General features: G+C 40.7%; 8 protein-coding genes and 6 long non-coding RNA genes across 60 annotated transcripts; 8 read left to right on the top strand and 6 right to left on the bottom strand.

Moving 5' to 3' along the window:
• The first annotated feature begins 7,751 nt into the window (after nucleotides 1-7,751).
• Nucleotides 7,752-8,918, top strand: LOC113027332 (uncharacterized). Its single transcript, XR_013910375.1, has 3 exons — nucleotides 7,752-8,051; nucleotides 8,141-8,204; nucleotides 8,507-8,918. It is a non-coding gene; the product is annotated as an uncharacterized LOC113027332 (long non-coding RNA).
• An 80-nt stretch (nucleotides 8,919-8,998) lies between these two features.
• LOC113027333 (uncharacterized) lies at nucleotides 8,999-9,620 on the top strand. Its single transcript, XR_013910376.1, has 2 exons — nucleotides 8,999-9,168; nucleotides 9,505-9,620. It is a non-coding gene; the product is annotated as an uncharacterized LOC113027333 (long non-coding RNA).
• Nucleotides 9,621-15,776: 6,156 nt separating this feature from the next.
• On the top strand, nucleotides 15,777-16,336 carry LOC113025652 (uncharacterized). Its single transcript, XR_013910374.1, has 2 exons — nucleotides 15,777-15,888; nucleotides 16,225-16,336. It is a non-coding gene; the product is annotated as an uncharacterized LOC113025652 (long non-coding RNA).
• A 7,153-nt stretch (nucleotides 16,337-23,489) lies between these two features.
• Nucleotides 23,490-24,841, top strand: LOC113025650 (uncharacterized). Its single transcript, XR_013910373.1, has 3 exons — nucleotides 23,490-23,793; nucleotides 23,883-23,946; nucleotides 24,249-24,841. It is a non-coding gene; the product is annotated as an uncharacterized LOC113025650 (long non-coding RNA).
• Nucleotides 24,842-79,927: 55,086 nt separating this feature from the next.
• On the bottom strand, nucleotides 79,928-81,579 carry LOC145429856 (uncharacterized). The gene is made up of 2 exons (XR_013910189.1): nucleotides 81,290-81,579; nucleotides 79,928-80,629 (listed from the first exon to the last, which is right to left on the bottom strand). It is a non-coding gene; the product is annotated as an uncharacterized LOC145429856 (long non-coding RNA).
• A 13,920-nt stretch (nucleotides 81,580-95,499) lies between these two features.
• On the top strand, nucleotides 95,500-104,993 carry LOC113025649 (uncharacterized). Its single transcript, XM_026173633.2, has 6 exons — nucleotides 95,500-95,934; nucleotides 96,368-96,552; nucleotides 96,735-96,764; nucleotides 98,122-98,264; nucleotides 103,673-103,744; nucleotides 104,271-104,993. The coding sequence occupies exons 2-6, from the start codon at nucleotides 96,432-96,434 to the stop codon at nucleotides 104,286-104,288; spliced, it is 384 nt and encodes a 127-aa protein (XP_026029418.1). The 5' UTR covers nucleotides 95,500-95,934; nucleotides 96,368-96,431; the 3' UTR covers nucleotides 104,289-104,993.
• A 3,625-nt stretch (nucleotides 104,994-108,618) lies between these two features.
• Nucleotides 108,619-123,622, bottom strand: nop14 (NOP14 nucleolar protein homolog (yeast)). 2 transcript variants are annotated; one of them, XM_026173621.2, is made up of 19 exons: nucleotides 123,458-123,622; nucleotides 122,899-123,081; nucleotides 120,373-120,507; nucleotides 118,964-119,105; nucleotides 118,521-118,663; nucleotides 118,276-118,404; nucleotides 118,043-118,165; nucleotides 117,137-117,268; nucleotides 116,720-117,038; nucleotides 116,463-116,593; nucleotides 116,292-116,377; nucleotides 116,077-116,212; nucleotides 114,877-114,978; nucleotides 113,617-113,770; nucleotides 113,380-113,539; nucleotides 109,689-109,836; nucleotides 109,460-109,578; nucleotides 109,180-109,335; nucleotides 108,619-109,094 (listed from the first exon to the last, which is right to left on the bottom strand). In XM_026173621.2, exons 2-19 carry the CDS (start codon nucleotides 123,079-123,081, stop codon nucleotides 109,001-109,003), a joined length of 2,592 nt encoding a protein of 863 aa, XP_026029406.2. In that variant the 5' UTR covers nucleotides 123,458-123,622; the 3' UTR covers nucleotides 108,619-109,000. The 2 variants fall into 2 exon arrangements, with proteins under 2 accessions (XP_026029406.2, XP_026029407.2); XM_026173622.2 differs by having other exon boundaries at nucleotides 123,433-123,620.
• Nucleotides 123,623-127,249: 3,627 nt separating this feature from the next.
• LOC113025646 (sucrase-isomaltase, intestinal-like) lies at nucleotides 127,250-162,770 on the bottom strand. The gene is made up of 48 exons (XM_026173619.2): nucleotides 162,622-162,770; nucleotides 159,163-159,283; nucleotides 158,622-158,707; nucleotides 158,249-158,369; nucleotides 157,393-157,502; nucleotides 157,081-157,232; nucleotides 156,010-156,181; nucleotides 155,733-155,832; nucleotides 155,371-155,483; nucleotides 155,144-155,269; nucleotides 154,896-155,027; nucleotides 154,531-154,650; nucleotides 152,750-152,863; nucleotides 152,505-152,589; nucleotides 152,005-152,122; nucleotides 151,090-151,261; nucleotides 142,294-142,410; nucleotides 141,448-141,602; nucleotides 140,961-141,045; nucleotides 140,767-140,823; nucleotides 139,167-139,291; nucleotides 138,902-138,990; nucleotides 138,613-138,662; nucleotides 138,187-138,369; nucleotides 137,572-137,706; nucleotides 136,710-136,916; nucleotides 136,459-136,613; nucleotides 136,017-136,185; nucleotides 135,385-135,481; nucleotides 134,950-135,062; nucleotides 134,331-134,456; nucleotides 133,717-133,845; nucleotides 133,454-133,570; nucleotides 133,280-133,342; nucleotides 133,087-133,203; nucleotides 132,904-132,994; nucleotides 132,660-132,798; nucleotides 131,847-131,980; nucleotides 131,634-131,668; nucleotides 131,343-131,459; nucleotides 130,836-130,984; nucleotides 130,293-130,377; nucleotides 130,054-130,110; nucleotides 129,728-129,852; nucleotides 129,361-129,449; nucleotides 128,861-128,910; nucleotides 127,892-128,059; nucleotides 127,250-127,697 (listed from the first exon to the last, which is right to left on the bottom strand). The coding sequence occupies exons 2-48, from the start codon at nucleotides 159,281-159,283 to the stop codon at nucleotides 127,620-127,622; spliced, it is 5,448 nt and encodes a 1,815-aa protein (XP_026029404.1). The 5' UTR covers nucleotides 162,622-162,770; the 3' UTR covers nucleotides 127,250-127,619.
• On the top strand, nucleotides 143,593-150,055 carry LOC145430004 (uncharacterized). The gene is made up of 2 exons (XR_013910379.1): nucleotides 143,593-144,643; nucleotides 147,860-150,055. It is a non-coding gene; the product is annotated as an uncharacterized LOC145430004 (long non-coding RNA).
• Nucleotides 162,771-163,237: 467 nt separating the features above from the next.
• On the bottom strand, nucleotides 163,238-192,964 carry add1 (adducin 1 (alpha)). Of its 35 annotated transcripts, none has more exons than XM_080304220.1 (19): nucleotides 182,444-182,580; nucleotides 180,157-180,365; nucleotides 179,578-179,740; nucleotides 179,243-179,394; nucleotides 177,875-177,955; nucleotides 177,557-177,706; nucleotides 177,326-177,469; nucleotides 177,137-177,235; nucleotides 176,652-176,825; nucleotides 176,217-176,567; nucleotides 173,127-173,222; nucleotides 172,927-173,019; nucleotides 171,468-171,554; nucleotides 170,349-170,505; nucleotides 169,262-169,615; nucleotides 168,256-168,345; nucleotides 166,837-166,852; nucleotides 165,950-166,003; nucleotides 165,368-165,496 (listed from the first exon to the last, which is right to left on the bottom strand). In XM_080304220.1, the coding sequence occupies exons 1-18, from the start codon at nucleotides 182,502-182,504 to the stop codon at nucleotides 165,952-165,954; spliced, it is 2,529 nt and encodes an 842-aa protein (XP_080160346.1). In that variant the 5' UTR covers nucleotides 182,505-182,580; the 3' UTR covers nucleotides 165,368-165,496; nucleotides 165,950-165,951. The 35 variants fall into 35 exon arrangements, with proteins under 35 accessions (XP_080160348.1, XP_080160343.1, XP_080160351.1 ...); XM_080304223.1 differs by lacking the exon at nucleotides 165,950-166,003 and adding an exon at nucleotides 167,410-167,443 and having other exon boundaries at nucleotides 165,401-165,496; XM_080304222.1 differs by lacking the exons at nucleotides 165,950-166,003; nucleotides 166,837-166,852 and adding an exon at nucleotides 167,410-167,443 and having other exon boundaries at nucleotides 163,238-165,496; nucleotides 182,444-182,578.
• A 3,565-nt stretch (nucleotides 192,965-196,529) lies between these two features.
• On the top strand, nucleotides 196,530-237,717 carry sema4d (sema domain, immunoglobulin domain (Ig), transmembrane domain (TM) and short cytoplasmic domain, (semaphorin) 4D). Of its 10 annotated transcripts, XM_080304204.1 has the most exons (21): nucleotides 196,530-196,688; nucleotides 204,294-204,408; nucleotides 224,507-224,640; nucleotides 226,893-227,038; nucleotides 227,137-227,199; nucleotides 227,488-227,586; nucleotides 227,690-227,783; nucleotides 227,940-228,056; nucleotides 229,607-229,758; nucleotides 230,221-230,411; nucleotides 230,553-230,709; nucleotides 230,836-231,058; nucleotides 231,277-231,389; nucleotides 231,537-231,709; nucleotides 231,861-231,907; nucleotides 232,322-232,696; nucleotides 234,459-234,680; nucleotides 235,510-235,722; nucleotides 235,857-235,948; nucleotides 236,342-236,376; nucleotides 236,991-237,717. In XM_080304204.1, the coding sequence occupies exons 2-21, from the start codon at nucleotides 204,371-204,373 to the stop codon at nucleotides 237,082-237,084; spliced, it is 2,778 nt and encodes a 925-aa protein (XP_080160330.1). In that variant the 5' UTR covers nucleotides 196,530-196,688; nucleotides 204,294-204,370; the 3' UTR covers nucleotides 237,085-237,717. The 10 variants fall into 10 exon arrangements, with proteins under 10 accessions (XP_080160330.1, XP_026029392.1, XP_080160331.1 ...); XM_026173607.2 differs by lacking the exon at nucleotides 236,342-236,376; XM_080304205.1 differs by lacking the exon at nucleotides 236,991-237,717 and adding an exon at nucleotides 211,858-211,916 and having other exon boundaries at nucleotides 235,857-236,376.
• LOC113025645 (cyclin-dependent kinases regulatory subunit 2) lies at nucleotides 237,189-249,751 on the bottom strand. 2 transcript variants are annotated; one of them, XR_013910378.1, is made up of 5 exons: nucleotides 249,638-249,751; nucleotides 249,497-249,540; nucleotides 238,825-238,952; nucleotides 238,546-238,642; nucleotides 237,189-238,464 (listed from the first exon to the last, which is right to left on the bottom strand). XR_013910378.1 is itself a non-coding variant. In XM_026173617.2 (3 exons), exons 1-3 carry the CDS (start codon nucleotides 249,553-249,555, stop codon nucleotides 238,418-238,420), a joined length of 234 nt encoding a protein of 77 aa, XP_026029402.1. In that variant the 5' UTR covers nucleotides 249,556-249,637; the 3' UTR covers nucleotides 237,189-238,417. The 2 variants fall into 2 exon arrangements, 1 of the variants encoding a protein (XP_026029402.1); XM_026173617.2 differs by lacking the exons at nucleotides 238,546-238,642; nucleotides 249,638-249,751 and having other exon boundaries at nucleotides 249,497-249,637.
• Nucleotides 249,703-279,810, top strand: shc3 (SHC (Src homology 2 domain containing) transforming protein 3). Of its 2 annotated transcripts, XM_026173611.2 has the most exons (13): nucleotides 249,703-249,746; nucleotides 259,661-261,020; nucleotides 265,562-265,632; nucleotides 269,224-269,287; nucleotides 270,432-270,551; nucleotides 272,032-272,085; nucleotides 272,373-272,424; nucleotides 272,503-272,632; nucleotides 272,764-272,911; nucleotides 274,344-274,428; nucleotides 274,515-274,706; nucleotides 276,780-277,099; nucleotides 277,239-279,810. In XM_026173611.2, exons 2-13 carry the CDS (start codon nucleotides 260,400-260,402, stop codon nucleotides 277,365-277,367), a joined length of 1,986 nt encoding a protein of 661 aa, XP_026029396.1. In that variant the 5' UTR covers nucleotides 249,703-249,746; nucleotides 259,661-260,399; the 3' UTR covers nucleotides 277,368-279,810. The 2 variants fall into 2 exon arrangements, with proteins under 2 accessions (XP_026029396.1, XP_080160336.1); XM_080304210.1 differs by lacking the exon at nucleotides 249,703-249,746 and having other exon boundaries at nucleotides 258,074-261,020.
• On the bottom strand, nucleotides 279,725-283,361 carry s1pr3b (sphingosine-1-phosphate receptor 3b). The gene is made up of 2 exons (XM_026173613.2): nucleotides 282,997-283,361; nucleotides 279,725-282,582 (listed from the first exon to the last, which is right to left on the bottom strand). The coding sequence occupies exon 2, from the start codon at nucleotides 282,508-282,510 to the stop codon at nucleotides 281,377-281,379; it is 1,134 nt and encodes a 377-aa protein (XP_026029398.1). The 5' UTR covers nucleotides 282,511-282,582; nucleotides 282,997-283,361; the 3' UTR covers nucleotides 279,725-281,376.
• Between the last annotated feature and the right edge of the window lie 4,997 nt (nucleotides 283,362-288,358).

Here is a 288,358-nt window from a genome sequence, read left to right as displayed (position 1 = left end):
CAATAGTTCCATGTGAGACTAATACTGATATTATTCCAGTTACTCTTTGAAGTGGCCAATCCTTGTTGGTTCTGTCCATCAGTGTGATTAGTAAATCACAACTAATGCTTTTTTGGTAGCTTTTTTTGTTTTGTTTGTTTTTTGCTTCAGCCTCTGCCATTATTTTATTTTATTTTTTGAACTATGACATAATACCTCAGTGTCATTGTGTCTATCCTTACATACATTCATGCACCTATTGTAGCCTCACGTAACCTTAGACTGACCTACTTTCACTACATCAGAGGAAAGGAAAGGACTTGCTCGAGTGTAAGGAGGCATACCTTCGGTCAAAGGGCGATGACCTCATAATTTTATGTTGTCCACCCGCAATTATGCAACATTCCCAGCGCCACCCATGTTGGCGAGGCTAGGGAGGAAGCGCTGAGGACAGACAGATCTCCCCCTCTCGCTCTCCGGGGGCCAGGAGCAGAGACAAGCCAGATATGATTTTGCAGGAAGGAAAAGAGAAGGGAGGGGAGCACTGGATAAGAATGTTGCTGCTGCTTTATTTTATCCTTTCGCTTTCTTAACTCTGACCCAGGCTTGTGTTATGAATGCCACAGAGGTGGAGTTATTACAGACACAAAGGCAAGCCAGGTCTAATCTTGTTACTATTCATTTCACTAACAATTATAGGCTCCTTTTACAGAGAAGGCCATAATTCAGATCCATGTAGTTCAAGGGGAACTGAATGAAGCCAAACTTATGCAGCGTCGAGAATGGCTACTACCACTTCATGCTAGTTGAAGTGCTTTAGTGACTGGCCTCTGCGCCTTGTGACATTTTTAACATTCCTACAGTCACCTCAAAGCCTTGTCTGTTCTCTTCCGCTTTACTTTGCAGTCCTTCACTGAACTTGTTCTCGGCTGTCTAGCAGGTGATTGAAGTGCTGTGGACTACAGGGCGCCTCAGTCTAGTTAAAAAAAAGAGAAGACAATTACTACATCAGGAAGCTTCTGTCAACTGGAGGGATACACACAAGAAGGGCCCAGCCAAAAACAAGGAATGCAAACACACCCATGTAAGCCTATCTGCTTACCAGTGCTGGAGATATTTGGATCTACTCACCTTATATTTAAAAAGTCAGTGTAGACAGCATCCATGCCTACCCTAAGTCTTTCATCTCCTCCCTAATTCTTGTGCCATGACGGGGCACTTCATCATCAGAATCTCTCCATCCACCTAGTAGCAAAGATTTGACACGACGCTGGCAAAGGAAGTGGACCCACACCCCCTTGGCCAGCAATCAACCACTACAGACCTCACTACCTGTCTGCCTCGACTGTTACAGTCTGGCAGTCAGCATTCCTGCCCTGCCCTCCACAGTGTCAGCAGCTAGTATATTAAACACTCTTTTTTAAAAAAAAAAGGTAAACATTGTCTGAAGTGTAAATTTTTGCACGTCACATCTTCTTTTTTTTTGCCTTTGTTTTGTATTTTCTTGCCCTGAGGCAAATTTTTCGGCTGCTTTATGCTTTGCACTAACTGCACTGGAACACAAGCAGTTAAGAAATTGAAGAAATGGATGAACAGATAAGGAATTAAAAATAGCTGGCTTACAGTGTGTAAATATTCCTGTAATGTTCAACTAGTATGGAACACCCAGAAACCCCTTTATACCAAGAGTCAACACTTGAACCTCAAAGGCATTGTTCCTCTCACAAGTACTGCACTAAGTGCTGGAGCACGGCCAAAACAATTAAAGTCTATCACTGTCCAAACACTTACAGACTTCCACCGTATCACTAAATCTGTATGTTTACCATAACATATCAGTTTCTGTGTTGGTCATTTTATTTTAAGACGCGTTCATAACTGCGCACGCATAATCTTTTATCATTCTGCTGGGCACCGTTTCTTAAGCGGGCCATGCAAACATTGGCAGACTTATTTTTTCCTTCCTCATCCCTGACTCTCATCTACTAAAAGTTGAGCTTATAAAAGTAAATTGCATGTCTATAAACGAACCTCCTGGGTTTGTGGGGCCATATTCGAAGTTGCTTCACTGCAGCAAAACAAACCCTAAGTTATGTAACATGCAGTCATACTCTCTACACCAAAAATTAATTAATTAATTAATAAATAAAGTATCAAGTTGGTTTGGGTTGCCAAGCTTCTTCCTTTATCTGTTTTTGACAAAAGTCCTACATTATCAACAAAATGTTAAGTTTCTATTTTTAAAGAAGATCACCAAACCGAGCCACAGCTTTCTCATCTAAACCCTCAATGCTTAACAGCGCACAGTTTTTATGATTTTGTACTTTTCAAATACAAAAGTCCTTTCCACTGTGGTATAAACAACTGTTTACTCCATTCAAATCTGTTAGTCATTCTCCGTTCAGTAGCATGTTAGCTAGTCAAAACTTGTCAGTGTAAGATACTAGAAATTTCTTCTGCGTAAATGTGGTGTCCCATTTGACTCTCATGTTACATTTTCTACACTGTAACTGATTTATGTTATTTCTTTGTATCATTTTCTTTAAGACTCTATCCATTCAGTCATACGCATAGTTATCCATACATTTTCTGCAGTGTATAAGCAGACAGGTGAGGCTATGATTTGTGGCTCCGCTCCATGGTAACATTCCACCCATGAATACCTGTGTCTCTCGTTCTCTGACTGCCCTACTTTCACCCACACATGACTCATCTCTAGCCTGCTATCTGATAAAGACTCTTTGTCCTGGCCTCTATTTTGAGAAAGCAAGTTTGTGTACCTGCGTGTCTCCTGTTACTATTTTCAAATATCCTACCCATTCCTCAAATAATATTTTTGCTTTCTTAATGCTGGCAGTACCGCATAATGTGCCTCGTTTACTGTTGTCATAACCTAAAGTTATGAGCAGCCACAGCTGCTGATATAGTCTTATCGCTTGTGCACTGCGTGGGAGGTTTGTCGTGCAATGTAGTGCCACAAGGAGGCCACGCAAAGTCCAAGAAATTATACAGGGTTTTGCTTACTGACAGGAAGGAGAGGACAAAATTAAGCTTTAAGCCAAACCCACTACTCCGGTGTACTGTAAGCAACTGTAGAGATTAGATTAGAGTTGCTATCAAATGTATGCGGTATTGTGGACCACGTATGAGCTAAATCAGTGATTACAGATGGTTTATGGATTTCCAGTAACAAGTTTGGTGACATGAATGCCAAAATGTTCCAACTTAATTAAAACTTATTTTGGTTGTGGATGAAAGACAAAAAACATCCTAATCCTATGTGTGTGTGTGTGTGTGTGTGTGTGTGTGTGTGTGTGTGTGTGTGTGTGTGTGTGTGTGTGTGTGTGTAAAAAGAGAGAGAGAAAGAAAATGCTATATGACAACATGCTAAACTGAGAATAGGTGTAGAGGTGTTCGGTGTAATATGTTACCGTATGTTATAATCACAAAGTGTTATACATTACAAGGTGTAATCTGTTAAAAAGTGTATTATGTTACAAAGTGTAATATGCTACCCAGTGCTAAACATTACAAGGTGTAATTTCTTAAAGCATTAAAGGTTACAAAGTGTAACATGTTATAGTGTAATGTGTTACAGTTACTTTACAGTGTTATACATTACAATGTACTGTAACATAGTAATGTGTTATAGTACATAAAGACTAAAGACTAAATTCAGTAATCACATTAAAGTTACAGTTGTGTTTTTACTTGTGTTACAGTGGCTCCTCAAGTAAGTAGAAAGAAGCAAATAGAAAGAAACTATTTACCCCAAAAATCATCAAATATGCTTTTGTTCCCTGTGCACTATCACTGCAGTCACCTGTAGATATTCCTTTATTTGTATTTGTCATCATTAGAAGTTTGTGTCAGCGTGTGTTACTGTACTGTCAACTGGTCATTATACTGACAATGCACTTCAGTAATTGAGATGTTATATGACAGTTATATGACAGTAGTGATAAAGGCAACAGAATTCTTTCTCCAGGAAGTAATTAAACAATATAATGCACTGTTACTTATCAAAGTATCATAGTATCAAATAATGTGTAATAACATGTCTGTTTGGAGTAACAGTTCAACACTGGAGATGCGTGTTGCATGTTGGAGATGTGACATGTTGATTAACACATTTTATGTAGAACTTTAACAAAAACCGAGAAGAGAGGGCACATCATGCCAGTTCTCAGCTCCATACATCGACTTAGAGAAAACACAGTTTTGAATTTAAAGTACTGATTGTTGATGAGCATTTCTGCCGTAGACACTTTGGCGTTTCAAACTCAGACTGTATTCAGTCATCAGGAAAGTTCTTGAAGTCATAGAGAAATGGAGAAGAGGGCAGTGTTACTGTATCCTGGACTTTTTATAACCACGGGACTGCTGGTCATTGGAAAGAAAACAGGTTTGAGATACTTCTGGATTTTAGATCTGGATGCCACATGTTTTTATAAATTTATATTTAAACCTGGGGAGTTGTCAGGTAAGATAACTAATGTTAACTAGCTCCCACCTTTGAGCCAGGTTTTGGGGTTGTGAGCAAATGGATCAGTTGGAGTCTTATTAGTATTGACTTATTGTTATAGCCAGCCTCAAGTGGCCATAGGAGGAACTGCAGTTTGTGAGCACAAACTAATAATAATAACAGACATAGAAAAGCAATACAAGTAACACTTTGCTGACTTGCAAAGGGGAATTCACTGTATTAGTTAGGTGCACATTATTTCAGTTTGTTTGTTTGTTTTTTGCATTAAAAAAGGTTAAATTTTATTTTTTACTGTTATCTAAAATGCATTTTTTCCACACATTCCTTTAGTTTTCCAGTTTTGACTATCTGGTATATGTAAAGGCAAAAACTGGATAAAGTGTGCAACGAGCAGGACACAAGCACACTTTTAGATATGTTAGTTACACGTTGCTACAGTCCAACATCAGATAGACTTTGCACTTGGGACCCGGCAGGTTAAAGGGCTAGTATCCAGTCTAACTGCTTCAGACATTTGCTTTCTGGTCTGGAAAACTTCAGAGCTTCAGTGTATGTGTGAAAACGACTTCAGTCTCTTAGTCTCCATTATCGTTTCCACCTCTAAATCAATCATCTGAGCTCTTTTCCTTCCTGCTAATCTTTCCTCTTTTCTCCTCCTCCCCCTCCACTTCCTTCTACTCCTCTTCCTCAATCTTATCCTGCTCCAGCACAAACGTAATAGCGAGTGTCCATCCAAAACTCTGACTGCAGAAAACCCCAGAGGACACTGCATATTTTCACCCTGCCCTAACAAGCACACACACACACACACCAAGTACACATACCCCTCTCAGCTGCCTGTCTAATCACCACACCCATCTGCTTGACATCAGCCTGTGATGTCATCATGGGACCAACGCTGGCCTGCTGTCCAGTGTAACTTCATCATCATCAGCATCATCTTTTGGCTTGGGTTGGAAAAGTCTCAGATGGGAGGCAGCTGGATTGTAACAATTCCTTCACCCACTGTGTGTGTGTGTGTGTGTGTGTGTGTGTGTGTGTGTGTGTGTGTGTGTGTGTGTGTGTGTGTGTGTGTGTGTGTGGAAGAAGCGAGGCTGAAAGACGCAGTTGCTCTAATTTAAACAATCTGAGGCTTGGCTTTCTTGCGCTAATTTGTACAGTTTATAAAGGGCTCTCTGCTCAGATTCAAATCGTGTTTGTCAATATTTTAGCTGCCTGGTAAATATCACAATGATTACGTTCATTAAAGACTAAAACTGGAAGGAATGCAAGGTAGTTTAGAGACAAAGACTAAGAGAAACTGACTAAGGGAAGCGACAGTCTGAGAAGAGGTATGGAAATCAGTATGGATGGGACAGAAGTGGACAGGATGGGGTGGGGTGACAGGGAAAGGCGAGGCATGACAGGATGGGATGGGACAAGACAGGAAGGTGTCAGTACTGTAAGGTGGGTCAGCACAGCACTGCTGCATCGACAGCAGGAAAAGTGGAGAAAAAATATGATGACAGAGTGAAAAATTGGATTGGATATAAATGGATACAAATTTAGTAGGAAAGGTAAAGAGAAAGATATAAAGACGGAGTTGTTGCCTTTGTCTTTTTAAATGCAGCTTCAGAGCTGTACAGTACATGTATGTTGGACTGACTCAAAATTAATCTTGAGCGTGCATTTTCATTGTTTAAATTAGCAAATACTTGTTAGGATCACTGCCTCGTTAGCTTTGTTTTTCTGTAGGCTTTTATTGCAATAAGAAAAAGCCAGCTTTACTGGATTCATATACACTTTATAACCTGGATTTAATTTGGAGTTTTAATGAGCATTGCAGTTATTTAGTATGGTTTGCTTGATGCCATTATAAACAATAACATGATCCCAGATCAAGGGTTACAGAAAACTTGGCTTTATCATGAAGTATCATACCAATGTAATCTGTCACGAGTCTGGTAACCTACTAAAATGTCAGGTTTTTCTCCGTTATTGAGAGCAGAGCTTTGGAAATCAGCCTTGCTCACCAGCTCTTCTACACAGCTGCACTCAAGTTTTTTGCACCCTGTGTTTTATTTTGTATAACTTTATTGATGCCATCAAATGCCCCCCCTTCCCCCGTTAATTCCCACCTGAAAAAATATCCTAGTATTTAATTAGTAACAGCTTCATGACTGCAAGGGCAAAGCGAACAAACTTTGCAAGACTCTTGGGAAAATTTGGAAATATAGTAAGCCCTCCTTCCCCATCACCAGGCCAGGGTAAAACTTGAAAACACAAACAAACAAACAAACAAATAGCGAGAAAAACAAAATAAAAAAACAACAAAAAATTGGTGACCATTTGGCAACCACCGATAACTAGCAAGAAAAGAATGAGCATTCCCACACTGGTTGGTTGGCAGAGTTGATGAAAACTCAGTTGCTAAGACCCAGTCATGCAGGCCCTGAGTCTGATAAGTGACCCCATGGTAACCACTGGTTGCTAGGTAAAAATGTGTATTCCCCATCCAGCTGACGAATGGTTACTTGAGGTTTCTGACTTTCACTATAGTGAAAAAAAGGGATTGGCCAGCTCTTACGTAAGCATCTTGCGTGTATTTAACACAATTGCCTCATGCTTTAAAGTTAAGTGTAACTACATAGTGTAGAAACGACATGATATGCAGAGAGGCTAGATTAAATTGTTCATATCATGTTCAAGTGAAGTAAGTCAATAATATATCAATGTTAAATCCCGCGACACTGCACGGGTTTCAGACTCGCGCTCTTTAGATCGTGGTTTCAGGAAGGCATCCATCTCAGTCAAGTCGAGCAGCCACCTCTAGTTTTTTTAGTATACCAAAAAAAGTAAATTGGGTGGTTGTTGCATTAAAAAAGTCTAACTTGTAATTTGAACACAATAATTTCATGTTTCTATGAACGTAGTTAAATCATGAAGAATCTGTACGAAATTCAACAACTTAATTTGTTCTTGTTGAGACGACATGATACAATCTAGTAAGAGTGCTTAGTTGCTGAACTCATGAAATTCACAAGATCGCACAAGATTTCAAACTGCAGGAAAATCACTGGAGTTAGAAGAGGCAGACAACTACACACGCACCACGTGCATGCTATTGCTATTTATTGTGTATTATTACAAAAACAAAAAAATTCTGTGTAACCCACATAAAATGGGTACCACTTTAAGGACTGATATGAGGAGAGATGGACAGCCTGCCCAACCAATCGAAATGCACAGGTCCCAGTATGTTTTGACCAATGGGAGAGTAGTCTGCCGCTGTATGTCCCACCTACGTGCTCTGAGTTTGCTGCTATGTGTGGAGGTAGTCGCGTGCTGGCAGGAGAAAAGAGAGACTGAAGCTTTTGAGCTGGAAAAAAAGTATTAGATATAAGTTGCAACCAACTGTGTTGCACATAAGTTCACTGGTTATCAGCTACCTTTCATGTTAAAAGTAGCCACAGTGAGTAAGCAGGCAAATGCTGCATTTTTCTGGTGACTTTAAAAAGTACCGCGTGGAGCTAAACTGTTAGCCTTTGTTAGCTCTGGTTGCTATCAACTGCCTGGAAGTTCATCTCAATCTGCTTCCAGAAGTAAGGTAACACTTGAAGCGCAACTTATGTTTATTTTTCCTTCATGTCGTATTACGGTTATTAAAGAGAAAACATGTCCTGTTACGTTATTTAGAGCCCTGCATTTTCCGACCGAGAGACACTATGCCATTGTCTTCAGCCGTGATGCGCTGAGATCGGTGAGCACATGTTGTATGTCTCAGTTAGTTCATGTCTGTTTCACATTTTATCGTTGAGAAACTGAATTAATCTCAATTGTTTGATTAATAATTGTCGCATATGCGACATATATGCATATGCACTGACTTTACTTGGTTTAATGCATAGTTTATGTAAGAGAGATGTTTTATTTTTGCAAAATTGAGTATTTTTATTGCAAATTTATGTTGAATGTGATTTAAACAAAATCCTAAGTTGTGAATTATAGCTAGAACAGCATAATTAATATTTGAATTGCTCTTCTGACCCTGTCTGTTGACAGGTCAGGTTTTTTTTGTATGCTGAATTGTTCCTGAGGTGGATTCCTCCGGTGAAATAGATGGCGAGCCTTCCCACCTGGACTTAGAGAGACTGAGATTCGCTTCTTTTCCACTTGATGATCTGCTGCACCTTGCGGTGTGGTAGGACTGTATCACTCACACTTTCACGCACAGCTGGTTATACATAAGACCACTGACTGACATTCTTTCATCCCTATTTTCTTTCACACCCTAGGAATTTTTTGGACTTTACCCCTTGGACATTTTTTATTTGGGACTTTAAATAATGAGCTGTTGTGTAGAGCATTCTCCACATGTGAAAAGAGCGTGAGATTTTCATTTGAATGTACATTGGATTTGTGTAATCTGTTTCTATAAGAGTTAAGGAGTCAGGTTTGTACAAAAGGCCAGCCAGTTCGCAGAACTCATGAACGGAGCCACATCTGCGGAGTAAGATATCAGCATACTGCTGCCGTTTAGCCAATGAGCGGTGAGGCAACCCATTCTCTTCGCCAATCAGAAGACACAATTCTACCTCATCACTACGCACACGTCGACGCAGAGAGTTCGGTCGGAGCTGCAGGTGGGAAGAGTCAGCAGAGTTTACTCACCGTGTGGATTTTCGTTCCTTCTAATGCTGTTAGCGGTGTGCGTCCATGAGACTGTAAGTTTCTGTGTTTTATCGTGTTTGTTCTTTGCTGCGGCCATTATCCTCCCTTGTTTAATCCTTGGCGCACACTTTGTTTACCGATTGTTACTGCCGTTTACTGCGAAGCAGCCTCTGCCGTGCGGTCATTAAGGGACCGTCACTAATTTCTCATGTTAGCTCTAATGTAAAGTGCCTAGTTAGGATTTATGTAAATAGTAAAATTAGCATTTGTTGACACTCCCTTATTTTGGTTGAATGTTCCACTATCCAGTATTGTTTGTATTGTTGTATTACACATTTAATTCACTCTGTTCACCTAATTATGGAAGACTTTTATGTTCTTTCCAACAGAAACCACACCATCACTCACCACACGGCATATAGCATTTTACAGTCTGTTAAATCCCCTCACTCACATTATGGATGTGTGCTTCGGATTCTTGCTAAATAAATGAGTGAACGACAGATACCTGAGTGGCAGTGGATTTTGTGGATATGCCATCTGTTCTTATCGGACAACCCTGTTGAGATTGTGGATTCTTAGAGTCAGCACCTTATCATCTACATCAGTCATAGTCAGGAGGTCAAGTCCATCCCACTTACAGTGACCTCCTCCATTACATGGTCCTTCGAGCCGGAGTTACAGTTTCACAGGCAAGATGGCTTTCTCATCCACTCCTCGTCCTCGTCGCGATGGTCATCGGCCTCGTTACCTCGATGACTTCTTGGTGCAGTTGCCGAGGAGATCACTACCACAGGTGCATGTGTCGCACAACCAGTCCCCTGATGACCATGGGGCACATCCCAACACCTCAGCCACTCCAGCTGACCAGACTTCTCAGCATGGCACCTCAGACGTGGTATTATCAGCACTGAGAGAAATGCAGGAAGATAATAATCAGCTCAGACGAGAGGTTCAGACTCTGCTTGGTGCCCTCTCTCTCCGGTCCTCAGCCCACCAGACGTCACCAGCTCCCCAACCTTCTGCATTAGGCCCCCGTACCCAGGACCAGAGGCAGTCCTTGTGGACTGATTCCATGCCTCAGTCTCCTCATCCTGACCATGCCTCCAGACACTACCCACACACGGTACGTTCCTTTCACATACCAGAGGATGACATACAGGATTTACCTTGGCCAGAGGCATCACTTCCACTTGATCCTCAGAGTGCTGAGCCATTCCCTGTTCCACCACCTCCGGTATCAGAAATTCCTGCTAGTGCAGCAACCTCAGGTCCTTTCAGATGTACGTCACCTTATCAGTACAGTCAACTTCCTGTGACTGAACAGGTCGGGAAAATTAACGTGAAGGACGAGTATGGGCCTGGAGCATGTGTGAAGAGGCAGGTCACCCCTGAATATGCAGAGCCATACACCTTTCAGCGCCAACAACCAGAAAGCTTCCGGGAGATGACTGGGGACCCGCCTCGCTGGCCGCCAACGGATTCCAAAGCCTGGAGGAAATATGGTCAGCACGAACCTCTACCAAGTACAGAGACCGTGTACCGGGGACCAACACCACACATTCCATACTTCACGTCTGATGACCCCAGCCAGTTCGCTCGTTTGCGAATGGCCCTTGACAATATCCTGCCTCACGATGCAACTGAACGTTTCAAGTACCAGATCCTAGTCGATCACCTCAAGTTGGAAGACGCCCTCCTTATTGCCGATTCCTACAGCAATAGTCGCTATCCATACAGCCAGACCATGTCATCCCTGATAGAGCTGTATGGTCAACCTCACAAACTTGCCCTGCAGCGGATCACTGACGTGTTGTCAGAGTCTCCGGTGCGAAGTGGTGACAGCCGAGCGTTCCGTCTTTTCGCCCTGAAAGTGAGGGCTCTCGTGGGAATGTTAGAACAGCTTGGGAAAGAGGGGAGAGCAGAACTAGAGTGTGGGTCACACGTCACCAGACTGCTGTCCAAACTGCCACACAGTCTTCGAGCGCAGTTTAAGCGGTTCATCAATCCTCTTCAGACACCCATCCCAACCTTAGCAGATTTGGCAGAGTGGCTTGAATATGAAGTCCGCATCCAAGATGATGATGTGTATTTCCATCATCATCAGCAACCTCGAGAGCCACGTGTGGATTGTGGGAAGGGTGCCAGACCCAAGCAGAGATCTGCAGCGGCAACCACAACCGTCTTATTGGGCTACGACCCTCCTGCTAAAGGCCCAGAGCCTCCAAAACAGGCATCACGTCCAGTTTCCAAATTGGGGAAGCCAAAGAAATTCTGCCCCTTCTGTAATAATCTTCAGCACTATTTCAATCAGTGCACAGATTTCAAGAAGCTCAATATAGAGCAGAAGTTGTCTTGGATTCAGACAGGCAAGCGGTGCTGGAGATGTGGAAGGGACCATCCAGAGGCGCAATGCTACCTGAAAGCTAGATGCCAGCAATGCAATCAGGTGCATTTGGAGACACTCCATGAGATTAATGCATCGCGATCCACTAGTTCTGACAGACCGGCGGAGGAAGCTGTCCAACCCGTCACGTACTATGTTGATCCAACATGGGGGACCAGCTGTGTGCTACTGAAAATGGTCAGGGTGTGCCTCTATAATGGCAAAATGAAGCTAGAGACATATGCCATCCTAGATGATGGGTCAGAGCGCACAATCCTTCTTCACAGTGCTGCCCAAGAGCTGGGCCTTCAGGGAAAGAGGGAGGAGTTGGCGCTCCGAACCATCCGACAAGATATTAGAACGGTGGAAGGACATTCCGTTTCCTTCTCTATAGCCTCCGCCACTGACCCTCGGAGACGGTTCCGGATCCAAAGAGCATTCACTGCCACTGAGCTTGGGCTTGCCAAACACTCACATCCAGCTGATGCACTGCAAAGGTCCTACCGCCACCTGCGAAGTCTTCCACTTCATTCGTTCCACCAAGCTCAACCATTATTGCTGATTGGCTCTGACTACCCACATCTCCTGACTCCAATAGAGCCTGTCCATCTGGGTCCACGGGGAGGACCAGCTGCACTCAAGACACGGCTGGGTTGGACTCTGCAGGGTCCAGCCAAGGTTCTTCTACATCAAGCCTCCACTCCTCAGTGTCTACTCACAAGCACCCTGACTCCCAGTGCTGAACTTCTCAGTAATGTAGCCAAGCTCTGGCAGATGGATGTTCTCCCATACCAGAATGAGAAGGTGGCCACACGTTCAAAACAGGATACCATGGCTGTCAAGATGCTAGAGGAGAAGACCATTAGAGTGGAGGTGGAGGGTATCAACCGGTATGCCACCCCGTTGCTGTGGAAAGAGGAACCAGTCCCGCTTCATTCCACTAAGGACTCTGTCTTGGGTCACCTGCGAGCTACGGAGAAGCGCCTCCTGAAGACGCCTGTACAAGCAGCCACCTATAACCAGGAAATTCAGAAGCTGGTGGATGCAAGCTATGTGAGTAAACTGACCATCGCAGACATGGAGATGGATGGTAGCACCTGGTACATACCCCACCACATGGTTCAGCATAATGGCAAGGATCGCGTTGTCTTCAATTGTTCTTTCATGCACAAGGGTAACAGCCTGAATCAGCATCTCCTGCCTGGTCCTACCCTGGGCTCGACGCTCCTGGGTGTGTTACTTCGCTTCCGGGAGTATCCCATTGCAGTGAGCAGTGACATCAAGGGGATGTTTCATCAGGTCCGCCTCTTGACTCAGGACAAGCCCTTCCTCCGGTTCCTCTGGAGAGATATGGATCGCACGAGGCAACCAGAGGTTTACGAATGGCAAGTGTTGCCTTTCGGGACGACATGTAGTCCCTGCTGTGCCACCTATGCTCTGCAGCGGCACGTTCTGGATCACAGCAGCCCCAGCGAGGATACCCGTCACACAGTGGAGAAATGTTTCTATGTTGACAATCTCCTCCAGAGCTTCGCATCATTTCCCGAAGCCCAGCAACTGGTTAACAAAATCCAGCAGTTGCTGCTCACCGGTGGCTTCGAATTACGACAGTGGGCTTCCAACTACCCAGAACTCATCAGTCATATGCCACCTGGATCAGTCTCACAGAGCAGTGAACTGTGGTTTTCCCCCAATGGGACTGATGTACCAGAGCGGACTCTGGGCCTGCAATGGCACTGTCAGTCTGACGAGCTCAGATATCAGATTCGGCACACTGAGCAGTTGGTGGAGCCCACAATGCGCAACATCTATCGGGTTCTGGCCAAGCAGTATGATCCGCTTGGCCTTCTCATTCCTTACACCACTCGGGCCAAAATCCTGGTGCAGCATCTCTGGAGGAAAAGGAGAGACTGGGATGATCCAAATCTGCCAATCGACCTGCTGCAGCTGTGGCATGCATGGGAAAGTGAATTGATTCAGCTCCCTGATGTCTCCCTGCCACGTTGTTACGTGCAGCCAGAGACAGACCCATCCCTTTGCAAGCAGAGCATCCACATCTTCTCCGATGCATCTGAGAAGGCATATGGAGCTGTAGCCTACCTTCGGACAGAAGATCATATGGGGGGAATCCAGGTAGCCTTCCTAGCTGCCCGATCTCGAGTTGCTCCCGTCCGTCAACAGTCCATTCCGAGGTTGGAGCTCTGTGCTGCTCATGTGGGAGCCCAGCTTGCTGCCGTCCTCAAGAGGGAACTCACCCTTCATATCTCAAGCATTGTCTATTGGACCGACTCCACTACAGTCCTGAACTGGCTCCAGTCCCAATCCTGCCGCTACAAGATCTTTGTGGGCTCTAGAGTTGCAGATATTCAAGAGCTAACTGAAGGGAGCCTGTGGAGATATGTCAGATCAGGCGACAATCCTGCCGACGACATCACTCGAGGATTACGGCTCTCACAGCTCACCTCTCATCATCGGTGGTGCCGGGGCCCACCTTTTCTCTGGCAGGCGGCATCATACTGCCCGGAGCTCCCGAACCATGTTTCCCTTGATGATTCATCAGAGCTGCGGAAGGAGAGCTTCTGTGGGAACATCACCAGAATACCTGATCCACATCTACCTGATGTTGGTTCTTTCAGTGGCTACCAGACCTTGCTGGAAGCTTACGTTCGAGCTGTCCATGGGACAGCTGCTGACTCGACACCCACGGCAGAGGATTACAGGCAAGCGGAGTTAGCACTCCTCCGGAAGGTACAGGAAGACAGTTTCCCTGAAGATTTTGTTCGGCTGTCATCTCACAAACCGGTAGCTGCCAGCAGTCGCCTACTTGCCTTAGCTCCTGAGTATGACCCAGAGGCTCAACTGATTCGGGTAGGGGGGCGGCTTCGCAGATGTGAAACCCTCAGTCAAGACATCTTGCATCCTGTCGTTCTTGACCCTCAGCATCCTATCACAAAGCTCATCGTCCAGGATTGCGATCGCCAGCTTGCTCACCCGGGCTCCGAGAGGGTCTTTGCTGAGCTCCGGCGCAGATTCTGGATACTTCGAGGACGAGAGGCCGTCCGGAAGCACCAGTACAACTGTCCTGAATGCAGGAGGTGGCGCAGCCAGCCGGTCATTCCCAAGATGGCTGACCTTCCATTATCCAGTTTAAGACTTCATCGCCCAGCCTTCTATTCAACTGGGGTGGATTGCTTTGGCCCATACCTTGTCAAGATGGGGCGGCGTACAGAGAAACGGTGGGGGATCATCTTCAAATGCCTAACGACCCACGCAGTCTACCTTGATCTGCTTGCCAGCATGGACACTGACTCATTCCTGATGGGACTGCGTCGTTTCATCTCGAGACGTGGGAAGCCCTTCGAACTGCTGTCGGATCAAGGTACCAACTTCAGAGGTGGTAGCTCTGAACTCCAGGAGGCTTTCAACGCACTCGGCCCAGCTCTGAAGTCACAGTTGGCCAGCCAGCAGATTCATTTTCGTTTCAACCCTCCACAGGCTCCACATTTTGGTGGTTCCTGGGAACGGGAGATTCGTTCCATCAAGTCTGCGCTGCATACCATTCTCGGCTCGCAGCATGTCACCGAGGAAGTCTTTAGGACGATACTCAGCGAGGTAGAGAGCATCATCAACTCTAAGCCGCTAGGTTATGTCTCCTCAGACGTAGCAGACGTTGATCCGATCACTCCCAACATGTTGTTGATGGGGCGGCCTGATTCCGGTATGCCACAGGTCGTCTACCCAGAAGCCGAACTCCTGAGCCGTCGTAGGTGGAGACAATGTCAAGCCTTGGCGGATCAATTCTGGATCCACTACATCCGGAATTATCTACCTTCACTCCAGATGCGGCACAAATGGCAGCAGGAAAGAGATGAGTTGACTGTTGGCACTATCGTTCTCATTGTGGACCAGCAGCTCCCTCGTGCCCTATGGCCAGTTGGTAAGGTCAGCCAAGTAATCCCTGGAGCAGATGGCAGGGTTCGAACCGTTCAGATAAAGGTTGGAGACAAGACATATACACGATCAGTGGCACGACTTATCAGACTTCCAGCTCTTCCACCGGAGTCTACTGCCTGACCTTCCTAGTGAAGTGCACCTTTGCTCCGCAAAGTTGGGGGCGGCTGTACAAAAGGCCAGCCAGTTCGCAGAACTCATGAACGGAGCCACATCTGCGGAGTAAGATATCAGCATACTGCTGCCGTTTAGCCAATGAGCGGTGAGGCAACCCATTCTCTTCGCCAATCAGAAGACACAATTCTACCTCATCACTACGCACACGTCGACGCAGAGAGTTCGGTCGGAGCTGCAGGTGGGAAGAGTCAGCAGAGTTTACTCACCGTGTGGATTTTCGTTCCTTCTAATGCTGTTAGCGGTGTGCGTCCATGAGACTGTAAGTTTCTGTGTTTTATCGTGTTTGTTCTTTGCTGCGGCCATTATCCTCCCTTGTTTAATCCTTGGCGCACACTTTGTTTACCGATTGTTACTGCCGTTTACTGCGAAGCAGCCTCTTCCGTGCGGTCATTAAGGGACCGTCACTAATTTCTCATGTTAGCTCTAATGTAAAGTGCCTAGTTAGGATTTATGTAAATAGTAAAATTAGCATTTGTTGACACTCCCTTATTTTGGTTGAATGTTCCACTATCCAGTATTGTTTGTATTGTTGTATTACACATTTAATTCACTCTGTTCACCTAATTATGGAAGACTTTTATGTTCTTTCCAACAGAAACCACACCATCACTCACCACACGGCATATAGCATTTTACAGTCTGTTAAATCCCCTCACTCACATTATGGATGTGTGCTTCGGATTCTTGCTAAATGAGTGAACGACAGATACCTGAGTGGCAGTGGATTTTGTGGATATGCCATCTGTTCTTATCGGACAACCCTGTTGAGATTGTGGATTCTTAGAGTCAGCACCTTATCATCTACATCAGTCATAGTCAGGAGGTCAAGTCCATCCCACTTACAGTGACCTCCTCCATTACAAGGTTACTAGGGTGCACCCGAGCATTGAAACCCGAACATTGAAAACCAAAAATAACACTTGGCCAAGTCATTGCTTTAGTAGTTTGTGTTTTACTTTTCTTTTAATTTTTGTAAGTTTCCTTTCTACCATTGTAAAGTGTCTTTAACCTGTGCTTGTCAACCTTATGGTTTATGTCACTAAAGTTGGCTGGTTCTTTTGAGTTACATTCTTGTCTCTGTGTCTCATTTGAACACACCCCTGTGCTCCTATAGTCGAGCCTATTGGCCCATTGATATATTCTTTTCAACAATTCCCCTTACTGTGTTACAGTGAGAGCTTTGGCGAGCCAGCCAGGAGCATGGTTGTGTGTGTTTAAGTGCTAGACAATTTGTGTGTGGTGTTTAAAAGTGCTTAATCTGAGCTATAACTTCTAGAGAGAAAATGGATGTTGTGCTAAGTGAATCCGTCAGAATTCCCAATTCTGTAGTTGTTAGTGGGATCACAGGATCAGAGACTGATGAGGAAGTGTCCACTTTCCTCCAAAAATATGGTTCCATCAACCGTTACTTTCGTCTAGACGATCCTGAGTCAGATTACCATAAGCACATGATCATCGAGTTTACACATGAGACTGCCATGCACACATTGGAGCCACTGTTACCTCTGCGGCTTCCAAGTACAACCCAAGCAGGCATCGTGTATGAGTTAAAGGCCTTAGGAAGTGTTTACTCCCTTGATGCCAGAAACAAAGCCACTAAAATGTACATGGAACAGCTCCGTGAAATTGCCAAACTGAGTGGAAATTCATTAGAGGAGATGTTAAAGGAAGAACTTAAAAATCTGGTTTCATCGGCAGGAAGTGCTATTTCCCAGTCATCTCAAACTGGTCCAGAATCCTCAACTATACAGAGCCCACTTCCACAGAAAGACTTAACCAGCAAGGGAGACGTTTCATTTTCTGAGGACCCTCAATCAGGTGTACCTCTAGACTCCACAGTTTTGACATCACCAAATAACGCAAGTAAATCTCTTACCTCTCCCAATTTCAGTGAAAACCTGACTGATTTCAGCCCCTCACAGACTCTTCCAGCTTCTTCTGGGGCCGCTTCTAGCCCCATAATTGATGTTAATCCAACTGCTGTTCAGCGAGTAGTTGTTGAGCATGTAGTGCGCAGCAATGAGAGCTCACCCCAGTTCGCATCATCTGGTAGACTCAGGGCTTATTCGGGCAAGAGCCCACGTCCTAGCCATGAGGCAGATTATGATACGTGGCGAGCTAGTGTTGAAATCCTTATTAGAGATCCTTCTGTGTCTGATCTGCACTGCACACATCGTATACTTGACAGTCTGCTTCCTCCTGCTTCCGAGATGATTAAACATCTGAGTCCACAGTCTAGACCCTCTGCTTATCTTGAGTTGCTTGACTCTGCCTACGGAACAGTCGAAGATGGTGATGAGCTGCATGCTAGGTTCATGAGCACATTTAAAAATGATGGAGAGAGAGCTTCTGTTTTCCTGCAGAGGCTGCACACTGCATTAAGTAGAGCCATGAGACGTGGTGGTGTGTCCGCTCATGATTTTAACCAACAGCTCTTAAAGCAGTTCATTCGAGGTTGTTGGGAGAATGCACTAATAATCGATCTTCAGCTAGAACAAAAAAAAGAAAACCCACCTTCCTTTGCAGAGCTGCTGCTTCTTCTTAGGACAGAAGAAGATAAACAGGCTGCAAAACTGAGCCGCATGAGGCAGCATTTTAGTCATGCTAAGTCTGCCCAACTCGCACACGTGCAACTCGCACACACCACCAATAATCTGGTGGACAAATCTGATCTTGAGACGCTAAAGCAACAAGTTGCTGACCTCAGCATTCAGCTTAACAGTCTTGTATCTGAGAATCATAAGACGAAACAACCTAAGCAGCAAAAAGCCAAAAGTGGCCAGTCAGCATCCCTCCACATTTAAAGCTAACAGTAGACCACGTCCATGGTACTGTTTCCAGTGTGGGGAGGATGGCCATGTCGTCTCAGTTTGTGATAAAGCGCCAAACCCTTCCCTTGTAGCAGCTAAGAAAAGACAGCTGAAAGAAAAACAGGCTGCTTGGGAAGCCTCTAATGCTTCTCGAAGTGAGGCACATTTAAACTGAAGCCTACTCCCATAGAGGGACATATGGGAGTGGAGTCTTGCAATGTCAGTCCCAAAATCCTGAAACCTGCCATTAAAAACGTTAAAGTGGAAGGATCAAAATTTCCACATGGCCTTGTAGGAACTAAGACCACAGCTCAAGTAACTATTGCAGGAAGAGACACAAACTGTCTTTTGGACACGGGTTCACAAGTCACAACTGTACCCCAGTCTTTTTATGAAGAACATCTTGCAGATCTGACCATTCATCCCTTAAATGAGTTGCTTGAAGTGGAGGGTGCCAATGGCCAGTCTGTCCCTTACTTAGGATATGTTGAGCTTACCATCACCTTTCCTAAAGAGTTTGTAGGCTCTGATATTGATGTTCACACTCTGGCCTTGGTTATCCCCCATCTCCGCTCTACAGCCCATGAGCAGGTACTCATAGGCACAAACACCCTTGATGCCCTCTATGCTAATTACCAGAAGCTTTCACCCTTTCAGCCTTTGTTTAATGGGTATCAAGCAGTTCTCCAAATACTTGAGATGCGACAAAGAAACTTTAACTCTGGTAGCCTTGGTTGTGCAAAACTGACAGGTAAGATGCCTGCAGTCGTTCCTGCAGGACAGACTGTTGTCCTGGAGGCCTCTGTCAATGTAAATCCCGTGAACATGCAAAGAGATGCTGTCCTTGAACATCCTTCAGCTTCTTCACTACCAAATGGCTTGCTAGTTTCAGCAATTGCAGTCACTTTACCACGCAAACGTCAGTGTCTTCTCCCTGTCGTAGTGAGAAATGAAACCAACCATGACATTGTCATACCCCCCAAAACACCTTTGGCAGATGTTAATGCTATCTTGCAAGTGCTACACAAAGAGCAAACTGTCAGAGAACCAGACTGCTCTAAATTTCAAGCTAAGTCTTCCTCAGAACTGAGCTTTGAATTTGGAGATTCGCCCTTACCCACTGAATGGAAGGAACGAGTTACAAACATGTTAAACGACATGCCAAATGTCTTCTCTCAGAACGAATTGGACTTTGGACACACTGACAAAGTCAAACACCATATCAAACTCAGTGATGAGACACCCTTTAAACAAAGAGCACGTCCCATACACCCCAATGATGTGGATGCTGTGAGACAACATCTACAGGAACTCCTTGATTCTGGTGTTATACGAGAATCTGAGTCCCCGTTTGCTTCCCCCATTGTTGTCGTTCGTAAAAAGAATGGCTCTGTTCGTCTGTGTGTAGACTACAGAAAGCTGAACCTGCAGACCATCAAAGATGCTTATGCCCTTCCAAAATTGGAAGATGCATTCAGTGCTCTTGCGGGTTCTAAGTGGTTTTCGGTCCTAGACCTCAAGTCTGGATACTACCAGGTTGAGATGGAGGAAGCAGACAAGAATAAGACCGCATTTGTTTGCCCACTTGGATTTTGGGAATTTAATAGGATGCCCCAGGGGATCACAAATGCGCCTTCGACGTTCCAGAGATTGATGGAGAAGTGTGTAGGAGATATGAATCTCAAAGAGGTTCTGGTGTTCATTGATGACCTGATTGTCTTCTCATCATCCCTGGAGGAACATGAACAGCGTTTGAAACATATCCTGCAACGACTGATGTCATATGGCTTGAAACTGGCACCAGAAAAGTGCAAATTCTTTCAGACCTCGGTAAAATACCTTGGTCACATTGTTTCCGCAAGAGGAGTAGAGACTGACCCTGACAAAGTTGAGGCCTTAAAGACCTGGCCCATCCCCACAAATCTTAAGGAACTTCAGTCCTTTTTAGGATTTGCTGGATATTATCGAAGGTTTATTCAGGGGTACTCTGTCATTGACAGACCACTTAACGAACTAACCTCGGGCTACCCACCAATTAGGAAGCGGAACAACAAGCCAAGGACACACGCAAATTCAGAGTATCGCAACCCAAAGGAACCCTTTGGTCAGCGTTGGACACCTCAATGTCAGGAGGCCTTTGACCAAATAATAGCAAAGCTAACCTCCGCTCCAATCTTGGGATTTGCAGACCCCCAGCTTCCATATGTTTTACATACGGACGCCAGTACCATTGGCCTTGGTGCTGCCTTATATCAGGTACAAGATGGACAGTCCAGGGTCATAGCTTTTGCAAGTCGTGGTCTTTCAAAGAGTGAGAGGAAGTACCCAGCCCATAAGCTGGAGTTTTTGGCCCTTAAGTGGGCAGTCACGGAAAAATTCTCTGACTACCTATATGGTACAGACTTTGTAGTAGTGACTGACAGCAACCCTCTTACATACATCTTGACCTCTGCAAAGCTTGATGCAACAGGGTATAGGTGGCTGTCCAGTCTTTCCACCTATTCATTTAGTCTTCAGTACAGAGCGGGAAAACAAAATATGGATGCTGATGCGCTCTCGCGTCGTCCTCACAGTCCACCAGAGGATGATTATGCATCTAAGAAGGAGAGTGAGAGAATCCGGCAGTTCACACTGTACCATCTGAGCAACCCTGAGAGTCCAGAGACTGTTCCCTTGGATGTAATTCAGGCTATTTGTGAGCGCCATATGGTCACCTCAGCCGTAGCTAATGTTGGATCCACCACTTCTGGGTTGACCTTAGTTGAATCCCTCACTCACCAGTCCACAGCTATTCCCGACTGCTTCCAACAGGAGCAAGTGGATGGGCTTCCCATTGTCCACTCAATTTCTGAGAAGGAGTTGAGGCAAAAGCAGACATTGGACCCTGCTATCAATGCAGTGATTGTACTCTTGGAGACTGGCGAAACTCCACCTCCCAGCCTTAGGTTAGAGCTACCAGAACTTCCCCTGTTACTCAGAGAGTTAAATCGGCTTGAAATACAGAACGGGGTGCTCTACCGTAAGCGGCAAGATGGTCCCAACACCTCATATCAGCTTGTGCTCCCTGAGGAGCTAAGAGCCACAGCACTTACAAGCCTTCATCATGATATGGGCCATCTTGGAGTCGAACGAACAGTAGACTTGGCAAGGGCCAGATTTTATTGGCCGAAAATGCACATGACCATAGAAAAAATGGTCAAATCTTGTGAGCGATGTATTCGTCGAAAAACACCTCCAGAGAAAGCTGCTCCATTGATAAACATTAAGACCTGCAGACCTCTCGAACTAGTGTGCATGGACTTTTTATCAATAGAGCCAGATCGCTCAAACACGAAAGATGTATTGGTCATAACTGACCATTTCACAAAGTATGCTGTGGCAGTGCCAACTCCAAATCAACGAGCACAGACTGTAGCAAAGTGTCTCTGGGACAACTTCATTGTCCATTATGGTTTTCCCGAAAAGCTTCTTAGTGATCAGGGTCCTGACTTTGAATCAAAGACCATCAAGGAACTCTGTGAACTTACTGGCATGAAGAAAGTGCGTACAACCCCCTACCACCCTAGAGGGAATCCGGTTGAGAGATTCAACCGCACTCTTCTCCAGATGCTTGGGACACTGGATCGGTCAGATAAACTCCACTGGAGAGACTTCGTCAAGTCTCTGGTACATGCTTATAATTGTACGAAGAGTGATGTGACTGGATTTTCCCCCTATGAATTGATGTTTGGGAGGCAACCAAGACTGCCCATTGACTTAATCTTTAGGTTGCCCACTAATGCTACTAAGCAGACTCATTCCCAGTACGTCGGTAACCTAAAATCTCGCTTGGAAGAAAGCTACCGGATTGCCACAAATAATGCACAAAAGAATGCAGGTCGCAACAAAGCCAGATTTGACCGACGAGTGGTTGAATCAACATTGCAGAGTGGAGACAGAGTTCTTGTACGAAATGTGAAGCTACGTGGAAAACATAAGCTGGCAGATAAGTGGGAAACGGATGTTTATATTGTCCTTAAGCGAGCTGGAGAAATGCCGGTCTACACAGTTAAACCTGAGGGTAAAGATGGACCTCTGCGAACTCTACATCGTGACTTGCTTCTCCCATGTGGATTTCTGTCAGCAGCTGCAGAACCCGAGACAGTCAAAACCCATCCAAACAGGAGACCCAGAACAAGGCAGTGTTCCGTTGTCGAGGGTGAAGATGAAATTCCCTCTGATATGGATGATGTATCTGATTGGACATTTCGCCCTCTCATTACATCAAAGTCCGATGTATATGTCCCAGTACATGAAACTCACAAGTTGAGTAAACCTCCTTGTGTGGTCAGACAATCAGCAGAACCAGAGGTGCCTACAGTTTCACTTCCACCTGATCCTCCTGCCACTAAATCCCTTGTAGAGGAAGGTGAAGGAATGATTCAGGATGTACCTGACCGTGACAACTCACCTGAACGTGACAACTCACCTGAAGCAAACATATTGCATGGGCTTGACTCAGCCAAAGGACTTCCTCAAAGTTCAGAATTGCAGCAGTCTGAGGAAGCTCCTCAAGATGATGGGACGAGCTCTGATGCAGCATGTGAAGAAGGATTAAGTGATGTGAACAGACCTGTTACTGAACAGCCTGAACCTGTGATGATCCAGAATAATGGACTTCAAGATACTGAGCCATCTCTTCGTCGTTCTAACAGATTGCAAGCAAAGCCCAAGAGACTGCATTATGTGACACTTGGGAATCCTCTGATAACGGTGGTGAATTCTCTTTTTCAAGGCCTAAGTGAGGCATTGACTAGCTCTTTAAATGGATTTGAAGATCCAACTAGTAATTATGTTGGAAAGGTCAAAGCAGTGTAACTCAGTGCCACCCTGCAGATGCCCAGGGACGGGCATACCATCAAGAGGGGAGGGTGTAACCCACATAAAATGGGGGTACCACTTTAAGGACTGATATGAGGAGAGATGGACAGCCTGCCCAACCAATCGAAATGCACAGGTCCCAGTATGTTTTGACCAATGGGAGAGCAGTCTGCCGCTGTATGTCCCACCTACGTGCTCTGTGTTTGCTGCTATGTGTGGAGGTAGTCGCGTGCTGGCAGGAGAAAAGAGAGACTGAAGCTTTTGAGCTGGAAAAAAAGTATTAGATATAAGTTGCAACCAACTGTGTTGCACATAAGTTCACTGGTTATCAGCTACCTTTCATGTTAAAAGTAGCCACAGTGAGTAAGCAGGCAAATGCTGCATTTTTCTGGTGACTTTAAAAAGTACCGCGTGGAGCTAAACTGTTAGCCTTTGTTAGCTCTGGTTGCTATCAACTGCCTGGAAGTTCATCTCAATCTGCTTCCAGAAGTAAGGTAACACTTGAAGCGCAACTTATGTTTATTTTTCCTTCATGTCGTATTACGGTTATTAAAGAGAAAACATGTCCTGTTACGTTATTTAGAGCCCTGCATTTTCCGACCGAGAGACACTATGCCATTGTCTTTGGCCGTGATGCGCTGAGATCGGTGAGCACATGTTGTATGTCTCAGTTAGTTCATGTCTGTTTCACATTTTATCGTTGAGAAACTGAATTAATCTCAATTGTTTGATTAATAATTGTCGCATATGCGACATATATGCATATGCACTAACTTTACTTGGTTTAATGCATAGTTTATGTAAGAGAGATGTTTTATTTTTGCAAAATTGAGTATTTTTATTGCAAATTTATGTTGAATGTGATTTAAACAAAATCCTAAGTTGTGAATTATAGCTAGAACAGCATAATTAATATTTGAATTGCTCTTCTGACCCTGTCTGTTGACAGGTCAGGTTTTTTTTGTATGCTGAATTGTTCCTGAGGTGGATTCCTCCGGTGAAATAGATGGCGAGCCTTCCCACCTGGACTTAGAGAGACTGAGATTCGCTTCTTTTCCACTTGATGATCTGCTGCACCTTGCGGTGTGGTAGGACTGTATCACTCACACTTTCACGCACAGCTGGTTATACATAAGACCACTGACTGACATTCTTTCATCCCTATTTTCTTTCACACCCTAGGAATTTTTTGGACTTTACCCCTTGGACATTTTTTATTTGGGACTTTAAATAATGAGCTGTTGTGTAGAGCATTCTCCACATGTGAAAAGAGTGTGAGATTTTCATTTGAATGTACATTGGATTTGTGTAATCTGTTTCTATAAGAGTTAAGGAGTCAGGTTACTAGGGTGCACCCGAGCATTGAAACCCAAACATTGAAAACCAAAAATAACACTTGGCCAAGTCATTGCTTTAGTAGTTTGTGTTTTACTTTTCTTTTAATTTTTGTAAGTTTCCTTTCTACCATTGTAAAGTGTCTTTAACCTGTGCTTGTCAACCTTATGGTTTATGTCACTAAAGTTGGCTGGTTCTTTTGAGTTACATTCTTGTCTCTGTGTCTCATTTGAACACACCCCTGTGCTCCTATAGTCGAGCCTATTGGCCCATTGATATATTCTTTTCAACAATTCCCCTTACTGTGTTACATCTGCATCAAATACAGGAAATCATAGCTTTCCTACGTCTGTGAAGGTTCTCAGTCATCCAGGTCATCGTAGTCAAAGGAGCTTGCAAAGAAAAGCGTCTGGACTTCTTTAAGTTGCTTGAAGACGTTTCACCTCTCATCCGAGAAGCTTCTTCAGTTCTAAGGTCAAATGGTGGAGAGTTCCAGATATAAACCTAGTGGGAGGACCCCCCACAGAGGGACAAAAGGACCCCCTGATGATCCTCTAATTGCCTGAGCCAAGGTGGGAAACTGGGCGTGGGTCCCAATCAGCCAGAGTTTCGGGTGTGTTCATTGTGAAACCTGGCCCCACCTTATCATGCGAATTCCTGAGGTCAGATGGCCCAGGATGTGAGTGGGCGTTAAGGCGTCTGGGAAGGGATCTCAAAGCTGGATTATAGATGGCAGAGAGTTGGTGTTGTAAACCCCCGCCTCTGTTCAAAGATGGTCGCTCACAGTGGACATAGATGGCTTCTTTCACTCCTCTTTCAAACCATCTGTCCTCTCTGTCCAAAATGTGAACATCCTCGAAAGAGTGTCCTTTATCCTTAAGATGCAGATGGACTGCTGAGTCTTGTCCTGTGGAGGTGGCTCTTCTGTGTTGTGCCATGCGCTTGTGAAGTGGCTGTTTGGTCTCTCCAATGTAGAGGTCTGGGCATTCCTAGCTGCACTGTACAGCATACTGTCAGTGTGTGTGGGCTTCCGGTAAACTTCGATGTTGAGTTTGCCGTTCTCTTCAATGTGCACGGCGCAGTCCAGGAAAGGCAGACAGTTGTCCTTTGTGTCTTCCCTGGTGAACTTGATGTTCTTATCCACAGCGTTAATGTGCGCAGTGAAGGATTCCACTTCTTGTGTCTTGATTTTGACCCAGGTGTCGTCCACATATCTGTACCAGTGGCTGGGTACTCTTCCTTTCCTGGACTGCGCCGTGCACATTGAAGAGAATGGCAAACTCAACATCGAAGTTTTTTTTTTTTGTTTTTTTTTCTTTTTTTTGCCTGTCCCGTTTGGCTCTTTTGCCATCAGAATTGTTGTCTAAAGGCAAAGAAAGATGCCCAACGGATTTACTTTACCAAATTGACCATCCCAGCCTTGCCGTAATGGTCCATTTGATTCACCTTTTATTGTTTCTTTTATTTTCACTTACTGAATACGGGACAGACTTGACTGGGGGAAAGAAGGGGAGAAAGAAAGAGGGAAAGAGAAACAGCTGAGAAGAGGGACGGGGGAGAAGGGCAAAAGACAAAAACCAACAGAACGGGCAGAGAAGAAAAAAATGCATATATCAATCACCTGGGTCACCTGCTGAGAAAGAAAAAAGAAAACAAGCAGAAGAAAACAAGAGCAACAGAACAAACAACACCACAATGATACATGGGAATACGACAGCAAATACCAAACACTAAACACCACAGTGCAGCACACAAGACCAACAGAACACAGTGTGCCCTGAGGTAGGAGCCAAAAAGGGTGCAGTTTGTGGGTGTGATCACCCGTGTGTACACCTGTGAGCATGGACGCGCTTGTTTTTTGTTTTTTAAAAGGTTCCTTCTTGTAATAATCTGCTAGAGGGTGTGGGGGGGCCACAGCCCCGTCCTCCAGGGCATGAAGCAGCAACATCGAAGTTTACCGGAAGCCCACACACACGGACCAGTACCTCCTCTTTGACTCCCATCACCCTTTGGAACACAAACTTGGAGTAATCAGGACCCTACACCACCGGGCAGAACATGTTCCCTCTAAGCCTGAAGGGAAAAAGAAGGAACACACACATGTAAAGGAAGCACTCAAAACGTGCGGCTATCCTAAATGGGCGTTCTTAAAGTCAGCAAAGAGGCACAGAAAAGAAGATCAGACACCAGCGAGGGAGGACAGACGCAACAACATTGTCATCCCCTATGTAGCCGGCGTATCAGAGAAACTCAGGAGAGTTTTCTCCAAGCACGACATCCCAGTGTATTTCAGACCCAGCAACACGCTCAGACAGAAACTGGTTCACCCGAAAGACAAAACACCAAAACACAAACTTAACAATGTGGTGTATGCTGTACAGTGCAGCGAGGAATGCTCAGACCTCTACATTGGAGAGACCAAACAGCCACTTCACAAGCGCATGGCACAACACAGAAGAGCCACCTGCACAGGACAAGACTCAGCAGTCCATCTGCATCTTAAGGATAAAGGACACTCTTTCGAGGATGCCAATGTTCACATTTTGGACAGAGAGGACAGATGGTTTGAAAGAGGAGTGAAAGAAGCTATCTATGTCCACTGTGAGCGACCATCTTTGAACAGAGGCGGTGGTTTACGACACCAACTCTCTGCCATCTATAATCCAGTTTTGAGTTCCCTTCCCAGACGCCTTAACGCCCACTCACATCCTGGGCCATCTGACCTCAGGAATTCGCATGATAAGGTGGGGCCAGGTTTCACAATGAACACACCCGAAACTCTGGCTGATTGGGACCCACGCCCAGTTTCCCACCTTGGCTCAGGCGATTAGAGGATCATCAGGGGGTCCTTTTGTCCCTCTGTGGGGGGTCCTCCCACTAGGTTTATATCTGGGACTCTCCACCATTTGACCTTAGAACTGAAGAAGCTTCTCGGATGAGAGGTGAAACGTCTTCAAGCAACTTAAAGAAGTCCAGACGCTTTTCTTTCCAAGCTCCTTTGAATAGCTTTCCTACATTTCCTAGATTGTTGGCATGGTGGTTAGTGCTGTTGCTTCACAGTAAGAAGGTCCTGGGTTCAAATCCACATTCTGGCTAGTTTGCAGGTTTCTCTCTGGGTATTCTGGTTTCCTCCTGCAGTTAAAAGTCATGCAGTTATTAGAGTTAGGGTTAACTGGTGATTCTAAATTACCTGTGAATGTAAGTGTAAATGGTTGTTTGTTTCTATGTGATAGACTGGTCAGCTGTCCAGGGTGTACCCTGCCTTGTAACCTATCACTTCAGGGTTATTTCCCAGCCCTCCTGCAACCAGGATAAAGATAGAAGGATGGTAGTTGTTGAAGACCCATTCAATTTTTATAGTAACCAGACTCTAGACTTTGTTGAAGATTATGTAATATGAAGACAGCATGTAGTATTTAAGTGACCAAGTAGTATTGGGGTAAAAGTTATTGAATAGTGTTGAAATAAAATGACAGAATTGTAAAGAATTAAAATATTCCAAGAGCTCAACTTACTTCATCTAAACATGTTTCAATCGCGTTTTATGAACACAAAATGCACAGGTTTACTGAATACAAAAAAGTTGTGTTGATTTAACTCAGTTGTTTAAGTTTCTGCCAAAGCAAAACATTTGTGTGCAACTAATGTCCACTATTGAATCAAGTAAATCCAACATGGCCTTTTTTTCAGTGTAGGTCAAAATCAGTCACAAAGAGGCTGCTGCACAAAACAACCCCTGGTTGCCTGCAGAATGGCGGCGTTGCCGATAGTTCACAGGGAGGATACCGAATTGTCTGCAAATGCTGGCCAACAACTATCCAAGTAGTACTGAAAGTAAAAGTTGTGCCTTACTGCTGAAACCTGCACATTTCACAGTTGACAACTTTTACTTTATAGGTGAATGGTTTCCAGTTTGGGTCACACTTTTCACTTTTTCACTTCCACTAGGCAAGTGCAGACAAGATGGCATCTTCCATACAAGCTCCTGGTAAATTGGACTACCTGCTAGTGACCAAAAAATCACCATGAGACTTTCTATACTTCTTCATGACCAAGTTCAGCTAGTAACACCAAGCAACCTTCCACAATGCCTGACCAACTGGTCAGGAAATAGATACAGTATTTCTCCCTATTGCCAGTGGCTACAGTGGGATCACTGAGTGATCTCTAGGCCTACGTGACTGGAGCATGTCAATCAATTTCACATCGACTGCCAGCAGCCTCCAGCAATGACTCACAAGTTAAGGAATACAAACTTTTTCCAAGCAACTGGTGGTTGCCAGGTAGTCACCAACTTGTCTCTAGGTTTGAATGACTGGGGCCCAACTCACACCACATCTATACCCAATTTAGAATGACCAGTTAACCTAAAAAGCATTTCTTTGGCCTGTGGGAGGGATGCTACTCTTAACTATGCAGCATTTACAGACGTGGTGGTTAGGTTTCCTCTTTCTGTTTGACTTAGGTTTAGGTAGCACCACCAAAAATCCATCAAACCCCATGCAAAAAAGAGATAAGAAGTAGGAATGTTAGAATGCTACATTTTAACCTGTTGTCCAACAGCTACTTTGCATTTTGCTTTGAGTATTTGCTCTTTTTTACTGTAATTGTTTTCCTTATGCCTTCAAGGAATAACCAGAATAAACAGTGATTTGCAATATTAGATAATAGGAGGAACTTACATGATTGATTAATACAGTTCTATCTATCGATCTATAAAAAAATATCAAGACTTAGCAGTTCTGCATCCTTCCTTAAATTACAATAAACAAAGATGATGATGATGCAAGTTTTTTTTAGATTTGGCTCTGTCTCATGAAAAACCTATCATGAGGAACTGCAGCTCTCTCTATGCAATGAGTGTCTCTCCTGGAAACAGCCACAGGGTTGTAACACACCTGGAGCCCATCCCAGGGACAGAGACACACAGAGAGAGCCTATAACTTCAAAGTCTCAAACAGTACCCTTTTTTTCCTGATTAATTGCTTTATTCAGCTCATGCTGTGTTTGAGGGACTCTCTCTCTCTCTCTCCTGCTGGCTGTCAAGTACTGGTTCTAACAGTGCGCCGCTATTCTGCTGTTCTGAAATCATAGATCGCCTCCAGATGTTGTCATGACCCCCACTCACAAAAGCTAAATGATCTTCAGTCAGGCAGAGAGTGTGAGCGATAAACTGTACTTTATTTTATGTGTTTTAAACTCTTCTACTGTTTACATTTTTTAAAATGTGGCACATCATGCCACCTTCTCAGCACCAGGACCATGGCTCACGGCCTTTAACCTACTTAAGGTTGTAGAGGACTCAAGTATGTAAATCTGATGCAAATCTGATGATTTGAAATATTCCGTTTCGGCTTGAGAACTCTTTGGCTGCCAAAGGGAAAATACTCCCCAGTATTCAGCTGGGTTGGACAGCAGGAATCATCAGTGATGAATGTTTTACATTAGCATAATAAAGCGGACTGGAAGAATCCACGTTGCATCAATAGAGCAAGGGCAGCTTGCCAAACCATGTCATTAAGCGTATATTAATTCTGGCAGCAGCCTCCGAGCCACATTCTGATCGGGGTGGTTTCTAGAGGAGTGTTTACCAAAACAAGACTCACAGCTCTGCTTTAGTGGTTTCAGAGAGCTATCCAGTGACGTAGGAAACCTGGATATGTGACTGACTTTATGTACGCATGTAGAAATGTGAGGTCATGGCAGCCGTGTAAGTGTACTTTCTCACCAGAATGTGTTATGCCGTGGAGCGACTCCCAAAAGAAATTTCAAGGCTGGTACTGCACTGGATCAAAAGCACGAGTTTCTTTTTTTTCATAGCTTTGCCAGAGGAATAGTAGTGTGAGAGGCTGTTTGCTGAAAAATTCCATAAAGGCACGTTTGAAAAGCAAAAGCAAGACCAACTATTTCTACTCAAGAGTCGTTGGGTTATGATTTACCATAAACTTAAATCCACCTCGTGGACTTAACATCAGCAGTGTATTGAATATCACCCACACAATTTCCACCTTCCTCTATTGCTGATATCTGATTCTTCTCACTCCAAATATAAGACATGTGTCAAAATGTTCTTCTCCTAATTGACCCCTAATTACATTTGCTGAACATACAGACGTCTGGGGGGTCGGTCCAACTTATCTCTCCGAAGGGTGTCATGTTTGCTTGGTCCCCATAGTCTGATACGGCCTCGGTGACCACAGCTCATACTGTCTGTCCACGCAAACTGTATTTTCCTCACTTCTGCACACAATGATGAGCTATGTTGCTTATTCAAATGTATACTAGGCAGTATTCCTATACTTTAATATTCTTCAACTTCATTTCATGCTTTTGGCTTCATTTCTTCCCGTTAATTTATCATATGTGTCTTTCTTTTCCAGTCTGAGACTAGCTTCAGCAGAAATACAACTTATGTATAAACCTAAAATGTAAATGCAGACAAGCAATGTTAAAAGAGGATAATTTAATCCAGTGTTTAAATAGGCTACGCTGGAGGTGAGAGTTCATGCTGATACATATTACTGGCTGATTAAGATGTATGATGACCCCTGACCTCCTCAAAATCTGAACCACTTGTGGCTGAAAGACAACACTAATAAAACTGGTCTTATTAGTCTTCATACCAGTCAATTCACTTTCTCACCTTTCTTTTTGCTATGATTGTGCACTTAAAAAAAATCATTAAGCTTTTCATTTAACATCTTTCTTTAGCTTTCTTTGGAAGTGTGAGATTTTATCATAAACAAACCATAAATGTAATACTCTAATAAAATACCCAAGTGTTAAAAATCACTGTTTATATATGGAAGGAACACATTGTAAAAGTCAATATATTTAATCTTGGCGAGTCAACAGTGCAAACCCAGTAAGTCGTATGTAATTATTTCAAGCTGATTGATTCCAGTTGGGGTTGAAAGTGCGCAAAGTGAACACTAAATGGGTTTGAGTTAATTGGATTTTTATTAAGTTTCTGATCAAAACAATGAATCTAAAAGAATAAATTTCCATGTAGATATGAACCGCCTTTTTAAACTCTGCTAAAGTCCAGCAGATAGTCGAAAGCAAGGGCAAAATATGAGTTAAGCCTGTTTTCTCAGACAGCTTATTCAGATTTGAACAGGCAAACTGAATCGTTGGCTTCAACTTTCACTCCCACTGCATCTCTGACATCAGCATTCAGTAAACCATCGAGAGGAATCTGGCAACTCCTGTCTGGCTCTAATTAGGAACTCTGTCAGGATTCTTTGTAACAGAAAAAAATCTGGGAAAGTGGCATACTGAGTGGTTAATTTTGCAATCTTATATGCAAGTCCTCGTTAAATGCAACTTCTCACTTTGATAAAAGTTTCATTGGAAGCTCTCATTTCCACCAGTGCCCTCTCAAAATGGTCATGTTACGAACACGAAAACTTGCAGACTGTTGACTTTCATGAAAAGTGTCAGTTGCACAGTTCCCACACATTAGGATTATGTGAAGGAAATAGCTAGTGGTTTTCACAGTGAACTAACATAGTGGAAAGTGAGGGTGTTGTGGTTAGGCTGGTGGATGGTTGGATATTGCCTCAAACTCTGTTGACCTGGGTTTAATCCCCCACTCATGTGAGCGAGTGTGAGTTTTAGGATTCCATTTCCAAAATCTTATCCTCTATTTAACCAGGCATAAAGTTTCTCAACTCTGAACATAATCTGAACCAAACTGTTTTACTTGTCTAACCATAACCCTGATGCTATAATTTTTACTGCAGGGAGGTAATCTTCATGTGATTTATGTCCACAGTGTGCAATCGGTGTTGTTCTCATTTCACTTTATTGCATCACGAACACGTCATTAGTCACTGTATATACTGAGTTTGAATGTAGTAAACAGGCCCTTAACAGTTTACTTGTTAAACTTTTCTCTTTGGTTTGTTAGTTATTATAAATTTGTCAGTAAAAAAAATAAGCAAATAACATACATATAGTTGCTTTCTCTTTTGCAAAATGATATGTTAGACATTACGAGTCATTTACATTCTTTACTTTTTACATTTGATCCTTATTAAAAAGAAAATTCTTTAGACTGATTCGTGAAGCCCATACGCTCTCTACTGGGAGTAGATGTTTCCCCAATAATTTCAGTTTCAAGTACCCCTTGCGGATTTCTATCCATCCATCTGTCAAAGGAGACAGGTTGAGTGCACCCTGGACTACTCACCAATCTTTCACAGCCGTTGCTGTTTTCAAAAGGAAAATGTTGTAAATTTTCTACACTGAAAGTCATGAGGTTTCTTTTTTTGCAACATAGCCACCTGACACTCTCTGTTGTCTTGGTCAGTTGGCCTAGTAAGTGCTGGACAGGCAGGTAAGAGGTGATGCAAGAAGCATGCAAAAATAAAGTTCAAAATCTGAGCAAATGTTTCCAAATTAATAAATCCCTTTGAGTCAAGTAGGCAGCTAATAAAAATAATTTGGTCTTTTCTGCTAACATTTCACATATTTCTATTCATTCCTGCACAGTGAAAGCATTAAATGAGTCAATGAATGAAGGTTGTACCCTACATATCAGCTTTTTACAAATAAGAAATACAAAAACATTTTCATATGTAACCATGAAGCTTAAAGCTGTTTTGAAGCTTTGAGATTTGTGCTGCCATCTTGGTTTCACAAGTAGATGTGATAATGAAAGGTGAGTCTGACTTTAAAACAACTTGCTCACTGGCGAAGGACTTTACAATCGCAAGCTGTTAGCCATGGACAATCCTCCATTTTGACCAAAAAATATTCATTATTAGTAAGATCCATAATGTGTGACCGAGCCCATAGACTTGGAAGGAAAGTCTTTACAGAGGTCAAGTCAGAAAGCTATTTTTCCATAGACGGTCACAGGAAGTCTTTTTACAACCACAGCTAACAGTTTAGGCGCTTCCACACTGGTGTCATTTCTTCTACCCCAAAGTGACTTCCATGCTTTTATACTGAGTATGTTAGTAACTGTAATTTAGTAACTGTTTTTTCATTGTTATGGATTACAATTAATTGTAATTTTATTGTAACTCAATTCAGCTACCAACTCCCCAACACTGGTAACTACTCAGAACACAATGTCACTATACATGGAGCTAAGGAAAACAGCAAAAATTGAATGATGCACTATTACATCAAGACGGGTTTTACTCGCTAATTACCATAATGGAGTATCCATAATAAAACACAAAAGCAAAATTCTGCTGACCATGGTAAATAAATATACATATAGTCTTGTCAAAGTTCTGTCAAGCTTAACCACGTATAAACCAGCACCTCTGCATATGTGCAATGTGTGGTTTCGCCTGCATTGGCACTGTTAGCTTGCCAGAGCATTGGCATCGTACTGTTTCTGATTATTTCTCATTCATCTAGGCTGGTGATTGTCGAGTGGTCCCTCCCTCTTTACTAAGTAGCACATACCCACTGAGGGAAGTCTAAAGCATTTCACATTTCATCACATTTTCCTCATTTGAACACCTCATGTACTAAAAGCATTATATATAGCAAGTTTGGAAGTAAGCTACGTATTCTGAGACACAGCAAGCCTCTATTCATGCAGATATTAGCATTTAGCCCCAACCACGTCGATGCCTCAGTTTCACAGAGGAATTTTTATGACACTGGACTCTTATTTAATCACGCTAAAAGAAAAATTGGATAAAAGACACACTCACGAACTCTAAAAGCTGTAATCTCATCCTGGTTTAAAAAAAAAAAATTATATAAAGAAATGCAAAGGGTGGGAGGTGGGGGAATTTGCATTAAAATCGCTCAAGACTTGCAGTGTTTTGCAGTGTTAGTCAGTATAGATGAGATGCATGGTCTGTTCATGCACGGCAGGCAGGGATTGCAGTTGCTTACATTAAGATTGCATGCAAACACACATTCACACTAATCAACTTATAGACATAGACATATAGGATAAGTGTCATATTCAAAATCTATACATTGTGGTATATAACAATTAGGTTGAAGTAATAAGCATTAAATGTGGTGGTAAATACTGTCAGTGTCACGGCTGCCGAGGCGAGCCGTGTGGAATAAATGAGGATCCAAGCGCAGGCAGTCGTAGAGGAGTGAAGGTGATTTATTGAACACAAAAGAATGTGGACAAACAGCAAACGGGGCTCGAACTAAACTAAACTGGGAAACAACTAAACTACAGAGCACAAACCTGAATGAAAACGAGCAGAGGAGGATGACGATGAACAGCAGGGAGAAGACACGGTGGATACACAGACTGACACTGAGTAATACAGACGAACCGGCAACAGGCAGGAGAACACACAGGGCTTAAATACACACACCAGTAATCAGGGGATGAGAGACAGGAGGGCAACACAGCTGGGAGGAATCTGGGCTGACGGGACAGGGGAAACGTAAACTGATCACACTCACATACGACACGGACCTTCACAATAAAACAGGAAACTCAGATACATGGAACCAGACAAGACATTGAACTAAACAGACAGATTCACAAACAGATGGGGAGACACCATAGACAGACAGGTACAGACGCAGACTTAGAGGCAGATCGAAAATAACACAGAACTTAAACAATCATCATCTAGAAAATGATAACAAACTAAAAGCGCTGGGTCACCGACCCAGGACCATGACAGTCAGTGATAATGCATTTTAAAGTGCTGCACTTAGCATTTTTTTTTCATATTATGTTTAGGATTTCTATTGAGAACACTTTTATAGGATCAGTGTGTTACCCACAAACACTCTGCCTAAGTGAAGTTATGATTACTATAATGATATAATGTGCTAACCACCTCCAATCCTTCCCCCCTGACACAGAAAGATTGATGGTGCCCAGTCAGCTTGTTCCCCGAGGAATCCTTTGAAACTCTGCAGCAATGTTGATATAACAAAGATTCATTATGACTTTTATAAAATAAGCCGTCCAGTAAGATTATGAAAATGATTTATGGCCATTCAAGCAAAACATTCCTAATTTCTAATAAACTGCAATAATTCCAGAGCAATCCCGTCCATCTAAACTGGTTATACTAGACGTGGTGTCTCTTGCTAAATAAGTTAGCATTTGCAAACAATGATTTTCTCTGAGGGCTTTGACCACAGGAATTTGACAAACTCCTGCTATTAATCCTGGTTAAAATCCAAATTCCAGACAGCACAAATATAATTGTAAGGCAATAAAAAGTCCCAGATGGCTTTGGAGTTAATTGATGCATTAAAACAATTGTTTCAATGTTCCTTTATCGTAATGCACAGCATCATTAAATTTTCTGTGGGTGAAAAAAAGAGCTTATTTTGATTTTTAAGACAGTGTTCAAAATGGGTTTGTTGCACAAACTCTATCTTTCTTTGGAGTCTTGTCATTCCAGGCATTTGAAAGGGAAACAGAATTTCATGTCCCACACTGAGTGAAAGATCATTTACTGCATGAAATGCTGCCTTCCAAAAACTGATTAAAAGCTGAACCGGAGAAGCCAGACTGCAGAGGAATCAATCATTCTGCAATCATGTGCCACTCTTCCTAGATAAAAGTGTTGATCTGATTCAACGCAATCTTTTCAATCAGCCCGCAGATCTACTAATTATTCATTGTTACTTTTGCTGTGGTTCCCTGGCCTTCTTCAAACTACACCAAGTCTCTCCTGCTGAGTGAAACATGGTTTCAATAACAACACTCCAACAATTTGACAATCATCACGGTTGCCATTCGCCACATCTGAAATCAGCACATTCTTGGCTCCGTGCGTCACCTTGAGGCAGCTCAGCGGAGCCATACCTCTTGTGAAATGGATGCATGCTGCTCTTATAATATTCATGCCAAGGTCAAAGGTTAAAAAGTCTCATCTGACGAATAATACTTTGACTGACCCAAGGCGGTGTTTTGCTGTGAGTGAAAAGGAGCTTGATTTGTCATTTGGCCAGTAACATGAGCTCATCAGTACCACATGAGGCAACATCTGGGCTGTAATGAGCAACTGCAAGAGCTCTGATTGACAAAATAGCCAGAGAAGCCATTTTACCTACATTTCATACACTACTTGAATTAGACTTGGCGAACTTCATCTCAGATCGAAGCTGTTTTCTCTGATTGAAATACACGTGACCAAAGAATCAATAGTGAAGGGAAATACAGAAGTCAGGAAGCACTCAGCAACATTATGTGTTTATTTAGACTTTACAGGTGTGACAAGAAAAACAATTTTTTGAAAAGTGTGTTAAAGTAGCCAAAATTTAACAACACTCAAATGCCTTTGACACTGATTCACAGTGATATTTATTCTTGTGAATCTCATTGCAAACAGCAGGAATTCACTCTCTAGCTTTATTTTCTACATTTGAACCTATTTTCCTGATGTTAGCTCATCTGAAAGTATAGTAGTCCAGCTTCTCCAGGGTGGCACATCAATGCCATTGCCAGAGGTTTTGCTGTGTCTCTCTGCTGTGTCCATGGAGGTTCGCTCAGACCTCTACAGGCTAGGCAACACTTGTACCTCATGGCACCCTGAGGGCCAAGAGGTACTGGCATCATATATTTCGGTCCATCTGACGCCACCAGCTTGCACCTCAGACTGTCCAGTTTCCCAGGGAGGCCCTCGTCAAGATCTGGGAGGAGATCCCCGAGGACACCGTCAACGTCTCATTAGGAGCATGCTTGGACATTGTCAGGCATACAAACTACTAAGTACCATTTTGAGTTACTGGAATGAAGTTTTAGCAAAGTGGACTAACCTGACTTTGATTTTCGCAGTGTCTTTGAATTCAGCCCTCTGTTCATTTCCATCAAATGAATGGAAAGAAGGAAGGATGAAATGGCATAATATTATTCTTAACACATTACCTGGTCCGTATCAGAAAAAAACAGGGTTTTTTTTATACTAAATAAATAAATACAATTTCCCTCTCTTGCCCCTGCGAGCGGTCAAGCCCGGGTCCTCTACCAGAGGCCTCGGAGCTTGAGGGTCCTGCGCAGTATCTTAGCTGTTCATAGGACTCCGCTCTTCTGGACAGAGATCTCTGATGTTGTTCCTGGGATCTGCTGGAGCCACTCCCCTAGCTTGGGAATCACAGTACCTAGTGCTCCGATTACTGCTGGGGCAACTGTTACCTTCACTCTCCTCTCCACTTCTGTGTCCTCCTTTGGCCAGCTTATTATCAGGGTACCTGATCACGGGCAGGGCGTAGGTGTTGATAGCCCAGATCTTGTTGAAGTACCATATATACCTATATAGATAGATAGATATTTATATACATATAGATATATCTGTGTGTGTGTGTGTGTGTGTGTGTGTGTGTGTGTGTGTGTGTGTGTGTGTGTGTGTGTGTGTGTGTGTGTGTGTGTGTGTGTGTGCGTACACACTGAGAATCTGTTATATATATTTTAGAGAATTCCAAATTCCACAAAAATGAGAAAATGCCAAATTGTGCAACATGTGCAGACCATGAGTGTGATGTGAACATTTCTCTGGAAGTGCTTTCCAAGAATCCTGCATCCTGCTTTTTAAAAGGTGTCACAGAGAGAAAAAAACAAACACGGCACAGGTTTCTAATGTGTAATATCCTTTCAATTACACCTTATTAATGTTCCCTTTTATATCTTTGCCAAGTCTTAAAGCTCTACCTGATTACTGTGAGCAGATTAAACAAACCTTAAAATTGATTTTATGACTCCATCCCTACTGCCAGATTTGGTAAGGAGGCTTAAGGTGCAGGGCAATGCGCTGCGGTAAAAAAATAAAATAAAATAATCTCAGCAAGCAAGCTGACATCAGTGTAACAGTCATGGACATTTGTGTTGTAGTTGTTATATGGCTGTGGTTTTCCATTAACCATAGCAGTGAGCTGTAAATATTTAATAATTACTGTTTTATGTCTTGTTTAGAATCTATCACTTTTAATTTCATGCCTGCAGATCCATCAAAGAGGCACGTCCATGTTATATTTGCATAGCTTAGAACAAATCCTGCCAACAGCAGGAAGTACTTAGCTCAATCATTGGTGAAAAGTAAGAAGTGCAGCTGTTTTATAAATGCACTCATCTCATACAGTACAGCATTTTTTTTCATATATAATTTGTTGATTTGAGGTAATGGAAAAATGCATTTCTTGCATGTAATTATTACCATAGACTCTGTGTACAGCATATCAAGCTGTTGGTTTTGCATGTTCATGCACAGTGAATTGGTACAGGTATAGACAAGATGCAGTTAAATAGTGAAAGTGTTGCATATGAATATGAGACATGAAGACATTTACTTTCATTTCATCTCTGAGCCGAACCCATGTTGGGTGGACAGAAAGCATCAAAATCATCTGAACTCAAATCTGTTCTTTATGTCACAAGATATAAATTTCAGACGTCAGACAAACCGTCACTCCCAATCATTCTTTCTTGTCTATAATGTTACAGAAATTGAGAAGGATTTGAAATACTTATAATGTTTGTCCAGAGTTATAAGCTGTTAGAAACCTTCGTCACTGCAAGCTAACCTAAACGTTCGACCATCCAATCAAAGCACATGGTTTTGTTAATGTGATAAGCCTAAGAGAATTTCCACAGTTTGACAGTGATTATGTTTCATCCAGAAAAGGGTGCAAACTAAGTCAAGGATATCCTCGCCCCACCCTGCCTCAGCGGGCGGGCTGCCTGCTGCCTCACGCGCAATGCTATGCTCACTATTTTCCATCATTCATTCTCAGTCCAGCTTTGATTTCAGAAAAAAACAAAACAACATGTTTATTTCAAACGCGCAGCCCTTCTCACTCATCTTTCTCTTTGTTTTTAACATTCTCTCTCAGCTTTCTCTTATTGCTTCACAGCTCTTTTGCCTTTCTCTGTTTTGTTCCCTTCCTCGCCTTTGCCTTTGTTTATCCTCTCCAGCAGGTCCTGTGGTCTTTCTTTAGCGTCCATATGCTCTTAGAATTAAAAGTGGGGGAATGAAGGGAGAGAAGAGGTGGGCAGCTCAACCCTCCTCCTGAGGGAGCATCTGCTTCTCTCCTTCCTCTTGTTCACCATCTCTCTCTCTCTCTCTTTCTGAGTAACAAACAGCGCTGACCTCAGACAGTTGGATGCATTACAGCAGAGCAACGTGATATAAAACAAAAAATATGTGGCCAAATGACAAATCAGGTTAGGGACGTGACCGAGCACTAGTTCATCACAAACATTTGCAGACAACTATTGCCCTCATATGTTGTAATCTTACAGAAACACCTTTTCACCTCTGATCTTCCCCGATACGGGGTTTATTAACATTTGGTAAAAATTAAAGGTCATGTATTCCAGGTGCTCTTCATAACAGACTGCAGAAGTTCAGCTGCTATGGTATTTATATTGTATCTTTTCAGCAGATAACGGACACATCTGACTCCAATGTCTGTAATGCAAGCTGCTGTGAGGACAAGAACTGCTCGTGACAAATTATAAAAAGTCCTTTGATGATAAATTGTAATGACTTTGCAACATATGTTACCAATACCATTATAATAACAGATTGTGAAGCCATTCAGTTGACGTGTTTCAAAGCTTGCAAAATTTCATTGGCAACACACAACATTAGGTTCAACTATGTAGCATTTACAAGCAGAAGGCAGCTAGTATTAGTGCAGTGTGTGTCAGTAGTCAGAAACTGTCCTATAAAGACACATCATGTATTTTATAATAATGTCTTTGATTAACATAAGTTCATTCCCACATGCAGTCCTGTGGAAATCTAAGTGCAGCCAGCTGCTGCTAATCAAACGCACCACCTCCATAAAGAAACTGAAGTTCTGGCAGTTTGCTGGTCTTGAACATTTAGGTGTGTTAATGCAATGCCACAATCTTCCCAGGAGTGGACTACCGAGCAAATTCAGCCCAAGGTCAGATTGTGCAATGCAATTAATGACATGCAAAAAAGACTGAACAAGTACAGTTTGTTTGGAATGGTTGTGTGGAAAAGGGCAGTGCAGCTTAGGCTATCAAAGTTGCATCTAAACAAATCACAAGACCTCTGGAATAATGTCCTTTGGACAGAGTAAACCAAATTGAGATGTCATACTTCACAGCACTCACGTGGTGAAAACCAAACAGCATAACAGCACGAGCACCTCATACTAATTATCAAGCACGGTGGTGGCGGAGTGAAGATTTGGGCTTGTTTTGTGGCCACAAGACCTGGGCCCCCTTGCTGTCATGACTCCACCATGAACTCCTCTGTATACCAAAGTATCCCAGAGTCACATGTGAGGCCATGAGTCTGACAGCTAACGCTTAGCTGAAACTGGGTCATGAAACAGGACCGTGAGCCCAAGCACAGCAGAGTCCAGACCTCAACCCAATTGAAGTGTTGTGATATTACTTTAAGAGAGCTGTGCATAAACAAATACCCGCAAACCTCAGCGAGCTGAAGCATTGCTGTAAAGGAGAGTGGGCCAAAATTCCTCCACAATGATGTGAGAGACTGATAAAGTCACACAGAAAAGGATTACTTCACTTTTGTTTTCAACAATATATCATTTTGCATTTGACCTCTTCTCATTTCACTCTTTATATCTTTAAAGAAAATGAGCTGTCTAGTTAGTTAGAAATATACTGTAGTTTAATATTCTATAACAAGCTCAAGTTATTCATGTTCAGCTGACCTACTCCTACATACTATAAAGTTTATATACATATTACAATTCTAGTCCATTAAAAGTAAGTACTGCCTGGGGGGAATTTGTACTCTCAGAGTGCCTCTTGTAGTTTTTATTTTATAGATTTTTAATTTTGTTTTTTTTATTTATATTTTTACTTACTACGTACTTCTCTGTGGATTGAAATAGTTGAGTTGCTTCTAAAAACAAGGAATCGGAATCAAACTTCCATAGAGCACATCAGAAGGTCACCACGCCGGCACCCATAAGAAAAATGCTTTTAATTGCTTCAAGCTGATATTGCTCGAGAGCTCTCCTGGTAGGTCATCACTGTTACAACACAGCAAAAAAGTTCAAGGCTTTCTTTCAAAAACTGCATTGCCACCATCAGTGTGTGACAAGTCCAAAGTGCATGCAGGTCAGTTTAACTCCCAGACTATTACTTGCAGAGCCCCCATAAAATCTAGACTTTGTATTTCTGACTGAGCAAGGCCGTTCCCTCGACACACACAAGAAATGTTTGCTTCAGAGTGAAAAGTAATTCAAGTTTCATGTTGTTGCTGTTGTTTCTTTTTTAAAATCTCTGATACTGTTAGTTTTACTTGTTATAGGTATCTGTGCATCACCGGCTTGTCAGCAGAAAAATGGTTTCATAATTCAAGAACTTTACTTGAACGTTCCCTCATTTGATTTACATATACAAAAGTATATGAGTGAAATTATTGCAAGGGTATCAAAGTTTGATACATATAAATTTACACCCACATTATTTGCAAATTAGCTTAACCTGAGGTTTGGGACACTTAATATGTATCAGACTAGCTGTTGATTAGTAAGCTTCAGTATGCTTGTAGGCAGATAATGATTTATACCCACTTTAAAGTGCCCCCATGTATTCCTCTCACCCACAACCGGTCGCACCAGACGGATGCCCCTCCCTGAGCCTGGTTCAGGTTTCTTCCTGTTACAGGGAACTTTTCCCTTCCCGCTCTCTCATAGGTGATCATCTGATTGTTGGGGTTCTTTCTGTATTGTTGTAAGGTCTTTACCTTACAATATAAAGTGCCTTGGGGAGACTGTTGTTGTAATTTGATGCATTATAAATAAAACTGAATTGAATTGATAGACTGTTCAAGGTGTACCCTGCCTTTCACACTGTAACAGCAGAGCTAGGCTCCAGCCTCCCCACAATACTCAATAAGAGTTAAAGAAATGGATGGAAAAGTCACATTAAGTCACATTACATTCATTAAATAAAGTGTTACTTTTAAGTTATTCCTAAGTATATATTAGTATATTTCATCGAAAAACTTAGAAATGCAGTGTTTTAATGAGAATTTTCATGGCAAACAGGCTGAAAATGCTTTAAGGTTTTAATATCGTCACTTTGTGTGACTGTATTTGGGCCAGACTCACATTGTAAAATGAGAATTAATAACCTGCTGCAGCTTACAACTTGTAAAAGCATCTCGTCGCTATTTATTTGGTATTTTCTCAGATTTGTTTGCCATTTCACTGTGTGAGCACACATTTTTACTGATTAACTCTGTGGTTTCCAGATATCCATCAATAAACACAAAGCAGCTGAAGTGCTGTGCTCTCAGTGTGTCCATAAATTACCAATGAACTGCAGTAACACACCCCGAGCAGTCATTTTCCATGAGCCATTCCACAATATGATCGATCTGAAATTTCATATCTCCAAACAATGCTTTGAAAACATCCAGTGAAATACATCAGCCTTGTGCTGCCCTGGAGAGGACGAGCAGCTGTTTAAAAGGAGCCGAGCAACAGATCCGGGCCCTGAAACACGGGCGACATATGATGTGTGTCTCAGCGGGTGCAATAAATGCCGCAATAAAATTACGACGGTGTCAGTGTTTCCAACATCCATGGAGGGAGAGCAGCGAACCCATGACACCAGGCACACACTGCGGAGAGAAGGACTTTTGTTATGACTTATAAATTTAAAAGGTCTAATAATATGTGATACTTAACCAGGAATATTTCATCAAACATTTCATCATCTCCTTTAATTTCTGGGGGATCTTGCCAATATTTTCATCGCTGATACAAAAAAGCCCCTACAACTATAATTTATTATATCTGAGACTGCTGGTTTCATACTTTTGCTAAAACAAGCAAACAAGAGGACATGAAAACATATTTTAATCCAACACTTTTATTGAGCTGTATTATAACTGAACTCCCTACTTTTCTGTGATTATGCAATGACCTTTGTTACTTTGTTCCGCTGCCTGTGTCCCTGAAATTGCCTTACTCATGTGCGAAAACCTGTCCGTCCACTGTGAGAGCTCTGCCCTTGCTAATAAATATGGACAAAATCCACAGGGCACCATCCCTGCTCTGCTGACTCAGGCTAGATAGAACAAGGCGTGGGGAGTCTTCTTTTTGGCATCGGGGCAGGATTGCAGATCTGGAATTACTGGGCATGGTGCCATGCGACACTGGTGTCACACACACGTGTTCTGCATGTAAATGCATATCAGCATGCTTTAAATCAATACGATTACACAAAGGGCTTTCCTCGTCGTGTAGAGGAGAGGGTGTGGAAAGGGAGCATACCTCTGCTTTGTTGATGATTCATGTGTACAGATAAGGTTTGCCTACAACATGCCCATACCTGACTTCCAGCATGTGCAACCAAAACGTTAAGAGTTAGGTCCACTTTTGAAAGCAATAAAGCTCCAGCTACACTGAGCTGCAAGCCTGATGCAATTGCATCATCGAGGAACAGATGTTTGTGACATTTTGCATCCAAACTCTCTCTCCCTGTTGCCTTGCCTCACTGTTCCCAAGTACGTTGCACTCATGTAAACCCCTTCCTTGATGTCAGCGCACCTTCTGGGACATTTACAAGAATTTCCCACTAAACACAGAGGAATGATGCTTGTAGTTAAGCGAAATTAAATGATACTTCAACAAAACAGTATATCACAGCAACAACGGTTTCATTACGGCTTTTTATCAAGGAACACAAAGAAAAGGCGAAAACAGAGATCAGAAATAATATCAAATTCATACTGTCAGTCTGGCAGCAGTTCAGACTGAGGGGAAACTGAACAATTATTGTTGTGTTTCTAATAGAGTGTCATAAGCATGTAATAAGCAGAGGCAGAGGCTGAGGCAGCTAAAGGCATATGTCTGTTTTAGGTGCATTTTTTTTTTAAAAAATGTACAGACACAAGGGTTCAGCAGCAGAATGATAAGATAATGATCAAAACAACCCGCTCACAATGAAAGAACAACCCTGGGTTTTGTTGTGTGGCGAGCACCAGATTTCTACTAGGCTAATTACAGACCAGAGGGGGTAAAAGCTGAAGCTAGCAGCTTAACACACATCAGTGAAAGAAATCTTTGAAGTCCTCTGCTCATATGTGTCCTGTAACCACAAGATGCTAAAATAAAAGATTATTAAAGACTTTCACACTAATGTATGTTTACGTTACATCTGGTGCGTTCTCTTATAAGCGAGGGAGAATTCATGCCGGACAAGCACAATACACAGTTTTCTCCTTTTGGTTCACCGTTAAGCAATAGTTGGAATATCACAGCTCGAATTCTCTCTGGCTTTCAAATCTGTCAGTTAATTGTAAAGCTACAGTCAGGGGCGTTTCCAGGAGTTTTTCAATGGGGTGGCACGGGGAAGATTAAGAAGAAAGTGGGGGGAAGGACCAAATACGGTGTATACGGATACAGTGCAGAGAACTGGGTGTAGGAAAGACTGTGTCACAGCACAAGAGCCTGAAAATGGTTCTCTATTAGATGCAAAGTGGTGAAACAAGTATTTACACCCTTTAAGTAACACTCATAATCACACTTGCATAATAGTACAAAAATGTTTGCATCAATATATACTTTAAGTAAAAGTAATCATTGTGCAATCATATTTCCACGCGGGTGATGCCAGCCTATGCACCGCCTCTGTGACACACCTTTGGTTAGAGCCAGGCAATGGTTGCCTCAGTGATGGAAAAATACTTTAGCTCTCTCTAGGATTTGGGTGCTCATGTCGTGGCTTTTTCAGGCAAGCAATTGTAGCGTACTTAACACCTTTACTAACACTTGGTTTGATCGTTGGCTGGATGTTGGGCTCAGGGAAGAAGTTATACAGCACTCCCACTTTATTAAAACCTGTTTTGTTTGTTAGGTTAGTTGGTTGGTTGGTTGACTGGTTGGTTGTTTTTGGCTCAGGCAATAAATTGTTGATTAACACCACTTGTATTGAAAGTGCTTTTGTTAAAATATAATATATAAATTATGAGTTTCTTCTTTTCTACCGTTTTCAGTCAAGCAAATCATCTGTGTACAGCCTCATACCACTGCAAAAGTGATGCTGATATTCTCATTAATTGACAAGAAAGTAATAAAGATGTTAAACTACATTTTCCTTTATAAGAGTAATTTATTCATTGTTTTTTTTCCAAAATTAATGAAGCAAAATAATATAAGAAATGCCACTTGAATGAGATAGCAACCAGTCTACAGTGAATGGGAATGTCAGTTCTTTTTAACTCTACTTTCCCAAGATGTTTTTTTAACCTTATAGTCTTCAGCACCAACTGATGGCAATTAATCAGAACTCCAGCAGCTCCCTCTGGGTCCTGAAAAACCTTTACATAACTTTGGTTTCTCACCATGTCTGTATTCTGCAGCTTTTATCCTTCCACCTAAATCCCCCACTTTTCTTCCACACACAAATACAATGTAAATGCACACACAGGTCAAGTAGACGGTTGGAAATCCAAGCTTTTGATAGTTACCTTGGGAAATGTCAGGGCTTGGGCAGGTCGACTGAGCCATTTCTTCCCACACCTGCTGCTTTGTGTCACTTTATGCCACAGCTTCATTTCTCATTACTGTGTTCTAGCAGATGCACCAAAGATCACAGGTTACACATAAAGAAACACACATGGCCATGTTAAGTTATTTATTATTATCTTATTTGCCGTCAAAAATAAACAAACCCCGGGGTGGTGAACAGGTAACCAGAGCAGCGAGTGGAGCCCGTGACATCAGACACCACCAAAGAGAATTGACTCTTTTCTCAGAGGCACGGGAAACACAGGATTCAATCTAGGCCTCCCACAGTCCGCACGCTAACCAGCCACACAGACCCAAATCTTGAGTTACCACCTTCCTCTTTTCTCTTTGTGCATCTCTTCTTTCATTAGCGAGAAAGATAACTAAAGTTATTTTAGGCCCTGAGGTGGGATTACCAGCTTTTTCACACCAAAGAGGCTCGTTACAATCTTTAGGACTGTTTATAAATTAAGGAAACTAAGGAAGGAGCTTAAAACTTTAACTGTCACCCTGAACATTTGTAAATACTGTTAAATAAAAGATTTTTTTCTTTATGATGTAGATCACATGAAGGAAGCCAGTTTGTATGAAATAAGAGAAGCTGCGCATGGCCGTTAACTTGGGCCTGGGAAACAAACTCAGTGTGAATGATGCACTTTCTCAGAACGTAAATTTCGGACATAATTAAACGCTTCTCAGAACATCACCAAAGAAGTGACTGATGGCAGGAGCGTGTTTCATCCGTCTCAACCGGAACAGCTACATTTGGCCAAATAAATAGAGGGTATCGGCTTTCCCACAAGCCCACTAATTAAATGTAGAGGCTTTTTTCTTTTTCTTTTTTTAAGTATCACTTTGAATTATATCAGCATAGGTTAGATAAGGCAACATCCTGATACACAGTGAAGAACTCAGGCAGTCAGGAAAGAATGAAATCACGGGCTTGGTCTTTAAATTTTCATCTGATTCCAGTAAAAACATTTACCCAATCAATTGTTACCCTAAGAAAGAAAGACAAACAATCACTACACCATGGCTCATTTAGAAATAATGGGCAGGCGCCTCAGTGTGCCTGTGCCCAGAGGTGTCATACAGTCATGTTTTGATCAACATGAACAAATCTGCTTTGGTAAGTACAAGGCAGAGCTTTACTGTGGAAAGAAGATCTCATTAACACATTAACATAACAAATGAAGGCTCCAAAATGCACCTTGGGAGACAATGGCTTCAAGCTGAGTTTATGCAAAAACAGGGATTGGCTTCACATTCAAATACTGGGAAAATACAAGGATCAGTTATTACAGCACTTAGCTGTTAAGATGTCTCTGTAAATATAACCAAGCTGAGGGGGAAAGCACATAATACACTGTGATTTGTTTTTAAGTAAAGGGAATATGGTGGAGGAACTGAAGACAGAGCAGCAATGGAATGAAGGTCAGGTAGCACCTGTTTCACATCAGCATCTAACAGCAGGAATATGAGTCAAACCATCTGAGCGCAGCTCTGCCCATCAGATTACTGCTTGGCATGCAGTGTGTGTGTAAAGAAAAAGACAAAGACAGCAGTTACAATACATTAGAGAGAGCCACAAAGGAAAAGCAGGGATCATTTCCAAAAACTCCTCTGCTAATGGAAACATCCAAGAAAGCTAGCAATGATCATGTCTCTCTCAGGGCTCTGTTGTGCGCTTAACTTCTCTTCACACTCTATGCATTCAATGGAACTAGCATATGCTCAAGTCAACAATCCAGTTTAGTTCAGCATCTAGTAGTACTAAATAAATTGATGCTTCATCTTGAACTCATACTAAATACATAAATACAAAGGTCTGTATGACTCAGTCTCATGTGGCAAATTTCTCTCGTGCAAAATGTGTTGCATAAGAAAAATGCACAAAGGACGTTAAATCAGACACAGGACACCTTTAAAATAGGAAGATTTATTACGGGTGTGTCATGTTTTTGTTTTTCCATTAAGGCAGTGCTGGTTATTCAAGTACCTGGTCTTGTGAAGCTAGTATTTTTTAAATTGTTTCTAGTACACAAATCCCATGAATCCATTACCTTCAAATACATCTAAAAACATGAAAAAGAGTGGAAATGTATGCAAGTGTTCAGATGGTCCTTCTCCCACTTCCTGATAGCTTTAAAAGAAAAGGCAGACTGATGAAAAGCAGAGTTCCTTCAATTCAGTTTTATTGATATAGCACCAAATCACAACAAGAGTCACCTTAAGGAGTTATTTATTGTAAGGTAAAGACCCTACAGAGAGAAAAGCCCAATATTCACACAACCCACTTTGAGTAAGCACTTGGCGACTGTAGGAAGGAAAAACTCCCTTTTAACAGGAAGAAACCTCTGGCAGAAACAGGGTCACGGAGTGACGGCCATCTGCTGCGACCGGTTACGGCCACTGATCTCAAAACGCTGGTTGTATATTCTGAGCAGAGCTTTTCAGAGGTGGGGTGAAATATTATGAACAACATTTAGTATCTGTACTCAATCTGATTTCACTTGGAAGTGTGTTCAGTAGATGGTTGTCCAAATTTAGATCTGCAGTATGGTATATTTTACAGTTTCTTGTTACCAATACTCTCTTGTCTTTGAATATATCCTGAAAGAAACTCTGTGGTCAGACTATTTATACATTTGAGAACTAATTTAAGAAAACATAAGAAAAAAAATAAGATAAGCCAGTTTTTAAGTCACTATGTTTGATAACTTATACCCGAGATGGTTTTCTCTCCAAAGTTCACCTTTAATTGCTAAATATATGTGAAAAATCTATTTTTTAAATTCGCATTTAGCTACACCACACCCTCATCTTCTGTTCCACCTAATTTATCACATTATAGACGATAAAGATGCCGTAAATTCTATTTCGCTGTGACTTTATGTAATTAAACCCCGCAAAATCCTTCTACCAATGATGGATTAGACAAATCCAAGACAATACCACATAGCGTTACACAGTTTTATAGTAAGTCTTGTTAACTGTGGCTTGGAAAAGTAATGAAGTGTGCCGTCATAGTTATCACGGTTACATCTGTATTCAGCTCACAACTATTTTAGGTGTGTGGATCCACGTGGATGAGAGGCTAAACCCACAGAGCCAGCAGACTCGGACTGTGTGAAATGAAACACAGAGATGGTATATAAATATTGCGGTAAGCTGATGTAATGATCTCAGTGGTGTGGTCACGATCTACAGAACACACATTATGAAGTATGTTCGCTGCAGCTACGACTGTCCGGAGTTGTAAAGCCTGTTCGATGTCCTCGTGCTCCACCTTCAATGAGAAGACAATCAACAGATATAAAAGTACCTATAAGCAACCTGTGCATGTGCCAGAGGGCTGACAAAGCCACGGTGCTTCAGGTTTCTTGTTGTGTCATCCAATCTACTGTATGCTATTCTAGCTAATCCCTTCTTAGATTATCCCCCCAGGCATCCCATAGGTAACACCTGTTGTTTACCTCTCAGTCATCAGGACACAAACAGCCTGGATGAAACCCTAACAGTCATTCTGTGGCAAATTTCAAGGAGGCGTGAGCAGGGTAGCATCTTCTGTCTCCACCTCCTCGCTCCCTGCCCCCATCCCGCTCTCTCACTCTCTCTCTCTTTCTCCTTTGGACAGCCCCACCGACAGCTGTGGAGTGGAGAGCGGGCTGCTGACGTCCTCTGGGGTAATTGCGTTGTAAATGTGAGGTTTGAGGGGGTAAATAAAGAGTTCTAAGGCAGGACCAAAGTAGCCACAAAGAGAGACAGAAAGAGACACGAGGAGAGAGGGGAGAGAAAAAAGCGTAACATGACACCAACCACTGCCTCTGTTATAAGAAGCTTCACCGGCACCACATCGACCCTATATATAGGTTGTGGGCTACTTTCCATTTCGGTTTTCCATCTTTTTCTTTATTATCTTTTTTACTCTCACCCTTATTTTGTCTGTCAGTCAAATTTGGGTGTCATAAACATTCGCTGCACGATGAAAATTACAGCATACATTTCTAGGAACACACTTATATCATGGTTTCTGTAGCCTTAACAAGTTTTTCCTGGAGAAATACATTAGTGGATAAAATACTAGAGGAGGCCTTTCTGCTCTACTGTAGACATTATTTATGGTTCATCTATTAACAGTGAAGTGTTGTAGCCCAGCAGCAGCGACTACATTTCTCTGAAAGGCTTTACATAAAATTCTTCTGTGTGTTTTCCTACCGGGAGGAAAATCTGCACCATTGACTCATCCATCACTGGAGAGAGAAAGAGAACATTAAAATAGATTTAGTAATAAAAGAAAGGGGGAGAAAGATAATGCCTTCATCAACTTTTAATTACTACGCTTTAATTACTAGAAAGGGAAAAAAAGGTCCTGTGTAAGATGACAATTTCACCTTGAATCAGGCCAGTACAGGTTAATTGTATTAAAGACATCATTCAGGAAAGCTAAAGAAGCTAAATTAATATCTCCTTTCTAATATTTCTAAAGGTTTGCCTCTTTTTTCACAAATGGCAATGCTAAACCTTCCTATTATTAGTTAGGTACACCTTTACCACTGCTCATTAACTTAAATATCTGATCAGTCAATCACATGCCGGCAACTCAGTGCAATTAGCTATATAGCCATGTAGGGGATGGTCCAAAAGAGAGAAAATGAACTGCAACTCTCTGGGGAATAAAATGCCTTGTTGACATCAGAGGTCAGAGCAGAATGACCAACCTGACTTCAAACTGATAGGAAGGGAACAAAAAACAAAGCAAGACGCATATTAAATCAAGGTATGCAGAAGAGCATGTCTGATCGCACCATGCGTCTAACCTTGAAGCAGATGCGCTACGACAGAAGACTGCAATGAGTGTCACTCCTGTGAGATAAATACAGGAAACCTGGTCTGAGGAGTCTTGATTTCTGCTGTTTAGGAGGCAGAATCTGGTGTAAACAAACTGAAAGGATGCATGTTGTGTGAAGGGTTCAGGCGTAAGGTGGTTTAATGATGTCGGGAGATAGTTTCTTGGAACGCTTAAAACAAAATGAGCACTGTTTGAAAATCCCAGTGGTTTACACATTTGTGTAACTGGTGAAAGATCCAGGTTCAAACCATGTCACAAAGCTCAAATCATCTCACACTTGAAAACCGGAATAAGTTCATTTCTCTTAAAAGTCGTCCTTCACAGTCACTAGTTTTCAATCCAATAGAGGATCTTTGGGATGTGGTGGAACATGAGACTCTCACCATAAAGTTATAAAGCTGTAAAGTATATGATCGGGAACATCCCAGTACATAATGTCTGCTATTTTACAGTAAACACAAGGTAGGCAGCACCTGGGGATGACAGGAAGTTATTGGTCTAGCAAAAGAGCATGTCGCGAGGGGAAATGAATACATTTTGTTGAAAACTTAAAAACATTAAAATCTTGGCGATTACTACTATCTATGTAAGGTCGTTGCACAGAAACCCCTGCAAGTAGTCGAGATGCTTCAGTCTGGGTGGACTCAAGCAGAGATTTCACTTTCCACATCCGTGAGTGAGTCTCGATGGAAATGTTTGCATGCCTGTTTTTGCGACTGCGTGGACGTCTAAAGAATTTGTGCACCAGTTTCTCATATGCCCTGGGAGCCAACTTCAAGCAGACCTTAAAAAAGTATAGCAGCAATGACTACTGTCATTGTGTCTCTAGCTGTCCATAACCCCAACTGAGCATAATTCAGGCTTTAGTAAGACAGAAGCAATAATGAGTAAATGCCAAATACAGTAATTGTGCCGATGCCCATTCAAGTGACCTTTGACATAATCATGAATTCTGAAAACAGTTAATAAAGGCCACCAAATGAGAAATGAGACACAGTTGTCAGGTTGACAGCTTTTGCCAGTATTGAAATGAAAGCTACTGTACATTAGGTAGAACTGGCTACCTGTCCACGTGGCATGCTGGAATAGGTTAAGTCTTAAAAGACATGTACCACTGCCAAAAAAATGAATTAGTCAGGAGTCTTTTTAGGCCTGTGAAAATCACAGCGGGTTTTAAAAGATTAGTGTTTTTATGTGATGCTAAAGTATCAGCTATTAAATGTCTTTGTGACTCGTTTCATCAGATTTGTCTCTCAGTGTGTCAGAGCACAGCTCTTTTATTTGTTAGCTTCAGTGTGACGTTCGGGGAGACATGCAGGCGGTCCCTGGTTCCTTGTGGTTCCTGCATCAGCTCCGAATCCGAGTGGGTGGCTGACTAGCTGCTTGACTGGCATTCCCCCAGGGACACAAGGAATGACAAAAACTTAGAAAAACAAAGGCAGACCAAAACCCCATTCGACTTGCACAATAAAATCCTAATTAGCTACTGGCAATAATGATAATAAAAATATAGTCTAGACATGCTGTATTGAATAAAAAGAGGGAATTTTATGAGAGTGTAATGCACAGTTTAAAAAAATAAATAAAAAGCTCCACAATTGTGTCTGCAGTGCCAGTGACAGTTTATATTATCTTGTTTTATGAATAATAAAAGCAGCTTTGCAGTTTTCTTATTTGCTGATGTAAAGGGAAAGTATGCTGGTGGGTGTGAGTGAAGTCTGGGTCAGACTTGCACGCTGGAAACAGCTCAGTGTTTCATTAGCTTGCCTACTGTTGCTTTATTGTTATTGAAGTGGCTGTTAATTTAAGTTAAGTATAATGAAGAGCCTGCTGAGATTTAGGGACCATGGAATAGTCTTCTACAGTAATTCTTCCACTGTGCTTTGTGTGTGTGATTGCGTGTGTGCTTGAAAGCCGTTTTTGTCCACGCACCCATCTTAAGCAACATTGTTTAATCCTACAGTGCTTTTTTCCCCCCTCTGTATATTTTTGTAGAGGTAAGAAGACTGACACTGCTCTTTTATTGCAACAATGTTTGTAGATGGAGCCAGCAACTACTGATACTCAGGAAAAACAATTGGCCTTGTTCTAATAGGCCAGCAGTAGTAAGGAAGTAGAGTATTTAAAAAAAACCAAAAAAAAAAAACCAAACAACTATTTTAAATCACAACTTTATAAACTTAACTTAATATTTTTGGTTCTTTTTTTGGTCACTGTCATATTGGTCAACTGGTTATCCTGGTTCTCAGATGATCCTTTCAAACTTCTGCTAAACAAACATTACTTTCTTTAGAAATCCGGTGTATGCCTGTTTGTAACAATGACTGTGGCAAGATCCTTTGTCAAGGGCCTTAATGCCTCAGTGTTTTATTGTGTGGAGACAGTGTGGCGATGCCGGTTGGTGCCACAGCGGAGGCCCATAAAACAAGTCATTCTCTAATTTTGTTTGTCGTTTGTTGCATGTAACAAATGTGGCAAAATGTCCTTCAACTGTCTTTCTAAATATACATAACATGGTGCACTGTAGAAGATCCGCGGACGGAAATGTGTGCTGATTCTTTACCGTGGTTGAAATGCAAAAGTGTCTATTTTTGTCAAGCTCTGGTGAGGAGCTTTTCCTCATGTCTGCAGCGTCCGGGTTCCCTTCAGCTCGCTTTGATCTTTTTCTGGAATCAAATGTAATGATTGTGGCTGACTTTGAAATCTGGAAACGCACTTGCTGTGCCTCATTGCAGAGCTCCTTTGCCTGCCTCGCGACTTTAAGCTGCTCTTTATTTGAGATACCGGACATTTCTGATGAGAAACTGTGAATCCTAGGCCATGGATTGTCTCATTAGTGCTGTGATGACAGGTGAGTTTTCACTGTCTGAACATAAAACACCAAAGTTGAAGGACAATCAAGCTTGATTGTTTCAATTTTTCACCTGCGGATAAACAGATCTGACCATTCAGGCCACTGCATTATGGAGTGTGCCCCTAGCTCAAAACATGCACTGGTACACTGAATACTTAATGATATGGAACCAGTAAAATAGTACTATTTTACCTCAAACACACTGCTAGTCCCTGCTCCGGGTCAGTCGGCTCTCTGAAATATGTATGAAAGCGGCTGTGATACTGCTTCAACTTCTGCAACAAACCATGAAATTCTCCCTGCTGCTACCTTGGAAAAATGTGGAATTTCATGTAGTTTTTCTGAACTCAGTGTGTAAAGGCCTTTCAGATGAAAGGATCAGTGCCACTCTTATCTTTTGATGTAGAGCTAGAACAAATCATACATGTTTTTTTTGTTTGGGATATGTTAACTGCGTAAAATATACAGTCATTGTTTACTGCCACGTTGTTGTTTGTTTGTTTGTTTGTTTGTTTGTTTGTTTGTTTGTTTGTTTGTTTGTTTGTTTGTTTGTTTTGCAACCAGAAGTTATCTTACACGGATGAAAGCTTAGAGGCATAATCTAATGTTAGCAAACCTGGTTAGCACATGTGTTCATAAACTGCCCAGGTGCAATGTAGACGCAGATATCAGCTAAGCAGTGCTAATAAAATACAGTTTCTATCCACTCCAAACCTTAAGCATAAACTTCTGGGATGCTTTGTACTACATAGAAAGTCGTGATATTAGTTAAATAATGATCCAAAGGCTTACAATAGCACATGCACAGTGAAGAGGTCTTCAATCACTCCACCAGCTGCCTGACACAGCCCACGCCAACTCAACTGCAAATGTAGAGTTGAGACAGGACCTGTTTTAACATGGCAGCCAATGGGGACTGTCTCCTTCTTGGAACCAGCCTCAAGTGGCACTTGGTGGAACTGCAGTTTATGCACTTTTGTGTTGTTGACCTCATTTATAATCACTGTAGGTCGCTGCTGGGAGCAAAAATGTGGTTAATCGAGTTTAGCATACAGACTGCAAATAGGATACACTAGCGCCTCTACAGCTCAGGCAGAAATATAACATAGCATAAGTCAATGAAGCAAAGCAAAGAAGCAGATACAGTTCAGTTGTGGATGACTAAAACTAACTGTAGTAACAAATGATTTTCAACAGAGCAGGTTGTTTCCTTCATCTATATATTTGACTTTATCTCTATGGTGAATGCCATATTTGATACATATTATATACTTTGTCTGGGTGGTAAATATTTTTTTATAAGTCTATGACTTCCCAGTATGATAAACTCAAAAATCAGATAGTATGACTGCAGAGGTAGCTGTGCATTATAAATTGCACTGCTACTGCTAAATTCACCTTTGGATCACAAGTACTTCTGTATTATGAAGTAAAATAAATTAGGAATTACAGGAAAATCTGACTTTTCCAGTCAGATTGCCATTGAACAGGCTGCTATTCAAAGGTCAGAACTCAGCTCCAATTCAAAGATAAACACAGCATAATGCAAAAACCATTTCTCTGCTTAAACAGATTTTGTCACGAAAGTAGTCACGCTGTCAGAATCGTTCGTGTGACTAAGATCTAGTCCCACATCGCCATGGGAATTCATCTTTTGTGAAAGGCTGAATGGAAATCTGTGCACTCGGTTATTACAGTGGAGTATTAGTGTGCCACGAAGCAAGCAGCACTGACATGCAACTGGTAATATAATAACGTACTTGATAATAGAACAGCTTGTCTCTTTCAGTTTTGGTACTCTTAACCGCTTCATGTTTCACTCCTTCCCAGTGTCTTTCTCATTTATTAAGGATGATCTCTATATAATGAAACGCTGATAAACAGAACGCCTGTCTGAAGGAAGACCACAGAGAACAACTTAATGTGTGTTAGACTATAATGCTAAACAGAAGGAGAGCACAGTCTGTCTTTCATGTGGTAACGGGACTATTTGTTGGAGTTGGGGCACCATGCCTTCATCTTATTTAAAGGCCTTTACGAGGCAATATTTCTATATATAAATATCTTACAGTTACAAACCCTGTGGAATTTTTTTCATATGATAACACAATTTGTAGTCAAAGCATAGATTGCTTTCCTTTGTCAGTTCTTGTAATTTATGAGCCAATGGTACAAATGCCATACAGCTAAAGTCTCAAAACTTTGTCTTTATTCACATTATGGGACTTTGAGGGATTTTACAGTAACCATTTTGGTATGCCATGCAGTTATTCCAAATTTAGATGGTTAATTGCCATGGAACTTGTTATAGATGTTTATTGTGTCATGAAGATGAACACTAATGACTGTGGTCAGTTTTTCACCTATTCCATGACATGTTCCTGGTTCCACTTCCATTTTAAGTCATTTTTTTCAATGAGATTTTGTACCCCGAATCATATCTCATGGATGATTCCAGTGCCTATTTAAGTCCTCTCTCTACAGAAATGTTGTGCTTAGACTGACTGCAACATATTAGCAGCCTGTGTTTCTAAATTAGATGGCAATTGCAACTGCATCCCTTCACCAGTCTCTCTGAAAGGGAGTCCAGTCAGTCCAAGTCGGACTCAAATTGTTTGGAAATGGGTTATCTCCCACCACGAGAGCCATACAATAACAGAAGTCAACGTCTGGGAGACCAGTTGGTTGCTGCAGCTACTGGAGATCAGCTGCCAAATGTGAAAAGAAATTCAGAACAGTCCTGAGCCATCAGCACCATCATTAAGTAAACAATTTAATCTGTTCAACGCACCAATCATAAAGGTGTCGTTCCCATTTCTTGAGTGCTAGTTAGCATAGAGATTTTAGCATGACCAGTAATGTTTTTAGGGATGTGGTAATCCCTGTGAGTTCCCCTCCCCCATTATCCTGTCTAATTTCTTTAGGACACAGTTTGAAATTAGGCAGCTCTACCTTTTTGGTACTGTAATGAGTTTTGTATGTCCTCTCTTGCTCTTCAGTTGCTTTTAAAAAAAAATATTCCAAGAGGCTTGGACTGTTTACTTATCCAAGTGTTTAAAGATACATGATGAAGGATTTAGTGGCACCTCCATGTGTTTCAGACTGCAAACAAGTCACTGCACCTTGCACACCTTCCAACGGTAAGTACTAAAAACTTTGTTTTGTCTCTTCTGAGTTACTGTACAAACACGGAGGTGCAACATATCAGAGTTAATTAAATCACAACAATTTGTATTTTAAGGGAATACTGTCTAGTGGAAACATAATTATAAAGATTATGCTCCATTTCTGACTAAGGAGACCCCTGAATCCTGCACACTCATTAGGTGTGCTGGACTTGAAAACAAGCTTGTAAGTTGTTTTTCTTTACAGAGATTCTAACTTAGCTCTAATTTTACGTATGAAACATTTATCATTGTGACGCAAACGGCTCCAGTTGACACATGCGAGCGCAATCCAAAATAAGAGTTTATATTTTTCAGCTGAACAAAGAGGCCATTATCTCGGGGGCAGACCGAAGACGCTGACTGCTGATATTTCTGTTTGTTTAAACTTTATACTCGCAGTGAAACGGTGTTAATTTTGGTTTGCGGGTTGTTGGTGGTCGGGGGATTGCAGAGCGGTGCGAGGAACAGATGGTGTGAGTAAAACCTGTTTTAAACATCCAGCAGTGACAGTGCAGCTTCTTGTCCTGTCTTTATTGTGAAAGTTCCCATTGGAACAGCCGCTGAGTGAAAGACGACAGCATTCGTGACACAGCAGATAATCATTTTGAGCATTTGGCACAATATGGTAATCACAGAGAATGAGAATGGGCCAAATAGTCATACTTGTTTAGCAATCAGCAAATGCAAGAGAAAATGCAAGAGCCCCATTCCCAGCCATAGCACACACATGGAAGTCTGTTCCCACTAGTGTCTTAAAATAGTCCCAGAGGGCTTTTCAATTATACAGGCCACGTAGTAAGAAGGGGCCCAATCATAAAACCAGAGTGTTTACCTCCTCTCTAAATCTTATTCTACTTTGATTAAGGGGGCAGACAACGGCTGTGGGGCTGGGATTGAAAGGACAGGGCCGGGGCACGATGTCGTACTAAAGTGCAGGAAACACAGTAGATGGTGTAATTGTCAGTCGTGTGTGACCCCAAGGCCAGCAGAGCATCCGCTACAATGCTAAACTGGTCCTTAAGAGTTGAAGTACAGATAGAAAGGGTGAGTGGGGGTTATATAAGTGGCAACGCTGGATCAAGGTGCATAAAACTGAATTTCAGATCAATCAGTATTCAAGGGGAATAACTTCATTTCACACATGAAAGCCAGAAAGATATATAACGAGGAGTAAAACTAAACCTAACATGTCTTCTCTTGAGTCAGAGAGGGAGGGATTGAGAAATAGTCTATCAAACTGCATTCTGGGAAGTGTAGGATCCAGTATTTTGAATCACATTTCTGTCTTTTAACTTCATCAGTAAATCACTCAGATCTTTTAAAGGACGTTTTGGGAACCACGCTGCACTTTCTTGGTTCCCTCGAATGAGAAGCTCACCAGGCATGTGCACAGTGATGTAAAACAGGAGGAGTAACGACCGGACTTCCTCAGCTTGAATCAGCGCGGCCCGTTTCACACACAGTCCGATCAAATGCTTGTCGTCAGAGTTGTGTCACAGGATTCCCTCACTGTCATCATGGAAATATTTCACCCTCCGCATGCGTATGCAAGATCGTGAATGGGTTACTTTGTCTTTATTTATACAAAGGGCCGCATGCAAGGGTGTGGATTCTCCTGTTCCCAGGTTTCTTTGTCCATCTGCTGCTTTGAGGAACAAGACAGACGGGTTTACACAAAGCTCCCTTTTACTAAATTGTAATGTAAATCACAACAGCAGCAAATCTTACTTTTCACCGCTGAACCTGCACCAGAAATCGATAATTTAACCCCTTTGGAAAGGCAGTTTAACTTCACCGTGTGATACGAGTCATCTGGTTTACTACAAATGAAGGGTGGCAGAACGTGCTCAACACTCTAAGCAATAACTGCCGAATTCCCTCACTGCTGAGGGACGACGGTATTCATTAAAAAGTAAATATATTTAACAAACGCTTGTTTTTAAAAATAGGGCCTGGGTATAAATCATTGATGCTCATTTAAGACCGAATTAAATTTTTGTTGATCTTTAATTCAGCAGGTCAACCGCAGCACAAACACCCCCATCTGATCTTTTTCTGCTGGCTGGATGCCCAGGGGATTATGCTTTTTAACGAGCTTCTCCTCACAGGAGGTAGATCATCCCTATCAATATTTCAGCGCATATATTAACATTATCCAAATTGATTAAGTGCCTCGGCAACCTTAAATGTTGTTTATCAAAGGAAAGGTCACTTGATGTATTTGGCTGTCCAACAGGGTATCTTCCTGAGGGCTCCATAGGAAGACATGGTGTAATATTGATCAATGCTTTAGCTTAGCTTAGATTCATCGCTGCTAATGACTCGAGTAAATGTTTACACAGCCCTTCAGGGAGACTGTAAAGAAAACATCAATGCACATGTTTCAAAAATAAGGGAAAAGGCAAAATGAATCAGCAAAGACAACTGCCGCATACAAATCAAAGTTCACGTCAGCGACAAACCCATAAAATGTTCCTAAAGACAGATGAGTCATACAAACACTGGATAAAGTCTCACCCTCGCAGATGTGCTAACCCGCTTCTCTTTCTGGTTTGGGCTTGTGTTCTGCAGGGTTTGGGGGTTTTGCACGGTAAAAGGAGGGCAAAACATATGACACAAAAGACAAGCCTGCAGCAAAATGTTGAGCCTTATAATGTAACATCACAGGTAACGCGAGACAAGCCTTTTGTCTGATTGAGCAGGAATTTGATAGTGAAAATAGAACGCAGCAGTTGCAGCTAAACAGCGAGCACAAATGCTTTCCTTCCTCTTTACTGTCAGCTTATTCTAGCGCTAATGACTGATGTAAGTTGATATAACGTTTGATTAAATTTGAGAACCGAGGATTCAATTATTAATGCTAGCCTTCTATGAGCTCATAGTGGTGTAGGATGCCTATCTAATGCTTCATAGGAGAAGGTAAGATGATGTTACAGAGTGAAACACAAGCATTACATTTCCTTATTTTTATTATTTCATAGCCCCATGGAGAACAGAGTGTTGGGTTTTTGTGTTGTTCTTTTAAAAACCCACTCCTCATTCTTTCTGGCTTTCTTTGGGCTGAAACGTAGAGATTGCAGTTGAGGAAGATATTAATCATACGTTCACAAGCTCCTAGGATGGTCCCTCGTGTCAATTCTCACTGCTAATAAACAACTTTTCTGTCTAAACTCTCTCGTTCCATGTGGACAGCAATCCATAGTTACTGCTTAATACCATGTAATAAATCAAATATTAGAAAAAGAATTATGCATTACAAGAGATTGCACAATTAATCAAAAGATTCCTGCTATGTTTACATTCATCCGCTATGTTTTTGCGAGTGATGTCAACCATTTGGCAAAGCGTGCGCCACAATTTCCTCCAACTTTCAGAGTTGTTTTTGCCGACTCGAGGGGGTGTTTACATGAATTTCCCCAGTTGAAACTCTTTTTTTGGTTGTTTTTTTACTGATTATCCCAACATGACTTGACATGCATAATAGGCTTTCGGGCGATATACAAGAAAGGACGGCAAATACAATAAAAAAGTTACATTTTGTGTGGGAATCAGAGTCCTAAAGCTCAGGCGCAGCAGTGCTCTTTGAGCTGCTGTAGATGCAGAAAAATCAAAAATGAATATGTTTGTTTTTGAGAAATCGCCCCAGCTGATCAGGATTGTTTCCCTGTGTTGATAGGGGAATAAAAACATTCCAATCTGTGATCCATGTGTAAAAATGGTCAACTGAGGACACAAAGACCACTGGTTTAATTTATTAAATGTACTAACTGAAATCAGATCATCAGAGCTGCGTCAATAAAGGCATTTCATGCATTTTGATTTCAGGGACGTTACTTTTCCATCCTGTGTTTCCCCTGAAATATGATGGGAATGCAGCATTCATGGCTCAGCCTATGGGCCTTTTATATATGGAATCTTTAACAGGATAAGAGCAAACCTACACGGTCCACAAAGATTAACTGTTGCTATACATCCATGTTAATATTTCTTTGTGTGAAGGTTGCTAAATATTGCTGGATCTCTCACTCAAAACTCACTAATGTTTGGTAGGGGCATATAACAATGGTCATTTTAAAAGCAAGAATAAACAAAGCCGGGTTAGGTGAGACCTCCGCAGTGGCTGATATTCATTTCTCAGCATCTTGTACCAAACTCCCATTTTAAAACAAGACAGATCTGCAATCATTATTAAAGCCACAAAGCACAAAACAACACTTACAAGACACAGAAAACGATGTCGCAATCACACCGAGTGAGGTTTTAAAAAGCCAGCCCTCCCTCCCTTTACAAACATCAGCAAGCCTATGGTCTGCAGCTCATTCATGATCTACCACTATGGACTTCCTGCTTGAAAGTGTAAGTGTACCATTTTGACTCAAAGCAAAGGGACGCCCTCTTTCTTTTCTCTGTCTTTGTTTTGCAACCATTCATGCCCTCTGGAGCATATGCTCCACCCAAACAGTATCTCCATGGTGACACACATACTGTATATAGACCAACCTTAAAGGTGTGCGTTTGTATGTCTTCTTTTTTTCCATCTGTACTCAACCGACTTTTGAACTGTGACAAGGGTCGAATGTCAACATCAGCAGATAAGGGGTTTCCCTCTTCATGGCCTCCAGTCGCCCAGGCAACATTCCTGAGTCGACAAACATTGAGCGTGTGCATACCAGAGGATCTCCCAGGAAGTCCAAAAGGCTTTCCTGCTGTGTTGTTGTCACTGTTGCTATAGTAGTGGCTCCCAGCCAGGGAGTGTGTGCAGGTGAACGCAGGTACGCTTACTGTACCTGTTACCCTCCATTCAAAGTACAAGTGGAAAGAGAACACCGTCTACCTAAGGACATACCCAACAGACGTCACAACTGATGTGATTGTGAGGTCTTTCTCAAATACAAAACATTGCGTTCTGGTACGTTTGTGCCTAGAAAGAATGTACTGACATGCTATAAATAATAGCTGTCTTTATTTGATGTACCCTCTCAGACACCTTTAGAACATTTCAAGTTCAAATGATTACAGCTTATTTTAAACTGGATCTGAACATCTTTTAGTTTAGCATTTCTAGCTTATTGCTAATTAGCTATTTCGTTTAGTTTCAGTTAAATAACTTTGCTTATTTGTTCATCCATTACATTACATTTAGTGCCTACTCGGTTTGACAACTCTTAGTGACCAGTTTCTACTAATGTACTCCATACTTTTAGCCACAAAACTGACAACTTTTAATAAATCCATTTTTAGCTAATGGCTCTATTTAAAGTGTGTCTCTTTAGGTTTTAGCTAACAATTTAGCTAACATTGCACACTTTATGAGCAAAAGTTCATCTGTTTGGTCCTCGGAGGGAACATAAAAGTCTGCTAAATCAAACATTTGGAGCTCACCGCTTTGGCGACCCCTGGGAGCAGCTGAAGGTAGTTTTAATAAACAAGTTTAGTTAGCAACTTTATTTCTGTAGGTTTAGCAAGCAATTTCAATTGTTTAATTACACTTGTAGCCAAATAATTGACAACGTTCATCAAGGAAAATCTAATAAATAATGCTATATAATGCATATCTACATTGTTAGCTAACAATTTCTTTTATTTAACCAAAATGTTAGCTAGTTTTCAACTTTTAGCTTTTATTCAACAACGCATTCACCTTTTCCTTGTTACTTATACTCATATTCCTTTTGGTTGCTGTTTGTCCAGCTTCCTTACGTTTTAGTTAACTTAGAAACGTTTAAGCTCAAACTTGTTCAAAGCCCGTCTTTCCTCGGCCTCTCTATCTGCGTTTGTCTGTGCCTCTTGCTTTTTCGTCAGAAACCTTTTAACCAGTTTCCCTGCACAACATTCCTCCAGTCTCGTGAAAACATAACAGCGTCACTAACAGAACAATTTACAGAGTCAGAGCAGCGGTGTCAGACCCCAACCCTTAAAAAAGTCATTGTACAGTGGTCCTGTGTGTTGCGCGCACACGCTGTTCGTCACGGTCACTAGGGAGGCGAGAGGCTTGCAGTCGTTCAGTGCAAACACAAACCAGGGCCATCTGCAAGCCTGGATCACCTCCAACAGCAACACTAGTACACATATACACATGCTTATCCACACACACACTTCACATGATATCATGAGCAGGGTGTCACTGGCTGCACCTCATCTTTTAATGTGAATGTGTGTGCTCTGGAGCCATCTGCAGATGTTTTCTGACAACCTGAAGAAGTTTTCTGGCTACATTTTCTATAGAGAACTCAGAGATATACAACAAGTAACATTATAAATTACATCACTACGATTTTGGTTAAAAAAAAACAAAAACAAAAAAAAAACTGTTCTTGCAGTGTTTGTAATGGACTTACATAACACAGATTGTGAACCAGATACGTCTCAGCTTAGGTCTTAGTTTCAGTGTTGTTGGGAAATGTTGAGAAAACAAGTGAAGCGTGCTGTTATGAAACTGTGACTGAGGCTGTATAGCAGCAGGCCAAAGTGAAAATGCCTCTTTCCCTGCCAGAGATTTGTATTGGAAACCACAGATCCATGGCACAGAACCACATGGGCCTTCCTTTAGGACTACAGAGGAAAACGTGTGCTTATTTGTCTAGAAAGCTTTAATATAGTTTCTACCATAACTGTAACTAAAATCAACTGTCTTGTCGATTTTACAGCAAAGAAAAAAAATCAAAGCTAAAGTAAACAAGCCTGAAACAGGTTGCCATAGTACTTAATGGACATCGTATGACTTTTCTCTCCTGTTAAACCTTGTAAATGAGCAGCAACTTGAACTTAAACTGGAGATTTCCCTTACACTGCCCTCTTCTTAGTTGTCCTCCTCCCATCTCTAATGGAAATGTTTTGAAGAGCACATCCTTTACTAATTAGGTCTTTGAGGTTGTCTTCTTGATCCACGGTGCTTGGATACAAAAAAAAAAAACAGCAGTGGGTTTCCAGCTGTATATACTGTACAGTTAACCATCCATCAAGCTGGTCCTCTTTCCTCTGAAACTCCACAACATCCCTTTGAACTTACCATTATGGATTGAGAAAGAAAAACATATTTGACAGCCACAGAGTGTGAGTAAATTCTCATCACGACAGTCTGCGGTGTCCTCTTATCAGCCATGCGAACAGCTAATACACATGGATTATTAGTCAGTGCACGTCCAGATTGTGCTGGAGCCTCTTGAGCTGTAACACAGGCTGTCTTTTAGTGAACAACTTTGTTTACCCAAGGCATATTTGGAGAAGAGCTGCGTTTTTCTCCTTTTCAATTTCAGCCCAAACCCAAACAACTGAACAGAAAACTGTTGATTGTTATGCATCCTTGTAGCTCGTATTTTGGTCTCCACCAGCTCTTGAGAGAAACAGATAATCGGGAAAACATTTATGTTATGTGCTATGTATGTGTTTCCTATTCATTTCTTAAACTTTTTTGAGTTAATGAGTAGTGTACGTTAGAATAATACTAATACCTACTAATATATTAACAATACTCATAATATATCATAATCCGGCTGCACTGACTATCTAACTGATATTCCAGCACAGTTTGCAAGAAGCTCTTCAGCTAAAATTGGGAAAAGAAGAATGAGAAGCAATAACTAGGTAGTAAGCTGCTTCCACAGTGTGTGGCTGCTATTACAACATCAGTTCTGTGGAGTTAATAGACCAACTAGATGGATGCTTTTTTCCGCTCTGTTTTGGACTCCACCAACCTTTTTTTGTCTTGTGCAATCGAGCAAAAAAAATGTTATCATTGGGTCAGTCATATAAAAAGATTAGTGCAATTTAATGCAGTGTAAAAAGCAATATAACAGTAAAATACTAAAATTGCAGATGTTCAGTAACAAACCACATTAGACTAAAATCAAGCGCGAATCAGAGCTGTCACTAAATCGATCTCGAGCGGACTGTTTTTTACCCAGGTCGATGTTCGAATGAGTCAGAGAGACTGACTCATATTTTTGTGTTTGTTTGGTTTTGTATTGTTTGGATTTTAACAGATGCATCAAACTGCTACCATCATGTGCCATACAGCTGATGAGATCTGCTGATAGTCTTATCGTTGTACTCTAAGGTGGTTGGTGCTGACTAGAAAGAAAACAACATCATTTTTGGCAAAGCTTTATCAAAAATTACAATCGCTCGTATTTCTCATCATCGGGAGTTTCCTGTCTCTGTTCAAAGTTTCGTGCTACGCGTGGCTCGTTATCTAAGAGCTATTGTTTAGAGAATTCGATGTTTCGTGTAACTGAAAGAGCAGCTGAAGTGATCAGATTTATCCTACCAGTGATACCAATTTGAATGGCTTGAGTGACTCTCTGTATGAGGAATTTGGTCATAATGTGTTTGTTTTTCTATGCTTTATTATTTTAACTGAGGTTTGATTTCCAGTATTTATTCAATCATACCTATTGGATTTTGGAGATAAGAGACAAGAGATTCATTTGTGTATAAGTTGCTTGACCACTGTCAAACTTCCAGCCATTTTCAGCTCTTTAAATCTTTTGTATCATCACATAATATTTACTTAAATTATATTATGCTTCCTTCAGTGTTTACACTGGGCCACAGACTTTTCCCTAACAATGCAATATGAGGCTAAATAATCACACCTCCTAACCAGAGTGCTAACAATCTTGGGATGATTGTGGAAATGAGCTCTACATCACAGCTGCACAATTCACTCATCTCCTCTAAGATCTCCCAGAAGAAATATTACAAGCTTATTACACCACCATTGCTCTAATATCTCCAGTGCTGCCTTGGAAGCGAATGCCATTTTGCATTTGCAAGAACAAGCTCCGTTTAGTCCATGCAATTTGGGCACTTTTCTCATTTCTCTGTTTTGTGCCTCCTCATCATCTCTGTTCTCCGTCCTGCTGCCTGTGACCCAGATATCAATCTCAGTACGCCATGATGCCGGATGCCTCACTTCCTAAGATGCACGAGAAAGACAGAGGAGCGAGGAGGATTTTTTATGATTAAGATTTTTATGTTCAGATGTATAAAAGAGATGCGGCACACAACTGGGATATACAAACCAAGGTGGGAATAGCACTCTACAAATAAGTATTGTTTTGTATTCATAGGTTAGTTATTTAAGATGATCAGCTGTGTGATTAAATTTGAAGATTGTGTGTGACAGATTAGAAAATGTATGTCTTCTCATATTGAGTTTAATTAAAAGCAACACTAAATATATACGTTTCATGAACATTGTTACACTCATGTGACATGTCTTTGCTATTTCAGTGTCAGTAGTGCCATCTAGTGATGGTTCTTTGGAGGAATGCTGCTGTTATGCTGCATTACAGGGAGGGTTTGGCATCATTAAATGCTTCACTTGTATTTGACCCCTGAAGGTAAAGTGGCTCAGAGCCATAAAACCCCACGAATCCCACACTTGCAGTATGCAAAGCCAGCAGCTTTCACTGTGAGACCGTGAGGGTGTCCAGGTGGGAAACATCAGGGGTATCTCAGGGAATTAACTGGGTCAAGCCATGAGACTCATAGAATGAGTGCGAGAGATTTTCACCAGTGAAACCAGAATGACTGAAACTATTGCTGGGTTGTTGGGTGGAAGTAAAGAAAAAAAAACAAACAAATGGAATTTAAAGTAGTGTTGCGTAAGGTGAGGGTTAATCTCTGTATCACCCCACCAGCATAATTAGCTTAGTCACAGACATATAGGTCACTCCCTAAAAACTGTAAATCATGTAGTGGTTGAAATTCATCAAAACCGACCGCCGTATCCTGTATGACTCATTAGATGTGTTGAAAGTAAAAATACGCAGACCAAAATAAAATAAATAAATAAATAAACTGTCTTTGGTGGGAAATTATGCCTCTGTATTTACTGTGTAGTCAAAGAATAAGCAAAAGAGAAGTGGTAGTAGAAAGTGAGAGTGTGTAGACAGCTGAAATGTCTTACTCATGTTTTCCTAGTCCACTCAGTATTTACAAAATCAAATTTTATTCAACATTTCCATTGTTATTACTCTGCTCCTCGTTATTACAAATTTAACAATATGATACAGTTTTGTTTATATAGCACATTTAAAAACACAAAGGCACACCAAAGTGCTTCACAGTAATACAGAGAAACAACGTAGGTCAATAACAAAGTACAGATCGGGCCTAGCACAGACAGAATGGAGGCACTAATAGACCAGAAGAGTTAAGTAAAACAGGTATCAAGCCTCAATTCAGGAGGAAGGTCAGATCGTGAATACAAAATATCTACTAAGAAGATAAAAAAAAAAAGCAGTAAAATTAATAATAAAATAATAAAATTAATAAAAAGTTTAAGAAGGGTATTAACTGGTTAGGAAAGCCAGGTTAAAGAAGTATGCTTTCAATCTTGATTTAAAAGATTGGATATGGCATGAATAGAAGCGGGGAGGCTATTCCAAAGGTTGGGTGCAACTGAAGCAAAGGCAGGATCGCCTTTAGTCTTCAGTCTAAACTTTGGTTGGGCCAGGAGTAATTGACCTGATGATCTTAATGCACGACAAGGAGTGTACAGATTGAGGAGGTCAGTGACGTAACTGGGCGCAATATTATTCAGGATTGTAAAAGTGAGTAGCAAACTTTTAAACTCAATGCGATATTTGATAGGTAACCAATGTAAATCAGCAAGAACTGAAGTGACAGAAGCAAATTTTCTAGCTCCAGTAAGAAGGCCAGCCGCCGCTTTCTGAACAAGCTGTAGCCTTTGAAGAGAGATGGATTGGAGACCACAGTAAAGAGAATTGCAATAGTCTAACCTGGAGGTCACAAAAGCGTGGATAAGTTTTTCAAGTACCCTGCGGTACTTGATTCACATAGAACATTTTTCAGTGTATTTGCTGTAGTGATACCAAGTAATAATAAGAAATAAGCAGAAAATGATTTACTTTATGATTTACATCACACAAACTGTTTTTTTTTTTTAAACAGAAAAGTCTGATGAACAAAAATTTTAAAGTGTCAAAACTTATGCTATGAATGTGCAGTTTAGTGTGTTTTTGAGGAAATAAAAATTGGCAAAATGACAAAAAAAACCATAAACTCTTGTGTTGTTTCTCTAGGTACACCTCTTCAGTTGCTCATTACTTTAAATATCACATCAGTTAATCACAGCTCCTCAGTGTTGGACTGTGTATTTCATTAACTGCTAATCTACTAAGATTTTGCCACACAGCCATCTTTAGGGTTTGCGAAGAATGGCCCGAAAAATAGGAAATATCCAGCAAGCAACATTTTGCTGAGGGAAAAGGACTTGTTAATGACAGAGGAGCTAAAGCGTCGAGCTCATAGGAAGGCAACAGTCACTCAAATAACCATTTTTACAACCAAGGTATGCAGAAGAGCAACTCACAACCTGTCCAAGTGGGAAAAACATCGCCTTGTCTGATGAGCCTCAATTTCTATTGCAATGTCTGGGTGGCAGGGGCAGAATGTGGAGTAAATAAAATAATATGAAACCATGGATCCATCTTGCCTCGCCCTAAAATCAAAAGCAGGTCAACCCAGTAATACCCGCTAAAATAAAGTGGCCAACTAGCACATCTTAGGTCAACAACTACCAAGAGTTAAATTCTAACACCAGCAGTGATCCCATTCATGGTGATCTCAATAAGACACTGCAGGTAGGAGCAGTTGACAGAAACAAAACAAACAAAAGGAACCTGCACCAAGATGAATACACTTTTTTCCCACCTTTTATGGCTGCACCTACCTTTTATACTAAAGCGTGTACCAACACCTAAGCAGTGACTAACTACCAAACCGTCATCACTCCTCCACAGTCTGCCAAGTGTCCGATGACTCAAAGCATGGATGATGTCCAGGCAAATGCAGTGAGAGTAAAGAGCCTCTGAGCCATTGCAGGGATGGATGTGTCATCGAAGGAAAAAGAAAATATGAGTGAAAGAAAATATGTTTCTGAGATCAGACTTAAGGGTAAAGCCGGAAATGTTTATTATGCAAAGAAATTAAATGTTATCCTAGAATAGAAAAGGGGGAAACAAATAACAGCAGGCAAACAGGATAAAGGGTAAAGCAGTCGTGTTTGATTTTTAAAGTTGCTGAAGAGTTATTTCACCGCATCCATTTGTTTGTTTTCTTCTTGGCTGTCTAAAAACTTTGAGATATCATTATCTCACCCAAATACACCTAAATATTTGATGCGCTCATCTCCCTGATGTTCACAGTTTTATTCCAACTCCTGCAGATAGAAAAAAGGGGAAAGATATGGTAATGACATTTCAACAAATCAAAGGGAGACGTGCCTTTGGAAACGCACTGCTCTCAGTGCACGCACACTCAGCCTGCAATGTGATTTTTAATTGAATGCAGCTTTTGTCATCCGAGTGATCGATGGATTTAAATATCAGTGGTTCTTCTCTTGTGAGGGTCAATGGGTTTAAAAGGCTATTGCATACATATTACAGTAGGTGGCAGTGCATAACATGAATTCATTTTGTGCAAAAGCCTTTAAAGTGGTACACATCAGTATTGTAGTTTTTCTTTCTGTCATTTTTTTTGTGTTTCTGAGTCACTCTGCCCTTAATGAGGCCTGAAAAAAACTTTACAGCGAAGTTCTGTGGTTTTATTTCATCAGTGTCGATCTGGATTGGATCTTGATATGCACTCTGACACACGGAGAAGACGAGAAAGGAAATATAAAAAAAGATGAGCATAGACACCAATCATTATGTGACCAGCAGGGCAACAGTGCACAGTCATATTGAGGTTTTAATGTGTCTTTATCTTCTTTATGTCTTACTAAACACTGCACACCAACAGGCTGTGCCTTACTTTCCTGATAATACAAATTGCATAGTGTATTATAAAAGAAACAAAAGTGTATTGAACTGGCTTTTAAAGGAAACAAATATAATCTCTGTTATTCATCATACCGCTGAGCCAGTCACATGTTATTTGACTAAAAAGTGGTACTGCTCATTATCAACATTTTGTCTATTGATTTTGTCACTGGGATAGCTGATTACAAGCTGCATGTTGGATTGTGTAATACAACATGCAGCTTGTGTTCAGGCTGTCCATATATATAGCAGACAAGTTCTATGGCTCATTATATCACATTTCAATGATTTACAGTAATAAATTCATTATTCTTTATTCTTCATGACACATCTGCCTGTAAGTGAAACAAACATGATGACATATGTAAGAAATTCCAGTGACTGCTGAAATATTTTAATGCTTCCAATAGTTTCCTTAGTATCAAATCAGCCATCTTTCCCACTGTTCTTGTTATACTTTCTGCATTAGGTATGATGCTTAATGGATTTATTATATCACCTGTTATAATAAAGAGGTGCTGCATAAGCTAACAAGAAAGAAAAATCAAGGCATTAAGTTTGGTATTTATCAATAATGCTAATTCAGTGTATCTGTGGCATAAACCTTATGGTCTAATGAATTTGTTAAGGACTGTTTATCTGCCAGATCAGAGTCATTGATACTGACTCATTACTCCAAGTGAAACCCACCATTTGTGATCAATATCTGACCATTAATAGTTTAATTGCTGAATTAATAATAAATGTGACTTATATGAATAATTGAGAGGAGTAGTAATGCAACACTGATAATATGAATATGTGATATAAATGTACATTCTTAAAGTATAAAGTGCTGGATAAAGTGTTAAAAATGTAGCCAATGAAATGATAAATGACTGAAAGACCAAAAAATAAACACACTTTGAATGTGTGAAAAAAAATTGGTAACGCCGAATATCAAGCTCTTTCCACTGACCACATTCACAGTGAGATGGGGTTAGGGATAAAATTTGCTTGTGTTTCATCTGACTGGTTATAAAAGTAGTGGGGAACTGGAACTAGAACACAAAACAGCCCAATAATAATGCATTTCTAAGGATGTTATACATAATTTTCCATTTCACAACACCTACTTCAATACTGTAGAGAGACTCTGCCTGAGTTTAAATACACTTGACTTAAGGACAGCTACTTTTTAATTTAAAAAAGCAAACATATTTTCTAGCAAGCCTTAACCAAAATCAATCCCACAGAGTCAACACTCTACTCCTTTAACAACAGAAACAGCAATAGGGAGAAATACTTGATTTCATACAGCGGTCTGAAGAAAACTCATGTCTCTGTTATTAAGACTGTGGGCTGCTGTGCATTATAGTGAGTCCAGGGCTCACCAGAACAGACAGTAATGAGCCTGACCTGTCCCCCGTGGCTAGTGATAAATGACATGAGGCCTGAGCGGCTTTGCTCTCTAGCATCTGATTGACAGCACAGTGAATCATAACTTGGTCCTGCGATACTGTACGTATTTGATTGTGTTACGTGTACTCAGATACAGTTGAGAAACACTCCTCTGAGAACAGTCACAATATTCAATGTTCAATGTTTAGTGATTAGTTAAGTTTTGGAGCATCCCTCATGTTGTGTTGTTTTCCTTGATATGAGCAAATATGGAGCCGCACAACAGTCAGCTCCCATTAAAGGATTTTATTAGCTGTGCAGTGTTTTCAAGCTCAAGGCTCTTTTTTTCTCGACTTCTGAGCCGAAATGTTGCAGACCTTATAAAATCCTTTTACCGGAAGAGATCCATCTGTTTCAGTTGGGTTTTTTGTATTATTATTATTATTATTATTATTATTATTATCTTTTTATTCGGCATCGCTCCCTCTTCTCTTCTCATTCTCATCTGCCCATCAACATATTTACTGACTGATGAGTTTTCCATTTTTTTGAATGAACTATTTTTGATTATCTTTATTTATTAGCCAGTATTAACTGTTAACTCTCTTTAAATATATCATTGAGCACCCCACCGTATACAGGTTTACTTTTACAGTGTCTCTTGTTCCAGGTAAATTAGAGGTTTTCCTGCAAAGAGGAATCTTTCTGCCTTTTCCTAAAGAGGTTTCAGTCAGATTCAGAAGAAAACTTCTAGCAAGCTTTGGTAATTAGAAGGTTGTTTATTTGATCATAATAGACATAAAGATGCCAAAAGATTGTTATTATTATTAATAATAATAATAATAATAATAATTAAAGCTGCAAGCAGCGTTATGAGGGCCCTCGCACCCCAGCACATCGAGCCACGCCCAACACCTACAACCAGCACGTCCGATCTGATGTCACATTGATGGAATTCATGCATTTAAACACCAGGTAACAATTCATCTCATTCAATCATGATTATAGTCGTCCCACTAGGTGGCGCACTAACCATTACTGACAAATGGCATAACAAACATTTCCGAGCTCGAGTCTCATCATGCCTGTGACCTTTGGGAGAGATTGGACATTGTGTTTTTGAGTGACAGCAGATTACTGCTTTTTGGCGAGTGATTGAAACTCCACGTGCCGCCATGACCACCCCGTTTCCCTGAATGTAAAAAGCTTCGCAATTTAACATCACAAAGGTCTTTAGATTCCACAGAGAAGATATCGCGTCAATCTGACGAAATCCCTTGGAGGAGTTCGTCAAAGAACGGTGCCTGAAAAGAGGGGAAAATGTCGCCAAAATTACACATTAATTTTAAAATGGCTGACTTCCTGTTGGATTTGAGATATTGTGCCAAGAGACTTTTTTCTACATCTTGATATCTTACATAAGCTTACCAGGTTTCAGACTCATTGATAAAACACAGAGCAGGGACTGATGTTTTGAAATATTGTAGGGGGTGCTCTGGAGCCATTTTGCGCTATTCAAGGAAAGTGATCACATAACAACAAAGCCTTCATCACATTAAATCTGTGGGCCAAATTTCAAGAGTTTTTAAACTTTCCAAGCCCCTCAAAAGCCACTTCATTTTTCATGGTGGTCTGTATCCCTGAAGACGTCTGTGTCTGTCATGCTTAATAAAATTACATTTATTCATTATATTAAACCAAATACACTACATACACTATCCCACCTTAGTTGGGATAGTGTATTTGAACTGGGAGGGGTACGAAAACAGAAATCGGTTGAATGCAGTCTGCTATGTACTGACATCTAGTGTTGAGATTTTGCACACTGTTACTTTAATCTTGATTAATATTCACAATAAAAATATTAATCAAACATTTTGAAGTCTGTATGTGTTTCATAGTGTCTAACTGTTCTGGTACATTTAAACCTAACAATTACTACATGATGGAAACACGTCATGTTATCTCTTTTAATAAAGTTTGTGTATGTATACACAGGTCATGCTGATATTGAACAAAAAACACAAAGATCAGATGTTAATCAGATTTATTTGCTCTCTTTCCTTCTTAAACATGTTTTTAATGTTAGTTATGATTCAGAATTGGTGACTGACCCTTTCTCACTGTCCCTCTTCCCTTCTGTTTTTCTTTTCCTTCATCTTTCTTTCTCCCTTTCCTATCCCTCAGTCATGTCTGTAACAACTGAAAATAAAATAAAATAAACAATAACAACAAAGGTTGATCAAATGGACCAATACGGCAAGGCCGTGATGATCCATTTGGCAAAGTAAATCCACTGGGTATCCTTCTTGGTCTTCAGACAATTCTGACAGCTAAAGAACTAAATGGGACAGGCAAAAAAAAGAAAAAAGAAAAAAAAGAATTGGTGACTGAAACAAGTATGACACATACGGACATCAGGCAATAAAGACACAATAGATATAACCTCGGTAAATGAAATTGGTGTACACCAGGCCAAAGCAATGGTTTTGACTGGAACAGTGTTAACCCCCTGGGTTTGATGTCATTAATCAAATAAAATTTAAAATAATTTATTAAATGTTTGAACAGAAATATTTAAATCTTCATTTAGTTCACTAATTCCAATTTTAAATAACTGACACATTTAATTATTTAATGGTATATTTAATTCATTTATGTATTTAATTTTGTCACTCCTTGCCCCCTAATACTAATATTAGTCGTAAATAAGAAAACACACGAAGACAAAAAAGTACCCCAAATTGGATTAAAGTCGTATTTCACCAATATCTTTTCCTTGGGACCCAGTTTTTAAACACCTGAAACCTTTGACTCAGATATAATGTGTTGTGAGACACGTGTGGCTCCTGAGCCACTGTCTGTGAATCACAGCATTCAGTAATGTCCATGACCCACACATTGGATTCCAACTCACTGTTCATCTAAGACCTGAAGTCAGGATAGCTAATAATTTATTGACAGCTCCATTACATGTGTGTGTCACAGGTCGTCTCTAGAAACTCGACATAACCACAGTTAATGCCTTTTATGCATTCATCATTTGCTAGAGGGCATTGAAAACTGAATAACCTGGCGCAAATTTCTTCATGTTTGCTACCTCACGGTCCGATTTTGAGTGCGCATGCATTGGCACCATCTCCTTCCAGGTAACAAGGAAATTAAATCATTCACATGGGTTCCTGATTGGCAGAACTAACTCGAGAAAAAAAAATTACTCTAAATTTTGAGTTATGGATAGCGTTTTTTCTCTAAAGAGTGATACATGTGCCAGAAACGGCTGCCCTTGCTTCCTCCTCTGGATGCTTCTGAATTGAAGATTCACTTGTCCTCCTCCAAAAGGTCCAGGTGGTGGTACCAAATGAGAAGGAGGGGAAGAGGGACTGTAGGAGAGTTAATATCAATAAAAGCTGAGCAGGAGCTAAGAGCATGAACTATGAGAGGCTGAAAACAGAGCAGGAACTATGAACTAGGGGACTCAGAGCTAAGAGGGAAGTGGCAAATAACATGAACTGTGACACTATGAACTATGGCGCATTCCGGAATTCTGAACATTCCGGAACCATGGCGCATTCCAGAATTCCGAACATTCCGGAACCTTGGGGCATTTCGGAATTCCGAACATTCCTGAACCTTGGCGTATTCCAGAATTCCGAACATTCCGGAATTATGGCGCATTCCGGAATCCCGAACATTCCGGAACCTTGGTGTATTCCGGAATTCTGAACATTGTGGAACTATGGCGTATTCCGAAATTCCGAACATTCCGGAACTATGGTGTATTCCGAAATTCCGAACGTTCCGGAATTCCGAACATTCCGGAACCTTGGCGCATTCCGGAATTCTGAACATTCCGGTATTCCGAACATTCCGGAACCATGGCGCATTCCGGAATTCCAAACATTCTGGAACCGTGGCGCATTCCGGAATTCCAAACATTCCGGAACCTTGACGCATTCCGGAATTCTGAACATTCTGGAACCATGGCGCATTCCAGAATTCCGAACATTCCGGAACCTTGGCGCATTTCAGAATTCCGAACATTCCTGAACCTTGGCGTATTCCGGAATTCCGAACATTCCGGAATTATGGCGCATTCCGGAATCCCGAACATTCCGGAACTATGGCGCAAGGCTCTGGCTTTCCGAACATTCCGGAACGTTGGCGCATTCCGGAGTTCCGAACATTCCGGAACCTTGGTGTATTCCGGAATTCTGAACATTGTGGAACTATGGCGTATTCCAAAATTCCGAACATTCCGGAACTATGGCGTATTCCGAAATTCCGAACGTTCCGGAATTCCGAACATTCCGGAACCTTGGCGCATTCCGGAATTCTGAACATTCCAGAATTCCGAACATTAGAGGAACCTTGGCGCATTCCGGAATTCTGAACATTCCGGAATTCCGAACATTAGAGGAACCTTGGCGCTTTCCGGAGTTCCGAATATTCTGGAACCTTGGTGTATTCCGGAATTCCGAACATTCCGGAATTATGGCGCATTCCGGAATTCTGAACATTCCGGAACTATGGATGTGTCCTTGATGCAACACAGTTGATTTAAGTGCCAAATGACATCCTCAATACGTCTTGAAGTTCTCCAGAGGCTTGGTAATATGTAAACCCTGCAGGACACCGGCCCTTGAGGCCTGGAGTTCGACACCCCTGTGATAGACAATGGGCAGGACTGTGTTTTTTAAACGCAATATGGATAACATCTTGGAGAAGCTCATAGCTTTAAATGGGTAAGATCTTGGAGAAGAAGAATGGGAATTGAGAGAATTGGTGACCAGTGACGGACATTTGACCAACTGTAAAAGCTGGATGCAGCTGTTCACACTAAACATAAACATTCACCGTCTTCACTCATGCAGCTATCTCGCTGGCGCCAGCTGAAGGCCTGCCAAGGTCGAAGCTGACTGGAACAACAAAAATTCTTCCATGATAAACAACTGTTGTCAGCACTCTTTGTTCCTCCTTTAAGGCCACATGGGTCCACTGGAGACTGTTGTCTTTCGCTTAACTGGGTGTTGTGACACTTTCTCTCAGCTGAACACGGGATACACACACGCACACACACATGTACACTGATACTGATACACTCTCACCGTCACCCTCCCTTCCCCAAATCCAATGCCTCCTCCCATGCTTACCTCCCATCTGATGTGGACAGCGTATCAGCTGGAGGTGCGATCAAATATTGCAGCGGTCCCAGATCCAGCTGTGCACACCGGAATGTTGTTTGTCTGTGTTTTATTGTGTTATGGTGTGATGATATCTGTGCATTCTGTGGTGTGCTGCTCCCCCAGCACACCACAGCATAGAAAAGTACTCCAGCAACCACCGACTGGTAAAACATCCTCAGGAGCTTCCTGCAGATGTTAAAAGACCTCAGCCTCCTGAGGAAGTACAGTCGGCTTTGGGCTTTTTTATACAGGTGCTCTGTGTTGCATGACCAGTCCAGTTTATTGTCCACCCACAGCCCGAGGTACTTGTACTTGTTGACCACCTCCACCTCCTCCCCCTCTATCTGAACCGGCAGTGGACCTGCTCTAGACCTCCCGAAGTCCACAACCAGTTCCTTAGTCTTTGAGGTGTTGAGTTGCAGGTGGTTTGTGTGACTCCATGCGACAAAGTTCCTCACCAGACTTCTGTACTCCTCTTCCTGATCATCCCAGATACACCCCATGATGGCTGTGTCGTCTGCAAACTTCTGAATGTGGCATAATTCAGAGTTGTAGCAGAAGTCAGAGGTGTACAGGGTGAAGAGAAGAGGGGACAGCACAGTTACCTGTGGTGCTCCTGTGCTGCTGACCACTGTGTCAGACGTGATGTCCTTCAGCCTGACGTACTGTGGTCTGTCGGTGAGGTAGTCGGAGATCCAAGCGACCAGGCAGGGGTCCACCTCCATCCTGTTCAGTTTTTCCTGAAGCATACAGGGCTGGATGGTATTAAAGGCACTGGAAAAGTCAAGAAACAGGATCCTGACCGTGCCTTTTCCCCCATCCAGGTGTGAGTGGGCTCTGTGTAGGAGGTACAGGATGGCATCCTCCACTCCGACATCCGCCTTGTATGCAAACTGTAGTGGGTCCTGGGCATGTTGTACCTGTGGTCGGAGGAGGTTGAGGAAGAGCCGCTCTAGAGTCTTCATAAGATGTGATGTCAGTGCCACCGGTCGGAAGTCATTCAGCTCATTGGGCCGGTTCTTTTTGGGGACCGGGACGATGCAGGATGTCTTCCATAGGGCGGGCACTCTCCCCAGTCGCAGACTGAGGTTGAAGACTCGTTGTAGCGGCTCCCCAAGTTCAGCAGCACACGCCTTTAGCATCCTAGGACACACCTTGTCTGGGCCTGCTGCCTTTCTGGGGCGAAGCTTCCTCAGTTGTCTCCTGACCTGATCCACTGTGACACTGGGAGATGTTTGGGAGGAGGGGAGGGGGATGAACTGTTTCTGAGAGACAAATAACACCAGGATCCTTTTTTAGGTAGCTGACAGCTGGTAACTGTGCAGGTGCGGATCTAGCAAAGTTTTGCCAGGGGGGCCAGATAGGGCATTAACAGGGAGAGGTGGGCACAAGGAAATACTTTTCTTTCTTATTCTCATTTAAAATGTCTAGCTTTTAAAAAATAATTATCTGAATCTTACAACAAACGATTGATAGATTGATACATATATACCATCAAGACAGTGAACATCACTGTCACAACAGCATTTGTTTTCATTCAAAGGCTTTATGATTTTTCCTATAATGGTGGGCCGGTCTCTAGTCAAAATGCCCGGGCCAATTTTTTGTCCCAGTCCAGCCCTGTATGCAGCTCATCTGCAGTCTGGTGTTACCTACATCTTCCTATTCAGAAGGCAGAATTTCAGAGTTCTGAGTACAATCGAAAGCACCACGACTGCAGTTTTTGTGTTGGATGTAAAAGGCGCACATCACGCTGTGACGTAAGCTAGAATCATGGCAGCAGTCAATGACGGTCCAGGTGTGGGATTTCTCTTGTGGAAATATGCACATTATTTTTCCTTTCTTTTGGTAGGTGGCACAGTGCACTTGTGGCAAGTAAGCAAGCTAGAAGACTGGCAAAGTTATGGAAGCAACACATTAACAAGAGAATTCTGAGTAAAACCAAAGTTACTTTCCCTAGTAACTAGTTACTTTGAAAGTAACGAGTAACTTAAAGTAACTGAGTTACTTTTGATAGAAGTAACTAGTAATGTAACTAAATTACTAATTTAAAGTAACTTACCCAACACTGATTATGATAAGATATGGTTAATTATATAACAGTTGATTGGTATATTTGGAACAATGGGACCTTGAAAAAAACCTTTTGTTAAATTCTAAGCTACCATTTGCTTTCTTTCTGCTACATCTCCTGCGTCTGATCTCACCTGCAGCATGAGTCACTTACCTTTTCCGTCACCAGTGAAGCTAGTTTTTTTTACTTTTGTATTGGTGGCATTCTTACGGTGGCCCCTAGAGACAAAGCACGTACAAACTCCAAAACACATGCAAATTCCAAAACACATGCAAACTCCAAAACACTTGCAAACTAAAGAACACACGCAAACTCCAAAACACGTACAAACTCCAAAACACTTGCAAAATCCAAAACACTTGCAAAACCCAAAACACGTACAAACTCCAAAACACTTGCAAAACCCAAAACACTTGCAAACTAAAAAACACATGCAAATTCCAAAACACGTACAAATTCCAAAACACTTGCAAAATCCAAAACACTTGCAAACTAAAAAACACATGCAAATTCCAAAACACGTACAAACTCCAAAACACTTGCAAACTAAAAAACACATGCAAATTCCAAAACACTTGCAAACTAAAAAACACATGCAAATTCCAAAACACGTACAAAATCCAAAACACTTGCAAACTAAAAAACACATGCAAATTCCAAAACACTTACAAACTCCAAAACACGTACAAACTCCAAAACACGTACAAACTCCAAAACACTTGCAAAACCCAAAACACGTACAAACTCCAAAACACTTGCAAAATCCAAAACACGTACAAATTCCAAAACACGTACAAATTCCAAAACACGTACAAATTCCAAAACACTTGCAAACTCAAAAACACATGCAAATTCCAAAACACAACGGAAGTGCTCCAGGACGCTAGGGGCAGTGTTGAGCTCGATTTGCAAAATAAACGGCAAGTTTGTCTGTATGGGACGGTCTAGTCTCCGTCGCGCTTCCCAGGTTGCCTAGCAACCGTGATACTAACCGCTGGAAACGTGTCATACAACTTGGTTTGACAGAAATGAGGGAGAACATATTTTGTTCATTTGTTTGTTTGTTTCTACATGAGCTTTGTGTGATTTGATAAGTATCTGAGGCTGAGACCACAGGACAGTAAAACATGATTTTTGGGCTTCATTTCTGTACTGAACAGTCATTTCAAGATTAATTAGTAAATAAGAATTAGCTGATGTTGTTCATGAGACTAAAGTCATATCACTTTGGTAATGTAAATATAATATGGCCAATATTCTAGTTATTATATTAATCATTATTAGCTATTACAGCAGTGAACATGAACTCTGTGTCAAATACTGAGCTTCAGTACAGATTCAAGTTGCAGTTATTTATATGTCTTATCACCTTAAATCTTCACTCAAAGACAAGTATCTTTGACAGTGCATATATAGGTGTATCATATATAAGAGACAAATGTTGTTCCTTCATGCTGGCATTACTAAATTTGGCTCATTGCTTACATATATTTATAAAAAGAAAATGTACAAGCTGTGATAACTGTTTCTGATAAAATGAAGAGTAGACTGATATATGAAATATTCCTTTATTGGGTGAGAAAATCAGACCATGTCATAACTGCTTTAAGTCATACAGAATAGATATCAGAGCCTTAAACAGGCTGGCTTCTGCTAAATGGGTCAAACTGGGCAGAAAGTAAACAAACACATAACATCCTTACAGAATATGATGTAACACTATAGATCAACTTAGCTCAGAATATATAAAGCATATAAACAATTACAGCAATATGATGCAACAAATACAGCAGTGCTACTGATCCAAAATACTCAAAGCTTCATAGAACTGAAACAAACATTTGTTTTTAGCTCCATTCTGCTGCTGATACATACTTTAGGTTTCTGAATATTACACTTGTTGCTGCCTTTCATAGTGTGTAACTTGAAGGCCCTGAGTACTTTCTCCCACACTGAAAACACTGGAATGATAAAATTATTTGAACATTACCTAATAAGACTGATTCAGGACAGACAATTAGTTATTTTAAACTTTTCTAGCAGTCCTTCACAAACAGGGAACAGTCTGTCTATTCTCTCCATCTGTCAGCTGCTGCTGGCTCTTCCTCCTCCTCTTCCTCACACACTGTTGAGTTTGTCCTGGTGGATCATCAGGGGTGCAAAGCCTCACAGATGATGTGCAGCAGTGGGTCCCTCAGTCTGTCCTCACTCTGGACACTTGCAGTCGTCACACATGGAAATCAAATGTGTGATAAGCTGCAGGATTCAAACACAAGTGTGACTTATAAACACATGTTCATATTTTTATTACACAATCAGAGAGAAAGAAACAGAGAGAGTGCAGGACAGACAGACAGGTGACAGTCTCAGGTGTATACACTGCTACAAAACAGCACAAAAGAAGGAGGATTTAGTGTTTGTGTTATTACGAAACAAGAGGAGTTCCCAGATGGTACAGTGGACACACATGTGTGACTCCTGTGATTAAAGCATCTTTCTTTCAGCTTAACGAGTGAACCGTCAGCTCGTTCAAACACACGTTAAAGTCCGTTTGGCTCGACACCACCGAACAGAGGCAGCAATATAACACAGCTAACATTAACAGTGCAGTGAATCCTGCTTGTGCTGTGATATTCAGGACTGCAAACCGAGCAGCATCACTGACTTTCAGCTTGTTGTGTTTGTGGATATATGACTGACTTTAATTATCCACAAAATCATCACAATCTCTGTAAGATTAAGGTCGACTATATATATATTTTTAAAGTAAAGGCTTTAAAACCAAGTTAATTCTGAAAGTACAGACATGACTAATGTCACATAACTTTCCCGACATGTGGCCAACAATAATGGTTTAATGTTCTTCATTAAAAAAATATTTGCGCATAAATAAGTGACATAATATTCAGTACTTACTTCTGAAAGTTTACACTTCCTCCGCTCCGCTTCCACCGTTTTTTTTCGGCAAAATTATCCACACCACCACCGCACTATGAAGTCTGGGATATGTTGGGCCATGAAGGCTACACCGACCCATCCTTAAAATTCAGGGAAATTATGGACGCATTTGAGGGCCGCATTTCGAGCAGCCTTTGAATTGGGAAAGCCTTCTCTTGTCGCTGTGACGTAATCGGCCTTAAAATGCGGCCTTTAAGGCTGCAAACCCCAAATCCGGTCATTGGTACTTCCTGGCTTGTGTAGTTACTAGGTAACAAAAGCTCAACACTGCCCCTAGCGTCCTGGAGCACTTCCGTTGTGTTTTGGAATTTGCATGTGTTTTTGAGTTTGCAAGTGTTTTGGAATTTGTACGTGTTTTGGATTTTGCAAGTGTTTTGGAATTTGTACGTATTTTGGATTTTGCAAGTGTTTTGGAATTTGTACGTGTTTTGGAATTTGTACGTGTTTTGGAATTTGCATGTGTTTTTTAGTTTGCAAGTGTTTTGGAATTTGTACGTGTTTTGGAGTTTGTACGTGTTTTGGAATTTGTACGTGTTTTGGAATTTGTACGTGTTTTGGAATTTGCATGTGTTTTTTAGTTTGCAAGTGTTTTGGATTTTGCAAGTGTTTTGGAATTTGTACGTGTTTTGGAATTTGCATGTGTTTTTTAGTTTGCAAGTGTTTTGGATTTTGCAAGTGTTTTGGAGTCTGTACGTGTTTTGGAGTTTGCATGTGTTTTTTAGTTTGCAAGTGTTTTGGAGTTTGCATGTGTTTTGGAATTTGCAAGTGTTTTGGAGTTTGCAAGTGTTTTGGAGTTTGTACGTGCTTTGTCTCTAGGGGCCACCGTACAAAAGCGGTGAATATCACCATCAGTCCCTCATGATGCTTCAGTGCGAAAATTGTGACTTTAGACTGAACGGCGCACCCTGGTGGCAATGCAGTTCACCATGAAAGATGAAGTGGCTTTTGAGGGGCTTGGAAAGTTTAAAAAGTCTTGAAATTTAGCGCAAACCTCCAATGTGATGAAGGCTTTGTTGTTATGCAAACATTTTTCTTGAATAGCGCAAAATGGCTCCACAGCGCCCCCTACAAAATTTCAAAACATCAGCCCCTGCTCTGTGTTTTATCAATGAGTCTGAAACCTGGTAAGCTTATAGAAGACATGACGATGTACAAAAAAGTCTCTTGGAGCTTTATCCCAAATCCAACAGGAAGTCAGCCATTTTAAAATTAATGTGTAATTTTGGCGACATTTTCCCCTCTTTTCAGGCACCGTATACTTTGACGAACTCCTCCAAGGAATTTCGTCAGATTGACACAATCTCCAGTGTGTGGAATCTAAAGACCTTTGTGATGTTAAATTGCGAAGCTTTTTACGTTCAGGGAAACGGGGTGGTCATGGCAGTCTTCAGTCACCAATTCTGAATCATAACCAAGGTTATTATTGGTAACGAAAACTAACGAAATAACGAAAACTAGAAGTGAAAAAACATTTTCGTTAACGGAAATAAAAATAAAAACAAAAAAAGGAAAACTAACTAAAACTGTAACGAGTGTTCACAAAACTAACTAAAATTAACTGAATTTATAGCAAAAATGTGTTTAGTTTTCATTGATGTCAAGGGTGAAAATGAAGTTTAGTTTCCAGATTTTTTTCTTGCTGTCTCATTATGCCAGCAGGTGGCAAGTACGTTAGTCGAGTCGTCTGTGTTGCTGCTCCGTCCATGCGCAGAATCATGTCAGGAAAAGTCGGGAGAAAGCGCCAGAGTCCAATTTGGGATTACTTTGAATATGACTGTGTTTTGGATAAAGCAAGTGTCTTGTAGTGGAAAGAGACAAATTATGAGGGACATTTCTAAAGGGAAAAAATCCCACAAACCTTAAAGTGCACTTGAAAAGCTCACACAAGAAGGCTAACCTAGCTTACCTTGAGAAGGTAAGGGAGCACACTCAACCCTCATCCCCAGAAAACAGAAGCTAACCCAGGCAAGGCAGCGTGATGCATCCCGAGACAACAGGACGGGGATATCTACATAACTGTGTGAGTCAATTGCCTTCAAAAAGTTTATCAATTCACTTGAACCAAAATTACGAACACCCGGTGCTGCAAGAGTTAATAGTCTCATTGGGGCCAAGATATACATTTTATAGTTGCCTGGTATCAATGGTTGTTCATCTGCCTTTATTTATTTATTTATTTATTTATTTAAAGAACCCATCAAAGGGTCCTTCAATTGGCACACTGGCTCAAACAATACAAAAAAACACAACACAAACTCATGTGCTTTCATATATCACACCTAAATCAGGATTCCAAGCCATGGAAATAGGGCAGTCATGGCAGTAATCATCACAGCCTGAAAAGACTGGGCCAGCATTGGCTCCCTCTTCCTACTATCCTCCTCGCTAACATCCACTCCATATGCAGCAAATTATAATAGCGCTTGCCTTCTTGCCTTCACTGAAACAGTCTTATCTTCCCCGTGTGTTTCCAGTACTTTTCTTTGTGCTCATGTTTGTGCTGCCATTTGCTGCACCTTAACAAAGGTTTGTCATTTATTTCTTGAAATCGTCTTGTTAATGTCCATCCTCAGTCACACATTAAGTGAATACTTTTAACATATTAACCCATAAAAATCATTGAATACAGGTGTTCCAATCATTTACATGGCCACAGGTGAATAACATCAAGCACCTAGGTATACAGACTAGTGAAATTTACACCAATTTTGGTCAATCACTACAGACCTCAAAACTTAAGATAACCTTTATTAGTCCCACACGTGGGAAATTTGTTATGTCACAGCAGAAAGTGGACAGTGGACAAAAGAAAATTGGTTCCTACTTTACCTCTAGGGGGCAGCAAAACTATTAAAATCAGTTTCTGCTGCTGTTATTCTGGTGATGTTTTATGATTGACTTATTTAATTTGTTCCTTTTGAATTTTTCTTATACAGCATGATGTTCACTTGATTTCTGCTTCAGCACAATAAAGAACAATCACAAGCATTTCATGAGATTAAAGAGTTTAATTGGGAAAGAAATCAAATTTATGCAGTGTGTACAGTGATGATTCTTCTTCATAACTTCTGAAATTCTCTGTGGCCAAATGATGGTTGATGGCCATCCATTCCTGCCTTATCAGAGCTCCAAGGTGATCACAGTTTGTGGCTCTTTGTTTGTTCACTTGGATTATAAGGATTGACTATCTCAACCGGATTAAGATTTGGGGGATTTCCTCACTGTAAAATGCTATTTTGTGATCATCCGCAAAACCAATCTAAGGAGCTTGGAAAACTGGACTTCTTTAAGTTCCTTGAAGACATTTTACTTCTTCAGTTCAGTGGAGAGTCCCAGATTTTGCTTAAAATCTTAAACTGGCTGTAGATGTGGAAGTTACTATTTCTATCCAGCCTATTTCCAAAAACCAACAACAAAACAAAACTAAAACAAAAAGGAATGGCATTTTTTAGAGTAGATTAAATAGTAGGTAAAAGAACATGAAGTTTTTTTCTCATTAAATTGTTTATTTATGGGTGCCGGTTTAGATCGCTGGGATGAACAGGCAACCATAGGCTCTCTCTCTCTTCCCCTGCTTTCCTGTCTCTCTTCACTGCACTAATTAAGCCAGTAAAATGCCAAAAATTGAAAAATCATTTATTTATTACTTCAATACTTTGGGGTAATATGAATGCCTTGCCCCCTTTCCCATTTTCTAAAATCATCCAGTGGGTCAGAATGGCATCTTTGCCAGACCGATTCTGGGCCCCCAGCCTCATGTGTGATACCAATGTTGTATAGGCTTGGATACATGCACACAACAAAAACTTAAACCTAAAAATGAAAACTGAAAAAAGACGTGAATATAGTGATAACTAGAAATTCGCAGTATCGTGTTAACAGCAAAGCGTTACTGTAATCTGATTAATTTTTCAAGTAACAAGTAAGGGATTACTTTTGCAATAAAAGGAATTAGATTACTGTTACTTGCGTTACTGTGTTACTAAACAGGGATTTTGTTTGTGAGAGTGTCTCATGACAATAACGTATGAGCCTGCAATGTCCGTGGCAGCAACAGACATGTGCAGATCAACAATGGATAATATGGAGTGCGGGACAGAGTATGACCATGCAGCGTTTAAAACTTGGAATTACTGACATTACTTTGAGTATGATTCCGTAAAAAGTGACAAATACATTTGCGTCACGGGAATGTGAAATTCACAGAGAAACCACCGGATCCCCCATTGACATGACCGCTGCAGCACTGGGCAAACATCCATCCTGCTAAACAGGTGAAAATAATTTTAAGAATGACAGGACTTAGTGCCACTGAATCTTAGATTTTTCTTATTTTTTGCTGTATTTTACTTTCAGGGTGTTGCAGCTGAACAGGATGACTAACGTGGAGTCTCACGCAATGATCCCGCGTCGGTGGGAGCTCCAAGACTCTCCTAAGTAGCTCCCCCGACGAGGCCTGATCAGCAGCAGGTGTGTGGCTTCGGGTGTGGCCAGTCCGCCAGCAGGGCCACACCCACCAGGCCTGAAGGCGCCCGCAGAAACACATATACACACACACACACGCGCAAACAGGGAGAAGGACAGCAACACCAAATACAATAATAATATAATTCATAACTGCTCAGGGATCCTGGGTCACTCCGACCCAGGACCCTGACAGCTTTTGTATAAATACACAAACAATACACATATGCTTTCGATTGTGTAATTTAAGTGATCTAGGTAGCTCTGTTTTGGAAGTTCAGTTAACACTAGAAATTTGTTTTGGAGTTTGTACGTGCTTTGGAGTTTGTACGTGCTTTGTCTCTAGGGGCCCCCGTACTTTTGAGGTGGCCACAATGAACCTGTGAAAATCAGTACAACAAAATGAAAGACATGACATTTCCTGTTGCCACTAGGTGGCGCTCTGTGTATTCCTGACAATGGGAAGATCAATCTGTTCAGGGCGGGTCTGACATCACACCTGTAAAGTCTGGTACTGATCAGACTGGATTTCATTGAGTTATACTAATTTGTTTCTTCATGGTGAGACATGAAAGTTCGCCATGCCACTGGGGTCACACCCTTTTGCGAAAAGTCACAGTTTTCACTATAACCCAAGACCAACTTCTTAAGGCTTTCCTGGAGAAATTTGAGGCTGCAGATGTCACCCATGACAATACTGTACCCCAAAGTGTAAAACATGACATTTCCTGTTCCCACTAGGTGGCGCTGTCCCTGATGTCAAATATGGCAATTGAAATATGTTCAGGGGTGGAGCCTTATCATATGTGTGCTCTTTGGTCCAGATCGGACAATGTATGACAGAATGAGAGGCAATAAGATTTTCATGGCGAGTCATCGAAATTCGCCATGGCACCACCGCCTCACCGTATCACGAAAACTCAAAAGCTCTGCAATTTAACATGGCCCAGGTGTGTAGTTGACACTGACCAAAGATGAAGCTTATATGACCAAATCCCAAGGAGTTCGAAAAAGTTCGAGGCATGGAAATGGCAACATTAGAGCCAAAATGTCACCTTCACTTCTTTCTTTTCTTTTCTTTTTTTTTTTTGCTTGCACTTAAGATTTATTGAACAGTATACAATATCAAATACATGCATTCTTTTTTTCTTTTTCTTTTTCTTTTTTTTTTTGTGCCTGTCCCGTTTGGCTCTTTTGCCATCAGAATTGTTGTCTAAAGGCAAAGAAAGATGCCCAACGGATTTACTTTACCAAATTGACCATCCCAGCCTTGCCGTAATGGTCCATTTGATTCACCTTTTACTCTTTATTTTATTTTCACTTACTGAATACGGGACAGACTTGACTGGGGGAAAGAAGGGGAGAAAGAAAGAGGGAAAGAGAAACAGCTGAGAAGAGGGACGGGGGAGAAGGGCAAAAAACAAAAACCAACAGAATGAGCAGAAGAAAAAAAAAAGAAAAAAATGCATATATCAATCACCTGGATCACCTGCTGAGAAAGAAAAAAGAAAACAAGCAGAAGAGAACAAGATTAATAGAATAAACAACATCACAATGATATATGGGAATATGACAGTAAATACTAAATATTAAACATTATTGTGCAGCACATAAGATCAACAGAACACCGTGTGCTTTGAGGTAGGAGCCAAAAAGGGTGTAGTTTGTGGGTGTGATCACCCGTGTGTACACCTGTGAGCATGGACGCACTTGTTGTTTTTTTTTAAAAGGTTCCTTCATGTAATGATCTGCTAGAGGGTGTGGGGGGGCTACAGCCCCGTCCTCCAGGGCATGAAGCAGGTATGGAGGAGATCAAAACTCCAGACATCCAGAGGCCCCCAGAACACAAGAGACCAAGGAAGACCAACAGAGGGGCAGCCGCGCCACTGTCCCAGAAAGAGCTGAGGAGAGCCCCAGATGAGGGCTCACTCAGCAGCCACGGAGCAGAAGCCAGGGGGAGTTGCAGTGACGCGCCCGTGAGCTCCGCCGGCAGCCAGCCGTGCCTGAGTGACCGAGGCACCCCACCTCCGAAGTGGCCCGAGCGAGCCCCAGGCTCCAGGCCCCGATAAGTGGCCGCCAAGGAGTGAGCCGGTGTGTACCCGGACGCCCATCCCCGGACACAAAGAACCACCAACGCACCGATATCTGAGGGAGTCCGCCACTGGCAGGGGAAGTGGTGGTAGGGGGAGATAGGCCTCCAAACCTTGGAGGGCCTGAGATGTCCCCAGAGAGGTGGCGCCTGACACCCAACCTGACATATAGACACAGACATACAGGCACACACAGACACAAACATCCATTCCCACCCTCATGCTCTCATATGCACTTACTCCACACTCAACCAACGTGGAGACAGACATAAAGAGACGCTGTACACACGATCACACTCCCCAAGCGTACTCTACAAACCGGGTCTAGGTACCCTTGCCCCTGGAGGGGGGAACTGCACCCAGACCCAGGTGGTGTTACCCTTTTCCCTGCGGTGGGGGGAGGCAGACCGCCCCGACTCCGCAGCAGCAGGGAGCCCCCACACTCCAGACCGCAGTCGGACGGCCAACTCCTCCTCCTAGCCCCCCCGCTCCAGCAGGCCGCAGAGAATGGGAGTGAGAGAAGACTCCAAACCTCCCTCCACCCGCTCATTGTAGTGTTGATGCATGTGTGTTCTAAGGTGCATTTAAAACCCAGGAGGGCATGGAGCTACCTGCCAGAGAGCAGCAGGTAAGTGCATGGTCCCTCCTGCTAGCCCTCAATGTCTACGTGTATTTAACATTGAGAGGTGGGCAACGACGCCAGGGGTGGGGTGTACACCCTGATGGTACTTTGGATTCCGTGTATCGTGCCCACCCCCAAGATCCTATATGTATGTGTAATGAGAGTGTGAGTAATGTGAATGTCTAAGTTGTGGGATAAAATTGAGGCAGAGGCAGCCAGAAGGGGACGGGGAGGGGGGGGGGTAGCCTCCTCTGCACCCTGGTGACATACCCCTACTCCAAGGTCCTGCATGTGTGGGTGGTTGTGGTGGTACGGGAAGGGGGAGGCAGCTGGAGATGGGGAGGGAAGGAAGGGAGGGGCAAGTGACCCCTCCCTGGGGCCAGCTCCCCCGCTGACCCCAGTAGGCACCCCCATACTCCGCGACCCGCCAGGAAAAGGGGGCCCAGGCCCATCCAGACCGGGGATGTCACCTTCACTTCTAAATTGCGGACTTCCTGTTGGGTTCGCGTCAATGGCCCAACTAACTTTTTTGTTTGTCTCGGCATGATACATATGTGTGCCAGATTTCATACATGTAGCTCAAACCATGTGGTCATAGGGCTGCATTTAACAAGGCATAGGTGGCGCTCTAGAGCCATTTCCCAGTGCTCATATTTAAAACCATTAAAATACAAAATTTTTCACCAGACCTGGCATGTGTGCAAAATTTCATGAGTTTTTGAGCATGTTTAGGCCCTCAAAAAGGCCCTTGTTTTGCCTGAATAATAATAATAAGAAGAAGAAGAAACGGAGCAGATACAATAGGGCCTTCGCACTCTCAGTGCTCGGGCCCTAATAATAATAATAATAACAGCAGTTTAATGGAGTGGATGGACGAGTGAGTAAAATGTCGAGCTTAACCATTTGGCACTGCCGCTGGTTTCAAATTGTTTCCATTTTCTATCCATTACATTTTTTTAATAGGTTGACCTCAATTGTCCCTCAGGCTAAGCAATGTTTTGTAACCATGGCAACAATCAATTTTCTCATCTAATAAGAAAGCTAAAGAGCAAACTCTCCAAAGTGTCCTATTTTCTTTTTTCTTTTTAATAATTCACTTACCTGTATCGCTAAGGAAGATTTGTGAGTGGGAAATTTCATTAAAAATTACCCCCAAATGAAATCTTCTATTGGAGTGAATAATTTTAAAAGCAACTTAATGTCAACGATCCTTCACAGGTATTTTCTAATCTAATCAAAATTCGACACAGAAATGTCCTCGGGTAGCAGTGAATACCTGCTGCTGTCTGGTGTATTCACTCGGAAGTGAAAGAAAGCATTTATCCAATAGAAACGGTGTATATTTATAATTTAATGCGATTTAGGATTTAACATCTGATCATTCATCAAGTGAAACAATCTGTCACTTTTTAAAAAAGCATTTAATTTATACAGCCTATGCATAATGTATGTGTTCATATCATTAAACTTCATTGCACCGGCAAACTAATAAATCGAAAACTGGGGATTAAATGACAAAATGTGCTTTGCTTTAACAGGACTACATTTTCACTGAATCAGTAGCCCATAGAAGCAGTTCAGCTCAGCTGTGATTTATAATACATGACACCCTTTTTAAAAGCTCTGAAAAGATCCCAAAAAGCAATGTGATGATTTAGTTGCACATAATACACTGTATTAATGAGCTCATTGAACAGAGACTGCCTGGACTAGCAGCACTTCTCTGAATCAGCCCTTTACATGCTGAAGTACCTTTGCACACTTTCAACAGTGACGTGTTCACATACTGACCCCTGTTCACTTAGTGACGCCTTGTGGACTGCACACAGACGTCAAACAAGTGCCCATCGAGTGCACCGAAGTTTGGTCTGAGCCTTTAAATATGGGGATAAACAGCATCGCAGCCAACGGATAATACAATGAAAAGTAACAAATAGGAGAAAAATCCTTGTGTGGATGATGATTCACGGGAAGAAAACATAGCAACAGACTTTGGCAGGGAGTCTGCCTCCAAGCGCAGAGAGGAGTAAAAACTTGCAGAAGAGTAGTGAAGGGAAAGCGCTGAGGCCATCTGGTTTCCCAAGGCGGAGATGCCAAGTTTAGGAAAACACTGATTTCTCTGTGCTTTATCACAAATTGTTATCAAGGGGACAATTGGCATGCCTTTGTCATAATTTAACATTTTGAGTTTTGTAGGCAGTCCTCTTAGCTAAAGCGATAGATCTTTGGATTAACGACTCTTTGTTATAAACTATTTCTTTCAATTCCAGCACTCACTTTTGAGTTTCACTTTATTACTGTTTCTCAGGACTGTGCAGTACACGGACACAATGGCACCGTAACAAGCCACACTAATTAAACCCTTAGCAACAACCACAAGATTGTTGCAGACAATTTGCAGTAAGGGTCGACTGAAAAGAATAAAAAATAAACAGAAAATCATTTGCTTCATTTCAATAATTAAAAGTTAACAAGTAAGTCATACAGACGTGCTCGGGAATACTATTTTGAGAGGAAAATATGTCTGCAGTTTCTCAGCCATCTACAGGTTGTCAGATTTCAGATCTATGTGGAAAGATAGTAAGAGGCTTCAGTATGTACATGTCTATTCACATATCTGCTGTAAAAGACAGATGTGCAAAGGAGGTGCTTCAAATGCAGCACTTTGCTGTTTAAAACTTTAAAATAGAACATTTCAGAATATTTGACACCACCCAGAATTTGAAAGAGGTTACCCAACCAGCTCTCAGTGTCCCGGCACTTATATTTGATGGCACTGCGATAGAAAGTTTCTTAATAAACAAGTGGTATAACCTTAAGGGGCGATCGTGGCTCAAGAGTTGGGAGTTCGCCTTGTAATCGGAAGGTTGCCGGTTCGAGCCCCAGCTTGGACAGTCTCGGTCGTTGTGTCCTTGGGCAAGACACTTCACCTGTTGCCTACTGGTGGTGGTCAGAGGGCCTGGTGGCGCCAGTGTCCGGCAGCCTCGCCTCTGTCAGTGCGCCCCAGGGTGGCTGTGGCTACAATGTAGCTTACCATCACCAGTGTGTGAATGTGTGTGAATGGGTGGATGACTGGATATGTAAAGCGCTTTGGGGTCCTTAGGGACTAGAAAAGCGCTATATAAATACAGGCCATTTACCATTTATTTACTTATTGGGTTTGATTTAATTCAGTACGTTTCATGCGCAATCATCTGTGATGTTCTGAGGACAGCGATACTTCTGCTGAGGAGACATTAGAGAGGTTAGAAGTAAGTTTAATAGAAAATATGAAGCTGTTTTGTGTCTTTGTACACGTAGTCATGTTCCTATGATGCACCCCAGCTCCTTCATTTATTTCGTAAATAAAGGAGACGATCAGACTTGAAAAGTCCATCTACCCAGACTGATTTTCCACAGTAGCTCCTCATACTTAAGGTCAGCTGTTAATGCAGGAGACCGTGTCCTCTGTATCCAGTGAGAACTTCCTTACCCTGATCATATTTCCATAACCATGACAGTGTTTGTTGTTACACCCTTATAATATTGAAAGTTGTAAAAAGAATTTCTCTCATTGCTCTGCAATGGAGTTTATATACATCACCTCTGAGGGTCCTACTGGATCGTTTGAAGCTGCATTGCTAATAATAGCACTAGATTACAGACTAGTGTGTCAGTGATCAGAGAGGTAAGAACAGGTTTATGTAAATTATTTTCTTCAAGTTGAGAAAGTACCCAAGCTTTCCTGACATGTTCTGACACATTTCGCCATCACTGTTGAAACTCAAAGGAGTTATTTGTCACTCAGAATAGAAATTGTACTGTTTGATTTCCTGTTTTTTTTCCTTTACTTTGTTTCATTGCGCTATGTTCATGTTTGCACTGCGTGCTTATTTTTATGAATATCAGAGTACATTTTATCATAAGATTGAGAAGAACTTTTCACAGCATCAAAAATACTTGCACCAAGTTCTTTTCTTTGTTATATAGTAGTGTGAGTGGGCATAAGTCTCGCTTTACTTTTTTCTTATGTTTTATATATTTTATATATATATATATATATATATATATATAAAAAAAAAAAAAACACCCAGCACGCCCCTGCGGGCGGTTTATCCTTCAAGCTCGGGTCCTCTACCAGAGGCCTGGGAGCTTGAGGGTCCTGCGCAGTATCTTAGCTGTTCCCAGGACTGCGCTCTTCTGGACAGAGATCTCCGATGTTATTCCCGGGATCTGCTGGAGCCACTCGCCTAGCTTGGGAGTCACCGCACCTAGTGCTCCGAGCCTATTCATGTAGCCCCTTCCGCCGGGGTTACTTGCGTAGTAGCATTCCAACAACGCCCTGTTTTCGTCCCTTGCCCACCGATGCCTTCTTGTTCCAGTAGCCCACTTTTCGTCAGGGTGCCCTGGTTCCTCAACACCTGAGGCGGACCTTGTTGATCCGGGCGACGTCCGAGCCGGCATGCCTTCATATTTATCTGTCTCGCTCATGTCTATATATATATATATATATATATATATATATATATATATATATATATATATATATATATATATATATATATATATATATATATATATATATATACATATATATATATATATATAATGTTTTTGTAAAGAATAAGCTGGCGATACATGTGACTGTAGTTTATGGGTGTGGCTGTTTATGGCTTCACTGAGACATTTCGTGCCATTTCTTTGTGCTCATACTAAACAAATGATAAACATGCCTCTGAGACCTGAACATAAACTGCAAACCACTGTCTTCATATCTCCCTGCATGATCTTAATGGCTTGAGCGAAGCACTTTGTATGTGAAATTTGCTGTACAAATACTTGCTTTGACTAATATTTCAGCAAAAAAGTGCATATTGTTTATGTTTAATGTCACTTCTGGAGGTCTCATTCGTGATCGATGTATTGAAAAAACCAAATTTAGCCAAACAGAGCAGAACTGCTGACACAGACAGGAAGACACATCATGAAAAGTAAACACAGAGATAGCATAATGCTAAGGTCATAGATTAAAAGGAAATGGAAAGCACTAATGCATCCTTTTAAACAATCTAATGAGAACTATTTATATATGTTAATATAGTATTCTAGCATAGAGTCTTTACAGGCTCTTTGTTATTGGTAAATGAATAATCACTTATGTTTTACAGCCATGAAAACAACATATTGGTACTTGTTATTCTTGTGGTGAATGAAAGGTGTGTAAAAGCAGCAGATGAGATAAGGACATGCGAGATCCTGAAGAAAAACTGGAAATCTGGCATTTTTACAGATAATCATAGCTGGTGAGTTATTTTGTGAGGTTCACATGGAGTTCCTGTAATTATTGGAAGATTTAATGGTGCTGAATATGCCAGACGATTGTGCACACTGTAGCTTAGGAAAACCTGGGGATAAGTGATAATTATTTGTTTGAATGTAGTTATTTTAAGCTTTTTCTGCGACGTCAGAAATATCTCCCTGTTTATATTAGATTGAGACCACGTGTGCATTAGATGGAGAAGTTAATAATAATAATAATAATGGATTGCATTTATATAGCGCTTTTCGGGGCCCTCAAAGTGCTTTACAATTCCACTATTCATTCACTCTCACATTCATACACTGGTGGAGGCAAGCTACAGTTGTAGCCACAGCTGCCCTGGGGCAGACTGACAGAGGCGAGGCTGCCATATCGCACCATCGGCCCCTCTGGCCAACACCAGTAGGCGGTAGGCGAAGTGTCTTGCCCAAGGACACAACAACCGAGACTGTCCGAGCCGGGGCTCGAACCGACAACCTTCCGGTTACAAGACGAACATCCAACTCACGTTGTATAATTCTGAAGATTTCACTGTGAATCACAATTGTGCAACTGTGCATCTGCATTTCAGCACGGCTCATTTGCTGATACATCCATTTATTTCTTGTATTTGTTTCCCTTCTGGAGTGTGAATGAACTCCTGCCTTATTTGTCCATACCTTCTATTTCACCTCAGGAAGGGTTTAATGAGAAGAATAAAGAATAGACTATTTAGATATATGTATATATGTATGTACATGTATTTGCTGTGTAAATGACTGAATGTTTGTTTTTCTTGTGCTGGAAGTTGTAGCTCGTCTGCACTTTTGCTATACATGATATAATGAAAACAAAGACTTCCAGGTCTAATTCTAACAGCACAGTCATGTCGTGTGATTGTTAACAATCCAAGCGGCATATCCATTCATCAACATCTTACAATTAACCTATTAACTTTTGATTCATTGGAGCTTTATTTTTAAAGAGGAACATAAAGAGTACTTGTATAACAAAAAAACATGAAGTTCTCACGAAGTCACATTTGAAGTGTTACTGCTTGGTTTTGGAGGTTTTTTTGTTGTGTTTTTGTTAATGGCAGACATGGAAACCCTAATGGTAGCACTTACAAAATAATAATAATGCACCTTTTGTTGAGGACTAAAGGTTTCAAATCTTAGCAGTGCTTTCTAGATCAGTTATAATCAGTTAGAACAAAGGACAATTACTGCTGATGTGCAGACCTTCTTTTCCTTTTCATTTATTTTATGGTAATTATGAAGTTATATGTTACACGTTTTTCATCCATTAAACCGAACTCTCTTTCCAATGAGGCACCAAGTAAATATTAATGTCTCCTCACAAAGGATCAAATAATCGCGTCATAAGTTAGAAGTGTGAGTTTTTAAACGGATAATGGATTTTAAAGGCACTTACAGCAGCATTCACAAAGTGGGCCAACCCTAACTTCCTGCAAATACCCACACCTATTATTTACAAATCATAGGCTATTTGATTCTATAATTTTTACTTAAACAAAAGCGAAAAACATTTTTTAAAATAAAGTAAAAATTGGGGAGGGGGGGGGGGCGATTTAGGCCTCCAATGCAAACAGTTGATGACGGACCAGCTGTGCAGCTGCAGTTAACATGGTGCTCACAGTGAAAAGCCCACCAGTGTTCTCTTGCATAATTGCACTGCCACTAATTGGTAGTTTGGCCACAGATGTATTGAGCCGACTGGAGATTTTTAAAGAGCCTGCTGCACCTACACGCTGTGGGCAACCTACGTGCAGAAAGCGCTACGTAATCTTTGTGTGTGTGTGTGTGTGTGTGTGTGTGTGAGTGAGTGAGTGAGTGAGCGTGTTACAGACAGGCAGTGGAGCGTCTCTGGTCTCTCGTAAGCATCGCGGGGTTTAATCGCTCCTTCTCCTTCGTCTGCAGGAGGCGCCCGTCGAACCCGTCTGTCTGTCTGTCGTCGTCCCTTCGTCGGTCTGTTTTAGCCGTTGTCTTTAGACAAGTTGAAGTTTGGAGACAATAACCCGTCCTTTTATTTTACACCCCTCTTCTCCTGCTCTTTGGGTGAAGCTTCACTGTCATCCCGGAAGATTCAGCACCTTCTCTCTCTCCTCAGAGGAAGTTGAAGCAAACAGGTGCGTGAACCCACAGCTCGTGTATCCATCGCCCTTATCTTAAAATGTGTTAAAATCGTCCGTTTGATACTGCTAACATCTACACAGTTATTTAGTTATTTATGCATTTTTATCACACACTCCAACACAATAGATCCGTTCTCTATTCCGGTTATTTCAATTTATAGTAAAATCCATTCATCCATTCATGGATGCTTAACAAAGGCTGTGACCAGCAGTTCCTACAGGTGGGATTTCCAGCAGCCTCAGAGCACAGCTGCCTGTATGGGCTGAACCCCACATTTGCACAAATATTTCAGCCGGCGATATTGGCTTGGCAAACCTGTCGGAGGGAAAAGAAGAAGGGCGGTGGCATCGTGTGTGTGTTTCTTTCTTTTTAATATCGGGCGTTTCATTTCATCCCAGTGTGCTTTCTCACTGTTCCTGTTTTCAGCACCCTCACAGCTGTGTGTGCGTAAAATAAATAAATAAATACATCGGGAGCCAATCGAGCAGCCATGGACGCGTTAATGAAGGGTTTCTCTAAAGCCAAGGACGGGGTCGTGGCAGCGGCCGAGAAAACCAAGCAGGGAGTGACCGGAGCGGCTGAGATGACGAAAGACGGGGTTATGTATGTCGGTGAGTTCTGGATTTTAATTTCATTGGTGACAGTGTTGCCAGAAAAAAATCGACGGGACCTTTCCAATGCTACTAATTCACTAATATTAGTATAATTACTTCTATTATAGGCTGATTACTGAATTCAACAGGGGACTTGTGGGTTATATTTCTAATTGACCTCCACCTGTATGTTGTTACAGGTACTAAAACAAAGGACGGAGTCACAACAGGTAACAGCATACATTATTTCACTGCCTCTCTGCATGACTTTACCCGTTTTCTGAATTCAGTCTGACTTTTGGTTTGGCTCAAGCTGTTAGAAAATGTAATCTATCCAAATCCACAGGTGGTCAGTAAGAGAGCTGTACTGTAACTCTGTAGGTTGGGGTTATATTTCACTGTTTAACTCAACACAAACCGCCTAATCCCCCACAGGCTATGCCTTGCCATTTCTCATACATGAAATACAGAGAAGCAGAAGGAGGCCGTCTGCTGTAGGCATTCAGGGAAATGGCTGTGCTTTTGTAGGCAGGTGGGATTATGAGAGGAAAACACAACAGCGTGATGTCTCATTTATTGTGAAGGTGGACAAGGCATCTTTGCTTCCAGTGGGACTAAGCGATGCACATTAGATGATCTGATAATCTGCTTTCAGGTGGTCCGCACAGACCAATCTAATGTCCTATGAGTACCCACGACTTGACTAATTATCCCATGTAGCACTGCTGCATCCCTGTAAGCCACATTTTGGCTCACTGCCAATCAAGACAAAGCAAACATCACCTCAGAGTTGACTACACGGCAATCTGAACAGTTCTTAACTGTTTTGCAAAGTCACAAATTAGCATTACAAATTCCTCATGTTTAAATTGTGGGCCAACATTGGGTTTTTCCAGTGTTGCTGTAGGGAATACTTAAGCAAGACATCAAACAGACAGCAGAAGGTTTGGTGCTTGGCGGCCCACATGTCAATTGTTAATGACATTTTCAATCTTAATTTCACAAAGAGATCTCACTAAAAACACTCTGCAAGATGCATACAGGAACGCTGTTGAAGACTGGATATGTCACAGAGAAAGCTTTTGAATGAGAAAGCCTGCAGCCAGCTCCCAAAGTTGGCCTGTCAACCAAATGATATGTCAGGTGATGATCCTGTTTTAAATAACACCGCAGGCAAAGCAAGTACGTTTATTTACACCAAAGAAAATTATCATTAGCAACAGTTGACTGGGACATACTGTTGCCACTAAACAAATGTAATTGCTGTAGTTTTGGAAGTAAAAAGTGTTCCCATTCTTTCCATCAAGAATTTGTTTTTGTTTGTTTTGTTTTTTTTTACTAGTGTGACAGTGTGTTCTGGGATTATCTTGCAGAAATAAGCAAGACTATTTCAAAAAAGATATCGTCCAGATGTGCAAGTTAGATGTGCTATCAAACAAGGTCACACCCGGAGAAGGCAGTGGCCTTTCTGGATCTTGTTCATATATACACACACACGCACACACACACACATATGTGTGTGTGTGTGCGTGCATATTGTTGTGGCTCTATAGAGATACATCCTCTATTCTCCTCCTTTCCCTACAGTTGCAGGTAAAACAGTGTCTGGAGTTTCTCAAGTGGGTGGAGCAGTGGTTACTGGAGTTACTGCCGTGGCCCAGAAAACCGTGGAGGGCGCGGGCACCATCGCCGCTGCCACCGGACTGGTCAAGAAGGACCCAGCCAAACAGGTAAGAAAGAAGACTGTGTTTTTCTATATCAGTATAAGAACTGATATTACGATATGTAAGACACGTATATAGAGTCTGCAGTGTGGGTTACAAATTTGCCTAAAGAGCTAAAGATCACTGGTTTGATCTTTGGGGTTGGATCTGGTGCATAGCTCAGGTATATATATGTATATAAAACGGTGTGGTTTACAAAGTTTTAGATATTGCAGTCTCTGAAGAGGATGCAATCTTCTCAATACAGTCGGTATATATAACTCCAGCATTGAATACCCAAAGCTAATAGGTAGCACAAACACAGACCGTGATTACACAGTTACACCAATTTTAAACCATCATCTGACAGATGGAACTATACAAATTAAGGATACAACCTCCTTGTTTCATGCTATGACGAAGACCACAAACATTAGCATGTATGATAGCGTGGCTAAATAAATTGATGTACCTCGCCCTATGGAAGCTGGGATAGGCTCCACCCACGACCCTGAATCGAATAAGTGGAAGAGAATGGATGGACGGATGAATGACATTAAATTTTGTGTTGTACTACTTATTACTTTTAGGTCTTCAGGGTTTGAGTTTTAGACATTACAATTACAAGATGATAAGTGATAAGACAAATTCCAAGGGACTCTGGAGTTTTCCAGACTTTTCTTTTCCTCACCAAGAAATTTTTGATAATTTTGCAATTTCCAGTCATAACACATCCATGTGTCTTAGAATTTTAATTTTAGCATGCATGACCGAACATTATGGATGCTTACGCTTCCCCACGGCCAAATCAATATACCCTATATGCACGCAGTTAAAACACACCGCAGGAAATGTCATTTGGAGCCCAGCACATCCCTCCATTTCATGCTGTGGCCGCAAGCCATAACCCATTACTGTGCCAAATGGCCTCCTGACCTTGAGTCATTTGTCATCAATTCTCATATTTCTTCTCTGAAATGGAAGGTGTTACATATTGTTAGTTTTCCTGTGTTTTTCATCAGTCAGTCTGGCCTTCGTTTGTCACAGTAGGAGGAAAAGGCGAAGGCGGTTTACCGTAGCAAACCATTTACTGCTGAGACACAAGTCAAATATAAAGTATGACTCTTCTTCTGCCCTTTCAGTGGGTTCTGTGATTGTGTATTTTGCCACCGTCTTTTTATACATCTCTCTCTTTGCCTTAAGACTGAGATTTTGAGAGCAACTTTTGTATGGGTAGTGCCTAAACCACCAGTTAAGACAAATTTTTTCTGAAATTACAAGTAGCCTTTTGATTTCACTAAAAGCGCTTTGGAACAAAATCTTATGGTTGTGTTAATGTCGCAATCTTACACCTGCATAGAAAAAGTTAACTATTAACCCATGATACATTACTGTAGCATGTAGTTTGTTGTATTTTTTTATCTGATGTCACAGGAAAGAGGAAGGCTTGACTGAGAACATAAATCATGCCCTTATTTTACTTCATATTTTACTTTAAATTGACCCATACTTTGAAAATAAACACCATGGCAAATTAAAAATGACTTGAAAATAAGGTTTGAGACAATTATCTGATTAGGATAGTGTTAGCTGAGGTCAATGCATTTTCCCATAGGCTTCTAGACAGTCAGACTTCTTTATGCAACCAGACAAGTCGCCCCCTGCTGGCCGTGAAAAAGGTTTAAGTCACTTCCGAATTGATTTCACTTTTAAGCGTCAGCATTAGTGTGTCTAGGTTCTTCATATACATTGATGGGACAAAGATAATACAGCAGCACACCGAAAATAAAGTAAACATGGTCAGAAAAGTGAAGCTAATGGCTCTTTTTAATTACTTTCACAAGTTATTCCTAAAAAAAAAAGTAAATACTTAACATTTGTCAACGCTGTTAGATCTTAATGTGTTTTTGCGAGAATCCCTGAACAGAAACAGCAAAATTAAACGTGTCAGTCACCTTTAATTGCAACTTTAGATCTTCACTTTTGCACTTCTGCTTCACATCAGCTCACATTAACGTTGCAACTCTTTAGCACTCGAAAAGACAAACTTCAGCATAAGCAGCAGAAAAGGAAAGAAAAAAAGCTGTCACCACTTTTGTTGTCAACACACAGCAGTTACACTCTCCTGAACTTACACTGTTATATATCTGGATTAATAAGGTGTTAAATTGTGCTTTTCTGACGGCAGCGTTAAATTTGCCTGCAATAATTATCCTCCTCTCTCATAACGCTGCTGCGAGCAGCAGGAAATAACAAGCCGGCCAAATATTTCCCAGGGCAACGCAGAGACTTTGTCGAACGTTTGTTGTGATGCTCTCTCTTCCCTTAATTAGTTATGAAACACGGGAGAATCCATAACAGCAATTTAACAACAGCATGCACACACATGCACACATTTCTTTAAATCAGCCTTAATTGGCCGTGATTAGCAAATAAGTACCCAGTGGAAAGATAAGATACCAAAGAAATCATTGAGCGATTTCTCCTGCCGGTGGCGACAACTAAAAGGGTAGAAAGGGTTTTTCTGCAGCTTTTTTTTAATGCTTTCATCTTTTGTTGCTGGCAAAAAAAAAAAAAAAACCTAGAGCATCTGATTTTTTTTATGAAAAGACAGAATTGGCCGGCAACACCTTTCATCTTTCACAGAAGTTGTTTATTGAAGCAGCGAGATAAATATTCAGTCTAAAGGAAGAATCGTACATATACATTTCTGCACACTGTAACTACACACACACACACACATTCAACCAACCATGCTTCCAATGTGTCTGTACAATAACTTTTCTTTTTCAGTGTCAGGTGAACTCACCTGTCAGGCATAACATTCCACATGTAGACTTCTGTACTTCTGTTATACCTTCTTGAAATTGACTTTAGATTTATAGTGCACATGTACATTTTTGCCACCCTTATTTTTACTTTATTGTGAGATTAATAAAGTATCTATCTATCTATCTATCTATCTATCTATCTATCTATCTATCTATCTATCTATCTATCTACCTACCTACCTACACACACACACACACACACACACACACACACACACACACACACACACACACACACACACACACACTTTTCCCAGTGAGAAACTAGAAAGAAGAGAGCATCAGATTGTCCTCATTTAAGCGTCATTTCCAGCCGGCTCAGCCATTAAACTTCATTAATATTGATTTTATTTAAAAATTGATGCCAGGTTGAGCGATTCCCTCCTTTAGCTGATACATACACACAGACACACACAGATCCACAAACAGAGGATGGTGGGATGCTGAGTTTTGATTAATCTCCTCATCTGGTTGTTCCGCCAATTCATCATCTGCTGGTGAGTCATATCATGACAAGAGAAAAGTGATGAGGATAGTGGGAGAAGAAAATGAGGCGAGGGTGGGCAGCGTAGTAGAAAACGTGGCGTAGGGCAGAGGGGAAAATGGTCTCAATAAACACATCTTATTGATGAAATCTTTTCAGCCGCGTGTGATAAAAGCTGCCGTTTCACGTAAAGCAGTTTTTGCTTGAAAATGGCTCTGAAACAACACAACGTGGTCCCTAGAGAGCTATCACTTTAGTAGATTCGCACAATATTGCTTCACTGAGATATATGAAGCAAATTTCTGTGTAAAACTTTTGCCCAAAGTTGAGTCTGATCGCAGCAAACACACAAGGTAGAATTCACTGTTACAGTGAATGTCTCCGGCTCCATAAGGGGAACAGATGGAGGCTTGATGGGTGGTGTTAAATGCAACAGCAGGAGGACAGGGTGCAGTAACTGGAGCACCTCACATCAGCCTTTCATCTCAGTGCACTGTGACCACTCCCCATTAAGGAAGGTCAGTTCAATGGCACAGCGCAATCAAGGAAAAATAGGAGGCATCACCCACCCCTCGCCCAGTCTTCATTAGCGTTTCACGCCTCGTCCTTGTCCCGCTTTTAGCAATCACAGTGACCGCCGCTCGTAATGAAAGTTGTGAAATGAGCATGAATGAATGCATCCGCGAACAAAGCTGCAGCACAGTGAACTGTGCACGCTGTTTACGTTCAGTCTTTTTGTTTTATACTTTTCAAAGTTTTTAGCTCAGTCACACACAGATGAATTAGAAGGCCGCCACTTCAGATCAACTCATTGGTCGTCTGAAGATTTTAAATGAGAATAACCACAATTACAGAAGCTTCGTTTTCATGGTTAAATTGAGTCTGTGTCACAGGCACAGCAGCTTTAAAAACTCAATGTTAATTGCTGGAAGAAGATAAATGTTTTGCTGACCCACCACTTCATCCTGACCTCCTCCATAGTGGATTTTGTGACTCATTAACAAAATCAACAGGAACCTGTTGATTTTGTGAGACGCAGAACACGTAGGGGCTGATGCTGCCAGTCCACCCCAAATATTTTTTTTATTTGAAATATTCAGATAGATGACTGTAGAAAACTGTACAGAAATGTCCTCACACGTCCTTTTAAATTACTTTTGCCAAACTTTCAGTCATGTAATATTCCTTCTGCAGACACAAAAGCAGGCTCAAGGGATCACTCAGAGGTACTGTAGTCCCACAGCATATGTGGGTGACAAATGCGGAGGATGCAGCCGGTGTAGTTACAATGAACGTAATGACTGTAATTTGTTTTGGACAAAGGTGTCAAAGAAATATAATTTGATGTAATTAAATTGTGTCAGATCTTAAAAATGGCTCCAAGCAAAAATAGTGCAATCGCGCCCATTATCATATCCTTATTCCAAGGTTTTCCTGTGTCTAACAATTTGAATAACTGGAAATGGGAATATCAGTACATTTAAAAGTGAAGGTCGGGTCTTTAGGCTTCGGTTTGGCTTGTTAACTCTGTTGCTTGTTCACACTACAAGCAACAGAGTTAAAAAAAATGGACAACCTCAGTAGCTACACCTTTTCTATGTCACATGTCATCCTGGGGCCTGTGTGTATATGTGAACATTGTGATCGGGCAGGGCTGAAAAAACCTTGGCTTTGTTGTGCGTCACACAAGCATCAGGTGTCAGTTTGGAGCTTCCATTGAGCAGGACTCACCTTTGGCTTCTCACCTGTAGACTTATTCTGAACCACACACGGGACAAAAGTAACCCCATGACGTCATGCAGTGGTTATGGATGTGTAGTGTAGTCTGAGTCTACACAAAGAGCTTTTCTTTTCCCCAGCAATAATCCCATGCTGTGCATGTTTGCTCAAAGTGACCACCGTTCTGAGTGCCGGTCTCTAAAACCAGGGAAGAAATTTCATTTCTTTGAAATGACAGTTGGATGCAGTTAGTAGCACATCTACAGCTCAGGATATTTCACCTGCGTAACCATGTTTTTTATTCTTTCACTTTTCTTGCTGTTTTCTAGTTTAAAATACAGTCGCATTTTAAAGATCGAGCACAAATAAAAATACAATGTTTCTCTTTGGTCTTTCTCCAGAGTGACGATGCCTCAGCGGTACAGGATGTGGCAGAGTCACCAGTTGATACCGACCCTGCTGATGTCACAGAGGTAAGGCCCACCTGCCCCCACCGACCGTGTTAGCTGCAAATCACACTTGACTGGATAAAGTCTTGCAGGTGTAACCTCACCTAAGTTTTATTAGAGGTATTACGGTATAAAACTATTCATTCATTTTAACACATATTTAGCAAATGGATAGTTAGCTCAGGGACACGATAACTCGCTGTGTCTTTGGCATACCCAAGACAATAATCTTTAAATTACATCAACATTTCTGTTAAACAAATGAAAGGTTCATATATTATTTGGCATTTGCTGGCAACTTGCTTAAAGGTTACATCCTGCTTAAGGCAAAGACAGACTGTGAGCAGCTCCAGACAGCCACCAGAGTTCATAAATAAACCATTTAATGGGTGGTGTAACATTATCTCCGTTACTTTGCACAGTTTCTGTGATGTAATGTCATTAAGCTGCACAGACATGCATCTTTCAAGGTGACAACAATCGCGCCGCAGGAGGTCATCTGCATCCCAGATGATAAATCCAGACCTCTATTGTTTTTGGCCTGTTTCAGGAGGACTCTGACGAATAACCTGCTGGGGAGCGTCGCTGTCGAGGATAAATGATCGAAACATTCCATGTTGCTCTGCCAAGTCCCGTCGTGCCTCGTTTTGGTCCTTTATGGAGTCTGTGCTCAGCGTCGGTGTGCGTGCGTGTGTGCGTGTTTCCGTCCGTGCCGCCCCGTACGTCTGTACAATATCCGTGTAAATGTTGTGAAGATCGAAAGATGTCGCGTGAACGTGTTGGTGTGCGTCGGTGTGTGCCTTTTAAACATCAGTCTCGAAGGAGACCTCAGGTGTGTGTCCTCTGTGACCAGCTGTCATTTACAGTGACTCCCTCCCACTGAGAAAGCCAGCTGATCACTGCGTGTCTATGCGTGTGCGTGTGTCTATATATTTGTCAACTGTGTGGCTATGTCAGTAACTCAAACATGGAAATATACTGCAGTCTACAAACACCTAAGTGTCTCTATATAAATGAACACTTTACAGTGATCTGTTTGAGATGGGAGCAGAATAATATTCTCTATTTTTGTCTGTATACTGTCACTGTTTTTTGCGGTGGACTATAAAGTGCTGAGCTATTTGTGCTTTTCATATTTTTTAAGTTGTCACTGATATAACAGATATACTATATCATGTTGGATGGACTTTTGAAAACCCAGAGCATGTAAGGAACTGATATTCATTTAATGGGAATTAAATGTTGAATAAAATGTGTAAAAGTGTGAGACCCATGATGTTTTTAGAATTGTGCTTCATTGCTCAAATTAAATACAAAAGGAAAGAAAAAGCTATTGTCTAAAATAAAAGAGTGTAAAAAGAAACAAAAAGGCAAATCGCCTTTAGTCAGTAGTTGAGGAATAATTAGGGCAAAGCTATTTAAAAGTGACAGATGCGTCTTTAAAATGAATGCAGGAGATAATGGGCAGCCACTGTAATTTGGCAAGCACCAGCGTAACATGTTCAAATCATATCTGTGTGCCAGCTAAGATCTGGGCTGCGGTGTTCTGCACCAACAGGATGCGGTGAAGTCAGCTCTGACTCGTGCCAACACACAGCGCAGTAGTCACGACAGGAAAAAATAAAATCCGTAGCAGGGAGTGTGATCTGATTTGAAACATTCAGATCTATCTATATAGATCTATATCTATATGTGTGTAGACTAGCTTTAAGTAAGTTGGCTGACCTATAACAATAAAAACGTGTTGAGAGCATTTTTTAAATTGTGGTGAGCGATGTTATGTGAATAACAGTGTATGTTAAAACAATGATCACACTGATAGTTCACAAGCTGGATGTCAAAGCATCTTCACTTTCTCACTGAAAGTGGGACAAAAATCAGTCTGTCCCCCTGATGACAGCCACTTCATTAGGAACAGTTCATTAGGTGTTCAGCTGCTCATTAACACTAATATCTAATCAGCCAACTACGTGGTAGCAACTCAGTGCATTTATGCATGTAGACATGGCTGAGAGGACCTGCTGAAGTTCAAACTGAGCTTCAGAATAGGGACGAAAGGTGATTTGAGTGACTTTGAACACAGTGTGGTAATTGGTGGCAGATGGGCTCGTTTGAGTATTTCAAAAGCTCCTGATTTTCAAACAACTATCTCGAGGATTTTCAGAGAATGACCCAAAAAAGAGTTCTGTGGATGTTTACGTCAGAGGTCAGAGGAAAATAACCAGACTGCTTCGAGCTGATAGGAAAGCAACAAAAGCTCAAATAACCACTGGTTACTGTACAGCCAAGATATGCAGAAGATCATCTCTGAAGGCAAAACACATCTAACCTTGGAGCAGATGGGCTACAGCAGGAAGACCACACCGGTTGCAATTCTCTCAACTAAGAAAAGGAAACTGAAGCTGGAATTCACACAGGTTCACTACAACTGAACAACAGAAGATGTGAAAAACATTGTCTGGTCTGATGAGTCTTGATTTCAACTGCAGCATTCTGATGGTAGGGTCACAATTTGATGTAGACAACATGAAAGACTGGATCCATCCTGCCTTGTATAAATATAAAGAACTCAAAGCGGCTGGTGAGTCTCTCAGTTCTCATCAATTACTGGTTTCCGCTTTAAGAGATTTCGGTATCGTCTAAGGATTTTGGTAATCAAAGATAATCTAGGATTAGATGTTGGCATGCAGCTTAAACAGAACAACCATGTTGGGCTTGAAAATGTGCTGTAGCCAGCCCTCCAGCTGCAGGCTTTAGAGAGTGCGAGGGGAGGAAAAAAAAAGAGACAGACGTGCACTCACAAAGGCATGTCCTTGCAATTAACACTTCCAGCATTTTGCTTCCTTGGAGAGACAGCACTCTTCATCAACACTGAGGCCAACATGTCTTTTAATCCTGCAGGATTTGGTGGGTATTTATTGTTCATGACACATCAGTCTACAGCTGCAGTAGCCCACTGTTTTATGATGCACTTGATGAAAAGCATACATCATATTCATGCTAAAGCTGGGGTAGGCTACATGTTCTGGGGGCTGGTCATTTGGACCAAATCAGGTGAGCACTATAAAACAGTAAAAAGAAAATAAGATGCACAGGATAACTAGTGTGCGTGGTTCAGATTTCATGTGGGCCATAACGATAAAAGTACATATTTGTACTTGCATGCCTATCTGGTGGGAGGAGCCTAAAAAAAGCAGAAATAGTTGACTATTTTTAAATGCTGTTTAGATTTTTATTAACCTTTTTTTCTTAAACACTAGACAAAGTAGCATTCATATTGCTGTTTCCTCAACACTTTTTTCATGCCGTAGTTGATAATCCTCCGTTTTTATCGTTCAGCCCAGCCGAGTTTTAGTTTTGTCACACCGTCCACATTTAACAGTAACCCAGCGGCAAGCGGTGTATTAGCTGTGCTCAAAAGCTAATACACCGATAAAAATCAGGAAGCTTACCTGCTTCACATCTCTGTTTAAGATCCTTTTCTCAGGCATGTCCAGGTGGCTTTTCCAGGGACGTTGCTATTCTAAGACCGCTCGCTGGAAGTCCGACTCCAACCATCATGGTCCTCAAACATTGCAGGAGCAAAGGTCAACTTCTAATTCCAAGTTTCTCATGGAGAATCATTGCTGGTAGTGAGAACTGAATCTACAGCTACTCCCAAGCAGATTTTAATTTAATTAAATCCAGGAGTCCACAGTTTCTAAGCAGAAATTAGCTAGATTGCAATTTTTGATCAAACCTCATATCTAAATAATAAAGTCTCAAGAAAGCCAGAGAATTCAGATGATTTCTCTGGCATGATGCTGCTGGTCTGCCTCCTAAAGCAGACTTCCTATCAGCACAACATGGAGACGGATCTAGGTAGCAGCTGTCTTTAATGTTTAAGAGGACAACAGATGATACATGAGCAAGTGTGACTCCCTAAAGGTGCACAGGAGTAAGCACAATAACCTTCCACTCTCAGATCAGCATGCAGTTGACTGGCAGTGATGAGAGCTTGCAAAAAGATCAACAGAGAAACAGCTAGAGAAAATGACCCAAATGGACAAGGTAAGCAAAAGCAGGGTGGGGGCAAGCATGGAGACCAGAACACTGCTGGACACCAGCATTAATACACTTCTGGAGATGGTTAGGATTTACTGGGTGAGCATGTTTTTAAGAAAAATGCGGAAATGTATCCAAACAAAATATTACGCTGGCTACGACAGCTCCAAAGCTAATGTGAGTCCTGAATGAACTTTTGTATCGGCTAAGGCGTGAGCAGATCTTGCTGTTGTGTTCGTGTCTGCATGTAACAGCAACATAACTCAAAGAGAAAATTCATCTCCACTAAACACCACACCGAAGCCTTTTTAACCAACATTTCCTGCCTTCCTACCAATCAAACCATACACGCAACGTCTGTGTACCAACCCACATCATCTGAATGCCTGCTTCCTGTTCAGGTTCTTGGTATTGTGTCAATTGCCCAGCTGCAGTCTGAATTCAAAGTGTTTGAACTGTCCTGTGATGCGTGCGACCTGATTTCTAAAATCCACTCACAGCGAGATAAACCACCGAGATCATCAAGAACCGCATCGGCAAACGATTCTCAGAATCGCTCAAATCATTTCACTCAGACTGGATTTGTAAAGATACATTTGACGGCCTCGTGTTTCCATGTTGCAGTGAACAAAAATAGTTATATTTAATATATATTTAGTACATAATAAAATACTTTGTTTTTAAGCTTTTTATGAATAAAGGCTGCTAAGTAATAAATTATTACCATAACCCTGCTAAGACCACAACCTTTCAATTTGTGCAGGACTGCATTAATGTGAAGGCCATGCAGCTGTTTCCAGGTGTTTTATACGACAGAACATTAAACATTTAAAATGAAGACCGATGCAGCTTGATCCATGTGCTGTAAATTTATTTACATTTTTATCATAGTGGGAGTAACCCTGACCTTCTTTATTGGAAAAGTATAGCCACTGTTGACAGCACACACAACAGCATAACGTTGTGATGGTTTCTGGTTTTTAAAAAAAGGGAAAATGCGAGCAAAATATTCACTCCTCTGTTCCTTTGTGGACTGACACTTCCAACAGCAGTATCCAATTGTCACATCAAACGCCTACATGGGAATATGTGATAACATGGTGTGCAATCATGACAGAGAACTCTCAGCTGTATATTCCATATATTTCAACCTTATACATGTGATCCACAGCTGAACTGGAGAGATCCATTTGAAAATGATCAGACAATGGGGAGAACTGGTGGAGATTAAATATTTCACTTCTTCTTCCTCTTCAGGGATTTCCACTCTCCCTCCTGGGTGGCCAGACTGCCCATTAGCTCTTTCACTTTTCTCTTTCTCTCTGCATCCCTGAAACACAGAATGTGTAAAAGTTAAATCGTCTACTAAGAGAAGCATGAACATTTCTGAACAGATGCTGGAGTTGTATCCACACCTGTTCATGACCTCGTTGAGCTTCTCTCTGGCCAGGAAGCGTGAGTCCTTCCTGATCTCTCTCAGAGCGCCCTTAAACTCCCTCTTGTATTTATGCTTTAGTCGCTCCTTCTCTCTCTCCTCTCTGGTGCTGCCACGCTTCTTTCCATAGTCCAGCCTGATAATAACCAAAAATGGCACACGAAATATTAAAAAAGAGGGGAGACATCCATCGTCAATCTTTGGCTACCTGAACAATCTGAACTGCTCGATTTGGATGAGCAATTTATTTTGGTTCTTACACTTCAACAATCTTGGGCGTGAGCAGCTTCAGAGGAATAGGCTTTCTCTTGTCAAAAACAAGCGCACTCTGAGTCACAGGCATACTGCTAATGGCCTCCACGATCTCACTGCTAAGCTCCTGCAATGACAATGACAAACACTGTTACTAAACACAGAAAATTCATTCAATTAAGATAAAAAAAAGAAAGAAACAAAACAACAAAAAATTAGCACAAATCTGTAACTAACCTGTAATGGCTCTGGTAATGTTTGGGTGGAAAGATGTTTTGAAAGAAGCGTTCTGATTGGCTGAAAGATGTGTGTGAAGGAGGGGAGGTCTTTGTAGAGCAAGCAGCACCTCTTCACCAGGTCGAGGCAAGTAGACAAACACGTTAACCTGTGAAAAAACACAATTATGAACATTTCAGTTTTATAACTTTTCTCATGTTAATTAGCCTCTATATACCTCAGGTCCTGAAGCTCAGTTCTCACTTCACACATATGACTTCCTTTCAAACACTGCTGCACGTGCAGATCGCAACATTTGATTTTACAAGTACCGTATTTTCCGGACTATAAGTCACACTTAAAATCCTTACATTTTCTCAAAAATTGACAGTGCGCCTTATAATCCGGTGTGCTTTATGTTTGAATTCTGGTTGTGCTCACGGACCTCGAACCAATTTTATGTGGTACGCAGCGCTTAAAAATCTGTCAAAAAAATGTTTTAGTACGACTTTGGTAAGCTATGAAGCCGCACTGCTTGATGCATTGTCTGAGCATTACGGCTACCGTAGTCAGGAGCCTTGAAGAGCAATCTGGGTCCTAAACTCTGTCGTCTTCAGGTCCCAAAGTCAAACGAACACTGTGGCATCACTGAGAGTTAAAAACTGTCTAAATTCTTTCATCTTTAATAAAACAATCAGCGTTTACCAGGTGCAACAATTATGTTTAACATCCAGGCATCCATGAAAAGTTTAAATGAAGGCAGAAAACTAAACAGCAGTGATGTTTGTAGGGTTACTGAAGTTGAACTAGCTGACGTGATTGCTAGCGACACAGCTATGTTAGCATAACATAAGCACAGTGACGCTGGAGGATGAACGCTAACTTTTTTCCACTCAATAAAAGTTAATGTGAGGGTTCCCGATGGTTAGAGACAAATGCAATCGCATGGCAGGATGCTGTAAACGGACCAAACTTCAGTCAGGAGAACAACTGAGATAATCCATCCACAATACGAGGTTAGTCATTAATATACTGCAACAACACGGGAATAGAGCAGCTGCGAGAGAGTTTAACATTAATGAATCAATGGCACGGAAGTGGAGGAAGCAAGAAGAATGAGTCGAGGAAAGTTTGACTTATCTGACCGTTTTGTTTCGCTTAATGCGTCTTATGGTCCGAAACATACGGTAACTGTTGCCTGCTGTCTATAAATGTCACTCAGAACTACAAATTACAAACATGGTGGAGGCCGGGTTGTAGGATATACGGCTGCTTTTGGAACCGGGACACAAAGACCCACAAACAAGAAGCTGAAGGCAGCTACGGTAATCGTCTTCCAGACCATCTCAAGGAGGAAATGCAGCATTTGGTGACGTCCACGGGTTCCAGACTTCAGGGAGTCATTGACCTCTCTAAAAGCATTAGCTCAATTTTCTGTGTGACACTGCACGCCTCCATCTTTACACATTTTAGACACCCTTTAACCTTCAGTGTACACTCACTATCCTCGCCTGCTTTATCACCCAGAAGTAATTACCACACCCACTGGCCTCTTCACACACAGCTGCTTGTGTGCATGTGTCACTGTACGGCCTCAAGGAATGCAGAAATTATACTATGAAACTGAGCAGAGGGACTCTCATGCAGTGGCGTATATAACACTGTGGGAGAACTGGACTTGATCAGACCCCAGGGCACAGGATTTAAAGATGACTCACTGAGTACTATTTGATCAAGACTCATTCTGAGTCATTAGGAACACAAATACTGGAAAACACGACCTGCCCTTTGTAAACTGTACATCAAAATGATTAGCAGCTCAAAACTGACTGAGGAATAAATTGGAATAATACATATATCAGCCATGAAATTAAAGCTAAGGTGGATAACACTGATTATCTCACTGCAATGGTATCCTTCTTTTAGATCGCGTGGACATCTTTGTGAATGTGTTCTTTTTATGGGAAAAGACGGCAGTGTGAAGAAGGCGAGTGGAAGTAGAAACCCTGGATGTTCCATGTTAACATCCAGCATCATCTGGATGTTATTCTCACCCATACCCCTCACATTTACACTTCTTTATGGCAACAGCATTCCCTAATGACACTGAGAACAATCGCAGGCCCACTGCAGAAATGGTTCAGGGCTGGTTTGAAGGACATTATAGAGTTCAAGGTGTTGACTTGGCCTCCATATTTTGGAGGCTCTTTTAAATTTTTCCCCCCATAAATACAACCAGTGGCTGCTGTATTTATGTCTCTGCATGTTTAATGAAATGTTATCGATAATTACCACTCATTACAATACATTAATAAGTATTCGTTTTAGTTGAGCATGAATAAAAATGTATGTTCTGACAAACTGTGCACAATCATGATCTGCTGAAGCCTGAAGCTTAGCTTTGTGCCCACACACCAGCTGCTGTGTGAAACCGTGCTGGCGACTCACCCGAATTCACACAAGTGGATAAATCAGCTCTGAGCCACTCAGCGTATCCAGGTAAACCAAGTATGAAGGCCTATTTTAGGTTTATCAGATGCAAACAGCGGTGGCTGTAATAATAATGAGCATGTTTATCACACAATAATTGCATTAGCACTGTGGAACATGCAGCCAGTTACAGAGAAGATGCGTATGAATGCACGCTTGTGTGCTTCAGTTTTGTCCTTACAGGAAAAAAAAGACAAAAAAACCAACAAATTAACTTTTTTTAATGTGGCTCCGTTTTTTTTAATCTAATTATTTCCTTTTTGGTGATCCAAACTGATCATGAACAGTGTGAAGGAGAAGACAAAGGATTTTCTCACACTCCCTCTCTGTCCTCCCACTGTGCCTATAACTGTCTCCAGGAACGTGTTAATCTCTGTTATTACATGGTTATCATACATACTACACTTTCAATAGTCAACAATGGCACTCCTAGATTTACAGATTTGTTGTTGTTTTATTCGGCTACTCTAACAAAGAAATTTTCTAATTTTGGCATAAACCGCGTGTCTGCATCCATCCTCCATGTTCTTACCAGGAGGTTTTGTGGTTGGAGTCTCAGCTGGAAAACAGCTGAACAACTCCGCTGGCAACAGGTGATGATCAAACGTAATTCTGCACGTCACTCTTCCCCTCTAAAGGTCTTTATTAGGATTATTCACATGCAGCATGGCACATTGGCTAATGGAAAAGGCTAATACAGTCTATTGGCTGCAGTTTTGTCTTCTCCTTACCAAATTACAGCAACAGTCTCACTGAATGACCCTGAATCAGCACTTTCATTAAGAACAACTTACCCCAAACTCTTCTAAAAGACGTTGCCAGTGTTATAATTCAACTAACTTCACTAACCCTTCAAAACCAACCGAGATATTTCATCTTGATTTATGTCCAAAGTTACACTGGTTTCATCTGTTTGTGGAGGATTTCTTGTTTGTTTGCTTTGATTTTTGGAAAACCTTACTTCACCTCACTACTTTACAGCTAACTCTACTGTACAGTATCTATATTGTATTTATATTATTAAGCTAAGCTGCTGTCCATTTTTTGGCAGCTATAACACTTAATTTCACAATTTTAGGGATAAATGCAGATATTTTCTAATCTACATAGAACAGCCAAAGCGATTATTTGTATTGGACCATTTTAATAATGCCCAGTGCTTGTTTAAGAATTAAAGAAGCATTGAACTAGACTTGACTGAACAAGCAGGGTCATGTTTTACCTGTGGGTATCTCTATCAGGGTCGTTTCCGAGGTCCAGCTGCTGAGTAGCAGAGAGTGGGAGGCTTTTTTTGCTCCAGCTCCTGCAGGACTCTGACGATGACAGCACTAAAAGATCGCTGTATTTTCCTGATGCTCTGAAGGGTGGCACCACAATGTAACCTGCAACACAATGTCAGAGTATGTCAGGTCAGTTTCACACCTTAACAAAGCATACCTGCCGTATAAAAGTGTCATACCCAAAGATGCCTTGTCCTGCACTGCCAGGTGTAGCGTCCCAACCAGGAAGTTGATGAGCTCAGGCAGGAAGCGCTTTGAAAAAGAGACATACTCCACTCCCAGAGAGCACAGAACTAAACCTGATGTTAGGTCCTGTAATGATCTCACTGGGCACTGAAAAATTACAAGACATAGACACAAGCACACAAGATTCAGGATTACTGTACACAGAGAGACAGATCTGGAAAGAAAATGCGTTTGTCAAACTCAAACACATATTTGTTTCAAATAACTTACAGAATGTTCACATAACAAGGAGCATGGACTTCGTCCCTCATCATTTCATGATCTTTGGAAAAGTTTACTAACGCTATGCTAAATTAATTTTTTTTGTTTTTTCTGTTATCAAACTGTTCTCCCACTAGGAGCTCAGTCTGAGTGGAGTTTTTTTCTCCTCCTCTTACCTCATGTAGTGTATTTTCGTTGTTTTTTCCTATCAGCCTACCTTCCTGACATGTCTCCCCAATGTGATGTTTGTGTAAAGTTGGTCAGAAGGTTCCTTTGTAAGTGCGCATGCACCATTAGCGTGCTGCCTGCTGTAACCCTAATTTCCCTCGGGATTAATAAAGTATTCTGATTCTGATATATATGCATTTGGTTAATTTGCAACCGAGGCTTAATGTCTATTTGGTACAATTCTAGCAAGAACAATGAAAAGAGAGAGATTGTCATCTAGTGTATATTTGGCATTTCGAACAGGTCTATTCTAAATATTATTTTGATTTAACTTCTGATTTTTACCTGTTTAGAATTGTAGCCTCAAGTGATGTGTGGGTAAGCATTCGTGTGTGTATGGAAAGGACAAAATATGTGCACGTGTATGTCTGTTGGTAACATAGAAAGGACTACCAGGATTCAATGTGATGGCCTCCTGACATTTAACAGCAACTGTTTTCTGAAGTTCCACAGAAAAGTAATTAATGACACACACACACACACACACACACACACACACACACACACACACACACACACACACACACACACACACACACACACACACACACACACACACACACACACACACACACACACACACACACACACACACACACACACACACACACACACACACACACACACACACACACACACACACACACACACACACGGTAGCAGCTATAGCAGCTAGGCAAGTTCAACACTCGATAAGATCCCAAACTGCTCAAACAACACAGATATTAAAAGATATGTAAAAATATTAAAATGTCTGTTTGTACCTTGGTGAGAGCCTGGCTGATGAAAAGCAGCGCTGGAGTTGTAACTGGGTGCCTGAAGTCTGAGGTAGGAAACAGCAGGGCTGTCACCTTAAGGTAGATGAGCTTAAAAAAGAAGGAAATATACAAATGAAGGTGCAACATATACAATAATAAGTGTCTTTACATTAGAGAATTAATTTTATTAATCCTACTTTAAAAACATCTGGGACAAAGTCCAAAGCATTCACTTAAATCCTGAACATAACACATCAAACGTTAAACGTCTATTAAATCTTTTAAGAAAACAGTTGCACTTCCACACAGTCCTAGTTACATTTTGACTAATATCAGTTTGAACAGTGTCTGATTGTTGAGTTGCCAGAATCAGATGAGCAAAGAGAGGATCTGATAAAAGTAAGCTCATCCAGCTCTTCTTCAGTTCTTACCCCAGGCTCAGGGCAGCAGAGTGAATGATTCGCAGCATGCCTTGCTGGCTTTTACTGTGAGGGATGACTGAGCGACGGAGGCACAAATAACAGGCCTTTAAACAGATTGGCAGTCAACTCTCATTTTATTCCCCTTTTAATCACAGCAGTGGGTTAGTGAGCAATATTTACAGTGCAGATTGATTTTTCATCAAAACTAAATCAAATTACTAAAGAAACCATTTAAACCAGGCTAAACTTTGTTTCAGTGCAACCACTGCGGCCTACTCATCATCATAGCCTGACACACAATGATCCCCACAACAGGAAATGGGCCACTGCTCAATCCATCATTCAGAGACAATGATAATAAGTTAACAGATTATATAGAGAGAATCTCCCTGCTCTTTAGAAATATATACATTTTAGAACCAGTACTTTCAATCAGCCTCTCATGACTAACATGGCAGTATTACTCACTCACGCACGCAGTGCAGCTGAGTTAAAAGTTCTGTGTAGTGTGTTAAGAGGTCACGGTACAAGCACTGATCAAAATCAGCTGGGATGAAATCAAACTGTAAGAAGCTCTATTGCTTAAAGATGAATCACTAGTTTTCTTTATATAACACTGGAAGGTCTTAACATTGATTCAAACATTGATTCTACCTGAAGCGAGAATGGCGCAGGCCTACGAATCAGTCAGTCCCTGAATGAGCTAACATTTAAAGACTCCAAAATCTATAAACACCACGGTGAACATCAAACATTTACCACAATCAAAGTAAGTAATTCATACCATGTCTAGTGTAGGGAAAGCTGCGTGACCTTTGACCTCAAGCGTCTCTTCCATGCTATGAGCGGCATCTCCGAGGATGCTCTGCATAGCCTTACAGGCTGCATCTGGAAACATCTGGCACAGAGCGTACACCTCGCTGCAGAGGGATTTGCAAAAGGTAAAGAAATGTCTTTATTTCAAGGACTAAATATTTTGAAGCCTCTTTCTGAACTCACGGTATGAGCTTATCAATGGTGCTAAGTTCAGGTGGACTCCTAGTGGCCAGCTCTCCGATGTACTCCAACAGAAAGCCAAAAAGTTTCTGGAACAGAGAGAGCTCTGTGAATTCACATAACGGTGAAAGCTGCCGACTCATCACACATGTGCATCCAACTCTGTAACTGTACCTGCAGTTTGAGTTTATTGCCTACAGCCAAACTGGGGTGGTTGCTCTTTTGAGTTCTGGCCACAATGAGGCGCTGGTTGTCAGAGGTGTGACCACGTAGCATATCCTTCAGATCGTTGTAGCTCTCAGGGGCTGTGAGAGGAAGAAGAAGAACAATACAGTATTGGATATTTTGTAAGGGAAAGAACTAACTATAACTAAACATGACACTAATCTGCCTTTTTTTATTTTATTTTAATGAGTAATAAATTCTGGTACCAGCAAATGTGTATGGGAGCTCTGCTTTGGCTGCCTCCTGCTGGGCCTTCACTTCCTCTTTGCTGAGAGTCTTCTTCGGCTTGGGGCTGGCCTCTTCCTCCTCCTCATTTTCGCTTTCTTGCTCAGACTCGAGGTCTGAGTGGCCATCATCTTCACCACTTCCCTCCTCCTCTTCTTCCTCCTCCTCCTCTTCTTCTTCTTCCTCAACTTCATCCTCCTCTGCATCCGATTCCTGTTCCTCACTGCTCTCGCCCTCTCCTTCTTCATCTTCAGCCTCATCTTCTTCTTCTTCCTCCTCCCCCATGTTCCATTTTCCATCCTATGGACAGGAATAACACATTAAGATAAAAATCAACAGTCATACTAGGAGGAATAACCCAAAGTAACAAAACTGTTCTGCATTGTGTCGTCTCACACCTGATAAGCCAGAGTCTTCTTGTCATGCTTATCCAGAACGAAGCCGTCATTGAGGTCATCAGCAGAGAAGTGAATCTGACTTTGTGCACCTTCCACGACTTCCTCTCCCATCATCCTCCTGAGACGGTCAGCCTGTAGAAAGATCAGATGATGGCAACTGGTCGTTATCAATTACTTCTCTAATTAAATTCACCATTAAAGTAAAATCTCAAGGCGATCTCAGGTGACCGTAACTCAAAACCCTGCAATCTGGAGAACAGCAAAGCTGCTTTTTTTGGAAAACCTGTACAGTTATTGGTTTCTGTTAGTTACATTGTCCCATGATTCCCAAACTTAGGGGAAGACTTTTGAAAGGAGAAAAACTAATCACAGATTCTGATAGGATAGGGAAGGGGTTAAGGATTACAGGTACTTAGATCTCACAAGGTCAAACCTCATTTGAATGCTGCCTTTGACGTGACTGTCATAAGAGCAAGAAGCTACTTCTCCTGTCAAAATGTAAGAGCTGCATCGTATAATGCTACAATGTGGCTTTCCAGCATCTTTTCTACGTGGCTCCTGTTAGCTGAGAGCTCGATTTATTGGGACAGTGATGTCTTTGCATTAAAATGATGTGTCTATCAAGAGGTATTTTCTCTTTTTAAAGACTGAGAATAAAACCTGATTTCAATTAAAAAGGAAAAAAAACAAAGAAAGATCAGGCGATTAACATCAAAGTGGTCAAAGGAGCTTGCAAAGAAAAGCGTCTGGACTTCTTTAAGTTGCAACTTAAAGAAGTCCAGACGCTTTTCTTTGCAAGCTCCTTTGACTACGATGACCTGGATGACTGAGAACCTTCACAGACAATAATATCAAAGTGCTTGACAGCTGCAGACAACAAGGCAAATTTCCACAGAGCAAATGTACCTCGAGTTTCTGCAGCTTCTCTCTCTCTTCCTTGGCTAGCTCCTCTGGAGTTTTCATCTTCTCTGAGGGCTGAGCCTTCATCTCAAAGCCGAGCTCTCTGACCATCATGTCATATTCCTCCAGCTAGAAAACACAAACATGAAGCAAAAGGTATTTATTACAAAAAAAACCACACACACACACACACATCTGGGTGGAATGGTCTTTTTGCAGACTCATTTGTGTATTCCTACTTTGGGTTTCTCCTCCTGTTTGTCAGCTTTGGGCGTCTTTTTCACCATCAGAGACTGTATGTTCTTCCAGTCTTGATCCAGCTTCTCGGTCAGCTCCTGGGCCTCCTCTCTCTGCACCTGGCGTTCCCTCTGAAAACAAGCCCCAGACATCAGCCCTTAGCAGTTTAGCAAAGTCTGTAATGTGCAACAATATGACAGGCAAAGGCAGCATGGGCCAAAATCCATCAGCAGGACCGAAGCCTTACCTTCTCCTGCTTGGACTTCTGGATGAGCTCTTCAATGAGCTCCTGCCTGGATTTTGCCCTCTGGCCTCCCTCCTCCTCCTCCCCCAATGCCTTCTTCCTGAGGAGACCACCTCCTCCTCCGAAGTGGGACGCAGTGAGCTCAGCTAGGTGTGAAAGAAAAATAATGTCACTAATAAATGCAAGCTCTGTCATCTATAATAACACTCGTGTTCACTCCAAGCTGTGGGCTGGGAATGAAAAAAGATGGGCAACATGTTTGGGAATATGCAGGAAAATTAATTAACATTAATTCCCCCCATATCAAGGTGAGCTTATCTGGAGGATAACAAACAGTGACTATTAAAATATCAAAGTATTTAAATGAAAATGGATTCAAGGTACAACAGGAATATAAGAACCATGTAGATGTGGAAAAAATCCCTTCATCTGGCACTCAGACTCACCAGACAATAGACCCTTTTCTTCTGATTCATCATCGCTATTCACAACATCATTGAATTTCTCCATTTCAGCCAAAGACTGGCCATAATGAGTCAGCTCTTCCTCCTCATTCAGGTTGTACACGTCCTTCTTCTCATGGACGCGCTAATAATAAAATACAAAGTAACAGAAGGTGTAGGTTTGGTACATCTGTGCACAAGCCAGTTTATTTTCACTTTTTTCATTATGCAGCTTGGACAAAAGAAGCGACAAATCTTTGCCTGTAAGTCTAGTATTAACATGACCAGTTAGGTCAACAAGTATTTAAACACAGTCGTTATTATGCTGTGATAGATTAGAAGTGAGCCAAGGCTGCAATGAAGAATAAACTGCATTTAGTTTATACAGGCTCTAAAGGAATTAGAAAAACTAAAAATTGATCTATCAGGCCTTTACTGAAGCCACCTTCAGATGCTGCGCAATTGTGGGTCTTCCTGTATCCAGTTTTCTCTTTAGTAAGTAAACAGCACACACAGATGGCATGAAATCAGTAGGCTATGTAACCATAATCAAAATCTTTGCCTTCAGACAGTCTTGGGATGCTTCTGATGTTTCTTTTGGGTCATTATTAATCCACACTTTGAGGCACAGCACTGATTTTGCAGCATAACACTGGAAGCAGAAATGAGCGTTCTTGGCTTGACAAGAACCGTTTTTCCTGCATCAAAGAATTCAATGATCCTCTATTTTACTCTTCTTCTGTGGTCTTCTGACCAGTCCAGAGCTGGCCTGTATACTTCCTCTTTTTAAGAATGCACCAGATTTTTTAGTCACTTAAGCCTCGACTCTACTTCTCTCATTTTTGAGTCCACTAGGGAGTTATGTAAATTTCATCATCACACAGTGAATGGGTCCTCAAACCTGAGCTTTACGTTACAATGCACCATCTATGCATGCGGCAAACTTCAAAATAAGTTTGATAGAAACAACTACTCAGCTGTCATGTCTCCAGTTGTTTGTGTCCTTGTCAGATTGTATATTCAAGGCGTTTCTTTCACTAAGAGGTCTAGAATCAACATTTCAGGCCATAAAAAGGAAGTGACGAGACTTTGGTTTTTTTTAATTGGAAAAAAGAAAAAAAAATGTCTGAAATTCACAAAAAGTTAAATGCAGGTTTTTTGTTAAACTTCTCAGGTCTGGACTTGAATCACATCATGACTGGTTTATAGCAAATCTAATGAGTTATGGAGGATGTACACACTGATTAAGTAAACGACTGATGCTATATCCACAATGACGAAAGTAACACACACAAAAAAGAAAGAAATCATGTTAATCACTAAATGCTTGGCTTATTTTATCTCTTCTTTATTTCACAACCTGATGATCAATGTGTCCTTTCAGGCAGCAATAAACACATCGCATCACTGACCTGTCTCTCCATCGTGAACCTCTGGAGAATTTTGTCTTCGGGTGCCATCTTGGTGTCATACTCTCCAAAACGTCTGTCAATAAATTTGCTGCATCTGTTCTTCTGTTTGTATTCCTTCAGCAGGGTCTCTTTTCTCTATAAATTAAAAAAAGAACTGCTTATTAATTACAAGCTGCCTAAACCCTATCAATTTAAAAAACAAAAAATAATAATAAATCACACAAATTAGAAACAACAAATGATGAAGATTTTACTTTTCTTAGCACTTCTGCTTGTATTTAGACCAGTTCACGGCTCTCTCTGTTCTTACAACCCTCTCAGTGACTCCTGCAGAAAGTCCCTCTCCCAGCATGACTGTGTGAGCACCAGGCTTCACAGCACAGATAGTGTTAAATGCACAGCGAGCTGTGAGCAAACGCTGCCAGAACAGAAAAGTTTGTGGCTTCAGTTCTCTGGATCTTTGGAGATTTTGGCTTAAGCAGCAGAGCTTATATACAAAACAGGTAAGAAAATGTCTATTCAGATGTCTATTCATATTAATGTACAGAATTCACCTGCTTGCTGCTACTACTGCACATTCACCCAATGTGTGTGTATATATATATATATATATATATATATATATATATATATATATATATATATATATATATATATATATATATATATATATATATATATATATATATATATATATATATATATATAATGTTCTTCCTCTACACCGCCCCCCCCCCCCAATTTTTTTGCACATGTCGAGGAGCGTGTCAGGCTACATTTCACTGTGTGTTATACTTGTATAACTATGCATGTGACAAATAAAGAACCTTGAACCTTGAAAAGCTTTTAACTAGAGCTGGGCGATAGAACGATAACGATATGTATCGCAATATAACTTTTACTCGATAGAGAAATTAAGCTATCGCGATAGACCTCGCCGCTCTTGTCCTCTTAAAAAAAAACAAAAAAAAAAAACAAGGTCAGCCAATCCAAATTAAGTAGCGCAGAGCCGAACCAATCACAGCCGCAGCGTCACGTCGCGTGACTTGTTACGTACAGCACAAGTGCCAAGCCGCACATGTGTTTGGGAAGCAGCCAGCGGGTAATGGAGGAAATGAGTGTGCCGACTAGAAAAATCAACCGAGCGTGACCGAAGAGAAAACAGATGATGGTTCCAATGCCGGAGAGATTGTCGAACGGAAGAGCCATAGAAGTTCCGTAGTGTGAAGGTATTTCGGCTATTTCAAGTCTGACAAAAAACAGAGTAGCGTGCACTGTAAATTGTGCCGAAAGCAAGTCTGGAAATACAATGAACTGGTGCATGCGTCACACTGTGCGCCACGTTATTGTTTCGGTGAAATGAATTTCTACAATACTGTTAATTCTACTCTCTGCAGTGTTTAAATGCTTACATATACACACAGTTACTGTCCGTCCACACATACGACTCGGTTCTGCTTCTATGCCCCAGCTTTGTTTACTTTTTCCCACCGAGGCTTCTAGACTTCTGATTGGCCAACATTTCCGCACGGTTAGGAATCTAGCGCCACCTGCTGCTTTGGCATGTTCATAGCAGCGTTTTCCTTCATTTCTGCCTTTATGTGTGGACGGGATTCTTTTTTTAAAACGAAAACGGAAAATCTCCGTTTTCAAAAATACCCGTGTACGTGTGAACGTAGCCTCAGTCTCTGACTGGAAGCGCTAATTCGTCATTCGGCTTTTGTCAGACTAAAGTAACTGTTAAAACTGTTTGAAAAGCTCAGCTATACAACAAGGAGAGATTGAGAATTTCCTTTTAGTTCTCAGTTTATTTGATATTGACAAAAGTTAGTCAATTTTGTCTGTTCTTCTGTAAAACAAACTAAGATTTATTTTTAGAATTAATGTTTTGTTTCTAAGTGGAATTGACAATTTAGTCTGTTTCGTTTGTTCTATTTTGAAACTTAAACGCTTTTGCGGCTGCCTTTTGTGTAGTTTGCAATATTTGCCTTTATTTATCTGAAAAAGTCTCATGTTCCTTAAGTACATCTACCCTGTTGAATTTATTATGGGAAATAAATATTTAAATAAAAACAAGCTGCTGATTATTTCACATTTTACTTGTGAGCAACGGCACATTTAAATCTTACAAAAACAGTTATTTGGCTTATATCGTGATAGATATCGTTATCGCCTGAAATGGAAAAAAAAACATATCGTGATATGAAAAAATCTCATATCGCCCAGCTCTACTTTTAACTGTCAAGTTAAAGGTCAAGTTAGCAGGAAGTCTTCAGTTTAGGACTTGAAAACACAAAACATAAAAAGATAAAGTTAATAGTTAAATTCATATATGATTTACACGATGTTTAGATAAATAGTTTTCAGCACTGACGGTCGCGCAATGCAGTGTAACTGGTCTTTCCAAAAATATGAATACAATTTAATAAAACAGTACTGAGCATCAGCAAATCCCTCTAAAGTGAGCTCACACCTGAACACAAGGTCAGGTGAGTTCATTAAAACATAATAGGGGCTGTCTCTTACCTTATTGACGGCTTTGGATCGAGATACACCGGGCAGACCCACATCATGCTTGCTTTTTCTCCCCAGGACATCAAATTTCTTTCTGTTGATTTTCACCTCAAACGGGTTGTTTTTGATCTCAGAGGAGGTTTTGGTCTTTCGCACCTTGTCAGCAAGGCTCCTCTTCTTCGGCGCCTTCCCCATCTGTAACAAAGCAATGGCTGAGTTAACATTACTGTCTCTTCCCCTCCTCTGGTTGTTTACAGCTTAAATCTTAGATCCTATGATAGTTAATTATGTTTATTTACTTCCTGGGAGTCTCGTTTTTTTCCTGCGACTTCTACAGGATACAATTTTTTGTTATCGTTATACTGGGTTAATGCTAGCTTAAAAATTAGCTTTTAAAGCATTCAGGTTTACAAAACAGACACACTTGTTAGATGAAAATGCCAAATGAAATAGCACACGATGTTAAATCCACAAGAAAAAATATTGGGCTACTTTCAGGACAGTTAGCTTCACTGTGAACCGTCAGCAGCTTGTAAACAAACTCACATTTTCACAGACAGGAGGTGCTCACCTTTGAGCCGCGTCGGATTATTAAGTCCAGGCGGAACAAAAGATTAGGAGGAAAAGCTTCAGCGACACTAAATTCAAGAAATAATTGTTTAATATATCCCTGCCCACGTTGCTTCACTGAGTTTCCATTTCTTCCAGCGTGCACAGCCTAAGGTGAAAGTTCACCACAATAGAGCAGACATGAGGTACTTCCGGTGGAAAAGCTCCTACAGCGCCCCTAGAGTTTAAAGATGGAAGTTCACCCTTCAAAATCAAGACGTGGAGACGAAGCCTCCTGCAGTTATCGTAGCAAATTCAAACTGTGTTTATACAGATGGATGAAAAATTAAAAGAAATTGAAAGAAAGCCCAATAAAGTAGCTTAGGAAGGGTAATATTACTAATACTAAACATTCCAATATAATAGAAGCAGCCAAAATCTGTGAAATACTTTTTGTAGCAGCGTTTTCAAGCATATCATTTTTTATTTATCCATCTATCCATCAATTCATCCATCCAATTTGTTCTGGTTATCCAGTTCAGGGTCACGGCAATGGGGTGAGATGTGCCAGTATGCTACAGATCATAGAGAGACAGACAACCATTCATACACACCTACAGCCAACAATTTAGAATCACTCATTAACCTGATGCCACACAGACTGTGGGAGGAAGCCAGAATACCAAGACAAAACAGACACAAAGAAACATGCAAGCCCCACACAGAAAGGCCCCAGACTGGATTCATTCATTGTTTTTTTGTCTGTTTTTCTCTTCCAGTGAGAATAAAATGAGACAGCTCATTTTGACCCCAACAAGCCAAACAGAACAAGTGAATGGAATGAAATAACTTCTAGCAACGAACATGCTGACCTTGTGTCTGCACAACAATTTTATTATAAGGAAGCAGAGGTGGGACCAAGTCATTGTTTTGCAAGTCTCAAGTAAGTCTCAAGTCTTTATCCTCAAGTCTCAAGTCAAGTCTCAAGTAATGTCAGGCAAGTCAGAGTCGAGTCTCAAGTCACTGGTGTAAAAGTCCGAGTCAAGTCACAAGTCTGAAACTTTGAATTTAAAGTCCTTTCGAGTCTTTAAAAAAAAAAAAACGAAAAAATAATGTTGCAGTTATGCTAAATGTAAATATTAGACCATGTAATTTTAAAATCTGTGTTTTTCTCAACACATGACAAAATAGTGAACTTAGAAAATATACACAAATTGTGAAATTGCACCTCTTTAAAATGCAGCTCAATTAAACCTAGCTCCAAGAATAATTTTCACCGACAGTTCTGAGATAAGCTGCATGTTATTCTTGGATGCGGTTGTAGGACCAGCTTTAAAATCGCATGACAAAAATATCATACACATTAAAAAAAACTGCATCACCAACGTAGCCTGGACAACATTTGCTAGTTAGATGAAGTCAGCTATCTCATCGTAGCATATTTATATGCATATTTATAATTATACGGTTCTTGGAGTGAGTGCACACACTCATGAAGTTTAGTAACTTCAGGTCACTGCAACAAGCCCAGGTACAGTTTACCGACGGATGGGTGCAGGACCTTGAAATGCACCGTGTAGAACGAAAGACCATCGTACGTATCATAAGTTTACCAGTCTCACAAATTGTCGTCATAAATACACATTCCTTAACCGTTTATTAATAGGACCTTTGAGCTCAACGGTAATTAATTAGTAGTGGAAATAATTTCTGGTAGCGTTACAGAAATGTAGCAGTGACAACAATATTGTATGCTGTAATCACCGCGCGGATAGGAGGCGGCTGGCTTGACCGCGGCTCACAAATGACGGCTCACTTTACCGCAGTCTGTAATCGCACTGGGCAATTAGTGATACAAAAAACTTGTTTTATCCTGTGAATAAAAGTATATGTTTTTGTCAATGTACCATAATAACAGAAGCGAAACGCAATATTGTGTCAGGACAATTCACTATTTATGCACAATAAATAAAGGAGCATAGCGCGACGATTTCTGTTCAGCGCCAGACTTGCTTGTAACCTATATCACTAATTATGTTATGAAAATGACGTATTAACTACTAAAAAACACTGACCTTCGTGTAAATGCTTGGAGCAGACTAACCTGTGAGCTGGAGTGTTCTGGGACGTTATATTTGGTCTTTGAATGGCTGCAATCCAGGCCATCCGTCGCGTCTTTGTTACTTCGGAAACATGGCTCGAACAATTTCTCTTCAACGACGTAATCCGATAACAACCGATCTCTTTACCCGTCGGCTTCCCGTGGCTGTCATGCGACCGGCTATTGCAGTTAATAATACAACGGCTTCTTGACATTTTTGTGTTTCTTTTTATCGCTGTTTAACTGATTTTAATTGAAAGCCTGCGTGCGCTAGTACCGCTTGCCACGAGTTCCCAGAATCCTTTGCGGTTCTACCCGTGAATGACGTCACATTTTCAATCTCTATATAATATGCATGTAAAATTTTATATTTGGGGTAAAATATCAAGTCTTTTCAAGTAAACCGGTTCAAGTCCAATTCAAGTCCCAAGTCATTGGTGTAAAAGTCCAAGTCAAGTCACAAGTCTTAGAACATTTTTTCAAGTCAAGTCTAAAGTCATAAAATTAATGACTCGAGTCTGACTCGAGTCCAAGTCATGTGACTCGAGTCCACACCTCTGTAAGGAAGTACACCCCACTGTGTCCAATTTACACCCAATGTTTTGACCCCCTTAAATAAAAACTGGAACTGCATTTTGAAGGTCAATGCAGTGTCCTGCAATTTAGGGTTTTTCATCAATGTTTACTATCTGCAGAAAGCTGTATATTATTAATGTCCAAAATTAAAAGCAGAAACAACTGAACATAATTCACTGAAGTACAGAGTGTTTCGTGTGTTGACTAATCTGCTAAACCACATAGCAGGAGGGAATTGCAAAATTGTAGTGGTGAGAGTCAAAATGCTGCTGCTGGTGGAGATGTAGCAGGTAGAGACATGTATGAGGTTCTCTAATTAGAGTCTGAAAGGCTAGTGACAGAACAGAGGATGAACAGTTCACAGAAGAAAAGCTAGAGAATGATCAGGCCTGAGGGTTTGAAGGACATGGGGCAACCATAAGGAATTAAGACGAGGAGATGCGACCATGATTTGTCTGAGTTATTAAAATTTACGTGATCCTATAAGGATAGAAAGGAGAGTAAAGACTATGAAAGCCCTGGCTGTTTCACAGTCGTCATCTCAAAGTAATAATTTCTGTATGAATCCAGGAAGAATGTCCCATCAGATCATCAGCTCAATTAATCCCAGAGGCACCCAAGGTTGGGATGTTTTTAACAGTGAAAGTGTGAAACTCTTCATCTAACCTGAAAACAGGAAGTAGACTGATTCATCACAGATCTAAACATTTTCGAGAAAAGCACAACCCCCCTACACACTGTTTCCCATGGAGTGGTGATTAGACTGGAAATCAATTTGAGGTTCCCATGGCTAAACTGACATCATTAGCTTCACTGCAGGCTGACTAATGAATAACTGCATCATTTTATGGGTAATTAATTGTGGCAACACAGCTGTACTATAAACAGATGCCAGCACATCCACACAAACACACTTTTCACATGAATCAAAGCATAGCCACCTATTGCAAAGAGATTTAAGATGTTTGTGACTGTTTGCCAGGATATTATCATGAAATCAATGATCCTGCATGTAAATTAGGTTAGCATTTCTTTCCTCCACAACTTAATGAATTGTTGCTGACATTCCAAACTATTTTTCATTGGCTAATATGACCAACAAGAAGACAGAGACACACAGGAGAAGAACAACAAACACACTTTTAGTTGTTTGATTTATTTGTGGCTTGTTTATCAGATCAGAATGATGGTAAATACATACAGTTAATGCACTTGGATTCATTTAACACAAGCAGCTAAACCATTATTCTTATCACTGATTCTACAGTATCGCACGTTTTAACAACAGCAGTTGGTGGATGGGATAATGTTCTGAAATATAGCTTGACGTTTACGTAGAAGTGCAGAACAGTAGTAAACAGGACAGTTTCACTCTTGTACTTGGTACAAACTGAGGTTTCAGATTTCATGTTCAGAGAAAATGCACTATATTCACTTCTTAATTTAAATTACTCCATCATTAGTCATAGATATCTTAATTTTTTACAGGTCAACACAAATAGCGCACTCAGACACTGGTTTGCCATGTTATGATGAAAGGCTGATCCACATAAACATCCTTTGAAGTCGCATCAATAATCAGCTCCTATAAGAAGAGGCAGAGAAAACAGAGGGCGACTTAATCCTTTCGTTCATTTAACGTGGCCTGTTCTTCGTTATTTGTGAGCTGTATAATATTAATGATAATAATAACGCTCTTTAATTATTTACATTTAAATAGAGAAACCTACAGTGTTTAGATGTGTATAACAAAAATGAGCATCCCACAAATGCACTGACCTGGGAGTCAACGTTGTGCTCTGGGGTGAGATTATGTGCCACTCCAGCTACAGTCAGGGTAACCTTTGTGATCTTAGTACTGCCTGCACCCCAAACCTTCACGACGCCCAGCTTCAGCCGATCACCAGCAGTAAGACCATTGTGGGTCACCTGACTGGACAAGGTGTTCTAAATGAGAGGGTTGGAGACAAGGAGGAGGGTTAATGAAAACCAAATACATCCAGTGCAAATGATTACATATTTGATCTGTATCACTGATAAACAAAATAATAATAATAATAAATTCCACCAGCTATCAGTTTTACAGGATTGCGGTAATTGTATGACATGTTGGACAACAATCGGCACTGGAAGACACTTTAAGCCCTTTGGTGTATCTACAGATACTAAATCTACTCTGAGATCATGTCCAAGTTTTTCAGGTTTGTGAAAGAAATGCTTTGAGCTTGTCTGACTGCTAAACATGAACTTTTGCAGAAACCTTCCAACAAAACTGGTGGTGACTACATTGTGGCTTTTATTGTTTTATTTAACTAAATGGTGTCGAGGAAGAAGAAACACAACATTTCATTCTCTTCTGACTAAGCATGTTCATTTTAAGCCACAAAAATTTAAGCACAAAATACCTTTGCTCTTGAGTAATTTGAAAGCATCTACTGAGTTATCATTTTTTTACTATAATGGTCACTTATCTGCTTTGACATAATTAAAATTATGTGTTAATATTATATCATTAAAGCACTAAAACATTTTTCTTTTCCCTTTTCTTTTCTATTTTTTAATACCGGTGTCAAAATATTTTCTAAAGTTAGAAATTTATCTGAAGAAAAACATATTTCAAACCACCAACTGCTAACAGTTAGCCTTTGACATCCACTTAATTTGGCCATTTTGAATGCTAAAGCATGCATTTACAGTAATAATGACAATGAAAAAAAAACACGATACGTAGTTGGCTCTTGAACTCACCGACTGTGCTGAAAATGAGATCAGAAGATATTTGTTGGTCTCCACCGTGTCTGAGGAGAGAAAATACGTGAATAAGTGAACATGGAACTGGTTGGATGAATGACACCATGACCAGGTAAGCAAGTAATGCATTGAGAAAAGAAAATAAGACAGCTAGAAAATCACCATTCGTTATCAGGACTGGGGATTAAAAGAGTAGCTCTAAATTTTAATAGCAGTCCAAAGGAATGTTTGTTGAAGTATTTCAATTTAAGCAGACGGACTGACAAAGCAGCATTGCCTTTCATTAAAAGAAAAACACAACAAAGAGCTGGCAAGATGTTTATCTACTGACTAACAGGATTACTAAAATGTTAAAATAAAATAGCACTGTGTTTTGTGTGTTTGTGTGTATATGCATGTGTGAATAATCACTCTATAAACACATACATTAAATGTCAAACCCCATGCTATTCGGTGTGTTGATAGGTGTAGGTGTTTAAGAGGGACCTTTCACTTACCAATTCCCTCGCCATCATCCCAGAATAAAGATCCTTCAGCGGTGCCGCTGTCACTCAGAGGGACGATCAGTCCTAGAGGATTCTTCCGGCTAAAAAAAAAAAGCAGTGGAAATGTTTGTAGCAGATATCTAAAGGACACCGTCTGTTTAAACCTGATGCTGAGAACAAACAGGGGCCTGATCTCCTTACTGTTGAAAATGATCATCACCTGAGTGTCCCACCTCTCATTCCCACTCACACTTAAAAACATTCAAACACACAAGCAATATGTGTTTCTCTCTCACTAACCGACAAACAAGCACACAGGTCACGCTACACACAGGATGCAGACCTGTAGCTAACTGTATGGGGCATAATGTGTGCTCACCTGTAGTATGTAGTGTTCTCGGGCTTCTGCCAGGGTAAGATGTATCCTCCTCTGATGTGCAGGTTAATATGGTCCAAGGGTGTCGGCATGTTAATCATTTGGCCACGCACTCCAACATCTCCGGCCTGATGAAAGAAATGATTGAATGCTATTAAAGTACTAGAGGCACAGGTAGAGTGTGAAGGCATCTTTTAATCAACAGAATTATGCAAATGCAGTGATAACAAATATTTGCTTTTAAATGTTATTTAACAAATTTCCCACGTGTGGGACTAATAAAGGTTATCTTATCTTATCTTATCTTATTGCTATAGACAAATACTTACTGTGTGGTAGTCATACCAGCGTGCGTTGGGAAGATAGCCATTCACATTTGTGACTCCCTGAAATCAGTCGCATATAAAAACAATCAATCCCAACACTAATGGTGTAGACATTTAAAAGAAAAAGGGGAAAAAAATGTGTGTGTATGTGTGTGTGTGTGTGCGTGTATGTGCGTGTATGTGCGTGTGCGTGTGTGTGTTTGTGTGTGTGTGTGTGCATGTGTGTGTGTGTTACAGCATACCGGGTCAAGTGCGGGGCTGATAAGTAGGGCAGGTCCCCAAAGAAACTGTTTGTAGATTTCCCATGTAGATTTGTCGTCCACAAACCTGCGATACAGCAGCACAGACGCCATTAAACCTCAGTATTCAAGCACTCATTCAGGATTCAGTGGCTTCCAGATGAAAGCCAATTAAACTCAGCCAGCCAGCTCCTTAAATACCAGCTGCAACTTTTTAAGAGTCACTTAAATTGATCTTGTTTTTCAAAGAGTTTCACGTGTTCATGTTTGGAAGTTGCCAAGTGTAGCTAATCATCTCACATGCAGTGCCTTGCTCAGAGAGCTTTTGAAATGCCGATATGAAAGAAGTGCAATTGTCAAGAAAAACTATTCTAACTTTCTTACCAGTTCTAGTTATTCTCATGAGCAAATTACTTAAACTCCATACAAAAGTCATGGGTAACCAAAGTGAGTTTTATCTACCACTTTAACTGAACATCTGCAGCCAGTCAGAGATGTTTTGTTAGTAGTGTTTGTGTATTTGTGTGTGTTGTGATCTAAGCTTACTCGTGCAAAAGTGGTCTGATCACTGTGTTTCCTTTTGTATGTGCCTCATACATCAGCGTGTACAAATAGGGCAGGAGGGTGTAACGGATGTTCAGGACATCCCGGCTTGCTTCGGCGAATGGTTTATCCCAAGCAACAGGATCTTGTCTCTAAAAGAAAAAAATGTAAACACATTATTATTTAAAAGTTTCAAAATTTCAGCTTCAAAAAAAGCAAAGTTCATGAGTAAAAGCACCATTTTCATGGCACTGTTCATGACACTAGACAAACTCCTAATTCCCAGATTGGTGTAAAAATAAATTAATTCTATAGATAATGAAATAATTCAATTGTTGGCACTGAATCCAAGAGCAAAAATACATTTTAAAACCTTTAGATTTTAAGATCCAATGATGGTTTAGTAATTTAAGTCAGACTGCACAAATATAAACCTGAAAAAGTCAAATAAGCTGATTTTAAAATTCACAATCCAATCCATCTCTATGGATGCATATTTAACCCACTCACCGGGTTGCCCTTGCCATTGTGGTTGCGTGAGTATGGATAGAAAGCACCCAGCTGCATCCAACGGAGACACATCTCATAGTCAGGTTTATTAAAGAACCCGCAAATGTCTGCCCCGGTCTGAAAGAGAGAGTCAAACCCAAAGTCTTTTGTATTTTTAAGCATCATGTTGAATCAAATCACACATTGCATTTCAAGATGTAAATAATGAAACTCAATTTAAGCTACTGTATGTTATTTAGTAAGTACAAGATCACTCAGAGGGTCAAAGCCAGGAGAGATGATGATACTTACGTAAGGGATTCCAAAGAGACTGAACTCCATCATACCTGTAGAGCAAAGAAACATTGGAAATTATGTAAACTGATTAGAGTTTTTGCTTCGTTTTAGGGGTTTGGGATCATGTTAACCTATGTGTTAAAGACAAAATATATATTTTCAAAACACAATTACGAACAGCACGTTTTATGCAGAAGAGTAAAATTAAAAATAAATGTGTATGTGTACCAATAATGGATTTGTAAAGCTGGTCCCAGCTGGCATTGTTGTCTCCGAGCCAATGTCCAGCCCATTTTCCACTAGAGGGGTAGGTGGACCTGGTGACCACTATGCCTCTTTTACCAGTCACGTCCAGAAGGGCACTGTGCAAAGGAGAAGGACAAGCATATTTGCCTTACACATGCAAATAACACACGTGCGCATACATAGCCGAGCAATTAGAATAACATAAAAGTGTCGTCTTTCTTTTAAAGCAGTTATTCATTTATTATAGAAATGAATTATCCAAGGTGCTATTTTTTTAATTAAATTAAGCTAAAGCAACTGAGCTAACAGCCTGAGCGTCCGCGTATCCTTTTCTGCAGCTAATTCTTCTCTGCGGTGAGAAAAGTGTTTCACTTCATGGACAAATGTATTTTCACATTGTTAAGTTAAATAAACATGCTGAAAGATATGAATTTTCAGTCTTACATTTACATTATTTTTATTCACCTATATGCATATGGACTTTATTCCAATTATGGATTTAGATTATGATGACAATTTTGTCTGCTTCAACATATTAAAACAGATCTTTGGCATGATTTGCATTACTCAGATGAAATATCCTGGATGCTTAATATGTAAAAAAATAAATAAATAAAAAAAAAAGCGCTTGACCTTTTATGGTTAATTGCTTTTCTTAAATACAAAACAATAACAGCACCCGCACAGATACTGATGTCAGCAGGAAAGAAAACAATAACGCACAAAAACACGCATACAGACTTGCAACGACACACACACATGAACCGGCACATATATAAACGCATATTCACTTACTCATAGGTTGGCTTGGTGTGCGACCATCCGTACAGGTTATGGACATCATAGTGTCTGACTCTCGTTCCATCACTGAGTATCTGTTCACTGTTCATGCACAGAGTCTTGTGGTTTAAGCCAAGATGTTTGGACTCCAAGGCTGCAAAATGCAGGCACATGTAGATAAACATAATGAGTTTAATAACCTAATTATTCTTATTATTGTAATCTAATTAGGGTGAACAAAGACAACATTCAGCCTTACGTGGCATATATGGTGGGTTCTCTAGTTTTGGATCACCAAGACATTTCCCATCAACTGTGCCGTGGACAAAACTGGCAGGTTCATTCATGTCCTGCATGGAAAGGTAAAGTCCAGATGATGAGAGTGAAAAGGACATCTGGTATAAAGGTGCCTTTGTTACATTTTCTACTTCTGGACACTCACGATCCAAAGGCCATCAAACTTCATCGTTTTCTCGTAGAATTCTTTGATTTCTTGGTGCCACCACTGTGCTGTTTCTGGCCGGAAGAAGTCTGGGAATGCAGTGTATGACCTGTAGAGCTGGAGGTGAGAAGTCTTAAGTTTAGGCACATATTAAATATATCTGAGGTGGTGAGGTGAATGGATATTATTGTACCTGTACTTGGGTATCCCAGTCCAGATTCTCATCTACTGTAACGTTGGGATAATCAGGCCAGACCTGTAGAAGAAAGCCACAAAAAAGCCACAGAGTTTAAATGCTTTATTTTACAGTACATACTGAGCTACACACATGTTGTCCAACCTCATGTAACCTTTCATTCCTTCTTACCTTGCCCCACACAATTCCATCACTGATGTGTTTGGGCCACTTGATGAAAACATCTGCTGCTTTGCCTCTCGCAAAGGCTGGGTAGGGCTGGGTCTCATTGCCTGAGATAGCGGGATCCTGGAAATAAATATGCACAAGTCTTGTGTGTCCAGTGGTAGACAGTGGCTACTTTTTCAATAACATTTATCCTTTGCAGATATAAATGACTACCATCACATTCAAACATCTTTTTTTCTTCCCTGTGGTTACTAATATGTCATTACCAGGATGAAGATGAATCTCATGCCCTCTTTTCTCATGCTGTCAACGAGTGCAGGCAGTCCTTTAAACTCTGAGTCCAGGACAAAGTCCAGCTGACGCTCCATGTAGTCAATGTCTGCATACTGCACATCCTGGAACAGACAGCAATTCAAGCTCAAATGAACAGATGTTTAACTAACTTTGAACAGCCTGCCACATGTTCACCTGAATGCACTTTATATAGTGAGTGGATACAGTTAACTTTTATTTAAAGTTGTTTTGCTTGTTTGTTTTTTAAATAAACCCATTACTAAAGCACTAAACAGCTAAATCACGTTTTAAAATGAAAACAGGAATAGTATTTAAATTATAAATCATTTGCTAACAAGGCATCATTAGCTGGGTTTTAATTAATAAATATGTCATAACAAATAATGGTTCCTTTAGACGAATGTTTAAAGAATTGAATTATTAAACTTTGTGCAGACTTTCTCTCTTTTTCACAAGCATTCATAAATTAAATGTCTTTTATTTAAATAAACAAATATCATAGGTGTGCACACTTGCTCCATCGCTGAATAATATATTCTGCCACAGAACTGCAGAAAGTACAAACATCCTGTCTCCATGAACTTACATAGGGTATAGCAGCTGCCCTCATGTCTTTGTATAAGTCTGCTATTTCCTTGTCATTGGCGTAACCATAGCGACAGAGTTGGAACCCAAGAGACCAATAGGCAGGTAGAACAGGTCGTCCAATCAACTGTTAAGAAGAAAAACAAACAAGGATGTCAAAAAGTGTTAAGCACAGGGAAAAAGGTGTTATGCGGGATTGGCTAAATAAGAGTGCACAATGAAGCAAAAAAGTAAGGTGCTGTATTTTATCAACAGCTGCCCAGAGTCAGGGCCCTGTAAATTACATCTAGCCTATTTGGAGCACAAAAAGGAAAGCTGGCAAAAATGCTGACTGTGAACGGTTCTCAAAAAACACGATTAGCATCTGAGAGCAAATTAATAAAACATATAAAAATGTAAGCTTAGACTACGTGTGAATTTGATTTAAGGTGAGCAAATACAAATAGGTATCCAGTTTCATATATTAGTAATTGCAGAACAATATAAAATTGTTTGCAACCAACGGGAACTTTTTATTTGAAGCATACCCTGCTCTGCTTAGTTCTACGACACAAGTTACCATGACGATATACCCCACAAACTACATAGACGCAAACAAACCAGAAGTCCAGAAGACGTACCTCAGTGTACTCCTGCACCACCATCTCGGGCGTAGGTCCCAGGACCATGTAGAAATCCAGGATGCCACCCAGAGTTCGGTAGGTTAAAGCTGGATCAGGTAGGAAGGTCACATCTACAAAACAAAGCAAAAAAGACATTTATGTGACATTTTCATTACTTTCAAATGTACATTAAATTTACAGTAGGAATTACTATCCTCGCAAGAAATGTATGGATATAACAGTATGTGTAATGCACGTTCATCTGTTTATGTTTCATGGGATGAAAACAAAGGACACAAAAGCAGGGGTGTGCTTATTTTGTGATGCTGGTCATGCAAATATCTCCCCATCAGAGGAACATGTGCGCATGTGTGATTATGTGTAGATGCAAAAGTGGACCAGCAATAGTGTTTATTCATCAGTTCCAACGTGATGTGTGTGTATTTCGCTTACCCATTGCATTGCTGTTTAGCAGCAGCACACCGTGAGCATCAGCTGTGTTCTCAAGGCCCATGTAGAAAGGATGGACTCCATAGCAATTCATCTTGTACTGCAGCAGAGACACACAAAAGGTGAGCATCAAGTGTGGACCATGTTTAACATGTACTATAGCACGCCCCTCCCCTGTTTTATTTCCCTTAACAGTTGTCTGAACCCTGTGGAGCTATTTTTTAAGCTTAGCAACTACCCATGATAATGTCAAGGACATAAAGTGATGGTGTCATGGTGAACTCTCATGTCAACAGAATCTCATCAAAGTATCATGAATGGGCTTTAAATTCTCTGGCAGGTTCTTTACAAGTCATCTCTATAGCCTCTACAGCTCGTGCTGCTAAAGATATTTAGTGCAGGGTGCTCTTGTATACAGCAAGCATGAAACCAGTTTTGATGAAACACACTAATGCCTAAATAATCTATACCTTTCAACCATTCCTTCAGGGAAGTTATGCTTTAATCTCTGCATCAAGAGTAGAAATAACAACTAAATATTGTCAAATAGAGAGTAGCACTCGTTTTTTTACATTGTTTGCAGATACATATACACATGTGCGATGTTACAGTATGCGTGTTAGTGTGATACTTACACCAGGAGGCTGGTCCTTGGCAAACATGCCCCAGGTGTGATAGTTGAGATCGTGCTTGTAAGTGAGATGCTCTGTTTCCCCAAAACCATAAACATACTGAGATGGCAGCTTAGTTGACACTTGGATGAACATGTCTGAGAAGGTAAAGCCTGGCACAGATGAATCCCAGCTAAGAAATGCAACAGAGGAGTGAGGGAGAGAGAGGGAGGGAGTTAATTGCGATATGTTTGACATATCTACAAAATAATTTCATCCTTTCTCCCTATCTTTGCTTTATTTAACTAGAGAAGTTTAAATTCTCTGTAAGTGAGTACTAAAAATAAGCAGTAGGAAGAATATTTTGAAATCACTGTGTGAAAGGTCAAAAAATCAATAAAATCAACAATTAATTCACAGCATGCCAACTTCCAACTTTTTTGGAAATGCAAGCCAAGATACTCACATTACGGTTCCTGTGCTTTTCCTAATGACCTGGATGCCGAATGGTTCGTTCACAATGACCACCTTGTAAAGTCTCTTGTTCTCATCAGTCTCAGGAGTGGCAGGAAGTGACAATCCCACTGGTACCTCATAGCGCTTTGTGTTTGGGTCAAAGATCTGAATGCGGAGGAATTGTTATTGCATTAGCATATAGGTAGAATCAATACAGATGCACCATTGGCTGAACAAAAAAATAAATGAGCAAAATCAGACCTTGAACTGCAGCATTTCACCGGTGTGATAATTAATCTCAACACGGAGTGTGTCAATATCCCGTGACTGTGGACGACCGCTGCTCCTGTACTTCCTGTTCCTAGTGATGTCAAGTGTCATGCCCGAGCTTCTTTCCCGTACTGACGTGACAGTGTAACCATAGTCTTGAGGATAGATGCACCATGGGCCTTGTCCACTTGTAATTGGCTACGTAGGGAAATAAAAGAAAGCATAGAGATTTTAAATATGTGCAACTTTGTTTCTAAAATCGCTGGGAGACTCTACAAAATTAACAAATTTAAAGCAATAGTCACAAAAGCAACACATCAAAGGCTTAAATAGAAACGTTATCTTATTTTTAATAACCCCAACCGGTTCTGGTTCTGCTGGAGGTTTCTTCCTGTTAAAAGGGAGTTTTTCCTTCCCACTCTCGCCAAATAGCTTGTTCATAGGGGGTCATATGACTTTGGGGTTTGTCTTGGTTTGTAATATTGTAGGGTCTATCTTACAATATAAAGTGCCTTGAGGCGACTGTTGTTGTGATTTGGCGCTGTTTAAATAAAACTGAATTGAATTGAATTGAATATGCACCCATCTCACTCCAGTCATGATTGGTGCTTCTACCTGTTCATACCTGATACCTGATTCTGACACTATGGCAGTAAGAACAGGTGTCATGCACCATAAACAGTTCAGATCAAAGCTTAGAATTTTTTTTATTTTGAATTAATAACAGGATTCAAAAAGGATTACTTGCTTAATAAATTATTTAGAAAAAGTTTATACTTCGTTGTCATATGCACCTATCTTGTGTTTTAGAAAAACACATGTGTATGTGAGCATATGACCATTTTTTACTTACATCCCAGATGCAGCCTCTGGCCTCGCAGTTAGCCTGATCCGCATGTTCCTCTGGATGGCAGTCGATGCGTATCACTTCCCACTCCAACACGTAGGTCTCCCCGAGGGTCAGTCTGAGGTCACGCAGGAACAGCACCTGAAGTTTAAGGGAGGAAAATGTTTTTGCGGTGATCCTTTCTGAGCTGTCTCTGAATTCAAATTTCCCCATGCTAGTGAGCTCAAAACCTGCTTCCTCAAGATAGAATGTGGGCTTGATGATGGATGTCCTCTCATTTCAGAATTATTTGTAATGTTTCTAAATTAGTTGTTCCTACAGCAATTAATAATTATTCTTACAATAATATTGTAAATCTTTTTTTACTTTTGCCTCTGCATTGATCATCTGATGCTCAACTGGAGATAAAAATAAATGTGTGGCGTTTTAAAATATACATTCTGCTGACACGTGAGTAACAGTAACATGGTGTTAGCATTGCTAGCACTATTACACCATGTGTTTTGTACATTAACTTTTTTTGCGAACATAATTTCCTTCGATATGAAAAAAACAGTAATGTTGTTTTTATTTTACATTTATTTTGTACGTAATCATGTCGATGCACATTCATGTGTTTACCTTCTTGTCTCCATCGTGGTGGATGTTGCTGGGTTCTAATGTGGTAGTAGAGTTTGTGGTGCCAACATGAGTCACAGAGATGGACACGGGAGGAACGGGTATCCCAAGGATAGTGATGTTGTCAAACTTTAGGTTGTTCGGATCATTGTAACCAGCATGGGTCACCTGCATAGTCAGAACTCCCTGCAAGGCAGCAGATACATAATCACACGATCTGACTTTCTACACATTATCCCAGATTTAAGAGATACAGCATTTATTTTCACTGTTGCCCTCGAGTAATGTTAACATATGAGAAATGCACATTATGGACAGGAAAAGCTAAAATTCTCATGTGGTTTGGAACTTTGAACTTTAGCGCAGATTGAAAGGAACATGTCGACTGGATTTGAAAAAGTGCTGCATGGTTTTGTGAGGTGAACTCACCTGCTTAAGAGAGAACTTGTAGTGGATGTAGTTGCCATTCTCAATTGTATCTGTAAAGAGAAGGATGTGCAGATCTTTGTCTGAGTAGATGAACACGAGTGATTCACAGGTACATAGCAAAGTGGCTCACTTCTACTTGTTAATGTAAGTGAGCCAACTGAAAGTGATTTCAGAGTCACATCAATTAATTAACTTTTTTGCTAAAAAAAAACAAACAACCAAACTTGTAGTGCCCCAGATACAACACATTTGCAAACAAAAAGGCAAAAGATGAGAAAAGAGATAATACCTCTGGAATCTCCATCATCCCAAAATAGTTCCCCATCTGCATTGCCGTTGTCATCAGGAGCAATGAGCAAACCCATTGGGTTACGCCGACTAGTTAAATATACAGAAACAAATGTAAAATTACAAACATATGAATAAATGAACAAATCCATCCAATGAATATAGTCCAATAAAATGAAAGAATTGTGCAGTATAAAATTATGCGCACATTTGTGTGTGTGTGTGTGTGTGTGTGTGTGTGTGTGTGTGTGTGTGTGTGTGTATACCTGTATGTGGTAGTGACATCAGGTTCCTGTGTGGGGAGGATAGCTCCACCTCTGATGTGTAATCCGAGCTTGTCAGCTGGTAGATACATTTCCATGTGTGTTTTTCGGACTGTTAGCTTTTGCATCTGATCAGAAGGACAGAAGAATAAAATATTATATCCCTAACTTTCCTCTTGTGTGCTAAATAATCCATGCAATTAACTTTTCATTTTTAGATATGGATTTTTAATTGTGTTTTAGTTCAGTTTCAATTTAATCAGGGTGCCCTGATCCCTCAAATCTGTTAGTCATCATTAGTAATTGTTATTTAAACTCCAGTTTAAAACTAGAAGGGGCGTATCAACTAAAAAAAGGACATAATAATTAAATATGTCCTTTATAGCACACTATAATTAGTAAAAGACTTATGATTTGTAGAGTAGCTGTTCCATTTTGTACAAGTGGACTAAGCACTAATATATGACTTCCTTACATTATGTTGAATAACACTGGACCTCATTATATATCAGTCAACTTTTAAACCTGTGTCTTACCTTAGACGACAGGCTTCATGACATTTGGGTGTTAAAATGGTTTTCAAAATATTATAAAGATAAACTTCACATTGCTCTCTTTGTTTTGTTTTGTCTTTCTATCCTCCATTCATTTCTTTATTGGCCCACAATCAACCACAGTTGATATCTAATCACTTGAAGACAACATGCTCACAGCAGCCTAATCTTCATCTTCCTTTCTACTTGTCCTGTTTTTCTCTCTTGTTTCTGGTTTTTGCTGTCTTTGTGTTGTGCTGTCCAACGTTTGCCCTTTCTTTTCATTCCACTGCTTATCGATTTGTTTTTGCAGTATTTCTTTGCTCTGTAGCTTGTTTTTCATGGTCACTTTCACTGCATCATTACTCCTCCACTCTTCTATACTCCTACCCAGATAATAACGGGGGACTAACCAGGACAAGGGTCCAGCAGCATGACAGCCAGCGTAATCATTCATCTGATCGGTGGATGCTTTCCATCACCGCCATGGCGCCTAAATAAGGTCCCAAAGGAACTTAACACCTCTTTTATCTTTCTGTCTCTTTCTTCTCTTCTCCTTGTCCTCTTTCTTGCTCTTTGTTCTCACTCCCACTCTGTCTTATCGCCTTAGTCTCACGATCTCAAACAAAGAACTTTCATGTGAAACATGTTTTTGTCACAGTGTAACATGATGCTCCATCTATCTGATCTCTTTATTTTTTAATCTATTTTCTTATATACCTATTGTGCTAATTCAGCTCAATGGGATTTTTAAGGCAGTTGTTTTTTGTTCAGATTATATTGAAGATATTATTTTAACTCGATAACTGGGTTTGCTACATTTTAACAGCTGCTCATACTTTACTGTCTGATTTATGGCAATTGTACCTAAAAACAGTTACTTTTGGAAGTGCACTTAGCTTGGACAACTTCCTGAAAACAGCAAGAATTTGACCTGAAAGTAGTGCAGTGTCCAAATTGAATTAATTATACAACTGCTTTTTTTTCTATAGATCTATCAAGACAATCACACTAAAGGAAATAGTCGTGCTTTATGGAAAACATTTTAATCAACCAGAACATGTTCTTACCGACTCATAGTCATACCACAGAGCATCTGGTACATATCCCCACACCATGTCTACGCCCTGAACAACACAAGAGCAAAAGGCGTCTTTAGCCATTTTCACATTTTCATAATTTTATATATGTAAATACAGAAAGAGCAAGAAGGAAAAGAAGAAAACAGATGAGTAGGGGAGTGTGTTTGTGTGTGTTCACTTACAGGATCCAGTACAGGTGTGATGAGCAGGTGTTTTCCCCAAAGGAACTGGCGATCCACTGTCCAGGTTTCACTATCAGAGTAGAATCTACGACGAGGAGGAATACAAGTGAAATTAGATATCTGTCATCATGTCGTGACTGACTAAAATATATTTTAGATTAAGGTCTATATGTTTAATGTTCCACTGTCCAACTTTAAAAAAAAAAAAAAGCTTCATATTGTTACTGTTTCTGTGTCTTTATTTGCTGATTATACCTTCTTTTTAATTTGTCTGTGTTTTTCAGTTTAGGCCTCATAGCTTAGCTGTCCTTACATCGGCTAATCATGCCAGTTTTCCATCATGCTTTACAATGATTGAATCATTGGAGTAATCTCCAATCATTTTTTCACTTCTATGTCACAATCACTTTTATCTCATTATTATCGTTATTTTTCCTTTTGTTATTTGGTACTAAATTGATTTAAGACAATATGCTGAGTGACTTACTCATGCATGACGGGACGTACAACAGTCTCCCCCGTGGTGTGGGCTTTGTAGAACATTGTGTAGAGGTAAGGCAGAAGTGTGTAACGTATCGTCAGGTAATGTTTAGAACTCGCCACCAGTACTGAGTCAGCGCCATATGAAGCTGGATCCTGAGGCTGGAGACAGAAAGACGGATTAAAGGGATGAGGCTAATAAGGAACAGGTAATGGGAAAAGAAAATAAAGATTTGTGGGGGGGTTTACTGATAAACTAATGGAAAAGTGATCAAACAGCAAAGGGGCGAGGGAAGTAAAAAACTAGAGGATTTTAGAAGGACTAGAGAATTAGAAGAATCGAGTGGCAATAAAGCTGTCAAAAGGATGGGTGAGGTAGTGCAAACAAATACACATTAGGCCTGTTCATAATGAATAATCACAAAATTACTTTTACATTACGCTTTTTAATTACTTTTTACATTTGAGCAATCCAGAGGTAAAGTTCGTAAAGACAGCTAGTAAATGAAAACAAATTATGCGTGATGCTAGTTCAGTGACAGTGGTGAGGGCAGGCTGTGGTCCTTAATCTGATCTGGGTGATCTTTTAATCCCATAACTCGTTTGTGCGTCTGTGTATGTGTTGGAACTAGCTGTATGGGATGTGATGAGTGCCATGAGTAGGGCAAAGCAAAGGTCACACTTCAGCTGTCTCTCCCCAGCTATGCAAAGCTTTTAACTGCTCGGGCTCTGCAGCACCTATAAAGTGTTATGAAATGAAATGAAGTGTATACCCTGCAGCACTTTAGACCAAACAGGCAAAAAGTGACATCTGATATAAGACTTGTGACAGAAAAAGCTGCCTTTAGAGTACCTTGTAGCCCTCAGCGTTGTGGTTCCGACTGAAGGGATAGAAAGCGCCGACCTGCATCCAGCGACGGCACAACTCTTCAGGGGAGTCGTCAAAGAAACCACAGATGTCGGCTCCGATCTGAAACACATTTCCATCGACGTTTAGCCAAAACCAGCTAATTTAAGTGTATCTTGTTGTATTGGAAAAATGAAAGTTGAATAATATTTGACAAACTCCGAGAACAGGGAATGTCAAGGATTTTAGACAGATTTGATAATGAAATATTTCTAGATTATAGTAGCCAAAATGGCACCAATGTGATAACTTAGCCCCTTATTTGTCTTTTGAAATGTCTCTCTTGATCTTGGCTCAGTCCACTTGAGATTTACTGGCAGTAGCTGTTGGTTGTAATCTTTATTTACATTAATTGCACAATTGAGTCCAAAAAATAGACTGCATTCAAAGGCCACTCTGCAGAGACTGTTTGCTTTCTATTATTTACTTATTGGTCACATTTTACAGCAGGCTCAATGGGAGGGAAATGATCCAAATCCCTTTTGCCCTGTGTTCTATATGTGTTGTTATGATATTTTGATACCACGGTAAGCATTTACAGGATATTGTTTTATACAGGAAAACTGTTACTCAATAAGGCCGATCTACTAGTTGTTTTTCTCTTTCTCTGTGACCCAAGAATTAATGTGAGACTCACAAGCTGGTACCAGAAGGTCAAAAACACCACAGAGACGAGACCACTTCCTTACTCCCATCCTCCCTTTTTCTTTATCTCCTGGAAAAGGCTCGTTAAAGGCTAGGTGGTTTGTTTCAGAATTCACTGATGAAAGAACTCTGTATTCTATGTCTAGGAGTGTATTTTGCTGGGATGATCATAAATTGTAGCTGAACTGATAAACTACACAAGGGATACTTTGCTCAGAAGGCAGGAAGACGTTTCCTTATTTGGTCTGTACCGGTTTGAACTGGGAAAGCTGACACACGAACCTTTTTTTCTCTATATAAACTGCTGTGTATCAAATAAACCTTTGAGTCGATTTGGGAAGACAACCTGAAGCAGTCTGTGTTTCCTTGTTCTCCCAAGCTGCTCCCGACGTCGTAACTAACCCAGCTGAATGGCATACCTGAGTGTTACTTTAAATAATTAGGAATCTTATAAGGAAAGGACAGAACTCTGCTTATCGCTCACGCCACGGAGGAAACCCGGGAAGGCAATTTCCTTCAATCTTGGTGTCAGAAGTGGGATTACTGACAGAAGGTAAATATGCGTCTTTCATATTTATATAAAGACCTATTATACCTCTCTCAGTGATCGATCCATAAAAAAACGGGATATGCTGACGAAGTTTCACTTAGTGATCCAGAGAGATACACTGACTGACTTCCTCAGTCCCCGAATAAAGAAACGGGATATGCTGACGAAGTTTCACTTAGTGATCCAGAGAGATACACTGACTGACTTCCTCAGTCCCCGAATAAAGTAAATTAACCCTTGTGTGGTGTTGGTGGACACAGGAAGTTGCCTGTTGTCTTGAATATTTTAATTTTGTTTAAGAAATAATAATAATTAATTGTTTAATTAAACGTACGTTAAAAAGTGAGAAGTTGCTCACTTAGAAAAGTGACACAGAAAGTTGCCTGTTGTCTTAAATACTTCTCGTTAAGTGAGAAGTTGCTCACCAAAGAGTGACACAGGGAGTTGCCTGTTATCTTGAAACGTACGTTAAAAAGTGAGAAGTTGCTCACTCACAGAAAGCTAGTAAATAATTAAATTTAATTTTGTTAAAAAAAAAAAAAAAAAACGAAAGAAAACTGAAAACGGGTCTCACAGACCCGATTACCATACAAGGGTTAAAAGCAGTAAATTAAAAGCAGAAAGACACAGGAAGTTGCCTGTTGTTTTACGAGAAGTTGCTCGTTAAGCGAGAAGTTGCTCGCTAAGTGAGAGTTGCTCACACAAACAAAAAATTGCTAGCAATAAATTTAAAGTGACCTCAGCTGTGCCGCAGCGAAAATACTAACCTAAATCCTCCTAGCGTGTAAACCCCTCTGGAAATCACTGAACATGGGTCAGAATTATTCAAAGACCACAGACAGGTCCGATAAAAAAATCTAAAGTACCTGTAAAACCAAAAATTAATAAAATACAAAATAAAGTCTCAAATAACGGCTCAGTATAACTCCCATTTCCGGTTACGTGTAACCTACGTCCGCGAATCGGTGAAGACGTCCATTATCACGTATCCAGAACATGCGGGAGTGCTTATGTGACTGACTTTGTTTACAACTTAAGAAGTTCAATGCATTCTAATTTCTTTTCGGAGCCTTATCCCGAACGATTATCGCCAGAAAACAGGTCAGTAGAAATGTTGAATATCATTTGTGATAAGAAAAGTAGTCTGCTTAAAAAGTCCTGTAGAAAATATATGATAGAATGCCGCGACGTGATGCATCAAATGTTACCGCTATGGACAAAAGGAGGGTAAATAATGACAAAGTCGCCGATTTCTTTAAGAATCTAAAGAAATTCCTGCTAACAATGTCCAGAGACAAAATTGACTTAAATGCAGTAACTATGTGTAAACAGAAGCCTGATGAATCTATCCTAGTATTCATAAAACGCTTTATGCACTGTTGGACAAGCTAGAGGTGCAAATTCAGCTCAGTTTTCCAGTAGCCGCAGACACCCAAAGCAAAAATGAATTTGTGTATTTAATTTAACATAAAGGGTGAAATGTTTGCTGACACTGATAACAGCTTATGTTTTCTCTGCCCTATGTACCGACATGATGGAGAAGGAACATCCTCTGTGTCAGCTGGACCCTCAGCAGAGAATGAACTCAACATCCTTTTTGTCCGGTACTCTATGTCACACACTGTGCCAAAAAAAAACGTGTACAGACGCCACTAACAGGTAATCCCATGACTGGGAGCCACACTTTTGTTTCTCTCACACTGTTCAACAACATGATAACTGCTCACACAAGTGAAGGTCAAACAGTGATTTTGTCACATAACTCAGACATAGTTTATGACATAACTACACCATGTCGTCACATAGATCTAACCTACCCTATCCACTGTACTATTTCTGCAGTTACATTGCCAGCTGAATACCAGAATATGACATTATGGTCAAAAAGTGAGAATGAGATAGGATTTATTGACTTTATCACGTACACCTAAAAAAAAAAACAACAACAAGCCAGTATATGTCAGGCAATGTCCCCTTTCCACGGAAAAAGCCGCAGCCCTAGATGTCATGATAGGAGATTTATTGACTACAGGAGTAATAAAGCCCACACTCCTGTCAATCCTGTGCCAAAGCCTAACAAACCTGGCGTATGGCGTTTCATACAAGACTTGAGGCAAATTAATGCAGTCAACATTCCTCTGCCACCTCTCGTTTCAGATGTTCACAGCATATTGACATGCATTGCATACACATTTTACCGTGGTGGATTTATGCTCCACTCCTTTTTCTCAGTACCTGTGACACACAGCCGTTATTTGCATTCACACATAGAAATAAGCAGTACACTTGGACTCGTTTGCCCCAAGGCATGATAGACAGCTCTGCTGCTTTCTCAATGGTGCTTCACTCCTCCAGGGCTGCACCCTGATCCACATGTGGATGACCTCCTCCTCTGTGCTGAAAGTGAAAAACTATGTCAAACTGCTACACACATGCTTCTCCAGCACCTCCAAAAGACTGGCCACAAAGCATCAGCAAAGAAAATGCAGTATTGTCAGACTTCTGTTCAATATTTGGGATTCACACTGTCTCACGGAAAACGTTCCATGACTGCAGACAGGGTCAAAGCTGTGACCTCTGTCCCTCGCCCCACTACACAGGAGGAAATGTCGTCCTTCTTAGGCATGGTGAACTATTGCAGACAGTGGATACCAGACTGTTCTTTTCATGACCACATTCTGCGTGACTGTTGTAAAAAAAGACAAGCCTCCTCGAATACTGTGGTCCACAGAAATGACTGCCTCTTTCAATGCATTACAGGGAGTGCTGACCTCCGCCACTCAAAGGTGCTGCCTGAATTGTTCAGGAATGCCGGCCTGCCTGAGGGCAGTAGCAGCTTGCTCTATCATGATAAGGGACTGCGGGAAGCTCACACTCTCACATGACACTATTCTACACACCAATCACCAGGTCACGACCATTCTAGCAAACATAACTACACAACACATGCAAATCTCACTATAAAAGCGAGCAGCACACCTGATTCGCCAGCACATTTATTGATCCTATGCTGTGTTCTTCTGACCGACAGGATGGCTCAGACAGGCTTGACGTTCATGACTGCATGACACGTATACAGGAATCCACAGCACCACGTCCAGATTTAGAGCAAACACCTATCCCAGACTCAGCTACGGTTTATGTGGACGGGTCCTGTTCAAGGCCGAATGACAACTCATTTCTTTGTGGCTATTCAGTGGTAACAGTGCCTGACATCATACTAGAGGCTCACTCATTACCATTTCACTCAGCACAAAAAGCAGAGCTCATGGCTTTAATACGCGCCTGTGAGCTACATTTGGATAAGCATGTGACAATTTACACAGACAGCCGCTATGCATTTGGCGTTGTGCATGACTTTGGCACATTGTGGAGACAGAGAGGATTTAGATCTGCTGATGGAAAATAAATTGCTAAATTCTGATTTTGTTAAAAGACTTTTGCAGGCTATACAGCTGCCATCGGCCGTTGCAGTTGTAAAAACGAAAGGACACAGTACAGCTGACACAGACGAAGCAACAGGTAATGCTCTAGCAGACGTGACAGCCAAGGCTGCAGCTGCATCACAGCTCCCACCTCCACAGGAAGTATTATCTGTGCCCCTACAGCTGCCACTTGTTACACTCCCAGACTATTTAGACACAAATGTTGATTTAAAATTCATACAAGAGCAAGCCTCTGCATCTGATTACACCTATTGGGAGAATAATGACTGTACCTTAAATGACAGAGATGGCTTATACAAAATCTTAAGCGTTTGATTGCCCTCCCATATTCCCTGCTGCCAGTCCTTGTCCGACATTTTCACGGTGTGAGTCATGTCGGACAAAGAGGGGTAATAGGGGCAATAAAATCAAGATTTGTAATTGAGAAAACATGACATGCAGTAAAAAGCATATTAGCAACCTGTCTAACATGTGCACGAACTAATGTAGGAAGACCAAAAGCGAAACATCAGCATTTACCACAACCAGATTTTCCATTTCATACATTACAAATTGATTTTACACATATGCCAGCACAAGGAAGTATCAAGTACTTACTGGTAATAGTGGATCAATTTAGTAAATGAGTAGAAGCTTATCCAACCTCAAAAGAAACTGCAGAAGTAGTCTGTCAAAAGTTGAGCAATGAAATAATACCCAGATTCGGAATACCTCACCAAATTAACAGTGATAGAGGACCTTCATTCACATGAGAAGTAATTAAAAAATGTGCTAAAACTTTAATGACCTGGGTCAAATTACTTACTCAAGTCCTGTGTGAGATTAGAATGACTCAATCTGAAGTAACCAAATTATTTCCATTTGAAATAAGACTATTTCCAAGACCATGGTCAGCTTCCAGAGGGGCACCGCTAGTAGAAGGTGATGTATATTGCATTGTCCACTGATGTTCACAACCTGGTAGAAAAACTGAATAATAACTATCAGAAAGTTTGTCTCTCTCAGCTTTTCCCCTCCACAGTTCCACCAGTGGAGACAAGGAGACGCATGTTGGAGAAGCCACTAAAACCAAGGACACTCTGGGAGGCCGCGTTTTCCAGCCCCCAGGCTTTACTGGCAGTGACGAAGAACCAGCATCCTCACAGACGGACAACCTCAGTGGATTCATGCCAGCAGGGTTAAGACCAGCCCAATCGGACCATCTCAGGCGTCGGATCAAGCAGACGACATCTCCGGCGAGCCAGCGCCCGGAACTAGAGCAAATAAACACACACGGGTAGACGACATCTCCGGCGAGCCAGCGCCCGGAACTAGAGCAAATAAACACACGGGTAGATGACATCTCCGGCGAGCCAGCGCCAGGATCCAATTTACACACACACACAATCACTGATTAAGACACAACGTCTGAAAGAACAACAACAAGGTACTCAAACATCCAGCAGGAACAGAAAGCCAAAAGTACCACATGATGTCTAACCTGATAAAGCCAGACTCATTTCATCCTGATAATGGAGAAAATGAAATGCCCATTGTCATCATACGACGCTTATTCAATGTCTCTCGAACCTGGGACCAGGCCAGGAGACAACTGAAGAACTGTTTTTCTTATATACTTTCTTATATATTTAGGTTATTTATCATATCTATCGCATTAACCTTAGGATTTCTCTTTGCTATTTTGTATTGTAAACTGCAACCATGTTCACATTTCTGCAGGTTATATTTTGCTGACTATACCTCATGCTCCATTTTGCAAGACACCTACTTAATGCACTCCTCACGTTCCCTAAAATCAGTAAATGACAACATAGACGCCACTAATAAACCATTTTATGCACCCTCTAGAGCAGGAGCTAACGCCTGGTATGAAAATGCCAGAACAGCCGCTCGTGATTTAGGAAACAGTAACTGTTATGTCTGTTCAAAGGCTAATCCAGAACAGGTAATAGTAGGATACCCCATATCCGGTTTCCCCCTCACTGAGGGACTAGAGAAAATCGGTGGAGATAATGCTCTCTTTAAAGACACTTTACAGTTGACTCTGAGCCCTCTCGACTGCCTACTTACACACACACACACACGAACTAACCCTGAGACTCCATTAGGCGAATTATTGAAGTTATCTAATGACACCGCAGGGACCTGCGCCCCAATGAAACGCCCTAAGAATAGGTTAAAGCCCTCACTGCCCTTAGGACAGATCCCTCTCCATTTTAATACTAGTATGATATGTCTGCGCAGACTAAAGTTAACTGGCCCAGACACACACATAGATTATACAAAGGATAACTATACATTCTTCTCTGACTCCCCAGGTGCACGCTGTAATGAGACATGGCTAGCTGTCTCTATGGCTGAAGTTGTATCATATCTGGAGGAACACACACACAGTTCAAGTTCGAGCAGAGAATCGATCATTGTTCCCCCAGACGGTGTATTAAATGACACTGACTGGGGGGAGTTAGTTAAATCACACATGGTCACGCGCCTAACTAGACCAATCCCACGTGCTTATTGGTTGTGCAATAATACTCTTAGATTAGCTTTACCTGTTAATTGGACCGGTACCTGTGGTCTAGTAACCGTTGATGTATGCTGTACTTTCATTCCCAATAACACCGCTCCTAACGGTTCATTCACACAAGCTATGAATAAACTTGAAGCATTGCAGATAGAACTAATTGCCAATACAGGTCACGGTCAGTGGCTACATAAGTGGCTACAGGACACGTTTGGGAGATGGAAGGAACTAATTGTAGCCTTTGTAACCGTTGCAGCATGTTTTTGATGATTATTGTCTGTTGTGTAGTACCCTGTGTACGTTCAATGATAACCCGTATAGCTACTAGTACAGCTACTTCAATGTATTTGCAATTGGCACAAATTGACCCAGATTATGTGTCAGATGTCATCAATGATGTTCCTGATGTGTATATTGAACATTAGGTTGTGAACTATTACATTTTATGATTTGCTTTTTATATTATGTTATTACATTTGTGATTTTTCCTTTCTATTTGAGTTATTATTTTTAAAAAATAATAAAAGAGGGGAACTGTTATGATATTTTGATACCACGGTAAGCATTTACAGGATATTGTTTTATACAGGAAAACTGTTACTCAATAAGGCCGATCTACTAGTTGTTTTTCTCTTTCTCTGTGACCCAAGAATTAATGTGAGACTCACAAGCTGGTACCAGAAGGTCAAAAACACCACAGAGACGAGACCACTTCCTTACTCCCATCCTCCCTTTTTCTTTATCTCCTGGAAAAGGCTCGTTAAAGGCTAGGTGGTTTGTTTCAGAATTCACTGATGAAAGAACTCTGTATTCTATGTCTAGGAGTGTATTTTGCTGGGATGATCATAAATTGTAGCTGAACTGATAAACTACACAAGGGATACTTTGCTCAGAAGGCAGGAAGACGTTTCCTTATTTGGTCTGTACCGGTTTGAACTGGGAAAGCTGACACACGAACCTTTTTTTCTCTATATAAACTGCTGTGTATCAAATAAACCTTTGAGTCGATTTGGGAAGACAACCTGAAGCAGTCTGTGTTTCCTTGTTCTCCCAAGCTGCTCCCGACGTCGTAACTAACCCAGCTGAATGGCATACCTGAGTGTTACTTTAAATAATTAGGAATCTTATAAGGAAAGGACAGAACTCTGCTTATCGCTCACGCCACGGAGGAAACCCGGGAAGGCAATTTCCTTCATGTGTCTTCTGAGAAACCTAAAAGGCAGGCTGCAGTGATACAGTCCCAATAGGAGTCCCTGGCATGTATATACAAATGCCTGATGTGCACAGCTGGGGAAGTGTGTGTGTGTACATCTGACTCACTGTTTTTCTACTGTTGTTTGAAATCTGTGAACTAGGCATATATGTGTCCGTGAAATAGTTTGTGAAACCCTCTGTTTTATTTTTTTCTTTACCTATTCTATGCATCTGCACATGTCATATGTGTGTGATAATGGTTAATGTTATTATCATACTTTTATATGTTGCTAAAGTGGAAAAAAAACATCTTTCTTTTGTTTATATTCAAAGCTTTTTGGTCAGCTAGCATTTAACATTTTTTCTGAAGGTTTGCTACTCACATAGGGTATTCCAAAGAGCCCAAACTCCAGCATGCCAGGGATAGCCCATTTCATGTCATTCCAGGTGGCAGCATTGTCGCCTAGCCAGTGACCTGAATATTTTCCCACACCTGGAAAGGAAGAGCGGGTCAGCATCATGGAGCGGTTTTCTCCAAACACACGGTCCATAGCTCTGTGGGATGGAGAGAAGAAAGAAAGGAGACAACCAGATGATACCGGATCACTAAGTTACAAAAGGACAGGGGGACAAAAAAAAGCAAAAATGCACAAGTAACAGAGAAACAGGTATCAAAAGTGGATATGAGGGGTAATACTGTACTTTTAGAGAAATGAGAATTAGGAGATGTAAAGTAAACAAAATTCATTTGTTTGCTATAACTTACTCATGAGTCTCCCCTAATCTAAAAACACTCTTTCTTGGTTTTCTTTGGTTTAGTTACTCTGAAATTTAGCCAGTTTAAGCACCTTTCAATCTTAGAGATAAGGCAAATTGCACAGTATGTAAGATATTTAATCTATCATAAATGGGCATTTGCATTAGCAGGATTTATGCTAAGGTTCCATTAGTTATGCTAATGTTATGCTAAGGTTAGCGCTAAAAAAAAGCTAGCATGAAGCCTGCTAATGCAATGTGTCTGGCATTAGGAATAAACTAAACAGATGTGTTTACAAGTCAGGTGTTTATTTTAAGTATCTGTGCAGTCAACTAGCTGTTTTCATGAATTTCAGGCAGTCTGTACAAATCACTCTTTAACTGTTTGCCAGCCCCTACCAGATTCTCATATCAGCGCGCCTTTCTAGGTTTGTGTACATAAATTATCATTAAACTCATGTTGAGGGCCATGGGTCAGTAACTTCTGCTTCTACATCACTTGATTTTGAAGATTATGTATGTCACACTGCTTGTGTACTCACTTCTTAGTAGCCAGGACCATAGAGTAGCCATACAGACTGTGGACATCATAGTGGTTGCCCCAGGTTTGCTTGGCATCCATACACAGAGTCTTACTGTACATGAGGTCATCCAAAATTTCTGGGGGAGAGAACAGATAAGGGGAAAGTTAGAAGCAGCACAGAGAGAATACAGGATGCAGAAAAGGAAGAGAGTGAAAGGATGAGATAGGCATTGATGTACTGTATACTTTAATAGGAAGTGGAACGAGAGCAATAAAAAGGGTGGCATCAGGGGAAGCTGCTTTTCATAGTTATGATCTTCCTGTCTGGGAAACGGTCAGAACAAAAGACATGGCAGAAGATTCATTTTCAGAATTCTTCACAGGGGATCCACTATGCCTGATGAACTCACTATGTTTGCTATTGTTGGACGTTCAGCTGCACTTCTATGATATATCCTATTTCATGAAATATGTAGCATTATCATGGCTTACCAGAACATAGAAAACAATGTCTCTTACTTGGAATGTAGGGAGGGTAGTTGAGTTTGTTAACAGCACAGCCCTTCGATGATCCTTGCTTGAAATTAGCAATCTCATTCATGTCCTGCAAATGCATATGAGAATATTTTCTTGTAAATATACAAGAAATTAGAGAGTAAAATTTATTCGGTGCTTCTTTATTGGTGCCGATGTCCAGCCCACAATTTGACTAGCAGCCCCTGTATGCATAATACCTTCATTTTATGTATTTACAACTGACTTACAATCCAAAGTGCGTCGTGTTTGACCTCCTTGGAGAACCGCTCGTACTCATCCACCCACCAATCGATGCAGTTGGGGTTGGTGTAGTCTGGAAATACGGTCTCCCCTGGCCACACCTTGGAGGGAGAGAATGTGACATGATGTTTACCAAAAAACCCTAAAACTTTGAGGCATAACTCATATTCCAGTGTTTTGTTTATACACCTGACCTTCCAGGTTTGGGAGAAAGCTTTAACAGCTTTTTTAACATGCGTTTAATAAAGCAAGAGGTTAGTTTACACAATAACATATATGCAGACAACATGAGATGGCATGAACAGCCAAAATTATGAGCTCTGAGTGAGAAATCAGTGTTCCTATGAAGATGCTGGAGGAACAGTTTAGGGGCGTGGGAATAACAGAGAACAGAGATGATGATGCGATACAGAAAAAGGAGAGAAGGTAAAGGATAAAGGGGCTAAAGAGACAAATGAGCCGAGCAACAGGAGAGAATCAATAATGCAATAAGAATCTGTAGACATGTCTGTTTGAAGTCAACGTTAGTGATGCACATTGAGAAAAATGATTCATCCACTGAGAAGAGTGGAGGTTTGGTGTGTGCGTGTTAGGATGACAGGAAGATGTTTTTAGCAGATGGTCAGAAATTCAAGGTCAAAGTAGTTCCTTGCAGATGCCATCTTTTTTCCTTCAAGACTAGATTTTAATCATCTCCAGCTGCGTACTTATAATGACAGGAGTGTAAATAAAATGTCAGCAGCTGTAACTCCATACGTCACTTTATTATTGCCTTTTTATGGTCTTTTGTGTACATGTCTCTATCAGACCCTATGCGTACTGCCTTTCTAAAGTCTCTTTCTACCTTCCATCTTATCTATCCTTTATTCATCTATCTACTTTGTCTCCTCTCCCTCATTATGTCTTGCTTCCTGTGTATGTCACCATACACTCAGTGCGATCGTCGATCTGTTTCCCTGTAGATTTTCTTCTAATCTGTTATTTGTGTCCATCTATCTGCACCTACCCTTTCTCTGCACATGTCTTTGTCTACATTTATAACCTTTTCCTTAAATCCTCCACTCTCCCCGCTGCTCTGTTTACGCTCATCTTTTTTAACTAAGCAGAAATGTTCAGAAATGTTTGAGTGAGGTCCTGCTATGATGTTCTAACGCACGCCAACATTGTTGTGCCACCAGGAAAGGCTTTTATCTTGTTCTTTCCAAGCAATTTTTGCTTGGTTGTAAAAGCAGAATAAATACCAGGTCTGTTTATGTATCTCCCTCATTACAAATGCAGCAACAGCAGAGGTCCCGCGGCAGACACCTTTGTTTTTATAGCCGAAAGACAACAACATATGTAAATAAAGCACAAACCACACATATGTGTGCACTCATAAACCACAAAGTAACACAAATACATTTGATCCAGACAAGCGGATGCAGGTGGATGAACACAGGGTGTATACAGCATGTATTTTTCTACTAAATTTGTGACTTTGTGTCACAACAACAACAATATCATATGATGGTACTGTAATAGTCTAGTTTTACTGGTCTTCCAGGTAAAAACAAAAAAAAAAAGAAAACAAAAAAGACATAATAGTATATAGTAAGAATATATAGTAACATATAGTAAATATATAGTAAAAAAAAAAAAAAAGATTAAGTACATAAAAGGAGTGGTACCTTTGGTATTTGATATCATTAACAGAGTAAGTAGCAGACAGGTGCTGCTAAGCAAATACGCTTGATGCATCAGAATATCAGGCTTGTACAATGTAGCTCACCTCTCCTATCAGAGGAGTCTTCCCATCTGATTCAGTGACCCAAGCATTCTTCGCAGTGCCACGGTCATAAGACTCATATGGAGCATCTCCAACCCTCTTGCTGGTGGCTATTGCGGGATCCTGGGGACAAATGATACAGTCATAAGAATATATGCTCAAATCAAATCAATAAATTCATAAAAATTACACGACTGCCGTCATTTTCATTTCTTCTTTGGTGTTGCTGATGTAGCAAATGTTACTGTGCGCTAGAAGTAATGATTTAAACACTTTGATGTCTGTTTTTGATTTGAAGTTTTTATGATTTCTTCTTATTTTTCTAGGTTACATAAATACACCCAATATGGCCACAAAGTACTTCTTACCAGGATAAGGATGTATTTCTGCCCCCTCTCATGGAGATAGTCAGCAAACCGAGGAAGTTCAGTGTAGTTAAGCTTGTCATAGGTGAAATCTTTTTTATTCTCCATATAGTCTATGTCGGTGTATTGGACATCCTGCATGGGATGGAAAAAACACTGCATTGATATGCTATGTCCATGCAATTTTCAATTCTCAAATGAGAGTCTGATGTATAAAAGGAATTTTAAAACTCAAACAGACTGAATCTTACATATGGGAGGCCCACAGCACGGTTTCTCTCCACTGTTTCCTTGACTATGTCGAGGTTGGTGTAGTTCCACCGAGAAAGCTGGAATCCCAGTGACCAGTAGGGAGGCATGACGGGCCTGCCAGTGAGCTGAACGGCATAATTGGAAGTGTTTTTAATGTAATTAGTGAGCCACACAACAATATTAACAAGAAACCTCGCGCCACATGTTTTGCATTTAGTAAAATCACCTCGAGGAACTCCTGCACCACTTGTTCCGGTGTGTCACCAAAGACAATGTAGAAGTCAAGAAGCCCTCCAATAGTCCTGTAGGTCACAGCTGGGGCAGGCTGCAGTGTCACATCTGGAAACAAACAGAAAAAAGTAGCTTAATCATAGCAATATAAGTTTATGTTGTGATTTTAAAATAAGTCACACAAATTTCCCACGTGTCTGATTATTAAAGGTTATTTTATCTTATTTCCTTTTTTTTTGCAAATGCGTCACCTTTTCAGAATATATATGTGTGGGGTGGGGTTTTTTTTTACACTTTCTGTTGGTTTTTAATCAACTGCTAGTGTGTGTTCTTGCATTTGTGTGAATATGTCTTTACCCATAGCATTGCTGTTCAAGAGAAAGACCCCGAATGACTTTCCACTCTCATCTTCCAGACAGAGGAAGAAGGGATAGTGTCCGTAGAGGTTGTGTGTTCCCTGCAGAGAAGCCACAGTGGGACAAATGAGTATACAATAGAGGCATGTGGGACACTTACTGAAACTGAGGGGGTGACTACACAGAATAATCAGCTTACAAGGCATTCAATTATAGGCCCTATGAGAAGGCAAACAGACTTGTAAGAAGCACATGCAACATGTGCATGCTGTCCTCACCCCATTAGGGAAAGCGTCTCTGGTGAAAATTGGCCAGGTTTTCCAGTTGGTGTCATGGCGATACTGCCTGTGGACGTGCTCCCCGAGGCCGTAAATATTATGTGATGGAAGTCTGGCAGACAGCTGTATGTACTGATCTTCAAACACCAGTGGTGCGATTGTGGTGTCGAACCTGAACGTTATGAGGAAACAAAGGACTAAATGATCACTGGGAAGTGTAAAGACAGACTGATACATTGGGATGTGGGGAAAGGGAGAGCAGGTAAGAGGGAAACAAAGAACCCTGAAAAAAATCTATTTTTGCCCAAATGCTGACTTTTAAGTAATCCGATTACATGTAATTCTGTTAAATAAGTGCAATGTAAAACGTTAAATTTAATGGGATCTCTCAAAAGCAATGTTCTTGGTTGGTATGCTTTCACTTGATACCAAAGATATTTTCCTTAACGATTAACTTAAGGATTAATGATTACTCAGAATTATGACTTCATGTTTGAGTGAAGTAAGTAAAGGAATTAGAGTGAAATGGAACTAGAAGTAAACATAATTACTCTGGGAGATGAGTTTTTAGAGCAAATTAAACAACAAGGAGGAAAAACACACAGAGACAGGCCAGCCCATTAATCTCTAATAAGGCCTCTGGGTAGCATTTGTCTAGTCTTCAAAAGAAGCCATACACTGCTGACGTTTCCAGTTCCATTCTTCTGTTATCTGTATTTATCTTATCTGAGGAGTACTTGATCAATGTGGTGTCAGCTAGGGCCAGCCAAGCATGACTTGTATCACCATCAAAGTAATCACGTGTTGCATGGGCATTGTCTTACAGAAGTTCTTACACAATGATTTCAAATGATGCACAGAATCATTGATAATCTATTAGTATCTATCCTCTGTTGTCTAAAGCGACAGAATTCTGATAAGTTATCATTTCAACAAGCCTCTACTGCAATAAATTTTTTAACAAATATATCCTCGTCCGTCTTTATTTGTGCAGGCATATGTGCATACACAACCCTATTTTCCATCCATCACAACAAATACTCACGGCACCTACGCAGAGTGATTGCTTACACAACTTTCTGGTTCTCCTTCCTGCGCACAGTAAGGCCAAAGGGTTTCTGTGTGACCTGCAGTGTGCTGCTGATGGGAATGGATGGGTTACTGGGAAGACTGCTGATGTGTTCATGGGGGACCTCGAATCTGTTACTGTTGGGATCGTAGATCTGAGGGAGAGGAAAGGAGTCAGGCCTCATCTCACAGTCACAGTAACAATTTCTCATGTATATTGCTATTTTTGTATTAAGCATCCTTTCATTAATCCAAATCCTTTGACCATTAAATATATCTGTAAGCTGCAGATTTGCATACGGTGTAAGTGTTCACCTTAAATCGGAGACGATTGTTTGTCTGCATTTCTGCCTCAAGCGACAGTTGTTTTATCCCCCCACCGAATAAAGACGGAGAATCCATTCTTATCAGGTTTGCTTTAAGAACTGCAAAATTAAACAGAAGACAATAAGATGGTAAGAAGGTTAATATATCATCCACATAATACATCATATCCACATACTATAGAAATCAATTGGATACATCGGTATCAGACAACCAGCAGCAGTTCAATTTGATTCAGTTACATTCACATACTTCCATTTAACAGTCGTCTCAGTGTCCCAGCGCACTTAAATTGTAACATTAGAGACATAAACCTAACGATCTAATGATTCACTATAAGCAAGCATTCCTGTCTCATTCCACAGCTGTAGCATCACATTAAAATTGTCGGGTGAATTAAAATGGGAATCTGTTTAAACAATATACTTTAGTCATTCAGTGATAAAAGGGTGCAGAGCTTATCGAGTACGTTGTCAGCGCTAATATGTCAACGTGTTTGATGACATTTTAACTTACATGTAGTAAAAAAGAAATTAGTTCATTTTTATGTGACAGTTAAACTCACGTCATAATGCATATCTGACTATGCTCATGGATGGAAAATGCATGAAATACCCAGCACTTCACATGAGGGTAGAAAAAAGAAAAACCTGTTAATAGTGCCACATTTATACCAAAAACTTTGCCATAGGCAAAGTTAAAAAAGTGAAAAAGGAAAAGAAAAATTATGTGAAAAAGATAAGTGGAAGGAACAAGAGGCGGTTAACTAGAAGGCCACTTAATTTTCCTCTGTTAGTGAGTACATGAGTCCCAAAACAGGACAGAATAAGAGGGGAATGTGTTTTACCGTAAGGGCTTGATGAATCCTGCGATTCCACGGTGTATCCATGGTTGGTTGGGAAGAAACACCAGGGAACGTTACTCTCATCCCGTGGGCTCCAACAGCATCCACGCGCCTCACATTTCGCCTGTTCAGTGCATTGTTGTTGTCTTTATTATTATCCGCATTAATGTCACTAATGCTGTGATTAGTATTACTACTGCTTTTTGTCACCACTGCAAATGTTTAAATAGACATTATAAGCAGTGCAAGAAAAAAATTACGTTAGTAGTTACCCACTGATTATAACTTTTTTTCTGTGTAGGCTCTTTGAGGGGGAAAAAAAACATATTCTGTTCACACATTACTTTGGACTCTAGGAAACTATGGTGACTTATACCTGGGAAGCTCCAGGATCAGGGAAGCAGTCTACTCTCTCGCCAAGAGGAATGTTGGGACAGGTAGGGACAAATGCTTTAGTTGTTCCTGGCAACAACAAAAAAAATTTAAATATCTCCTTGAAGCCAAGCAATCAAATCAATATTATAAAATGTAAATGCTGCAATTTTGCTAGTGTAAATTGATATGGAGATTATTCTCTGCATTGGGAAATATAATCATGATCAAACACGCAAAGAAGGAAGTAATGTAATATTTTAAGGGTAAAGAAGAAACAAAAAGCAAACTAGAGATATATAAGAAAACAATAATAAAAGAAAAATGCTAAAAACACTGAAATCAGAGTAAGAGTAATTTGTATATGTGCAAACAGAACTACCTACACTAAAAGACACATCACAGGGATTTTTAAAAAAATATGCACTTGTGGTATATAGATATTTATCCAGTGGGCATATTGTCTGCCTGCAGTCAGGATGAAGGACTCGATTCAAAGGAGGTATCATTTAAAGGTATGTGACATGCCTCGGTGGTCCACCTACCCTTTTTGACAGCAGATACTGTGGTGGCAGACAGAACTAAAAAGGTGATTGCAGTCGCGGTCATCGGCATGAACAGATCCATTAGGGTCACCCCCAAGCCAGAGAAGCGTCTCCTCCCCATCTAGCACACACAAAAATGAACATGAGCAAAACACTATAAAGGCCAATAATCATTAAAACCCGGGAATGGATAAGAAGTTTAACATTTCACATTTTCATTGCATCAACCTTGAAGTTTCTGCAAAGGCTTTGCAAAACTGAGACAGAAAATGTAATTACCTACAGTAAAGAACGAGAATGTGAGACTACAATAAACCTAAAGTTGGATATTGAAGACAGTGTTCAACAGTCTTAGCCTAATCTTTGCAGATGCACCCATCAAGCAATTAGGTTTCACGCGAGTGTACTCTCCTCCATACTGTAAGGTATAAGTAGTAATATTTTTGAGCTGAGCAGCTAAACAGCCTGCCTCTGTGGTCTTACCTTGGTTCCCTCCACAGGTTGGGGCCAAGTGCTCAAAGTTTGACAGCAGTAGCACCCTTATAAACCAGAGGATGAGGGAGTGTTGTGCATTGTCACAGAGACTCAACCCCCTTTACTTTGTGTGTGTGTGTATGTGTGTGTGTGTACGTGTGTTTCATGCAGGTCCCAAAGCCATAAACCATCTATCATTCGATAGAAGTAGTGTAGCCTACAATCTGCTTAGCAGGCTGTTAGAAATCACCCCATTATCATGCACACTGTGCATGGACATGGTTGTGTGGTTAGAATTTAACTAAAGATTATTGTGCATACTTAGCCATGACTTAGCAAAACCCATAGTTAGTAGTCTATAATTAGCAAATGAACATAGCCTCTCTCCCATCCCAACTTTTGAGATGTTGGGATGTTATTTTATCAGTTTATCACTGTGCAGCATCCCCTGCAATATATATTTTTTAATATATTACTATTAATATGTTATGTTTGCATTTAGTCAGCACTTGCTGTTTTAAAGCACTTCATAAATAAAGTTGGCTTGGTTTGGATTATTTTTTAAAAATATCTCCTTAAAAATACGAGAAAAATAGACAACTGACAAAAAAACACAAATAATTTAAAAAAAAAAAACAATTACACTCGTAAAAAAATATGTGTAACATAGTTGCAGTAGCACATTTACATTTCAGCAACAGCAATATGGCACTCATTCTGTTACATGATATGTTGAAGGGTTGAGAACTAGTTTCAAATGGCGAATATTGTACGATAGAAAAATCCAGTCTCTAGAAAGTGAAGCACTTTAGCCTCTAAGGCACGTTCATTTGGTCAATTATTTATGGGCTTGGCATTTGTTGATAATCACATGCTGCAATAAACACATAATCAAAGGACTGATTCTTGATTAAAATCAACAATAACAATAAAACACCCTAACAGCATTGCATTGTGTCCCAACACAACAGAATAGTTACTAAATATCAGCTACAACAGACACACACACACACACACACAAGGTACAGATAAGGAAACATTTATTAGGCCTCTTCCAAACACTTTTTTAGCAAAGCAAGAGATTTTCAACATTACATTTCTAAATTTACTAGTTTTCTTTGAAAAAGCATAAATTATTTTGATTTGCACACAATAACAGAATTATTTCAGAAATGTCCTGGTCATTATTCTTAGATCCCAGAAAAACTGACCTTTTTATTGAGGCTTAGCACAAAACACTGCTTTGCAATGATGTGCTTTAACTTTGTAATGCAAACATGCAAACTGGAATAAGAAAATCTGCTCTGGAAACTAACTGAAACTAAACCGAATTAAAAACAAAAAAGTCAAAATTAAATTAAAATAAAACTACTTAGAAAATACAAAACTATAATAACTCTGAATATATATACTGGAAGCTCAAACAGATGCTGTCTATATTTGGAAAAAGAAGGGAGAGACCCAAAGAGCACCATCCCCACAGCGAAACACAGGGGTGGGAATATTATCAGCATCCATGCATCTGGAAATGGGAATCTCGTCAACGTGGAAGGAAGCACAAAGAACTCACAAAGAAATTACCACAGTGGTAATTGTCATTTTAGGTTACAACCTTACACACTCAAGTATTACAGTGTTAGCAAGCATATGAAAGAAATCAAAAATGTTCACCGGCACAGTGAATTAAGTGTATTTGACTGATAATATTAGATGTTGTCTTTATCAGTTGTTAAGTAATTCCATAGCTGCATAACTAGAATGTCTCCAAGGGTTTGAAGTCAACTATGGAAGTAATAATGGGTTTTAATGCAACCTCTGTTGGCTTGTTAATATGTGGCAAAAATCCACTAGATCCAGTGTTACACCTCAGTTTCAACACTAATGAAAAAGAAAAGAAAAAAATAGGATCCTGCACTACAACTCAGGAATTCGTAAATAAAGCATAAAGCATTGGGCAAAATTCCTGAGCTAGCTCTGTGGTCCTGAGCAGAAGTTCGTCAGGCTTTCTGGAGGGCTTTTGAATTTTTTTTCTTTGGAAATTGGTTGCTTTTTCATTTTAGTCCTGTCCATTATAGCTTACCATTTTCTATGAATTACTTGTGTATAAAAAAAAGTCCCCTAACTCAATTGATGAATCAACATTGTGCCTACACATAACAACTTAGCACTGAAAATATTTTTAAAATGTATCTTGAGGCACTTTGTTACTAGCAGCCTGTTGCAAAACCACAAAAATTGTGCCTATTTCTTTAGATAAATCTAAAAAAGCAATACCAAAACATTTAACATTCAGAAAATACTATTTTTGCACAAACAGGATTATTAAAAACTATTATTCCTTAACAACATCTCAGAAAAATGGACAAGTGACAAGTGCAGGGTTGATAGAATTGCAGTAGGCCATTTACATTTCAACAATATCCAACATGGTTATCATTTTGTCACATAATATGTAAAGGATTGTAGTCTAATCTGATCAATGGCGAATATAGCATAATGGAAAAGTCATTTGCCCACAGTAGAAAGCACAACATGTTATTCTCCATGGCATTCATTTGGTCAATTATTTATAGGCTCAGCATTTATTGTTGGTGATCATAATCTGTAATAAAAACATAAATCTACAGCATTTTATTGTGTCCCAAGAGAATGGAATAGTTACAAAATATCAACAGCACACACACACAAAATTTATGCTGTGTCATGCTTAAGTGTGTCCTCAACACACACTCATAAATCAAGAGTATGGCAATAATTGTTAGTATTCAGCTTTGATAGTTACTTCAATCAGATTAAGATTAAGGTTTTAAAACCATAAAAGCATCTAAAGTGCTTAAAAGGCAAACAGTGGACAGTACCTAGCGGTTGCCACGATGTTGTGAAAGACCATCATTCACTGGATAAATCAGGCCATACTTCCTCCAATAACACAAGTGTTTCTTCTGGAGGTGTGGTTATGAAGCTTTGCCCTGTCCTTCAACTCACCTGTAAAGAGACGGAAGATTATCTTCTCTTGGTGATAGGCGAAATTGGTTATGATCGCTAGCTGCAATAGTGAGGCTGGTAGTGTTTTCACTCTGTGAACTTTGGCCGTTTGTCTCTACATGTGTCATTCTGCCAAAATGAGGTCCTAAAAGACACCTCCTGCAGTGGGAACTATAACAAATGGTGTGTTTTTATGGTGCGTTTATGGCACATCTACAAAAGAAGGAGTTTAAGAACAGAGCGAGAATTTAGTAAAATTCTAATTCTTAAATGCAACTTCAGCACCACGGTCAGAGACAGATCGGCTGTTTCAGCAAACTGGAGAGAGGAAACATAAGCAATAGTGCCTGTCTTAACATGACCTCTCTCAGCAGGCTTTCAGAAAACTAACACTACATCTAAAAAGTTTGGACTACTGCTGGAGACCACTTCAAAGAAAATACTATGAGAAAGTCTTAAATGGATGGCGGCGAAAGAGAAACTATATTTCTTCTGACTTATCTTGACAAACCCAGTTTATTACTGCATACTTAAAAAGGGTTGTCGAGTTCCTTGCAGGAGACTTCTACATCATCTACCATGAAATTCCCTGTAAATGACCACTATAACACAAAAGTGATTTTAATTGTAGTATTTTTATTCATGGTTGTAGAAAGGAGGCAAATAACCATGACAAATAAGCAGTGAAGTGTTAAGTGTGTGGATGTTATGATGATGAGATATTTAAACTATAAGCAGTTCAGACTGAGGATACAAATCAGCAAAATTAAGCAATTTATAAAAACAAAACAAAACAAAAAAAAGAATATGGTACACTCAAAGGACTACAGGGGGCTTTGTTGTTATCAGGACACTAAAATTAGTGTGCCATATCTAAAGGGGGTAGTTATAGTGATGCACTCTTGTCATGCAGTCCTTCAGGAGTTCTCAGCTTATACGTTCAGCAGTGTAAGTAAAGCACCTGCGATGCCTTTTGGCTCCTCGTGGGTTAAAACAAGATGGAGAAACAAGTCGAGCAAAGCATGGAATAGGCCTTGATATTAATGCCCTGCAACCTCAAGCGCAACTCATTTTCAATCTTCAGATTACATCAGGTTGACAAGAACGGAAGCGCTTCTCCAGTGAACTTTTTGTTTTGTGCAACTGGAAACAGGTGAAGGTATTCAGGGACAAAGTAGGTTTGAGCAGCGTGACGTTTCACACGAAGAGGTCCAGACATGCTTTATAACAGCCATTTATAAGTTCTGTAACAACTGCATCTATAACCGACTATTTCAAAGTGTTGTCTGAGTTCATTAAAAAAAGGAAAGAAAGAAAAAGAGGGAGGCTCACAGTGTGCTCACAGGAAGTAATCATGGCTCAATCTATTCAGGGAGTGAAATAAGACAGTTTATGCAGAATAAAGTTTGGAATTATACACATTATGTAGTATTGAGACTGTAAACAGAGGTAAATGCAAAAAGAAAAAAGAAAAAAAGAAAAGAAAACCAAACTAAAAATTAAAGCCAAGCTTGGGAAGAAAAAATATGGGAACCACAAACTGAGATTTTTTTTTTTACACATTCCTTCATACTTATGTCTTAAAGCCAGTAGCAAATACATTACATCAACCCTTAGAATAATCATTAAGCGCAATGCCTGCCCACATTTCCTGACTCACACGCCGCTGTGAACTATACTCACACTAAAGCTTCAGTAAAAAACACCATCTGCAGGTTTGCAAGCACCTCAGATGGATATTTTAATGGTGCTTGTCTGTGAAATATTAGAATAAAATTCCACTTAAAAAAAATAAAATAAAAATACAAATCAGTAGAAATCAAAATCGATAGAAAGCACTTTACAACTACCTAACCAGGTGGGTATTTAGAGTGTTTAAAAACAGAAGCAAAACCAACATCCAGGTGTGTTTAATATCGAATGCACTGATTGGTTTAAATTTAAAAATAAAAAATATGGACTTTTTTTTTTTCCCACGAGCACGTCCTCTACTGAAGTGTCGCTCTCTTCCTCTGCCAACATGTAATTACATGGATGCACGGCTTCAGGGATGCAATTAGTGCTGTGCAAGTTGTAGTTCCCGCTGTCAGAGTTTCAAACCAGTCAAATGAGAGGGTATGAGCTTCTCTGTCTGCATTCAATGTTTTCTTGTTTTGCTTTTGCTGAAAGACACTTATATATTTCGATACAATCCCAATACATTCTAGTGGTTACAGTGGTTTAGTAGTAATCTAAAAAAATAAAATAAAATAACCTCACATTACTTATGTGGGCCTGTAGTAAGAGCCATGCATAAAAGGCCAGATGAAGTGGACGAGACAAAATGCAACACTCACTCGCAACTAAAAGCCGCTACTAATTAAAAACCTTATGCATTTCATTTTTTACATTGTATACAAAATTGGCACACACAAGGGAAAATAGGTTAATAAGCCAGCGGCAAATTATATATATTTTTTAAAAAGTAATGGCGTGTAACTGTGGCCTGCTTGAAACTTGACGGTGTAATGATATCAGACAAAAAGCAGAGACAAAAAAAAGAAGAAAGAAAGAAAAAGAGACAGGAGCCAGCAGTGAGGACCGATCCAACATTCTTCAATCTAGGACTCAGACTTTTTTTTGTTTTTCTTCAGGAAGGAAGGAGTGCGAAACTTCTTTTTCTTTTTGGAGGGGGACTTGCTGGGAGACTCGTCACCCTCCTGGTCGCCGGCGTCAGCGGCTTCCTCCCCCTCGGCTGTGTCGGCAGTGGCGGGGGTGGAGTCTTCGGCAGGAAGCGCTGGAGCATCTGAAGGGTCATCGGGTGTTAAATCTGGAAGGGTCTGTCTCAGGGTGGCTGCGTCACTCTCATCCTTAAAGGTTTGTTCTGGCAAGGACTCTGGTGGAGGGGCAGATGGAGAGAGTTAGTGGACTCAGGGGACAAACTAATGGAGCTGCACTGCTGAGCGGCGTTACTACAACTGGGTAAGCTGCAAAATCCATGCGATTTTCTATTTTAGATGCATCCACCTTTCTCTGCAGTCCACACAGTCATTTATTTATGTGACATAATAAAACCATCCCAAACACTACTGACTTAAGGTGCTTTAGTCTAAGAAAGCTTCAGTGACCACAAGTCTAACACTTGCGCAGGCAATACTCACACTACATTTAAAGAAAGAAAAAAAAAAACAACTAATAATCCACTACTTCAACTTTGTAGCTTTTTACAGAGCAAAACCTCAACCAAGATGCACTGAACACCGCTCTCATTGGGAATTCTTCTCCCTGTTTCCTTTCATTTCCATCACTTTGACAGGCCTGAGCGAGCACTCTGCATTCTTTCTTTTACCTTCATTTAAACAGGGAAATCTTAATGAGGGCAGTTCCCTTGTTCATTTGTACCCTGTGTACAAACAAAACAAAATGAAATACAACAGAGCACGCACAAATCAGAGAAACATCCACAACGCAAAGATTCTTTTTTTTCCCTTTTTTTTTTTTTTAAAGTGTATTTTAGTGTATTTTTCAGGGGAAGGGAATTAATTCAACACTGCATCAGCTCTCAAAAAGTAGTAAGCATCAACAGGAGCCACCAGTATGTACAGTATTAATCAAGCTGCTGGGAAGGGAATAAGATGTTTGCATACTTGTTGGCAAAGATCCCGTTTAATTTCTAAATACTAAACTTGTCCATATAGTCATCATGATGTGAGGGGTTATTTTGCCAATGGGAAGCTTGTTTATGAGAGTGCCTTAAAACTCCAAGTCAGTACTGACGTTGGAAAGTTTTTCTAGTGACCTGAACTAATTCTCGTCTTTTAAAAAACCAAACAAACAAACAAACAAAAAAAAAAACACTCCCAGCAAAAAAAGAAAAAAGATAAGATAAGATAAGAAAAGAAAAAAAGTGCTGCATCATAGATGTTCTGTTTCAAGGGTCAGTGGCACAAACAGCATCCTAAAAGTATTGCTGCAAGCTCGCACTGGATTTTCATTATTTTTTAAAAACCGTTTGCATGCAACAGTGACTACTGCAAAACAAGACTCGAGAAAACAGCAGCGCATTTCAGTTTTCGCATATCTTCATGTCTGTCAGTATACAGATAAGCCCGAACAACACAGACAGATAAAAATGGAGACCAAGCACCACCACACAGCCAAGCTTTTGGCTTCAACCAGCTAAACCAACAGCAAGTTCGCTCAGAAAGCCACAAGAGAAATAAAGCACTCGTGTACCTGGTAAAGGACTCGTCTGGAAGACAAACGACATTCAAAAGATATTTTCAAAACATTACCTGAGTTTTTTTTCCCCAGAACAGAAACATACAGTGTCATATAACAGTTACAGAAATGTGCTAATGTGCAAGAGAGGTTTGATAGCGAATAGTCGACAGGAAGAAAAGAGGTTAATGTGACACAGTGAAAGTACGGTGTGAGGTTTACTTCAGGAACATCCTCCACTTACTCCACTAGAGTTAAGGATCTTGCAATTTGTTTTGTGAATGTCAGTCTTTTTTCATTCATTCATTTTTTTTCTTGGCACGAACTTGAAACACTAATTATGAGTGAGGAGCTCTGAAATAACCCATCAACCCCTGAGAAAGAGATTCAGAGGAGTCTAAACTGTCTGATCAGTCACACACCCCGACAAAAAGGGGTTAGTTTAGATCACAGAACACTGCTCTGCTACTGAAGCCATGCAAAGAGCGGGAAAGGGGGGAAAAAACAGGGTCGATGCTCACACACAGGCGTGGGAGGGTGACGGGTTAATTATGAAGGTGTGGAGGAGGTGGAACAGTACATACTTACTATGGTAACAGGTACTCTTTTGAATTTCCATCTCCTGATTGTAATCGCAGCCACAAAAAAAGAAAAAAGCACAAGTAGAAACAAATGTCTATGCAGATCAAACCACAGGCACTGTGTTAAATTAAAAAAGGAAAATCAAAAATGTAAAATGAAGATAAAAAAATATATAAAATATTTATATATATCAGAAGATTAACAAAAATAAAGAATGGTTGGGAACCATTCTTCATAGACCCCAAGTAGATGGAGAATGGAAGTGAAGGGGGAACAGGAGATACTGTACAGAGAGACACATGTTATGCAACAACATTTCTGGTATTAGATTACACCTGCAATCAAAGCTAGATACCCGTTTACCCCTTAAGATGACTTCAACTGAGATTGCTCAATGTAAAAAATAACTTCCTGTTTTTAGAGGTCAGTTCCAGTATCATTAGGAATGATACCACTGACATGGGTGTAATCCAATAGTAATAAAGACCAAGAGGAAGAAAATAAATGAGTCTGTCCTATGGTCCATCAAAAGCTGATAAACAGGCTCTTTTTATTATCAGCATTTGCAAACTGAGCTTTCGGCAGATTATCAGCCCTAAAAATATTTCTTATGACATAAACAAAACCTCTTGGCCTGTTATTACAGAAATTAAAGCACAACACTTATAGTAGTATTATTAAAGACCACAGCAACAACAAACTCAAGAGACAGACAAGCAGGTGGATAGGCAGGAGCCTCTGCATTCCCGCTGTAGACCCTAGAAACACCCAAACCTTCCAGCCACAGAACTGGAGAAACCCATGCTGAACCAGGTAGGAAATAAGTGAGCCAAGTATGGCAGGCTAACTTACCTTCCTCTGCTCTGATTGGGGTGCTGGGTGGTGTGGATGTGGGTTTGGGGTCTTTGGGCTCGTTCTCAGACTCTACAAGCTGCCCTGGATCTGGAAGAAAGGCGAGTAGACATTAAACAATTAAATAGCCATTACATCAGATTATAAGGTTATCAGTAGTTATCATTGTTTTGGTTTTTTTGCCTAAATATACAGTTAAAAGCCACATTTTTATGTCAATGAGTCATTCTGTGCCAACACCCACATAATGCAACACAAAAGGAGAGGGGAGATAACACACACACAAAAACTAAACAAATAAACAAAAGCTGTAAGCTTTAATCAAGAAAGCACTGCAAACCTACTGATACAGACACCACTAAATCAACCTTAAAAACATCCCCAGAACCTGATTCAAATCAAGGTTTGATGGAAATTAGTCAGATGCGCAGAAGGGAGAGCCGACACCACCAGAGATGTATCCAAAACAAGTTAGCAGGAAGAGAATGACCATTGTTCTCCACACAGGGGATACTCTGATTGGATGATTGAGCTCAGATGCAGCTTCATCAAGAGTTAATTCTACAGAGCAAAAATTAATAAATAAATAAAACTAAATAACATTTTTTGCATTTGAGGAGTGAGAACCCAGAAAGAAGAAGAAAAAAAAATAGAGCCAGAAGGTTTGAATGTTAAAAATGAACTTTACTCTAAGCATCCTATCTCCTCAGCCCCTCGTCCAATCAAACTGCAGAAAGGTATATGATCTGCCTTCGACAAAACATCAGAGACAGGGGATTTATGGGGGAAAAAAATAATCAAGCAAAGGCTTCAGAGATTAGAGTGTGGGTATGGAGGGTGCTTGCACATGGTAAAACACTTGCAGCAGACTCCAAACCCTCAGAAGAAGGAGAGAACACAGCAGGCGGGGGATTGCCAGTGTCCCAGGGCTGAGCAGGGGAGGTGGGAAGTGGAAGGCCAGAGTTTAGGCAAGACTCCACTTTATCTGGTGTACATGGAGCCTGACCTGCCTTAGCTGCATCTACCACCGAGGGCTCCTTGCTGAGGGCTCGCAGCACAGCACAGTGGAAGTCCCTATGTGGAGAATCTGGGGCTGAAAAAACCTCATCTGCAGTCGAAAAAACATCGTCTGCCACTGTTCCTGCAGAGTCTGCTCCACTCTGAGATGGCTCAGCTCCGCCGACAGAAGAGGAGCCGTGCTCAGAGGCTGGTGTGGCAGCTGTAGGCTGGGCTTTCTCTAAGCTGGAAGAGTCAGCTGCAGACGGTGGAGATGATGAGGCTTGACCCATCTGTGCCGTTTGAGGCGCCGGGCTGGGTACAGCAGAGGCTGATCCCCCCCTACTCATGGATCGACCCTGCACTGTGAATCCGTGTGAATGTGGGTGTGTGTGTGGAGAGATAACATCACAGTATGGCAAGTATGAAGTTTATTCTGTAGGATTTATTTTAATAATAAGCTGATTTTAAACGTACTTCAAGTCTTATTGTTTACATTTTTTCCCCCAATCATGTTTATGAGGTCATGAAAGCTCAGATATTTTCTGTGACGTTATTTACTCTGTAAACCACAAATGGGAAAATTATTGATTTGCCCCAATTATAACAAATCTCTTGAGGAAGGTCAAGTAAGTGGGACTATAGAAGAAGGGAGCTGTGAAATGCTGTTTCTTTCCCCTCCTTAAGACGCATAGTTATGCGTTGTTATCAAGTCTGATTTTATCGCTAAGAAAACACATTTCTCAACTCTTTAACGTTTTCCCCCTGAGATCTCCATTTATTGTCCATTTATTTATTTATTTACTTTTTGATGGACATATGAGTGACGCCAGTCTCAATTTTACTGTACCTGTATAATGAGAATGACATTGCGGGTGAAATTCAAAATAATTAGCAACGGCCAAAATACTAAATTCCAGCCCACAAACTGATGGGTAATGACATGGTGATTGCAGCCATCTTTGATATACAGTTTATAATTGAATGTTTAGATACAAACAGGTAAAGCAAACTTCCAATACACGTTTATGTTACTTTAAGACTAAACTTATAGGTGAAATCATTTTAAAAAGTTGCAATGTTGCTTTGCTCTTCACCTTCACCTCCTTTCTGTTTAAGCTCCACCTCCCTGCGGTACTCCTCCAGCTCCTGGTCGGTGAGTTTGGTGAAGGGGTTGGGCCCCTGCTTGCTGACGATAACCTTGGGCTGATACTCCTTTTCGATGATTGCCTTGGATGCAGTCACCAGTTCACCCTTCAGAACACAGAGAAGGGGAGGAGAAGGGAAAGCACAATCAGCAGATCAAAAAAATAATAAAATCCACGTACTGTAAGCTATAAATGGCATTTTATATGTAGAAATTTCTGTATTTCTGTAGTTGTTCTTTACAAACAAAATGTAGTCTGAAGTGTGAATATTAGATAAGATGCAGGCAGAAACACAATATTAGCATCATCAGCCATGAATTCATAAATGTAAGGCAGAAGTAAAAGTTAGGAAGTTTCCTCATTAAAAACTGCACAAAAAAGGGAAAAACCCAAAACAAAACACATAAGAAAAGAGAAACCTTTGGTATTCTTTTAAGACTTAATTAGCTTTGATATAGCAAAGCACTGAAGAGTCCAGTTCAAGCAGTCCAAGCCAACAGCGTAACAGAATAGTTACAAAGCAAATATTCATAACCTTTGTGCACTCACAATAACCTTTTATTTCACATAAAAGCATTTCTAGGCCTTGCACACATAGCCCGCCCACCCATTGTAAGTATGTGCCATTTGCTTACACAGAGGATGTATGTGCATGAGTTAAGATAGCTGTGTCATATAGGGGGTGTGGGGAATTCACAGCACAGACCACTACAATACACAACTTGAGATGAATATTACTGTAAGTCAGTTGTTTATATATCACACAATTTGTTATACATGCAGTAAAATTCACAATGTTACTGGATCTAAGCACTTTTCACTGCTCCTCTTGGGTTAAAAACAAAAGTCTGAAAAAATATCCATCCTTCAGACAGAGTCAGCAGAGTGTACTGAACATGAAGTATCCTTACCAACAACAAAATTGTCAGTTGAAGAAAACCAGTCACAACGTTCAAAAACCCCTGTAATCTCTCACTAAACTATCACTCATTAGTTCCAGATATCTGCCTATCTGCTGTCTCACAGGTCGAATAATGGTGTGAAAAAAGTGATTGGAGCAGTGAGTACCTTTCTAATAGATTTAGCAGGACTATAGGAGCCCTCGGACACATCAAGGCCATCAATAGTGTCTGTACAGTCAGACAGAGGGGCGTCCTGCAATAGTAAACCCAGTGAGGGGGGGGAGAGGCAAAACCCAGCTCTAACACTAGAACATTCAGATTAACACTGGTCCAAGCAGCCACGAAGGTGCGCAAATATTCACAAACCTTTCACACACACAAGCACAAAGGGGGAAAGACTATGATTATATCTCATTTCAGTACAAAAGTTAAGTTGTATAGTATTGTGTTGTGTTTAAAGGTGTTCAAATACATGATCTCACAAAGTCAACTCTGGTGGGCATAGCTTTAAAAAGGAGGCCCAAAGAGCATAAACTGATTTAAAATAACCCAACATTGTTGTATTCATTTACTATGAATTCATAATAATACTTCAGTTATCGTTGCGTTTAATGACTTTCCACCTCTGCATTCACACCATTCCATACAAACATATATTGGAAATACATGCAGAGAGATGGTTCCGCAAATAGTCATAGGGTTATGAAAAGGCTTGCAGTGACTGAACAAAGAGCCAGAAACATGCACTGTAAAGGCAAACTCTCCACACAAGGGGGTGCTACACAGTGCAAAACAGCAGTTAATCAGCAGTTATGCACTGGTAACGTTTTAAATTACCCCCTATAGCTTTATTATCTTAATCCAAAAACGATTAAGAGCTCTGTTTTACCAGAGCTATTAACTTGGCTAAAAACCAACGCTGGACAGGAAGGACGAGTCATGCAGACAAACAGCAGGGGGAAACATTTTAGGATGTTCCCACTGCTTTGCTTTGTCCCTCACTCATGCACTTAAAAAAAACAAAACAAACAAAAAAAACAATTATTTGACTATAACATGGAAATCATTTTAGCATTGTAAGAGACCAGCTTGCAAATGTTGTGTAAGGTAACAACCATTACTCTGCTACAAACAAAATAAATATTAAAAGCAAATTAAAACAAAGGAAAGACAATGTATGAATATGGACACAGCCTGAGCTGGCAGGTTTGGAGAGGAGAATGAGGTTGCCTCTCTCACTTACTACTCACCTGCCAGATTGACACTCTCTGTGATCAAAGAATAATTAAAGTTAAAGTCACCCATGCTCTGGTAAACACAACGGATGACATATTTTTGTTCTTCGTAGTTATTCTGTCATAAATCTGATTTTAGTAGCAACCATGTCTTTCGTTAGAGTTCACAGTGGCCAGTACAGCTTCATGCACAATATTCACACATTGCAGCCTCTTGGTTTAGGAGGGAAACTCCTGACCTGGACAGAATGTAGATTTTGTTTTAACTGAGCCAACCTCAATAGAAGACACTAACAGACACAAATCAAGCTAGTTCAACAGTGCACATTCATCTCCAGGTCAGGAGAGTTGTAGCTGTGAGGTGTTTCAGTGCTCAGTTCTCACACTGACCTGGTTAAAGGAGCGTTCGACCACAGTGCTGGCACACAGAACCTGAGACTGGGGCCCTGCTGTCTTTATGTCCTGCAGGTTCTGCTCCCGGATCTACAAACAAAAATATTCAACTCATAAAAAGGACAATAAAAGTATCCTGTTAAATATGCTCCTAGAAGGACGAAACACTTAAAGCAAACAGGAGAACGCTGTGATACCTTATTCCTCATTTCCAGGACTTCCTTTGGGTTGGTGTTCAGTGGGATGAACTGATTGACTGCAGCAGCCTGGCGGAGCCCATCTTCCTTTGTCCACTGTAAACACCAGATAAAGAGTTAAAACCAGCTAAAACCAGACACATGAAATGACATGACAAACCCAAGCACAAAAATATAATCAGACAATACTATGCAGGCTTCACAAAACAAGAATCATGCTCAACGGAAACTGACAAAACTGGTCTGAATGGGGGAAAAAAAAAAAAAGTGAACCAATGATGATGAGGCGCCTTTTCCACTTTAAATTCAGGGGACTCCTCTACACCACAACCAACATAATCTATCCAAGGCTACTTTATCAATGTATTATATAGGATTTTCCCAGTAATACAGAATGTTAACTGACGCTTCATTTCCACAGAATGACTAAACATACAATAAAGCGGTAGATTTTCATACCTGACGTTACTAGATTTCATACTAGATGAAATGTGACTGGGAAGCTTAAATCAGTTTGGAAATGATCATTTAGGTTAGTACTTAAGAGTCAAAAAATAAGGCCTGTGGGCCAGAACTGGCCGGAAAAATTGAGCCTTGACTCCTGAGGTTAAGGTCACTTAGCAGATACACCTATGGTATGAATTTCAAAAATCCTACTTTGCCTCGTTCTCTAGTTATCACATTTATAAACTTGAGCGCTCACACCGCCCAGCGGGGCGACAACAACAGGGGTAATGATTCTGACATCCATGTCTTAGATCAAGGAACAGTAGGCTGTTGGAAGGCAAATGTGAAATCAGAGCTGACATTAAAGGATTTACAGCAAACACCGTGTTTAACATTATTTAGGTGAGTATAAACTCATCTGCCTTTGAGATAATAAATGACAAAATGTTTAAAGGTGCCTATACACAGATTTAAGCAGACCTAGCAGCTATAAGTTCATTACAAATCACTTGTATAACACTGATCTAATACGCTTTGGTCCCTCCGCTGCATTGTTTCCCCCTGCATCCTCCTCTTCGATGCAGTCACAAAAACAAGTTTTTGTTTGGATGACTCAACTTCATTTTCTTCTTTGGGATTCCAAGAAACATTTGGTTTTACTTCCATGTTGTGTTTGGGTTTGTATTTGTTTTTTTTAATAACAAGTGACGTGTTGACCGGTGAGTCACATCACGCTGCGTTCCAGGTCACAGCAGCAGTCATCCTAAATTTCTGACTTTGTTATTTTTTGGTCACAAGACTGTCACTGTGCTCGACAGCAGCATCACTGGTGCTACAACCAACTTCTTTCATCAACAAAAAACCCTCATTTGTCATCATCATTGATATGCTATTTTAACTTAAAAACAAGAACTGAAAACATCACAGGATAGAGAAACAAAAAGTGGTAAAAAGGGTAAGGAGTGGAGGGGAATAAGGAGCTGGGTGGGTGGTTAGTTGTGAGGGAGAAGTGAGACATGACAGGGTGGCTGAGTGGGTGACTAAGACGATGAGGCTGGCTTACGAAGCGAGAGTGGCAGTGAGGGGTGAGCTGGCATCACCAAAGTCATTTTCCAGGCTGATACACAACAACAAGGACGACAGAGATAAGAGAGAAATACACCCGAGGACACCCGCCCATGTTGGGACAAAGAAATCGAATGTCACAACACCACAGACTAAGAATATCTTACCCAGCTGAGGATCAAAGTGTTAGGTGTCTTGCTAAATAATGTGTTCCTCTTAATGTGAAGAAACAACCCATGGTTGTAACGCAAACCTGGTAATGCTCAGCATGATTGCAGGGAAAACCCATTTCCGCACCAAACTGAATGAGCAGCAGGTGAATACAGAAATCAAATCTTCAGCTTTCATGCAAAATGCTTTAATTCAACCTTTGAAAACTAGGCATGTGTAAGCATAAGCTCATGACTTCATTCCTGTGTTTGTTACAAGCTTGGCTGGTTAGCTGCCAAACTAGAAGATAGATGAGGAAGGGAATCTTGATGGAAGTAGCTGGATTGGGTTGGTTGAGTATGAGATGAACATGTAAACACGATATACTCACTGAGAAAGAGTCTCACACACAACATTTCCTACTTTCCCAACAGGAGATAATTAATTCAAGGGTCAGGTCAAATTTCAAAAGTTTTAGTTCTTTCTTTCTTTTTTTTTGAACCCCGCCCCAAACAGATCCACTCATGCAGGCCTTGAGGTGCTCAAAGCCACTTTGGAAATAAAACTGAAATCAGAAGATTAGAGAGAATATGAATAATAGGAGGAAACGCACAAATGCACAACTGGGAACAGTTGCAAGTGTTTGAGGAAAATTAAAAAAAGGAGCAGGCTGCATAACTCTGTAGTGAAGTAAATCTGGAATAATCCAGTGTGTGTAAAGTATATTTAACCTGGAAAAATAAATACTCTCATCATGCCACCTTCCTTCTTTACTCTATAGTACGTCTATACAGATTCCTAAAGATTTTTGGTGAATAAAGCCTCAAAACTCAAAGAACTTTTTTTCTTAATTTCTTTTTTTTACTTCATTATCTTCTCACTCTTCTTTAAGCAACAAACGTCACGATGCACAGTTGTGTATTAAGGGATTGTGAACAATACGGTGGTCAGGAGCAACATCACCTGTTTGTGCCACATTCACCTGCCTACCTGCAGACTCATGCCACACCCCTGCTGCTCGCTCCTCTGGGAAAAACATCAACACCAACAATGCATTTCACTACTACACATGCAGTGGGGCATGCTGTGGGCAGCTGGCCGGGCATCATGAAGTATTAGGATACCAGAATAAGAGTAAAAATAGTCAAGACATAATCACAGCTGTGAGGTAAGCTGTGAAGTACAGAGACTGCAGTAGAAAGATGGATTACTGGGGCATTTAAGCACTAAGAAAGAAAAGCAGTAAAAAGATAGATTGCACCGACTTGCATTTTAGCAGGCAAGCAGTTCTGTGAGAAAACGTGAAAAACTTGCAACATTCTTTTCATTTTCATTGTACTCAGACCCTCAGGATGCCGACCATCTACCCGTTACCACCAACAAGGTAGCTGTAAAATCTATACTATGAACAATAAGGTAGGCACAGACCAAGCAGTTGGTTATACAGCTTGGCACGCAGACACCGGACGAGAGAGACTGCAGCAAGGGTTTGACGTGATCATGTGTTATGTTCGTCCACACCTTAGGCTTCGACTTGGGGCTGCTGCCGTCGGCCCCGTCCTCAGAGGGCTCATCGGGGCGGCCGCTGGCATTTAGCCAGCGGGTCTTGTCGCGCTGGCCGCGCTGGAAGCTGTGTTTCAATGGGGAGCGAGCACCTGAGTCACTGTCCTCCCCATATGAGTAACCACCGTGGGCGGAGGAGGCCATCTCCACATCACTGTACTTTTTACCTTTGTCTCGCAAGGCTGGGCAGCGGTAAGGATAGCCCGTTCTGTAGCCCTGGATGGAGACAAAGCAAAAAAATGTGTGACTATGTATGTGTCTTGCATATAACTTAAATCATCCCTCTCCCTTTGTGCTTACCAAGTTGTCGAGCATTCTCATGAGGGCTTCAAACTCCTGCTCCCCGACTTGCCACTTGGGATGGGTTGAGGACCCGTCACCAGCTGGCTCAGGGACCTGTGGGCGTGACTTGTATTTCCCAGGGTCCAACATCACCAGATTATCTGGCCCTCCAGCGCTGGCCAGTGTTCGTACCTACAAAATATTAAGGGGGGTATACAAACAGACCAAACCATCGAAAGATCCAGAATCCAGAAACAAAACCAAAAAAAAAAAAAAAGAGAATGAGGACACAAGCACATCAAGGAAGAGACACAGACATCCAACACAAGGACAGATGAACATGTATAAAGAGACAAAGAGACAACGGACAAAAGCATTAGTTGTGAAAAACGCATACAAACATGTATGACAACCACATGAAACAACAAAGCCAGAATATTACGGATCGTTTGACATTAAAAAATTTCAATGTGTTACCACTACCAGGTGGTTCAGTGTCCTACCTGGATCTCACAGGCAGTGACCAGATTGTGGATGTAATAGAAAGCCTCCTCCACTGTTTCACCTACTGACACCAAGCCATGGTTCCTAAGGATCAACACCTGAAACAAACGAAATAAAAAGAAAATTCCCTTTAGAAATAAATTCTCTCCTTTTGATTTCTATTACACACACAAAGACTCTGCTGTTACCTTGCTTTTAGGGCCAAGGTTTCTCTGTATAAGAGTAGTTTCTTCATCATCCACGAGGATGCCGTAGTAGTCATGGTAGGCCACCTCACCCAGGGATAGGGCCTCAGGAGAGATGGGTAACAGTCCGCATTTCATGGCTGACACCTGCAAAAAAAATAAACAGGCTCAGACAACACCTAACCAACTATGTTTTTAAATTGTAAATTTACAGCATGCACTACTGTTGCTTACCGCTGCCCCTGCAGGTGTATGTATATGTACGATACACTTGACATCAGGACGTGCAGCATAGATGGCAGAGTGGAGAGTGAAACCGGCCTGGTTGACTCCAAGGTTGGTGCTGCCACGGTCTACCATTTCACCTTGGAGATTAATCTTCACCTAGATGGAATAGCAGATTGTATGAGGTTGTATAACCCCGTTTTGAAAACTTAATCTCAAAAGATGTAAACTCATGCAGCTCAAGGTATTATAATATGAGGGGAAATTGCTTCATTCAATAACAAAGGGAAAACAAAGCCTCGATTAATGATCTGAAGTGCTTCTTACCAAACTGGAGGCAGTGACTTCACTGTAAAGGAGCCCAAAGGGAACAATAAGGAAGCGCTCCTGGTCTGAATTCACTCTGACCTGTAAGACAAGAACACAGCAATGTTAGATTACTGAAGGTGGCTCAAACTGAGCAGCACTGTGAGGAAACAACACTCACAGAATCCTGAACAGAAGTAAATTTCTATGGCAGAAATTTACAAATAGCCAAAAGTGGTGGAGGAAAAAAACAAAAACTGGAGTTACTGTGCAGATTAGTGCACTGTTCAGAGTAGGGCTGCACGATTTTGCATAAAATGAGAATCACGATTTTTTGGCTTAGAATTGAGATCACGATTCTCTCACGATTTTCTTTTCCAGTATAAATATTTATTGCACTTATTAACTGCACATCAACTTCGTAACAGTTGAGACGCTGTATAAGGTTCCCGTTATTGATGTTTGGGTGGTTGACCGGGACGGATTTTCTCCTGTCACTTTCTCGTCATCCCTGACGTGTTCTCCGTTGTTTTTTCCCTGCTAATTTTAGCATCACACGGCACAGCTTCTGTATCACGTGGTATAAGGCTCCGCCCTTGTCATTTGTTGAGCAGGAAGAGTGAGCGCTTGTTTTCATGCAGATTACGTCCCGGATCAAAATGCGGTACAATTGTCGTCTTTTTTTCTTTTTTTAATCGTTGTCATTTGGAAATGAGATCGCACATAAGTATGAATCGAGATCACGATTTTCTAACGATTAATCGTGCAGCCCTAGAACAGAGTATATTTTCAGTTATACATTCTGCTGACCACTAACATTAAAGCTATTTAGATAATGCTTTCAAGTAACTCCCTGTATAGGTAACGAGTTGTGAGAGTTGATTCTAGAAGATCTTTGGGATGTCTCTCTGCTGATTATCACAGTAAAAGATGTAGGGCTTTTTACTTCTTTGCTTATTGGACAATAATGTGAACAAACATAGTATTTGTTCAGTGGTCTCTTTGGGTGTAAAGAGACCTGTTTAGGTTAGCACTCTGAATTAAGCCTCCACTGAAGCCATCGTTTTATGAAATTATGGGCAGTGGAAGTGTCAACTGCAGGAAAAATATGTTTTACACCTTATTTTGTGACACAGTCAAACTTTTGAAAGTCTTATTTGTTTCGACTGGTGATTGTACACACATCCCAGTTACCATTGAAATTGAAACTCTATCCTTGATTTAAAAAGGGGCTTAAAAATAACCACCCAGAATCATCCCAGGATCATTGTACAGTTACAAGACTTGCTTCTAAAATGCAGCAATGCATCAGACTCAGACTGCATGGGCATACTAAAAGCTGTGTCAAAATATCAACCTGACGTTTTATTATGGAATGAATGAACGTACTGTGAGGTGGTTGTAGATGAGCTCAGACCAGCCAAACAAGTCAGCCAGCCGATAAAAGGCAGCCAACTTGCAGCGCAGCAGCTTCTCGCCCTTGTCGTAGGAGATGGAGTCAGAGCCACGCAGATCATTGACTGGAGTCACCATTCCCAAACCTGTGAAGAAAGAAAGAAAAGGCAATCTCACATACAACAATTAGATGGGTTCTGCCACTGAAATCTGACTAGAGTCTTTGTGCTGAAATCAACTCTGGCATGCTCTGCATTACTCATTGTGAGCACAGACACAGCAGGGCTGAGGTCAAGAAGTCACACACAGCCATTCTCTTCTCTGCTTACTCATATTGAGTGCCGCCATGCCTCCTTGTGGTGCTGCAGGGTACATGGAAGGCATACTGGTGGTCATGAAATCTGCGATCTGCTGCAGAGCCAATAGGCTTGTGGGCGTCTTTCCCTTCTTCAGCTGATCCTGGATCATCGTCTCTAGCTCCTCGCAAAAGGCCTGGAGGGCCGTTGACACAGACACGACAAACAAACAAAAAAACAACAAAACGAACAAATGATCAACTTTGAATTTTAAAGGGTGGTAAGAGTAACTTTCAGAAACAGGGCAAATCCTAAAGGCAGAAATAACCACGGATCTACACAGATCTAATATTAATTAGATTCAAAAATGCATAAAACTGAGCCTGTATGAAAGGGCAACTTCTTCAGCTTCTCTCTGCACAGTAAAAACTTACACATCAGTGCTTTTCATGCATATAATCGACCTCTGAACAAATTTTTTCACTGTCCTGGGCATTCTGCTGACGAATCAACGAATCAAGAGATTTCTGAACATATGAACCATGACCTGACTCTGATCCATGAAAACCAAACAACATGAACAAGCAGAATTAATGAATACGTCCTACTGACGGGGCTCTGTAGGATCATGGAGACTCTCTTCCTCTGCTCCATCATGTTGAAGTCCTGTCGCAGGTCCGGTGCCATGTTCCTCTCCCTCTGGTACTCTGGACTGCTCTCATCTACCCGGTCAAAATATCGCTCCTTGTGGGGGGCTGTGGTGGGAGGGGGGGCTGTCACCACCCCGGCACCTGACTCGCCGTTCATCCTGGGCTGGCCTCCTGTAACCGTGTCAGAGACTACTGTTAAACATCTAATAGAGTAAAACAAATAGTAACATTGTACATTTCTTAAGTGGGTTTGTGTGGTAGGCTTAATGTAGCTCTTACGGTCATAATGTAGTCTGTAAAATGAGAAAGAAATTGTTCAATTTAACACTAATTCAAAAACTGCTAAACATATAATTTGAAAGCAATTCATGTTTTAAGTGGTTATCCTTTTACTAGAATATAAATCAAAATTAGTACTTTCTGTGTGTGTTTTGATGGCACACCTATGTACTGTCTGACATACAGTATATAGATTTCCATCATAACAGTCAACACCATCTGTATTTGAAGCTTGGTTACAAAGTGCTTTAACTTAAGGAAGTTTCCTGTTGTAAAAGAGGAAATGAGAATCACCCATCATTAAACCAGAAAGCCAATCATGCAAACCATACCGCCCTTACAGCCTGCCTTGGTCATGTGACCACATAGAGGTTATCATTGATTTCCACAATGTGTTTCCTGAAATCACAACAGCACTCCACTGTCAACTCTGGCCAAAGGAAATAAAAGAAACTGAAAATACAGCCAGCTGTATCTTGTTATTTCATAATCTTTGTGATAGATATTTACTTTTTTTTTTTCTTCATTTAGATAGGACAGTGATGCAAAGTCAAAAGCTGGGAGAACAAACAAGGGGAAGATGAGCAGTAAATGACCTTGAGGCGAACTCAAAATCAGGCCTCTGCTATAGCCTTACAGTGTATGGGTTTCCCTGCTCAGTCATGTGAGCTATAACAGTGCATGTTCTGTTATGTTGTTGACATGACTTATAGCATATAGCCCGCTAATTCTAACAGTTACTTCTTACAGCTTTGCATATTACCTAAAGCAGCTGCTATAAAACTATAAACTGACAACAACAATAGTGAGGGATCTGCAGACATGAAGCCAGATTTATAGTAGATCCAAGTTGATCCTCCTGGCTGAGTGCTTGTAAGGATAAATAGTTTGCAGCTGTCTGTCACTGGACAAAGTACTCAAGTGCTGACTCTGAAGGGCACAGACAAACTCATGAGGAAGCGTGTGTGTGTGTGTGTGTGTGTGTGTGTGTGTGTGTGTGAGCCAGCCCATTAGTTCAAATCAATACAAATTGTTGAGCCAAAAGTGCCATGACAACAGCATACTGAACTCAAAGCATCCAGCATCACAGAGGGAGCTGACGGACCCTCTTTTTTCTCTTCCTGTCCGCTTTTATTGGTGTTCTGAGATTTTCCACATCAATAACACCAATATTTCCAGAGATCTGAGGTCACGAATTTAAATCAGGACTTGGTTTCCCGTTTTGCAAATTCTACACCAACAATACTTTGTCCAATTTTTTTTACTTAATAAACTTAATCTGTACAACAGATAGGCAGGTTGTAATACCTTCATGTGTGGTATAGTCAGACCAACAATATAATAATTAAAGACCACTGACAGAGACCAAAGATAAGTCCTAAACATGCACCGTCTCTTTATTAAAGTGTCTTTATTAAGTATGATAACAGGTGTGTATCATATCAAAGTAATTATTGTAAATCTAATATTTAAAATCTAATATCAGTAAACATGTCACTTAAACACAGTAAAGCACATCACAAAAGTCTGAGACCCATTAAAGATAGCAGTTACATTTAGCAGCACTAGTTTGGCTGGTCAATTGATTTACCTCCTAATGCTTATGGGATGTCCAACTTTAGTGCCATTTGTTGTCCCCTATGCATTTCAATTAAAGGCTTTTGGCAGACCTCTCACTCCAGCAGTGCCGAGATACAAAGTAACTGTTGCTTTTACTGCTTGGTTCCATCTTTTAATTGCACTTTTATACATTTGCTTTTATTTAGCATTATGTTTAAAAAAAAAAGACCCTTATTTTAAGATAAATGTGTTTAAATTCAATTTACCAATTACATTCAAACTAAACATGCATTTCCTACATTTTGTGCATTCTATCAAAAAGGTTAGTGTATAGAATTGTCATCATTTTTAGTATTACTCATTGAGCAAAATAATGAAAATGTAAATACTTGAAACAAAATAATCCTTACGTCTTCCACGTGTAAGGAAACTCCAGACTCTGTCCAAAGAGGAGACAGCTGAGGTTGACATGGCTATCTTTGCAATGGCATTCGTCCCCAATTTCCTAAAATCAAGCACTTTTATGTTCTTCACCTTTTGTTTTCCTATCTGTTGCTTTCCTTTTGTCATAAAAACCAACTTAAAGTGCAATTAAGAAATAAGAGAATGAGAAAAGACAGCGAGGCTGCATACTCTTTGAAACCATTCAGGAAAAAAACTCAGTTTTGATTCAGTCATGTAACTAGGGCGTGAGTTATTGACAGAGGAATACAGAGCACTGAGATCTGGTGCCAGACACTCATTAGGGAGAGAGATCCTCTGTCCCTGGCCTATTAATGATGCAAGGGAATCTCCAAATAGTAATTTTTTCCATGTTGTTGGTCAATCTCTATCAACAAAATATACTTTATTTTTTAAATGTACAGCATAAAATGTTACATATTTAATAAAATTTGTCAGCAGCACTGCTTTGATTGTGTACTTTTGCACATATATTTAAGCCATCTGCCACAAATCATGGAAGATCTCAACCTGATGAATCATTATGAATGAAGTCACTGAAATATATGCCAATCACATAGAGCCTCAATAGGACTAGAAAAGCAACTTTTACAGGTCATAGTACAAAGCTTTCTGCTCTTCAGCCATTAATGTGTCATGTGAAGCTAAAAGGTGTTAATGACGGATCCTCAGTACATGAAGGGGCAAATCAATCATTTTAAAAACTGAAGCAGTGGCAGCTTTTGTCACGCTGCTTAAAAATATGAAAAAAATCGACTATATTTAGTTTGATGGAGAGCTGCACAATTAATCACATTTTAATATCCATCCCAATTTTCGCTTCCAATAATTAAATTAAGTTTTTGAAGTCACCAAGTAACAGCAAATCAAGCGATACCTAAATCAGCGCCAAGTTAATGCCTCCACGAGCCGATCACAGCTGTTCCCAGCACGGTGCAAGTTTCCTGGACTAGTATGGATAAGTAATACTACAGATAGACAGATAACCAAAGTCAAAGGTGAACATCACCATCCATTGTTAGGAAATAATTTTAGTGATGTTAACCAAGAGGAAATCATAGAGTGCTGAAGAGCTGTTGTTGCACTGCAAAGCAACACGAATTAAAGACTTTATATTTTGCCTCTAGGAGAGGCACGTAGGTCAAGTGGACCTCATTGTCTGCAAAAATGTTTTAATTACCAGGATTGTAGCTCAATGTAAATGTATTTCAGTTAGTGTTACGTTTTGGTGAAACTTGATTCATTATTTACAAATTTTCTTCTGAGAAATTCACTGAATTTACATGAACGAGGAGGACAAATTTTATCTTTATGCTAAAAATCTGTACATTAGCTGCAATGTAGCACAACATGGATGTTAAAGCACTGTTATGTTCACACGAAAGTGTAATAAAAACATTTTTGTCACTAAAAATGAATAATCAGAATCTCAATACAGATTAAAAAAAAATAGTGATAATCATTTTGGCTCTAGTGTGATGTGCAAAACATCCAGAACGACAACTTAAAACCCAAAGAATGCTCTTTAAAAAGGTGCAATAAGTGTAAGTATTTTATGCATGTATGCAGGGATCATGCAATTATCAGACTAACCAATCGGGCCAATCCTTTTTCACTTATCAGTATCAACATTCTTCTTTCACTCCTCACTGATCCCCCACCTAAAAAACTGACTGTTTACATATCACGAGTAAAATCCTACCAATGCTGAGCAAACAGTAACATTTGGAAGCAGCTCTGATGATCGAGCAAAGCTGTGGTTTGAAGGTGGGCAGATATTGCTGAACTTTCAAAAACCATCACAATCGCCTCTGCTGAAGTTGCAGCACCACACCAGCTGCCCTGATGCCCATGTGCCAAATTAATTAAATCAGGCTAAGAAAGACAATTTGCATCACTTAGCGTCCAAAACAGCTGTTACATGCTGTTGCAAGGCAGTGACCTCTTCTAGAGTAAGCTATTCATACATCATAAACTTTTTAAAATCACTGTACAATCATTTCACTTTATTCATAATAGCTACAGGCAGAGTTGAGACTAACACATACCAAAGCTATCTGACAACACTGCAGTGTCTGCAGTTCTTCAAACACTGACCCATGTCAGAGTGGGTTACCAGAAAAAGGTCTCAATGCTTCCAGACAGTTAGTCACATCTTTTTCACTTTGATTTAATTTGCGGAAAAGCCACGTTACATTTCCTGTTGATGGTGTTAACTGTTAATGGCAATGAGGCAAAGAAATTGTACCCACAGTCAAGAAACGCAGAAAAATCAACACCACAATACAGAAATATACCTTTTCATGCTGAGTGTAAAACACACCAATTTAGAGCCATCTGAGAAGTGGAGAAAGTTTGCCAGCATTTTCACAATCTGAAACCGCGTGAATTGTAAGACCGCAAAATGTTTATATGATATTTCACAGAATAAGTGCATAAATAAACCGCGTTTGATGAAACTGGACTTTTGTGACTTACTTTGGTTAGGGAAAAAAAAAGAACCTACAGATATTATTGACACTAATGGCCCACAGCATTTTATCGCAAGTCAGCAACATATCAGCATTATCCATTTGAGCTTAATGCCCTAGAATCAATATCAAAATTGAGACTGTTTATAAAAGCTTTAACTCTGCATCTTTTTCAGTCCATTAACACTCGGTGGCAATGAAGAAATTTGTGCTTGTGTTGAAGTTTCTAATCAGACAAGTACTGATAGGTTTTTTGATTTAAAAAAAAAAATGTTTTGGAGATACTAATAATTAATAAGGTTCTTTGAGGCAAAGTTAATATAGTAAAACCATGAAAACAACATTTAGGTCTGATTGGAATCCTAAATCTTGTTCACATTGAGCCAACTCTGCGGACTAAAGGACTGCAGGAACACTGTAATAGGATCCTTTCATTTAAAGCTGCCATCACCCTAGAATCCAAACCGGCAATGCACAATGCTAAAAGTTCTGCTTAGTGCTGCAAATTCAGGTGGAACCATGTATCTCTTAAATTATATTCAAACCACATAGAGGCAGATGAGAGAAGGAGAGCTGTGAGAGAAAGAAGACAAAGGGTACACAATAATCTGCTAGCTTTCAAATCCACTGCCATACCTGCGTAAACAAAGCACAGAAAGGTCAAAAGGAACATTTAATTTTATGCATTTAACAAAACCCTCAAACAGCACTGAATAAGGTCACTTTCACTGCTATCTCAAAAGCATTTGATACATAATTTCTTACTCCACTCAGCCTCACTTCAAACATCAACAGAGTCCCTCCAGCTGTTAAACAGCAGACACTGCAAATTCCAGCAGGAGCATATTCAGTGCAACTCTTTTCTGCTGTTTACAAGTGACAAATGATCAGATCTCAAAAGCGTTTATTCCTTGTGGACAGAGTAAGCAAAACATCATCAGACACAGAAAGTTTGCCATTTCACCAGGCCCTTTCCTCCTTTCTCCTAAGAAATGTAGATGCATGTGTTCAGCTGGCCTCAGCTCCTGTTAGGAGTACAGTTGCCTTGGAAACCAAACACATCACCATGGAAACACAGGACAGCCTATAAAGATTGCTGTTATGTAAGAACAGCTGTGGGCCAACATCACACTCCAAGGCAGTCAGTGTCAGAAAGCACAACTTGGAATTAATGTGCCACTCATTTAACTAGTTTGGCCATTCGCTATCAGACCACAAGACTACAAGAAAAGAATTCCACTTCCACTACGGTGCCATTTAGAGTATGATAGCAGTATATCCGGTTGCTTTTGCTCTTGGTTTCTTAGTCTGAAGTAGTCCAGGATTTTTAGTAGATGCACCTATAATGTCAATTTCAAGCTCCTATGTTGCCTCATTTTCAAGTTATTTCAGTGCATTTAGGTGTCCAAGCCATTCACCCACTCACCCTCCCAGGTGACAACAAGGCTGAGAGGTAAATATGTCTATCCTGGTTGTTATAATTTAATCTTACAGGAATTATTTTGGAAGCAAAGTTAATATCATCAATCATGCAGTAATGGATTAAATAGGACATTTTGGCTTTTGTAACCACACCCACTGGAAAATCCGTATTGGAAAGTGCTCTGTAGTTGCTGAATAGAGCTCAGGGAGTGTTTAAAGACTACCCTGCAAATGCCGGGGACTTTATAGCTACCTTTACTATCATCACTTCATCTCAGCAGTGTGTTCTCCGCCTTAACTAAAAATAAGGGACACAGAGGTTTGTGTAAAAATGTATTAGCTGCTACAAGACTAGCTGTGGGGTGGAGATGTGAATAATGATCTTTTGATACTGCATACTGGAGAGACAACAACTATGTTAACCCCAGCCTGCAGCAAAGGCAATCAGAAACAGAACTGAAGACTAAGAAACTCTGCTCTCAGGCAAGCTCTAGCTGATGAACAGTGTCAGACTCCCTTATCGCCAACTGCAGTAATGGCAAAATCCCCTTGTTTGAGGTCTCTCTTTTAACAGGGTGCTAAAGCTGATAAAAGAGCACATTTGGTTTCACACTGACTGAGGAAAGTGTGATTTTTTTTAAACAGCATTTGATTCAATATACGCCAAACAAATAAACCTTAGAAAACCCTGCAAATTACTTAATAAAAATAAGCACAAAATTTTAGATAAATAAGGTAGGGATCAGGGCAATATATTTACCGAACTAATGGCACACCTGACAAATTAATGTCCTATAAAATCTTATCCTGCCAAAAAAGAGCCATGCTACAGAACTTTCACCAGTAACTACCAATAGCCTGATACAGACTGAAAGTGACAGTCTGTCCACAGTTTTAAAGTATCACAACAAAATACTCCAGATCCTAAAAAAAAAAAAAAAAAAAAAAAAAAAAAAAAAATTACACATAACATATAATGTAATTACAAGGAGGTATTTCTGTAGTCTATTGATACTAGATAGTGGAAAAGGGGTGGGATTAAATAAGCTTATGCTTCTTCCTGCTCCTTTTTGAACATGGACGTTATTTGGAGTTGTGGTTGCTCGTTTTCCTTTTGTTTGCTTTGTTCATTTGTCTCTTTTAATTCTATTTTTTTTATACTTTTTCAACATGTTCAAAATAAAGATTCAATCAATCAATCAATCAATCCTAGTCACGACCTTCTACAATATACATTTTTACCCTTAAACAGGAAGATAAACAATAAGCTGTTGTACTAAGCAAATAACCACATTCTCTCTTGGTGACTGATGTTTTGAACTCTTTTGACAACACCCGATACAGATGTTTCCATACTCCAGAGACTGATAAGACAATGATGGGCAGAAAAACAAAAACACAGACGAGGTGGCACATGAAGACCAGCCCCGGGCTTTCTCATCTCTGTGCGCCCGGCTCTTAATAAAAACTCCCAACCACTCAGTGTGTTCGTGCACACTTCAGTGTTATCATAATTTACTTTTGAGAGACGGAAGCTTGGACTAAAACCATCTTTTCCACATGACTAAGCTAAGACTAAAAGATCTATTTTGTTGTGTCCAAAAATATGCCAATCAAATGAGAGACTGAAAAGATTTGTTCAGGGGCAGGAAAAGAAAAACAAACAAACATAGAAACAGAAAGACCATTACTACTTTTTATCTGTTTTCAGCCATTTGACAGATGCTCTGAGACAATAACTCCTTATATCTCCAAGCTGGATGCCTATCATCACTGGGAATAAAGAATCCAATAGTAACTCTTGTATTTCTGCGTGTGTGAAAGCGTCATCTCTAGCTGCTATTACCAGAAAGAATGCATTAGGTGTCATTCCAGCTCTGCCCAGTGCATGTTGTCTTGTCTTGTTTTGTGCACTCCACTGAAAATTAAAGAAGCTGTATCAACAAAGCAATCTACCAGCACTTTTAGAGACTATTTCATTCTCATTAAATTAAACAAGCTAACGTGTTAAAATCAAGAGGCAGCAAATCAAATACACAATGCTGCTCTCATTAGCCATGTTTACACGTGCAAAATGTAAATCTAATTAAAACCTGTAATATAACGTCATTGTTTACATAGAAACTAAACCAAGTGATCTGACCATTACCTGCATTTACACACATCCAAGCATTTGACAAGCGCAGAATAGTCTAACTTTCTGGAAAACAGTAGAAGCAGTTGTCTTTTCCAATGTAAACAAATGCCGCATGTCACAGATTTCAGCTTCTCCCCTCTCTAACATTTGTGAAGTTTGTGTTATTTTTCCTTTTTGAACAGACCTTCAACTTGTTTTTGTTGTGTTGATGTAACAGACATGTAGAGCAAGAATAATTTCACCCTGAACACTGGAAGAACTATTTACATACAGATCAAACCGATTAACAATTGGAAATTTTAATCACCTTAAAGGAGCATGATCACATAACAATCTTCAAATTGGCATGTTTACACTTCTTTTTAATGCAGACAGGCTTTTAATGAGGTTGCTTGTGCCCATGTAAACAAGGCTATTGACATTAATTTACATTAATACTATTTTTTTCCTTGATCAGAAATAATGTCAAAAAAAGAGGAGGGGGCATTTAAACTAGGGCTGCCACAAACGATTATTTTGATAGTCGACTAGTCACCGATTATTTTTGCGATTAGTCAACTAATCAGATCATCATCCATTGGACGTAAAACGTACAGCTTATTGCACCAGCAACATCTGCTCTTATATAACTATCATTAGCTTACAGCTTTAAGTGTTTAAGGTATGTGGTAACTAAAAATAAAGACAAGATGATAGTTTATTCAATTTTAATGAAATTTGCAATTGTTTCGGTGAAGTTTAATAAACTCCTTGCTATCTAAAATATAACAGGACACCGGAGTAAATTCTCGAGCATCTCACACTTCTGATAATCAGTTGTCTGCTTGATGTTTATTCAGCTGTGTAAAAACGATAACTTTAGTCTCAGCCAAACCGATTTACTCAGGAACAAATAAAATACTAAAAAAAAAAAAAAGCCAAACACTAACATTTTTAAGTTATCTAAGTGACTTATATATGTTTAACCTGAGTAGCGAAAGACGGCGGTGGGTTTGAAAACGATTTGCTGGGAGTCCGGTGCTCTCACGGGCTCCAGTGAGCCTTGCCCTCAGCTAACTATCGAGCTAGTGGGTAACAGACGTCTCCGAAAACGTCAGAGCGCTTTGAAAATATGTGGTGTCCTGATAAACTGAGCAGATATTTGAGGTTTACACAGCTACATTCTCACCTGAAAATATGTTAAACGTTTATTTTGTGACCAGAAAGAATAATAAGAGTAATATCAAAACTAAGTAGCTGCCGCCATTGTTGGAAACTGAGCTGGGCTGCGCTATGAATTCTGGGACACAGTTTCTTCTTCTTCGGGGTTTAACGGCAGCTGGCATCCTTGTACATGCAGTGCTGCCATCTTCTATTTCAGTCCGTTATTACACTCTTAAATCCTACTACTTATTCCTGCGTCTTTTGGGATCTTACAAAGCTTCAAACGACGCGTCGACTATTAAATCAGTCGTCGACGATTTTGATAGTCGACGTAATCGTGACTAGTCGACTAATCGTGGCAGCCTTAATTTAAACAAGTAATTCCTTTTTTCCATTTCATATTCAAACATAGGACTTAAGAGTCAAAGCTAAGTGAAATCTTGAAATCTTATTTTTCAAAATGAGACAACTTTTTTTGGTCCATTTTTTGGGGCTTTTTAAAAAACTTTGCATTTCTTGATCATGCGGTTGAAGCGAATCGCAGGAAATGTGAGAGGGGGAAAAAACAAAACAAACAAACAAACAAAACCACAGAATCGACATGCAGCAAGGAGTCTGCTTAGATCCCAGGGTACTCCAAGCACAGCTTGGCCAACGTCGACCCCTTAAGCATCAAGCATTTTTTACATTTATATTTTTTGTTAAATGCACACACTACAAACAAGGCGGGAGTTACACTGTGTTGCAAAAACAGATTAACTGCAGCCGAAACTTATATTTAAATTAAACTGAAATTTCTTTGCTGGCATCTAAGACATTATAATTTGTTGCTCTCTCACTGGTATAGGCTGTAAAAGTGGGCACTAAACTCTCCCTCTTTCATTTGTGCAGTGATGCATCCCAGCCAACACGGCTCCGACGTTCCATCTGTGCCTCACAGGGAGTGTTTCAGCAGGCTGGTAGTGCTATATTTACTGTGTGCTACATTAACTGCATCACCCTCAGTGGGTCGATGAGTATGGAAACGATATCTTTTGTAACTGCCATGACAAGGTGAGACACTTTTTAACCCTACTGTGAAAATGCAGTTCAAGATTCATCTGCCTGTCGTATGTCACATGGGACAGGGTGGTGGAAGACCATTCTCTGAAACAACACACTCCTCCCTGTGCAGCTTCCCTAGCATTACACTAAGGCCTATGCTATTCTGTATGCATGCATCTGCCAGCTAAATATGCAACCTAAACACAGCTGCATCAAATTGACATGATCTTTGGTGACCTCTATGGTGCAAATTAAAGTTCACCAATGACCATTTTCACATCTGCCACTACCACCTGAGATGCTGCTATAACTGATCACATATGGAGAGGAAGGAAGGAAAAAGTGAAACGGCGAGAAGGGAGCTAAAATGAGGAACACATTTTCAGCTGCACTGAAGTCAAGCGTGTAGGTGTGGGGAGTGGGAGTTAAACACAGTAAGTGTGTATGTGAAGTAGTTCAGTGTGTATCGAGGGTGGCAGCAGACTGACGAAGCTAAACACCATCCTCTGGGAGTTTCGCTCATTCTGGCAGAGTTACCAAATCCAGGGAGTTACCGTGCCTCAACACATACACTCACAGACAATTTATCTTGGCAGTTTGGCTCTGATAATCCTCATACAGTACAAAGTGGGGGAAGGGACTTCCCAGCAGACTTTATAAACAAGCCAGACACAGCCACAGCTTAGGGGCTCTGTTCGAAAGCATGGGCCTCAAAACAAATGAGCAACTGTATTGAGATTGACCATCTTTCAATCATCCTTATTCAAGGTGAACATTTAAGGCTACAAGTAGATATTTTCTATCATTGTTTTAGTGCACAAATATGACAAACCTTTTTGTGAGCAACACCACGTTATCAAAAGGTGATCAATTTACAGTTGTATAAGCCACACTAATAAATGAAATTTATCCTTTAAGGATATATTTAAAACAACAACAACAACAACAACAAAAATCTATGTGGTGTGGTACCCACTCCAGATGCCATGCACATCAAGCCATAACACTTTTAGGCTTTCAGCTAGCCCTCATTTCTGTACTATACATTTCAAGCTTTCCATTTGACAGAATGCATTATTCCACGCGTTTCTCTTGCTCTCTTTTGAAAACCCTGTTTATTATTTAAAAGTGTGTGCGAGCCCATATTATCATGCAGGACATAAAGCTGTCTGACCTAGCACAGGAAACTGCTCCATCACCAGCACACACACAGCTGGAAAGAACCCAAATTTCTCCCCCACTCTTTGGAAACACACCCAGACTAGAGTAAGACCTGCACGGCGAGGAGCCTCTGTCCGACTAAACCTATCGACCCGAACAGCTAGAGGGGTCCAAATTACAACGCAACGGTAACTCTGCGCCAATAAATAATAAAATAAAAAATACCACCTCCACCATCACAGGCCTGCTAGGAAAGAATGCTAACGATACTTAGTGTAAAACATTCTGACTACCAAAGTGTGGGGTCCAGGGGAGCAGCTGAGCCCATGTGAATTGTTTAATAAAGGACAGTGAAACGCAGAAACAGTCGTTTAACAGTGCACAGCAGCGTCTGTGCAGACTCCCCCGCTCAATGGCAACATGCTAGCAAAACAGAGCCGAGCCTCACTGAACACACAGCGAGAAAGACACCGATATGAAGAAGCCGCCACGGATAAACACCGTCGCTGAAATGCAAACCAAGTTGATTATATCACCGCTTACCCTCTCTTTGATGAAATGGTGATATCTAAGCAGGACAACGGTTTTCGCTATTTTTCCTCACGGTGGGGTTTATCTCTCTGCGCTTGTCGTCCCCGCGTCGTCGCTCCGCCCAGCCGCCATCATCCTCACTTGGGTGCGGCAAACGGCCTAGTCCGTCCCTCGCTATTGGTCGTCTGGGAGCACATGTTAACCCATTGTAGCCGCTGATTGGAGGGCGAGTTATCGGCCCGCCCCGCAGAAATGGCTGGATTTATATTTCAGTGTTGAAACTTAAAGCCTATTAAAACGAAGGGTACGCACCTGAAACCTGTCGCAAATGTTTATTTTTAATCAGCTTTACTCACAGCTACACTGCAGTGTAATTTTATTAAAATATATGCTGCAAATGTCATGTAACTCACTTCAGTCCCAGCTTAGATATTTTGGGAGCAGCACTGTATCACTTGCTACTCTTGACCTCCCAGGATTGTGCCATTGGATGCTTCACTGATCATGGTTAATGATGGTTTGTGGTAATATTCATTCATAACTTCCTCTGAGTGTGCTTGAAAAACAGTGGCACAAAAAAAACCCATACTGAAAATGGTGCATGTTTTTAGAACAGTAGTGGAAGTTTGTGATCATGTTGTGATTTGATTACATAATTTAAACATGCATTTGCTCATTCTCAGAACTCATTCAAGTGCACCAAATATATTAAGTAGTGATGATCTCTTGTAGGCTAAACATGAGGTAAGTAGAGGAGTTCGCTAAGGTTACTCTTGATTCTTTGCATCCAACAAAACTGTTGGTGCAATCAGCAAACTTGCAGTCATATTGATTTGATGATGATACCATGGAGGCCACTGACAGGGAGTGGGGTTAACAACAGTCATTGTAGGGTATATCTGTCGACAATCGGACACATTGGAAAGCTGGCAGCCAGGGGGCGCAGTTAACTCATTTGGGATAACTGCAGCAGGCTGTTTTTTCTATACAGTCTATGGCAGTAGATGTGAGGGCAATGGTTCATGTAAACATATTGACATGTTCACTATTTGCCACTAGATGGTACTGCTTTGTCAGACTTCAGGCAGACACCTGCTGCAGAGCAATACTGGTTTGCAGCGCTGGTAGGGCATAACATTAGAGTGTTCAAGGTATTCAGAAACATTTCTAAATGAGATTTGAAATTGACACTGTGCTGTTGTGTGGCACAGATGACTGTTTCTATTACTGCGGTCCAGTGTAAAATTAAAAGAACACAAACATATATAATCTAGCACCACATACTTACTGTAGCCTTGCTGCCTCAGGCAAACATATCAGCTGCCTTAGTTGTTTTGGTGTTCATAACTAGGCGTTGAATTCAGAGAAGTACCTAGGCTTTGTAAAACAAATACCATGCGTTTCATTGTGCATGGCTTATTAGAAAAGGAAAATAAGAACAAAAAGTAAATACAGAGGAGAGACCAGCTAAATAAGGAGCCCAAAAAACTCCTTTCCTCTTTCACTTCTGCACGCCTGTGATAAAATCACACATGAATTCAGCATTCAAGGGTCCAATTTCCCACAGACTGCTTACCAGATGACTAAAAAAGTCACAAGAAAAGCTCACTTCTCTGCCATATGTTGTTATTATTATCATCATTTTTATTTCAGCACCATGAAGTGTACCAGTCACGCTCTTCAACTGCTCTTGTACTGATATTATAGATCACATGGTTACGTTTTTTACGGCTTAATTTCTTTAGAATTGCACTACTTAGCATTTGAATGTAAGAACAAGCCCAGCAAAACATTCTGAGTTTGCTGGGCTTACTTTCAATGCAAATGGACCACTGGCAGAGCTGGCTTCTGACTCTTGTGGCGTTAATCCTGTCCCGTACCAGTTGACACACACACACACACGCACTCTCCTCTTTACTGATCTCAGACCAGCACTGGCCCTTCCACTGTTGGGAATAATTGCGGTCTGCCTTGTAGCATGGATACACCGACGAGGGACTCTAAATATATCCAACCAGTGTGTCTGAAGGGCTTGGGCATGAAGATCATATACTTACACTGGAAAGCTACACCTTGCTCTATTAATTTTTCTGCTCTATTGTGTGCCAGTGTGTGTAAGTATATGTGCATCTACTTAGTGCTCTGACACTCACTCTCTTGCTTTTTTCATTTCATGCAATCATTTGATATTCCTATCAACAGCAACAGGAAAATAAGATTCTTTAATCCATATATCGGTCTTTTTTTAACACTAACAAACATAAGTTTGGACGTCTATTTAAACAAGGTGAGGCAGACAAGCTCAGAAAGACCTAGAAAAACAAGCATTAGTAAATCTAATATGATGTAAAATGCAGGTCTTTTAAGTGATAGCAAATCACTCGAGCTGCAGCATTACATTTAAGTTAGCATACATTCCTCCTCCTGGGTCACCTGTTTTCTCTTAGAAGCACATGTCACAGAGTGAGTGAAGATAAACCCAGCTGCTTTTCGTATTCATTTCAGGGCAGCACTGGCCGTCCCCTTTTAACTACAGCCAGCCTTCAGCTCAAAGCTCTCAAATCACCGGGGGCTGATATGAAAATAAACAATTTGTAGTTGAGCAGAAGATGCCTGGAAGCGCTGGCATGTTTAAGGGTACAGCCTAACCAACGACTTGCAATAAAGGACATTAGAGGCTTACTGCAGCTCAGCTGGGCAGGTAAAGTTCTTGGCATTTGTTGCTCAGTGAACCCACAAAGTAGTTACAGAGGTGTACTGTGATACTGTTCTATCTTGTAGCAGCAGCAATCTGTCGTTGACTCAAAGATGGTATTGTTTTCAGCTTGCGGTGCCATGGAAAGCCCCACTCCCTCCTTCTCTGTCCTGCACAACAAGACAAGGGTCAGTCTGTCTTTCCCTCTCCAGTGTGTTTTCAAGTCACTTCTCCTTCAGGAAAATATTGTGTAACCTTTGAACTTTGGCAGTGATCTTTTGAACCCTGGCAGTGATCTTTTGAACCCAGTGGTCCCACCTACAGATGGATTATTCACAAGGATGTTAACAAAAATAAAGACAATACGTGAAAAGCAGTGCAAGACTGTGAAACTTTAAAATAATATCCACAGATATAATTAGTTACATACATCAGTTAGACGCGGCTGCTGAGCCAGGTCAGTCTCTGTTAAAGTATAATGAAATATCATTAAAATATACAAATCAGTCACCTATTACTGTATAGTAAACATCCGGACTATGATCTTCCTTTGGGAGCTGCCTATTATGGTTTAAAGCTGAAAAAGAACAAATGAAACATTCATAAAAGGATAATAAAAGTGCAGCTGTGATTATTTGTTTGTGGATGACATTTGGAAACATGAGCACAATACTACACATAATATTTTGATTTTGTATTTTTATGGAGGGCTGATTTACATAAACCTAAGTAAACAAGTACCTCAATGTTACTTTTCATGACTGAGTTCGAGTAGGTCTGCTAGCTCTATCTATCTATGCATTTAAAAGTAGGGAGCTGGAACTGAAGTGACAATGCACACTGCATAAATATCAATCAAAACATATTAAAATATAATAAATAAGAAGATATTTTAGTATTTTTGAGTTGTTTATCTTTTGTTATTGTGTGTCTGCATGTGTATATATGTGGGAATGTGAGTTTTTGTAATGTGTTTTACATGCCCAGGAACTGCACAAGGAAATTACCTGGCAGCTAAACGTGATACACTACATCTTTTCCTTTTATGTAATTAATGTATTTTGGTTCCTGAAAGAAATAAATGAACAGAAACAGAAACAACATTCCAGATCTCCTATTTAACATATCCTGAGTAACCCATCTAATACATAATTTTATTTATTTATTTATTTATGTTATAAATTAAATTAAAGTTTTTACTAGCAGTATAAAATATTGTTAATACAATATCCGAGTATGTGCAGTAAATGTAAGGTGCGATAGGATTTATTTAAAAAGTGTATTTAATTTTTTTAAGTACAGTATTTCAAAATGATAGTCTTTTCAGTCTAGACAGGTCGCCTGGAAGAAAAGAAAAAAGAAAAGAGGAGCCTGTCTGAATGTGGCTGTGCGCTCTCTGGAGATACCTTGTCTTCTCGCCGCCTCCCTGTGCACCCTCCCCCTGTCTGCTGATATCTCAGCCCGGAGAGTTTTGAATCCACTCTGTGGCCTCAGTCGCCGCCATGCTGAGCTGAGAGAGAGAGCGTCAAGTCAAACTTTGTCACGCTGCCTCAACCCTCATCTCCGTACGCACCGGGAAACGTCCCACAGTGAGTACCTTTAAGTTCAGTGAAATGTTTAACCTGCGGCTATCTGCTCGGTGAAAGTAGCATCTGTGTTTTTTGTCCCCCTCTCTAAAACGCGGAGTGATTCAGGGCTGTAGCCTCGCGGCTCCGTACTCGTGCGTGCCGTCGCAGACTTCAAGCTCAGCTGCACTTGTTGCGCTGTAGCTGAAACCCCAACAGAGACAAAGGGAGGTGTGGAAAATGCATCGTTTTAGTGTTTTACTTCTAAGCCATTTTTTAAAACTCCAGCTTTCGGCTTTTACATTACTCTCTCTCGACGTTTCAGAGCAGAAAATAAGATGTTAGCAGCGGGCGGCTCTGGAGTCCATGCTGTCTTTTAATCGCAAAAACCCTCCTCTGTACTTCATTATCTCTTGTCCCCCAGCTCACACGCATTTTTTTAAAAGTATTAAACTGTTATTTTAAAATGCCAGTCTGGCACCTTAGAGGTCAGTCGAGGGTTTTCTACCCTTGGCATGCATAAATCAAGAGTGCGCTTTCACTGCAGCAACAAAAGCCCTTTATTGACAGCGCTGAAGCACACAGCCACGTAACCACAGTTTATATGAAGAGCACCCAAATGTCACCGAGTGAAATAAAGACCTGCAGCATGCACTCTGAGGCCTCTTGGGGGAGTTTTAGGAGTTCTCCAAGTTTCAGGGCATGTTGTACTACCAAGACTGGGGAGGGTCGGCAGTGACCTGCGCATGGGTTTCATCAGGAGAGCGTTTTCACCTGCATGCATGTCTAATCTTAGGTGGTGAGCAGGCTGCACTGAATAATAGGTTATGCTTTTTGTCTTCCTCCTCTCCACATTTGCCCTCTGACCTGGCAGTCCTGCATTTCTCTGTGACTGTTTTTGGTTCTTTGGTGATCCTCCCACGCCTGCTCTTGACCTTCTGTAAGCATGGAGGGAAGGATAGGGACAGGTGGCCTCTCAGACTCAAGTTCTTCTCCTGATGCCAGATGAAAGGACTGAAGGAAAACTAAAGAGGAACTTTAAAAAAATAATAATTGTTGTAATTATTGCCTTAATTATAAGTTAATCTTCCATTTTATGGGCTGGAGGAAAAAGTGTCTGTTCTGAAAACACCATGAAGAGTAGAAAATATGCATGCATGACAAGGTAGAACTAGACAATTTCAACATTTTGGCTCAAAAAAAAAATAATTTTTTTTATCTTAGTCTCAACTTACTTTTTTATGTCTAAAAGAATCTATAGGTAACGCAGCAATTGTTAGCTGCAGACTTTAGTACAACAGAAGTTGTTATAAATTGCAGTATTTGTCTTACCTCAATACGTTAATGACTGAATGCCGATCATTTGAGTTATAAACCAGCCCTATGATATTACAATGATTATATACAAGGTTGGTTTACATTGCATAAGCGCTGAAGAATTTTGGAAAGTGCCAGCATCTTGTTTTCACAGCTTTGTTAGTGACTTTACCAGCCCCGCCTCTCTCTTCTCATCGTCCAGCATCGCAGCCTTCCCTGGCGGCTTCAATATGTAATTCTTCTGCCTCGTCGATTTTCATTCCAGAGGTCCTCGGAGGGTCACATTAGGCACGGGGGGCAGACACCCGGATCTTGTCAATATGATGGGCTAGCTGGCACCAAAGCACGCCAGAATCATGTCAGGCAGGGCCTTCAGGGGGGGTTCACAGAACTAGCCAGAACAGGATATTGCTGTGTGATCATTCACCAGCAGTAGACAAATCATTAAACCACTGGCTGCCTGCTGCTGAGCGGGTCAGACATTTCTGTCTGTCACTCTGACTTTCCCTTGGATTAGAGGTTTTAGTTGTGGTTTTTTTTTTTTTTTTTTTTTAAGGTTGCCAGTGTTTCTTTCTGGGTTTGGAACATCTGCTGGAAAGAAAGGTTAATGTTGCAGAGTTAGTGTTTAGTCTAAAAGCAGTCTGGTTACAGTCATTTAAAAAAAACAACTCTTGTTTATCTCCCCGTACCAGATTAGGATGAGTGATTAGGTCATGTCTCTCTAATTGAAAGCACAGGATTCGCATGTGCTAAGTGAAATCACACAGGACACCGTTGCTTGTTAATGCTAACTGCACACAAACACGCAAACCTATCTTTAGAGTCCTTTAGGAAAGGCAATAATCAATTTAGAGCTGGTTGGGAAATCGGACATTGAGTCAGGAAGCGCTTGGCTGAATGAAAGTTTTGTTTTAAATCTGAACTTTCTGCAGAAATGTCACTTGTTATGGATGTCAGGCCTTATTTAGTTGGATGCCCTGTTTGGGTTTTCAGAACGAGCTCTCGCTGTTTTGCAGAGGAATTTGACAAAAAGTATTGAAATTGGTCCTTGCTGGAGCAGGTCCAGCATTTTTGTATAGGAAGCTTGCAGTAAGCACAAACACAGAGACACGCACACACTGTGTTTGTGTTCACATGCAAACACAACTATTCCGCCACCTTAAAGACAACACTTTTAGACGTGCCACCTTCCTTGGCATACCTGCACTGTATTTAGTATGAATTGAATAAAGTCTTAATGGCTTTTAAGGTGGCCTGAGCAATTAAGCCTTTATTATTTTTCCTTTCACTTGTCTACCAGCTCTTCTCCCTAAAAAGGCACAAAAGAATACCTGCAATTGATCTGGGCAGTGGCACCTTCCCCCTCCTGCTTTGGGAGGTTGGGGGAGTCACCGTAAAAAGGTGTTTTGTCTTTGATGCATAATCCTCATTGTTCTCCCCATCTCATTAACAATACAGTTTTCTTAAGGCAGACGAGAGCGTAAACATGATTCTTCCTTCTTTAAAGCTCAGTCCACACCTGCGTGGCGTTTGGCGTTCATACGTCGCCATTCAAGGAAATATGGGGGACGTGTGTGATGTATGGCTCATTGTTTTGGTCTTGCTGGAGTTAAAGGCTAGGGGTCAGTGGCCAGCTTGTGCTCCTCTGATGTTGAGGTGTGCTCGATGAAATGGACATCTGTGGCGGCCTCCCCCCCTCTTCCTTTGGAAACACCCAACCCCCCCTTCGTGGCACACCCTAGTATCCCTCAGGCTGGAATAATTTCCTTCTGGCTGCAGAGTAGCATCTGGTTCCACATCAGCAGCAGACAGTGGCATGTGTAGGCACTTTTATGTCTGCATGCATGGTACTGGCCATGCATAATGCACTGCTGCATTCCAGAGATCGTGTCACCATTGAATGGTGGTTTTGAGTCAGCGTAGGCGAAGGCAAACACTGGGTGTGAAACTGTGTTCTGTGTCTTTTGTTAAGCACGTTCTGAGAAAATATTCCAATAATAGTCCACACCCTTCAGGGTTTGGCTGCTGTAATGGTTTTCATTCGCCGCTATTGAAGATTGCAAGAGAGTTTAGTTGCAAGTTAGAAAGTGTGACAACCGTAATCGCGATAATGAAACTGTATACAGGAAAGCTGTGAAGATTCCCAAGGTGCTGGCCCCCGCAGCTATGACTGATAATGCTGAGAGAGCAGGAAGCTTAGTGATCCGGCGCTGTCATGCTATCGACAGCTTGTTTGATCTTTTGAAAAGGTTCCCAGCGTTGTGTTCCTGAGAGCAGGGAGCTGGGAGGTAATGGAGTTGGGAGACGACGCCTACATACAGTACATTCTGTCGCTGCGGAGAATATCACGGTGTGACACAGCTGACAAGAGGAGGGCATCTTTCATCTGAGATAAAGTAGTCGTTCTTTTGTCAAATGCTCAGCTGGGTTTGTTTAAAGAGGATAGTTTTTCTTTTGTCAGCCTGACGTCACTCAACGTTTGATAGTTCACTGACTGGATAAACAGGAAGAAGTCCCAGCTCCTCTTATTTATGTCCCCAGGATGCAAACTGTCTTCGCTGTTAACCTACGTGTGGAGTTTTTGTCGCCCGGGGCTGAATAAAGGAGTGCACCGGCTGAACCTGCAGTCCCCATTCACTCCTTAGAGAAGTGGGGGAAGAAAAAAAAAAGGGGGGGCTCCTCAACACTCGTCAACAATAGACACACTCCCACAGATGCACACACAGTCACTACCCTAACCTCCCCTTCCCCCATCTTCTCTCCCCTTACCCACCGCCCCCCACAAATTGTCCCCCTCCCCCTCCTCAGCGATTGTGTGCACTGAGGCTTTCCAGAGGCGCGATCTCAGGGCTCTCGCTCTCCGCCGGTGAGCAGTGTTTGACTGCTGCGACAGGGAGGAAAGGGAATACGAGCAGTTTCGCCTTACGCTCAGATGGAGACAGCTTGTCACTGGCATGTGCCAAAGTGAAATAGGTCTTGAATGCGAGCCCTGTCTCTCCAGCCTTTGCAGCATCTTGCGTTCCCTTTTTTTTCCTTCACCTTCAGTGTTGATCATGCTAGATGGAGAGAGAGAGAGACAGATTGCTCTTGACTGGTGAGCAGAGAGGGAGGAGGTGACAGGCTGGTTGTGCTGGATGACCAGATTTTATTATATTTTTTAAACATCTGTCATGCAAACCTTTCACGACTGTACCAGTAATAACAGTGTGTCTGAGCCACGTTGGAAGAGCTTCTGTACCTGCAGGATCTTCCCACTCAGATTATGGTAAGATTCACGTCGCACACAGCTCCGGCTGTATGCTGCCACCTAACAATGATAGATATCAACAGAATTTTATTTATTTATTTATTGTTTTGCAATAGAAGATGCCTGTCAAAGCTTGCTCTGTAGGGTGGAGAGAGTGTCCAAAATGGTGCATGCTATTTTTACCCAAATCTCATATGTGAGGTAAATAATTCAATGTGCTGGGTGTGCTGGGGCATGCAGCAAGGGAGTTTCCACATTACCTTATTTGCTTTTTGGCTGTTCACTCTGGCTGTGTGAATTAATGGAGAAACAGAAAAGGACAGTATCTTATTTATGGAAATCGGTGTTTATTGGCAGACGTGGAAAGTGTTCGTCTTCTTACAAGCTGTTCATAAATCTCCCCCCAGGTTGGATATTTAAATTTTCCTGTAGCTTGCCACAAGTTGGTCTCCTTATCTGGGTATGAAATCCTTGTAGAAACAATGCTGGGTTTTAATTTGCTCAATTTAATGTTAATTTGTTTAGACTGCAGGTGGATCACACGTCTTCTCACTTCACTTCAAAGCGTGTCGTTCTTCTAGCTCTGAGCAGGTCCTCTTTCGGCTTTGCATGTGTGGAAACCACCGGTCTTTTGGCATTCGTGTCACTTATGTATGTTTTTATTTATTTCCCTCACCACTAGCTGCTTAAATCTAGCAGCACAGTTACCGAGCCAGGATCGAGGCACTGCATCATTGTTTGCACGAGGAGGAGAAGGCGGTGTAATTTGGGGCTCTGGGTAAGGAACTCCTCGCTTTTGCAGGAAAACACCAAATGGGTCCAGCACCACAGTGGGCACGAGGTAGTTTCATACTTGAGTGTCTGCCACATTGTGCAAAACTGTGGCCTCTTGCATATTTGGAAAAGTCCAGTGTTGTAAGAAAATGTTATTTTGGAAATACTGGAAGGAAAGCTGACGTTAGATTTATCCTGGTGTCATGGATGAGTTCAGAATTATCAGCGACAACTCTGTTTGTTCTGGAGTCTATTTATCCTTTTTGGAAATAATTTCAACAACAATAACAACAGCATCTGAGGGAGCAGAGGAAATGGCCTCTAAATTGATTACCATCAATTACTTGGTTGTATACAGACAATGCACAAGATGGACTGAAGTTCAGTGAACATCTGTATGAGTGATGAAGGAAATCAATGCATCAGAGAGGGAAAAAAGATGGATGGCAGATGTAAAGTTTAGAGTTCAGGATGGAGGTGAAGAGTAGCTGTTTGCATAGATAAAAGGAGCAGGAAAAGCCACTGTCCACTCACTGACTGGCTGCTACTGGTGCCTCTGGGCTTGAGGCTGATTTACGATTGGATTGGGTGGGGCAGAGACCTTACCTTCACCCCCCCCTCATGCACATTTAGCTGCATATGAATTGGTATTTAATGTTTATCTGCTTACAGGAGCTAAGTCCCACTCCTGCAGGTTGTAATCTGTGTCACGTTAACACATAACTGAGTATAATCTATAAATCTGATGTGCTGCTATCATAATCTTTTAAGGTCAGATAAGCTGAGGAGCTAATGCCAGGTTTGGAGATGGAGCATCAGCCAGCGGGACACAGACAGGATACGCCTCATCTGATCAGCTTATTAAACTTTCAGATTCAGAATCCTGGCAGCAAAGTTAATCTGCTGATTTATGATTTATGTGCATATGTAAATGTGCATCATTAGAGGGGCATTATCTAAACATTTTTTTCAATAGATTTGTATGGTATTTTTTAACACCTTGTTGATAATTATCTTTTGACCTTTTCATAAGGATGATTGATGAATTATTCATCCTTTGATCCTGGATTATAACCAGCCCCACTGATTCATAGTGTCTGTTCACTACCCGGTGGGCTCCTTGGTGCACTCTATTTATGCTAGCTAGCTGGCTGGTTGGATGCTTTGGTAGCTATGGAAACAGTAAAGCTGAACAGACCAGGCCTTGCTTGGCTAATTGTGAGCAAGTCAAGTGTGTCTGCAAAAGTCAGATGTTCCCCAGCACGGACTACATGTAAGATGGTTTTTGGGGTTTAAAAAAAATTTTCTCCACAAAATTTTTGTCTTTTGGAGCCAAAGATGTGCTGAACTTTTTCACCCAAGAGAAACTGAGATGCCTGTTAATATTCTGAAGATGTCATTGGTCAAAAATGCATAGCTGTGTCTTTAAATTACATAATTTTGCTACATCTGAAATGGATGGCAGTTCTTTTTTTTTTTTAATTGACTGTTAAAACACATCTTACATTTGAATACATTTCTGAAATGGTGACTATATATGGTGTCACCCATTGAATTACTGTTACTGAATTACTATTATAAAGGTTAGCAGTTGTCAGTTTTGTTTTGTTTTTTATTGAGATAAGTGACCAAACCAAGTCAAAGTGTTAAGCTAGCTGTTATTCAATGCCTATATAAATACAAAGTGGAAACTAGAGTTAAGGCTGTAGCTCATCTGTTTAAAGGTTTATTGGATTGTGCATTTAGAGACATTCGTCTGCATGCCTTGATTGTAATCAGTAGTACTCATGAGGTACTGCTGACTTCCTATCAGCTTGAAGCAATCTGGCAGTTCTCCTCTGACCTCTGGCATCAACAAATGAACAACAGTGCCGGATTCAAGTTCACTAAAATCACCTTCTCATGCAGCAAGTTATCTTGCCCATGTCGGCATGCCAATTTAAAATAAATATAAAAAGAAAATCAACTATAGTATGTTTGTTGTGGGTGTGAAATGATTACGATAGACCAAAACAGCATTTTTATAAACATGTCTATTTCTGGTGTAATGTCAGATATTTTATCTTGGGAGTCTACAAGGATCAACTTGCTTGGAGTCACCCCCAAGTGGTCATTTGAGGAACTGCAGTTTTTTTTTGGCATTGGCTTTATTTTTTCAGTCCCGTTGTGACGCGTGTTCTGCTATTATTTACATGCAGAAGAGTGAAAGCGGGTACCCGATTGTTTTTCTCATTTCCGATGATTTACTCTAACCCAATGTTGTTGTTGTTTTTTTTTAACCTCTCTTGTAGACGTGTACTGCGACCTTAGCCCCGGGCGTCTCGCTCAACCGTTTCAGCTGTGTGAAGGAACGTGAAAAGAAGATTTAATGAATCAGTATTCGCTAGCCGACGTGATGACGGACAAGTAAGTGACTTATTGTTATTTCTCTGGAGAGCACGTTCATGTGTAGGCGTGCAAAGAACTCACAGTAATCAGGCGTTTTGTTTGAGTGAGAAGTAACCAGATGATGCTTGTTCTTGTGGTTATTTTGCTTTGCACCAGCTTGTAGGCATTCCTGTAAGTGTGTTAACCGTGCAGAATTCAAGGAGGAATGGGTTCAGATAGCGCAGAGAGATGTTTGATGTGGTTTACGGTAAGCAGTGTTGGTAAAAAGACAGTCTGCTTGGCCCCTGTAGATGTATGTCATTTGCATCGGGGGCTGATTTGCATTTTCGTTCGCTGTGCTGGTATGTTGCTGTTGCTGCTAGCAGCTCTTTATTTCCCTCACAAAACACAATCGTTTAAAGGGTTTTCAACCTTTTTCATGCTGCCTCTTCTTTTGCTTATTCTTTGTGTTCTTCATTTTGTTTCCCTTCCCCCTTTTCATTTTGCAGGTTTCTATCTATACTTGTCTGTCTCCTTTTTGTCTCTTTTGTCCACTTGGCCTTTGCTTCTCACTCCAGTGTTTGTTGGATTTGATCTGCAGAGATCTATAGAGAATTTGGGTGCAGTAGGAAAAATAATCTGCTGTCAGCAATCATTATAGGCGGAATAAGTGGTGCAGGTCAGTCAGCTGAAAGGGATGCGCACAAAAACTGCATAAAATAGGTCAAACAAGGCCCAAACTATTATGTGCTCGAGTTTACCAATTTCTCTTTCTGTTTTATAAAGCGACAGAGGGTTATATGCACAGAGTACAGTTGATAAGATTATGTTGTTAGCTGTGGGTCAGCAACTCCAGCATCTCTCCACTTATTGCTAATGCACCTGTTAACCCTTTTGAAAGTGCAACAGGAAAAGGGAGGTGTGGATCTGGTGAATCACGCTGTCTTTATACGAAGCAGGCCTTCGGGTGTCTTCCCTGGTTAACACTGGCGCTCTGTAATGTCAGCTTAAAATATGCATTTAGTTTAGTAAATCCAAATAATCCTATATTTGCCCAGAAGGGAATTTCCCTTGCAAATTAGAAGGTTCCCTCAAGGATGCATTGCAATTTTTGCCGAGCCAGACGTTTTTATAATGATTTGGATGCGGTATAAAGAAGAGAAGATATTCTTGGAAACTTTATTTTGAAAACAAGACGTGGCAGAGTTTTTATTAAGCCTCTGCTGCACGGAATCAATTGTAGCGAGGAACGGGGAGTTTCTAAGTAAGAGATGATGATATTGACAAGCTGGATGAAAGGTATCCCAGCAACCAGAAAGTGGTGGTGGTGGGAGGGTAGCTTATTGTGTGCTAGATGCTCGCCCGTGTTGTAGGATGATTGTTTGACTGGGATGAATGATAAATGTTATGTTGAAAGGAAGTGAGGGGAAAAGTTGGAGGACGTGCCCCCCGATGGTGACGGCGAACAAAGCCTCCCTCAACATGGGTCTACTTAAGATTCACACAAAGGCAGAAGAAGATGGCCACTTATTTTCTCTCCAACACACACACACACACACACACACACACACACACACACACACACACACACACACACACACACACTTTTTTTTTCTTAGTTCACTCATGAGCAAACATTTACACATAGCTGGATACCAGTGGACATTCCTGCAGATGTGTGCATTCCACTTGGTATTCCCAAAGTCAAGCTGGCCTCTGGAAACGTGTTTTTTGGATTATTTATAATTTTCTGGCATTTGTTTAATCGAAGAGCTCTGATCTGTGTTTTCCAATCAGATTTTCTGCTTGAGTCAGAAGCTGATTATCCATCTGTACATTTGCTCTAGTATCCTCAGACACGAACATGTTTCAGTTGCTGGATTTTCCTTTGGTACCAGGATGCTCTGGGATGAGGAAAGGTTCTAAAGCCAGATTTGCTCCCTGGTGCTTGGAGGCATTTTTTTTTTCCTGGTTAAATTCAAGCCTGCATAATCCCTTACAACACACTGTTTTGTGTGTGTGTGTGTGTGTGTGTGTGTGTGTGTGTGTGTGTGTGTGTGTGTGTGTGTGTGTGCTAAAGTCTAGAGTCTATGTTCTGTTCACTCTGTGTATATTGAGTAAACAGGAATTTCACCTATTTTCTTTTCCCTCTTAAAAGAGTTGCATCAGGGTTGAATATATTACATCACATAGGAAGGACAAAGAGAAGCACAGTGCCTCAAACACACTCCGATACAGACAGAAGTGCGCTGAGTGTAAGCTCTTCATTGGGAATTGCATCTCCATCTGGTGCCTCTGGTCTTTAAGGAAAATGGGGACAGCAAGATAAAAAAAAAAAAAAAGCATTGTTCCTTAAGCCCTCAAACCATACTATCCGCTTTCTTTATGTAACTGTTCCTGTCTTGTTTTCCATAAGGAGATTCCTCCTACTCATTTTTCCTTGCCCTTCGCATCTGTTCTCTTCCCTTTCTACAACCACTGTGTGAATTTGCTCTCTCTCTCTTAGCAAAGCCATTTTTCCCTCTCTCCCTCTGTTGCTACTATTTTCCTTCCATCCCCCACCTGTGGTGGTGTTTGCTGACAGCCTTGTCAGAAACTTTGGATGTTTATAGATGGACAGTAATGGTAGCTGCACAGTGTGCATGTGCACGAGGTTGACACATGCACATTGACAGTGTGGTGTCTATTTATGCGCTTTGCTTATCTGTGTCTAGGCCCCATGTGTGTAATCATGTCAGTCTCAGGGGAGTGAAGATGCAAGCTGGTTATATGCTTAATGGCTGCTTACAGTAAAAACCACAGTGGCACCAGAAATGTGCTAAATGTTGCAGCCTTGTGAGTAAAGATATTTAAGGGCACACCACTCTGCAATTTGACTTCTTTATTGGATATTTATTATTAAATGTTTTCTAGTTTCCTCCAGCCACCTGAATAAAACAGGGGATAATACTGGTCTTTGCTTGTGGAAGTTTGTGCACAATTCGATGAAGTTCAGAAGAAGAATCCTGATGACTTAAAAAATGGCCAGACCTTCCGTCCAGGGTGACATTTGTGGGTTTGAGGAAATTGTTTCAACAACTGTGGGATGAACTGACAATAAATTTGCGCAGAAATTTGTTTCCTTTTCAGGATGAACAGTTGCCAATTTAATGATCCCTTCATTTTTCCTTTTTGCCCACCAGTTGGATTTATCACATACTTCAAAACTAATAACACTTCCATCAGCTGCACTTTGTGGTAATTGCAAATGTTAGCAGAAAAACATACCAAACTGCTCGGAATAAGCATTTTTACCTTGGGAAATATGTTAGCATGTGGAAAGGAGCTATTCAGAGTAGCTTTGTGCCAAACCTGTGTGTAACCTAATAAACTTTGTTTGATGACTCACCAAAAGCCACTTGCATGACTGGAGAGTTACTGTGTACTTTTATGAATGGGAACCAAAGCTGATAAGGCATGCCATAGACATCTGAGATACTTAAAATACAACTTTGGGTTTGGCTTGAACTTTTTACTCGTTGAACTTCTTGCCAGTTTAAACTTTTATGACACATGCACTATGTGGGGGGAGAAAAAAAAGCTACTGGGCCACATTACACCTACAGGAGCTGCTCAGCCATAGAAAGCCATTGCATGAAGATCCCGGTGCACAGATTTTTTGCCAATGTTAATGAGTCTAACAGAGCACGGGCAGTTTTTACACACTTGGCAAACCTCATTCTGTATCTTTTGCACAATCTGACAATTCATGGCTTTTGAAATTCTTCCACAGACAGTTGATTGTGTAATAACAGTTGATTGTGTAATAACTAGAAGGGAAGAAATTTTGCAAACTGACTTGTTGCGATGATGGCATCCCATTACAGTATCGCGCTCAAGTCTGTTGAGCTCTTGACAACTACCTTTTCTTTCACAAATGTTTGTAAAGATAGACTAGGCTAAGTGTATGATTATTATTTTTTTATACACCAGTGGGAGTGGGACTGAAAATGTCTAAATTCAAAGATTAAGCCATTTGGCCCAGTACTTTTGTCCATATAGTGTAATCTGAGAGTTCATCCAGGAAGTATTTGTTTCAAAGTTCCTGAATTCATTACTGTTACCAAACGGGGAGAGAGATCTTGACAAGACGTTCCAACAGTAGTTCAAACTGAGAAAATCGGGTGTCACAGAAGAGTGGGGTCAGTATGTTTACCATTAGCTGAGTTCCTGAAGTAGGGCTACTAAAGCGTTTGCTCTGGCTTGAAGAGTCTTCAAAAGGACACTTTAGCCCCATCCTCATTCAAGTCCACTCATCAATTTAAAAACCCTGACATTTCCATTTCCTCTCCGTCCGTTCTCCAGACCGCTGTGTCACCAAGGGCATGTTTCGGGGCACTGGCTCGGCTTGCGCCCAGTCTCAACATCCTGAATTGAGACATGTGAAGGCGTGGTGTCAGTTGTGTCATTGAGGTTTGTGGGTGCACGGTTTAAAAACTTTGTATCAGCTGTCACAGGGTTTTGTGGGAGCAGAGGAAAGCCAAGTCAAAGCGCTTCCTGAAGATGTCGAGGGGGATGCACCCTTTGGCCTTCGGCTCATCAATCTTGCGTCTGTCATCTATTCCCAGTTCTCCATTGATGCTGTCAGAGAGTCAGGGAGACGATGCAGCGCTCGTTTGTATACAAGCTTTTTTCTGTTTGGTGGTCTCGTAGTGAAAATTAGTTAAGAGTGGAAGAAGAGGAGAGAAATTTCTACTTGAGGAAAAAAATGTGTCAAGCAGACTAAATTTTGCCCGACCTATCCCACCCCATTGCAGAATACTGTGGTCTCCTCTTTAACAAATATCAAACCCAGAAAGAGCAATAATATGTTGGCAATGCTCGTGCAAATCTAAAGCTTTATTTATGCGATCAGAGAACTAGCCATGCTTGTAGTCGTCACTGCTTAACATAATCAGATTATTCTTTTATACAGTAGTGTAGGGGGCCTCCATTATAGTAACTTACCAGGCAAATGCTAATGAATCTGCATATTTGGGTTGATTTAGCTGACCTGGATTCATTCGAGGGGAACATTTATCTCCTTGTTCTGAGATAGTTTGGGACTTCTCCAGCAACAATGTCCATTCAGCTTTAGTCTTTTTTTCCCCTTGTTGTGTTGTCGATATTTTCTTGCGTTTTTTTTCTGAAGAGAAATTTGATTCTTTTTAAGAACCTGTTGAAACGGACCCAGAGGCACATATTGAACTCTAGTCAAAGCAAGTGAAACTCTAAGCCGAGTTTAGAGGACTGTGTGAATAAAGCTGGTCTACTCGTGTAGGAAGAATTAATTCAGCCTGTTTTCATTTTGCTCAGAGAAGCGGTGCGAGGGAACCGACTGGAAAGTGTTGTGAATGGAGGCCCACCCATCTGTTTCAGGGACAATAAGAAGATTTCTACTTTCATTCTTTAGACTAAAAAAATCGTATTTTTATGCACTAAAAAATAAAAGGGAAATAATTTTCCACCTGGCTGCATATTATTCCCTAATGTCTGTGTTATCTTTATGTTTCGTTAGTGATGCACAACACCAGGGCTGAGACTGTGCGAAACTTCATAAGCTCTTTAAAAAATATCAGCTCAGGGTTTTTCCTCATGAATACTTTTCTACAGTTCTTTCAACTGTGGAGTTTCACTGTTTGCTACTTTGACTGTTCTTTCTAGTGGTTTAGAGGATACTTGATGTACTTTTTAAAGTACTGACCAGGATTTTAGTAACGTTTGAAACAATCTGATGCACTGAGTGGCAGCACAACAAACAGCTACGCAGTCCAGAGGAAGCAGATGGGTTAAGAATTTAGCTTTTAATAAGAAGTTCACGAAGTAGACAGTGAAGCATAACCAAAAGGTTGACCTTTAGTGTACATTTACTGCTCCTAGAATTCTATTTAAAGTACTGTGCAAAAGTCTTAAGGCACTCATGTTTTAATATATTATAGTAAAACAGATTAGGCAAGCTTTCTTCAAGTTTCTTTTAACTTTCTTCAGGAACAATTCCCCAGGTTTCTGGAAGGATATTCCAAAGCTCTTCCACAAACTGTTTTTTGCTGGATTTTTTTTCCTATTTCTTAAGGACGTGGCTTTCAGATACTGTTCATCTGCTGCAGATAGTGTGACATTATTTTTTTATTTTTATGTGTGTAGCTTTGAGGCCTGTCACTTCTTGCTTGTTCAGTTTCCTCAGATTCGTTCAAAGGTTGCACACCAAGAAAAGTACCTCGTCTTTGGCATTTTTCTCAGCTCTAACTGAAGATGACGTGCTTTTTGTAACAGGCTGCTGGTAACAAAGTGCCTGAAGATTCCTAAATTGTCATGTGTAGAGACAACACTGGTTCTTTGAGTTAGGTGCCTTTTTTATGCTTGAGTGATTCAGAGGTCAGTGTTAAGTGGCTTAACAAACAAAAAACATTCCTTGAAAGTGCTGCGATACAAGGACTCGTCTGAAAATGAGGGGAAAAAGCAGCCAGTGTCCAAAGACAAAATCAATCAATCAAAGACAAAATCTGGCTTCTTGGAAGGAAAATTTAAAAAAACAAACAAACATAAAACAAGGGTGGCTCAAGACTTTTGCACAGTCCTGTACACATTTATTGTCAGATTAAGGTGTTTTAACTGTGAACCTCTGTCTTTCTTTAATTCACAGAATTAATACCATTCCCAAGAGCCTCTTCTGAGCTTTACAGTTCAGTGTTAACATGCTAAGCTAAGAAAATGGCCATTGTCATTGTATGGCATTGTAGCATTTACCTCAAAGCACTGCTATGGCAAAATACAGCCTGAAAGCTGTGGACTTAAATTTCTTTACTAAAACTTATGAAATTAAAGGAACAGATTTAATTTAGCGTTTTGTCTGATGCAGAATTAAACATTTTTGTCGTTTTATTAAAGTGATGATTCTTTAGAAATTATGCAGAACAGAAGTTATAAGGTTTTGAGGCTTGGCCGTGACGGATGAGATTAGCACACACAAAGCAAATAAAATTCAGTGTGGAAGAGCAAATACTTCTTTATTTACATGTGGTTGTTTGACATGCAAGGCTGGAAAGGAAGTGGAACCTTAGCTGAGGTTAATGGTCATAACTGGCCGCTCACTATTGGTTCTAATATGATATCACCATGATAATACAGTCTTTGTGGATATTTAAGTTGTTATATAATTGTTTTGTCTTTTTAAAAAATGATTATCCACACGCGTGCGTGTGCGCGTGTGCGTGTGCGTGCGTGTGCGCGTGCGTGCGCGCGTGTGTGCGTGTGTGTGTGTGTGGCTTTTGCTTCATCTTTCTATAAATGTTATTTACTGTCATTCTGAATATACAACATGGTTTGCATTGAATCATCACTATATCTGTGTCACCATGGTCTAAAAAAAAAAAAAGACCTAGCCACATTGAACCTTCTTCCTCTTGTAGGCTCTCACACACTACATGAATGTCATGTCTGATCTCTCTGTCTTCTTCCCCCCCTCCCTAGCTTGAGAATTTTATAATTCTCTCCGGAGGAAGAGCGTCGCATCCTTTAAGGATTCACAGGTCAGAAACTCAACTCCTCTCCCTCCTTCCCCTCCCTGTTTGCTGTGCAGACCAACACTGCACTGCTCGCTGGCTTGCAGGCTTCAACACGAATGCTGCATGCTTCTCCAACCTTCTCCAACCCCCTTCCCCTGTAACCACTTTGGGGCTTTACTGTTTTTTGGTGTGTGTGTGTGTGTGTGCGCGTTTCCCTTGCATGATCTCACTTGGACAGCCTGATTCTGATTTGAATCCTTTTGTTTTTGCAACTTCCTTTTTTCCCCCACCCATCATTCCCTTGTGCTTTCCTCTATGAGATTCGGTGTTTCTTTGCTTTTCCAGTCGTGATTCTTCTGTTCTGCGTCTGCTTGGAAGCAAGTTATCGGTCTGCGTTGCCTTAATTACTGTTATCTAATGATGCATGTAGTGACGGGTATTGTGTACACATGCAACTAGCTTTTCACTCTGGCTTTACTCAGGCCCCCCCAGACAGCAATTGTCCAGTCACAGCTTAGCTACCGTAACTAGGCACGGCAGGTCTGTCAAGCTTTGAATTTCTCCATATGCCAAAGTGGTGTCCGGGTGGCTGAAGATAGACAGACAGAAACTTGGCACCTGAAAGCGTTTGGAGGGTGGTGTCTTTTTATCAACTTTCTGAAACTTGAACAGGAGAGCAGAAGTGTTGTTTTGGTGCTCTGCATGTTTAAATGCTAGCGTGCCCAGCTTCACTACCTTTCTAAGCAACTTTCAAAGCTGTGTTGAGCTTGTGGGGTTACGGTTTGCAAGAGCAGCAGAATCACCAAATGGGATAGAAGATGCAGGTATACTAAAATTAGTAGCCATAGCGTCTTTTTCTCTCGTCTCAAAACCAGTAAAGCAAGAATAAACTCTTCTTTTGTTACTTACAGACCCGTAAGTAATTGTTTGAGCTAAAACGTGTTCATTTATAATCTGAGACCAAAGCTAAAAAGAAGTAGTTCATTTTTTTTTCTTTTTAATTTTCATGAAATTAAATGTTTATTTCTCTTGAAAAATTCCTCACTCAGTGTTCGTTCGTTCTGCTCGTCCCTGCTCCACCTGCAGTGGTTGCAGACTCGACAGACTGTTTGAAAACCACTTCCCTTAAGAAACTGCTAAATGTGAGAGTGAATGTTTGAACCACAATCGCCGCAATTTCATCTCGGCTCTAAAACGTACACAAAATACACAAAGTTAGCGTTCCAGGTAGGGAGGCCTGACGAGATAAAGTCTGAAAACATCAGCTGGCAGCATGGAGTGAAGTCACAGGAGCCTCGCTCCCAGCAAACTGTCAGTACAGGATGCGTCGCTCAGCCACACTCGATTATGAAAAGAATCCGAACACCTGTGGGATGTTTGCTTTTCCCCCTCAGCAGCTCGAGGCCTATCAACATAATGCAGTTTCCAGCCGCAGCCATCAGCCCGCACCTCTTTCAGCTGTTGTGATCAACACCAAAAGTGCTTAACAGAAATAGGACTGATTAGCAAAGTGTTGACAAATGTTCCGCTCACCAAAGACATGCATTAAAATGGTAGTTTATTCCTGTAGAGGTAGTTTTAAATCAGCTGTGATCTATTACCGAATTTGTAGCGTTACAATCCATTTGGTGAAAACATTCGTTTTTGTGGGGGGGTGTTGTTTCTTAAATCCTGTCCTGTTCGGCAGCTTTTTGCTATCAGAATTATGATCTGAATGCACTGTTGTGCCAAACACACTGCTTTTCCGAAATGAGCTCTGTAGGCTCCTCTTGTTCATGTTTCTTTTATACATTTATTTATTATTGTTATTTCAGTTATTATGTTATATGTATACTTTAGATAGGACAACAGTCACATGATAAAACTATCTACAGTGTGCATAAGGCCAGGGGGCGTATGGCGGTCAGTTGAATATTTAAACATTTGTTATGATTAAAGTCAGCTGGTGACAAATGGACCTTTTGTATTGGATTTATTTTTAATCTGCTACTTTCACTGTAAACTGTGTATGCGCCACTTGTGAGAAGTGAACACTTGACCTAATTCTGCAGGCCAGATCACGAGAAATTGGTGTGAGAGGAGTTTGAAGTTTTTCTCTTGGCTCCGTGTTTATCCCTCTCCGAGTGCTGCGAAGGAAACGGTGAAATTGGTGTTTTATGTACTGGTTTGCCAAGTTCAGGAGGACACACTGTTAGTGTTGTGGCATCCTGTGGGCGATGGGATGAGTTTTCACACAGCACTCCAAAGGAGGGTTTTGTCTATGCCGGGCCAAAATTACCACCGTGAAATCAGTGCCTGCTGAAGAGTGCTTTGAGAGAGAGGCAGAAGAGAAAGGGGTCCTCTTTAAAGGCGGAAGAAAATATAGCAAGGTTTCAGTGATGTTTACAGCTAATTTTGAATGTTCCTTGACTGGTGGGAAACTGCAATTTGGAAGATTGTTTGTTTGTTTTGGATTTACCTTATTGCACTCTTTAACCACTTAACAGAAAAAGTCATTAACATGTTGGCTAACATTAGCTGATTTAAAATCCAGCTGCAGAGAAGTATCCCACTCTGGGTGCTGAAGTCACCTGCCCTTTGCTGTTGCTGTTTTAAAAAGGTGGGGTTTTTTGTTTGTTTCTTTTAAACTACAACCAATGCAACTACCATTCACGAGCTTGGGACCTTCAGCTGGGCTTCCCAAAATAGTCTCACAGTATGTGCCCCATCACAGCAGCCTCAAGGAAATTACATCAAGTGAAAGGTTTATGATTTTACTGCGAGCGGTGGCTTCTGTGTGACCCCAAACTATATTATAGATTGAAGTTATTCACCTCAGACAGAGTGGCAACACTTAAAAAATTAGATGGATTCTCAATGCAGCACTTAGCATTTCTTAATAGTTTGGTATTTTGCACTGTGTACCAATAATATTACCATTGCTGTATTAAAAAAACAAACTCTGAACACTTGTAAATAATGACAAAAAACAGCAAATTTCAGATTTGTAATATATTCTCTTGGTGATCACCAGAAGTTCCTTTTTCTTTTTGCCAGTACAGATGTCAATAGTAAAACTCCTCCACTTTTTCCCTCCTTTTAATTAAAAGAAAAAGAGCCTGGTGATTATGTTTTCATGTTAGACTACAGAGGCACATTCAGTACTTGGACAGAGAACACCACACAGTAATCCTTGTTCCTCTAGTTAGCTTACTTCACTTGCCTGTATGTTTATAGGGAAGTTTTTCCAGAGCCATGTGACTTAGGGAAAGGGCGTGTTGTTTTTAAAAAGCTTGCCATCGGCAGACTAAATATACCCTTTACTGGACCTGACCCTTCATTTGCCTTTGCTGTGGCCACTTTAGGTCGACAGGCTAGCTCAACAGGGGCCCTACAACTAGTAATTATATAGGAGGGTTTCCATTTTGCGTCCCCTGTATAGTGTTGCCTTCACACAAGCTCTTTTCCTCAATTTAGACATTTGGGTTGTCATCGATGGTTTACCTAGAATTTAATTCTACCTTGTTTAACTAAATGAAACCCAGAAATTATGGGTTTTTAGCCTGTTTTTGGTCAGAAATGAGGACAGTGTACACTTTGTCAACATTCAGTCTTAATGTAAATGGATATAGTGAACCCTGCTGATACATCCTGCTGATAATCCTTGATCTTAAAGCGCGCCCCCCCCCCCCCTCCCCCAGCACATCCCAGTGAGATCACCATGGACAATGTAGAGTGACTGCTGTATCATCTGTTTCAGTTTTAAGATGATTTTTTTCTCCCATATGACCAATAGTCAGCTGTGCCGCAGAGGTCGTACAGCTGTTCACTGGCTTTCAGAGGACTTTGTTAAATTAATGGGGCTTTTACTAGGTGGCTTTGTAAGTCTGAGCTGTAGGCTGAAGTCAATCCTCAGTGAAATCCAGATGGCTTGAACCATAACTACAGCTTGAACTGCTGTGCTGATTTATCCTGAAAAGTTAAGCAAATCGCATCCAAGTTAATCACATCAAAGTCTGTTTGCAGGATTGGTGGAGCAATACTTCATACATGTCTGACTGTTCACTTTGACAAGCACAAATCTTAGCTTGAGAACCAGCAGTTCAAGTTGAATTATTGGTAAAATGGATACTGGATACACTAAATTAATAAAGTTTAATTAATTCAGAAAAATAAGGCAAGCTTATAGGAGTGAGCTACAACAGCTGGGTTAACTTTGAGTAATAACTATAAACATAAAGGATCACTCATATTAACTTAATCCGGTTGTTCAGTGATGACGTGACGAATCCTACTTCCGGGTAGGGCTGCTCGATTATGGCAAAAATGATAATCACGATTATTTTCACTGAAATTGAGATCACGATTATTTGACGATATTTATTTCGTCCGCCAGAGCTTATATTATTTTTTTACATGCTGTAGTGCCATTTGTGGGAGCATTTCAAGTTGCTATACATCAATACAACTGTTATAGCCCATATTTTAAAAATGTGTATGCATTAAGTCCATAGTAACTACATTAATTGCAAAAAAGTGCAATAAACTACAAAAAAAATTGAAAATCGTTTTTGTTTTTACATATATTTCTACTTGGAGAAATTTAAGAGGTTTATCCCTCAAAACTTTAAATACAAAAAAGTTGCAAGAAATCCTATGATGCAAATCCTATGATGCAAATTTGCAAAGAATATGCATGTGCATCAAAATAAATTTCCAGCAGTGCAATTCGAGTTCTAAGGCCTACAAGTAAAAAAACTACATTTTCCGCAAAAATGACGTCACTTGCGATAGTTCACGTTGGTCCTTTTCAATGTGGGAAGTGTTAAGAACAGCTGATCGGATCGGCAAAGCGTGTTTCTGGAATATTATGTTTTTGTTCCTGCAAGCGCTTTTTATGCAATTTTTGCAAAGCTATATGTGGAAGGAAACCGTGACCGAGGACAAGCTGATGGCATAAGATGTAAGTACAACTCCTCCGGTTTCATATGGAAAAATATTTATTGTGCTAGCTTAGCGTTCAGGTTCTACAGGGATTTAAAAATAGTTACACAAAACGAGCATGCTGCTCTGACCGGCTTTAAAGGTTTAACAATAACAATGTATTGAATAATGACTTTAAAAAATAATATAAAATAGTGTGCAAATACTGATAACAGTGCAAATGTTTGCAATATAAGAAATAAATGAAAAATGTAAACTTTGCAGTGTTGCTCTGTGGTGCAGCTACGACACCATAGCAAAGTTTACACACTGTGTCTACTTGATCCACGTCTGACTCCGCGAAGCCATAATGTTTCCACACCACTTAAGTTTTTTTTTTGTTTACCTCTCTTTTCAACCAACGGCAGTCCACTCCTCTCCAAATAACTTCTGCTTAGCTTTCCGAGCTTCCCTCGGGTCCTCTTAATTGTTGTGACGCGTGTTCGAAATGCAGAGCAGTGCGCTTGATTTGCCACATGGAGCAGCGCGAGAGTAAAGCATGAGGGAGGGGCTAATAATCGGCTCAGTCATTTTTAATGATCGTTGAAAGCCCAGATCGTAATCGTGATTAAAATTCGATTAATTGAGCAGCCCTACTTCCGGGTCTAAAGTAGTCTGCGTTTAATATGGCTTTTGTGTTGTTAACATGTTTAATGTTATGTATTTTCTTCTATTTAATCTCCAAAAACTTCTAAAACAGTCAGTGATCACTGCTGACCTCCCTCGGCTTTTATTACCACTAATCATTTATTTAAGCTCAGTTTTTAAAACCTTAGGATGTAACTACAGCCCAGCCCATGCAGCAGTATATGAATGACTAACCTCGTATTGTGGATGGATTATCTCAGTTGTTCTCCTGGCTGAAGTTTGGTCCTTTTACAGCATCCTGCCATGCGATTACATTTGTTCCTGACCACGAGAACACTCACGTTAACTTTTATTGAGTGTAAAAAAAGTTAGCTTGTTTATATTATGCTAGCATAGCTGTGTCGCTAGCGGTCACGTAGCGCATCATTATATACCAGCTAGCCCAACTTCAGTAACCCTACAAACGTCACTGCTGTTTAGTTTTCTGTTTTCATTTATGTTGGAAGTGATAACAGAGCTGTACGTTTTAATTTGTTTCCGAAACCCCGCAGTCAGGACATGCTATATTGTATTTAGATAGAAGTTAGCTCGCTAGCTTCTAACTTCTAACTCCGTTAAATGTCATAAATTCCGTTTTCATGGATGCCTGGATGTTAAACTCAATTGTTACACCTGGTAGAGCAGAACGCTGATCATTTTATTAAAGATGAAAGACTTTAGACAGTTTTTCAACTCTCAGTAATGCCATAGTGATCGTTTGATATATGGACCTGCAGCGGAGTTTAGGCCCAGACACGGCTAGTGATGTCAGACTTAACGACCGGATACAATGTGACAAATTACAGGAGTTCTGTTTCAGTTAATTGGAATCACACACCTTAGTTCCCTGAATAAAAAATAAAAATGGAATCAGGAAATGTTCATGACAGCCCACAAACATGAAACCACATTACAAATGCAGCATAATTAAAATGGAGATCCTGACATTACGTGAATTGTTATTTCAACTTTTCAAATTAATAGAAAAGAGTAGGTGTGCAAAGGTCATTATAGGCTAGCAACTAGCTGTGAAATAATGGACATTCTCCATGTTTTCCAGTAGCCCAGAACGCCGTCTTTGTGTATTAATTGTACTTCTGTTGCTGCCGCCCCAGACACATCTGGCCAGTTAATGGATTGGATGTACTCATGTAATTCATAGTGACACCTTTTGGTTCGCTTGGAAATTTTTCTCTGTGTGAAAAGAAACCATATCACAGGGAAAAGGTACAACTTTACAAACTCCTCAACTGATTCAGACCCGAGTAAACAAACAAGTGCAAACCTGTATTAACTGTTACCTTGATTTGTTTTTTACCCTTTGATTTGACCTTGATAATTGCACTCAGTAGACCAAAAAAACCGATACCCTTTGGAGGTCATCTTTGTTTCCAAACAAACTCCAGAGCAGTTCAGCCTTGATCTAATCTTGATGTGACACGAGTACATGGTGTTGGCTGCAGATTTAGCTGGCCAATATGGCCAATAAGCAGACTGAATGCTTTCACGTGATTGGTAGTGACTCATTTTGGTTCACGTGGAAACCAGTTCAGGGAAAAAAGATGCACGTTAACAAGCTCATCAACCGATTTGCACCAGAGTAAATAAACTCTAGTTTATTTAGTTTAAATGTCCATATATAAATTCAGTAAAAAACAGTCCATATATTTAAAGCGCGAGATGTTTTACAAGGAAAGCATCTTTAATAAGATTGTTATAGCCCTGTAATGCTGAATCAGTGCTGTAGTCTTTTAAGATGACTCCCATTAGTGTGGGGAAAACATAAAACAGGGGACAGAATATATCTTTGATCATCTGATCGAAGCGTAATAGTCAGCTGGAGCCAGTAGCGTGTCTGTAAAGCCTTGGCCATCTCAGAATGTCAAAATCGGTTCATCAGCCTGCGAAGCTCACGCAACCCAAAACTCAGATACAGCTGGCAGTATTTTAAGATGGGCCCCACGGTCCCTGTCAGGTTTAATAGGAGCAATTTAATGCCTACGGATGGCATTATCATGTGTGCATGTGAGCAAGCTCGTGTTTCTGCCACATCTATTGCTAAACTCCTTTTAATCTGTAAATGACATTGAAGCAGACGTCTGTCCCCATCAGTGTGTCATCCTCTGTGGTCTCTGTATTTTGTTTCAAATACAAGACCTCTGGCTTATTTTTTTTTTTTTTTTAAATACAAATATGTTTCACAATAGCACGACAACATACAGCTGAAGTTATTAAGAAATACCTCGGCCATAAAGAAAACCAGATGGTTTTGAAAGAGGAGAAGAAGAGAAACAATTTTTTACATTTTTTCTTGCTGGAACCAAAAAAAGAGGTTGAAAGACTCACTACTTCTCCTGCAGTATTGATCAGACTTTAATCAAACTTGCACGCAGTGATAATTTAATGGTTCTTCGCTTAAGGTCAAGGTCACATTAGGCATTTCATGTGCAATAATATGTGAAGGATAATGTGTGGTGAGCTAATAGGTCACCGATGCGGTTTAATCTAAAAAATGACGAAAGATTGGAATGCAAATTGTGAGAACTGTGACTTGTTGAAGACATCACCCATTGCTTTAATGAGGTCATCCTCACAACAATGCACAATAACTTCTCTTCTACGATCATCCCATTGTTGCTAGATGACATAAAATGATAGGGCAGGTCTATTAGCAAGCCCTGTGCAAAGCTGCCTCGTTATCATGCACTCTTAGTGCTGCGTTATCATTATTCCCACAGCTGGGTGGATACTGTACAGATGGTCCTGCTGATTACGTCTGCCAAGAAGGGTTTGTGATTGGTTTGTTCTGTTTGTTTCACTGTCTGTTAGTGGCATTACTTGAAAAGTTGTGGACTGGAGTCCACAGCTTTTTGAGTATTGGAGTTGGAGATTGGCCCGTGCTAGAAGTGTTCTGGGTCCGGAAATTATTGGAAGGATTCTTTACTGTTGTGAGATGGGGCGTTATACTGAATCCTGAAAAAAGACATTCTCCCCACAAAATGAGCTACTTAGAGCACATTTCCCATTACACAGTTTTTGTGCGTGGTTAGGCACATTGGTGTAATGGCATCAAACGGAGCAGAAAAAAATGAGTTGCAGGCTCTTGACGTCCTGCGGCAAAGGAAGAAGAGCATCTCTGTGCATTGATGCTGATGATGGGTGAGTGCATGGAAATAGATCCAGCAAAGAGGGGAAAAAGAAGTGAGGAGTTGGAGCTGTTGGCAGGCACTGAATGTCCAATTCCCTCACGTCACCCTCGACTGCGCTCTGAATCTTTGCCCCACTCTCTGCTCACAGGATGCGGAGCCTCTTGTCTGCACTCTCTGCATTGGAAATGAAGCGGCAAGTGGCAAAGCTGCCATGTGTGGCTACGTGACAAGTCGGCCTACCGTTTCATTAGAGAGTTAGATGTCAGCCTGTTCTTCCAAATTGATCACGAAGGATGAGTCGGGGTCTTTGCTGACTCAGCTCCACCTCAGACACGGATCACAACAGAATCTATCGCTCACAATCACTGAGTGAGTAACTCACAAAACTATGGCAGTAAAAAAAATTTCTTCTGTTAACATACCCATTGATAGCGGACGTCTACATGCATTACTACAAAAAGTTGCTCTACAGACAAAAAATGTTGACTACTTTAACATTGGAGTGTATAGAGATTGACTCACTACTGCAGCAGTGTTCGAGTGGCTCTTTGAGGAACTGCAGTTTTTAAAAATGTTCACTTTAAACACACAAATTAAAAAACAAAAACTTGCAGCTTGTTTTCCTCAAGTGATTGGGTTAAGCAAAATAAGAAACGGAATAAATCAGCTAAATAAGATTACACATCTTTGGTCCTTTAAAAGAAGTGCAAACATACGTTTTACTTTCATTTAAACTGACTTGAATTTGTTATTTCTTCTCCTTTTACTTTTGCTCAGACATTCAAAGTTCACACTGCAGATATGCTCAGCTTCTGTTTCTGCCTCTCTGTTCTCAGTGGGCCGCCTGCCAATATTAGTGCCCATTTAACAGCACAGTGCTGGGAACCCCAAGGCCCCAAGCAGGTGTCAACCTCCCTGCCCAGCCAAAGGAGCTGAGAGGGGAACACAAAGGCCTCAAAGAGACTTGCCAGCATGGTAACCGTCTTAAATATCCCCGGCCAGTATGGCCACTCCTCTAAATCTCAAAGCAGGAGAGAGTAGCTGCCAGTATGCGCTTTCTGCTACTGTAACACTGACTCTCAGAGGGTTTTGAAGCTTAAACTTTGCCTTTGACTCGGAATAGTGATGGGCGGCATCGGGAATGCACAGATGGAGCATTAAACGTATTTGGAGGCTTTCATTTATGGAATTTGGTATGAGAGGATATCTTTCAAAGGCACAAAAACCAAAAATTCAGCGTGCCTGGGGTCTTCAGCACAGATTAAGCATTGTTATCTCGTCCTTTCACACTGTTGTTATGTCCGTCCTTTTTGGTCGAACATAGACAGTCTCAGCTGCGCTCATCCAGCAGTTTGTGTTATCTTAATGGGATGCATCCAGAGCTCCTGAGCTTGTGTGATCTTTGAAAACACTAGTTTGGCTCTGGGCTTTCCTCGTGGGTAAGCTGCCCTGGCATTTAGACATTGGCAAGGCTGTAGAAGACCGGGATGAGAGGGAGAAGTGATGTCTCTCTCTCTCACTGTTCATTGTTGGCTGCTCTGCAGTGATGATGTGGATGTGATGGGGGTGGTGGAGTGGGAGTAGAGTGGAGGCTACTCTCATCTTCAGTAAACAATAGGTCCTTGTGTATTTGACCCCCTCTTTAGCAGAGTGGAGTCCATGGCTATGCCTGAAGCCGGGATGGAATTCCATCTTTGCCAGATTAGGTTGGTGGAAACCTTCCCCCCCCCCGAAAAAAAAAGGGGGGGGGACCTATTATTAAGAGGGCCATGGCCTCTGGGGCCATTTGTTCTCATTTAAAACCAAATCAATAATCAGTTATTATCCTGCCTCTTTTTCTGCAGCTGGGGGTGGGCTCCATTGATTGGCTGTATGTGCTGCTGTATGATGCATCACCCCCTCCCCCGAATAACTAATTACTAACCTATATTTGAGTTGAATGTGACATAATGGTGCTTGTAGGTCATTAAAAGGTAGTTGACAGTGATTTATCTGTTCTTTGAGCTTAAACGATGTTCTATCATTTTAATTAAAAGGTCTAAAATGAGGACAAACGACCCAATAAAACATTTATGCACATTTTGCTCAAAGTGGCGCCTTGTGGGTATTCACCTGAAATTTAATCCTTATCTTACGAGACATCTGATAACCCTTAATCGCATTCCATGCGTGACTACTCCACCCGTTTTTTTTTTATTTTGGTTTTGGTTTGTTTGTTGCGGTGTTGTATGGGTGCTTCCACTTCATTCATCGTGCCGTTGTGCAAACCAGAAAAACCGGCTTTGTGATCAATACGCTTCCGTAGGAGACGACTGTGCAAAGCACCTGACCCACCTGCTTCCTGTTTACTACAACAATACTGGCTTTAGTTGAACATAACACAGGGAATGCAGGCCTCAGTAAGCAGTCTGCTCCAATTATGTAAAAGAAGGGTTAAATGAGTGAGACAAAGCAGGGTACCAGCGAGTTGCACGCGCCCATCCGCCAACAGGGCTCTGGTGCTTGAGCTTTGCAATTGCATTATGTCCGTTAATCACTTTGAGAGGTAATGTTGTTTCCGTGTTAATATTTATAAAATAAAATCAGGTAAACCAGCTTCCATTCATGTCAGAAAGAGTTTGGTTGGCAGTCATAATATTGACCTCAAATCTTGCATTTTTTTTTTTCCGTTTTGTCCCCTGCAGAGCAGTAAATTTGGCAATCGCTGCGTGTTTTACAAGCAGGATTGAGAACAGATTTAGAGATTTATTTTAATATTTTACTTAAGCTTTAAAGCTTTGCTTTTTTACCCCAGCTTTGCTGCTGACCTAAAACTGCCAACTTTGAAATGTGGGTTTGTTGAACTGTAGGATATTAACCATTTCAGATTTGAAGGAAGAATCCCAACAAAAAGACTGAACACACCAGAGTATTATTCGTTATGCTAACATGACACAGCATTTCAAGGAAGAGAAGCGGCGGCAATGTGTGACTTTCAAAGCTCAGAGCTGCACACAAAAATATGATTTGTTTGGGTTTATTTCTTGTGACAGTGTCAGCCACCTGAGACAGGCCTGGTAACGTTTACATTTACGTAAATGGCACACAGAGCAGCTTAATGGAGGCTTTATCAGGCTCATCCTGAGGTGAAAGCAGCAGGCCTGAGCTGTTAGGAGGAAGACTGATCACAGCGATCTCCAAATTGACAAATGGAAAAGAACATCCGGATCTGATAAGAGCTGGTAGCTGCCAGGAATGCTGTCATCAGTCTGGTCATTGTCGTCATCCTCATCATCATCATCATCATCGCCCGAGGCAAGCGGATACACCTGTCTGAGTCTTCAACAATAACGCGGTGCAGGATGGCACGTCCGTCTGCGCACAACAACAAATGAAAATGTCAAACTGTAATTCACACCAAATCACACACTGCATTCTTCCTTAATCTTCCGGATAGGGTGTGTGTGTCTGGTTTTGTGCTTATTTTTAAAACAACAACAACAAACTTTTCTGTTACTGTAAGTCATATTAGATCGTGTGCAGCCTCTTCATTCTGTCTCCTCCTCACTGACTCCTCTGATAGCTCATTCAACTTCACATTTGTTGTTCTTCTTTATTTAACCGCACAAAAAAGTCTTTCAAGTGCTGCAACTATTTGCCAACAAGTGATCGAATCATTTTGTCAAAGTTGATTTTTGATTTCTGATTTGTTTGTGTGCTTGTGTTGTGTGTGAGGATGAACCCTGATAGCTTAGCGGGAGGGAACTAGAGTTGACACCTGTTCCCTTTTAGCATCTGTGCCGCTTGATACGATCTGTCTTTGGCATGTGATGAAATGCTTTGTCAGAACGGGTTTTTGCGCGTGGCTTTACTCGCTGTCTTTGTGTGTCCCTGCAGAGGAAACTTCACAGTTCCAAAGTTATCAGAATCTAATATGGGCTTTGGGGTGCTGGGGGTGTTTCTGGGGCTGCTCCTGGAGGTTTCCACACACGGGCCCCACGGTGTGCCTCGCACTTCCTGGAGACATCAAGGTAAGGCGTGAAATAACATGCCGCTGGCTGGTTATTATGATAGAATCAGAGAATGTAAGAATGTAATGCTTGTTAGTCTGAAACACGAATACGTGATAAAGATCATTCACTTCAGTGCTTGGTGAACTCAAACTGCACTCTCTGTATTACTTTCTAATATATCACAGCTCTGTTATAACTTAGCAATCTACTGTGAAGCAAAGACGTCAACATCTGTCGCCTAATTTTACCTTGAGACAACCTCACCACAGACCCTCAAGTTGGATCCCTTTTTGTGTGTGTGTGTGTCAGGCAGAAGCTGTTTGCAAGCTGCCGTTTACAGAAATAGCTTCAAGTAACTCTGTCTCTGCAAGAGAACAAGCGCGGCTCACCCTTTAACCATGTTTCTCAATTCGCTGGGTCACAGTCACTGTTTCAGTCAGTCAGTGAGGGTATTTGCTTTCATGGTGGCAGTGTTTATGACCTGGCACCTGCAACATGAGCCCACTTGCACCTGGCACAACCATCCAAACACAAACTCTTCCCCCCAGGTTTTCCCATCAATCACAACGCAAAGTGTAATGAGAGTTTTCATTTATATAATGTTAATGCAGAGTACCCAGAGATGCACAAAGGTGTGACTCTAAGATGTGATTATAAGTGCTAAGCAGCTGTAGGGATGCACTGTAATGCGATCACAAAAATTGCTTACGAGGTGGTCTGGGGCCTTTTTGACCACACTGTAAACGCTGATGTGTCCTGATGACTCTGTAACAGAAAATTTGACTTCCCTTTTTGTTTTGGCCTTTTTTCAAGATACAAGGGACTTGTCTTGCCAGTATCTCCAGCTAGAATGCCCATACATACATCCATGGATCCTTCCTTTCATCCTTTTTAAAACCTTTCGTTAGCCTCACTTGTCGTTGCTGACTGAACTGATGCAACTTGGTCGGTTACAGCACAGAAAATAGTGTTCTGCTGGCCTCATTATCTGTCATTGGTTAATGTTCCTGCTTACATGTGTACACTTGAGTCCCTTTAAAGTGTATTAAAGTGTGTTGCCTTATTCTCCTGTGTGTGTGGATGCATATAATTCCCGATTATTCCTGCAAACCTAGTTTCACTCAGCCGGCTAAAGAATGCACAGCTGTGCACAAAAACAGCCAATGACGCAATAAAGAGCAACCGGACTTTCCAATGTTTCCAGTATTTGTTATCTTAGTTTCACCTTAGTTTCACACGGTTTCGAGTATCTCTCAAAACCGGGTCTGAAACGTTTGGTTTATTGAACACCTTCTGATGCATAAACTGCAAATAGACAGCGCACTGTTTTGTTCCAGGTCCTCATCCAGCAAACCTCTCAGCTATTAGGACGGGGAGAAAACAACCTCGCTCAGTACAGCTACACAAGCCTGGGTGTGCGACCTGGCCTAGTTCTAAAATTTTGGGAATCATAAAATAAAGTAAAAAATGTAGTGAGCTTTATTCACTTACTGCTTCATGAATGCTTGGTTTCACATAGGATTTTATTCTCTTGGATCTCATCTGTGCTTAATATGACCAGTTCTGGCTGTGAGCACAGCAGTGCCAGCCACATGCTGTTCTAATTGGGCAGCCAATCAGAAGAAAATTGGCCTAAAGAAGGAGGAGCTTAAAGCGACTTGTTTCAGATAGTTGATGAACTGAAAGGCTCCACTAATACAGTTTAAACTGAACGAAGATTAGTTTGCACTGTGAGTCATGCAAAGCTACTGTAGTAGAGCCCAAGAATCAAAATAAGGAGCTTATTGCAGTGAAACTTTAAGCTGTTTTTAAGTGTTTTTGGCCACAGAAACACCATAAACACAACGCTGACAGTTTTAGAGAATGATAATGTCCAGCAACAATGTACCTAAAGTCGTGTGTCTGGGTCCACGATGAGTAAAAGTCCATTTGATCTCCGTTTAGCTCCACCTTCAAAGAAACGTCTCGCTCTTCAGCTACTTAATGTTCGACCGTGTTCACCTACTAGTCACTAATTTAAACAGAGCAGTGTACAGTGGGTATTAGCACTTTGTCCCTTGTGACTGAATGTGAAAGCTGAAACTGTTGTGGCTTGGTTAATATTTATTTGCCTGCGCGTGGGTCCATATCTCAAAGCAGCTAGTTCTACTGTACAGATGCTCATTTCAACATATCAGCCATATCAGCTGTAAATTAAATTCTGACTACAGTTAAATACAGATGTTATTGAGTAAAAAAATGGTTTATGATGATTTTTTTTTTTCTGCTAGATTTAGATCTGATGGAGTTTTCAGAGCCGGGCATCTTCAACTACTCCACATTACTGCTGAGTGAAGAAAGGGATGCGCTGTATGTGGGAGCAAGGGAGGCCATCTTTGAGCTCAGCAAGAAGAATGTGAGCGTCAGAAACAAGAAGGTAGTTAAATCTTAAACGATTCATGGTAATGCATGTGGAGGGATGTTTTAAATAATCTGGATTATAATATTTTTTTACTTTATTCCTGTTTGTTTAAGGTTCCGTGGCCAGTTACAGAAAAATCTATGAATATGTGCACGCTGAAAGGAAAATCAAAAGAGGTTAGTTTAACAGCTCTTACATGCTGGGATGCATGCATGGATGCTGCTCTGTCCGTCTGATTAGAATTTGGCAACCGAAGATCAGTGTGACCTCCCAAAACACTGGTTTGGTGACGGTTCAAAAATGTATACTCTGATGACAAAGAAAAAGACAAATTTCTGAAAGACAAAATTAAATAACTGAAGTTATGTAATTTAATTTTGAAAATGTCTAACATTAACTCTAGACGGGCGAACTGTAACCACAAGGTCATAATTCTCCTTTTGTTTTGTTCCCTCTTCTTTCAGAGGGAGTGTCTAAACTACATTCGAGTGCTCCAAGCAGTAGATGACACGCGGCTGTATGTCTGCGGCACACACGCCTTTCAGCCTCAGTGTGATTACTTGGTAGGTTAATTTTCAACCGCTCTTTACCCAGACGCCGTACTTCACTGTTTAAACTCACTTATTAACACCGCCGCCTCATCTCATAAGTAATCTTCTCTTTCAGTACTTTGGCAACTTCTCACTTCACGGTAAACCCGAGGACGGCAGAGGGAAGTGCTCCTTTGACCCCTCGCAAAGCTTTACTACTGTCATGGCTGGTGAGTTGAGGCCAGCTCTTCTCTCATCTCATTTCATAAAGTGCTTATTTTGGTTATGGCTGCAGTGAAATTCATAACAATCCCCTTTGTTTTGTTTTGTTTTTTTTAGAGAAGGAAAATAATTTTCTGATGTTTTATTCTCTGTTTTCCTATCAGATGGAGTGCTGTACTCGGGGACAGCTTATAATTTCTTAGGCAGTGAACCGATTATATCCAGATACTCCCCAACCCAGTCTCTGCTGAGGACAGAGTACTCCACATCATGGCTTAATGGTGAGTTGAATGAACTAAACGATTGTCAGGCTGTTGGGAGAATAGCTTTTAAAAATGTGTTTTGAAGGTTGAGAAAACATCTTGTAGAAATGTCCCCCGAGTGCCACTGACTCATGTTAATGGATCTGGATTGATCGAATCCCTTCTTTGCTGCAGTTTATTGACCTGTTGTTGCAGCATCACTTTCACATATGTATTTTGTTGGTTGGCAAAATACATCGACTACAACACCAAGAAAAAAAAAAATCCTCCTTCCTCTTGTTAATTAGAGGCCGTGTAGAAAACACAGCAGTGCTTTTAACTACACGGCTACCAATTTGTGACTGTGTGACAGATCAAAGCTGAGTAGGCCTCAAACCAGTGAAGTATCAACCTGTCATGCTCCCATGTTAACACGCAAACACACACACACACACACACACACACACACACACACACACACACACACACACACACACACACACACACACACACACACGCTCAAAGATGATGATGAAGAGTGACACAGCTGGCCTTGGCTCTTTTATGATATTGTTGCTGATATGAACACAGCATTACACGTCACCAGAGGGAGATCCCCAAATTATCTCCATCCTGTGTGCCAGATTTAAATGTGTCACATACTTATTTAATCAAAGTTTAGGACTCTTAATCCCACCTTTAGGAATACAGTGAGACTTTTTACAGTACCATATCACCCTACTTGTGAAAAATCCCAGTTTGATTCTGGGAGGAGACTCAGTCTCAGGGGGTCACAAGTAAGTGGGAGGGTTGCATCAGGGAGGTTATGCGGCATAAACCCTGCGCAGAATCGGACATCCATCCACTGTGCCAACCCCCTGGGAAATAAGGGAGCAGTCTAAAGTTTTTACCCCTTGGCCGTAAAAGGCTGATGGGGTATTGTCGTCACTCCGCCAGGCAGGACACCCAGGTTTGTGAATGTGATAACTCAGTTCAATTCAGTTTTATTTATACTGCACCAAATCACAAAATCAGTTGCCTCAAGGTGCTTTATATTGTCAGGTAGGCACTACAATAATCCATACAGAGAAAAACCCTCAACAATCATATGATCCCCTATGAGCAAGCACTTTGGTGACAGTGGGAAGGAAAAACTCCCTTTTAAAAGGAGGCCTTAAAGTAATTAATGCCTGAACTAGGTTTTCAGCGTCACTCTGAGACAGGATATTTCTAATTTTAGAGATATTGCATGAATGGAAGCAGTCCCAGATATTTGTTTATGGATGTGCATTGAAGGACATATGCTGCTGGTTAAAAATTGCCTCTGGAGGCAGAGGAAATGCCATCCAGAACTCGAGAACAAAGTGATATAGGATTTTGAAATTGATAGCATTGATGCATCTAGTATCTAAATCTTGGATGAATTAAAATCTCAGTGACCTGGACCTCAACGTCAGAGGTCAGGTTTGCTGAAAATGACCTAGTATTTTCAAAATTTACAAAATTTACTAGGAGGTTGAGGGGTAGCACTGGTGGCCTCCAGGATTTTTTTTTTTTCTTACCAATACCTTTCTCTGCTTTCCTCCCAGAACCCAGTTTCGTTTTCGCCGACGTGATCAGAGAAGGGGAAAATGGAGCAGATGGCGAGGACGACAAAATCTACTTTTTCTTCACCGAGGTGTCGGTGGAATACGAATTCTTTGGCAAGCTGTTCATCCCCAGGGTGGCGCGTGTCTGTAAGGTCAGTACACGTTGTGCGCCATCTGCACATACCAGCGCTATCAATCCATCCATCTTTAGCCACTATTTCCTGTGTCCTGCATGTTTGCGTATGTATGTTTGTGCAAGTCTTTTTTTCTCCTTTTTTTTTTTCCTCCTTCCAGTTCCCTTTGCCTCTTTTTTTTTTTTTAAATTTAACCTTAGCTCATAATTGGAGCATGCACATGCAGAGACCCATGGCACGTGGACAATATAAAACACTGTTCCAGTGCAAGCACTTAACTTGCAACATACATCATAACAGCGTATTGTAATGTTTCAAAGTTAGTAGTATAACAAACAGGATAGTTCTTTTTGTACTATTCATTTCAAGTTTTACTGCTTTGAAAATGTAAAGGAATGTTAGGAAAAGTGGAAATTCTTTCTCTGCTCCAGCTGCCCTCTCATCCCTCACTGCTAAATATCTCCAATATTGTCACGACAGGGCGACCTTGGAGGGCAGCGCACTCTGCAGAAAAAGTGGACGTCCTTTCTGAAAGCCAAGCTGGTGTGCTCCATGCCTGAGCTCAACTTCGTTTTCAACGTGGTTCATGACGTTTTCATCCTGAAGGGGACAGACCGCAAAAACACGGTCATCTACGGAGTCTTCACCTCTCAGTGGTCAGTGATTTCAAGGTTTGGAATTGGTTTGGGTCGGGAGCGTTAAACGAGCAAGCAAAGAGCAGCATTCACATCCAGCCTAATGCAGAACTCGAAACTCACTCCCTTGCCTCATTTTCACTCTTCTCCTTGTCTCTTCCTGACATATGCACCTAGGGGTAACGTGGGTTTGTCAGCCGTGTGTGCCTACGAGATCAAGGATGTGGAAGACGTCTTCTCCAAGGGCAAGTACATGCAGAAGGCCACGGTGGAGCAGTCCCACACAAAGTGGGTACGGTACAACGGCATTACTCCTACTCCACGTCCTGGAGCTGTAAGTAGATGCCATGAGTAATCAAGATGTGATCTACTCAATATAGTAATCATGTTAATTAAAAGAGGATGCGTTGGTCATATGAAGTTGATTACTAACATCATCGCTATTTGTCTTCCACACCAGTGTATTAACAACCAGATGCGACTGCAGAACATGAACAACTCGCTCCACTTGCCCGACAAAACCCTTCAGTTTGTTAAGGACCACCCCCTGCTGGAGGATCCCATCCTGCCCATCCACAACAGGCCCCGCCTCATCACCAAAGACGTCAATTACACCCAGATTGTCGTGGAGAGGGTCCAAGCACTTGACAAAATTACTTATGACGTCATCTTCACTGGAACAGGTGATCAGTTAAGATGAAATGAAAATGAAGCCGTTACAAGCACTTCCTTGTGAAGTTTATCAGGCAAATATGCAAATCTGAGTCAGTCAACTTTGAATGTCTGTGCAGTGAGAAAGCCACGACTCGCCACAAACTTGCAGATAAATGTATTAAAGAGTCCAGTTTTCCTGCGATTACCTTTGCAGAATAACTGACATTTTTATTATTCTCATTTCTAGATAAGGGTGTCCTGCACAAGTCGGTGCTGGTTGAAGATGAGGTTCATATTGTGGAGGAGATCCAGCTCCTGAAGAACGCTGAACCCATCAAAAACCTGCTGCTGTCCTCAGAGGTCAATTTATTTTATTGTCAATGAGTTTTAGGAGATGAGTAAAGAACGAAACCAAGAAAATGTGAAATATGGATCACGTTGGCTCATTTTTATAAGTCACTTGGATAAATATGCGATTAACTTTGTGGTTCATGTGCGTTTCCACAGACACAGTGCCTGTATGCTGGGTCAGACCTGGGTGTAGTCCAGTCTCCTACAGCTTTCTGTGGCAGGTATTCATCGTGTGTGGATTGCATCCTGGCACGAGACCCCTACTGCGCCTGGCACCCGAAGACTGCCACATGTGTCAACATCTTTGACACTGCCAGCCAAACACTCAGGTAATCTGTCACTCTTAATGCCACTAAAACAAAGCTAAAAACACACGTGCACTGATTCGTCCTCCAGCTTGACCTGCTTTACAGTCTTTGTGCAGTTATTGCACTGTGCATGTGTATTTTTTGACTCATAAAAACAATGCATGTCTTGCAGGGGGCTGATCCAGAGCATGAAAGGTGATGCAAACATGTGTCCTTCAGGTAGGCCTCAACACGCTCACACACCCATATACAGGCTTCAGTTTTATAAAGTGGACAATGCTGTGTGATTTAAACTGTGACTCAGATGAAGTTATGCATAGATGAAGAGATTGTGACCGTAAGTCAGCCATAACTTTTGCATGCCATGTCAAACATTCATTTTGTTGTTGGTCGTTACTTATCGGTTTTCATCATTTGCAAATTCCCTTTGGCTGCTGTTTTTTTTACAGCTTATCCATTACTCTTAGTTAACTGTTAACTTTTCTGCTGAAACCTGTTCAGGTCCACCCAGTTTATTTACACTTCTTGCCTACTGCAGTGTGTGGGTACTTGTACCTCGTGTTGGGAATTGTCCCCATTAGACCAGACAGTATCTAAAACTCACAATTGTCTCTTTTGTTTGCTTATTTTTAGTGCCAGTTCTGTTTCGGAAGGACTACAGGCATGTGGCGGTGAAACTGGGGAGCTCTGCCGAGCTGCCGTGCCTGGTACATTCCAACCTGGCCCAGGTGATGTGGAAATCTAACGACTCGGTTCTCACCGAGGCCTCTCGCTTCCACCTCATAGCCGAAAATGGGCTCCTCATTTACAGCGTGGCTCCAGAGGACCAAGGGTACTATGAGTGCTGGTCCGTGGAGTGGTCTCCCGCTGCTGGCAGGAACTTCAGCCGCCTGCTGGCCGGATACACCCTGACTCTGGACCTTCTGCCCAGACCGCCGCACCAGGCGGGGCATGTCGTCACCACCACCCTTGGTGGCCACGATGCAGCTACCACGGGTGCAGCTGAAGGTAAAGTAGAGACGGAGAAAGCCGCACTAACTTCAGCCCTTGCCCCTCCCAGCTTCACAGCAGCAACAGTCCTACCACCCTCCCCTCCCCAAAGCGACGCGTCACTAACCCCGCCCCCCAGCAGCACAGTCAAGCTCCAGCCAAAGGTAAATCTTCTTCCCACTAATTCCAAAGGCCCCCATCCTGACAGTCGGGACCCCTCGGCAGAGTATTTGCAGCACAACAACACCGCTGCCCTCCTCTTCCTCTTCCTCCTGTTTTTCCTCCTCTTCATGGCTGCGCTGGTGTACAACTGCTACATGCAGTACCTTCCAGCTCCCTGCTTGAGGCTGCGGGCCACTCTACTTGGCAGCCACAAGAGCGCCCATCAGACCGAGTACAGGGCCTGTGAGGCAGGTTTAATAGAAACCTCTGCGATCGAGAAAATTAACATGGCCGAGCAGCCGACCCAGAACGGCAGCCAAACCACTCAAAACCTCCGAGCACTCCGTGACACGGGGTACGAAACTGAGCCGGAGTGCGGGAACGGTCGCGTCCCCTCTCTCAGTTTCGGAGAGGAAAGCCCCTCCAAGGAGAAACCTTTTGATGTGGACTGTGGATCTCAGGACATTCAGTATGCAGATGCAGATGCAGAAGCTTAACGCTAGCCACAAGAGACTTGATCCCTCCTCTCGGCACAGAGAGCGCAGGGGGCCGCGCTTTTTCTGCATTTGCAGCTTCTGTCCAGGGCACAACATTTTTGTAAGGCATGAGAATCCCGAGGCCCAGATCGGGCATTCCCGCTCGGTTGTAGAGTTTTAACTCCCGCTGTTTGATTTTAGGGCTAATGGTGATGGTGAAGCAAAAAAAAGAAGCAAAAAAACAACTGTATTCAAGGAAGCTGCAGCTCCTTCAGCTTAGCCCAGCAAGAAAAGCTATTACTTTTTTTGAATTTTTGTCAATTTTCTTTTTAAACATTCCAAATTGGAAACATTGTTTACCAAATTGGTAAGTTACTGTGATGCTTTCCAAAGTGCAGTCACATTTCTATATAGCCTGAGGGGGAGGGGGGGGGGGCATTTGAAGCATTTGCATCTCTTTACTTTTTTTTTTTTTTTTTTTTTTTTTAAAGCAGTGAATACTTCATTACACAGTGAATGCTTCAGTATTACATTGATTTCTCAGGGAAGAGTTGCTCAGTATATTGTAGCCTAGGTTAGCACAGCGTCACCACCCGGAGCATGTGGGCGTTAATCTCTCCCAGTGAACTGGCAGTAAGAGAAGGAATCAAACTGTTTGTACCACTGTGTTTCCTGCGTGCAGACTCTCGTGTTTTATTAGTATTATTATTATTTTCCTTCCTGTGAAATCGACATTCCCCACACAGATACAACTCTGGTCGTCCTGTGTATTAACCCTTGTCGGAGATCTTTCCATATGTGGTCTGTTAATAATGTAAAAATGTACAGTGTGACATGATTAACAAAAAAGGGGGGCAACATCAGAAGTTATTTTTTTAATTGTAATTTTATAAAGCCTTCAGTTTTAGACAATTTTCAGAGAATTATTATTTATAATGAGTCACATCTGTGGTAACATTTTGTCTAACTAGTTGTGATCTTCATCCTTGTTGTTTTTACTTTTTTTTTTTTAAATTTATTGCAGCTGATTTGAACTTTTTAGGCCATTCATTCGTCATCCCTTTGTCTGTTTGCATGCCAGCCCCTGTTTGAATTTCTTGTTTTTTCCTCAGTACTTTTTCTTCCGTCACTCCCTCTCACAGCCTCCTCTCCTGTCGCCACTTCATCTTCCCTGTCCTCTTCTGGAGGTAGCACTCCCTCTGCACTCCCTTCCTCCTTTCCCCATTCCTCTTCTCCCTCCTCCACGAAGCCCCATAACGCGGAGGCTCGGGAGGCCGAAGTGAGACTATTGCCTCCCCTGCTGAAGGACCAGGCCTGGGGGGTTCACGCGCAGGAGGCCTTCCTTCTCTTCTGCCTCGCCCTGGGTGAGTGGTGCATGTGACGTAGGCTGAGCTCACACCCCAGAATCTAAATCCTTCAGAAATTTCTTCCTTTCGCTTTTTAACCCATCACTCTCGCACATTCACTCTCCTCTCCTGCATCTCGCATGTTGGCAAACATCAGCTAACTGGGAGTGAGTGCGAGCATGTCAGAGTTCCTGTTTGTGTGTAACAAGTGATCCTCCCTGCTTTTTTTTTCTGTTTGTGGGAACGATTGACCTCCATTTTTAAGAGTATTTCATTAAAAAAACAAAGCAAACGTGAATGTTTAAAAAGATTAAGCTGGGATTCATTAAGCTGGAAAACTCAGTGATCGGGTCCAGTGACCACACTCTGACGGACGGACAGATCCTCCTTATCCAGGATATTAAGAATCTTTCCTCAAAACAAAGTTTAGTGGGTTCACTTTTCTTTATCCAGATCATTTTTGTGCCTGTAAACAAATGTAAATATATTTGTATATATGGGGAAAAAATACAATTTGACAATGTACATAAAACTAGGTGACGTAATGGGGCTGTGGTTCTTGGTAGGGAGGCAAAATAAAAATGTAAAACGTTTGCAACCCTTGTTTGTTTTTCTTTCTTTCTTTTTTTTTAAACTATCATCATCCGTTGTATTTTCAAAAGATAAGGGCTCCATAGAGAGGACAGATACATACTAATTAGAAAATGTTTGCCTATCAGACCTGAGATCAGGCAGCATGCATGCTCACTGATTGATGACCACAGGTGGACCAACCAAAGGCAAGTATTTCATGCATGTCTCAGTGGTGCCTTAAACATCAGAGGTCAACATCAATTCTGTCCCACAGGTCCCAGTGATGTCCACATTCACTGGCTAGTAAACGGGCACAGTCTGGACACCCCCATAAAGGAGTACCGTCGGCCGCTTGGTCAGAGGGAGGTTTTAGTGAGCAGCTGGCTCCAAGAGGGGCCGCTGATCAAGGACGCACGGTATAACTGTGTTGCTGAGGCCAGCACAGGAAATGACGTGTCTGAAGTTGACCTCCGGCTCTCTATTGGAGGTATCAGGTGGAAAATATTGACTATAGTCCTGCATGCAGAATGGAATTGGGAGTGTTCTGGACTGGCTGTTTCCATTGGCAGAGATGGATAATTGCACTGGTTTATTTCCATAAAGCGTGTTGTTGTTCGACAGATGAAGAGAACATTCCAACCCGAGATTTGAGCCAGTGGAGAGGTGCGCTCGCAGAGCACGAGCAACTGCTAAAGAGATGGGAAAAGGCCTGGGTAGGTCTGAGTGTGCTGTCTTCTCCGGTCAGTCGCCTGGATTGTGTTTGTGTCACGTGCGTCGGTTTTAACCTGCTCTGCATGTTCAGCTTTAGGCTGCCAGGCTGTTTTCGTCAAGAGTACTGGAGAAGTGCAAAGTCCAGGTTTTTATAGCAGCAATAACACGAAACGAGGGATGCGAAGAAAGAGCTAGTTCAAACGAAATGAGGGTCTGATTTAAGGGCTTTGAAGCTTTGAAGTGCACTTGTTTAAATACACCAATCATTAACCTGACTACAGCTTTAAATGCCTTTAACGTCATGTATCTAACGGTGTTGTACGAATCGCATGTTCTTTTAACCATATTTTGTAAATTGCATGAGTAACTAAAAGCTTATGTTCCTTTTAGAGAAGCTGCTAATGAGATTCCTCCTTCAATACAGGCACGTGTGAGTCTTGTGACATTTAACTAAATTTCCTAAATTTCTTGATGTTGCTGAATTTACTGGACATTTTTGACTAATATCTAACTAATATCAGTCTGTCTTCCTAGAGAGAAAACAATACCTGTAGGTCACGAATGGGTTAACTTAAGTATCGCCAGATACTTAAGCTGATTAAAAGCAGTGCATTGGTTATTACAGAATTTTAAAGTCAATGACTCAGTACTTTTCTCGTGGCTTTAAAATGGGGGAAATAATTATTTGATCTCTTGCTTAATTTGTAAGTTTGCTCATTTACAAATAAATGAAAGTGTCATATTTTTATGGCAGTTTAATTTTAATGGAGGCAAGTAATAAGTCATGATTTGCTTGGGGATCAAATACTTTTACATTATATATGTGTCTTTTCTGGGTTTTTGGTTAATAGTCTGCCTCCATTAAAATTATACTACTATAAAACTTAGACTGTTACCTTCGTTGGACGTGAGCAGGGGATCAAACAATTATTTCCCCATCTGCATGTGCAGTTGTTGAAATGCATCAGTACTACTCCCAGCATTTCTCTTGTGTAATTAAATCGCACTGCTTGCGTAGTACAGCTGTGTTTTTTCCCGCTTTAGGAAAGCTGTGATGACCACAGAGCTCTGTGAAGAGTTGACTTGGCTGAATCTGGTTGCGAACATGGTCCTCCATCCAGGTGGACCACACCTTTGACACTGAAACTGTCAAAAAAATAACAATGCCACTTCTTAGGAGTTTGGGGGACCATGAAGCAACACATTTACAATCTGCCTCCTGCAGGGGTGAGGGCAGTTGGGGGGGTTGGGGTCACCTATATGCAGTGATAATGTGGGAGTCTCCGACCAAACTCTGCAAGGAGATGAAGCTCATCAATCTGAGAACACGTGGGCTGCCTTTGTACCAAAAATACATTTCTGTCAAACGTCCTGAGAGCAGTGCTTGTAAGGAATGTTTCGCATTTTTAAAGCGATGGAACATGTCAAATGTTTATTGTGAGATTCATTTTAAGATGTTTGCACCTTCGCTGGCTTCAGAAGCTTCTGTCAAGTCCATCATAGCTACTTGGAATTTGTATAATCTTGAGTGAAAATGTCTTTAATCATCGAGCCCAAAACCCAATTCGTAGGATTTGATGGCAGGAATCGGGCCTGTAGCTCTCTTTTAACAACATGCCATCAAAATGCAAAATTTATCTTAAAAGAAATGCAGTTCAGCCCAAGTATGGAAACTTTTGTCACACTCACTGCTTTTCATCTGTTATTTTCTTCACATTAAAACTGTGACTACATATTTGACGCTGTAGCAGAAATAAACTGTTTAAATGCTGTCGCTTACGTCATGATGCCTTCAAGTTTAACACATTCTAGTGTTTAAATTACATGTGAACAGATGGTAAATATAATCAAGAATTTTCTTTGAAAATCATGTATAGTTAATGCCTTTACTGAAATCTAATTAAAAAAAAAAAAAAAAGTTTTACCGGTAAGCTATTTTGACACTTGTGCCTCAGATTTGTAGACTTACAGCAGTTTATCTTAAATTGTTTTTAATTTGGTTCTCCGTTAAGTTTCTTTTAATGTATGAGAGGAAGCCACATGTGGCTTCCTAAGGCACATTTCTGTATTTCAGCACAACACTGGTTTCATGGTGGTGTTTAGTGGAGCTACACCACCCTCTTGTGACCACTTACAGGAACATAACCCAAAAACAGGAGGTGGTTAGCAGGTTGTTTATTACTGTAAAGGTCAGAGCATGACAATTAAACAAATGTAACTGAACACACAGAGAGACTGACACCAGATTTGACCATCTCTAATTAATTTATAAATTCGGTTTGAAGTCAAAGAAGATTTCTTCCTCCTTTCTCCGCAAAAAAAACAAAAAAAGGCAAACAAATCAGAGGGATTACATCAAAAAGCTGAGAAATTCACATGCTGCAGTGAGCAGCCAGACAGTATACACTTAATAATCTTAAATAAAAGATCACAGGAGGACTCTTCCAGTAGTGCGAGGGTGGGGTCTTGTGTCATTGCTTCGGAGGTAGAGGTCTTCTGAACAGAAGGATGTGTGGCTCTAGGAGAACAATAGCAGACAAATATACAAACAGGTTAGTGACCTGAGGCCTGATCATTGTGTGTTTTAAAGGCCTATTACCAGAATGATGTGCTACACTGTAGTTACAGCCAAAGTCCTACGACTCTGCAGCCATTCTGGTGATGCATCTCGGCATCTGGGCCTGCATTTAAATGAACTGGGAGAAAACCATTACTTTTGCTTTACTAGTCATCCAGACATAACAGTGCACGAATAGCATCAAAAATCAACTCCAACTTACAAGAGCTTTTAAGAACATAATGGATTTGCAGCCAAGTCCAGGTTGCCAACATTTCAGCAACTCAAAAGCAAGCCAATAACATATTACATGCAGATTACCTGGTTCATGTATCATATAGTGGATCCATCCCTGGGACTGTTGCACTCCCAGCTGTCTCCACTCGTCTTCAGACATCAGGTGGGATTTTGGGATATATTTAGTCATCTCCCGAGGCAGAACAACATGTCTAGTGATGAGAACAAACGATTGTTAATAGTGGAGTGTAAATATCTTGTAAGGTTTGATGCAACTATCCTGTTGGACGACACCAGTTATCTGAGATATGATTTAAACTACAATCATGCAAAGTGTCAACTGGATCTTGCAGTTGTGATGTTATGTTGATAAAAACTGTCCAGAGACAGATATGTAGACAACATACTCAAAGTCTCTTAGGGAGTTCCTGCTATACAGGAGTCTCCAGGAACAAATGTTTCATCACGACTTAAAAAGTAAAATGCAGCCGAAAGTCATATGTGAATTGTCTACAGAAAAAAAAACACATACAGATCGATACACAGGTGCCAAATTAAAGGAAACCGCTATATTTAAGCCATTGAGTGGCTTGCTATGCTGTGCAGAGGATCTTGCAGGCGTGCCTTGAGTCCATGTATTCCTTTGCAGGGACAGGTCAAGCAGTGCAAATCAATACAAAGTTGGCCTGAGGGGTCTTAAACGTATCTACTGTGATGGGGGTGGCAAAGATATTAACTTGCTTTCAAAAATCTTAATATAAAAAATGGTCACATTTGCCAACATACCAAGATGACAAAGCTCTGCTCATTTAAACCTCAGATGTTTCAGTGACTATAATCCGACTGACTTCTTGTATTTGTATTGTTATACCCATTATGAACTTCCAAAATCTTCCCCCTTGACAAATACATTTCATAAAAAAATAATTTAAAAGCCTAAAACTAGCAATGAAATTGATTAAAAACTAAAAACTTTAACCCCCCCCAAAAAAAAAGAAGAAACGAGAAAATTCATACTGGAAATTAACTGAAGCAATACTGAAAATGTGAACTAACTCAGGGTGGTCGCTTCCTTTCAAGGAGCACTGGAGCTGTTCTGGCGACACCTGGCGGTCAGACTTTCACTTTACAGCCACTAAAAGTTTGTCACCGTAATGGTGGTGTTCCCATTGAACGGCAACATTCAATGGGATTATTATTCTACTATGATTGATAGAATCAATCAATCAATCGAATCGAATCGAATCGAATCGAATCGAATCGAATCGAATCGAATCGAATCGAATCGAATAAATCGAATCGAATCGAATCGAATCGAATCGAATCGAATCGAATCGAATCGAATCGAATCGAATCGAATGGAATCGAATCGAATCGAATCGAATCGAATCGAATCGAATCGAATCGAATCGAATCGAATCGAATCGAATCGAATCGAATCGAATCGAATCGAATCGAATCGAATCGAATCGAATCGAATCGAATCGAATCGAATCGAATGAATCAATCGAATGGAATGGAATGGAATCGAATCGAATCGAATGGAATCGAATGGAATCGAATCGAATGGAATCAATCGAATGGAATCGAATCGAATCGAATCGAATCGAATCGAATCGAATCGAATCGAATCGAATCGAATCGAATCGAATCGAATCGAATCGAATCGAATCGAATCGAATCGAATCGAATCGAATCGAATCGAATCGAATCGAATCGAATCGAATCGAATCGAATCGAATCGAATCGAATGGAATCGAATCGAATCGAATGGAATCGAATGGAATCGAATGGAATCGAATCGAATCGAATGGAATCGAATCGAATCGAATGGAATCGAATGGAATCGAATCGAATCGAATCGAATCGAATCGAATCGAATAGAATCGAATGGAATCGAATGGAATGGAATCGAATGGAATGGAATCGAATCGAATTGAATGGAATCGAATCGAATCGAATGGAATCGAATAGAATCGAATAGAATCGAATAGAATAGAATCAATAGAATAGAATAGAATAGAATAGAATCGAATAGAATAGATAGATAGATAGATAGATAGATAGATAGATAGATAGATAGATAGATAGATAGATAGATAGATAGATAGATAGATAGATAGATAGATAGATAGATAGATAGATAGATAGATAGATAGATAGATAGATAGATAGATAGATAGATAGATAGATAGATAGATAGATAGATAGATAGATAGATAGATAGATAGATAGATAGATAGATAGATAGATAGATAGATAGATAGATAGATAGATAGATAGATAGATAGATAGATAGATAGATAGATAGATAGATAGATAGATAGATAGATAGATAGATAGATAGATAGATAGATAGATAGATAGATAGATAGATAGATAGATAGATAGATAGATAGATAGATAGATACCAGGGTTTGAGGTGTGGGGATTGTTATGATATTTTGATACCACGGTAAGCATTTACAGGATATTGTTTTATACAGGAAAACTGTTACTCAATAAGGCCGATCTACTAGTTGTTTTTCTCTTTCTCTGTGACCCAAGAATTAATGTGTAAGACTTACAGGCTGGTACCTCAAGGTCGAAAACACCACAGAGATGAGACCACTTCCTTACTCCCATCCTCCCTTTTTCTTTATCTCCTGGAAAAGGCTCGTTAAAGGCTAGGTGGTTTGTTTCAGAATTCACTGATGAAAGAACTCTGTATTCTATGTCTAGGAGTGTATTTTGCTGGGATGATCATAAATTATAGCTGAACTGATAAACTACACACAGGATACTTCTTTGCTCAGAAGGCAGGAAGACGTTTCCTTATTTGGTCTGTACCGGTTTGAACTGGGAAAGCTGACACACGAACCTTTTTTTTCATCTATATAAACTGCTGTGTATCAAATAAACCTTTGAGTCGATTGGGAAGGCAACCTAAAGCAGTCTCTGTTTTCTTGTTCTCCCAAGCTGCTCCCGAGCTCGTACTAACACGCTGAATGGCATACCTGAGTGTTACTTTAAATAATTAGGAATCTTAGAAGGAAAGGACAGAACTCTGCTTATCGCTCACGCCACGGAGGAAACCCGGGAAGGCAATTTCCTTCAATCTTGGTGTCAGAAGTGGGATTACTGACAGAAGGTAAATATGCGTCTTTCATATTTATATAAAGACCTATTATACCTCTCTCAGTGATTGATCCATAAAAAAAACGGGATATGCTGACGAAGTTTCACTTAGTGATCCAGAGAGATACACTGACTGACTTCCTCAGTCCCCGAATAAAGAAACGGGATATGCTGACGAAGTTTCACTTAGTGATCCAGAGAGATACACTGACTGACTTCCTCAGTCCCCGAATAAAGTAAATTAACCCTTGTGTGGTGTTGGTGGACACAGGAAGTTGCCTGTTGTCTTGAATATTTTAAGTTGCTCACTCAGAAAGAGTGACACAGGAAGTTGCCTGTTGTCTTAAATACTTCTCGTTAAGTGAGAAGTTGCTCACCAAAGAGTGACACAGGGAGAAGTTGAACGGGTCTCACAGACCCGATTACCATACAAGGGTTAAAAGCAGTAAATTAAAAGCAGAAAGACACAGGAAGTTGCCTGTTGTTTTACGAGAAGTTGCTCGTTAAGCGAGAAGTTGCTCGCTAAGTGAGAGTTGCTCACACAAACAAAAAATTGCTAGCAATAAATTTAAAGTGACCTCAGCTGTGCCGCAGCGAAAATACTAACATAAATCCTCCTAGCGTGTAAACCCCTCTGGAAATCACTGAACATGGGTCAGAATTATTCAAAGACCACAGACAGGTCCGATAAAAAAATCTAAAGTACCTGTAAAACCAAAAATTAATAAAATACAAAATAAAGTCTCAAATAACGGCTCAGTACAACTCCCATTTCCGGTTACGTGTAACCTACGTCCGCGAATCGGTGAAGACGTCCATGATCACGTATCCAGAACATGCGGGAGTGCTTATGTGACTGACTTTGTTTACAACTTAAGAAGTTCAATGCATTCTAATTTCTTTTCGGAGCCTTATCCCGAACGATTATCGCCAGAAAACAGGTCAGTAGAAATGTTGAATATCATTTGTGATAAGAAAAGTAGTCTGCTTAAAAAGTCCTGTAGAAAATATATGATAGAATGCCGCGACGTGATGCATCAAATGTTACCGCTATGGAATAAGGGACCGGAACCAGGTGTAGATACTTTTACATCAAATAAAACTAGTGCAGGCTCTAGCAAAGAAAATAAATCTACTGCGGGAAAAGCTAGTCTTCCATGCTCAGCCATTCAGCCCACAGCCCCGCCGCCTTACGAAGATGAGACCGAATTAATAGTTGCTGCAGCAGCTGCACGCAAACAATGTCAGCATTCTGATCCAACCAGCTTAAAAGACAGTGACAAAAAATCTGAATCACATGCAACGGATCTTAGCCATCTCTTTAAACAAGATCAGGAAAAACAATATATACGCCGCGAGGAAGAATTAGCAGAACATAAAAAAAAAAGAGAGAAAAACTTTTGAAAGAAGAATGTGAGGAACTTATGAAAAACAATTTAGACGACTATGAAGAAAAACTTTTGCATCAGGCAGTGTCCACAATAGACACCCACATGACAAAGTCGCCGATTTCTTTAAGAATCTAAAGAAATTCCTGCTAACAATGTCCAGAGACAAAATTGACTTAAATGCAGTAACTATGTGTAAACAGAAGCCTGATGAATCTATCCTAGTATTCATGAAACGCTTTATGCACTGTTGGACAAGCTAGAGGTGCAAATTCAGCTCAGTTTTCCAGCAGCCGCAGACACCCAAAGCAAAAATAAATTTGTGTATTTAATTTAACATAAAGGGTGAAATGTTTGCTGACACTGATAACAGCTTATGTTTTCTCTGCCCTATGTACCGACATGATGGAGAAGGAACATCCTCTGTGTCAGCTGGACCCTCAGCAGAGAATGAACTCAACATCCTTTTTGTCCGGTACTCTATGTCACACACTGTGCCAAAAAAAAAAAAAAAAAACGTGTACAGACGCCACTAACAGGTAATCCCATGACTGGGAGCCACACTTTTGTTTCTCTCACACTGTTCAACAACATGATAACTGCTCACACAAGTGAAGGTCAAACAGTGATTTTGTTACATAACTCAGACATAGGTTACGAAATATGTCGTCACATAGATCTAACCTACCCTATCGACTGTACTATTTCTGCAGTTACATTGCCAGCTGAATACCAGAATATGACATTATGGTCAAAAAGTGAGAATGATATAGGATTTATTGACTGTACACTTTATCACGTACACATATTAAAACACAAGAAGCAGTATATGTCAAGCAACATCCCCTTTCCACGGAAAAAGCCGCAGCTCTAGATGTCATCATAGGAGATTTATTGACTACAGGAGTAATAAAGCCCACACTCCTGTCAATCCTGTGCCAAAGCCTAACAAACCTGGCGTATGGCGTTTCATACAAGAGTTAAGGCAAATTAATGCAGTCAACATTCCTCTGCCACCTCTCGTTTCAGATGTTCACAGCATATTGACATGCATTGCATACAGATTTTACCGTGGTGGATTTATGCTCCGCTCCTTTTTCTCAGTACCTGTGACACACAGCCGTTATTTGCATTCACACATAGAAATAAGCAGTACACTTGGACTCGTTTGCCCCAAGGCATGATGGACGGCTCTGCTGCTTTCTCAATGGTGCTTCACTCCTCCAGGGCTGCACCCTGATCCACATGTGGATGACCTCCTCCTCTGTGCTGAAAGTGAAAAACTATGTCAAACTGCTACACACATGCTTATCCAGCACCTCCAAAAGACTGGCCACAAAGCATCAGCAAAGAAAATGCAGTACTGTCAGACTTCTGTTCAATATTTGGGATTCACACTGTCTCACGGAAAACGTTCCATGACTGCAGACAGGGTCAAAGCTGTGACCTCTGTCCCTCGTCCCACTACACAGAAGGAAATGTTGTCCTTCCTAGGCATGGTGAACTATTGCAGACAGTGGATACCAGACTGTTCTTTTCATGACCACATTCTGCGTGACTGTTGTAAAAAAAAAACAAGCCTCCTCGAATACTGTGGTCCACAGAAATGACTGCCTCTTTCAATGCATTACAGGGAGTGCTGACCTCCGCCACTCAAAGGTGCTGCCTGAATTGTTCAGGAATGCCGGCCTGCCTGAGGGCAGTAGCAGCTTGCTCTATCATGATAAGGGACTGCGAGAAGCTTACACTCTCACATGACACTATTCTACACACCAATCACCAGGTCACGACCATTCTAGCAAACATAACTACACAACATATGCAAATCTCACTATAAAAGCGAGCAGCACACCTGATTCGCCAGCACATTTATTGATCCTATGCTGTGTTCTTCTGACCGACAGGATGGCTCAGACAGGCTTGATGATCATGACTGCATGACACGTATACAGGAATCCACAGCACCACGTCCAGATTTAGAGCAAACACCTATCCCAGACTCAGCTACGGTTTATGTGGACGGGTCCTGTTCAAGGCCGAATGACAACTCATTTCTTTGTGGCTATTCAGTGGTGACATTGCCTGACATCATACTAGAGGCTCACTCATTACCATTTCACTCAGCACAAAAAGCAGAGCTCATGGCTTTAATACGCGCCTGTGAGCTACATTTGGATAAGCATGTGACAATTTGCGCAGACAGCCGCTATGCATTTGGCGTTGTGCATGACTTTGGCACATTGTGGAGACAGAGATGATTTAGATCTGCTGATGGAAAATAAATTGCTAAATTCTGATTTTGTTAAAAGACTTTTGCAGGCTATACAGCTGCCATCGGCCGTTGCAGTTGTAAAAACGAAAGGACACAGTACAGCTGACACAGACGAAGCAACAGGTAATGCTCTAGCAGACGTGACAGCCAAGGCTGCAGCTGCATCACAGCTCCCACCTCCACAGGAAGTATTATCTGTGCCCCTACAGCTGCCACTTGTTACACTCCCAGACTATTTAGACACAAATGTTGATTTAAAATTCATACAAGAGCAAGCCTCTGCATGTGATTACACCTATTGGGAGAATAATGACTGTACCTTAGATGACAGAGATGGCTTATACAAAATCTTAAGGGTTTGATTGCCCTCCCATATTCCCTGATGCCAGTCCTTGTCCGACATTTTCACTGTGTGAGTCATGTCGGACAAGGAGGGGTAATAGGGGCAATAAAATCAAGATTTGTAATTGAGAAAACATGACATGCAGTAAAAAGCATATTAGCAACCTGTCTAACATGTGCGCGAACTAATGTAGGTAGCTCAAAAGCAAAACATCAGCATTTACCACAACCAGATTTTCCATTTCATACATTACAAATTGATTTCACACATATGCCAGCACAAGGAAGCATCAAGTACTTACTGGTAATAGTGGATCAATTTAGTAAATGAGTAGAAGCTTATCCAACCTCAAAAGAAACTGCAGAAGTAGTCTGTCAAAAGTTGAGCAATGAAATAATACCCAGATTCGGAATACCTCACCAAATTAACAGTGATAGAGGACCTTCATTCACATGAGAAGTAATTAAAAAATGTGCTAAAACTTTAATGACCTGGGTCAAATTACTTACTCAAGTCCTGTGTGAGATTAGAATGACTCAATCTGAAGTAACCAAATTATTTCCATTTGAAATAAGACTATTTCCAAGACCATGGTCAGCTTCCAGAGGGGCACCGCTAGTAGAAGGTGATGTATATTGCATTGTCCACTGATGTTCACAACCTGGTAGAAAAACTGAATAATAACTATCAGAAAGTTTGTCTCTCTCAGCTTTTCCCCTCCACAGTTCCACCAGTGGAGACAAGGAGACGCATGTTGGAGAAGCCACTAAAACCAAGGACTCTCTGGGAGGCCGCGCGTGTTCCAGCCCCAGACTGTACTGGCAGTGACGAAGAACCAGCATCCTCACAGACGGACAACCTCAGTGGATTCATGCCAGCAGGGTTAAGACCAGCCCAATCGGACCATCTCAGGCGTCGGATCAAGCAGACGACATCTCCGGCGAGCCAGCGCCCGGAACTAGAGCAAATAAACACACGGGTAGACGACATCTCAGGCGAGCCAGCGCCAGGATCCAATGTACACACACACACAATCACTGATTAACACACAACGCCTGAAAGAGCCAAGACTCAGAGAGCTCTTTGATGCTTCACCTGAACAACAACAAGGTACTCAAACATCCAGCAGGAACAGAAAGCCAAAAGTACCACATGAATATATTTAGGTTATTTATCATATCTATCGCATTAACCTTAGGATTTCTCTTTGCTATTTTGTATTGTAAACTACAACCATGTTCACATTTCTGCAGGTCATATTTTGCTGACTATACCTCATGCTCCATTTTGCAAGACACCTACTTAATGCACTCCTCACGTTCCCTAAAATCAGTAAATAGCAACATAGACGCCACTAATAAACCATCTTATGCGCCCTCTAGAACAGGAGCTAACGCCTGGTATGAAAATGCCAGAACAGCCACTCGTGATTTAGGAAACAGTAACTGTTATGTCTGTTCAAAGGCTAATCCAGAACAGGTAATAGTAGGATACCCCATATCCGGTTTCCCCCTCACTGAGGGACTAGAGAAAATCGGTGGAGATAATGCTCTCCTTAAAGACACTTTACAGTTGACTCTGAGCCCTCTCGACTGCTTACTTAGACACACACACACACACCAACTAAACCTGAGACTCCATTAGGCGAATTATTGAAGTTATCTAATGACACCGCAGGGACCTGCGCCCCAATGAAACGCCCTAAGAATAGGTTAAAGCCCTCACTGCCCTTAGGACAGATCCCTCTCCATTTTAATACTAGTATGATATGTCTGCGCAGACTAAAGTTAACTGGCCCAGACACACACATAGATTATACAAAGGATAACTATACATTCTTCTCTGACTCCCCAGGTGCACGCTGTAATGAGACATGGCTAGCTGTCTCTGTGGCTGAAGTTGTATCATATCTGGAGGAACACACACACAGTTCAAGTTCGAGCAGAGAATCGATCATTGTTCCCCCAGACGGTGTCTTAAATGATACTGACTGGGGGGAGTTACTTAAATCACACATGGTCACGCGCCTAACTAGACCAATCCCACATGCTTATTGGATGTGCAATAATACTCTTAGATTAGCTTTACCTGTTAATTGGACCGGTACCTGTGGTCTAGTAACCGTTGATGTATGCTGTGCTTTCATTCCCAATAACACCGCTCCTAACGGTTCATTCACACAAGCTATGAATAAACTTGAAGCATTGCAGATAGAACTAATTGCCAATACAGGTCACGGTCAGTGGATACATAAGTGGCTACAGGACACGTTTGGAAGATGGAAGGAACTAATTGTAGCCTTTGTAACCGTTGCAGCATGTTTTTGATGATTATTGTCTGTTGTGTGGTACCCTGTGTACGTTCAATGATAACCCGTATAGCCACTAGTACAGCCACTTCAATGTATTTGCAATTGGCACAAATTGACCCAGAATATGTGTCAGATGTCATCAATGATGTTCCTGATGTGTATATTGAACATTAGGTTGTGAACTATTACATTTTATGATTTGCTTTTTATATTATGTTATTACATTTGTGATTTTTCCTTTCTATTTGAGTTATTATTTTTAAAAAATAATAAAAGAGGGGAACTGTTATGATATTTTGATACCACGGTAAGCATTTACAGGATATTGTTTTATACAGGAAAACTGTTACTCAATAAGGCCGATCTACTAGTTGTTTTTCTCTTTCTCTGTGACCCAAGAATTAATGTGTAAGACTTACAGGCTGGTACCTCAAGGTCGAAAACACCACAGAGATGAGACCACTTCCTTACTCCCATCCTCCCTTTTTCTTTATCTCCTGGAAAAGGCTCGTTAAAGGCTAGGTGGTTTGTTTCAGAATTCACTGATGAAAGAACTCTGTATTCTATGTCTAGGAGTGTATTTTGCTGGGATGATCATAAATTATAGCTGAACTGATAAACTACACACAGGATACTTCTTTGCTCAGAAGGCAGGAAGACGTTTCCTTATTTGGTCTGTACCGGTTTGAACTGGGAAAGCTGACACACGAACCTTTTTTTTCATCTATATAAACTGCTGTGTATCAAATAAACCTTTGAGTCGATTGGGAAGGCAACCTAAAGCAGTCTGTTTTCTTGTTCTCCCAAGCTGCTCCCGAGCTCGTACTAACACGCTGAATGGCATACCTGAGTGTTACTTTAAATAATTAGGAATCTTAGAAGGAAAGGACAGAACTCTGCTTATCGCTCACGCCACGGAGGAAACCCGGGAAGGCAATTTCCTTCAGGGATTTTTGCGGCTCAGCCATTTTAGGCTGATTTAAGAAATTCACACTGAAATATTAAAATTGACAGAAAAAAAACTATCCTTTGGCAAATTTGGTTATATTCCACTGAACACAGTGGAAATGGCATGCATTTAAAACATGAAAGTGGCACAAAAAGGGCCCAGGATAGCCGGAGGGATATATATATATATTTATTTATTTTTTTAAATCGCACTGTCATGCAAAACTAGCATGACAAAGCTTAAACTTTGAAACCACCTCGTGTCGGTTGTCTACGTTTAATTTTTGGTAGAAAATATCCACTGAAGACGTCTTCTCTTTGTTGCTAATCTTTAGTTGACGTTACTAAAGTTAAACATGCGAACCAATAATGCTCACCTGTACTCGTAATGGTCGTCACTGTACCTGTTGGAATAGTAGATCTGGTTCCGAGACATATTTACAGAAAAAAAAAATCAGGTTAATTATTAGAAAAGTTTTACGAGAAACTGGGGTTGTAGAATAACAACAAGTGCCCACCTGTAGCTCATTCCGTGCAGATTGCTCAAAGGTATTGATTGGACGACTTCTGTCATGTGACCAGAATTTCCCTCTTTATCGTAGTTCTCGAGCCGTCATCAAAGTACAGGTGAGTGTCTTAAGTTGTTTTCAGCCCTCTTTTGCAGTAGTTGTTCATCTTCACACAAAATAGAAACACAATATATCTCACCTGTTTAAATATGCATCACAACACTAAAATACACTACTGTGTTATTCCTGATGAGGATGGTTAAAATAAAATACTGTGTACTACTAGTTTCCTTAAAGCCTTATGAATTATCATCAGATAAAATTTTTATTTTCATTTCATCATAAGCAAGTGTGGCCAAATTTATACAAGATGACGTTTTGGCAGTTTGCTAGTGTGGAGTTTTCAGGTGTGAAGATTTACATCTCAGACTCTACAGGCCTCAGTTAGCATGTTAAATTCATCCAGTCACTTCTGCTTATCCTTATCAGGGTCACAGGTGGCTGGAGCATATCCCAGCTATCATAGGGCGGGTGGGGTACACCCTGGATGGATCGCCAGTCTGTTGCAGGGCTAACATAATCTACAGCAGAATGGCTCAAAAACAAAGGAATCAACATATTGCAATAGCCCAAGGCCCAGACCTCAGCCTGGTTGAAATGTTGTGGCAGGAGCTTTAGAGAGCTGTGCATAGGCAAATAACCAAAAACCTTGATGATGAGAAGCAATGCTGTAAAGAAGTGTTGCGTGTTTTTTTTATCTAAGGTAAAAGAGGGTTTCAGTCCCTGCATATGGATCTCTTTCCCGTTAGAAAACCACAGTCTGCAACAGTTTGCTGTGGCCAGCTTCTGGAAGAGAGATGACCCCAACTAATAGTACACATATTTATAAAGGAGAATATGTTTCTATCTGATCGGTCAAAAACCATTGAGAAGGGCCGCAATTTGGACTTTAGCTCCTCTTATTGGCACCCTTCTTCTTCTCCATCAGGTACAGCTTCATCTAGGGATCACTAACTCCTCCCTCTCTCTCTCTCTCTCTCTCTCTCTCTCGCTCTCTCTCTCTCTCTCACACACACACACACACACACACACACACACACACACACACACTGGCCTGCCTCTTCCTAACCTGTAATCTAGTTTCATAGCCTGTGGCAGCATCTATCTGTGAGAGCTATTGTTTCTTGACCTTGCTCTGGTTCACTCCCGCATTCCTGCACACCGCCTTCCACAAAGTCTGCACAAACAACTCTCAAACCATCATCATCAATTAATGGTTTCTGAAATGGAAAAACTAAAAAAATGGTTTGATGTAAACAAATTATCTTTGAACTTGACAAAAACGAAATTTATGATTTTTGGAAATCGGGTAAGAGAGGATGAAGTAATTCTATCCATTGGTGGAGTTCCGATTGAGAGAGTTACTGAACTCATCTCATATTGAATATGTTAGAATAAGGATGGTTAAAAATATTTATATTCTGGGTAATGTCAGAGATATATTAGATTATAAGGCAATGCATATTTTATATTTCTCACTAATTTCCCCCTATCTCAGTTATTGTGCTGAGGTGTGGGGGAATACATACGTGACTTATATACTCTCAACAAAAATATAAACGCAACACCTTTGTTACTGCTCCCATTCCCCATGGGATGGACGTAGAGACCTAAAATTCATTCCAGATACACAATATAACCATCCCTCCCAAACAGTGGTCACAAATCAGTCCAAATGTGTGGTAGTGGGCACATCTGCTATATTGAGATAATCCATCCCACCTCACAGGTGTGCCACATCAGGATGCTGATCTGACATCATGAGTAGTGCACAGGTGTACCTCAGACTGCCCACAACAAAAGGCCACCCTGGAATGTGCAGTTTTTTGCGCTATTGGGGGTCTGGGGACCCAGAACCGGTCAGTATCTGGTGTGACCACCATTTGCCTCATGCAGTGCAACACATCGTCACATGGAGTCTATCAGATTGTCAATTGTGGCCTGTGGAATGTTGGTCCACTCCACTTCAATGGCTGTGCGAGGTTGTTGGATATTCGTGGGAACTGGTACACGCTGTCGTATACGCCGGTCAAGCACATCCCGAACATGCTCAATGGGTGACATGTCCGGTGAGTATGCTGGCCATGCAAGAACTGGGACATTCTCAGCTGCCATCTGCCCTGAACAATGTGAACCATGATTCATCCGTGAAGCGCACACCTCTCCAACGTGCCAGACGCCATCGAATGTGAGCATTTGCCCACACAAGTCTGTTACGGCGACGAGCTGGAGTCAGGTCAAGACCCCGATGAGGACGGCGGGCATGCAGTTGAGCGTCCCTGAGACGGTTTCTGACAGTTTGTGCAGAAATTGTTTGGTTGTGCAAACCAATTGTTCCAGCAGCTGTCTGGGTGGCTGGTCTCAGACGATCTTGGAGGTGAACCTGCTGGATGTGGAGGTCCTGGGCTGGTGTGGTTACACGAGGTCTGCGGTTGTGAGGCCGGTTGGATGTGCTGCCATATTCTCTGAAACGCCCGTGGAGACGGCTTATGGTTGAGAAATGAACATTCAATGCACGGGCAACAGATCTGGTTGACATTCCTGCTGTCAGCATGCCAATTGCACGCTCCCTCATTGCTTGTGGCATCTGTGGCATTTTGCTGTGAGACAAAACTGCACAATCCAGGGTGGCCTTTTGTTGTGGGCAGTCTGAGGTACACCTGTGCACTACTCATGATGTCAGATCAGCATCCTGATGTGGCACACCTGTGAGGTGGGATGGATTATCTCAATATAGCAGATGTGCCCACTACCACACATTTGGACTGATTTGTGACCACTGTTTGGGAGGGATGGTTATATTGTGTATCTGGAATGAATTTTAGGTCTCTACGTCCATCCCATGGGGAATGGGAGCAGTAACAAAGGTGTTGCGTTTATATTTTTGTTGAATGTACATCCTCTATACTTGCTACAGAAGAAAGTGGTATGAATGGTTCATAATGTTAAATATAGAGAACATACAAATAATTCGTTTATAAAATCGAAATTGTTGAAATTTGAAGACTTAGTGAAATTACAGACATTATTATTCACGTGCAAGGCAAAAAATAACACATGTTTGTATTGTGTTCAGGAAGTGGGGACAGTAGAAGAAAGTTTGACTTTAAGTTTGCTAAGACCACACAAAGGCAAATGTGCCCGACAGTTAAAGGTATAAGAATATGGGATTCTCTTGAAGATAATCTCAAGAGTTGTACAAACATGCACCGTTTTAAAATGTGTTACATACTTAAAAGGATAAATCAGTATGAAGAACATGAAAGTAATTAGGGCTAAATGTGGAAGAAAAAAAATTTCATTGCCATTTAATGCTGTATATGGCTGATTATATTGATTTGTTGTTTAGTTTTGCATTGTTACATAAAGATACATGTTAGAGGGTTTTTTGGGGGGTATTGGCGCCCTCTTGTAAGAATATTTGGATTGCAGATAGGGGGCAGGTGCTAACAAGAATTTATTCTTCTTCCTGCTCCTTTTCACCCATGGGTGCAGTGTCATATTAATGGGAAGGAGGTTCTGTATGTAGGAAAAGAAACACTGTTGAACCATGTGTGAAATAAATAAAAGAAATGAAATGTGAATCTGTAACTTTTATATTTATATTATTTTGAGTGCTCAGTATGCAATTAACTATTAAAGCGATCTAAAATTAATTACAGTCCCCATACCATTTGCTAGCACAGGTTTTGTAAATCAACATTTCTAGTCCTCACAGAAGCATGGGGCAGAAATTTCTCTACAACACTGTGAGAAGTCATACAGGAAACTGTTACTAAGTTATTGGTGCTTAAGCTGTTTCTACATGCTACTGAATCATGGGTCAGTTGTACTTCCCGTGAATCCTGTGAAAACAGTCTTTTTCATATGACTGTAGTCTTCTGTTTTCGAGACTCAAAATTAATTGGAAAGTTGATCAACAAGCAGTTTCATGGCCAGGTACACCTTGTTCCCTTGTTATTTCTTGATAAATTAAACAGATTCTGTTGTTGATTCCAAGTGATGAAGTTGCATTTAGTAGCACTGAAATTCTCAGTATGAGGATTAAAGAGTTGGTGATGCAAGTGATGGAGGCCACTGTTGATTTAAAAAACCAAAATAAACCTATCAGAGAGAGAGAGAGCAAAACCTTTTGGAGTGGCCAAATCAACAGCCTGGTATTCTTACATTCCTTGGTAAGGAAAACCCTTCACAACATCTAGCAAAGTCAAGAACTTTCTTGAGGAGATAGGTGTATAATTATCATAATCAACAATCTTCACCAATGAAAAAGGTGCAAACCACTAGTTACACTCAGGACCTAAAGAGTATACTAATGAAGCAAATTCAACACAGCCACACTTGCTTTGTATAAGCTGGCTTGACAAAACCTAAACTCCAGTTGGAGAAAGGGGTATTACTACAGTGGTTATCAACTTTCCCTGTTAAGCTGGGCCTTCTGCTTCAGAATCTTTGCACACTGAAATAAAAACACTCTTCTTCTGGACAAAATGATCCCTGTGACTGTACACACTCTATTCAGAGTCATTATCAGATGATAGTGATAAAAATCTATAAAGACCACAAAAGTATACAAAATATAACAAAAATTGCAACACTTTTGAAAAAAAGGACAAGCTGCATGTTAACCTATTGATGATAGCTTACATGACTGCTGCACATTAGAGCTCTGAAACTTTAACCTGGATACATTTAAACATTAAAGGTTACTGCCTCATAGCTTAATAACAGAGTCATGGAAATGACTCTGCCAGCTCAGAGTGAAATTTATTTTATTGATTGAATGGTCTGATTGATTTTTTTAGTCTGTGTTCTAGTAGTTCCAATTCAAGCAGTGTAAGGCAGACTTGGCAGCAGATTAGAACCAAGTATAAAACCATCTATACATTTTCTGTGCCCCTAACTGAATACATGCAAATTCCAGTTACAATGCAATGCACAGTTTGCACAGCTTGAACTTGAAAAGCTCATGTACAACTTGATAACTGCCTATATAAAATGTGTTTTTCCAACATCGACTCTATACAGTGCTTCAAAACATGTGGTAAGTAAGTTACCACAGTGATTTAGCTAGCCACTTCTGTGACATAGCTTGCTAAAGCATTAATCTTGATTTATAGTACATCCTTTAGGAAACCCAGAATACTCTTGTGATCTCTTGTGATCTTCTTGTGCTTCCGATGCTTTTTAATGAACCATTTACAGAAAGCTCAAACGATATCCCAGACATGATTATGAAAAACGGCTCTAAAGGCTTTTATTGTCCACATCGGAAACTCTTACATCACTCTGCTCTCTTTAGCCAAGCTATCAATATTTTTTTCCCTTCTGCTATTCATCATTTTGTGTTTCATTGAGTTTTTTAGACACATGACACATGATTGTATAACCATAGGCAACAGTGGTATTGAAATATGGTCAGAAATAGACCCGGAATTGGACGATGGATGTAGGGCAGGAAAATGACATGGTAGAAATGTGTCTCCTTTCTTATCCATCTTAACCTTCCTGTGAAAAATAAACGAGACAGATATTAAGTGACATGTGCATTAATGTTCTTACTTACAAAGGTATTTTTATATCCATTTAATGGCGAATATCTGGATTTGGATTTGAACACTTGTATTACAATAGGAAACAGGAGTCAGTACACCCATGTGAACTATTACTTACATGACTTCAAACAGGGTTTTTTGCCACTCAGCATATCTTTCATTACTCCAATTCTTTTTTTTTTCCAATAATTTAATATGCCACGATGTTATAATTTAGACCCAGTCTTCTTTTGCATGGAGAACACTAATGTTGCTCACAGTTTCTGGAAAGAAGTTCTGCCATCCCACAGAAGCATTTTTTAGCTGTAAAAAACAGAAAAGGATCTGTTGTTCTACCTTCTTCTCTAAAGTTTTTATTATTATCATTATTTTTCTGGATTCAAGTCATACAGTTTGGTGAGGTAGTACTTTTTGTCCAATGGAAAGTCTTGTGATGTGTTTGGATTCTTATTTTGTTAGAAGATTCCTTTCCACCCGTGTTTTTTGTTTGTTTGTTTGTTTGTTTTTTAGTATCCACAGGTACTCATGATTCCATTTATATTTACAACTCCCCAACACCTTTTGGAATCCCGCATGTCCATGTCATCACACTCCCACCTGTGAGCTTCATGGTTGGAACTGTACCTTCGCTGTGGTAGTAAGGCCACGTTCACGCCAAACATCCTGGATCCACCTGAGCTAAACCAGTGCCTCTTAGCCTTATGTTACCAAAAAAAGTGTTTCCAGTATTCATCAGGCTTCTTTTTATGTTCATGTCCAAGTATTCCACCTAGAAATTATAGTTTGTTTCCGTGACCACAGGTTTTCTTACCCGTGTCCATTTATTTGTTAAAGTCTGTCAAATTAGATTTTTCAGGCACGCTTGCCAGCTGCATATGTTAACATGTCACAGTCAGCTCATTATTTAGCTTGAAAGAGAAGCTTTTATAATACCAGGTCAGACCTGGTATTTATTATTTATCAGGTGCTCTGTGACCTGTTCATAGATGGCCCCCTGATATGGCAGGAAGCATCATACTGAGAAGGCCAAGCACCATACTGCACCACCAAACTCCTGCTGAGTGTCGGTCAATAGGCAAAAATCGCCTGTCGTGACCAGCCATCATAGTTCATTCCTGCACACCACACTGGTAAAGGAGAAGTGTTGGGACAGTTTAATTTAATGATGTCAACTGGTAACATGTGATTTAAAAAAAAAAAAAAAAAAGTTAGATCAACCCAGAAGATTAAAGTTGTGCACACAACACTCAACAACTGAAACTTAACTTTAAATAAAAAATAGCAAGTTCAGGTAACAGGTTGTAAATTCAAGTTGACAGAAACCCAGAAATAAAACCACCGTCACAGAAAGCTGAGTGAGAATCATCTTAAATATTGCATTAGCTCAACTACAACTCCGATACCTATTTACAGTGCAGGACTCCAGGACACTACGTCTAGTACTTTATAGCCCACAAGTCGATGTCTTTTAAACTCAGTTCAGCTGTCTTACTCAATGCACGTAGGTTGAAGCAATAGCACTAAGAGTATAGTTTCAAAACTGTGTTTTGTGAGACGGCATGTCAATAGTTTTCTTGCACATAAAATTTGAAAACAAAAATATTCTAAAAAGCAGGGGCTGCAGAGTGGTGCAGTGATTGGCGTTGTTACTGTTACCTCAAAGCAAGAAGTTATAGGGTTTGAATCCAGACCGGAGCCTTTCTGTGTGGAGTTTACATGTTCTGCTGGTGCTGCTGTCAGCTTTCTCTTGGTTTCTCCCACAGTCCAGAAACAAGCAGGTTTTAGATTAATTGGTGATTCTAAATTGTCCGTAGGAGGTTTCTCTCCCTGCACTACGACACACCCCATCTCTTGCCCTATAATAGTTGGGATAGGCTCCAGCTGCCCACACGAACCTGACTTGGATAACAGTAAGAGGATGGGTGGATTAAGCTACGTCCACAATGAAGCGCATCAACTTTGAAGTCGACAGCTGGTCACTTTCAGTCTCCAGTTGCCTGGGTGACCCTTGATGTGTTTACCATGTAAGAGCTAAAGTCAGGCCCTCACACCAGCCACACGGAGTCCTGCCAGGTCCCAGTGTCCTCATGTAATGGCCCATCTCCTCATGTCTTCTCTTTACTTCTGAGAGTGTGCTAGGAGACTCGGCCAAGACTTTTGTGAAAGCATGTTTTGATGTGCTATGATGCAACCTGAAATGACTGGAGGTATAGTCTCAGTGATAAGGAGAGAGTAATGGTCACTATCTGAAAAAACATTCCCTTTTTGGGAGTTGTCTTGTTGTTGTTGTAATTTGCAACTGATGAGCAGATGAAATGGATGTATAACGATTTATGCTTCTTAATTGGACACTGACTTTGTGTTATCCTGCGATGCCCCCTTTATTTCTTGAGCATTGTATTATAATTTAATGCATGTAACACAGCATGAGAAACCAGGCTTAGTCCATTTTATGCTTTATGTAAAATTATAAATTAACATGCAGCAAAAAGCAAGTTTTTCTTGGAAAATCTGCTTGATCATGGTGCCGGTTTGTCCTATGTTCCATATATACACACACACATATGACCAGTAATATCTGCAAATTGATCAGTGGATATATTTCCCTGCTTGACCTTTGCTAGTTTTTTTTTTAAAAGTATGTTACTTTAACTTAAAAAAAAATACTATTGTCATATTGCAAGTTAATAAAACCCCAAATAAAATATATATGGATGGTAATTATTTATTTTCATGTGACAAATGTCCAGTTTTAGCTCTAAATATATTTGTTGTTGTAGCGCATTTGTAATGCCCTCAGATATGTATGTATATAATTCCATACACATATGTGTGTGTGTGTGTGTATGTATAGGGAGAGAGAGAGTGAGAGACATATTAAAGTCAATTACTAATTAAATGTGTAGGTGGCAACTGTTCACATGAATGTAGAGAGGGGAAAAAGGTGATAATGGTGACAATCAAAATCACGGGGGTGGCTTTACTCCTCCTGTTTCATGTCCTGTACCTTTTTCTTGTTTCCCACTCTGTTAACAGAACACTATCTTATTTAATTATGCAAACATCTCATGTCTGATGATGCACGTAGGCTTTTTAAAGGACAGTTAAGAGAAAACAGAATGTACACCTGTGTCTGGAATGGTCTCTTCCACTATTCTGCTAGCCTCCTCTGAATGAGTCATCCAGCTGGCTCCTCATTGGATAAGACCATGCCATCCCTAGGGATTGCCTTGCAGAGGCAGAAAGGCCTTGCTTCCATTCACAGAAACACTGGTATGCCAGCCTGCTATTTCATTCACATAAAAGACTAAAAACTGCATGCCTTTTTTCTCTTGTCCACTGCTCCGTTTCTGCTTTGTCTTTTTGCCGTCACTTTTGATTTGCGAGGGCTTTCCTTTTTTCCCCCCTGCTTCTGTGTTTGCCTTTGTTTCTGAGGCGAGAAGGCAGACGTGCTGTCTTCTTCTTCTTCTTTTTTTTTTTTCCTTTTGCCAGGCAGGAAAGGGATTGGGAGGGACTGCAGTGCGAAATCTGCAGCACAGTGAGAGTGGAAGCTGCTTATGAATGAGTGTCAGTCTTTCGCCGTTGCTAGATGCTCTTGAGGACATTTTATATGAATGTGTGCTTTCTGCTGCCGGGAGACAAAGATGCTTCATTGCTGTTGGTTTTAAGGAGACTCTGAAGCTTTTTTTCCCCTTTTATCCATCTGGCTATTTCATTGACTTATCTGCCTGAGAAACATGCCGTTCAGAATGTGTTTGTTTGAGTCGTATCATTCATGCAGTTCAGCCTGGACCAGTTGCTGGGTATTTTAGAGTGGCTGTGAATCTGTTTCTGCTTCATTGTTGAACTGTTTGCTATTGCAGATTGTCAACATTTTTAGGCTTAAAAAAGTAAAATTGCTTTAGTCTTTATATATATAATTGATGCTCGAATATAAATAGCTGTGGAAATAACTGGTGGTAGATTTTGGTGAGTGGTCCAGGACTGATGTCTGCTCACAATATGCAATTATACTTGAACATGGGCAATATATTAATGTTTCACCTATTTCCAATCATACTAAAATTTTGCAATATTGCTTCTCTTGATGATTTATGAAGATTTCTTTTGCATCATTTTAAGGTGAATCTTTATTTTTCTTTAAATAGAAATGTCTATTTTATTTTTGTGCCATAAGATTTTGACAGGCGCTTCGATTTAGCTGTGAATTGAAAGGATGTTTTCATTACATATTTCACTTCATTTACTGTCATCTAAGTGATTAGTTTATGGTGTGTCATCCTTTTATCAAACTTTTATTAGGTCGTCAGTTTTATGGCACTGTTCAAGACGCAAATTCCAGCAAAATATGAATGATTACTTCACGAAGTTACTAAGACAATCAAGTTACCTCTCATCCCTCATTTCCTTTTCACAGAAAAACAAATAAGAAGAAAAGAATTATGGAGAATGAATATGAGACTGGGGAATATAAAAATTGATTGGTTCTAGTGTGCTGTAAGTGGGAGGTTTTTTTTTCCCTCTCCCTCCAACAGGAAGTGATTTGCAGTGTTCAGCAAGCCTTTTGTTGAGAAGGTTTTCTCAGATCAGTGAGTCATGCTTTAGCTCTGAGCCGGCAGGCAGGCAGCAGTCAGTAGAGGGTATTTGCTCTTCCCTTGCAGTGTCCGTGATCATCAACAACACAGATCTTTTTCTGTTCTTAACTTTTTGGATTTTGAGCTAGGAATCAGCAGCAGCGTCACCGCTGGAAACTAAAAGCTGCACCACAACACTGGAAGCCTTTTAGAGACCTTTCCATCCTTTCCCCCCCTCCCTCTGCTTCAGTGTTGTTTCCGTGGATTGTGTCTGTATATTTTTCCTCTGACGGATTGGATTGCAGCTCTGGATTTTACAGAGAGCAGATTGGACTTTGGCGACAACAGCAGCAGCAGCAGCAGCAGCAGCTCAACACAACCACCACTGTAACCTCAATAGAGAAAATTACAGTCAGGTGGCCTGTGATTGCTAAAAAGGCGTTTGCTGCCTACCGTTGCTACTATGTTACAGGAGAGGGTAATCAGCACCGCTCAGCCACGTCTGCCAGCACGCTTGTGAACGAGGCAGGCTGTGCGTGTTGGTTGGTGGAGAGAGGGGAGAGAGCAAAGAGAGAGAAGGGTATGCTTCACCGTACCAAATACAACCGCTTCAGAAATGAGTCAGTAACATCCGTCGATGAGCTTCTTCACGGCCTGACCATGAACCCCAAGGTCTCGGCCACCCCCCAGTCTGCAGCCGAGACGTCTTACACACCCCCGACTGAGGTTCAGCCCTCCTCCGCCACCGCTCCTTCCAGCAACCCCACCGGCCATGGCTCTGACCACCTGGAAGATGGAGGCACCACCCTCTGTACGCTCATCAACAAGGTGTCCGGCCTGAAATTCAGCAACTCCGGCAGCTTGCTCGGCATAAAGGGTCTGCCCTCGGCCGTTAAGGACCTGGCTGTGTCAAAGCTGCAGGGGGGTGGGGGATCAGGCTCAGGCTGCCCGAGTCCCAGCGCAGCTACAGCGGCAGCCTCTGGTGCGGGTGTCTCTCTGTGCAGTTTGGCCTCCCATTCAACCCCCTGTTCACAGCTGGAGCCATCTGTCAGCATGAGCAAGAAGAGCAGGCTGGATGAGCACCAGCCCAGCGGAGAGGACTGGAATCCAGGTGGAGGCGGTGGACTGGTGAGCAAACCCTCCAAAGGATGGCTAGACTCAAACGAGAAGATCTCTGGTCCCGGAGTCACATACATTGTTAAGGTTGGTGGACTCACTCTTTCCCCTCACTCGTTTTGTTCTTTGTTCATCCCAGTCATTTTCCCATTCTCTCTTTTCTTTGAATGAGTCGAGTTTTAGCTACCTGCAAGTGGGGGTGGGTGGGGTGGGAATAATGTAGTTTCTCACAACATGCCCTTGAGTGGGTGTATGTAGGCTGGGTGAAATAGCAGCAACCGGAAAACTGGCACTGAATAATTCAGGAAAAAAGGAGAAGGTCACCATTAAGGGGAAAAGTAGAGGAAAAGCTCATAATGGCAAAACAAAAACGGTAATTATCAATGTGAACATTGTGTAAGCATTTACATTTCTCCGATATTTTGGCCAGTCTCATGTATACAGAGAGGCAACGTTATGCTTTTGTAACCATGGTGATGAGTTATTTCTGTACATTGTGCACCTCTGTGGCTGCTTTAGCTTGCCAACAGTGAATGGGTTGAATGGGAAAAAATATTCGGAGCATCCTCGTCTTAACACACTTATCACTGGCTGCTGTTACTGTTGTCCAACCATCGTACATCATTTAAAGGTGAGCAAGTTGGCGCACAACTACAGGAGCTGCGAATGTCATCATGCCAGCAATGAGTCACTAGCATAAGGAGTGATGATGCAGAGTCCTGGCTCTTTAAGGTGTGAAAGGGGGGGGCGAACATTTTTACTGGGTGAAGTAAAGGAATAATTTTGCTATTTTTTTCTGCCTTGTCTTGTACTGCAGTGCAAAGAGAAATGCAGCTTTTTGGAGAAAATGAAAATTGAGGCCATCACTGCCAGGGGAAATGTGTTATCTTCCAAATCAAGTTACGATTGCCATCATATGACACCTACTACAGCTAGCCCAAACAAAGCCTACAGTATCTGTGACCAGCGTGACATTCCATTAACTGCATTAAGGCAGAGAGCACTTATTTGTCCAGTCAATGCCGCTGAAAGCAGCCACACTGTGAGAGGGGAAATGGGTCTGTCCTGTGCTCACCCTCCACCCCCGGCTTTCCCTGTGGTTTCAGTCCCGTGTGTATTGAGTTCAACGTGGTGTTCTGCTCACAGCACTTTTAATTAGCGTCATGTGGTCACTCCTCGCACATCACGCACCATTACCCCCAAGCGGCATTGACTGACAGTGATGCTGTTTACACTCTCACTTTTATCTCGTACTAGTGTTGTGTTTTTAAAAAATAGAAAAAAAGAAAAGAAATGCACATTAGATATGATAAGGTTTTCTGGTAGCAGATTTAACAGGGGTCTTTCCTAGTATTTCATTGTGTTTTTAGGAAGGTCAGAGTTCAGGCTATATGCATAGCACTGTCTGTGTAGGTTCTGAGTCATCCAGGTCACGAATGATTGAAAAGAAGGCAAGTAGACTTTTTCAAGTTAATGAAAATCAAGTTGTCGTTTCTTCCAAGTACTCAAGGCTAGCACAAGCCTACCACTGTAGTTACAGGAGCAATATGTGACAAATACTAACAAAATAATATGTATAGAATTGGTTATACTGTATAATATGTTCACATAAACAATAAAAGAAATACAGAATAGTAAAGCTGTAATTAACCGATCACTTTCTACATTTCTTAGATCTGCTTTCTTTGCATTTCAGAACCAAATAACACTGACGTATCGATTGTTTGCAAAGCTGATGTGGCAAACGTGTGCTTGGCCACCTGATCAACATAAATCCAGTCCTTTATATTTATTAAATTATGTTATTATTCCTGACCACATTGCCGCATTGCAAAAGTTGTATCCCATAAATGTTTTACTGCCTAAAACCCCCCCAACGATTCTTACATGATTATTTGATTATTAAATTCAATTGCAACCAATTAATTATTCTTTTTTATTGATCACATGCATTATTTCCTGGACCTGATTATCCTGTCTAGACTGTACAGAAGCAATACAGTCTCAAAGCAGTCTGTGTAAAGTTGAAACTTTTTATCCACCGATTCCTGTTTTTGGACACAAATGTTCCCTTTTTTCATGATTCTGAACATAAATATACAAACATTTTCACCTTTAAAATAGGGGAAAGAAGCCACACTTGAAGGTGGGCGTTCAGTTGTCAGGACGATTCCTCCCAAGAGTCTCAAGAAAAAAGATGCTGCAGACACTAAATATACTTCATGTTAAAAGAGTAGTTTAAAAATTGTGCATGCTGTCATGAAAAGTTGGGGCAATTTGTGTTTGTGAGCACAAACCAATGGATTTTTCACACTTTTCATACAGAAGAAATTTTTAGATAATGCACACAATAAACACCGTAGCAAAAGCAGGTTTAGACAATGCAATATACAGTATGACTTAAATATTTAGAAATGTTTGAAATTAATTACAGTTTGTATTATTATTATTATTTTTTTATCTAGATCACTTGGAAACCTAGTTAATCCGAAATTCAGTTTTAGAGTTTTGGTTATGTGCGTTCTTATACAACATAAGGGAATATAAACCCTGCGTGAGCTCAGAATAGAGCTCTGCTAATTTTAGAAGTGCTTGATGTATTTTTGGCCCTGCTAAAGCACGCACTTCAAACACACCCTTATAAAAATAGAGAACATAGGCAATTTGAGAATGTCACGTTGACAAAATAATATTTTTGTTTGAGCGCAAAATGCTGAGCAGAAAGACACAGAGTTATAAAAGGAAATTTATGATTGTAACAAGTTAGTTTCTTGAACTGGCTCTTTTTAAAGGCCAGAGTGGAAACACTGATGTGTCTGGAAGTCTGTTTTGTTTACAGAGAAATTCAAAATATGATTTTAAAAGTGATGGAACTCATCAGCACCAAATGTTCCTGGCCTGTGCATGAGCTGTTGCAGTCTGGTTCTGGAAATGATTTGATTATTTAAAAGGAAACTTTTAATGGTGAATAAACCTTGACTTGTTTTATTTCTAAGTTAGCATCAACTTTGGCTTCATTAAATTTAACTTTGTAAACTTCTTCTATGGCTGGATGCTTTTATTTTTAACTAGAAAACCATCTGCTTGGTCATGAAACAAACTGTTGTTGTAATTTGGGTGTCGGTCTTCCTGCAGCTCTTTTTTTTACAAAAGCATACATTGAAAAATAATTATTTTAATTTGTTTTGTTCAAAAAGGATCTCAGATTTCACCATTATCTTTAATTATACTACATAAATACTAGCTAGCTACTTTTTTGGGTACACCTGTTTAACTTTTTGTCCTATATAATCACGCATTTAGGCATCTAGACATGGTCCAAGAGACCTGCTGAAGTTCAAACCGAGCATCAGAATCATAAAGAAAGGCGATTTAAGTGACTTTGAATGTGGCATGGTGGTTAGCGTGAGACAGGCTGGTCTGAGTATTTGAGAAACTGCTGATCTACTGGGACATTTCCACATCACCATCTCTAGGGTTTATATATCAAATGAGCAGCAGTTGTTTGGTGAAAATGCCTTGTTAATGTCAGATGTCAGAGGAAAGTGTTGTAACTGCTGTGAGCTGAGAGGGAGGCAACAATAACTCAATGTGGCGTGGGTGTGGTCCTTGGCCAGCTGCAGAGGAGGCGTGACGCAGTGAGCTCCCGGGGCGGCGCAGGGGCGGGGTGAACAGGTGTGCTGGGATCTGACAGTGATTGTGTCTCTTTATGTGTTGGCAGTGACAGACGGAGACGGGAGGTGACAGCAGAGAAAGAGAGCGCGGAGTATATGTGTCCACTACAACCCGAGCTTAATAAAAAGTTCTGCACTGTCAAAAGTCGCTCCGGCTGGTATTTCTTGGGTCCACCGTTACACTCAAATAACCCTTTGTTACAGCCAAAGTATGCAGAAGAGCATATCTGAATAGCAGAAGACCACACTGGTGCCACAGCTGTCAGTTAATAACAAATAACTGAGGCTACAGTTAACACTGACATTAAAATCGGACAACAGAAGATTGGGAAACTTTTGTCTCTGTTTCTGCTGCAATATTTAGATGGAGTACAGCGACAGATTGGTGACGTGTCCAGGGTGTACCCTGCCTCTCACTCTATGATTGCTGGAATAGCCTCCTGCCACCTCTGAGGAATGTTTTCAGCCCCTCACTGAGTCTATTCCTCAAAGAATTAAGACAGTTCTGAGACCAAAAGGTGGTCCTACCAGGAGTTAGCAAGATATAGCTATTGAACTGGCAAGTGAGCGTTTAAAAAGTTAGAGAAACTCAATATTTTATTTCCTTTCCAAACAAATACAATCTCTTCATCTCAAACTTAATATAGTTTTTTTTTCAGAGTAGGTAACAATAACTTGACTTAAATGGCCCCGCTGCTTTTGAAAGTCATGCATGCGTCACAAGTTTTAATAACTGTATCATGCCTGATGTTAAACAATGGGTCCATTTCTTTCCTTTCTAGAACAAGCCCCTTGTGTCAAAACTTGTGTGTGTGTGGTGATTTTGTATGCTCTTAAAGACTGCAGTAATTTTTTTTTTTTTAGGCCTTGAAAGGTAACACAAAGATTTGTTTTGTGCATAATGATGTGTAGTCTTTGTTTATTTCACACAGGGTTTTCATTCTTACTTTGCAGTATCTGGGCTGTATAGAAGTCCTGAGGTCGATGAGATCCCTGGATTTCACTACAAGGTCACAAATAACAAGGTATGTTCACACATTTATATTTCTTCAAGGACAAGACAAGTTGAAATTAAATGGATTCTTGCTTATGATGAGAGTTTTTAATTTGATAAAATACTTAAACAGCCACACACACACACACACACACACACACACACACACACACACACACACACACACACACACACACACACACACACACACACACAAATTGTTCAGCAATGAACAATTTCCACATTTAAAACTATTTAAATCCATTACTTTATTTCTAATAAACAACTGAAACACATCAATGGCAAAAGGATGTGGGGGTGTCAAACATCCATCCCTTCATTCGCTTCCTCTTGTCCTTTTCAGGGTCACGGGTGGCGCTGGGGCCTATCCCAGCTGTGGTGTCAAACATGTTCAATCTAAATAAAACAAGGTTAAAAAAAACACTTTTAGTTAAACACATTTAAGTACGTCTTAAGAAAAATAAGTGCAGCAAAGAAATGCCACTGTAGTAACTTTTTCCTGTAAATTTACTGTAAAAACAAAACAAAACAAGAACAAAAAGAATATGTCATGGTCCGGAGTCTGTGACTCCGTGTTTATGTTTAGTTTATTATCATTCTGTGGTTTACCTTGGGTGTTTGTACTCTTCTGTTTCATGGTTCATGTTCCTATGTTCTGTGTCCCCCAGTCTGTGTTAAGTTGGTGTGTTATGTCATTACGTGTATGTTTCCTGTTTTACTTTGAAGGTCCGTGTCTGTTCTCAGTGTGTTCAGTATACTTTTCCCCTGTCTCGTCAGGTCGGATTACTCCCAGCTGTGCCCTCCTTTTGTGTCTCATCCCCTCGTTATCCTTCTGTGTACTTTAACCTCGTGTCTGCCTGTGTTAGTTGCTGGTTCGTCTGTGTTGTTTCCCCTCGGTCTCCCTGCATCTCTCCATGTGTATTTCCCCGGACCTCCCTGCATCTTCGTTTCTGGTTTGTTTTGTTAGTTTTACCCAGTTTAGGTTCCAGTTTCATGTTCCCAGTGCCTTTGCTGTTTGTATTTCCTTCGTTAATAAATACTCACCTGCACCATAGCTGCCGCGTCCTGGTCCTAAATAATTCCACACGGCTTGCCCCGGCAAACCGTGACAGAATAGAAGAAAATATTAACAATAAAATGCCATATCTTTATTTTTTATCAGTTACTTTTTTACTTTGATGATTTATAGCAGGCCCAGGTTTTATCCACATCAGCAGTATTTGCATATTTTCATTGTCAGATAGTATTGAAGATGTGGTTTCAGCACCAGTATTCATATGACACCAGACCTAAAATGATATTTCACAATCCTAATTTTTATGTCATTGTTATTGAATTGACATTTTGTGCTGTATGATAAAAATAATTAATTCATAATAATTAAATAAATAAAGAAATTAACAATTTTAAAAAAAATGAAAAATGATGCTATAACCGTATGTTGAATATAAAGAATACTGTGAAAGTGTAAGTGCAACATCTGGTTTCTGAAAAGTGAACCAATTTACAAACACATAAGAAAAGTAGAGAAATACATTTTATGATCCAACCGATGAAAGAGTGCTGAATAAGCACCCTCACATGCTGAGGTTAATAAAACTGCTCTTTCTTACATCTGTTGGTAGGAATTACATACAAGTGACTAACTTAGATAGCAATTATTACTGAACCTTTAATGTGATTTTTTTTTTTTTTTTTTTTACCAGTTTGGTTTCTATCTAAGAAATAACATAGCATAACATAACAATCATAGGACAATAAGAGATTAGTCACTATTAACAAAATATTTTGTATATTCATTTCAACTGTCAAACTCATTGAAAAAAAAATGCATCCAAACATTTGCTGTCAGTATCTAGAAAAATATAATTGCTTGTGGCCAAATGTATTACATCATTAAACTTCTCACTAATAGATGCATTGATTTTTTTGTATTAAGCCAATTTTGTATTAAACAATATTTGAACAAAATGTTCACCTTCTACCATGCCTTACATGCCTGCACAATGAAACTTGCATGAAGAAAATGGTACATTTAAAAATGTAACACTTTAAGGTTATATGACTTTAGAGTACATTTAGGATGCACATTTTGTTTGCATGGAATTTTCTGCCTCTGAAATCCTTGACCGATGTGCAGTGAGGCAAAGGGCGGCGGGCGAATCGGTTCGTGTCATGTCTACTTTTCTGCTTGACTTCCTGAAGTTGGTAACATTAGCTAACACAGAGTAGCAGGCTTTCTCTCCTTCTCTCTGCCACTGCGTGTTTGTGTGCTTATGTTTCTCTCTAATATGGAGAGGCATGGCAAAAAAAGACATACAGAGAGAGACGTGTTCAGATTTCCCTTCAATGCATTTCAAGAGTATTTGTAATATATCCTATTGTGCAAAACAAAACACTGCAATGCTGGGTTTTGTTTTGTTTGTTTGTTTGTTTTATTTAAATCTCTATGAGCCAAAGTCATTTTATCAAAATGTAATTATCTGTAGTTTTTTGGTCAAACTTTCAAAAACTGAGTGAGGAGCATCAGTATCAGTAACTTCCAAAACAAAGCTCACGCTCATGCTAGCAGTTCTGTTCACCTTATATTTATTATATTTATCATTTTGACTTAGCACGTTAGCATGCTAACAAATTAAAACGAAGCTCAAAGCATAGTTGAGGCGCTCAGTTTATGTTTCCATTTTAAAACATTTTATCATAGAACAAAGTAGTGGACTAATTAAAATGTTGATGGTACTACATGAAAGGGACTTTGGGAGTTTGTATCCTTGGGGCATTATGAAAGTTAGGGGAACTCAAACATGTGAACCTCATGTTGGTCTTAGAAGAAAGAATATATATATATATGTGTGTATATATATATATATATATATATATATATATATATATATATATATATATATATATATATTATGATAGCTGACTGTTTTCATTATTAACAATTTGCCTTTCAAAACAGTTTGCATAGAGATAGAAAGGAACTAATGGACACTGAAGCATATGACCTGCAGCAAAGGTCCCCCTGAAAATCAAACAATGATCATGCCATGCAGGCATGCCATCTGTGCCTTAGCCATAAGCATCATGGGATGCCCATCCCAATCATAAGCCAAGCTGGTTGCACAGCTTTTCGGATGACGGGGTTGGTTGAAAGAATTGGAAGAGCTGTCATTAAACTTTATGCACACATTCAGGTTCCCAGAGGATGAATCATGCCAACTTTGTTGATGTGTCACCTACTGCTCCCGGGAGGTTCAAATTTTCAGTGCACTGCCACAAGGTTGATGTTGTGGTTTTGGAAACTAGAAAAACTATTTTGTAGATCTGAATAAAAAAACCAAGTTTCCATCAACCTCCGCTGGACCTTGTGTTGCGTGCCAATAATCATTTATAAGCATGCTAGACTAAAATTTAAAGAAATGACAAATATGTCGAACTTGCTGAAGATTACTGCACTAACATCATCACTGTAGGCATGTTTGTGTGAAGAGGTTTAGTACCAAGTTACAGAATACGTTTCTTGTGTATGATTGGGATGATTAGTTACTGCAAATACAATCAAAATTACAAGTTCATCTTCTTCTTGCCCTCCTTCTAGGGAAGCCATCAGCCTGGTGTGTGAGGCTGTTCCAGGGACCAAAGGAGCTCTGCGGAAGAGAAAGGTAGCTTGCATGGATGTACAGAATGGGAGGGAGGGAAGAAGGATAAAAGAATGGCATAATCACTGGAAAAGTAATGCCCACTCCATGAGACCTGAATGTTAGTAAGATATATAGTAGCTGGAAAAATAGGAAATGGCATTACATATTAATTTACCCATGCACATTCTATATATAGCGTCCCATCTCTATGTTTCCTTTCCTTCCTTGGTTTATATAAAAAGAGAGGGAAAATAAAGAGGGAGAGAGGGGGAGATTAGAGAAGAGAGAGGCTGAGGAGAGAAGAGGGAGAGATGAAGAGGTATGGGACTGTGTGCGTGGGTGTAGCTCCAGCCCACGATGCACTGCACACCGCACACAGTGCTTAGTGACTCATGTAGCGCACAATATCTGTGATTAGGACGCCAAGCTAGTGTGTGTGTGGGTGCGCATGTATATGACCGTCTGTATTCTGTGTGTGCGTCCACAGCCTGTGAGGATCTGTGTCTTAATGTGGGGTGTGAAATGAAGCATTGCTCTCCTCTCTAGAGCTTGTTCAAATGTCAGGGAAGAGTACATAACACAAAATCCAAGCAGGCTAGTTTTTCTTCCTCTTAGAATCGATGTATGGTATAAGGTGCTGCTGGTTTGGCTGTGTGACAGACACACGCTTGTGACATCAGCTTCACGCTGAGAATTTTGAATGGGTTTTGACTATTTTTTCTGGCTTCTTTGAATCCTACCTTTATCGGACATATCCTGTCCAACACTTTACAGTCCTGTTTGTCTTTCTTACTGACAAAACATCTGCCTGGATTTCCGTGCAGGAGGAGAGCACATGTTTGTGTGTTTGCAACAATCATGTTACCACAGATTTTATGCAGTTGCACTTCAGTTATGCATCAGTGAACTATGTAAAGGAACTGTTTTATGTTTAAGAGAAAAAGCCAGCAGCTGGTTAGTGCACCTTTGCAGAAACAGTGGAAACTGCCCAAAGGAAACTAGTAGAGGTTTAAAAAAGTACCAGGATGCAAACAATTCCAGAGCCTTCATGTTTGTTGGGGAACTTCTAAGGTGCTCGTCTTCTGATTTTGTTACCTTCCAAGTCTCTATTCTAGGCTAAATCAGTTTTGTTTTATTTGTGTCTTATTGTGTCTGATCCTTACAGCCACCATCCAAAGCTCTGTCCAGTATTTTGGGGAAGAGCAATCTGCAGTTTGCCGGCATGTCCATCAACCTCAACATCTCCACAAGTAGCCTCAACCTGATGACCCCTGACTGCAAACAGGTCAGTCGGGATCTTTGTTAACAATTACAGAACATGTAGTAGAAATACATAATACTACTACCAATATTAAAACTGCTGCTTAAGACAATTACATCAAGGAAGTGAGTTGTTTTGTTTTTTTAAGAGTTTTAGAGTTTAAGAGGCAAACAGACAGGAAGAGACTAGCAGGAATGTGACAACCAGAGACCAATAAAAGTCAAGGCAGTATAATCCCTGGCCATGTACCTAGTTATAGTTATTCCAACTTTGAGGGGAGTGATTGATCCACCAAACACCTAATATAGCTACAAGGCTACAAATTATGTTGCAGTTTCCCTTAAATGCTAGAACACCCCTCTAATCTTTGATTTGATTGTTTGTAGTTTCTGATAGGAAAAAGCAAGATCCTAATACACCCTGGTACAAAAGGAAATAGAAGTATAGACAACCACAGAAAACTGCACTAAAAACAAACTAAAAGCCGAAGCCATGTGAAGCAATGGCATGTTGGAGTTCCCCTTGAATTGTTGCGTGGCCATGTAGTTCACCTACGATAAATATTTAGGAGAATGAATTGTATTGTATTGTATTGTTGTTGCACCTCATGAATACGAACATGTATGTGAAAGATGTCTTTTACAATCCAGACCTACAAGCTAGCAAAATTAGCAACAAGCGGGTGTTTGTAGGCTGCTGGACAGCCGATCCAAGCAACCACAAACCAACTTTTAATGAAGTTTGAATAAAGCATGAGCTTTAGAAACCCAACGAAAAACATCAAACTATGAGAGTTCGATATGGAAAAGGCAAGTTATTGTTAGGCAACACTGCAGTTAATTAGCTGCAGCATAAATCTGTTCAATGTAATCTATTTAAAAGAATATCCAGAGATTTAGTAAAAACAAAAATCTGCAGGCAAGAACACAGCATTGAGTCTAAAATAGCAGTTTAGCAGTTCCTAGAATATTTCCAAGGAAATACCTGTACAATAACACATTTTACACATGTCATGATTCAGACTGCAATGCCATGAAACTCAGGTTCTCTCCGGGTATTTGAACAAACAGCTGTTTCAACTGGCTGAACACAGTGGAAAGAGGGCTAAAGTTACCGACACCTTAATGAACTTGGAAACAGCTGGTGTAAAGACCAAAAAAAACCCGACACTGGCACGTTGTGAAACATGCTTGAAACCTCAGAAATAACTGCATTTTATTTTTATTTTATTTAGCATTTTCACTGGAATGGCTCCATGGTATAGTGATTCTAACATTCACCTAACAAGTGAACGAAAGATAGGAGCATATTTTAGTTTTACTGCTAAGAAGTTTTAAGGGGATGAAGGGCAGCTTTTAAAGAATTATTTTTATAAAAGAACAGATGGTGAAATTCAAATTTTATCATTTCATCAGTACACATGAGAACATAGTGACTTCATGTATGCTTGTATGTATGCATTACCATGTGATAACACGTATGCACTGTATTTTCTTCTTGACAGATTATAGCCAACCATCACATGCAGTCCATTTCCTTTGCATCAGGTGGAGACCCTGTAAGTACTCAAATAACAGAATAGGATATAATTTTTTAAAAAATACTTGAAATTTGACTTTAAAAACACTACATTTTGTTAAAGATGTTTAAAAATTATCTTAATACAATTATAAGTGCTGTTTTAAGTACGGGCATGCTTTACACTGCCAATCAGATATTTTATTTTAATGGAATGTATTATAAAATTCTACACTATATCTTTCTAATTTTTATAATTCTGTTTGTTTTATTTTATTAGTTTTAATTATATCAGTGGTATTTTACAAGATGTATCATTCATTACAGGATACAACAGATTATGTTGCCTATGTAGCAAAGGACCCAGTTAACAGAAGAGGTGAGCATTCATTGATTAAACGCTCTGCAGACTTGCAGCGTCATGCTTATGAAAATGTGTTGCTGTGACTCTTGTCAGCGTGCCACATCTTGGAGTGCTCTGATGGACTAGCCCAGAACGTCATCAGTACCATCGGCCAGGCCTTTGACCTTCGCTTCCAGCAGTACCTGCAGTGTCCCTCAAGCAAGCTGTCGTCCACACATGACAGGTGAGATAAAAATAGCGCATCACAAAGTACCTGTTCACTAACACAAGAAAATATAGAAGGTGATAATTTTATCAAATACAGCACAGCAATGCAGTACAGTGTTAAGTTTCATGACTGAAGTGTTCATTCAGGGTATTAAACATGGAGGAGTTACCTTGGACGGAGGAAGAGGAGGAGTCAGCAGAGCACCCTTACTATAACAACATCCCCGGGAAGATGCCTCCCCCTGGAGGCTTCATTGACACCAGGCTGACCAATCAAAATGCAGATGGTTGCCAGGTACAGCTTAGTTTAACTTTGTGTTTCTTGTGTAAACAAACGTATACAAATTGATTGGCTATTTTTAATGTGTCATCCTGTGTCCTGATATATGGGGAAGAAATCAGAAGGATATAAACAATATTTTCAAATGATACAAAATAGTGTCACTTTTTTTCATTGATGTTGTTTGACAGTTTCTGTGATTATGGCACAATGCACACTCCATGACCAGAGATTCACCTCTTTTATATTCCTGTCATATTCCTTTCTAAGCATGTTTCCAGTATTCTATATTGTCAGTGTACCTAATGATAATACCTCTAAATTATAAGGTGTCTTAAAAACTGTAATCTCCAATAGTTTGGAAGCTTATTCTGGCAGCTCTAATGGTCATGCTCAGGACACTTAGTCTTGTTGGACCCACTGCAGTTACATTGGTGATTTTGTTTACACATAGCAGTTGTCTGATTTTAGCCTAAATTGCTGGGTGCCATTTAGACATTTTTCAAGATCTCAGTTAAATGGAAACTTGCCCAATGAGATCCTGCTGAAATCATGAATATACACTCACTGGTCACTTCATTAGTTGCACCTTACTAGTACTTGGTTGAACCCTTTTTGCCTTTATTTGAAAAAAGTAAACTTAATGTCATATTCCAGAAACCAAGTTGCGATTGAGCTTTGTGATATGGAGCATTTTCCTGCTGGAAGCAGCCATCAGAAGAGGGCACACTGTGGGTATAAACGTGGTCAGCAATAACACTCAAGCAGAATGAGTAGTTTTTGGTATTAACGGCCCAAAATTTGGATAAAAATATCCCCAACATCCCCACCAACACCACTGTAGCTTCGACTTCCTGTTTTTAGTTCACAGGAGTGTCCACCAGTGTGGTCTTCTGCTGCTAGATGCTCTTCTGCCTACCTTGGCTATAATGAGTGTTACTGTTGCCTTTATATAAACCCGAGGCAGTCTGGGCATTCTCCTCTGACCTCTGACATCAACAAGGAATTTAATCCTGAGTAACTGCTGCTCGCTGGATATTTCCTTTTGTTTTTGGACTTTTCTCTGTAAACACTAGACATGTTTTTGTGGGAAAATCCCAGTAGACCAGCAGATTCTAAAAGACTCAGACTAACCTGATTGACACCAACTACTGTGCCATGTTCTGAGTCGATTAAATCACCTTTCTTCCCCATTCTGATGCTCAGTTTGAACTTCAGGAGATCTCCTGGACCATGTTTGCATGCCTAAATGTATTGAGTTGCTGCCATGTGATTGGCTGATTAGACATTTGCGTCAACAAGCGATTCAGCAGGTGTGGCTAATACAGTGTCCAGTGAGTATATATAAAAAGTAAACAATACTTAAAATAGTCTTAAACCTTATCAACACATCATCATTTATTTCAAAATAATCTTAAATATCCAGTGTTTTTCTGCATGTCATTAGATGGGTCCAGGATCTGTCGATCAGACATATTACCAAGGGCGGCAAAGCTGGGGAGATGAAAGAAAGACTTTCTTCATGCAACAGGGTAAGTACATCCACTATGCAAGATATTCAGTTCTGCAACATTTTATGCCTCCAAAAGTATAAATGATTGTTTTTTCAAATCTCTAGGATCATTTGATATAAGTGGACTCCCAGAGACTAAAGGTCAAGCACCAAATGCAGAAGAAATGCCCACCTATGTGAACACCCAGCAGATCGATGCCCAGGTGCTCGCAGCTCTCCAGGCAGAGGCTGAAAATGTGACAAAGGGCATGGCAGCTGCAGCCAAAGAGAGCCCACAGAAGGACCTGTTTGATATGAGTAAGACTTCGTTACCTTGTATTAAAAAGTCAGTTCGTATTCAGATATTGGATATGGAAGTACTGTCTGATTTATTTTTATGGTAAACATAGTTTAACATTTGCCAGTACATTTTTATTTATTTTCACTTTTTATCTTTCATGACTTTGATGAAAATATAATTTAATGCTTGTATGATAAAGCAGTAGAAAGAAGCTGAATAGTATCTGTTGGCTTCCTTCAGAATAATACTGTAAGACGACTAGAATCAGAGTTCGTAATTATAGAGGTTTCCCAGATTTTGTTTCTCAGTGACTTAAGCTCGGCGTCATAATAACATCATGTCAGTATGAAGACAAAAGGACGACTGTGATAATGGCAGTGTGTGGTTGTCCCCTTCCTCCTTCTAACTTCAGCTTTAGCTTTGCTATTAATACACATGGAAGATCAAAGGCATACACATGAAGAAACCATGACACAAATTACATGTAAAGCATGAGCTGTGCAATTTAAATGTGAATGTTTCTTTTGGAAATTTTTAAATTCAGGCTTCAATGTCCACCTACTGTAGTTCTATAACAGTTAATCACATTTTAGTGAGTTCATGTTAATTGTTACCTTTTTTTTTTATCCAGGTAAAAGTCATTGAGATTAAAACCTATTTTCCAATAGAGACCTGGTCAAGAGGGCCAACAGATAACAATATAACAAGTAAAAACACAACAAAAACTAAAAAATAGCTGAAAAAATATATACATTGTTACTATTCTATTTCATAAATATTATATGTACAGTTTCTGAGCTGCTCCTCATCATCACAACAAATGACTGACTGACTCTGATTGGTTAAGTTATAGGTTGATACCTTTGTAGGCAGCTGACAGTCCAGCAGCCCTCTCTCTGTGACCCTGGCTTAGGATACCTTTCAAACCATCAGACACAAAACAGTGTCATCAGCATATCATCACATCAGTTTACATGCTATGGGAAACAGTACAGGCACATTCAGGGGATGTTTAGTATATTTGTCACATTTAAATGTTTCAGATCATCAAACCAATTTAACACTAGGCAAAGATAAATAAAGTAAATGCAAAAAATGCAGTTTCAAAGTGAGGATTTCTTTTATTAATACAATGGTATCCAAACCTACCTGGGCCTGTGTGGAAAAACTGCCCCCTAAACCTAATAACTGGTTGTGCCACTCTTGGCAGCAAGAACTGCAATCAGTTGTTTGTGATAACAGGCAATGAGTATATTACGTCACTGTGGAGGAATTGTGGCCTCTGCAGAATTGTTTGAAATCAGTCACACTGGAGAATTTTTGAGTATGAGCACCCTGTGTACGGTCAGCATCCCAATCAAATTTATGTCTGGATTTTCACTCCAAAACCTTCATTAACATTTTTGAGTCATTTGTGGCTAATGGCTCTCACTGTGAATTGCTGGAGTACCAAAGCCTACCAAAGCCTTAGAAATGGCTTTCTAGCTAGATTTTAAAGACTTTGTGTCTCAGCTGGTTCTTTAGATCATGATATGGTGCTTTTTGAGATTGTTTCGCTACCTACACTTTGTCAGGCAGGTTCTATTTAATTGATTTCTCAATAATCAGACCTGAGGATGGCTAGTGAAATTCATGTAGTTAATTCATGATTTAACAGTTATTCAAATAGACCAGGTAGGCTTAGATAGTTTTATCCCCTCAATAAATAAAATCATTGTTTAAAAACTGCAGTTTGGATTTACGTGTGTTATCTTTATATGATAATATACACAATATGCAAAAAACCAAAAGCTCAAGAAGGGGACAAATATTTTATCACAGCACGGCGGATGGAGTATATTTGGGGAATGAATACAGTATGTGTTTCTATTTTGAGGATCAACTCTGTTGAACACTGAATTTAGAAAAATGAAGCTCATATATTGCAGTTATTGACAAAATCAACATTTGATTTGTCAAAGTCAAAAGGAAGAAACACTTTTAGATTCCGTTTTTGTCTATTTGATAGTTATGCTGATTTCAATTTTTAATTTCCTCTACCTACTTTTCCTCTCTTAACTCACCTTTTGGCACTGTCCTCATCGTGCCAGAGCCCTTCGAAGATGCAATCCAGTCCCAGTCCCAGTCTCAGGGACAGGCCCAGTCCCAGGTATCCGGTCTTCACAAGGCAGCATCCGTGGACAACTCGAGCCCTCTGCTTGTGCGCTCTCTGGCCTTCCGGGCTCAGGAGGAGCTGGAGGGCCAAATGTGGTACCACGGTAAAATGAGTCGCCGCGATGCTGAAAAACTTCTGAAAAATGACGGGGACTTTCTCGTCCGTAAGAGCACTACCAACCCAGGGTCCTACGTACTGACAGGCATGCACAATGGAATTGCCAAACACCTGCTGCTGGTGGACCCTGAAGGCACGGTAAGACGGGTGAGGCGGGTGTAGCAGGACACACGGAGCTTGATTCATTAACTCTTTTGTGAATGCATGAAAGTAAAAGCTGAAACTCTCATTAGACCAAAGCAGACTCTGAATATCTGTCTTCCTTTTTCTTTTTAAGGTACGGACAAAAGATCACATATTTGACAGCATTAGCCACCTTATTGGCCATCACCGTGACAACAACCTGCCGATTGTTTCAGCCGGGAGTGAACTGTGTCTCCTACAGCCTGTGGGAAGGAAACAGTGATGCTTGCGATGCCTGACCGATAATAGGAAGCGCTAAAGTGGCCTCTCACTACAGAGCTTGAAGATGAAACATGAGTCGATGCTTCAAGGCTCAGTTCGCTCAAAGAGTTATTGAGACAAACTGATCTGCAGTTACTTAACCGGAGACGCTGGAAGATGCAGGAGTTGTTAAAGATGAAAAAAAAAAACAATAGAGAACTGTTATTATTTTGTTGTGATGACTGAAATGCTATATTTTTGACAAGACTTAGGTGCATTTGGACACAATATCTCGATTTGGTGTTTTAAAAGATTAAGAAAAAGACTATTGTTCTTGTAGTTTAGACAAAGCGCAAATCAAACCTCAAAGAGGTATTAACAAGAGTATTTTAGAATAAAAATCTGAAACTTTCGTTTTGTCTGTCAAGCACAACCACATTTCTACAGGAACCGTCGGCTAAGAGGTTGAGGAAACAGAAACGCTCTTTATAACGAAATTACGTTCAGAAAAACGTCCTTTAATCTCACCAACAGCGTGACAGCTTATTAGTAACTATAAGAAAAACCTAGCTTTTATCGGGGTTTAGGCCTGAATGTGTTTTTTTTTTCTTTTCTTTTGCTTTGCAGTTGTCACAAATTGTTGGGTGGGGGGAGGGGGTGCAAACAGCCACCCTTTCACAGTGCTGTCAATGGCTTTAACGATAACGTTTTTTATGAAGTAGTTTCTCGTGTCACTGCAGTCGCATGACTTAAAATCAACCGTTCTCGTGGCCATGTTCGTAGACCTTGATACCCCTTTATTTGAAAGAGGTGCTTATGTATGCTGACACTGTAAAAAAATAAAAAAGACAAAAAATATATGCTTTTCAAACTATTTCCGAATTGGTTTTTCGCTGAATTATTTTAGGTGTGTAGTCGGTGATTAGTTTTGGGGCTTGCAATGGATATTCTCACATCTTTGATTCACATTTTCAGCTTTTTGTGAACCTTTAAAATCTTAAATATTATTATTACTATTATTATTTGAAGGATCTGAAACCAATAGCACAAAACAAAGTTAGGTCACTTAGTTCACGCGTGTCAGACGAGTGTCTTGCGTTTACGCCAAATGTTTTCGATCGTTTTCAGTTACTGTTAGCTTTTGATTTCTCAGTGTCGACATCTTATGATAAAAACAGTTTTGCCACAAGATGTCACCCTAGAGTTGGATAGTTACCCCTGTCAGTTGCATCTGCTTTGGATAACACTGCGTTTGAAAGGAAAATACAGCTTTTAAGCCAGTTTTTAACCATTAATTTTCAGTTTGCAATCCACTGTATGCTCTCATTCCTCTGGACAGTTTAGTATTTATGTTGTTTTTAAAAAGCCCATAGAAGTGGTACACAGCAGCACTGGAAACTGACTTTTTTTTCTTTTATTTAATGCTTTTATCCTTACTAATGTCAGGACACCGATGGATACCAAATGAATGGGGCATTGTATCTGATATGCACTGGATCACTTCAGTTGAACCCAAATCAGCATGTGTTCAATGAGTTTGACAAGACAGATGCAATGTAATATAATGTGCCTGTGTTTTGCTGCAAGAGGGAGTGTACAGTACATGCATCTCACAACCCACAGCACTGGGGTCCTTATGAAAATGTAAAAAAAAACAACAACAACAAAACATCCACCACATCTGTTTTGGGTTAATGTGTTTGATTCATTGTGTCCCAATGGAGAAGGACACAAAGAGAATTTTGTCATTTACTTTTGCATTCTCCACTTCTTTGCGACATAATTTCATCAAATCAAATAACTCTGAAGAAAGAATAATGTGCTAAATTATTTAAAAGCACTCTGCTAATGTAAAAAAAAGAAGCTTTTTTTCTAAAATCTGAATTTGTAGGAACACAAAATACCAAACAAACAAAGCGTATATCAAAAGCAACCGTACTCGAATCTCGCCGAGGATCAGCTTTGAGACTTAAAGAAATGACCAAACTCCTCACTGGGACAAAAACTAAGAACATGGCGTCTTTCCAGATTTCTGTTGATGAAAATGTGCCTTTTATTTGTACAATGTTTGTTTTTAATTTCTCCTTTCTCTCTTCCTTCAAAGTGCAATAGCTGATCTTCAATGGGGCATGCCTGTTCACTAGAGGTTGTGTTTTTGCCCTGCTGCGTGTTGCTGCTTGAGACTACTGTTCCCTCTCACTATCTGTCTCCCACCCTCCCTCCTTCCCTCTCTATTATATATTATAAATGTATCATTTCGAGATTCTAAATATAAATCTTTGTCAGAGGAAATCACACAGAAACTCACTATTTTGGGACAGGTATTTAAAAAAACTGGGGGGGAAAAGGAAATAAAAACATAGAGACAACAAGTCCAAATGATGTTTACAGATTTAATCTTTTGGTTGTATTAGTTAATCATTATTCTGTATGACTGTTGGCAATAAAACCGTGAATGTGTAGAATCGCTGTTGTTTCTCTGCTGTAATAGTTTCGGGTATTAATATTTCTGCTCATGAGTCACAGATTTCTTATCTAAAATGCGCAGGTGGTTTTAATTTACCCACATTCACATATACTTGACTTTGAGATGTGTTACTCTGGGTCATCCACAGTCCGCACTATTTATATTAGTTCCCATGGCAAGCAAGAGTAAATAAGTTCCAGGTGCGGTCTGTGGATTGTCCACAGTGACTGGAAATTGGTTTTAGGAAATAGATGTTGTGAGCCACAGAAAACACAACTTAGTGTATATGCATTGTGTGTTCGATTGCCTCCAGAAATCGTTAAAACATACCGGTAACATTTTACATCTTTTTTTTCCTTTTCTTTTTTTTGCATTTTCAGCCTTTATTAGATGGTGCAGTACAGGGAGTGGACAGGAAAGCAGGGAAAAGAGTTGTGGTAAGGACATGCAGAAAATGGTCTGGGTCAGACTCAGAGCCGAACCTTTGCAGCAGCCTTCAGCACTGAGTCACCTGTACAGCCAGGTGAGCTACAGCGACACCCATGCTTCTAAATCTTGACTAACAAAATCAAAAGCATGGCTAGATTACACAGTAAATACTTTTATTGGTGAACCAAGCCTTTATAAGTTCCTTTCATAAACAAAGCAGAGCTGCACTCTCTTGGCCACAAGGTGATTCTAATGAATTGTTACACAGTAAATTTAATAGTTTTCCATTTTAATTTACTGAGTGAAAGCAGATTTTTTTTTATCTAACATGAATATCTGCAATTTGTATTTCACATGCTGCATTCACGTGCCTCTTTACAGTCTTCAGCTTTCTAGCGTCATGCTTTTAAAGCTCAAAACAAATGCACACAAAGAACTGCTGTAGCTGCATAGAGAACATGCAGCAGTACTGAGTAAGACCAGCAGATGGAGCCCTTGTATCACGAACGCTTTCATTTTGAGCACAATGCTACTGATATAATACAAAAAACGCACCTGTTTGTTTCTTCACAATGAGTAACTCTTGCCTTGGTTATTATACAATGCAGATTACAGTAACTGCCCAGCATACCGTAGGATTACTGATTAAATACAAACTACGTCGATTAATAAATACCTTCAGCTGTGTGCCATTGCAATAATAATAGTCTACAATCATTCTTCATTACATTGGTTTTTGCAGTGATATAATTGCACTTATTTCGTAACTGCGGGTAAGTTTTCACTTCTAATTTATCATAGGAGCTCACAGCTGCAACTACAGAGGTAAAAGTCCTTTCTGTTGAGGGTAAGAGCACCAGTCATCTGTGGAAGTGACTGTTATCCAGCAAAAAAACCCAACAACAAAAAAAGGACAATGTGACTCCAAACTCTTGAGCACTGGAGGCTGGACTTGAAAGAGCCATACATTACAGATGATGAACATATAGCAAAAAGAAACCACTGCCCTGCAGCTAATGTCAGAAGTCTACCCTTCATTTAAAGAAACACTTTTTTTGGGAACAATGCTCTCCGTTGTGACCACTGCACAAACCCTTAAGCTCAGAGTATTATTGTAAATTACTCCTGTCTCCTTTTAATCTTCTCTGTCACTCGCAGCCTCAGCAGTACCTCTGCTTGCTCCAGCCACCACTGAAACCTTTCCGTGGCCCCTGTCTGACTCCTGTCCTCTCTCCGGCTCTGACTGCCTGGAGCCCTGCTGGTTCTGGCTGCTCCACGACTTGCTCCTGCTGCGGCTGGGCTCTAGGGACTGTCTGTTTCCGCTTCCGTTCACAGACGCCTTCGCCCTGTAGCAAAAGCCGCAAACTAGACCCAGGAAAGCTCGCCTCATCTCGCGGCTGGCCAGAGTGTAGATGACTGGGTTCATCGCGGAGTTGAGCACCGCCAGCCCAATGAACCAGTGGGCTTCGTAAAGAATGGGGGACCTCTGCTCGGACGCTACATCCACCAGGAGCAGGACAAAGAGGGGAGTCCAGCAAGCGATGAAAACTCCAACTACAATGATGACAGTGCGCAGTAGGGACATGGCGTGCTCTGAACTGCTGTGCTTGCTCACCTTTCGGCTACTGGACTTGACCAAGATGTAGATGCGGGCATACAGGATGGCTATGGCTGAGAGCAAAAGTATGAAAACCGTGATGCAGAAAGCAACATATTTCTTGGTGTAAAGAGGGAGGATTGTAGAGCAATCAGGGAGGTTATTCAGGCAGTTCCAGCCCAGAATAGGCAAAGCTCCAAGAGATATAGCAATCAGCCAGCAGGTCCCTATGAGCAGAAATACCCTGTAGTTCTTGTTCGCATCATAAGGCCTCATTTTGATCATAGTAAGGTGTCTCTCTATAGCAATAGCCAGGAGACTGAAAATGGAGGCTCCAAGTGCTACAAACATGCTCCCCTCTCTCACAAACCAGAGAGCAGGTGAGAGCTGCAGGGTCTTCTCTCCAGACAGGAGCAGGTTGACCAGGTAAGCGACTCCAGCCAGCAGGTCGCACATTGCCAGGTTAGCGATGAAGAAGTACATGCGGTTGTGGAACCTGTGGTTCCTCCATATGGCTACAAGCACTGTGAGGTTCTCCAAGACGATGAAGCTGCAAACGATGAGGAAAACTACGGTTTTGGTGTCCACAGTGCCGGGGCTCGCGCCACTGCTTGGTCGGTTGGCCAGCTTTCCTGTGTAGTTGTAGTGGAGCTGGATCTGAGAGTTGATCATTGTCCAAAGAATACCAGCAGCCGACACTGGAGGTCAGACTCGAGCAGGGAGCGCGGTGTCCACTGTGTTCAACTGCAGGAGTAGATTGAGCGTTATTTTAGAGAGCAGCCAATTTACAGATCATCATGCTGCCATCATTGTCCTTGTGCGGTTTGTTTGATTAAATTCCACTAATTATAGAAACAAAAGGTTATTCACCAGAAACACACTCGCTATTGTAAAAAACACCTTGAAATAAACTCTGATGTCGCTTTCCCCCCTCTCCTTTGAAACAGAGAAGTCTTGGAAATCGAAGCCGCTCATTTGAAAACACCTAATTATGCATAAAATTAGCATATTTCTGGCACAGTCGTCACGTGTAAATTATCGACGGATTTCAGCAAATAGCGCCAGTTTAATTACTGAGTGGTTTTTTTTGTTGTTTTTTTTGCAGCTTCAAGCTGTCTAAATCTCCAAGAAAGAACCAGCAGCTTTAAAACAACTTACCTCTGGATGCTCGCAGTTCGCTTTGTTTTTAAAGTCAATCCCGCACTTTTGGACGCACATTTCATCGCAGTCGATTATCTGAGTTCCTTTCTTTTCTGTTGAACTTTAAGTCTTTCTTCGTTGTTCGGCAGAAGAGAGCAGCTCCTCATCTTTTTTCTTTTTTTTTTCACTGAGCTCTGGAAACTCCGGAGCTGTCGACGGTCGGCTGGTAGTCACACCCCTCCCTCCCCTCCTTCAGCCCGGACTGCGAGCGCAGGGAGGCTGCTCTAGGGGGTCAGAAGCGCATCACCGACAGGAGGTATGTTTGTGGACACGAGATGCAAAGATTCATTCTCACACGTTGTCCTCTGCTATGTTCGTTATAGCACTCACAACAAAACACTTACTTAGGGTTTTATTAACTGTGGAACCAAAGGTGCAAACCTACTTGTTTTTATCGTTTGCCTGCGCACCAAAGTGCTTTGGGTTTGTTTGTTTGTTTGTTTAAAGAGCTTTGGTAGCGTTGCTAGCTCACTAGGTAACAACAGTGACTCTTAATGTGAGCAGAAATGTTAAATATATATCTTTGGGCTACTTAAAACTCTGATAGGACTGTAATGCCTTATTTCACGTGAGTCCAATGTTTAAATTGAGTGGTTAAATTTAGGTTGAGTGGAGGTTCTGACCTGGTTCAGGTAATGATGAATCCCAGTGGGAAGTCAGCAGTCTGGTAATATTTTTTTTAAACTACAAATAATAAATGATAAGTATCGAAAGAAAAATCTAAATGCTAGCCACAACAACTGAAATTAAATCACTGATAAAACCTGTGAACAGAATGCAAATCACTACTTTTTATTTGACATGGACCCAAAGGAGAGAGCGGTGCTGTAAGAGTGTATGACTGCTGCCCATCCTTTGTTCTGGTCATTCTCTTGTGACCTCACATCCAGGAAGGATGGGCAGGGCTGGCAGTAAAGAGTCTGAGAGGCAGACTGACAGATAATAACTCCTTAAAACAGATGTGACAAAGCGCTTTGAGGAGATTCTTAAGACTTCCCTGACTGTAACGAAACACAGTGAACCAAGTAGGACTAAAACACAAAGCCCCATTTTCAAACAAAAGTCCGCAGCTCGAGCCCAGAATAACTGAGTCACTGCTTCCACTGCTAGGAACCTTATTGCTTTGCTTGATACGGTGCCACACATCTAGCTTTTTGCAATTTCCCCCCCAAACCAAGCACATACTGTACTGTGTCTCAGACCAAATCATTAAATAGTCAATATCTTGGAGTGTCTGTGGCTATTAACCCAGAAGAATGCTTTGTGTGGTTAAATAAACAGCTGCGGTCTGGCACCGGTCCATTAGCATTGTTACAGTCACAATTCTCAGTCATTTCCTGCAGGTCACACACTGTGCCAGCAGCAATGGGGAAAATTTCAGGGAAAAAGCCAAATAGTTACTCCGGACCCACAGTAAATCTGGGACCAATCACGGAGTGGGTGTATGTAAAAGGCAGCTGGATTAACAGACTGGGAGCATGGTCGGAAAAACCTTGGGTTTTTCAGCAAACTGCAGTGATGTGGGGCTCACATCTGCATTTACATAAACGTAGTTCCAAATATGAAACCATCAGCAAGTACTAACCCATAATATGTGGTCAGAGTGAGTCTATGTTTATGTGTATTCATAGCCTACAGAAGAGGAGCATGGGTGGAAGTGGGGGGCTTTTCACTTTTTCAAGACCACCCTCACTAAATTGTTCCTTTGCAGACGTCTTTGGTTCAAACCGGGCTGAATCGTTCTGTGTGCAGGACACTAATTTAACAAGTGGTGTGTGTAGCTTCCACTCTTTATGATCTGATGTTTTACAACTACCCTAAATCATCAATGCACCATGTGTGTTATGTGCAATTTCCTGCTATTATAATGCCATATTATTTAAGTATAACCTACAAGCTGCAACCCATCATTTGAAAGTACTGTACAGTATAACCTTGCTTCCCTCAGAGTAGCTGGCCTCACAGATGGTAAGACCATTCCTCGGGGAAACTTTCCACTGCTAAGCTACAGTCGGCCCCGGACTTTTTAAAGTACCGGTATATAGTGTTATGTGACATGGCGGTCAATATTAACATAATTTCTTTAGGTAAAAGCTGCACAATGTTGAAGTACTCTAAAGGTTATTGACTTAGCAACCTCTATTTTAGTGCATTAATATCTATTACATTATTCGCTTATAGAGAGACCTTGCCATATAACATCAGTTTAATGTTGCAGCCTGTACTGCTTTACATATATCTAGATATTTTTGGCCTGCAGTATAATAAAGCATGCATCAAATTTTTGATGTGTCTATTTTTCTTAAATAGCTTTGCACAAGGTCAACTTGCTCTCTATAGATATATAGAACATTTAACTAATAATATAACTTGACTCGAGACCCAAACCTATAAAGATATCCATTATTCATGCTATAGTAATGCTATACAAAAAGAAAGTACACTTACAAATACCTATTTGGATAACATATCCCAGAGACATTCATAATTGATTATAATGCTTTGTTCTGACTGCTAACATAATAGCCTCTCATTCAAACAGGAGAACTAGTGGTTACATGAAAATGGCCGGATAGAATAAAGATAAGGGCCCTTTGCTATAGTACCATGGGCACATTACAAAATCTATTTGGCTGAAATCCCTGTAGCCATCACTCTGCCAGGGTTTTGCCTTGTTCAAGCTTTCAACCTTTCATTAGAGTGCAAGAGCTGGGGTCAGATTCATGGGCAGTGGGCACATCCATGTGCAATTACATGAAGACGCTGCCTTTAATTTCACCCTCACCATTTTGAGACAAAAAAACACACCCCGTGAGTCTGAGCTGCAAATCTGAGGCGGACAGTCCCCTCCTGCCCTGTGGGTTTGTGGCGGCAGTATTTCTAGGCATGGCGGTCTCTTAACAGAACAAGGCCTCGGAGAGGTTTCTGGGGCATAATTTCAGCTGTGGCACAGTTTAGTCTAGTCTGCCAACATAGGAAGGCCACACAGACAGAAATAGGTCTTTAGTTCTGTCATTTCCTTTGGCTGCAGGGATATTTAGTGCTCTTACCTTCTTTAACTGTTAAGTGCAGCACTTTTAATTTTCTATTTCATTTGTTTCCAGCTGTGAGAGTAATCTGATGGTTATGATTTTTGAGATTCTGCCAATGGAACTGACTTCAGTGATAGTACAGTGAGTCCTCAATATACTACCCAGTGCCAGACTGACTGACATTACTTTACAAGCATAAAATACAGTGACTCTGAATGTGCAAAAATAAAAGCCTCAAAACCCTAGAAGTCACAATTTTCACAATTTTCAGAGGCACAGTGCTGTGGAAGCACCCTGTGGTAATTAACATGGTTCATGGCAAAGGTTACTGGAAGTTTTGTTTCATTCAGACACACACATTGTTTCCACTTTCATGTATCTTCTGCTTTTAGCTGCTCCAAATGTGAATAAAGGAACATGCATAAAGGAACAAAATACCTGAACTACAGTTCAGTACATAATAGCCAGTAAATGATCTAAAGCCATAGCATGTCATTATCAGATCAGTCTAGTAGTCCCCCCATCCATTTTCTTCTTACCCAATTCAGAGGCCCAAGGCGGCTGGAACCCAGCTATATACACAGGCCCTGTACACACTCTGGATAGGGTCACTTGTCCATGACAGGGCCGACACAGAGAGATGAACAATAATTTATTCATTCACTTTGGACAGCGTAAGAAAGCCACAATACCTGGCGGGATTTAAGGCAAAACAATACAAATTTCACACAAAAAGACCTCAGTCAGCTGGCAGATTCATACCCAGAATCTTTTCCGTTCATGGTTGCATTCACGGTTGTTAATTTTTCTCAAAGCTCTTTTACTGATGATATAAGAGCTTGGTCATTCATTACAATCAGAAGTTCAGCTGACCTCATCCTTTGGCACTTAAGATTGGTTAACCTAGACCCAACCAACTGAAGCAACTCAGATTATACCACTGCCACCACAGGCATCAGTAATCTTTGGTATATCATCCGCCTGCTTTCTTAACTTAGTGCACACATGCCTCTAGATCAAGGTAAATCTGGACTCATCAGATCTTATTGTTTTCATTTCAAGTAACCTTTATTGCAAAGCTATTTATTGCATTCCAAATATTTTTATCTCCTTTTTTTAAAATACTGTCCCTTTAAGAAAAAATGTTGTCTTGGGTCTTACACTTTTCAGCACGCCACACACCCAAGTAAAAGTATGTGGCCACGTCATACGTGTCTCTTACAAGTCTCGTGTCGAAGCATTGATTTTAGCATGTCTTAGTTTTTTTGTTTCCAGAATTGATTGTGCTTAGTCGATGCACATGTCCGCAAATGCACATGTCCGCAAATGCACATGTCCACTATAAGCTCTCTAGTGCTACTTTCGTTTTTTAGAATGAGGAAAAACCATAACCCTGACCTGACCCTAACACTCTTTTATCAGCTCTATCATCTGTGGTGCTGACAGCAGTTTTTATTGTAAGTTATAAGTTAATCTATTCATTACTGTGAAAAAGTCTTGAGATGCTACTCATTTGTTTATATTTTGCTTACGAGAAGCCAGACTAGAGCCAGATCTTTTTTAACCCTTTAAGACCTACCATAGAACCAAGTCCGCCAGAGCTTATCTTTATATTTTTATGTGCTGTAGTGCCATTTTTGGGAGCATTTCAAGTTGTTATACATCAATACAACCGTTATAACCCAAATTTTAATAATATGTATGCATTAAGTCCATAATAACTACATAAATTGCAAAAAAGTGCAATAAACTACAAAAAAATTGAAAATTTTTTTGTTTTGTTTTTTACATAAATTTCTAGTTAGAGAAATTTCAGAGGTTTATCCCTCAAAACTGTAAATACAAAAAAGTTGCACAAAATAGTTTCCAACAACAGGAAATGCATTTTGAGTGTCTTCATAGTTTTTGAGATACACCAATTTTTATGTCCTGCAGGAAAAACAAAAATAAATATTATAATGGTAATTTGCAAAAAGACAAAAACAAAACTAATTTCCAAAAACTATTTCCAGCAGTGTAATTTTAGTTCTAAGCATCCCAGAAACTATTCAGAAAAGCATGAAGTCAAACATGAATTAAAAACACTAGTATAGGCTTATAAGGCCCCGAAGGTAAAAAACTACATTTTCCGCGAAATTACGTCACTTCCAGTTTCGAGCAGGTAATGGCGGATATGTGATAGTTCGCACTGACGTCTATTCCAACGTAGGAAGTGTTATGAACAGCTGATTGGATCGGCAAAGCGTGTTTCTGGAATATTATGTTTTTCTTGCTGCAAATGCTTTTTA

Source organism: Astatotilapia calliptera, chromosome 7 (assembly GCF_964374335.1).
Source record: "Astatotilapia calliptera chromosome 7, fAstCal68.1, whole genome shotgun sequence".
In the NCBI taxonomy this organism is placed as follows: Eukaryota; Metazoa; Chordata; class Actinopteri; order Cichliformes; family Cichlidae; genus Astatotilapia; species Astatotilapia calliptera.
This window is presented reverse-complemented; position numbering and strand designations above follow the sequence as displayed.

Excerpts from the sequence above, each read along its gene's own strand:
- LOC113025649 (XM_026173633.2), top strand. The coding sequence starts at position 96,432 with ATGGACGCGTTAATGAAGGGTTTCTCTAAAGCCAAGGACGGGGTCGTG. Across the intron at positions 96,553-96,734 it reads AGACGGGGTTATGTATGTCG|GTACTAAAACAAAGGACGGA; the intron begins GTGAGTTCTGGA and ends ATGTTGTTACAG. Across the intron at positions 98,265-103,672 it reads AGAAGGACCCAGCCAAACAG|AGTGACGATGCCTCAGCGGT; the intron begins GTAAGAAAGAAG and ends GTCTTTCTCCAG.
- nop14 (XM_026173621.2), bottom strand. The coding sequence starts at position 123,081 with ATGGGGAAGGCGCCGAAGAAGAGGAGCCTTGCTGACAAGGTGCGAAAG. Across the intron at positions 118,405-118,520 it reads AGAAGTCCAAGCAGGAGAAG|AGGGAACGCCAGGTGCAGAG; the intron begins GTAAGGCTTCGG and ends GCTTGTTTTCAG. Across the intron at positions 117,039-117,136 it reads AGAAGACTCTGGCTTATCAG|GATGGAAAATGGAACATGGG; the intron begins GTGTGAGACGAC and ends TCCTGTCCATAG.
- LOC113025646 (XM_026173619.2), bottom strand. The coding sequence starts at position 159,283 with ATGGGGAGGAGACGCTTCTCTGGCTTGGGGGTGACCCTAATGGATCTG. Across the intron at positions 136,614-136,709 it reads GTGAAATGCTGCAGTTCAAG|ATCTTTGACCCAAACACAAA; the intron begins GTCTGATTTTGC and ends CTCCGCATTCAG. Across the intron at positions 134,457-134,949 it reads TGGTGCAGGAGTACACTGAG|TTGATTGGACGACCTGTTCT; the intron begins GTACGTCTTCTG and ends TCTTCTTAACAG.
- add1 (XM_026173632.2), bottom strand. The coding sequence starts at position 182,504 with ATGTCAACCTCAGCTGTCTCCTCTTTGGACAGAGTCTGGAGTTTCCTT. Across the intron at positions 177,707-177,874 it reads AAGTCACTGCCTCCAGTTTG|GTGAAGATTAATCTCCAAGG; the intron begins GTAAGAAGCACT and ends TATTCCATCTAG. Across the intron at positions 176,826-177,136 it reads TCACTGCCTGTGAGATCCAG|GTACGAACACTGGCCAGCGC; the intron begins GTAGGACACTGA and ends AATATTTTGTAG.
- sema4d (XM_080304201.1), top strand. The coding sequence starts at position 204,371 with ATGAATCAGTATTCGCTAGCCGACGTGATGACGGACAA. Across the intron at positions 234,681-235,509 it reads TCTCTTCTGCCTCGCCCTGG|GTCCCAGTGATGTCCACATT; the intron begins GTGAGTGGTGCA and ends TCTGTCCCACAG. Across the intron at positions 235,723-235,856 it reads CCTCCGGCTCTCTATTGGAG|ATGAAGAGAACATTCCAACC; the intron begins GTATCAGGTGGA and ends GTTGTTCGACAG.
- LOC113025645 (XM_026173617.2), bottom strand. The coding sequence starts at position 249,555 with ATGTCTCGGAACCAGATCTACTATTCCAACAGGTACAGTGACGACCAT. Across the intron at positions 238,953-249,496 it reads GACGACCATTACGAGTACAG|ACATGTTGTTCTGCCTCGGG; the intron begins GTGAGCATTATT and ends TCTCATCACTAG. Across the intron at positions 238,465-238,824 it reads CTATATGATACATGAACCAG|AGCCACACATCCTTCTGTTC; the intron begins GTAATCTGCATG and ends TTGTTCTCCTAG.
- shc3 (XM_026173611.2), top strand. The coding sequence starts at position 260,400 with ATGCTTCACCGTACCAAATACAACCGCTTCAGAAATGAGTCAGTAACA. Across the intron at positions 269,288-270,431 it reads GAGCTCTGCGGAAGAGAAAG|CCACCATCCAAAGCTCTGTC; the intron begins GTAGCTTGCATG and ends TGATCCTTACAG. Across the intron at positions 274,429-274,514 it reads GACTTTCTTCATGCAACAGG|GATCATTTGATATAAGTGGA; the intron begins GTAAGTACATCC and ends TCAAATCTCTAG.
- s1pr3b (XM_026173613.2), bottom strand. The coding sequence starts at position 282,510 with ATGATCAACTCTCAGATCCAGCTCCACTACAACTACACAGGAAAGCTG.